The sequence below is a fragment of the Oncorhynchus clarkii genome, chromosome 19, assembly GCF_045791955.1.
Source record: "Oncorhynchus clarkii lewisi isolate Uvic-CL-2024 chromosome 19, UVic_Ocla_1.0, whole genome shotgun sequence".
Taxonomy (NCBI): domain Eukaryota; kingdom Metazoa; phylum Chordata; class Actinopteri; order Salmoniformes; family Salmonidae; genus Oncorhynchus; species Oncorhynchus clarkii.
Window position 1 is genome coordinate 32,949,514 of NC_092165.1, and position 243,793 is coordinate 33,193,306.

Below are 243,793 nucleotides of genomic sequence, written 5' to 3' on the forward strand. Positions count from 1 at the left end.
TATAGGACACCAAATTTGGTCAGAGAGCGAAGCCTTCATTCACTTGATTGACTGTAACTTTGTCAAATAAGCACCAATCGGGGTCAAACAAAGCTAGCTAGATAGCCAATGAGCTGTGCTTTATGGGAAACCCCGTATGTGTCGCAAAATGTTGCTGCTAACCTTGTGCAACATCTAGCCTTTTCCTTTTGGAAAAAATTACAAGAATGTGGAGAATTATGAAGTTATGAAAACTGGGTGTTTTGCAAATGTTGAACTTATAATATGGCTACTAATACTGGAAAAGTTCAATCAAAGTTCAAGTATACAGATTGACGATATTCGTGCAGAAAAATGTAATGTAAATATAAATGTCACCTTCACGATTTGCCCAAATGTACCTGGGTGACTTCACACTAAATGTCATGTAGTTTGCTCATACTTCAAGTTATCCGTCTGAAACTTTGCACACACACTGCTGCCATCTTGTGGACATAATTGGAATTACAACCAGAGTGATGGCTAGATTTGTGACCTTTCTGTTACATTTCAAAGATGGTGTTAGAAAAAAATGGTTGCTTTTTTCTTTGTATTTTCTTCTACCAGATCTATTGTGTTATATTCTCCTACATTCAATTCACATTTCCACTAACTTCAAAGTGTTTCCTTTCAAACGATACCAAGAATATGCATATCCTTGCTACAGTGCCTGAGCTACAGGCAATGAGATTTGGGTATGTCATTTTAGGCGAATTTTTTTTTAAAGGGGGCTATCCTTAATTAAATCAAAACTGTAACTCGGCCACTCAGGAACATTAACTGTCTTCTCGGTAAGCAACTCCAGTGTATATTTGGCCTTTTTCTTTTAGGTTATTGTCTTGCTGAAAGTTGAATTAATCTCCCAGTGTCTGGTGGAAAGCAGACTGAACCAGGTTTTCCTCTAGGATTTTGCCTGTGCTTAACTCCATTCCGTAAATGTTTTATCCTGAAAAACCCCATTAGTCCTTAATGATTACAAGCATACCCATAACATGATGCAGCCACCACTATGCTTGAAAATATGGAGAGTGATACTCAGTGATGTGTTGTATTGGATTTGCCCCAAACATTACACTTTGTACTCAGGGCTTAAAGTTAAATGCTTTGCCACATTTTTTTGCAGTATTAATTTAGTGCCTTGTTGCAAACAGGATGCATGTTTTGGAATATTGTTTATTCTGTACAGGCTTCCTTCTTTTCACTCTGTCAATTAGTTTAGTATTGTGTAGTAACTACAATGTTGTTGATTCATCTTCAGTTTACTCCTATCACAGCCATTAAACTCTGTAACTGTTTTAAAGTTACCATTGGCCTCATGGTAAAATCCCTGAGCGGTTTCCTTCTTCTCCTGCTACTGAGTTAGGAAGGACACCTCTATCTTTGTAGTGACTGGTTGTATTAACACATCATACAAAGTGTAATTTTGAATCTGTGTTTCAAATTCACTGCTCGACTGAAGGACTTTACAGACTATGTGATGAGGTAGTCATTTAACAATCATGTTAAACACTATTATTGCACACAGAGTGAGTCCATGCAACTTATATGTGACTTGTTAAACACATTTTTACTCCTGAACTTATTTAGGCTTGCCATAACAAAGGGGTTGAATAATTATTAACTCAAGACATTTCAGATTTAAATGCTTTATTCATTTGTAAAAATTTCAAAAAACATAATTCCATTTTTACATATTGGGGTACTGTGTGTAGGCCAGTTACAAAACCTCTCAATTTAATCAATTTTAAATTCAGTTTTACGACTTCCACCGAAGGTGTCTCCCTTGCCTGTTCAGGCGGCGCCCGGCGCTCGTCGTCACCGGCCTACTAGCTGCCACCGATCCCTTTTTCCTTTTCTGTTTGTTATGTCTGTATTGATTTCACCTGTTCCTTGTTTGAGATTTGTTGAAGGGCTATTTAAGCCGGGTAGGCCGGCCTGTTTTTGTGCGGGCTTGTTTTCTGCTTGTCTGTGGTTGGTTGTTTGTAGTATGTTCTCGGACTGTTTTTGTGTCCTGTTTTGGGTCGGTCATATTTTGTTCGCCTGTTGTGTTGGCGTTGACCACTTACCCGTTTACCGAAATAAAGTCGGTTTCCTATGAATCCTCAGCTCTCTGCACCTGACTCCGCACCCACCACTCCTAGCTGCATGACATTCAGGCGGTAACACAACAAAATGTGGAAAAAGTTAAGTGGTGTGAATACTTTCTGAAGGCACTGTATGATTTCTAAATCCCTAAAAAAGGCATGCAACACAATCCTGATACTTTTTTAGGCTACATAGCAGACTATTTGTCCCTTAAACTCAGACTCTGGACCTTGAAGCCAGCTCCACTTCATTTTGTAATTGTTCCCCTCTAATCAGGGATTGATTTAGACCTGGGACACCAGTTGTGTGCTTTTAATGATCAGGTAGAACACAAAACCAGCAGGTTCTGGACCTTGTTGGGTCAGAGTTGAATACCCATGCTGTATGTCATAGTCCTTACAACTTCTTTAATCACACTGTACCTTCACGACTGACCTCCGTCACGATTCATATTAATAGTAAGGAAGGAAGAGGGAAAATGGAAATGGAAGAGGACGGCACACAGACAAAAGTTGTATTAGTTTCATTTGATATAAGATGGTAATTGCTCTGTCGTTAATACTTAGTTACAATGCACTACTGGCATGAGATGTGACTTTTTCCATTGTTACCAAGAAGGAAAACCTGAACATGCATCAGCTAACTGTACAGACTTTGAGGATTGCAAAATGTGTGTTTGTGTGTGTACCCATTTTGTGCTGCAAAATCTGTTCAATTGTTGTTGATGTCGATCTGTCGCCTGTGAACTTGTCGTTGTAAAAAGTGTCACTGTCTAGTTGTGTCCTTTCTCTTGTCTTGTTTTTAATTTATTTTAATGCACTCACTGTCGCATATTGAGATGAAATGTTTCAATGAAAAGCAACTTACAAATGAACTGTATTATTATTCATACACACTGCTCAAAAAAATAAAGGGAACACTTAAACAACACAATGTAACTCCAAGTCAATCACACTTCTGTGAAATCAAACTGTCCACTTAGGAAGCAACACTGATTGACAATACATTTCACATGCTGTTGTGCAAATGGAATAGACAACATGTGGAAATTATAGGCAATTAGCAAGACACTCCCAATAAAGGAGTGGTTCTGCAGGTGGTGACCACAGACCACTTCTCAGTTCCTATGCTTCCTGGCTGATGTTTTGGTCACTTTTGAATGCTGGCGGTGCTTTCATTCTAGTGGTAGCATGAGACGGAGTCTACAACCCACACAAGTGGCTCAGGTAGTGCAGCTCATCCAGGATGACAAATCAATGCGAGTTGTGGTAGGAAGGTTTGCTGTGTCTGTCAGCGTAGTGTCCAGAGCATGGAGGCGCTACCAGGAGACAGGCCAGTACATCAGGAGACGTGGAGAAGGCCGTAGGAGGGCAACAACCCAGCAGCAGGACCGCTACCTCCGCCTTTGTGCAAGGAGGAGCAGGAGGAGCACTGCCAGAGCCCTGCAAAATGACCTCCAGCAGGCCACAGATGTGCATGTGTCTGCTCAAACGGTCAGAAACAGACTCCATGAGGGTGGTATGAGGGCCCGACGTCCACAGTTGGGGGTTGTGCTTACAGCCCAACACCGTGCAGGACGTTTGGCATTTGCCAGAGTACACCAAGATTGGCAAATTCGCCACTGGCGCCCTGTGCTCTTCACAGATGAAAGCAGGTTCACACTGAGCACATGTGACAGACGGGACAGAGTCTGGAGACGCCGTGGAGAACGTTCTGCTGCCTGCAACATCCTCCAGCATGACCGGTTTGGCGGTGGGTCAGTCATGGTGTGGGGTGGCATTTCTTTGGGGGGCCGGCCTCATGTGTTCGCCAGAGGTAGCCTGACTGCAATTAGGTACCGAGATGAGATCCTCAGACCCCTTGTGAGACGATATGCTGGTGCGGTTGGCCCTGGGTTCCTCCTAATGCAAGACCATGCTAGACCTCATGTGGCTGGAGTGTGGCAGCAGTTCCTGCAAGAGGAAGGCATTGATGCTATGGACTGGCCCGCCCGTTCCCCAAACCTGAATCCAATTGAGCACATCTGGGACATCATGTCTCGCTCCATCCACCAACGTCACGTTGCACCACAGACTGTTCAGGAGTTGGCGGATGCTTTAGTCCAGGTCTGGGAGGAGATCCCTCAGGAGACCATCCGCCATCTCATCAGGAGCATGCCCAGGCATTGTAGGGAGGTCATACAGGCACGTGGAGGCCACACACACTACTGAGCCTCATTTTGACTTGTTTTAAGGACATTACATCAAAGTTGGATCAGCCTGTAGTGTGGTTTTCCACTTTAATTTTGAGTGTGACTCCAAATCCAGACCTCCATGGGTTGATAAATTTGATTTCCATTGATAATTTTTGTGTGATTTTGTTGTCAGCACATTCAACTATGTAAAGAAAAAAGTATTTAATAAGAATATTTCATTCATTCAGATCTAGGATGTGTTATTTTAGTGTTCCCTTTATTTGTTTGAGCAGTGTATATTATTATCTCTTTTACTGGGACTTGTTAGCTTATTTCCTGAAGGACTGACTTTCTGAGTGTAGAAAAACCTTGGAGAGGTACCATGATGTAATCTAACATTTAATTAGACTTTACAGTTCTCATACTCATACTCAATATATATGTATATGTTTTGTCTTTCAGTACAACAAAACAAGCTAAATTCCTACGAAGAATGACAATCTGTCTACAGCTACGGTGCCTTTGGGGGAAGGGGGAAGAAATGATTCATAAGGACTGCCATCTTGTCTTCTTTATCCCTTTGGACAATGGCTGTTGCACCTTTCAGGGGTGATTCTGGACAGATCTTGTTACACCCAGATCTCTCTCTCTCCCACCCAGCCATTTGTAATGGCGAAGATCATTAGCTTCTTGGGTTACTTTCCCCTCCGCTACTTTTCCAAGATATCATACTCACTTACTGACTGGCCACTTTGCAGTCTCTAAACAAATTAATAAATGTCCTCAATGTGATGACATTCCACACCATCTGCAGTGTTTATTTTCCTTAAATAGTGGGGTTAGTCAGAGGCCTGGGCCAGGCTGGGGCTCAAACACTCACGGGTGGTATTGGATTATCTTAATCGTCTCGCTAGCCTAAGTAATGACCTCTCAAAGTTTCACCTCAATAGGAGAATGAATCATTTAAAGGGTTTTGCAGGAAACTGTTGTTTATATAAAAAGGGTAACGCTTCTCGCGAGAGGGACGGTGTTGAAAATCAATTTATAACTCCCAAAGCACGTTGCTTCTCTGTAAAACCATTAGGCAACAGCTAACTGGGAACTGATGGCTATTTTAATGTTTCTGGTAAATCATATAAATGGGCATACAAGTCTCCAAGTAAAATATATGTTACTTTCCCTCACTGTAGAGCAGAAATGAATGCTCTATCTCTATCTGTGCAGACATACTGTCTTCGCTTTAGCTTCTACAAAATAAATATAAACTGTGGATTAACTGTGTCACAACGTGTCAATAGAAAATAGCCATATGCAGGTATTGAAGCCCTCCTTTAATAAATCCCTGTATGGTCTGAGGTCAAACGAGTGTTACGGAGACTGCTGCCAACACAGGTGCTGAAGATTAGTGTCGCCAATGTCTCTGTACCTTGAAGAGCACATACTTTAATGGCAAACAGAACAGAATTAAGACTCAGAAAGCACAAACACCTGAAAACAGTCAAATGATCTGATGGCACCAATGCTAAAGTTTCTGATACCACTAGTCCGTCACCCACACAGATGATGATAGGGAGATTTTCTGGCCGTAGGAAAACAGTGCTCAATTTGACCTCGAGTCAAGGTGCAGCCGAGGATACGCTTAGGATACGAGATACTTAGAGATACTTACTTATCCTCCTTTAGAGGATAGGAGTCTAATATAGAGTCTATAACTAACAGCCATTGACAGGTATCCTAATGAAGGTTGCAAAGGGAGGTACCTTCTAAGTTTACCAGTAAACTACCAGAATTTTGATAACTTTTAAGGAATATATAGAATTTTATCAGATGTCATCTAGTGGCCTTTTTGGGTACTTCAGAAAAGCCCAGGTGTCTGTAATTATCTCTGTCCCTCTGTGTGACCTTATCACATGTAAAATATACATTTTTAAATCAAATAATATTATAAGAAAATATATATTAGAGTGACGAAGCTAGTGAATAACATTGGTGTTTAATATGAGGGTTTCAGCATTAAATATCCTTTTTTTTTATTTTTATTTTACACACACTTTTATTTATTTTACTATGTCAATTTGTCTTTGTTGTAAATGTTTTGTGCCCAAACTGGTGGCAGTTGTGAACAAAAGACAATGGTTGGAAGAGCTCTCTTGGGTCTCCAGGGTGGCGCAGCGGTCTAAGGCTGTATCACAACCGGCCGTGATTGGGAGTCCCATAGGGCGGTGCACATTTGGCCCAGGTTTGGCTGGTGTAGGCCCTCGTGTAAGAGCATTTGTTCTTAACTGACTTGCCTAGTGAAATTAATTGTTTTCTTTTATTAAATTATCTTGAACCATATGGTCTATCCACTAGAAACTCATGGACAATATGGACACATAAAATTGTCTACTATATATGAATATAGATATTTTTTTATGATTAAATTATAAAGGACCTGTAGCTTTGCAACCCCAATCCTAACAGACACCTCTTCTCGCACAGTGATGGGTAATTAATGGCAGTTAGTGGTTGTCAGGAAAATGTAGCTAGCTGCCTGCCAGCCACCTCTGTCAAAGATAAAACATGCAACACCCCCACCCACCTAACCTACTACCTGTATAGTTCACAACCCCATCTCTACCTCAGTATCTCTTAAACCTGCCAGTGTACACATCCCTCTCCATGGGAAAAAAACCCATCAGAATTCAGCAGGCTACATATCAGTTGACACCCGAGGCTGCAGAGTGTGTCCTTGTAGAACTTAAAGGCTGTGATAGGCTGTCATTTAGCCTGATGGGAAACCGTTATGTTCCACAGATTGTGATATAGGCTCAGCGTTGTGTTCGATCAAAGTCACGGCTAAGGCTAATGAAAGTGTATTCTAAAACCCCACACTGTACCTGAGGGAGACAGTCTGCTTGACATGAGAAATGTAGTGTCAACTTACAATAAATCCTATGAACAATTCTAGGAAACTGAACTCAATATTTAGACAACACAGGTGGGATGCATAGTAATGTAAATTCTGGTAATGGAATGCTTTAGAGAACAGACTGTTAAGGATTCTTTTCTAAGCTAATACACATCCAACAAGAGAATATTGGATTTACTCTAGGCAGTAGGCATCTATCCAAAACCACCAACATAGAACATATAGCATGGAAAAGTGTAGGTGTGTTGTGAATAGCATGTAATACGTTCAGATGTCAAATACCATGAATTCAATTAGAGAAGATCTAGCTGTGCACTACCTACACATTAATGTATCTAACATCACTTTACATGACACATATTATACACACTTTTCAAAGTTGGAAAGACAGGCATGTTTTTATGTGAATTGTGGGTTTGGGTTCAGTTAGGGATGGATCGAAATTTACAGGATGGTTACCTGGAGGAAAATGGGGGAGGGTCATGGTTTTTCAATTTCAGTCAAGGGGAGTGTTTAGTACTGTTGAATCTCATCTTGGGGATGGTCATGTAATTTCTAGTTGATGAAATGTCAACATTTCTCAATGTTTTATAATTAGTTGCTTATTAGGCTATATATCGATGTGTGCCCGATGCCACCCCTCATCTCTGATTCTCCGCTGGGCGAGCAATATCAAGTGCACCTACAGTATAGGCTACTTAGTGTGGTCTCAATCAAATGATCTATGAAGTGCATGCTCAGAGAAGTGCAGAACAGTGTTTTATTTCTAAGATAGCTGCTGGGATGGTGTAAATAAATATAGGCTGGATTACACACTGCAAAGGATATTCCAACCCTGAGCCTGTTCTGCTCTTGCTGATCAATAACTTTGTGCTGCTTAACCAATGACTGTGCTGTGTAGGCCTACTGTGGCAGTTCAGGAGGAGGGCCAAAGGCTTCTTCGTAAAATTATTTTTGATTAGGGCCTAGTTAAAATAAACCCCTATCTTGGACGGATTAGCCTATAGGCTGTGTTTGGATCAGTTTCAGGAGAGCGCGAAGATGAGTAGGACAGTTCATGGTGCTAAAAGCAGGCAAATTCGAGTAGGCATAATTTATTTGAATTAGACTTTACTAACAACAAGGGGGCTTTGTGTTGGCTCCTAATTCTTCCTATTTAAGAAATAAGAGGTTTGAAAGACAAAATGAGGCTCTAAGCTGCTTTATCCATAGAGTTTGTCAGTCATTCCTCCACCTACCATTTAAATAGCCTACCTCCATGTCAGTGAATGGCTGTTAAGTTAAAACCAAGACTTGAATTGAGGGGGTATGAGAGGGTATGCCATAGGCCTAACTTTTATTAAAGAAAATGGCAAAAAGCACAGGCCTGCCCATTGTTAATTTAAGATTTTGGTCCACGATGCTTTACGCTAGAAACAAGCGTTAAAATAGTGACTCCGATGCATGTGGGGAAATATTGATATTCAGAGGCTGAGCTACAATCTTCTATAGCCGAGTACACATAATGTACTTTGCTTGGGAAGTAACCTAATTCTGTCACTATCAATTGATTAAGCTATTCACTTTCTGTACAATAGAAGATGTTTAAACCCAGATAGCATTTAAGGAAACACTAGTGAGCCACGGAAGAAGAGTAGCCAAAAGTTAAAGCTTACATCTTTCTTACTTGGTTGGCCTACTCTGTGTGGGGTGGAAAGGTAGGCCTATCTTTTGAAAGTACCATGTTCAGATTCTTAATGATGTCTCAGATTTAATTATTTGCAAACAGGGACAGTTTTGTTGCAAATAAGACACACTGATTCGGCATTGGAGAAATATGATAAGATGAACACATAGGCCTATCAGTCAGGTTCTCCCTAGGAGAGGTGGGCGTGGAGTCAGGCGCAGGAGAGTGCGAATACCAAGAAGGGCATTCATTTATAAGTCCATCAAGAACAGGCACAGGACCACAACAGCAGCCACTAAACAACAGGAAAGCAGTCCAGAAAAAACACCTGTTTAACAGAACAAACCAAACGCAACCCAAACAAATGACAGCTACACAAACAATCCCGCACAAAACGTAGAGGGTAGGGCGAGATTAAATACCCCACTAATTAACCTAAACTAGACACAGGTGAATAACAGGACAGACAAAACCAAACCAAAAAGAAAAGGGATCGGTGGGAGCTAGTAGACCGGCGACGACTGACCCCCGAGCACCGCCCGAACAGGGAGAGGAGCCACCTTCGGTGGAAGTCGTGACAGTACCCCCCCTGACGCACGGCTCTCGCAGCGCGCAGACGCCGGCCTCGAGGACGACCAGGAGAGCGAGGCGCAGGGCGATCCGAATGGAGGCAGTGGAACTCACCCAGCAGAGATGGGTCCAAGACGTCCCCCACCGGCACCCAGCACCTCTCCTCCGGACCGTACCCTCCCAATCCACGAGGCACTGCAGGCCCCTCACCCGAGGCCTAGAGTCCAGGATGGAACGTACAGTACAGTGTACGCCGGGGCCCCCTCGATGTCCAGGGGGGGGGGGGGGGGGGGGACCTCCCGCACCTCAACGTCCTGCAGTGGACCAGCTACCACCGGCCTGAGGAGAGACACATGACACAAGGGGTTAATACGATAGTAAGGAACTGTAACCTATAACACACCTCGTTTATTCTCCTCAGGACTTTAAATTGCCCCACAAACCCCAGTTTCCGGGCCCAGGTTTCGGGTCGAGAGCCAGACCCGGTCCCCCAGTGCGAACACGGGGGCCTCACTGCGGTGGCGGTCAGCGCTCTCCTTCTGCCGCACAGCGGCCCATTTCAGGGATTCCTGGACGGCTCTCCAGGTCTCCTTTGAACACTGCACCCATTCCTCCTCCGCAGGAGCCTTGGTCTGGCTCTGATGCCACGGTACCAGGACCGGCTGATAGCCCAACACGCACTGAAACAGCAACAGGTCTGTGGAGGAGTCGCTGAGTGAATTTTGAGCCATCTCGGCCCATGGGACGAACCTCGCCCACTCTCCTGGCCGGTCCTGGCAATACGACCACAGAAACCTGCCCACATCCTGGTTCACTCTCTCCACCTGCCCATTACTCTCGGGGTGAAAACCCGAGGTCAGGCTGATCGAGACCCCCAGACGCTCCATGAACGCCCTTCAAACCCGGAACATGAACTGGGGACCCCGATCATGTCCTCAGGCACCCCGTAGTGCGGGTAGACATGTGTAAACAGGGCCTCCGCTTCTGCAGTCTGTAGGGACGTAGGGACGTAGGCAGAACGGACAAAGGGAGGAGACGGCAGGACTTAGAAAACCGATCCACAACGACCAGGATCGTGGTGTTCCCCTATGACGGAGGAAGATCGGTGAGGAAGTCCACCGACAGGTGTGACCAAGGCCGCTGTGGAACGTAGAGGGGCTGTAACTTCCCTCTAGGCAGGTGTCTAGGAGCCTTACACTGGGCGCACACCGAACAGGAGGAGACATAAACCCTCACGTCCTTGGCCAAGGTGGGCCACCAGTACTTCCCCCTAAGACCCCGCACCGTCCTATCAATCCCCGGATGACCAGAGGAGGGTAGCGTGTGGGCCCACCTGATCAATCTATTGCGAACACCAAGTGGGACGTACCTCCGACCAGCTAGGAACTGTGGTGGAGTAGGTTCTAACCGTGACGCCCGCTCGATGTCCGCGTCCACCTCCCATACCACCGGTGCCACCAGACAAGAGGCCGGAAGTATGGGGGTGGGATCAATGGACCGCTCCTCGGTATCATAGAGACGGGACAGTGCGTCGGCCTTAGCGTTACGGGAACCTGGTCTATATGAGATGGTGAAACGAAATCTGGTGAAAAACGTTGCCCACCTTGCCTGACGAGGATTCAGTCTCCTCGCCGCCCGGATGTACTCCAGATTACGGTGGTCAGTCCAGATGAGAAAAGAGTGTTGCGCCCCCTCAAGCCAATGCCTCCACACCTTTTGAGCTTTTACCACAGCCAGCAACTCCCAGTCCCCCGCATCATAGTTTCGCTCCGCCGGACTGAGCTTCCTCGAGAAGAAAGTGTAGGGGCAGAGCTTCGGTGGCGTGCCCGAGCGCTGTGATATCACGGCTCCAACACCAGCCTTGAGCGTGTCCCCCTCCACTAGGAATGCCAAAGAGGGGTCCGGATGAGCCAATACGGGAGCATCGGTAAACAGCGCCTTCAGACGACCAAAAGCTCTGTCCGCCTCAGCCGACCACTGCAAACGCACCGCCCCCCCCCCCCCCCCCCCCCTTCAGTAGTCAGGTAATGGGAGCAGCCAGCAGCCAGCTGCCCAAAACCCAGGATAAACCTCTAGTAGTAATTGGCAAACCCTAAAAACCGCTGCACCTCCTTTACCGTGGTCGGAGTCAACCAATTACACACGGCCGCAATGCGGTCACACTCCATCACCACCTCAGATGTAGAAATGCGATACTCCAGGAAAGAGACGGCTTGTTTGGAGAACACACATTTCTCGGCCTTGACATACAGGTCATGCTCCAACAGTCGCCCAGGTACCCTGCGCACCAGAAACACGTGCGCGGAATAGATCAGAATGTCATCGATGTAAACCACCACACCCTGTCCTATCTCGTCTACAAAGGATTGGAAAACGGCTGGAGCATTTTACGGCGTGACGAGGTACTCATAATGGCCAGATGTGTTACTAAACGCGGTGTTCCGCTCATCTCCCTCCCGGATTCGCACCAAGTTACATGCGCTCCTGAGATCCAGTTTTGTGAAGAAGTGTGCTCAGTGAAATGACTCCACCGCCGTGGCGATGAGAGGTAGCAGGTAACTGAACCCCACTGTGACGGAATTTAGACCTCAATGGTCAAAGCACGGACGCAGACCTCCCTCCTTCTTCTTCACAAAAAATAAACTCAAGGAGGCGGGTGACGTGGAGGGCCGAATGTACCCCTGTCCCAGAGATTCAGTGACATACAGTATATCACAAAAGTGAGTACACCCCTCACATTTTTGTAAATATTTGAATATATCTTTTCATGTGAAAACACTGAAGAAATGACACTTTGCTACAATGTAAAGTAGTGAGTTTACAGCTTGTATAACAGTGTAAATTTGCTGTCCCCTCAAAATAACTCACACAGCCATTAATGTCTAAACCGCTGGCAACAAAAGTGAGTACACCCCTAAGTGAAAATGTCCAAATTGGGCCCAATTAGCCTTTTCCCTCCCCGGGGTCATGTGACTCGTTAGTGTTACAGGGTCTCAGGTGTGAATGGGGAGCAGGTGTGTTAAATTTGGTGTCATCGCTCTCACACTCCCTCATACTGACTGGTCACTGGAAGTTCAACATGGCACCTCATGGCCAAGAACTCTCTGAGGATCTGAAAAAAATAATTGTTGCTCTACATAAAGATGGCCTGGGCTATAAGAAGATTGCCAAGACCCTGAAACTGAGCTGCAGCACGGTGGCCAAGACCATACAGCGGTTTAACTGGACAGGTTCCACTCAGAACAGGCCTCGCCATGGTCGACCAAAGAAGTTGAGTGCACGTGCTCAGCGTCATATCCAGAGGTTGTCCAGAGGTTGACAGAATCCCGCACCGAAATCATGGAGTCAGCAGGAGTGGAGTCCTCCAGCATACAGCCGTGCTACACCGTCTGGGGATGGCCATGGATCAAGTGATGGCGAGAGGTGGGTGTGGAGCCAGGCGCAGGAGAGAGCGAATACCAAGAAGGGTGTTTATTTACAAGTCCATCAAGAACAGGCACAGGACCACAACAGCAGCCACTAAACAACAGGAACGCAGTCCAGAAAAAACACCTGTTCAACAGAAAATAACAAACGCAACCCAAACAAATGACAGCTACACAAACAATCCCGCACAAAACCTAGATGGTAGGGCGAGATTAAATACCCCACTAATTAACCTAAACTAGACACAGGTGAATAACAGGACAGACAAAACCAAACCAAAAAGAAAAGGTCCATTCTTAGCCTGTAATTTTGTCATTTGTGTGGTATTTTCATGTGTGCTCCCTCTCCGGCCTCTAGGTCACCAGGCTGCTCGTTATGGCGCACACCTGTCCCCATCGTTACGCGCACCTGCGTGTCATCAGACTCACCTGGACTCCATCACCTCCCTGATTCCCTTCCTTATACAGTATATGTCACTCCCTTTGGTTCCTTTCTCAAGCGTTATTGTTTCTGTTCCTTTGTCATGTCTGTGCATTCGTGGTTTCTTGTTTTGTATTATGTTGTGTTTGTTTATTTATTTAAACACTCACTCCCTGAACTTGCTTCCCGACTCTCAGCGCACATCGTTACAGGTATTAAAAAAATATTCTGCTAATTTGTAAAATGATGTAGAATTGCATGAAATGTTTATGAAAGGCCTTTTTTTTCTTGGATCTGCAAATATGATGATAGATACATGCAATTATTTAACTGTAAAGGAGATCTTTCCACCCCTACTCTTGTCCACGGTGGTCTGCGAACCCATAACCTTCTGGCCCGCAGCCCTGTGTGCAATCAAAATCCCTGCATTGCTATGTAATGCTTACAGGACAAAGAAAAGTTACGAAAACTGCTTATTTAAGGCTCTGTACTGTCAAAGAAGTGAGGGCAAACAGTAGACATGTTCTCTGCTATCCAGTTTGTTTATATTATTATTTTGGGTATAGGGGAGGGTCATTTTATTTTTATTTTTTTCAAGTGTTCAGTGAGGATTTAGGTCAAATATATTTTGCTGAAGGGAGGGCCATTCATTTTCATTTCAGAGAGGTTCCATTTTCTCCATGTAATCCTTATTATAAATAACGTTCACTCCCTTATGGATATAATTAGCCTAATTAGTCATTTCACCGGTCCTCCACAACAGTCCTCCCTATCAAAACAGCTACGCATCTACTGACCAACAGATTTAAACATTTCTCGTAAACTGTAAAACAAGGTCTATACCTCTCTCTCTATTTCTCTCTTCTTTCTCTCACTCACTTCCCCCCCCCCCTCTTTTTAATCCCCTTCTCTTTCTCTCTTTTCCATTGAGACCAGCTCCCTCTCTCTATGTAGGAAGAGAGAGGGAGAAGGGAGTGGGGACTTGCATGTTTCTGCTAATGAGCGAGAGCAGGGAGAAATAAAAGAAAGACATCTCAGATAGGGCTGTTGCCCTCAGGCCGTTTCACTCAGACCCTGGAGGAAGTGTGCTTTCATTTGAATGCATCCATCCTCAGATCACACTATCCTTTCACCTTCCCGGGTTGAGGGTGGAAAGGCTGAGGCTATGGATGCTCTGTGCCCCAAACGGCTAGAGTCCCCTCTCCCCTCTCCTAACAAAGCAGACAAAGCTCCCGGCTGCACTTCCCACCCCTCTCTGACCCAGACAATGCAGGTAGATGAAACGTCACACATTCACAGTCCCAACCTTTACCACTTGAAGGTCAAGCCCTCCTAAGCCATTCATTCCCTGAAGTTAACAGCAATTACCTAGTAATGAACAGATTTACCAACAAAACCAATTAATCGCATAGGAAATGCCCTAACAGAGCATGAAAGGCCAGCAGTTAGACTCACACAATCAACAGCCATTGCTGGCTTTGCACTCCGACAGAGAAAGGAATACTGGAGTCGCGGAAGAGTGTAAATTAGCTCTCTTCTTCTTTCCCCTGCTTTTCTCAAAAAGCCGATGGAACACCTTTCTAGTTTACACTACAGATAATGAGCTAGTCTATACAAGGCTCTCAAACGTAGAATAAATAGGTTTGTTTTTTAATGCCGTATGACTCGTAAAAACAACATAGAACCTTTAAATGTCAAATATATGGGTGAGTTCCCTCAAACAATAGAAAATATGGAATGCATAAACAATTCTCTTTTACACGGAACAAAAATGTAAACGCACCATGTAACGTGTTGGTCCCATGTTTCATGAGCTGACATAAAAGATCCAGGAAATGTTCCATTCGCACAAAAAGAGTATTATCTCAAATTTTGTGCACAAATTTGTTTACATCCCTGTTAGAGACCATTTCTTCTTTGCCAAGATAATCCATCCACCTGGCAGGTGTAGGCCACTCTAAAATGTGCAGTTTTGTCACATAACACAATGCCACAGATGTCTCTGAGGGAGCGTTAAATTGAAATTCTGACTGCAGGAATGTCCACCAGAACTGTTGCCAGAGAATCTAATGTTAATTTCTCTACCATAAGCCGCCTTCAACGTTGTTTTAGAGAATTTGGCAATACGTCCAACCGGCCTCACAACCTCAGACCATGTATATGGCATTGTGTGGGTGAGCGGCTTGCTAATGTCAACGCTGTGAACAGAGTGCCCTACAGTATGGTGGCGGTGGGGTTATGGTATAGGCAGGCATAAGCTACGGACAACGAGCACAATTGCATTTTATCCATGGCATTTTCAATGCACAGAGATACCATGACGAGATCCTGAGGTCCATTCTCGTGCTATTCATTCGCCGCCATCAACTCATGTTTCAGCATGATAATGCATGGCCCCAAGGATCTGTACCCAGTTCCTGGAAGCTGAAAATGTCCCAGTTCTTCCATGGCCTTTATTCTCACCAGACATGCCACCACCCATTGAGCATGTTTGGGATGCTCTGGATTGACGTGTACGACAGCGCGTTCCAGTTCCTGCCAGTATCCAGCAACTTCGCACAGCCATTGAAGAGGAGTGGGACAACATTCTACAGGCGAAAAGCCTGATGCAAAGGAGATGTGTCACGCTGCGTGAGACAAATGGTGGTCACACTAGATACTGACTGGATTTCGGATCCACGCCCCTACCTATTTTTTAAGCTATCTGTGAATAACAGATGCATATCTGTATTCCCAGTCATGTGAAATCCATAGATTAGGGCCTAATGAATGTATTTCAATTGAATGATTTCCTTATATGAACTGTAACTCAGTAAAAATCTTTTGCTCATTTTTGGAGCAAAAAAGAGTTTACAATGTCTGATCAACAGTTTGATTTGTGTTTTATATTTTTATGTTTCACCTTTATTTAGTCAGGGGAGTCCCATTGAGTCCCATTCTTTTTTGAGGGAGTCCTGTATTACAAGACCAAACAATTACACGAGCCCTAGGAAATACACAAAGAAAGATATGCAAATATATACATATATATTCCTCAGTGAAGATGTATCAACAGCCCCAAACCATGATGCTCCCTCCACCATACTTTACAGTAGGGATGAGGTTTTGATGTTGGTGTGCTGTGCCTCTTTTTCTCCACGCTTAGTGTTGTGTGTTCCTTCCAAACAACTCGACTGTAGTTTCATCTGTCCACAGAATATTTTGCAAGTAGCGCTGTGGAACATCCAGGTGCTCTTTTGCAAACTTCAGACTTTTTTTGGACAGCAGGGGCTTCTTCCTCCATGAACACCATTCTTGTTTAGTGTTTTACGTAACGTAGACTCGTCAACAGAGATGTTAGCATGTTCCAGAGATTTCTGTAAGTCTTTAGCTGACACGCTAGGATTCTTCTTAACCTCATTGAGCATTCTGCGCTGTGCTCTTGCAGTTATCTTTGCAGAACGGCCACTCCAAGGGAGAGTATCAACAGTACTGAACTCTCCGATTATAGACAATTTCTCTTACAGTGGGCTGATGAACATCAAGGCTTTTAGAGATACTTATGTTTCCCTTTCCAGCTTTATGCAAGGCAACAATTCTTAATTTGAGGTCTTCTGAGATCTGTTTTGTTCGAGGCATGGTTCTTGTGAATAGCAAACTCCAATTTTGTGAGTGTTTTTTATAGGGCAATGCAGCTCTAACCAACATCTCCAATATCGTCTCATTGATTGAACTCCAGGTTAGCTGCCTCCTGACTCCAATTAGCTTTTGGAGAAGTCATTAGCCTAGGGGTTCACATACTTTTTCCAACCTACACTGTGAATGTTTAAATTATGTATTCAATATTGACAAGAAAAATACAATAATTAGTGTGTTATTAGTTTAAGCACACTATGTTTGTCTATTGTTGTGACTTAGATGAAGATCAGATCAAATTTCATGACCAATTTATGCAGAAATCCAGGTAATTCCAAAGGGTTCACATACTTTATCTTGCCACTGTATCTATGGCAGATCTAAGGCAGAATACTCTGGTTATCTTCCACCATATGCCCGGTACCTAAAAATTTGAACCCCACATTAAAAGGCTGATTCTTTCCCAGCTAAAAAAGGAGGTGTGCTCTTACACAGACCCCCTCCAGTTTCCGTACAAGTAGCACAGGGGTGTTAATCACTACTGCACTGTGCCTACACCAACATGAAGAATCCCAGGACATAATGACAAAGCGAAAACAGGTTTTTAGAATTGTAGCAAATGTATTAAAAATGAAAAAATGAAATAACTTGTTTACATAAGTATTCAGACCCTTTGCTATGAGCCTCGAAATTGAGTTCAAGTGCATCCTGTTTCCATTGATCATCCTTGAGATGTTTCTACAACTTGATTGGAGTCCACCTGCGGTAAATTAATTTTTTTTAAACAATTATTATTATTATTATTGTTTATTTTTTCTTTATTATTTTCCTAACCCTACCACGCCTACCCTAATTGGAGTAAAACAATGGACAACAATACTTAGGCCTATATATTTACTATATACATTTTACGGACACTGTATATTTTACATTAGTTGTCTTTTTTTATTTGTTTTTATTTGTTGTTAGTCCCACACTTCAGCTACACATCTATATCTGAAAACCATCCAGTTTGTATTTCTAATTGCCATATATTTTTTAAATGTGCTGTAACGTTTCACAAAAGTTCTGAACCTTTGTTTTCTCATTTTGGTTATATTTCACAGCAGTTTAGATGGTACAATGATTCTCTACACAATGACTGCTTGTTCACATTAACTGAAATTAGGTAAATTATTATAATTTTTGCAAGCTGGCAAAGGTCGGAGCGTTTTCTGCATATTGCACCTTTAAACCAGAGGCAACAGTCATATAATACAATTTGCTTAAAGGGATACTTCGTGATTTTGCCAATGTGGCCATTTATTTACTTTCCCAGAGTCAGATGAACTCATTGAAATGCTATTTTTATGTCTCTGTGTCCAGTATGAAGGAAGTTAGAGGTAGTTTCATGAGCCAATACTAACTAGCTAACATGTTAGCAGATGCCAATAGACTTCCAGTCAGGAAACCCATAGACTGACAGTCATTGTGCTAACGTTAGTTAGCAATTGCGCTAGCCCTAGTTAGCAAATTCTTTCAGGCTGCATGCAGAGACATAAAAATGGTGTACACGAGTTCATCTGACCTGAAGTATTCCTTTAATTGCCAATGCGTATTATTTAACATTACTATTAAAATAGCACTCACTTAGAAGATTGGTCATTGTTTTCAAGTTGCAAGCTCTATCCCATAAAACAATCACTGAAAACCAGATATTTACATCATCTTCTGTGGTTTGGCTTTCTTCGATGGAGTCTGGCTGGATGGAAGACGACGCAAAGTTTGGAAAATGTCTAAATATACGGGGGGCCATCTCGCGACTCCGCCTCCAACTGCATTGTGGACGTCCCCATTGAAATGCATGAAATCCGGCCCACCGTAATGGAGTGATTATGGGTAATGTGAACGAGGCTTGAAGTGGCAGCACCCACAGTGGATCAGCAGATACGTTTTTATTGATTGCTACACCAAGGGATGGTACACTTCATGCTAACATCATGCTTTCATTTGTATTTGGAGCTCATTCCTCATTTTTAAGTTAGAATGTTAGCAAGCTAAATGTCCCTTACCTTTTGTTTGTCCAGTGCATTCGGAAAGTATTCAGACACCTTCGCTTTTTCCAAATCTTGTTATATTACAGCTTTATTCTAAAATGGAATACATTTTTTTCTCTCATCAATCTACACACAAAACCCCATAATGACAAAGCGAAAACAGGTGTTTAGAAATTGTTGCAAATTTTTTTATGTATACTCTTTAGATAAATATTCAGACCCTTCGCTATGATATTCGAAATTGAGTTCAGGTGCGTCCTGTTTCCATTGACCATACTTGAGATGTTTCTACAACTTCGTCCATATGTGCTAAATTCAATTGATTGGACATGATTTGGAAAGGCACAGACCTGTCTATATAAGGTCCCTCAGTTGACAGTGCATGTCAGAGCAAAAACCATGCCATGAGGTTGAAGGAATTGTCCGGAAGAGCTCCGAGACAGGATTGTGTCGAGGCACAGATCTGGGGAAGAGAATGACAAACATCTCTGCAGCACTCCATCAATAAGGCCTTTATGGTAGAGTGGCCAGACAGAAGCCACTCCTCAGTAAAAGGCACATGACAGCCCACTTGGAGTTTGCCAAAAGGCACCTAAAGGACTCTCAGAGCATGAGAAATAAGATTTTCTAGTCTGATGAAACTAAGATTGAACTCTTTGGCCTGGCACCGTCCCTACGGTGAAGCACATCAAACATATGGAAACCACATGTTTTACTACTTTCCATTTATTCCATTCCAGTCATTGCAATGAGCCCATACTCCTATAGTTCCTCCCACCAGCCTCCTCTGTCGTGTACATATGTGTGTATATTCCCAGTGATTGCATAGAATGCTTCTTTAATCCTTTGCACTGTAACCTACAAGTTTGACAACATGCACCACTGTGTAAAACAAACTGTTAATTTTTCAATCCTCACACACAAGTCAAATTGAGTTTCAAACAGTAGTGTAAAGTACTTAAGTAAAAATAATTTAAAGTACTACTTAAGTAGTTTTTTGGGGTATCTGTACTTTATTATTTATATTTTTTGACTACTTTTACTTTACTACATTCTAAAGAAAATATTGTACATTTTCCTCCCTACATTCTCCCTACATTTTCTCTGACCAAAAGTACTCGTTACATTTTGAATGCTTAGCAGGACAGGAAAATGGTCAAATTCACAAACTATTAGAGAACACAGGTCATCCCTACTGCCGCTGGCCTGGCGGACTCACGAAACACAAATGCATCTTTTGTTAATAATGTCGGAGTGTGCCCTGGCTATCCATCATTTTTTTTTTTAAGAAAATGGTGCCGTCTGCTTTACTTAATATAAGGAATTCTTAATTATTTATATTTTTACTTTTGATATTTAAGTATATTTTAGCAATTCCATTTACTTTTGATACTTTTAAGTATATTTAAAACCAAATACTTTTAGACTTTTACTCAAGTAGTATTTTTCTAGTTGACTTTCACTTTTACTTAAGTAAGTTTCTATGAGGGTATGTATACTTTTACTCAAGTATGACAATTGAGGACTTTTTCCACCACTGGTTTCAAAGCTCCTGCTTGCAATATCTACTAGAGTGGGAGGTTCTTCAGTGATTCAATGTGGTCATATATTTCCCAGGAGACGACAGTCTCCACAATACTTTGCTAGCATCACCGATGTTGCCAAAACACCTGTCTACAGCGCAGGACGAACAAGTGAGACAAGTGACTAATTGATGTTGTGTGGTTAAGTGACCTAAAAGACAACATGTGTTTGAATGACTGAGAGGTAAGCTCTGTCTGTGGTCTTCAAAGAAATTGAGAATGTGTTGTTACGGTTCAACTCAGTCTCAATAAGCACTCCAGTATGTGTAGTCAGAGCACATACAGTACAGTTTGTCTGCCTATATAGTGTAGCTAATGATAGTATCAACAAAACATCTCTAACAGAATATTATATACCTTGTTGGTTCCCAGTCATTTTGTAGGAGGATGAGGGGCACAGTAAGGGCATGACATACTGTTAATATGCAGCATGGCTGATCCTCAGTTGACAGAGAGAGAGAGAGAGAGAGAGAGAGAGAGAGAGAGAGAGAGAGAGAGAGAGAGAGAGAGAGAGAGAGAAAGTGATTAGAGTGAGAGAGGGATAGGGGGGAGAGGGTAAAGCGCAGGGGATTGTGTGCAAAGAGAAAAATGTGTGCAAATATCAAAAATGGAAAGTAGCACACACTCATATCCTCAGCTCCCATGGGGGGGGGGCTCTGTTCACCAGTGTCAATTTATTCAGACGTTGCTTCTGTTGTCTCAATTCATAAAGGAGATTGGTGCTGCAGAAATATAGTGAGAAAAGAAGAAGGAACGCATTGAGAAGACGTATCATCCACTTTAACCAAAACACAACCAGACAGGCGACAGGAAAGAATCCTTGGATGTGGTGAACGCTGCTTTGTTGTAGCTACAATGAAATACCATAGGCATTATCAGATTGTATTCAAACAGAAAACAGTTGTCCAGTTGAGGCAACTATTTATAGGTTTTTATATGTATAATCCTGATTTAATCCTGATTTGAAGTTCAGTTTACTGGTTGGGGTTCAAATGTGAACTAGCTGTGAAGAGAACAACAAATCCTGATATTGCCAACCACAGAAAGTTCACGTGGATCACGGCCAAGAGGTAAGGATCACACGTTAAGTACATATAGGTCACACATTTAAAACTCTCACACTGACGTTAACCAACAGTCTGTTGTGAAATTGGTGTCAGTATGTGGTGCGGTTTGGTTAAATAAAGAGTTTAACCATAGCTCTAATATCAGCTTGTTTAAGGAGACTGATTGAAAATACTCTGATTCTGGGTTAAATTTGAGGAGAAATATGAAGTGAAATGTGATATGAAATGTGTATACATGTAAATCGTTCACTGGGGACAGAAAGAAGCTTAAGGGAAAAGAACACAAAGGTTGATGAGAACAGGTGCTAAATATATACAGTATATTTTATATTGTCATACACCAGTCTTATCCTAACTTTTTATGGCAGTGTTACTGTTTAAGCAGGAACGTCATGTCCTGATGAAATGTATTTGATGATCCCCATTTCGCACATTCCAATTCGATGGAATGTTTGGAATCACTTACGTTGTGGTTAGGGAAGATACGTTATGTTCAACTGCTAAAAGTATTTTCATATCAAGTTGATGGCTGGCTGCATACGAATTGTGTTACGAATGACGAACTTCTGGCTCTTAAAACTGAAATAACAACATCCACATTTGTCTCTTCCTGGAGAACAGATCATGAAATTGACTCCTCTCCTGGTATGGTGAACTTTCCTCCTATCATTTCCTAATCTCTAACATACAAATGTTTTGTATCACACTTCACCCAGTGTAAGATTCCCTCACCATGTCCTTTACGTATCCTCCTCCTGGGGATCTCTCCCATTCATCTCTTTCTTAACACACATCTCTTACCAACATTCTGTTCCCTTCTATCAACAGCCACTTGTTCAACCAATTATGAAAGCAATATGTCACTGATTGCTCAGTGCACCCTAGCCTCCCATATCTCTTTCAACCCCTGCACTGCCACACACACACACACACGCACGCACGCACGCACGCACGCACGCGCACACACACACACAAACACACACACACACACACACACACACACACACACACACACACACACAGAAACCCTGGCTTGACCCGAGGTGTGCCCTGTTGGCAATATCCAACTGTGTTTACATGGAAAGTTCAAGTTGAGGAGTCTAAATCTGTTGGAGCTGGGGGTTCGGTTGATGTTTGTTCGCTGGTTTAAACTCTAATGCCCAGCAGTTATCCTCACTGAAAAGCAATTGGAATTTCAGTTTACTTACCTAAATTGACTGAACTGAAATGGAATTGATGCCAACCCTGATGCTCACCAGTGTTTGAAGTCAGGAAGATACCATTTTAAGCCCCCTTGAAAGAGATCCTGGCGAGGGGTGTGACTTCTGATCTCTTAGTCAAGACATTAGGCTGACCTCATCACCTCTACTTCGACTAAGCTTCAGGATGCACCCTGACACAATCCTCTTCAGTGGACCACGGTAGCTCACACAAAGGCCTTTAAATCTACAAGGGAGGGACACCCCTGTGTTATTGTATAGCAGTAATTCTTTGGTGACTTTATCAGAGTCACTTTCTAAGCAAACACTTACTGTACACTTAAGGGTAAAGGAAGTGAGATAAAGTAGAGAGAAATGAATGAGACATACAGTCTGTAGTGTAGCTAGCTTATGTCAGTCTGAAAGGGGATATGCCTGGCTAATGAAAAGCTATGTAAAGGTGCTGTCTTTATCCACAGCCCAGCTGGGTTTTGTCTCTCCCTCTATTAGTTCCCTTGACTTCCTCCACTCTCTGCACTTCACAATAAAATAATTCCCTAGCTGCGTAATTCTTTGTCGTCTTCCATTCATCATTTAGGTTGCTAACCCTTGAAAATGCTAAAATAGTTGTCCAGTCAAACACATGATCAGTACTGCAGCTAGCTAACTTCCAGGAACCTGGTTGTGATCTGTACATGTTAAAAGAAGGGGGGGATAGGCCCTATAGCCTTCAAGTCAGAATGAACACCAGCTGGTTAACTGCAATTTCAACACTTCACAGGGAGGTTCACAAGGGGCTTATCATATATTTACAGACTGACAATCCACAGTTATCAACCCTAAACTACATATTTACAACAATTAAAACAATTTGATGCCTTTCGGGAAAGACGGTTGATAAAATATTTTGAGATGTTTTGTGTCAGGTTCAAAGCTTCATCATATACTTTCACTGACAGGTACACTATATAAACAAAAGTATGTGGACACCCCTTTAAATTAGTGGATTCGGCTATTTCAGCCACACCTGTTGCTGACAGGTGTATAAAATCAAGAACACAGCCATGCAATCTCCATAGTCAAACATTAGCAGTAGAGTGGCCTTACTGAGGAGCTCAGTGACTTTCAACGTGGCACTGTCATAGGATGCCACCTTTCCAACAAGTCTGTTCGTCAAATTTCTTCCTGCTGGAGCTTCCCCGGTCAACTATAAGAGCTGTTATTGTGAAGTGGAACGTCTAGGAACAATAACGACTCAGCCGTGAAGTGGTAGGCCACACAAGCTCACAGAACGGGCCACTGAGTTCTGAAGCGTGTAGCGCGTAAAAATTGTCTGTCCTCAGTTGCAACACTCACTACCGAGTTCCAAACTGCATCTGGAAGCAACGTCAGCACAAGAACTACTCATCGGGAGCTTCATGAAATGGGTTTCCATGGCCGAGCAGCCTCACACAAGCCTAAGATCACCATGTGCAATGTCAAGCGATGGCTGGAGTGGTGTAAAGCTCGCAGCCATTGGACACTGGAGCAGCATAAATGCATTCTCTGGAGTGATGAATCACGCTTCCCCATCTGGCAGTCAGACGGACAAGTGTGGGTTGGAGGGATGCCAGGAGAACGCTACCTGCCCGAATGCATAGAGTCGTTTTCATGGTTCGGCCTATGCCCCTTAGTTCCAGTGAAGGGAAATCTTAACGTACAATGACATTCTAGACAATTCTGTACTTCCAACTTGGTGGCATCAGCTTGGGGAAGGCCCTTTCCTGTTTCTGCATGACAATGCCCCCGTGCACAAAGTGAGGTCCATACAGTTTGTTGAGATCAGTTTGGAAGAACCGGCCTGCACAGAGCCTGACTTCAACCCCATTGAACACCTATGGGATGAATTGGAACACCGACTGCAAACCAATCTTTATCACCCAACATAAGTGCCCAACCTCACTAATGCTCTTCTGGCTGAATGGAAGCAAGTCCCCAAAGTAATGTTCCAACATCTAGTGGAAAGCCTTCACAGTAGAAGGCTGTTGTAGAAGCAAAGGGGGGACCAACTCCCTATTAATGCACGTGATTTTGGAATGACATCTTCGACAAGCAGGTGTCCACATACTTTTGGTCATGTAGTGTATTTTCCATTGTGGTGAGGGCCCTCGTGATTGGTGCCTACTCTGGATGAGAGAGGGATTTGTGAGAGGAGGAGGAGGAGGAGGAGGAGAAGGAGGAGGAGCAGAGTCATAGGTCAATCTCCCAGCCACCAAAAGCCTCTTAGTTAAGTAAAGGCTGAGCCGCTGTAGCCGGGACAGTAACCGGATCACTGGGAATGTGGGCAAATGTGTGAAGGCAGCACAAGAAAATTAACCCGCTACAAGATTGAAATTAAGTTCCACTTACAACTAGAATATTGTCTAGTTGCATAAATGAAATTCTACTACGAACCTGCATATTTTCTTGTTCCATAGTTCCTCAGAGGGACTATATTTGTATTTTAAACATTGACTCCAAAGCATTTCCATGTGCTAAAATGCCCTTCAACCGGTTATAAACAATCCTAAAGTACTTCAAAGAATTAGAGGGGAAAAAATCTACTCAACATCCCTTGACAAAGTCCCCAGTTGCTCCGGAATTGCTATTGTCCTAATACTTACAAGCCAATTGTAGCACCCAGTTAACAATTTCACAGGATAGATAACTCCCGAAACATGATAAAATTACAGATTTTCAACAATGGCATGTAAGACATTTCTCTGCGGCAATTTCATGACAGCTGAAAGCCTAAAATGATGTTAATGTGTGCTCCACTCTGCCCTCTTCACTCACACAGAGATGTATAAAATGGAGCGTAACAACACAAAATGTCTCTAATGGCGTTCTGAAATAGCACAACATATTTATCTTTAAAAAGATATTTCATGTCAGATATACTGCTCTGTTCAATCTCCATAGATGTCAAAGCCTTCAGAACGACATCAGCATTCTCCATATGGGTTACCTACTACCAGAGTCAAATGAATTTTCAAGAAATACCTAATAACCCCCAAGTAGATGGAATGTATTAATGTGATAAAAGGACATTCTGCACCTGATCAATCATGTAGTTTGTGTAGAAGTATTGCTGTTTGTTACTCTACTAAAGAATAAACCATGAAGACAAAAAAAAGGTTATTTGGCATATTCTTTATTCCTCATCTGTCAAGAACACTACCTGTACAAGCGACCTTTTGATAGAGGTCATACAAAGTCTACAATGCACATCATAATCACGAGGAAGGATAATGATACTGTGCATGTCCCAGACTGGTACATTGGCTCCTCACTCACTTCTCAACAATAAAACAAAGTCAAACATTGTATTGAAGAAAGGAATTTTACATAAGGTCAAACGAAAGTGAGTATCATTCCTAATCTTGGTTGCTTCACAAATAGTACCCTATTCCCTATGCGGAGAACTATTTCTGACCAGGGCCTTTAGGGGAAAAAGGTGCCATTTGGGACACGTCTCTCTGTTGAGAACATGTGTGGTGGTCTTCTCTACACAATGACTTTTCCATGACCTCAAAGGTGGACCCTGTTGAGTTTCCCTTTAAACACAGATTAGTCTGAAAACATACACACGTGGCTGAAGCTGTATATCTAATCACATCTGGTTCAGATAAAGATCCTTCCTGTTCTGTTCCCCGCTCCTCTCCTTTCCTCCTTCTAGCTGTGTGAACCACTGGGAAGCTTTACCCCCAGTCAGAAGTGATAGCTCAATGCAGCCAGGAGGTTGACATATGAGAACATTCCAGGTTGCGCTGCACTGCAAGTGAAAGGAACAGATTAAGATAGTGAGATGACTATGGTGTGACTTGCTGTGCCGCAAGAGCCTCATGTTTTGAGGGGGGAAATAATTGTACCACGGAGGGCGGAAAAATTATGTATTATAGTAGTACAATACGAAACCTTTTGTGTTTTTATCTTAGATCGTGACAGATAGGGAAAGGCTGCATGGTTGTCAAATGAAATCAAGGCCTTGGTGTTGATACAGGAATTAAGTTTTGACAGAGTTGGCCTGTAGTGTAGCTGAAGAGAGACATACTTTTATCACAGTATTGTGTTACTGCACAGCATGAACACACACGCACACACGCACGCACACACACACACACGCACTCACACACGCACACACGCACACACGTACACACGCACACACACACACACACACATACACAGGCCTACTGATAGACCAAGGAAATTCATGCTCTCCCTCTCCTCGCTGTATGGGATCTGAAATCAAATCACCATGGTGTTTGTCAGGGCTATTTGTACTCCAGCCAGACCAAGACAAATCATTGGGGTACTGAGTAGCCATGCGTATTGTAGAGACCTGTTTTCCCCTCTCTTTTCCCTCTCTTTTTTACGAGTCGTCAATCACGGAAGCAGCACAACTCTGTAAGTGTGGGGCTGCCAGCTACCACAACGGGCAAGAGCAGGTTGCCATGGCAGCCACAGTTGGAGGAAGGCTGTAGATTGGCAGGAAAAGCGTGTCAACAATTGCCCTGTTGCAGCAAGAGAGAGAGAGAGAGAGAGAGAGAGAGAGAGAGAGAGAGAGAGAGAGAGAGAGAGAGAGAGAGAGAGAGAGAGAGAGAGAGAGATGAGCCTCTTTCTAACCTAGCGCTCCATGCAGCCCCATGCTGTTTAATAATATCCATTTACTGCTCACAGATTGATCTGGAGATGTGGAGTAGAAAAAAACAACATTCTCCTTTCTCTTTCTCCGAGCTTCTCACAACAAATGTAACTGCTGCAATTTATGCACAAAGGCAGTCTCGTCTCAGATATAAAGGAGACTGCGGGCACCGGCACTCAAAGGGTTGGTGGGAGGCTGGAGAAATGTTGCAGTGTTGAGTTTGAAAACAAATGAAGCAGCATCAAAGTAAACATCTCAACATTATGTTGGAGGCAAGGTAGTGAGAATAAATTAGAAGTATATGAGTACTATACAGTAATACATGGGCTTCCTATAATGGGCACCGTAGAAAATGGGCCTATATCTAAGTCTGACGCTAATAGGCCTTTATTGTCAGCAATAAAACACTAACACTCATGACCAGAGAGAGTAAATTAAATGGAGATTAAGTATGCAAGTTTAATGGATGATTAAAAAGGAATTAGCATGAATAGTCTAACAACAATGCACACTTGGTCACGGCAGATTCAATATCACCGTAATCAATATATAATCAACCCATTGTCTATCCATCACATTATCCCAGCCTTTTACTGAGACAGATGGGAGAAATTTGTTTGTCAGAATATTCAGGTAATAATAATAACAGGGGCATTGTGTGACTCTAGTCCATGGTGCACAATTAAATTCAAATTGCTGGCAAGAAAAGAAAAACAGATCAGTGCTGAAATGTCCCTGTTGGAGCTAAAAAAACGGAAATGTCCCTGTTGGAGAATAACAACTGAAATGTCCCTATTGGAGAATAACAACTGAAATGTCCCTTTTCGCAGCAATCATTCCAAATCTTTACACCTGATAAACAAAGTGGGTGGATTTTCTTTGTATGCAGACAAGTAGAGCTTATTTTCTGTACAACTCGCCTCTGTCTGGACACTCCCGCCTGAAACTGTGAATTTGCTGTCATCAGTCTAATCAGGATGCCATTGATTTTACTCTGCAGTGGTGCTGCTGTGGCTGACTAATCGCTAGCTGTCTGTGCTGCTGCCTGCTGCAATTGACCATTGTCACTGTCACGGTCAGCCTACAACCACGCTTTGCTGATGCACTCAGTCTCTATCTCTCCAAAACAAACAAAAAAGAAAAGAGAAAATATTTATTCACAGACTAAACAAAACAGGACTTTATTTGAGCATCATTACAAACCCCAGTTTGTGATAAGTATATAATTAAAAATTGTGATACTGTAAATAAATACATGCATAGATTTCCCAGGTCTTCCTTCCTTCACGATGATGACACAGAGGTGATCAATGAATGAAAAGTGGTTGGTGGTTGGTGTGGAGCCCATGCGACCGGGTGGGTGGATGAGCAGGGAGAATCATGGCTGGCGCTGGCTCTGCTTTGTGATGAGGAATTGATCTGGTGTAAAAGCCCCGTGAGAGGCTCAGAGGTCTCCCACCAGCCAGAGACCTGCCAGCGCTCAGCAGGGCTGCTGTTTGTTTGTTCAACTCCCACCATTCCAAGTAGATAATTGGCCTGTAAAATTGGTGTCAGGGGCATCCCAGGTTCCATGTTCAACTCAGCTGGTGGGGTCTACATCCCTTTTGATTTTCACAAATTTCAGAAACCTTCACAGCGAGACCACCAACCCTAAAAAAAAAATATGTTTCTGTTGTTGCGTTTTCAGGTGGCAGTACCTGGCAGTACCTGGGGAGCAAGGGAGATGGGGGAGATGGAGGGGACTCCAGAAAAGCTCATTATTGACAAGAAAGTTACATTGGGAGCTGTACTGGAGGACTGGCAGACATGACAACAGTGACAAGGTTTAATGTGTTGCACTGGGTATTGGGGAAAACAGCAAATGTCATCCCATGTGAATTTGATCATCCTCTACACAACATGTTCACCACTTTCACAATCAGCTATGAGTTGTTGTGAGCTGCAGCTGGGGGTCTCACCCTTCGACTATACCACCTGGCCTCATTGTATTCTGCCTTACTGATATGACATAGCAGTAATGCATCATTTGCATTACAGTTGAAATAATCCACAATGGAATAAATACTGAAGCAAACATGACAACATAAAAGAAACATAGCACATGGTATTTAGGTCAAACACGTTTGAGAAAAACAAACACAAAATGAAATTACCCCAAAAGGAGTGTTTTGATTCACCCACTGTAAATAAAATAAAAAAGAGAAGAAGGTGTATTAAATGTTTATTGAATCTGTTATCAACATTCAAAATGAGACAGTCCTGGCAAGGTGTCAAAAGGCACAGAGCAAGACAGATGCACCAACCAATGTTTTACTTTTAAAATACCAAAAAGTCGAGGGGATTTTTGACCCTAAAAAACACAGACAGATCCATCTGGAACAAAGGGCTGGAACCTGAATCCGCACAAACTTCAACTCCACAGACCCACCTTGACCTTAGGAAAAGATTGTATGCAAAATGTTAACTACAATACCAGCAACACCATTCATAATCAAGTGTTTGTCAATGTTTATTCCCCTTAGTCCTCTGAACATGTTTGGAAAGGTCTCAGACAGCTCAAACCACTGTTCGGGGATCCCAGGGGCTGAGAGCTTTTAAGCACACAGAGGAGTGTGTTTATAGCCACAGTCTCTTTTCTGTCAGCAAACTTGAGGAAAAGTTGGGGAAACAGCTAGTAACCCAGGAGCTCCATGCAACGTCTCCGAGGGGTTACATCATCATCTAAATACCATATAGTGACATCACATATGTTTGAAGCTCTGTATGCAACATGGTATCATTAGAAAACGTACAAATTCTGATAGCTACTCATTTTATTACTGTCAGAAGCTGGCATATTGTTATTGATGTGCAATTATTTATAGAAGCTGACGTATAATGTTAATGAATGTAAAAGAATAGATAGCTTCTTGAATCAAAAATGAGTAGAGAAATCATCTGTAAGTCACATTGAACAATCACACGTTTCATTATGTATCCATAATATTCCTTTAAATATGAATATAAATGGCACCTACGAAAATACACGTTCGCACTCTCACATTTGCTGAATATTAGATCAGCTTGTCTTCGGGAAGCAGGAAATTCCTTTCTCCTCAAACACATCTCCACTTTGTAGAACGCTTCTTTTGTTTTCGTTTTTTGCAGACAGCAATTTAATCAAACTGTGACTTCGTGCCCCACTATTTGCAAATTATATAGCACCTCTAAAACATAAAGGCAAAACATTTCACAAACAAGTTACATGGACCTTGATTACAACAGTAAACATTCTCAGCATGGGTGAGCAACACATCATGGGGCGGATGCAGTCTACTGCTGCTCCCACTGCTAGAGAGTCTGGGAGGAAGACAATAACAAACCTAAGGAGTTGTATTGGCTCTGCACTAGACTACTGTCAAAACCATAAAACCTCCTTTGATTGTTTTGGAAGGGGAGAGGTAAATAGAATCACAGGATGATGATGTTGATGTTAAAGTGACTTTGAATTGCAGTGTTTTGTAAAGGGCAGTACTGTAGCACATCCAGCAGCACAATGTTGGTGGATGAATGGTAATTCAAATTGGCAAGACATTATTTGAAGAATTAGGTGAAGTTTTTTTTTTTTTTTTTTTTTTTTTTTTTTTCAACAACAAAAAGAGATTGTCATGTTTAGAGATGGTTATCTTTATTTTGTGGGAATCATGGCTGGAAGGACCCAACTGATAACCTAGCTCTGTTGTTATTGTTGTCAAGGTAACATTAGTGTATGTTTAGGATACCCTCAGGAGCCTCATGTGTGTAAAGTTACCAAAACTAACAGACCTGCACATCTGTGGATTTCTTGTCGTTTTCCCAACAGTGCAGATCTAGTTAGCGACCAGCCTGACTGACAGGGGAGAAGGTAACATTAAAACAAAGCTCAGGGGGATGCCATTGTTAGAGCACAGGGCCACTATTCTGTTTAAACAGAAGAAGAAAATACCACCCATATAAGGCATTCTAACAGTATACTGATGGCATACAAACCTACTTGTCATTTGCAGAGAATGTATTAATGTTGTTAACGGACATGCATTATGGCTAGCAGCAGGAAACATTTTTACCACTAATATTGGCAAAACATGTCTCACCAGATTGGACTGTCAGAGAGATGCAGTGGATGCCAAAATATTCTTATGCCCAAGACAACATATAAGGCAAACTACAAACCGGGCATACATACTCTCAATAGGACAGAAGCTGTACATTTGGGGATTCAGTGTACAGTCACCTTCAAATATATTGGAACCCTTGATAAAGATGAGCAAAAAAGACTGTATAAAATAAATAATACAAATACCACGCTATATCATATGCAACAACAAAACATAACAATTATATCCTTTTATACTAATAAAATAGCTCAGACAAATATATTTTATTTAACAAGTACAACAACAACAAAAATTCTGAATTATTGGGAACTCCAAAGACTTAATAAAATCCGACAAAATTATATTAGCATTAACATTCTACTTTGTAAAATGTATCTCAGCTTAGGGAACTGTCTTGTGGACTTCCATGGTGTCCTGTTTCACTGGGGTATAAAAATGAGGTAACACTCATGTAAAATCCCTTTGTCATCCATCACCATGGGGAAAGGCAAAGAACTCACAAATAAAAAGAGACAAATGGTTGTTGACGTTCATAAATCAGACAATGGGTACAAAAGAAACTACTGAAAAAAACAAATATGCACTTACCACTATTCAGGCAACAATTAAGACGTTTAAAACTGGTATTGGACGCAAGTGTATCTAGTCCCCACGCATAGTGAGGATGGTTGTTTCAGGATGCAAAGAAAAGTCCAAGGGCCACAGTGGGAGAATTACAGAACTTGGTCGTATCTTGGGGTCATCTTGATTGCCATTAAAAAAGCCTTTATTGAGAGCAACAAACAAATATAAAAGACTGGAGTTTGCTAAACGGTATTGGCAGGTTGTATTGGAACTGGGTGCTATGGTCAGATGAGACAAAAATAGCTATTTGGCCACGCACACCAGCGGTGGGTTTGGCCTCAAAAGAAGGATGAATATACAGAATAGAACCTCATACCTACTATGCAATATGGTGTTGGATCTTTGATGTTATGGGGCTGATTTGCTTCCACTGGCCATGCGGCCCTTGTTAAGGTCAACGGCATCATGAACTCAACCAAGTACCAGGACTATTTAGCCAAAACCTGGTTGCCTTTGCCAGGAGGCTGAAACTTGGCTGCAAGTGGATCTTCTTTAGGGGTGCCAACAAGCAACAAAATCCACAAAGAAATGGTTAATTGACCACAAAATCAACATTTTGCAATGGCCATCTCAGTCTCTGGACTTGAACACCATTGAAAACTCGTGATTTGAATCGGAGAGGGCATGAGTGCAGACAAAGGATATTAAGGATCTGGAAAGATTGTGGATGGAGGAATGGTCTAAGATCTCTCCCAATGTGTTTTTAAATCTCATAAAACATTTTGGGAAAAGGTTAAATGCAGTAATCCTAGATAGGGGCGGGTGCTGGAGCATTGAAACAGTGTGCCAATATGTTTGTTGTTGTATTACTTGTTAAAATAAAATAATTAAAATTTCAGTTGATGTTATATTTCATGCAGTGTTTTTTCATCCAAAACAAAAGTCCTAATGATGTTAACAATGACATAGATGTTCTATGAAGTAAGTGACTTGTTTTTATTATAGCCTACATCCCAAATGTACAGACAATTATACCATATTCTTTGCATAATTGCTTGTTTATTGTTTGTATAAGTGCATGTATTACTTTAATGCTTTTAATTGAAAATGAAATCCAAAATATCTCTCTCTCAAGCACGCACTCAGTTAGGCAGAGAGGGATGAGTAGTGAAAACTATTCAGAGAGTCACGGGCTCATGCACAGACTATTAGAGCGCCAGGGGCTCAGGTCAGGAAGAGGGCACCCCAAACACCCCTGTTTCCACATAACACAACTTATGCCCATGCACAGCACAACAGCACCTTACACGCACTTACACGTACACGCACACACACACACTCCCACTATAACTATACCCATAGTGCATACTACTTAATCAAGATGCAGCCATCAGTATACTTCATGCCGTGTATTGATGAGAATATTAATTACGGTTCAAATCTACTTACGAAATAATAATTTAGTGTGTTTGGTGGAGAGAGTTTTCCCTCATTCTAAGGTTAGACTTATTACCCTCACCATTGGCACTAATAGGCTACATGTGATATCCACTTTACGGATCTATAATGCTGGCTTATAGATCACCAGAGCACGCAATGACCCAACCTGTTAAAACACAGCAGCTAAATAAGTTAGCCCGCTAATACTACCATGTGGGAGTGCAAAATGCCAGCAGGATATGCCAGGTCTGCATAACACAGGGGTTAATTCAATCTGTCATGCAATTACAACGTTTGTCATAAGAACGCTGAAATTAAAATAGAAATCGAGAAATCGAGACTCCCCGCATCATGTTGTTGGAGTGGGTCTTTGAGTCCGAGCGTAATGGTGCGTAAGAGAGTGGATATCCGCATTTCAATTTATAGACGTGATTTCTGTAATGGCTTCAGGTGGGAATGCGATCTCCCAATATATTTCATGATTTTTTTGAAAGTATAGACTCATATTTGAGACTATAGACTCACATGTATCGTCTTGGTAGGCCTATACTACCAAGAGGCATGCAGCCTCCTCATAAAAACGCACTATCAACCGTTTTTGATCATCTTTCAATCTCTAACGGTTTGGAAACGCAATATCCTTGCTTTATGGAGCATCGCTGACTGTTGATTATTTATTTTAAAAGGAAATTCAGAACAAACACTCCACCACAACACATAACACTGTCATATTGTAACTGTTTTAAAGGAGTGGTCAATGGTGAATGGAGGGATCTGCGCGCCACTACTGGGGCTGAATAGTCATACAAGCCCCAGAAACTAATCTTGATATGTTTAACAAGCAGCTCAAGGAGAAGGGTGATAAATAATAAACGACCCTTTAGTGGATCCAATTTATGAAACATTAACTGGAGGCCATAATGGAGTAGTTAGTCGTATATCACGTTGGATGTTATTGGACACTATTCGGCTGAATGAAAACTTTTATGCCCAGCCTGATTCGAAATACAACGAAGAGTAATTTTCTGTTCCGGTCTATGAGTGGGTGAGGCTGGCGAGAGAAAAGACGAGAGAGAGAGAGAGAGCGCGAGCGAGAGAGGGGGGGGGGGGGGGGGGTCTTGACTTTCAACCACCGGAGCTCCACGGGAGATGGGGATGTCCAGGTACAACACGGTGTTTATGTACTCCCAAATGTGTATCAAAGCTCAGATCCATGGAAATAAAAGAAAAGTCAAACAAAACAAGCATTAGACTGCATAAAATAAAGTATGAACAAGGCAAACAGGTGAGTCTTTGTTTAGGCGGTTGAGGTAGATCGATATCTCGACTTGCAAGCCCGGAATCTTGCCCGTTTTCCTCCAGCACTCTCCAGATCAGCTTACGGCTTGTAGACAGACTGTCGCCTACACCTCACTGACAGACAACCTACCTCACCCCCAAAAGACGGGATAAAAAAAATCTTCATTCTTTTTTCAGGGGTCAAACGAAAAGTGGGTGAGAAGCTGAGAACTGAGTCCAATGTGTGAAAAATATTTTAGAACTTAATACAGCAGCAATCTAATTATGTTTGTTTGCGGATTTAATCCCTGCCATTACGCGCAGACTGTTTTGTCATCGGAGAATAATCCATTCCACTATCTCTCTACACGCAACAAGGGAGGAAATTAGGCAGTGCTGAACATGTGGAAGGGATATGAATAATTGTATGCAATCTAATTTCCAACTAATTAGCACAAGCGATCTGAACAAAAAATGTGCGAACGCTAGGGCCTATATTTGAATTCCTGTAGATTCATATGACATTGTTTAAATGTCCAACAAAATCATGGAAGTGTTTAACAAATTACATCTATTTGAACACACATACAAGAGGAAATTCAACCGAATGTATTGATTTTTCTTAAATATCGATAATGAAGAGCAAAAATATTTTCTCACATCCTGTCTTGATATCAATTCGAAATGTATTGTAGCTCATTGAGAATGCATCAAAGCGCCAGTCACTCGAATATAGGCCATGAAGTAGCCTAGTCGTTATAATGGGCTAGTTGCAACAGATATAGTGGGTTTAATAGCCATCTTAATAGTCATCTTGTATATATATATATAACGCTGTCATGTGTGTGTGAGATATATCAAACGTTTTTACTTTAAAGAACAAAGAATTGAGACACTTCAAACTTGAATGGTTTTAACTAGCCTGTTCAGCAGTAGAGACCGACAACCGCTACCCCATTAAAGGTGCAGTTAGTAGGCTATGATTTTCACACAAGATCTATGGATCTAATGGTTCAAAATACCGTAATAAAAAAACGAGAAATATGTTTATTAAACATTTTTACTGTATAAAATAAAATATTTGTTCAAAGTAGGCCTATAAAGCCTGCTGCAGACCTACCCTTCAGAAGCATCTTCACCAATTGGACCTCTTGTTCTCGGAAGCTGAGGAGGTTACAACAGTAGTAGTTGTATTGTGTAAAGGTGTGGTTGTACTGAGCTCATTCAGGCATTTATAACAATGCATATATAGACAGAAATGTCCGTAATTTGTAGGCATATCAACTATCCGGTGGTTGGGGTAGCATATGAACCGGTTTAGTTGCTATTCGTTTCCAAATATCATCTTACAACGCATGAGGAACCGAAACCAGACAAAACGTGCGAGTGCTTCAGTCACAACTGCTGTCAAGATACTACTACTGTATACTATTACACGTATAGGGCTAGTCTACTACCAGTACCACTAGGAATAGGTATACTATTACACTACTACTAGGCCTAATAATAATCATCATCATCATAAACATATGTGCTATATTATTAGATTTTTAAAAATATTAATTTAAAAAGTCTACAAAGTATAAACATGGCAAGGCAAATCATTCTCTCTCACGGAAGTTGACAAAACGAAAATATAAAATATACATTGAACTAAAGTTAAGATATTGAAATTAAAACTACAAATTGAATTATGAAGTGAATACATTTCATACTATCGCTATTACTATGCCTCTAATAAATCGACGATATCTTTAATGTTTTTTTCTGTAGCCTACATTCTTGGAAACATCCATGCTAACCACAACGCTTTGTGGCTCTGAGTGTATAGATGTAGTTTGATTACATGAAACCATCAGAGGTGTGAATCCAAGCCATCGCTTGAATGTGCTACACTTCTGATGGTTAGGCTATATACCCAGGTGTCTTCAAAGGAAATGTATGTGTGAACGCGTAGCCTATTGCACGGGTTAAACCAAAATAATAGTTACATTTAGAGAGAAGAGAAATGGCCCACTATCAACATTAGTATTGTATTTAGTAGGGAAGTAATAGCAATACAATACTACAAAATAAAAGGAAACAATATCCTAATAATAACAAATATTTGATTATTTCAAAAATATTCTGTCATTATCATTGATCATTCCAAAAGCTATATTACAATTATGATTATTATTATACACAATCATCACCTGGTTGCCTTCACCCAGGTGCTGCCCCCTTCTGTGACCACGTTAAACAGACAAATGTTGGTTTTAACCATGCCGTCTGTGTAGAAAGAAAACTGTGTAGAAAGAAATAGTCTTTGGGCCTGTATTGAATGAATACCACTCTGCGGGATTATGTCAAAGGACCTGGCCATGTATAGCCTTATACCTCAAGCTTTGCCAAGTTGTAAAAATAACAGTTCTCCAAAATCGCTCTCATGCTTCGTAGGCTTAATTGTTCTTCAAATCTGTCCATCATTGTATTCGCTGTCAATTAGACGAGCACCAATGTTTCAGACTATGGTTAGAATTTGGTCGCACTGCTAAATGTTTAGGTTTAGTCTATGTATATGCCTGGGTATAGGGCAGCGTTATAAACAACAGCAACAACGGACGTTAGTATAGCTTAATATATAAAAGTTGCGATGATGCACCTCCTACACCAAATTTAAGCTAAACAATCAACTTTGAGCACCAGGTCAGCAACATGCGCATGAGTGTGACAACTTGCCTCAGGTGCGCGCCCGGCGTGATCAATCAAAGGACATAATAATGTCTCAATATCGACAATAAGTACGCTTCCAACAGTCTTCAACCATGAATCAACTTGAAGTAAATTCGTCTAAAGACCTACACATTTCTATTCCTTTCTTATTTATTTTTTCTCCTGTTTCCATTTTATTTTTCGGATTATTTTGATATTGAATAGGCTACTGCATTGTTGGGAAATGCTTGCAAGTTAAGCATTTCACTCTACTTGTGCATGTGACAAATACAACTTGAAACTTACCATAAAATCAGGAATGTTGGTACTTTGTAGGCTTATGAATCTGCCAAGTAGGCCCTAGTCTAAACGTGAAGCTTGATCGAGGATACATATAGCCTAGCCAAAACACGGACCCTCCCATTGTTCTAATTTCCACAAGGCAGAAGCGAAGCAATCATTCATTGTTTGTGGATGAATCTGCTTGTTGACAAATTCATAAAACTGGGTTGTATGCAACAGGATTATGTTCCCCAACATGTGCATACCAATACAGGCGTGTGCACAAACATATTGGTCACGGGATTACTAACCTACCGGCGGCGATCACACACACGAAGTTTTGCCACTTTCTGTCACTGTCACCTATCAATATCCCTAATAATGTTTCGCATGATTGTAGGCATCTGCAGTTATATAGGCCTATAGCTAAAACTTTAATATTTGCTCGAGGCAGATAATAAGAACCGTCTATAATAATACAAATATTAGCAATTGAGATTTGCTATGCCAGCATTTCACTGGTCAATTACACAAGCAGATAATTACTTTGCAAAACCACACACACACACACACACGATCCTTTATTTAGTCAACTTTATGGAATAAGTTCCAGCGCAATTTATGTATTTTGGTGTAACCTATAACTAACTTGTAGCCTGCGGGAACAAAAGGATATCACAAGTTTTTTTCGTTAATTACGGCCCATTATTGAGTGAATATGCAAGATGAAGAGTTCATCTTTATACAAAAAAAAAGCTATACGAAAATAAGGTTTACAACAAGGTTTTTTTAATGCAGAGATGCACTATCAAAGCACACTCGAATAATGGTATCCTAATGAAATGCATTATAAAATCTAAATCGGGCCAGTAGCCCTTTGACGAGGCCAGCTATTTGTTTTTGTATCGATAGGTTATTGAAAGAAAGTGTTCGAGCATGAATAGGCTGCAAATAACAATAAATAGAGATCATATCGGTTGAAGAAATAGTTATTTCATACGATTGGAGCCCGGTGTAGGATCTGTAGTTTTACGGAAAGAATACGTCAATTGAAATGACACAATCAAATTTCGTCAGGGTACGGGGGCTGTTTGTTTAACCCGACACCTCCGTGCACAAAGTCGCACGCTTTACACACTCATTAAAACGATTATTCACGATCTGTCGAATGTTTTCTACTTCGTTCACACGAACCTCTAGCCAAGCGATACAGTCAGAGACTACAACAAATATTTTATTATTGCTTGTGTGGCTAGTTGTTTGATGGAAGCCTGTTGCTTCTCACAAGCTGGGGGAAAGTTTGCCAGACTACCGCAAAAAATAAGTGCCTTGTTGAACCAGCTTTCCGCAACATTTAATCGCACTGGTGTGGTGTGGGCCTTGGCATGACATGCTTGAACAAACTAACCGCGACCTGTACACCTACCCTACCCTACCCCCCCTCCCCCCACACACACACACACACACAAACAATAATACTATTACAACTAATTACTTCACCAATGTGTTGTAAATATGTTACAGGTCTACATATAATGGACAGATGTTTACTTAATATTGAGACTTTTTACATCAGCGTCTCTGACCAGCACCTTACTACTTTGTTCATTACTGGGAGGGAATCATAAATAACTGAAAATATCTTTGCCTGCACTTTGTCCAGCCTTGCTCTTCCCTATCATAACCCTAACGCTTCTCTCCACATCACAGCACGCATTGTTAGCCATGCAGGGTTAAGGTGGCTATCAAAAAAGACACACAGAGCATGATATATTATATCTGCTCTAGCCTTCGAAAAGATTCTAGCGCCCTCAATCTGCGAGTCGTAGACCTACACCGTAATTCTAGACAATGGCCAAATGCGAGCTTTCTTCACACACACAGACAATGAATTAATTAAATTAAAGTAAGTATTATTATTATTATTGCTGCTTACGCAGCAGCACCAATGGCTGTTGTTGCTCTTGTTGTTCATGTTGATGACGTTAATGTTTGTGGTCAGAGAGTTGGGTGTCTGTTTAGGCCCGTGCGCGCTGAGCCTCGGGATTGCTCCTCTAAGTGTATACTGAAGCCGGTTAGGATCAAGTATGTGACTGCACGTGCCCTGCCACACAGCTGTTAGTTACATGCAGTAAAGCAGGATTTGGTGCATGCAGCGTCTTATTGGACAACAAATAGACGTGATATGCCCGCTATACCCATCAGTGCGTAAACGTGCGTAAAAATGCCCAGTCAATTGTTATCATTACTTGACTGCGTCAACATATATTCGTAAATATGTATATTTGTTAACTACCTTAAGCGGCGGGTTTCTATGTCTTGAGGTCCATGTCATTCCGTGTGATATGGCGTTATTCTAAAATCAGTGGTATCATTAATTTGAAGAAAAACATGTGTGTTTGTCGTAGGCGGTTTAGTTGATTGTGCATAGGCCTATATGGGTTACTTCAAAATGTTTATTTTGTCTAACACGGCCTAAAGGTCGAGATTTTGGTCTAGATATGTTATCGATTTTGTCACTTCCGGTGGTAATATGCTTTGTAGTAGCCCTAGGCCTCTTCAGTAGCCGGTGGCTGGGTTGACCCATAGCCTATATGGGGAGATTACAAGGCAGGAGGATGTCCTCAAATCGCTATGCTATCGCTATGAGGTACAACCACGCCCTTACCCAATCCCTTGAAGTTCTTCACTTTAAAAATAGCTACTATTTTGCTGACAGACAGTAACCTATAGCCTATATTTCCGCCTTGATTAGCTGTTACATCATCCACACAGTACAGCATAAAGCAACCCAGTCATAAAAGACCAACGCTTGGCACGCAATCCTTCAGTTGATGCTTTGTTCTAAATATAATACATAAATATGAGTCCTCTGTGGTTCAGGTATATTGATTACTAATTGTTGTGGCTGAAACTCAGGAGGAAGACTGAAGGCAAGGGCAAGCGAAAAACTCGCACATTGATATATAAACAAATACTGTACTCTACTGACTTGCCGAGCTAAATAAAGGTTCAATACAAAATAATAATCATAGGGATAATCATAAGCATAAAAATCATATTAAATTTAAACCTAACAAGTATTATTTTGCCAGTTGCAATTTATTTTATTCCAAATATTCCCTGTGGGCATAGCCTAAACTTGAAATAAGAATATTAACAGAATTCGCTGTTTTAAATTTCTTATTAAACTACGAATACATCTAAATACTATTTTAGAAATGGGTGAGAAACGACATTTTCTGCTTCAAATGTATCATTATTTCTAGTAGCACCTATATATTTCCGTAATTTAGGAAGATATATTTCTTCAAGATTTAACCCTACCTCATTCGGTCTTTGTCTTTTGAGTGGTCACCCCATTTAACATCTGAACGATAACATCTAGCGAGGAGATATTGAGTTGCACTAGTCCATTGTGAAAAGCAGTAAGGTTATTGCATTACATTCAGACTCATTTAACACGATGGTCTTTAGGAAATGAACAAATTACTGACCGCACAGTATTGAAAGTTATACGCTTATGTTGTGTTTCATTTGCATTAGGCCTTACTATCATTTGGAATTTAAAAAACAAAAACAAAGAAACCAGGAAGTGGAAAGTATTCCACAGGTCGTAGTAGACATGTCATGCATTTCCTTATTATTTATGTAGGCTAAATTAAAACACAGTCAGTGCCTTTAGGAAACCATGTATGACCTGGTCTACATTGCAATCCATAACACTTCACTTTTAAACAAGTCATGCCCCCGAAGCTAATACATCATTACTCATCAAATAGAAGATATGAGATGGGAGGAGGCCAAATACAAGACCACACAAACAACAGCGGTTAAAGCGTTCAAACCGTATCCAAACCCTTAAGCAGCCTGCACGAGACCATGATTAGTCTCGGCATTATGCAGGCCTACTACTAGATGTGTCTACTTTTACGCATCACTTTAGAACACTATTTGTCATTTGTGGTTGTAGTTTATTTAACATGGGTAGGACTGGTTTGTTTTTAACTAACAAATATTAAGTACCAAGTGGTCAAAATAAGGGAGGCAAAGGAAGCTGAAACATTTCTGTGCCAGTTTGTTCTCAAAGCCAAACGCTGAACGAAAAAGGCCTAGGTCCTATACCCGCACAATGTTGCCTGCGCAGCCATCCAATTAACAACCACATACAACATAACAACCGAAACGTACTACTATTGTAATACGAATGGAAAAAAAGACAAAGTTTTCATCAGATATGGACGTAACCTATTATTTTATTTTGTTCGATAAACAGTTTTAGCGACAAACACGGGAATAAGACCACAATATCACAACCATGAAATTTAAAGACGACATAAACAATCACTCCATATTTTTATGAGGCATTTGCTCAACACGGGTTACACGTTCGCAAAGTTAACCTATAATTACAATAGGTATATTGACATTTGACTAATTACAAAATGGATGTGACCAGGTGGTGACCACATACAGTACAATATGCACAACACAAGTTAAAAGGCATTCGTTCATTTTGTCCCCTTCTGAATCTGTTCTGGTGTTGAATAGTGAAATTCTCGAGTATTTTTTCTAAACCCATTCTTTGGTCTATAAAGTATAACATTGTGAAAATATTAGCCTATATATAAATGAATGTCAGTATAAAGTAGCCTACTACTTTGTTCATTATGGGAGAGGACAAAATAACAAAGAGCCATGGGTTGGTATGGTTATTCTGCATTTTAAAAACACATTTATTTGAAAAGAAACAATTAAAATTAGTGTTGAATTGCTTTGCAACAATCATATTCCACCAGCGCACTCATGATACGTGATAATACTGCAAACATGAAGACTGGTGGTTCATGTGATGGTATTAGATCACAAGATTCTTAATATTAAAATTAGGCAAATCTGCAGACACTATTTAAATACACATTCTAAGGTAATGCCTCAGTCCAAAAACTACGTTCTCTTCGTTTTTTTCCGTATCACATTGCACGTTGCTGACAGTGGAATAATAAACAACTCCCCGACACATTACATTATGTACAGAGAAATAAATGCAGAATATTAATAAAAAATACCTGGGCTTCAGTTCGGGCTGCTTTCATTTTGTTTTCTCTTTGTTTAATTTCGCTTTTCTTTATATATTTTACAATGTAAATGGGTGTAAAATGTTCACTTACAGTCTTGCTCCCGTGGGATGTTTTGTTAGTGTATAAGTGGATTTGAAGTTGACCCTTGATTATGATGTGTGAAGTAATCAGAAAGTCCTCCAGAAAGTCCAGAAGAGAAACTTGGTAGAGAAGACCTTAAGGACTCACAGGGAAGAGATGAGGGCGCCTGCGGGGAGGAGGAGGAGGAGGAGGCAACCCTGGCCGCCATCGAAGCGCTGCTCTGGGAGGTCATTGATGGATGCGGGACATGGGGGAAAAAGTAACTTGTCTGTCCTGCAAGGAGGTTTATGGACGAACATGGGTTTAAAGAGTAAGTCCCGGAGCAGGGCACCGATAGACCACATGGCACAGAGGCCGCCAACGCCGCCGCCGTTAGGTGATGAGTGGCATAGGGAATGTCTCCATTCACAAGTCTGTCAACACTCAGGCCATTGGAAGAAGGGAAAGAATGGTTGTTCCCCAAACTGTTTTGAGTCAACATTGTACTGTAGGACATAGGATGACTAGGGTATGGCGATGATGTCCCATTGTAGCTCAACGCGCTGCTGGCCCTCGGATGGTGAAGCGAAAGAAACGGTGACATTGGCCAATATAGAGAGCCGGCTCTATCCATAAAGGTCAACCCCGTGGAAGTAAGGCGAGCGCCTCGCTTAAAAGCCAACTTTGCCCTGGATGTGGTCGATCTCCTGCGAAGTTTGCCGGTTGTCCCACCGATAAACACATCGTCACTCGAGGGGTCAAGCATCCAGTAGTTCCCCTTACCCGGGTCATCATAGTGCCGCGGGACTTTAACAAAACATTTGTTTAGGCTGAGGTTATGCCTGATGGAATTCTGCCAACCCTGCTTGTTCTCCCTGTAATAGGGGAAATTCTTCATAATGAACTCGTAAATACCGTTCAGAGTTAGTCGTTTCTCCGGACTCTGCCGAATAGCCATCATAATTAAAGCATTATAGCTAAATGGTGGTTTCTCGTACTTGCCGTTTTTCTTTTCACCATCTTTCCCACCGCTCTCCCCCTCTTTGCTATCCTTCTTCTCTTCCTGTTTTTCCTTCTCGTCAGTGCAAGTCGTTTCATTGGACGAATTTTCGATTTTGGTGCAAATGTTCTCCGACTTTGGGTCCTGCACCAGGGTAGGTAAAGGAATCTTCTCCTCTTCCTCGTGGACGGTTCTGTGGTGGTTGTCACTTTGGACGGCTTCAGGCACCAGACTGTTTATACTGAACGATGATTTAGGAATCATTTTCACTTCTTTCCGTTCTCCCATATCCAACATCACACGCAAGGTAAAATGACAACAAGCAGCAGCACAGTTGTGTCTCAATCTCTTACGCCTGCAACTCTGCTAATAAAAAACAACTATTTCATGTTCTTTACAGCACATCGATAGGAGACAGATAGCTACAATTAATTATGGAGCCACAGACACTAAGATGTAAACAAAAAATGGTTGAACCTTTACAGTTGAGAGCCAACCACAGCACCATAAGTATTAACGCGTCCTCCCTCCTTCCAGCCAATCACAGAGCAGTTCTTAGCTGTTGCTGAAGTGCGCAAGGATACACATCCACCAATGCAACGCAGAATGGGCTCATCCCCATCAACAAAGGTTTTCTTTCTCGGACAAAAATCATACCAAGAAAATATACCACATATGGCTAACCTTAATCCATTTCACTGCTCTTGATATTTCCAGATTGCTGATTCAACATATCTCTGCGTCTTCAAAAGTGTGTGTACATTCCCATGGAAATAAACACAAGAGGGACACATAAATGTAGCGACCGAGGAGAGGTACTACTTTATGTCTCAAGCATAAGTAGCCTACTATTAAAATGTTGATATTAGATTAGACGTTAAAGAATGGACATTCATTTGTGTTTTTTATATGGAGATCTCCACAGTAGCACAGTGGTCCTTATTAAATGTTCAGGTAGTATTTAAAGATACTTAATTCATAATTAATAATGTTTGTTTACGGTCCATATTTTTAGAGCTCAAGTAAATTCAACCCTCGGCCCACCGCTACTTGGAGCCCAAGATCTCCATCGTGCGCTCGTGCGTAATGGTTTGGAGTTACCGTTTTGAGAAGTAATCCATATATATTTTTCCAATAGGCTATGCGGCGTTGCAAACATCACCAACATATCATTATTAGTAGAATTGTTAGGCTTACTATAACTCGCCTACCAGTTGTAGTAGGCTTTCCTGCTAATAGTTGTATGCCTAGTATAGTAGCCTATAGGCCTAGTATTCATATTGGTGGTAGGCTACTACATAATACCTAGGCCTATAATGAGAATAATTATCACCATACTAGTAAATCACGATGACAGGTAACAAGGTAAGAAGGGATGTTGCAATTTAGAGAGCAAGGGTGAGCCGTTTTTACCGGGATTATAAACATAAAAACTGTTTAAACCTTTTTTTACGAAGGGTTCTCAGTTATAGTGGGAATTTATCGATAGGGGAGAACTGTACTAGTATATTTAGCCTACAAATATGTGTCCCCAGTGGTCATAACGCTCCAAGAAACAAGTTTTGCACCTTCGAGTCAATTGTCATAACCCATCCTCCATTGTCTTCATCTGAAATATTACATTCAAACACAAATGTATTACTTTAGTCCAGGTGCGTAACAGCCTTGCGAGAACGAGTAGCCTAAATGTTGAACATCATAGGTTTTCACGTAGCTCAGCTCAGACCAGCTCCAGGTCAGGCCAGTTTATTATATTATAGCTGTCTATTTGTGTTGTTGTATTTGTGTGTTAAGGTAAACTCATACGGATATTTGTCAGGATGAGCGACACACACATACACACACACCCACACACGCACACATACACGCAGAGACAAATTCACCAAGCAGAGAGCGCACAAGCGCACAGGAGAGAAATAACTGATGGGAAGGAGAGATACAAACAGAGAGCCTCGTGAATTCCCACAAGGTGACTTTTTTTGGCTCGACCTACTGTTGATGCACACTCATGTAAATATTAGTGGCATTTGTTAAAAATGTCAAGCCAACATCATGTGTTTTAAGAAATGTTAAAATAGTGATTACATATACGCATAGATATCCAAAAATAACACATAGTTGTATAACAGTCATAGTTCGTTTTCCTTTAACAACACAATGAAACAAAAAACAGCATGTTATTTTGCCTATTTTGGTCATTTCATTATGTTGTTATGATATACAATATGTCGTCTTGTGGTTAGTCACGGATGATTCAAGACAGTGCTATGACGAATGGCTACCATGGATACTTTTGGCTGCTATTATTATCACAATAATAATAACCGCAACAATAGCCTACGTAATAATAATAATAACAATAGTGATGCTGTTATTGTAACGCACTTCATTTTTATCACATTTCTGGAGAGACATGTAATAGTTTGTCAATGGAGAAACACTGGCCAAAAACATGGGACAAAGCATGATGAGTATATTTGAGTAGGCTCATTTTTCCAAATATAATCGGTAAGTTAAATTTCAACAACACCCTTGGTAAGATATATATAATTGTCAAGTGCAAACGATTAATTTAGTCCTGTAATTTCATTTCCGGTTTGCAAAAGAAAGGTAAACTGTGTAGGCCTACAAGCACCTAGCAACGCTCATATCTCATCTATGCGCAATCTGATGGTTTGTCTTGCATTCTCATGGTGGTCATGAGTCCAACTATCCCTGAGATTAGCTGTTGTACAAAGAATGTGGTACTCCTGAACAGCCTTATCGCATCACTTAAAAGGAATGGACTGGTTGTCAACGCTTTCTTTCAGCAAGTTAACAAACAAGGTCATGAGCGCCTGGTATTATCTCTGCAATTTGTATCCTCTATTTTGTTGTAGCAAATTAGTTTGCACTCCATCAATAAATTATTTAATAAATGTAACGAATAAATGCCATTTATATGAGTAGAAAACTACCAGTAGTAGCCTATACTTTAAATATATTTGAAATATAGGATGAAAGACAGTTATAGTCATGTGCTGTGCCCATGGTGTTCAAGCACGTGCATCCGATTTCATCACAAATCAAAATTCTACACTTTACAAATTGCCTACACTGTAAATCCGGATAAGTTCTGGCTACACAAACGTTTTGAGGAAACCGATGACCTAAAACAAATTCAGTTAAGAAACTTAAATAGCTGAAGTGAGCAGTGAGTAATGAGTAATACAAATGCATTTTATTTGTAAGGGACTCTTACATTTCCCGCCCCCACTAAGCCACGCCTTCAATAATTTCCCGGTATACAGTGGCCTGAAAGTCATAGTTTACAAGCCACATCAGGCCTGCACGTAGGGTTGCAAAATTCCACAAACTTTCCTAAAAAAATATATATAAATATATATATTAATCTTCCAACCAGGATTTCTGGAAAACCTGGGAAATTTACCAGAAACTGTAAATCACATTATGCTGGCATGCAAAGTGACGTGTAATTCCTATTGGAATCTAGCCAGTGTTGGGTAGTTCAACTGTTGGATAGCCTAAGCCATTTAAACTGGAACACCCATTTCAGTAACAGGCGCAAAAATGAAATGACTGGATTAGTTTAGAATTTTTTTTTATCTTTGTGTAGTATAACATTTAATCAATCAATCACTAAATGTACATGCAAAAATACAGATATTAATAACAATTCCAGAAAAAAAATCTACCTGCAGTAGAGCATGCTGTTATATCTTAAAAAAAAAAAAGTTGGTGTGACTTCTCATTTAGTTTTGAGTTTGTGGTACTAACGTTTTAAGTAATAATTACTTTTCATTGACTTTGAGTACAACTTACTAGAAGTATTTGAGTTAAAACATGCCTTGGGGTTTACAGTGATATAGACCTATCTTAAATAAAACGTTATTCTTATACTATAGAAACCGTATTTCCATAAGGGAACCTACATTAAACAAATGGTAGAATGATACTATTGGTTTAGAACAGGGATGGGCAACTGGCAGCGAACCTTTTTGTAGGCCAGAGGATCAATTTCCAAAAACGAAAATAAATAAAGAAATATGTATATATCACACACAGATAATTTCGAAATTGCACCTTATATATTCTACTATTTCAACTCTCAACAGTAAGTTGAGACACCGACAGAGTTCCTAATATATATGATATGCTGAATGTACTGTATTAGGAACTCAGATGAGGTCTCAACTTACTGTTGAGAGTTAGAATAGTAGAATACACAAGGTACAATTTGGTTGTGCATCAGAAGTTTTTCTCTTGTTATGTCAGTCAGTAGCTAGGTTTCCATCCAATTGGCGGCAGATTTTCATGCAAATATTCAAAAATCTGCATAAATAAAATATTTATACATCAGAGATGTTGAATCAAATCAAATTGACTTGAATCAATTTGAATCAGATCAAAATGACTTGTTGCCGGTCAATGTCTATGCGTAAAGACATAGTGCACATAAAAATTACTTTTGCTGTTCAGTTCCCATGTAGCAAAAAATAAATAAATGCCATCGTATTTTCAACTCTACTGATGGTTTGTCACTAAAAATGTTGCTTTATATAGCGAGTGTGCCCACTCTGGTATTGGCATATGTGCTCTAGCCACTTATTTAATCAGTAGCCTAATAAACGGTATGCTTTCCCAAATGGTAGTGGGAGGACCACACAACATGTCATCGTGTGACTTCAAGTTTTACTTCAATATGATTGTTATTATATCAATATTTGCGCATAAAACAGTTGACACCGCCCTTTCTTGCATAATTCCTTTTACCTACACAAAAAGATCCCACCTTGTCTAGTATATTTAGTTTTGTCGATATTTGGAAAGTTTACCAAGAAGGTATAGCTTGATGAGATTATTATGGACAAAATAGCGAGATTATTTGTATTTGTCAAAAGGCAGCCAAGCATTTCTCATATAATTAATTTTACACTCATAAAGAGAACCTACCTTGGCTAGTGTATTTAGTATATTTTTTTTACATTTGAAAAGTTTACCGGCACAAATTTTCAATTTCCATCAGGTCTGTCCTGTCGTTTTTGATCCTACATGTAGCCTACTTTACAGGCATAAAAAGCTTGCATGTAAACCTGGTGACTGACAGTCACTCAATTAGCCCATGTCCGCTAAGATTGGTAAATTAGTATAGCGGCCAGCTATCTAAACTTGTAATCATCAACTAAATGTGGCTTAGGGCCCCCAAAAGTCTAGGGGCCGGCCCTGACTGAGTGTGTGGTTTTTTGTGGCCCCCAAAGTTGCCCATCCTTGATTTAGAACACAACTACGGCCATAAAACTAGAATGATATCAATAATTCCAATCATGTTATGTTTCACGTATAAAAAAAGATGCAAACCTAAAACAAAACGCTTACAATTTAATCTCAGACTGACAACCATAATTTATTGAAAGTACTAGTTTAATCTTTATAATAAATTGAGTGTAGGCATGGATTTGTTTGAATACAATGACAGGGCTGCTCGACACATAGGCTACTGCAAAATATTTATAAACACGCCGTTGATGTAAACACATTATTATTCACTTTAGGGCACAAATAAATAGTGTTGTGTGGAAATAAGACGATAGGCAAGCAGACATACCGCAAAACTCCGTTATAAAACTGATGGAAACTGGCGCACATCTGTGAGAGCAGAGAGCCCCCTAGCGGTAGAGGAGCGAAGGGCTTTTGGTTTAAAAAGCAGGCGTATCCCGGAGAGGGAATCTTATTATTTATGGAGAAAGGAATTTTGATTAAATTGATTCAATGAAAATTCAATGTTTGATCGGGACTTTAAATAAAATTCACCTAAAACTATTGTCTGCATGTGTTTTAATGGAAAATGAAAACAAGTTCACCCTGCAGTTTATAAGCAACTTAGAATAATTTGCTAATTGAGGTATGAAGATAAAGTATCTGTACAACTGTTGTCACAGCAAACCGTCTATATTTATTTATAAACTTGATAAATAATAATTAATAATTTATTCGATATTATTTGATCATACATTTGATTATCAAATTGGTCTGGTTGTGGATTCATTTTATGGACCTAACCTACTGGCAACCTTTACAATGCCGTCTTGTCGTTTAGAGGTGCTGCTGTGTTACGGTATTGTGAATCTGTATGACTATATAACGGATAAGTCTACAGTATTTTGACTGTTGTGTTCTGTAGTAATGTGTGGATATTTGAACCACACTTCAAAAGGTGAATAGAGACTATTTGCCTTTCGTTTTCCCTTAATGTACAGTCGGCTATTTTATGAACTTATTGGTTTACTCAAGGAGTGGGAGCCCAATTTAACCAGGCTTAAATTGGGTATGTGTGTGTGGCATACATTTGTATCCTGCAATAAATCTTAAAGATGAAAAGTAACGCTAAATATAAAGCCAATTTGAATACACATCAGGGGGTTTTAATTTACTATCGTGTATAGGTCTATTGAATGAATTAGAAACAAAACACAAAATTGAGGATAAGAGATGTGTCCCTTTTACAATCTTGTCATTTTGGGAAATAGCCTATTATTTGGAGTTTTAAAATTAGTTTCTCAAGAATAATGCATTTCCGATTTATTTGACTGATTTTACTGGCCGAGAACAACATTGTTAAATCTTTGAGCTGTGTGGTGATTCATTAAATCAGCTGCAGCTGCTTTGGGAGACGCGTGATCCGAATAACAACTAGGGACTGGCTTCTGATCAAATAACCTATCGAATGAAGACAATTCTATAGGCTTGGGGTTACCAACATAGTTTACAATGAAACATTTTTGCAAGCAAGCGGAATGATGTGATTTTGTGGAACAGGAAATACAGGCACATATATTATGCGTTAATATTCAATAGAATTTGTAAGGCTACATCTGGTGCTTTGACAAATAAACCATTTTACACCCTGTAACCTGGTAGAGCATGACATTTGCTTATGAATGATTTCTAAAGATTCTCTGTATAGGCCTTAAATTGTTGAAAATGTCAAATGTGTTATTATTACTATACAATTGGGCTGGGTTTTTTTTCTTTTTCTTTTCGATTACAATTCAAACTAAGGCTACCGTGTTCAAAACACGATGTCCTTTAATTAGGCCTACTGGAAAACCTCAAACTAATGTAAACGTAATAAATAAACCTACTATAAATACTAACCACCGCACAGAAATGATCCAGAAATAAACTATCAAAATAAATGATCTTGCCCATAACCTCTATACATTACAATCATTGTGTTTGAGGCAATAAAAGAGCCCACATATGAAATCCCTTTATGATTTTTATTCTACCCACACGTCTAGTCTTAATGACACCAAATGAGTAATCAAACCCATGACCTGAAATATCATGGCACATTACCCAAATTGTTTAACAAGTTAAATGCAATAATCACAAATAGACAAAGCTCAAGATGTTAAATCAATGGCAACATCTCGAATTAACTTTTGAACTGCAAGGGATAGACTGTCTTGTTGCTTTATTGTCTCTGACGCCATCAAGCGGTAGCAAATGTTGCTGACTCAAGAAGGCATATAGTCCGGAAGGCCTAGGATCGAAAATGCTGAAAGATCATTCATTTGTGGCATGTACTTTGCTGACACTTATTGTAGGGTTGTATATTGTGGTCCGATTCTTTACGCATTTCTCAATTCCAGTGAAATTGAACATTTCCATCAAAGACATTTATTTTTACAGAATCCGCAAAACATACATAACCGTTTAATGAGATGATCAAAAGTGAAGGTATTTTGGCTACTAGCCTACACAAAAAAGCGTAATACATGTGGAATATTGGATGACAAAAATTGTCCCCTTATTTTATCTGAATGCAGGCTTTTATTATACTAACACATTCCCAATCTAAAATATGTCATTTAGTTGATTCTTAGTTGCAGTCTAAACCGAAAGTAATTAAAATACGAATGACTTTTGCAAAATGTATAATGTAAAAGTTGTAAAAGTACACCCATCATAATCATAAAAATGAATTGCAAAAATGATACTAACGTTGAAAAATGTCCTCTCATTTCATTTGACTAAAATATTTAAAGAATACACTTCATATCATGTATTTCTTTCTCACTCAATATGCTGTTAAAGATATTTTCACATTTTCAAAACAAGATTGGCAGCCTATAATCCATACAATTAAATATCGGTGACATATTTACTTAAAATAGACATGTATAATTCTAATATCGGCAAATCTGTCATTGACATAATGCATAATTAACGTGAAACTTCGTTTGAGCATGGTAAGGATGATCTATTTATACGTTTCTACACAAGAGATATTAGTTCAATTACCAAATGTGGTGATTCGAAAATGATTGTGGTTTGAAATGTGTAAAATGAAATAGGCCAAACTGAATGTAATTATTTCTATTGAATAAATACATTCGCTTTTTATATAGGCACTGGCATAAAATCTCATGAGCATGCAGCCATCTTGAGTAGATCAGCACAAGGAGAAAATGAACATAGAAATTGTTGCTAACATATCATAAACCAATGCTAATGGTTAACGACAGAAAGATTGTGGCATTTGATTTGACCATTGTAAAGGTAATATTAAGATATAAATTGTTAAGATGACTCTATTCTAATAACACAGGAAATATCCCAAATCACTTTCCGAAGAGCTTCTTGAAGACACTCTTGTTCTTGGGTTTGTCTTTGGTCTCAGGGTCATTGAGGCTTTGTGGCGGTAGAGGAGGTTGGGCGGTGGGGGGATGCCTCCCCTGTAAGGAACTCAGGCTCTGAGTTATTACAGTCCCTGGAACAAGACCGCACATTATGTTATGTGGCATCAAAGTATTTCAGAGTATTTTATAAGGATTTATTAATATAATTACAATGTTAACATGCCAAAAAATGTAGTGAAGAATTTAATTTCTTTGTGTACCAAAATGGTTGTTTGTAACCATTATGTTGGTTATGCAGTCTCACCTGGAATTTATTTCAGTTTCAAAATGGCTGTTTTTTGTAATATTTCAAGTTGTGGTAAACTAATGCATGTGTAGTCTCACCTTCATCTTTGGTCCCCCCTCCTGTAGGGTAGCGGTGTTTGTTGTAATAGGTATGGGGGGGCTTTGGTGGGGGCCCTATATCGCTCTCAAAACTTTCATTGGAAACCACACTTTCTCTGGAGCCAACTCTAGAACCAAAACTTTCATTGGAGCCAACTCTAGAACCAACACTTTCACTGGAGCCAACTCTGGAACCAACACTTTCACTGGAGCCAACTCTGAGAAACCCTTTGTTCTCAGAAGCATCATTGATGTTGACCTGTTTGGAGTACTGATGATCTACTGTGTCCTTTGAGGAGTTCCTGAAAGAAATATTCACTTTATAATGAGAACAACACTCAAAAACACCAGGATTCAAATAAATTGTTTATTTGGCAAACTATCCCAGTAAAGGCACTGGTAAAATATGTGTTATTAATTTATAAAAACAACATTTTAAGAAATGGACCTTCTGTTTGACAGTTGCCTTACCCAGAATCCTCAGAGTCAGAGGAGCTTCCAGACTTGGTGCAGTTCTGAAGTTCCTCTACCCATTTGAGCTGCTGCTCTCGGCTAAAGGCAGCGAACAGGTACTGACTTCCATCATCCAGACTAACGGACATACACAGACAGAAGAACAGACGGTCACATGCAATTACATTTTGTCAGAGGAGGCAGTCTTTGTATACTTTATCTACAAGTCCTCAAACTTCTAACATGGCATGTTTTATACAGTACTTAGAAATAGCTTGATTTTCCACTTTAAGCATGGATTCTCTTTCAGTAATGTTTAAGGCTCACGTTAGTTTGAAGGTATGGTCTTTTCTCCTATAGTATGGGTTTTCCTTACACACTGCTCCAACCATATTGATGGGGGGCCATAGGGAAGACCTCTGTAAAAAAGAAAAAAAATAAGTAGTGACATACTGTACGTTCAAAAGTCATTATTCTCTCTAAAAGCACCTGTGAATTTAACTTTAAAATATTGTTCTGTAGACTTCATGAATACGCAGTACCTCTGTAGCTGCGTCTCTGTCTTTGAAAAGATTGAGTGTCTCCCTCTCCAGTAATGCATAGACAGCATCCCAGTTCTCCAACCCCTGCAAACCAATACAGTTTCACAGTTCTACTGCTTTATCTTACTGTAAATCATGAATGATTTGATCATAAAAAAAAAACACTGGAGATGACCTAGCATCAACAATTGTTTTTAGGTCAGAATGTTTCGGTCCTCCGCATTGAGAAAGTAAAACAGGGTCTTACTTTGTTTCCGCTTTGTTTCACCTTGATCTCCAACATCCCATCCATTCTGGCAGGCACTTGACCACTGACCTACACAGATGTAAACAACACAGTTCTCAAGATGGAAAACAGTAGACATAGTGTAAAATGTAAACAAACATGTGCTATCCACTCAGATTCAGAGTGTAGTTTGTTAATTAGTTAGTTAGTGATCTGATCTCACATCAGATGTTGAGTCTGACAGCGTAGCCATCTCCTCTGGTAGGTCCTCTAGTTTCCTGTGGTGTAGCAGTAGAGGGGAAGGGGGCAGGTCTCCGGAGGGGGGAGGGACATCTCCGGAGAGGGGAGGGAGTTTAGGGGGTGTGGTGGGTTCGTTATCTGGCTGCTCAGGATTTTCAGAGAGGACAGGTGCAGATACAGGTGAGGGTAGGGGAGATGCATGTGAGGCTGGCTCAGGTGAGGTTGGGGCTGGGGCCGACACAGGTGTTTCTGGGGCCAGCTCCTCATGCCTGGCTAAGGTCTTTTTGAGGGAGAGCCTTGGCTTGGGGGCGATAGATGGTCTATCTGTGGGAGGCAACTCTTCTTCCTTCACTGACAATCTATGGGGTCTGTAGCAGGAGTGGCTACTGCTCTCTGTAGCGGGAGAGGATGGAGGGGATGGAGGAGGGTTGACTGGAGGGGCGAAGCGTGGGGATCTAGAGGGGGCCACAGAGGCAAGGTTCTGGGTGGTCAGGGCCCTAGGGGCGGGGCTGGGAGGGGGGCCGCTGGAGATGGAGGGAGATGAATCTGGATCAGGTGGTTTGCCGGTGCTGGTTCTGCGGACCCAGTCTGTGGGTTTTAGGGGTTTAGGGCCAGTGTGTCGGGGGGTCTTCGGGTCAGACGGTTTCCTCTTCAGGGAGGTCACCCTGGAAAGCTTCTTCCTGGAATTGTCTCCATCATCACCATGGAAGCTTTGTAATCTCTGCTCTCTCTAAAAAAATATATAATAAAACTATGTGTGAGAGTAATCTACTGTATCCATGCCAAAGCCATCTTTTGGGTTGTCATTGTTCAAAGAAAACCAAAAGGAGTTGTATGGTTTAATGGAGTTAGCCAAAATTCAACAGCCAAAATTCAACATCCGTTGTCAAGAAAGGTGAATATCTTCCTCTCATCTTTCACTCACCTGTGTTTTCTTCTTCTGTAAGGTGCTAAACCTGTCACTCTGGGCTTGAATCATAGCCTCCAAGTCCTCCTGTTTCTTCATCAACTCCAGAACGTCTGACACAGAGTCCTGGGAAAGGAGACATCACTGAGCATCTTAACCAGGCTTAACCAACTTTCACTTAGTGGGTCAAAAAGGAAATTACATAGAACTAAAACCAATGACCAGTATCATCAAAAATCTGGAATTCAAGAAAATATTTACTATTTCATACTATTGTCAGAAAGCATGATGATTTATATAAGTGACAAGGTTCAAACCCTGGTCTCCTGCGCCACAATCCTATGTTAACACCTAGGCTTTTAATTGGGCTGTCCACCAGTTAAAAGACTCACCCCGTACTCCTCTACCCTCAGAGTAGCTTCGTAGGTACTGAGCCAGTGCTCTGCCTGCTCCAGCTCCCTCTGTAGATGTAGGATCTCCAGTTCCTCCTGGTACAACACCCTCCTCTCCTCCCAGACCTCCTGCACCCGCGTCTCCAGCTCCTGCAGCTCCAGAAGACGCTCCTCCAACTGCAATTTGGCAGCAATAGATAGCTTTATTCAATGTTCCTATAACAATGTTTAACATTGTGGCACAAGACATATTAATAGAAACAAGGACAATAATGCTTAAAATAATGCAAAAAATTCAATTGCAAAAGAGAAACGTAACATTTCCGTATCTTAGCATTACATTGATGTTTAGGTTTCTTTGACATTATGTCTTAATTGTTAAGTACTGTGCTATTACCTCTTGGCACATGAAGTTGCCTTCCTCCACGAGGTATCTGCCCTCATCTTTCACAGCCTGTGATTTGTTGAGCTGCTTGTCAATCTGAACATGGTACTCTTCGTGTCTTTTGATTAGCTGCTCCAGGTCAGCACCCTCCCCTCCTGACCCCTCCCCTCTCACCAGGGACAAGGTCTCTTTCAGCCATGCCCTGGGCAACACAGGGAAAAATAAAATAACCTCATGATTGAAAACGTAATCGCACTTAAATTTCCTGTAAAATGTTCAAATTAGATCAATCACACCTCAATAATTATACGTTCATAAAGCATACATTACACATCTATAAGCACACCATAAATGTGACATTATAGAATTGGGTCTCATCTTGGGTCTTAGCTTATCAAACCTAATTACATGAAATCAAAAGAAGTAGACCTACATGAGTTCTGTCCACTCTGTGAGGTATCTCTGCATAGCCTCAGCCTGCCCCAGTCTCTTCCTGCGTTGGATGGCCTTGGCATGCAGACTAGCCCAGCTAGCCTCCACTTCCTGTAGTCTCTCACCCAGACTGGCCTGCACCTGGGGGTACTTCCTGGTTAGGCCCCGCCCCTCCTCTTTAGTCCGAGACACCTCTCCCTCGATGACCGCCAAGTCTCTCTGGAAACAAACAGTTATTTGATGGGTGAGTTAGTGTAACCGGCTGTTAGCCCACCGAGTTAAAGGCATTCGTTTAGGGAGCTAAAGCAAGTCATCAGGCCTTGGATGGCTAATGGAGTCTGCCTCAATGAAACTGCTCTGCTACCATCTCAGTCAAACATGTTGAATAAACTTGGATTGTGTACTGTACCTCCAGTCCTTCATGTTGTCTGATGAGTGCCTGGATACTGAGTAGATCGTGATCGTGGTCGTCAGAGTCCAACACCACCTCCTTCTCACTCATCCAACCCTTCAGCTCGTCCACGTCATGGTCAAACTGGTGCACCTCTCGGGCAGACTTCAGGTTCTGTCACACAAAATGGCTGCTAAATCACCATGGCTCAGGTCAATTACCCACAGTAATATATAAACAATACTTAGAAGGAGAGTGTTTAACGCACATCAAGCTTGGTACAGGAGCTGGGGGAAAGAAAAGAAATAGGGCCACTATAGAATTGTGAGTAGATTCTGCCCTACCGTTTAATGTCCCACTTAAGTAGTGACTTATAATATTATTGATAGAAGAACTGGACTTAGACTTTTACCTCCTCTCTAATCTTCACATTCTGGTTGAGGTCGTCCCATAATTTGTGCAGCGCTGCCTCTCGTCTCGGGCCTTCAGCAGACTTCACCTCCTGTCGTAGTTGTTGAACAGTGTTGAGTTTACTCTGGCCCAGCGTGTTCACCTCAGCCACAAAGTCTTCAAACTTCTTCTGCAACATCTGGAAGACAGTAACTTTATTATGAAAAGTGTGGCCTGCCTCTAAACTAAAATGCATTCGATATCGATCATTACTTGTCTGATTACAGTACTTTACCAAGACTGTAATCTCACAAAGATTATTTTTTCGCTACAGCAATATATAAACGTTACATACACCCAACAGCTGAAACAAACTGTCCAGTACTTGGCTTATCCATACTGGCCCTATTCCCATCCTCCAAGACATGGGTCAAAACTTTTAAAAACACTTGAGCTGCACCTAATTTGCTCTGTATAATGGAACCAATGGAATAGTCCACTCTGCATCTGTACCTCCACATCCTCCAGGTCTTGTCCAAAGTCTTCTGACTCAGCCAGGGTCTTGCGGGAGCACAGCCAGTTCTGCAGCTCCCGGGCCTCTCTCTCAAACACATAAAGGTTCAGCTGATCCTCCAGAGCTGCCCGTCGCGAGCCAGAGACACGCAGCAGACTCTCATACTCACCCAGCACGTCTGGAAGACTCTTACTCACTAAATGGCTGACGTGAAATGAGAGACATGGTATCATGTCAATGGGCTTACAACATTTGGAATGAGAGACAAACATTAAGAAATCAACTAAATGCATTTAGAAATCACTAAATGTACATGTTTCAAATATGCGAATGTAGTTAAATATGTGAATATAGAATATGAATATATCTGTGAGACCACATATGTTAATTCCTGACATTGATAACAGATAAAGTGAATAATGTACATACTGTAAGGTTTGTATACTGTACCTGTTGGGGTGGCCACAGTGCTCCAGTTTAGCGCCAGTCTCCTGAAGAGACTCTACTTTCAGCCGCTGGTTCTCCATGTCCAGGTCTACAGAGTCCAGCTTCCTCAGGAGGACCTCGGTGGCCTCCTCACTCTTCCCAAAATCTTTTGACTCTAACATTGGTCTCTGCTCATCCATCCACAGTTCTAGTTCTGAAACCTAAAGAGAAACGTAAGCTTATAAAAGGTTCTTCAGTGGGCATCATATCTGGGAGGCACATAAGTCCCTCACTGTAGAAAGATGTATTAGGAGAGAGTTTTTGTGGATTGTGGAACCTGTGTTTGTGTCCAAAGAGAATGTCTAGAGAGTATGGTCAGTGGTCAAAGTTATCTACCTCAGAGAGGAAGGTCTGTATTTTCAGAGCCTCCTGTAGCAGTCGGCCCTTGTTTTCTGACTCTCTCGTCAGGCTCTCAAAAATCTTCTTGAGCTCAGCCAGCTTCTCGCTGATCTCATGCGAGGCAAAGTGTCTGCCCCTCACCAGGTTCTGCCCTGCGTTCTGGACAGCCTGCACCAGAGGGGTACGGCTCGCTATCTCTTGCACCAGAGCCTGCACACACATACACACAGAGGTTCAATCAATCAACCAATGGAATCTTACATTCATAACACTTTTTACAAATACATTTCTCACAAAGTTCTTGACAGAACCCCAAGCCCAACGTTGTTGTTAGTATCTTAACTGCAAACTGGAACATTGACCATCCCTGTCTCTGACCTGATGTTTTTTGACCATAGACTGAGTACTCTGTAGGGAGGTTCCCCAGTCTTTGGCGGAGGCAGAGGGCAGTTTGTCCTGGACCCAGACCAGCTCATCCTCCATGTCACGGTAGAACTGGAACAACAGCTGCCAGGATTCTAAGGTCTCCCGTCGGTTCTGCAATGGCTCAGCCAGACTGTTATATCTGCAATAACGAAAGTCGGTTCAAATCAGTCTTGAAGGATCATGTAAAAAAAAAAAAAAGGTCCCAAAACTTACTACTGTGCAAAACCCTTACAATTCCTTTCACAAGCGCAGTCTCACAGCCATGCAGTATTGGTGTGTATGTGCTCTGTTACATAGTAATAAACATGTGTTTTGTTAATCTGTGTTTTGTTACTCTGACTAATATTTAAATGTAGTTGGGGAGAATCAAAGATTCAAAATGCTTTGCCAGTATTATTTATATATCTTCGACAAAAAACAACAACTTACCTATTGACAGTTTGGCCTACTCGTTGCTGGATCTCCTGGGCCAGGAAGTTGCCCTTGGAGCTGAAGTCCTTGGCTGTATCCACCAGGCCCTGGACCCTCTCCAGATAGCCATCCACTACCTCCTCCAGGTCCTGTAGAGCCTTCAGCAGCCTGTTGACTGACGGGAGGTCAGTGCCACAGTCCTCATTGGTTACTTCAACTTCTACGGACCCAAGCCACTCCTCGATATCGTCCAGAGAACGTTGGAACTGTAAAGCCTGGTGGTAGAAAATAACAAATTCATAGAAGAATTATAGCTTAACACTTTACTTAAAGACCAAGAGCAGTCAAAATGTGTTTTATATCATATTGTACAACAGCTGATGAAACTAACACTGTAAAAGTATGAAGGCATTTGATCAGTGTTATTTCCTAATAGTTGCTGGTACAATCTACACAAGACCTTCTATTCAGCAGGTTTTGCATGGGTGGAGTTTTGGCTTGCCTCGTGACATCAGCAGCCGATATAAGTTAATATAGACCAATAACAAAAGAGAGTCTAACTCCGACCACTCCCAGGCAGTCCTAGCTAAATTCCTGTTTGAGAATTTTTTTTGTTAAAAAGCAACAACATTTTTTTATTTCTTTTCAACCATTTTTATAGAAAATTATAAAAGTCAGGTATTTAATTGTTGCCCAGAAAGGATTTGATATTGAAATAAAAACAGCTGCATTCGGCCTTTAAAGCAGAATGCTTTATTACTTGATTATTTTACCTGGAGGGGATGTTGTCTCTGCAAATACACTACATGACCAAAAGTATGTGGACACATGCTCATCGAACATCTCATTCCAAAATCATGGACATTAAAATGGAGTTGGACCCCCCTTTGCTGCTATAACAAACTCCACTTTTCTGGGAAGGCTTTCCACTAGATGTTGGAACATTGCTGCAGGAACATTGCTGCAGGGACTTGCTTCCATTCAGCCACAAGAGCATTAGTGAGGTCGGGCACTGATGTTGGGCGGTTAGGCCTGGCTCGCAGTTGATAGTGTTCTCCTGGCATCAGCTAAACCCAGATTCATCCGTCGGATTGTCAGATGGTGAAGCGTGATTCATCACTCCAGAGAATGTGTGTCCACTGCTCCAGAATCCAATGGCGGCGAGCTTTACACCACTCCAGCCAACGCTTGGTATTGCACATGGTGATCTTAGGCTTGTGCGGGGCTGCTCGGCCATGGAAACCCATTTCACGAAGCTCCGGAAAAACAGTTATTGTGCTGACAATGCTTGCAGAGGCAGTATTGCAACCCGAGCACAGACGATTTTTACCTGTTTACATGCATCAGCACTCGCCGGTCCTGTTCTGTGAGCTTGTGTAGCCTACCACAAGCTGAGCTGCTGTTGCTCCTAGACATTTCCACTTCACAATAACAGGACTTACACTTGACAGGGGCAGCTCAAACTGCGCAGAACTTTCACAAACTGACTTGTTGGAAAGGTGACATCCTATGACGGGGCCACATTAAAAGTCACTGAGCTCTTCAGTAAGATCATTCTATTACCAATGTTTCCCTAAGGAGATTGCATGGGTGTGTGCCCGATTTTATACACCTGTCAGCAACGGCGCGTGTGGCTGAAATAGCCGAATCCACATACTTTTGTATGTGTAGGCGACCAATAACATTTTATTTTATTTTTAGTTTATCATCTGATAAAAGTTACATTCTCTTTTTCACAGTATCATCTACTGTAGCTATCATCAAAGATGAGTACAATACGTCTATGAGGTGCAAATACCTGGTAGGCCTGCTGCAGACGAGATTTCTTCTCTTTACAGTTGTTGAGGAGCAGGTCCCAGCCATGGTTAAGGTCCTTCAGCCACGGTTTGATCTTCCCAGGAGTGGAGTGACCCGCTGCTATCATTCTCTCCCCCTCCTGGTGGTGAACATTGACTCAATAACACTTGCCTAGACCAGTCACTGCTAACTAACTGTACTGTGGATAACATCTGCCGAGACACTGGTCTCAGAGCTTGCAGATTCTATGAAGGACAGAGAGCTATGCTATTCTATCTTAAGGTGTATAGAGCTGTCATAAGCCATAGGAAAGTACTGAGATACTACTCTGTGATTAATGTGCACTGAAAGCACTTCTTCACACATACCTTAGTAAGAGTGTCAACTCGGTTACGGTTCGCTAAGATCTCGGCCTCAAAGCTCTGGTGTTTCAGCAGTTTGGCCTGGAGGTTGATGGGGTCTCTCCAGCTTTCATCCAGGGCCACTGCATTCCTCTCATTGAGCCACGAGCACACCTTCAGGTTCCAGTTATCACACATTACTTTACAGGTTCATGGTACTACACATTACTTACAGTGCCTTCAGAAAGCATTCATACCCCTTGACTTATTCCACATTTTGTGTTACAGCCTAAATTCAGAATTGATTAAATAGATTAGTTCTCACCCATCTGCACACAATACCCCATAATGACAAAGTGAAAATGAAACACAGAAATATCTCATTTACATAAGTATTCACACACTCGATGCTATGAACCTCCAAATTAAGCTCAGGAAGCATCCAATTTTCTTTGATAATCCATGCCACTACAACTTGATTGGAGTCAACCTGTGGCCCATTCAACTGTTTGGACATGATTTAGAAAGACACACAACTGTCTATATAAGGTCCCACAGTTGACAGAACATGTCAGAGCTGAAAATATACTATGAAGTCCAAGGGCCTGTCCGTAGATCTCCGAGATAGAAATATGATGAGGCATATATCTGGGGAAGGGTATAAAACAATTTCTAGAGTGTTTAAAGTTTCCAAGACCACAGTGGTCTCCATCATTGGGAAATTGAAAAAATATTGAACTACCCATACTCTGCCTTGAGCTAGCCGTCCAACCAAACTGAGCAACCGGGCAAAAAAGACCTTGGTCAAGGAGATGATCAAGAACCCAATGAACACACTGACAGAACTGCAGAGTTCCTTGGCTGAGATGGGAGAAACTGCCAGGACAACAGTCTCTACAGCACATCACCAATCTGGACTTTATGGGAGAGGCCAGACAGAAGCCACTCCTGAGAAAAAGGCACAACAGCACGCCCGGAGTTTGGAAAAAGACGTGAAAGACTGAAATCATAAGGCAAAAGGTTTAGTGGTCTGATGAGACAAAAAGTTTTGGCATGAATGCAAAGTGCTATGTCTGGAGAACCAGGCACAGCTCATCACCCATTTAACACCATCCCTACCGTAAAGCATGGTGGTGGGAACATCATGCTATGGGGATGCTTTTCAGTGGCAGGGACTGAGAGACTGGAAAGAATAGAGGGAATAATGAAAGGAGGCAAATACAGGCAAATCCTTGATGAGAACCTACTTCATAATGCAAATAACCTTAGACTGGGACGAAGATTTACGTTCCAACAGGACAATGACCCCAAGCTTACAGCCAAAGCAACACCAGGATGGCTTCAGAACATGAATGTGAAAATCCTTGAGTGGCCCAGCCAAAGCCCAGACTGGAATCCCACTGAAAATCTGTGGAAAGACTTGAAGATTGCTGTTCACTGCCACTCCCCATCTAATTTAACAGAACTTGAGAAAATCTGCAGGGAAGAATGCAAGAAAATCCCCAAATCCAGAAGTGCAAAGCTGATAGAGAAATACCCAAGACGACTCAAAGCTGTAATTGCCGCCAAAGGTGCTTCTACAAAGTATTGACTCAGGGGTATACTTATGTTTTAGTCTTGCATACCAACCTCATAGACCCACACTAACATTGAGTTGGTTAAAGTGGACTCATCAAGCAGACCCAACTTCTCATACCTCATAGCTGCTACCCAGGAACTTCTGGAGTTGTAGAGATTCTTCAAGAGCCTTCCGGCGAACCTTACTCATTTCCAACAGTTTTCCTTTTCTGGAGAGAGGCATGTTTTTTGAGTCAGGTATAGCAAACAAAGGCAGAAGAAATCATTGCATACACCAAACAATATCTTTGTATATGGGCAGTCTTTGAAAACAGGGAAATATTTGGCTCATAGTTCATTGTTGGCGTCTACCTGAGCAGCACAGACTCGCTCTTGCACTTGATATTGTCCGAGTCAAAGTGTTTCTGCTGGATCAGCTGTTGGGCGAACCGCTCCACTCCTTCCACCTGCTCCATCTGAGCATCCAGAGTGTTCTCAAACAGGGCTTGCTTTCTCTGGAGGGTCTCCACATCAGATAGAGAACTCTGCAATAATCAATGTCACAATTTAAACAACACATCTGATGCAGCCTTCATAAGTCCTTTAAAAAAGCCTAGAAAAATAGTTCACACATCATTTATGAGCAAATACATTTGAGTTCCTACCCCAAGGTCTTCATTGGCCAGAAAGGCCTCCTTGTTGCTCAACCAGCTCTCACTCTGCTCCATGTAGCCAAGGAAAATCTGAAATGAAAACAAGATTTATGTAACTTATTTAAATGTATTTTACCCTTATTTTATTAGGTGCGTTTACTGCCAATAAGCAATAAATAAGCAGGAAAACATGCCTAATGTTCGATGAGCTACATTCACAACATAAATTGTACAAATGTCTCTAAGTTAGCGTTACCTGTAGGCCTAGAGCCTGATCCAGAGTCTTCTTCCTGTTCTGCCAGGTCTGGCTCAGACCCATCTTGGCCTCTTCCAGCTTGGTCAGAGACTTATTGATCTCTGATGATGAGCTGTGTCCAGACTTTACCAGACTCAGGCCAAAGTCTCTGACAGAGTCGATACGCTCCCCCCGTGCATCAATCTCAGTCTAGAACACATTAACACATTTAATCTCTTCCGGAAACATACGTTTGCAATTTAAAAATGGGTCTTATGGGAGGTTAAAATATTTGTAAACCTCCTTTTCTAGTGAGACCTAGAAAGATAAAGAGCAAGGAGACCTAGAAAGATAAAGAGCAAGGAGACCTAGAAAGATAAAGAGCAAGGAGACCTAGAAAGATAAAGAGCAAGGAGACCTAGAAAGATAAAGAGCAAGGAGACCTAGAAAGATAAAGAGCAAGGAGACCTAGAAAGATAAAGAGCAAGGAGACCTAGAAAGATAAAGAGCAAGGAGACCTAGAAAGAGAGCCAAGATAACTTGAATATCATAATCCGTCGTCACCTTCCAGTCTTGATGTTCTACTATGAATCGCTCTGCCTCGTTCTTGCTCTTAGGCAGGCCTTTCTCTCCCATTTCAGAGCTCTGCTTCAGGGTCCAGTCCAGTAGGAGGCGCTGGTTAGCCTTGAACAGCTGCAGCTGGTGAGCTTCCTGCAGCCTCTCCTTCCTGTAACATCACTTCCTATAAGTCTCTCTGCTGCTTCCCCATACCCCATAATAATACAAATGGAAGTAGATGGTGTCCTAACAGAGCACACACATATATACTGTCATAATGACTTGAATAATGATTCCATTGTGTCATTTTTGCAAGATCAAAGTACACTATATATACACATACGTATGTGGACAGCCCTTCAAATTAGAGGATTTGGCTATTTCAGCCACACACGTTGCTGACGGGTATATAAAATAAGGCACACAGCCATGCAATCTCCATAGACAAACATTGGCAGTAGAATGGCCTTATAGAAGAGCTCATTGACTTTCAACATGGTACCGTCACAGGATGCCACCTTTCCAACAAGTCAGTTTGTGAAATTTCTGCCCTGCTAGATCTGCCCCGGTAAACTGTAAGTTGATGCCAAGCTTCTGCTGGAGTGGTGTAAAGCTCGCCTCCATTGGAATAGAGCAATGGAAACGTGTTCTCTGGAGTGATGAATCACGCTTCACCATCTGACAGTCCCACGGTCTAATCTGGGTTTGGCAGACGCCAGGAGAACGCTACCTGCCCCAATGCATAGTGCCAAATGTAAAGTTTGGTGGACGAGAAATAATTGTCTGGGACTGTTTTTCATGGTTCGGGCTAGGTTGCAGTGAAGGGAAATCTTAACGCTACAGCATACAATGACATTCTAGACGATTCTGAGCTTACAACTTTGTGAGATCATTGTGGAAGAACTTGATTGGCCTGCACAGAGCCCTGACCTCAACCCCATCGAAGACCTTTGGGATGAATTGGAACGCCAACTGCGAGCCATGCCTAATCTCCCACATCAGTGCCCGACCTCACTAATGCTTGTGGCTGAATGGAAACAAGTCCTCACAGCAATGTTCCAACATCTAGTGGAAAGCCTTCCCAGCAGAGTGGAGGCTGTTATAGCAGCCAAAGGGGAACCAACTCCATATTAATGCCCATGATTTTGGAATGAGATGTTCGACGGGCAGGTGTCCACATACTTTTGGTCGTGTAGTGTATCACGTTGGGAAAGAGTACATATTTTCAGGATATTTCAGTTATTATTTGCAACACACCTGAGTTTAATGTCCTTCTCCAGCTTCACAAGGCCGGTTTTGACCTCTTTCTGCTTTTTGCTCAGTTTGTCGGCCATCACAGACTGAGCTTTTAGGCGGTCAGCGGTGTCCTTTTCCAGTGCCTGGCAAATCAACACAAGACCAGGATGCAATTAGTTGGTCTTTCAAATATTCGATTCAATTCAACTATATTTTTCTGTTTCACTGTAAAACGTATTACAGTATATCGGGCCATGTTGTGGCTTCTTCTTACCTTGCCTCTTTCTTGTATGACTCCAGCCTCGCGTTCAGTCTCCTCGTGGCGTCGTATCAGATTCTCCACACTCTCCACATCCCAGCCACAGTCCTGGCCTTGCAGCAGATGCATCTACAATAGGAATCCCAGCAGATAGGAATTAAATATAATATGATGTGGACACACTGTCAAGACAACAAGGGTGTGTCATGACGTTGCCTTGTTGGTGAGGTTTATGACCCCCATAAATACCTTTCCCCCTTTCCTCTCTCTACTCTACAGACTTGACTTTTGGAAAAGCTAACATAGAGAGAGTCTGGTAACATCAAAAGGGTGGAGAACGGAACCATATTTCGGTAATCCAACCAGTTGAAAATATCCGTTGGTACTTAAAGAATATGATGCCAGATTAGTTGAAGTCTGAGACATTATTACTGATGATAGGATGACATAAACTGTATCTTGGAAAGTCTACACATTCTATCAGATTCACATGGAACTATTGTGCAATTTAAATGTTTAAATATGAAGCTATTTGTGAAAAGATGAAATGTAATTTTAGCATCTAAATGAGAGAATTGTTTTCATAAGTGAACTATGCTCAACTCAGTGGCCCCGACCATGTGAACAGACATTGGTTGTAAACTATGAAACATGCCCTTCTCTCCACCACTACAAAAGCCTGTTGAGGAAAAGCCAACCTTGTGAACCCGATGACGTGAGGACTGCTGTCCATACATTTAAAAGGGCTAATACCAACTACAGAACTAAGCCAACCTCAGTGTGAACTCTGGTTGCAAATGGTTGAACGACTACAACCTAACGAAATTAACATTGTGTTCCCGGTGAAGTGAGGACTGATGTCCACACGTTTAAAAGGGCGAATTTCAACGTGGAGGTGGCGATCAACACGCTGGAAGGATGAATTTAGACTATACCAGCCAGAATATAGCATGAGCTTATAGTTGGCTTAAGTATGGCAACTTGGTATGAACTTTGAACTCTTATTCACTAAAGAAGTGATACATCCTAGATGTCAAGTTAGCAGCAGCAGCTGTAAACGTGGGCTAGGAAAGAACGGACAATCTCTTCAGAAAGACAGGATACTACAACGTATCCGTTCTACCACACAACATATTCTTCAAAGGACAAGAGGGATCTCTGCTGGGCAACCCAGCCTTCCATCTACAACCAATCTATCGAAGCACAGCTAAGAGTAAATATTTCTTACATTTTCCTTTTCCAAAATGAGCGGTTATTTAGAATGCATAAGATTCTGTATTTACGATAGCATAGCTTCATAAGGTCCGATAGAGACCCAATCCCTCAGTCTTCCCGCGCTTTAATTCAAACTCAACCCCTTTTCTTTGTGTAACCAGCTGTCATATCGGTTCCATCCACTAGGGACGTTTTCTTGTATGACATAATTAGTAATCAATGTATGATCCATCCTATGTATATGCAATTCTGTGTGATTATTTAGGTATTTAGTAAATAAATAATTAAACCAATTTTTTATTGCTTATTCAACTTGTTAGCCAGGGTTCTTGAAGATAACCAAGAATTTTACGACGTTCAGATGAGACTGAATAAGGTGATTGATTGGGCCTCCCGAGTGGCGTTGTGCCACCAGAGATTCTGGGTTCGAGCCCAGGCGGCAGTGCACAATTGGCCCAGTGTCATCCGGGTTAGGGAGGGTTTGGCCGGCAGGGATATCCTTGTCTTATCACGCACTAGCAACTCCTATGGCAGGCCGGGCGCAGTGCACGCTGACACGGTTGCCAGGTGTACGGTGTTTCCTCCGACACATTGGTGCGGCTGGCTTCCGGGTTGGATGGGCATTGTGTCAAGAAGTAGTTCGGCTTAGTTGGGTTGTGTTTCAGAGGACGCATGGCTCTCGACCTTCGCCTCTCCCGAGTCCATTCGGGAGTTGCAGCGATGAGACAAGACTGTAACTACTACCAATTGGGGAGAAAAAAGGTGTGAAAAATAAAGAATAATAATAATTGACTGCTATTGATATAAAATATTACCAGGTCTTTAAGAGTTTATTCGGAAGACAACAGCTCTATAAACATTCTTCCGTTGTGCCTCGACATTCTAGTTAATTACATTTACATGATTAGTTTAATCAGGTAATATTAATTACAGAGAAATTACTTTAGAAAATATCATGACAGGTGTATACTCAAATACTGTACTCTGAAACTGAGATCTGTGATATCTTCATATGACATCTGTTACAGTAAGTTACAGTAAGAGACTTAATATTAAGTAGGTTTTATAGAGAAGGGTTAAGATGAAGCCATTCCAACCTTCTCATTGGCTCTCTCCCGGACTTCATCCAGTTCTCTGATGAGAGAGTGGATCACCAGCGCTGCCTCCAGCTTCTTCTTATAGCTGCTCAGGTTGCCATGGAACTTACTCCATCTGATGGAAGGTGTGGTGAAAAGAAAAGGTGTTAGAGCAGGTCCAACAAATATATAATTACACTACAGTATGTGTACAGCACATTACAACTTTTCTGGTTGAATAAAGGCAATGGAACCTGTGAGCGGTAGAAATAGTTTTCCTCTTGAAGGACAAACATCACCACAGTCATCATCATCATCAACAAATTTTCCCAGTAGGTTGGGTGTCACCTGTCATTAAGCTGCTGTCTGCGCTGTTTCACTGTGGCCAGTTCGTCACTGTTCTGCCTCTCCAGCCGAGCAGCCAGGCTGTTGATGGCCTTGATGTGAGCATCGTCCACTGTGACTTCCTGAAATAAAACGCACTCAATTCAATTTTCCAATTCTCCTTCTTGATAAGTGTCACTAAACTCACCCAAAGTTCCAAGTCCAGCAGCGATGGAAAATGTCAGTACTGTAAATTACTGTAAAATTCCGAAACAAACTCACCCCAGAGCCTGACCCTCTAAACTCATTCAGTTTCTTCAGCAGTTGGAGCCCATGCTCATAGTCTGTGCCAACATCCCCTATGTTTATCATCACCTCCTGAAAAATAACAGAAAACACATAACAAATCTATGTAAAAAAATAATGATTTCCATGTTTGTTTTTTTTATATTATCAATATGCGAGACATGCTGACAACTACTGGTATCGTGGTAGCTCCTGCATTCTTCTTGGAATCCAACGTTTTGTGGTTGCATTCTCATCTAAAAAGTCTCACATTTCCATACTGCCTCCTCTTGAAAGTTCCTTCATACATTGCTTTTCTAAGTGGTGTGCTCTGACAAAAAAAGATTGTTGTTGACTGAAGCTTAACACATTTAACACTGAAACTTGCATCTGATTCAAGTGTGCAGGGACTTCTTTTCATAGCTCTTCTAGGACTTCATCAATTGTTCTAGTCCGTTCTTACCTTCTGTCTGATCCAGACCTCCACCTGGTCCACCTTCTGCAGAAACTCCAAGAAGTCTCTGTTGTCTTCTAGAACCTTCCCCCTGGCGGCCACCGCCAGCTTCAGCTCCTCCCAGTGTTTCTCCAGAGCTGCAACACTACGACGAACCTCCTGGGACTTAGGGTGATGCAGAGACACCAGCTCCTCACCAGCCTAGGCCAGCACAGGGGTCAGTTTGAGTCAGCTCAAACATTGATACATGAATCTCTATGACATATTATGACTTATTATGAGACATTATAAAGGCTCCTACATCCTTATAAGAAGTTGTAAAGGATTATAAGGATGAAGTGTTTCTGAACTATGTACTGTAGTTATCGCTGACAAAAGACCCTCCTCAGTGTAGTTTAATAACAGCTCATACCAGCTGCACTGAGTCAATGATTCTGCTGTGGGCGAGAATCTCTGCCTCAAAGACTTGATGTTTTTGGAGCAGCTTCATCTTGGTCTGCAGGTTGCTCAGGTCCACCTTGGAGTCCTCCTGCATCTTCTGCATACGCTCCGACACCCACTCCTCAGCCTGGGCCAAAGACAGACAACATCACAACATCACTTCATCTACCACAGGCAGACCTTGGTTCAAATAGTCATTATTTTCCATAATTATTTGTCTATAAAATACTCCATCTACACTTGATTGAGCTTTTCTGGTGCAAGGGAACTAAAGGACTAGTCTCGAAGTCCAAGCCCATCTGGCACTCCAGGTCAGCCAGGCTCAACGGGTGAAAGTAGTTGAAAGAAAACAAATAGTATTTGAATCATTGATGAATAAAAGAACTAGACTGCTTCCAAGATGGCCGACCGTAGTTTTCAACGTAATCTACTCACATACATACACCGCATACACCGTTTCGTGGTTCTTTACATCTTTCTTTCTTTCTCAGTGCACACTAGCACTCAGTGCACACTGGACAGACAGCAGTATCACTCGAACATGCTCTGGGAACTCTGTCAGAGCGTGCTAAGCACGTCAATGGATAGTTTGTACTCAAAGGTGATGACTAAAGTGTCGTCTTAGAAATGTTCAAATTTGACTTTTCCATGTCGACGTCTACCGGAATTGTCTTTCTGGGCCAGACATCAGTTAAACTGCAGTACCAAAGCAAAACTGTAAGTGTAGTCAAAAGCGTGCTTCTGGCCCGGAACCCTGGTCCCTGGATTGGAACCCATGTCTGACCACAGGTGATGTGGGGTACTGTACCTCGGCAGCATTGCGGTTGAAGATGCAGAGCAGCCTGGAGATGGCCAACTCCTCTCTGCGTTTGATTGACAGTCCCTTAATCCTGCTTCGCCTCTCCAGGAGGGCCTTCAACTTGCTGTGGATGTGGCCGGCTTTCTCACGACTGAAGTCTTCCTTCTTCAGTCTCTCAGCAAGGTCCTTCAGCAATGATATCTAAAGAGCAATGACAGTGATGTGGTTGAACAGAGACACATACACAGAACACTTGACAGTGTATGTTATATCATTGATGATTAAATGTAAAAATTTAATCAACCATGTCTTTTTATAATTTTTGTTTATTTTTTATCCTACTGACATTTTAGGACTTTGTCAAGCAACTAGTTACCGACATTTTTTTTTACCATGATTTCTGTGTTAATATGGAGGAATTAAAAATAATCTTGTCTTTTGTATACTAGTGGTGTGTGGCAAACCTGAAAATGTTGACTCAATAGTAAACTTTGTAAACCAAATTTGGCACAAACGTAACATGTAAAGTGTTGGTCCCATGTTTCATGACCTGAAAGATCCCAGAAATGTACACAAAAAGTTTATTTCTCTCAAATGTTGTGCACAAATTTGTTTACATCCCTGTTACTTAACATTTCTCCTTTGTCAAGATCATCCATCCACCTGACAGGTGTGGCATATCAAGAAGCTGATTAAACAGCATGATCATTACACAGGTGCACCTTGTGATGGGGACAATAAAAGGCCACTCTAAAATGTACAGTTTAGTCACATTACACAATGCCACTGAGGAGTATTTCTGTCTGTAATAAAGCCCTGTTGTGAGGAAAAACTCATTCTGATTGGCTGGCTTCCCAGTCGGTGGGCCTAGGCCCACCCATGGCTGTGCCCCTGCCCAGTCACATGAAATCCATAGATTAGGGCCTAATTCATTTATTTCAATTGACTGATTTCCTTATATGAACTGTAACTCAGTAAAATCGTTGAAATTGTTGCATGCTGCGTTTAAAGATATGGAGCAACCCCAGATTTGGCCCCTCAGGAGCGTAGCAGCCACTATAACACAATCTACATAACCAAGTTGTGGTTATCATCTTTCAGATGCAATTGGAACAGAGTTGATAGCCCATAATGTTCCAAAGGTAGAGTTAAAAGTGTGATGGCACCGGCACCTATATTACCTATATAGCCAATATCAGTTGCCATTTTACGTCGTACAGGTATGTCAGATTAGCTCAATCGCCACCTTTTCCAGCCTCCTAGTACCACAGAAACAACACTTTGAATGAATAACAGACAAATGTTCATATCAAGTGGCCATGGATGAAATTAATCAAAATATCTGTTCAAATCATGAAAACATACAAACGTGTCTATTTTGATACATCACATTTTGACCATAAAGGTGTAATAAAAAAATCCAATGCTTATTTGGGGGATACTGCTTGACAGACAGTATCTCTCTGAAATGATTACCAATTGTATCTCTTTGAAATCATTACTAATTATCAAAAATGATCCCAGTTGGTGTTTGTAAGCTAAAATGATGTTGGCGCTTTCAGAGTTAAGGACAATAGGATAGTGCCCTTCATAAAGATGGACAGCGGAGGCTTGAATTCAGACCTTGTCCTCCTGAGTGCTGAGGAGTTTCTCAAAGGCTTCATGGCGTTTTATGAGTCCCTCTGTCTCATCAACTGACGTCCCCAGATCACTGTTCTTCAGAAGGATCTGGAAGGAAAAACAAGAAGTTGGGGGCATTCAAAATATGAACATGTACTGTAGCATAGGAGAACATGTGTTTTGCTTCATAATGGATGTAATTGCACCGTCAGAGGAGCTTGCACTGACAATGTGAGTCTTGAAACAGAGCATATATTCTTTGATTGACCAGCTTTGACCTCTGACCTCTTGGGAGTTGGTGATCTTCTCCATGCTCTCTGTGTCCCTGTAGAAGACTTGTTCCAGGTGGGTCCCCTCCAGGCCTCTCTGTTTCCTCTCCCAGTGGCCATGAAGTGAGTCCCTCTCCTCCTTTAGACCACTCAGCTTATCCTGGACCTGGTAGGAGGAAGACACCACACATTGCCAGCTTATTTAGGTACCATTTATGTAAAACCAACTCTCTCATCTTGTATGTATTCAAGCCTCAGAATGCTGGGACAGTAGACAATATTTTCACAGAAAACATTGAGACATTTACAGGAATACAGACTGTGTATATGCTCATACAGGGTGTGTATTCAATGTGTGTAATTCTGCTGCAGCTGAATTGTGTTTCTGTGGCAATAAAGATCTCTTAAATTGAATACCTCTCTTGCGTTGTGTCTGTCCTGCACCTGCAGCTCCTGCCCCATGGCCACTGCCTGGTCGTAGGTCTCCTCCCGGGCCACGATCTCAGCCCACAGCTGCTGGTGCTGGGCCAGGTGCAGGTCACAGGTGGCCACGTCTCTAATAGACTCCTCCGCTGTCATCACATTCAGCACCTGGGCACACCACAGAGCATAGTCCTGGACCTAGAACACCAAAATAGATTGACGTTAAAACCAACATGCAATACATACATCATGTAATATCCAAATCAATCAGTGTGACAAGAACTAGGAAACTCTTAATGCTGATTTCCTAGACTCAAATGAAGTCTACCCTGGACTAAAAAGTACGTTCAATGTAGAATCGCCATTGACAATGCTTATTAGTCCTGGTAAAGGCTCAGAGAGAGAGTTTGCAAATGGAAATGGTGTCTCTAATGGTTATTATAGAGTCTGTTACCGTGTTGAGGAAGAGGTAGCGCTGGCGTGCCCGTTTGAGGTCTCCCTCCCTCTGGTCCATGTGGAGGCGCAGCTTCTCCCAATGCTCCACCACCTTCTGTTGTTGATCCTGCAGGAGAACCCTCATCTCTGGGGAGCACAGGTCCAGGGTGGAGTCTGCCATATCCAGCAACTCCTGGAGCTAAGAACAACCCATATGACAGGAAGATTCATAAATGGACAATGAAGACATGCAGGCAACCCCCACAACTGGCCTGGATGGTAATTTGAGTGACCTGTGCGCCACAAGATTGTGTTAGCCCGCTGGGCAAGTCTAAGGCAAGGTTACTTATCATACAAGCGTGGCTCACAAAACCACCTCCATTACAGTAACCACTGAGTGAAATATCCTCAAAGAACAGCTTAGAAAGCCCTAGCTCAATCGTTAGATCAAGAAAATGGAAGAGTAAGTGACAGTTTTATACAATCTATAGTATAATACAGGGCAAAAACAAATCGGAATTCTGGGTGAACGGATTATCATTGATTGTATTGTTGTTAAAGCGAGTCAATAAGAACATTTGTTCACAACAGTTGTGGGTAAACTATTGATGTGTTGTGTTCAGTACCTGCTGCTCGTTCCCTGCTAGCACGTGGACTAGAGCCTCGTGTTTACGAAGCTGCAAAAGCACCCCTCGCAGGTCCCTGGCGATGTCATCAGGAATGCTCTTGTACCTCTCCTGTGGTGGTTGGAGAGAGAGCGAGAGAGGGGGGTGGGGGGTGGATGGATGGATGGAGAGAGAGAGAGGACACAGACAGAGCATGAATCACACAAACTCAATAATAATTTATCAGCATGCATTTGCTAAGCAGTAGTGACTTTTATTTGCATTACACATCATTCAATTTTACCCTCACACTTAAATGACACGGTGTTCTTTCAGTGAGCATTACACAGCTGATTGTTTGTCTGAGTCAGATCAGTGCCTTAAATTAAGTTGACGCCCTGACACCACACGGATAAGGAGCACAGTAAACATTGTAGGTCAAGACTGATAATTTTACACAGAGATGAACTCTATATGTACTCTGAGCAACACTGAGCCTCTCAGCAAGGCACTGAGCTATTATACACTACCGTTCAAAAGTTTGGGGTCACTTAGAAATGTCCTTGTTTTTGAAAGAAAAACAATTTTTGTCCATTAAATTGATCAGAAATACAGTGTAGACATTGTTAATGTTGTAAATGACTATTGTAGCTGGAATTGGCACATTTATTTATGGAATATCTACATAGGCGTAGAGGCCCATTATCAGCAACCATCACTCCTGTGTTCCAATGGCACGTTGTGTTAGCTAATCTAAGTTTATCATTTTAAAAGGCTAAGTGATCATTAGAAAACCCTTTTGCTATTATGTTAGCACAGCTGAAAACTGTTATCCTGATTAAAGAAGCAATAAAACTGGCCTTATTTAGACCAGTTGAGTATCTGGAGCATCAGCATTTGCGGGTTCGATTACAGGCTCAAAATGGCCAGAAACAAAGAACTTTCTCCTGAAACTCATCAGTCTATTCTTGTTCTGAGAAACGAAGACTATTCCATGCGAGAAAAAAGCCATATCTCAGCCAATTTCAAAGAAAAGATTAAGATGGGCAAAAGAACACAGACACAGGAAGATTGGAAAAAAGTTCTATGGACAGACAAATCTAAGTTTGAGGTGTTCAGATCACAAAGAAGAATATTCGCGAGACGCAGAAAAAATGAAAAGACGCTGGAGGAGTGCTTGACGCCATCTGTCAAGCATGGTGGAGGCAATGTGATGGTCTGTGGGTGCTTTGATGGTGGTAAAGTGGGAGATTTGTACAGGGTAAAAGGGATCTTGAAGAAGGAAGGCTACCACTCCATTTTGCAAAGCCATGCCATACCCTGTGGACGGCGCTCAGTTGGAGCCAATTTCCTCCTACAACAGGACAATGACCCAAAGCACAGCTCCAAACTATGCAACTATTTAGGGAAGAAGCAGTCAGCTGGTATTCTGTCTATAATGGAGTGGCCAGCACAGTCACCGGATCTCAACCCTATTGAGCTGTTGTGGGAGCAGCTTGACCGTATGGTAAGAAGTGTCCATCAAGCCAATCCAACTTGTGGGAGGTGCTTCAGGAAGCATGGGGTGAAATCTCTTCAGATTACCACAACAAATTGACAACAAAAGGTCTGCAAGGATTTAATTGCTGCAAGCGGAGGATTCTTTGACGAAAGCAAAGTTTGAAGGACACAATTATTATTTCAATTAAAAATCATTATTTATAACCATGTCAATGTCTTGACGATATTTCCTATTAATTTGGAACTCATGTTTTCATGGAAAACATTGACATTTCTAAGTGACCCTACATTTTTGAACGGTAGAGTATTTATTTGATTGAACCTTTATTTAACTAGACAAGTCAGTTAAGAACAAATTCTTATTTACAATAACGGCCTACACCGGCCAAACCCGGACGACGCTGGGCTATTTGTGCACCGCCCTATGGGACTACCAATCACGGCCGGTTGTGATGCAGCCTGGATTCGAACCAGGGTGTCTGTAGTGACGCCTCTAGCACTGAGATGCAGTGCCTTAGACCACTGCGCCGCTCACGAGCCCTACTTTCAAGACAATTTCTAATTCATCCAAAATATATTTATTTATGCTTAAACTGTACCTCAATATGTCCTAAGGCATCGGTGAGATCTCTGTAAAACTTGTGACACTCCTCGGCTTTGAGTAAACGGTCTTTGCGGTCTTTGGCCAAGTCCTGCAGTTCCTTCCATGACAATCTATCAAACAGGAGGGAAACAAGACAAAAACAACCGACTCAGGTCCTCAGGTAAGATCTCTTTAACATGACTTTCATCCCAGTAGACATAGCTGCTTGAAATGACATCATCATTGCAACAAGTTAAGAAGCATGTAATGATGTCATTTCAACCAGATTTGAATTGTATTTCATCATTTGAATGTGGATACATGCATTGTTAATTTATACAGTGGACTGGTAGTGTGAGCAATAAAGAGTATCGATTAGGTGCCCATACCTGAGCTGATGTTGTGTATCCCTGATGGTGGAAGCTTGAGGGTGCTTATGTTGAATGAGACTATCAGCAAGCTCTTTGCAGCTCCGCATCCTATCAAAACCCACGTCCAAATTCTTCAGGAAGGCCTCAAATTTACCATTCAGTAGCTATCATGGGAAATCAAGAACATTAGTTGAAATTTTGTTTTCAATGACAAATGCCACATTTTGGAAGAAATAGGCATTAGTCACGCTCACAATCTGGATGATATTTTCCAACTGAACATTTTGGAGATCTGTGCAAATATATACTGTATATACAGTAGTGGTAGATGGTATTTCTCACCACTACATGTTCATAGTCATTTCCGTAGTCCTCAGAGGAGGCTATCTGTCTCTGCTGTGTGATCCAGTCGTCCAGCTCTGAAGACTCCCGTCTGAACTCATGGAGGTGGAGAGCCTCCCTCAGCTTTTGGCCCCTAAGAGAAGGTAGACAACTCCTCTGTTACACACAAGACACTCAACCATAACATATGTCTCCTCGTGGTGCCTGTTGTTTGGGGGGGGGGGGGGGGGGGGCATTAAACCATGATCTCATGGCATCTTTGTATCAAATGTCATGTGTTTGATTGCTTGAGCTCACCTGACTTGGGCTTGGTGTTGCAGCTGGCTCATCTGACTGCTGATGCGGCTGTATGGTCTGTTGACCTCTTCCAGGTTCCACTCATGGACGGCTGACGCCACACTATCCCCCAGCTCCTCCACCTGGGCCTTCAGCACCTCCATCTGCCCCTCCACTGCCTGCAGTACACACAACAGAGACAGCAGCATTACACAATCCATGCTCCTCATCGTGCAACTGCATTAGACACCATGCTCCTCATCGTGCAGCTGCATTAGACACCATGCTCCTCATCGTGCAGCTGCATTAGACACCATGCTCCTCACAGTGCAGCTGCATTAGACACCATGCTCCTCACAGTGCAGCTGCATTAGACACCATGCTCCTCACAGTGCAGCTGCATTAGACACCATGCTCCTCAAGGTGCAGCTGCATTAGACACCATGCTCCTCACAGTGCAGCTGCATTAGACACCATGCTCCTCACCGTGCAGCTGCATTAGACACCATGCTCCTCACCGTGCAGCTGCATTAGACACCATGCTCCTCACCGTGCAGTTGCATTAGACACCATGCTCCTCACAGTGCAGCTGTATTAGACACCATGCTCCTCACAGTGCAGCTGCATTAGACACCATGCTCCTCACAGTGCAGCTGCATTAGACACCATGCTCCTCACAGTGCAGCTGCATTAGACACCATGTTCCTCACAGTGCAGCTTCATTAGACACCATGCTCCTCACCGTGCAGATGCATTAGACACCATGCTCCTCACCGTGCAGATGCATTAGACACCATGCTCCTCACAGTGCAGCTGCATTAGACACCATGTTCCTCACAGTGCAGCTGCATTAGACACCATGCTCCTCCTCACCGTGCAGATGCATTAGACACCATGCTCCTCACCGTGCAGATGCATTAGACACCATGCTCCTCACAGTGCAGATGCATTAACACCATGCTCCTCACAGTGCAGCTGCATTAGACACCATGCTCCTCACAGTGCAGATGCATTAGACACCATGCTCCTCATCGTGCAGCTGCATTAGACACCATGCTCCTCACAGTGCAGCTGCATTAGACACCATGCTCCTCACAGTGCAGCTGCATTAGACACCATGCTCCTCACAGTGCATATGCATTAGACACCATGCTCCTCACAGTGCAGCTGCATTAGACACCATGCTCCTCACAGTGCAGATGCATTAGACACCATGCTCATCACAGTGCAGCTGCATTAGACACCATGCTCCTCACCGTGCAGCTGCATTAGACACCATGCTCCTCACAGTGCAGATGCATTAGACACCATGCTCCTCACCGTGCAGATGCATTAGACAGTGGTCCCTAGATCTGTAGATGCTTTAACCAACTCCTCTGATTATCACAGCATACTATGACCATTCAGCAGATGGCTTTATCCATAACAACTATATCCAAACAACAGAACTGTTGACAGTGACGTATAGTTTGAATACAGCCAGTCAAACACAAGAGAACAGGAGAATGGGGTTACAGTACCTGATGTTGCTTGATAAGGCTCTGGGTGGCTAGATCGTTCTTGCCGTACTCATCAGTGCTGACCAAAGCTAGAGTCTCAGAAAGACGGGTTTCCAGCTCCGCACAGTCAAGCAAGATCTAGGAGCAAAAAAGACAGTGATGAGGTATAATGATTATTGTCCTTCAGAGGTACAGTCTAAAAGAAATGTGAGATAATGTCTAGATGCTTTTTATAGTGGAGATCGTGATTATAAATTGACTTGGCTGGCCTGATGAGACAGTGGATTGCACCGTCAGATGCAACAGAGTAAATAGGTATTTTAACGTCACAGATTTAGTCGGTGGTAACTTGTGGAATAGACACCGGCTGGAATGCTTTGGATCCATCACAATCAGGATTATGCTTTCCTGTTAGCCCTACCTGTTCTCTAGTGATGGCCCTGTTCAGGTGGATGGCCCTCTTGTCACAGGCTGCCTCTAGCTCCTCCCACTCTGTGGCCAGGTGTGTATTCCTCTGCTGGACTTCCTCTCCATCATATTGGCTGGACTTCTCCAAGCTCTGCCCCTTCTCCAGGACCCGGTTCAAGTGTTTACGGTGGGCGTTCACTTCTGCCTGCAGCTCCTGATCACAGAACACACATTTGATTTTTGTCAGGGACTATGCACAACACATATATTGCACCAGCTTTAACTCATTTACATCTGTCCACCCTGGGCAGGAAACAAACTAACCAAAAATACTGGATGAGAGTCACTCTGGATAAGAGAGACAAAAATGACTAGACATAAAATAAAATGTAAATCAAACTTTCTCATTATTTTCTTGTTACCAGACTGATACCTTGTGTTTCTGCATGAGGTTGATAGCCCCTGCCAGGGACTTGTCATAGTTGGTGGAGCCAGTGGATGGGTAGTGTTCAGTTATCCAGGAGAGTTCTATGTCTACATCGTGATAGAAGCCAAACAGAGCCACGGACGCCTCCAGCTGGGCCCTGCGACAATCCAGAGGCTTCTGCAGCGACTTGAACCTGCATACAGAGATGATGTCTCAAAAATATCCACACGGATTATGAATAGGAGATAGATGTTTTTTCTGACCATGTTACCTGAACCGGAAAAACTCTGGGCCCTAGATAGAGAACTAGGTTAGCTAATTCAATGCATAAATCAATGGATCAATCAATTGGATCAATCAATGGATCGATCCGTGGATTGCTTTACTGCTACTAATTACAGATCACATTAATCGGTCCTTACTACTTACAGCTTCATGTACGTATCTGTCTCCTGAAGGATCCTCTGGGAGTCAAAGTGGTTAGTGGCAAGGTGCTTGGCCCGGGTCACGATGGTGATAATCTTGTCAGCCAGTTCCTGGGCCTCTGCCTCTAGCTGCTGGTGCTCCTTCAAGAGCTGGCGGCTGGAGCGAAGGTCGTGACCTTTGGCTGCATTCTGCAACATCCTCTGGATGGCCTCGATCTTCAGCTTGGCATCCTGGGAACAATGTGATTACAATTTACCCCGTCCTCAGGTTCAATTGCTAGCTCATATAGACAGAGAGCGAGAGAGCTGGCTGGTGGACGAGACCAAATTATGATCGGCATCATAAGCATCATCAACACATTTCAATTTATGGTCAAGAAATAACTAGGTATATACTGAAAAATTACTTTGTAAAATAGTAATAACATCCTAATAATAACCTATGATTGACCTATTTATTTTATACCAGTGGAAAAGGTACCGTAAAATGAAGCGTGCTACCCACATTTATCTACAGCATTCTTACCCACAAATCGATAGCCAAACTAGATCCAGGTAGGTAGTGTAGAGGTTGTTAGTGTGTTACCTGCAGTAGCTCCATGAGCTGCTCCTGCTGCCCAGCCTGTCTCAGCTTGTCTCCTCTCTCAGTCATCTTCCCCTGGAGCCTGACCCAGCGACTGTTAACCTGGGTCGACTTTCTCCTGATGTTCTGGCTCTCGTAGTGCTCCTCCGACAGCATCTCCTCTCCCAACTGATGGAACCAGACAACAGGTTAACTTACAGTACAATATAGCAGTACAGTAACAGTAGCATTTTCTCCCCAAACGAATGGAAAGCGACTAGGCTTACCGTACAATATTTAACAGTACAGTACAGTAGGAGGCCTTCATCCTAAAGCTTTGGCTCTGGTAGTGCTCATCCACAAGCATCTCCTCCCCCAACTGGTTTTAGTGGTCCAGTTTTACTGAACGTTTGTCAAGTTTTCTATCATGTTGGTTGAAACTTTGCATCTGTATCACCAATAGCATTATTAAGAAGTGGGAGCAACAAACAGTGAACAGACTTTTTTTTCTTCTCCATAAGTGCTTTTTTTGTTGTTGTAGTTTTGCCACGATTCATGGCGAAGATGAGAGAAGGTGTCATTATGAGCCATTAGGTATAGAAAAGATAGGATGGCGAAAGCCCTGTGATACCTGTGTGAGTCTGTCTAGCCACACTTGGTTAGCTTGCATCTCTTTCTCAGCTGCTTCATGTCTCTTCAGCTTGCGGAGGATGTTGGTAGGGTCCCGGTACGACTCGTCTTCAGCTATCTTGGACTTCTCCTCCATCCACATGAGCATTTCTTCAGCATCTCTCTGGAACTCCTGATGACAAACACATGAGAAATGTTCAAGCGCTTAACTGCCATTGTAAAAGGTACACAGAATGTGGGTTTCTATATCAAGTGTACCTGATACTTATGTGAATCAAGCAGGAGGGTCCGTCTTCGCTTGCAGCTCTCTCCAAGCTTCTTATTGCGCTCTTGAATATTCTGTGACCTCTCCTGTATTCTAAAAAGTCATTAAAAAAAATGATTTGATTATTTCAATGTTTTTTAAAATAATTTGAACAATACATTGTTCACTGCTACACATTTCCTATACATTTGGGGGAAATGTCTCCAAACTGGTCATCAACATAAGCCTTACTGTTTGGCAGCAAAGTGTCGTTTGTTGACGAGTTCCTTGCTCTTGTCTTGGAAGAGGCTGATCTGTTGGTCCAGAGAATTCAGTAGGCCCTCCAGTTCCTCCTGTCTGCCCAACAGACTGTGGACATTGTCTACAGAGTCCTGAGCACAGAGAGGGAGAGACAAACACACTGGATGAGAACAGAAGTGGTCTTACCTGAACAAACACACATACATACACAAAGACACATCCATCGCCACATACCCATAAGGCTTATTATTATATTCCCATTAATTGTATAACAGTGTACAGTCTATTTTATCTTACCCCCAGGTCTTTGACCTTCAGCCTGGCCTCATGCCCAGACAGGGCTGCCTCGATACGATCAGCCTCCTGATTCAGCTTCTGTAGCTCCACCCCCTGTTCCAGCCTCCTGTTCCTACTGCCCCAGAGTTTGTCCAGCTTGGTCCACTCCTGGCTCAGTTTTCCCAGCGTCTGCTGGACGTCCTTCACACCTCGGTTTCCCCTCGATTGTTCCTCAAGAGACTTTCCAAGTTTCTCCATGTCTTTCACCCTTTTAGTTAGACGAACACAAGTACATTACAGTGACATTTACAACAAAAAAAAAATGTGTCACACATACAGTGCCTTAAAAACATATTCACCCTCCAACACTTTTACCATGTTTTGTTGTCTCAGACAAAGCCCAGAGCACCATGTCAAATCAAAAGAAAAATTCCAAAACTTTCAACAATGTATTAAAAATGAAAAACAGAAATGATCAGAGTAAAAAGGTATTCTTACCCTTTGTAATTGCAAGTCTAAATTTGCTCAGGTGTAATATATTAACACAACAAGTCACACAATTTGTTGATGGACTCCACATGTGTAAGAAATTAGTGGACCACCTGCTTTAAATGAATCTGTGAGGATAAATACGGCTCTCTCTGTATGGTCCCAAAGTATGGTAGAGACTTTCACGAACACTAAGCGGTATGTGTGGCACAAGTCAAACACTGCACACCAGCCAGGTAACACCATCCCCACCGTAAAGTATGGTGGTGGAAGCGTCATGTTATTGGGATGCTTTTCAGCAGCAGGGACTGGCAATATTGTCAGGAGTGATGGGAGGATGAATGGCGCACAATACAGAGACATACTAGATAAAAACCTGCGCCCCTCTACCACAACAATCAAACTGCAGAAGAAGTTGGTCTTTCAACATGACAATGATCCAAAACACAGTGCTCCATCACTGTGTGCAAAGTTAAGAGACTTGTGTGTGTCTGAAAGCAGGGGTTATAAGAGAGAGCTTTCAATTTTGTGCAGATATGGGATATACATTTTGAAATAAATTCTAAATATAGTTAATTTATTTATTGTCCTATCATGATGGAACAGTCTCCAACCCTATACCCTAGACACCGATCTGAACGACCCTCACACTAAGGAGAAGTCCTAATCTGTTTTATGGGCCTACTGCAAGTAGCCGATAGGCAGCCAAAACAGAAAGATAAATGCGATCAGAGACCTACTAAAGCAGCACCGCCCCTTCAAGATTCTGAGTCTGCCTGGCAAAGCCCCCTGATGGGTGAGCATAACATACAAGGATTTTCTCAAAGCTGCTAATGAGAACCTTGATGACCTTGTACCAAGCCGGTGGGGATTCCGGTGGGGTGCTCCCACCCAGGTAGTGGCAGTGCTGGCAACACTGCCTGCAGTAACCCATAGGAAGGGGGTCACACTCAGATAATCAGAGAGTGGGAAAAGTATTGTGGCCCTGGTGGCATGGAATGATCAAAGGTCTGACTGCTCAGAGATACTTGGGAAAATGGTCACAACGGGGGAAGAGCATGTGTGTGTTTCAGGGGAAGGGGTTGTACCTGAGCTCCATCAGCTAGGACTTGACATTGGAAACAAAGAACTTTCTTCTGAAACTTGTCAGTCTATTCTTGTTCTGAGAAATGAAGGCTATTCCATGCGAGAAATGGCCAAGAAACTGAAGATCTCGTACAGCGCTGTGTACTACTCCCTTCACAGAAGAGCGCAAACTGGCTCTAACTTAAAGCATTGTTGTATAAAGGCTTGTAAGTAAGCATTTCACTGTTGTATTCGGTGCATGTTACAAATACAATTCGATTTGAAAAACCATTGAGCACTATGATGAAACTGGCTCTCGTGAGGATCACTACAGGAAAGGAAGACCCAGAGTTACCTCTGCTGCAGAGGATAAGTTCATTAGAGTTAACTGCACCTCAGATGGACACCAATAATAAGAAGAGACTTGCTTGGGCCAAGTAACACGAGCAATGTACATTAGACCGGTGGAAATCTGTCCTTTGGTCTGATGAGTCCAAATTTGAGATTTTGGGTTCCAACCGGTGTGTCTTTGTTCCCACCATGAAGCATGGAGGAGGTGTGATGTTGTGGGGGTGCTTTGCTGGTGACACTGTCAGTGATTCATTTAGAATTCATGGCACACTTAACCAGCATGGCTACCACAGCATTCTGCAGCGATATATGCCATCCCATCTGGTTTGCACTTAGTGGGACTATCATTTATTTTTCAACAGGACAATGATCCAACACACCTCCAGGCTGTGTAAGGGCTATTTGACCAAGAAGGAGAGTGATGGAGTGCTGCATCAGATGACCTGGACTCCACAATCACTCGACCTCAACCCAATTGAGATGGTTTGGACCACAGAGTGAAGGAAAAGCAGCCAACAAGTATTCAGCATATGTGGGAACTCCTCCAAGACTGTTGGGAAAGCATTCCAGGTGAAGCTGGTTGAGAGAATTCCAAGAGTGTGCAAAGCTGTCATCAAGGCAAAGGGTGGCTTAACACGGATTTGTTTAACACGTTTTTGGTTACTACATGATTCCATATGTGTTATTTCATAGTTTTGATGTATTCCCTATTATTCTACAATGTAGAAAAGAGTTACATTTGTATTTTTAATTTTTTTATTAAAACAAACTTGAATGAGTATGCGTCCAAACTTTTGACTGGTTCTGTGTGTTTTGATAACTATATATAAAACAAATCGAGGTGAGGGCGTTGGAAATGCTTTTGGCGGTTGATCTGCTTCTGTTCTGTGTGCTCTTTTCAAAATATGGGTCTCTCAGGGGCCCTGGAATCCGGGGGGGGCAGGGGTGGTCTGCCGGTCACTGGGATGACAACCCAACTTCGGATGGGGGGAGGGAAACTCAAAGAGATTTAATAACTGCCAGAGGTGGTTCAACCAAGTACTGAGCCAGGGGGATGAATACTTATAAAATGATGACATTTCAGTTTTTTATTTGTATTATTTTATTGTTTACTATTTTCTTTATGGGGTTTTGTGTCTGGGGGACTACTTGAAGAAGAACTTGTGGCCGGCTGAATACTTTTTCAAGGCACTGTATGTTTTCCCAAAGTCATGACTCATGAATATGTCTGTAGGAAACTAAATAAAGGACAGTACAAAAAAAACACTGTGTATGCTTTCCTATTGTCTCATCACAAACTATCCTTCTCCTACTAAATTACTTTAGAAACACTGCTTACCTGAGAAATAGTTGCACTGAATACATCATCAGAAAACTCCATGTCCCAGCATGCAGCACATAGCATATTATTATAAACATAAGTCAATTTTCCAGAAAGGAAAGAACCCAAAATTCTGTTTCACCTCTCCCTTTGCGCGTCGATCTCTATCCTCAGATCCTGGTTGTCATTCAGGAGGGTCTGAGCGGAGGTCACGTCCGAGGCTGTGTCGTCCTCCAGTAGGCGGTCCTGGGCGGCCCCGGCCCACAGCAGCAGGTCCCTGGTCTCCTGCTGAAACAGCTGCAGCCGCTTGGCCTCCTCCAGAAGCCTCTGTCTCTCTGATGCCTGGCCCTTCACCTGCTCCAGCAGAGCCTCCAGGCCCCGCACCTCCTCCATGATGGCTGCGGCCTCTGCTGGGCTGCAGTCCTGCTTCCTGGTTCACACACATATGTAGAACATGAATGAATGGATGGATGAATAACTAACTGACATTACACTGAAAACCATCAACAGTAACAGTATAAAGTATTGGACTAGTGGTGGTTGTCTGACACATATAGAGGTTTACAATTGTGCCTTACATTTTAGCCACACTCTTGAGGTATGATATCTTCCTCTCCAGGGCCTGTATGTCTCTTTGTGCCTGAGCCTGGGCCCTCTCCTCAGTGTCCAGGGCTGTGGAGGTAGTACCCACACTGTCCACAGTGTCCAGCTGGGTGAACTGCTCCATGAGCTGGGCACGGGCCTCCTCACAGCTCTGGAGGAAGGATTGCACATCCGCCGTGCTCAGCAGCTCATGGCCCTTCTCATCCTTCAGCTTCTGCATGCGCTCCCACCTAGCAACAACAACAATAACAACATGGACAGCTCTCTTCAATGATTAAACATTGTGTGTGCGTCTCAGTAAAACGCAGTGCATTTTCTGTACGCAATAAACATTTCTGTGAACAACAGACAATCAAGAACTATCTAATCTGAAAAACTGTGTTGATCATGTTATTCTTAGTAGATGTCAGTAATACTATTACAAAATAGTTTTCTGCAAGTCCACCTACCTGCGTGTGACTTGTCCTTGCTTGGCCTGTATCTCTCTGTGTTTACTGTGTCTGCTCTTCACTAGCTCCTCCCCCAGTCTGGTGATGTCATCGAGCTGGCCCTTCCCACTTGCCAGCTCGGTCAGAAAGTTCTGGAACATGGGGAGTTCATGAGAAGGGGAGTTCCAACTCTTATATCAAGTAAATAATAGCACTAGAGACAAACGCTGATGTACTGCTAATTATTTTGTTGTGTGTGTTATGAATGTGTTATGTAGTCCTTATGTAGGTGGCCTTCAAATAAATTGCTACGGAATAATCTCAGTGATGAGGCTGGTTTATTACCTCATATTTGGCCTGCACCACACCCACGTTGTCGGAGTTAGGACTGAAGGTGTTAAGGATGTTCTCCTTGTCCTCCATCCAGGACTCAAACTCCTCACAGGTGTTGTAGAAGCGGTGCAACCGAACCGTCTCCTCCAGAGTTTTCCTCCTGGACTGTATGGTGGAGAAATCAGACACAAATACACAATTTGGGTGCCAGTGTGTGACAACTTACATGTATGCTACAGGATGATCACTCTAGGTCCTATTCTCTGTACTGGGCGCTGCCACTACATCATCAAATATGTCTTCACAAAAATGTCAAAGCATAAAACAAAATGTAGCGTTATAACGTAGATAACTTGTAATGATGTAGTGTAATGATTTGTATTGCTGTACTGCTTATGTGATGCAATGGGAAACCATTTTTCACCCCAAAAATGTAGAGGAGAATCTGAAACCCCAGGTCTTATTTCTCACATTAGCCAGGTTGTGCAGGCTGTTGAAGTCCCGGTCTAGACTGCTCTGGGCACTCTCTATGGTTTCTCTCTGGTAATGTGGATCAGGAATCGAAGAGGACTGGATCTCAGCGGTCCCCCGGCGCATGGAACGTCTGCGACGTGCCCGGTTCACCCTCTTAGTGGGGCTTTCAGTAACCCCATTGGTGGATGGAGGTGGTGTAGAGGGAGTGTTCTATTTAAAATGGAAAATGATGAAGTTTAAACTGTGTAGACCAGGGGTATTCAAATCTTACCCTACAGGGTCCGGAGTACTGCTGGTGTTATGTTCTAACTGATAATTCATTTCACACACCTGGTGTCCCAGGTCTAAATCAGTCCCTGACTAGAGGGGAATAATACAGGGGGAAAAACAGTGGAACTGGTTTTGAGGTCCAGATTTGAATTTGAGGGGTGTAGATCGTTGATCTCAACCTGGGATTATGCGGGCCGGTTAATGAGTTAATGTAGGCACACAATTGTACTTGCGATGATTCAAATGGGTAAAGTGCCATAAAGCTCTTTACTAGGCCACAGAGACAGCTAATAGTGAGGCTTACTGTAGATGATGGGAGCTCTGTGAGGTACGTCTTTGGCACCAGCTGTTCGTTGCCTTTGCTGTCCCTCACTAGAAACTTATCCTCATTGTCTCTGTTGAGGATAGTCACAATTTCCCCACGGTCCCACACCGTCACACCTGGAAAACAGAGACTATTTACCTTAGAAACTGGACTAAGTCTATTGGTGGAAAAGTAACATGAAAAACATTTCACAATTTATTTTCTACAATTTGTTTCTATAAATAATCCATATTCTATTGAAGTTGAGAATCTGTACCTCTTGTGTATTTAAACCTGATCTTGGCATTAGCCTCCTGTGTATGGGTCTGGGTAGATGTCTGAGTGATCTTTGCTCCTCTGAAGGAGGTCACTCTCCCAGGTGTGGTCAATCCCTCCTCGTCACCAGAGGAATCACTGTACTGTGGCATCTTGTTCTGCTGGGCCTCAGCCTGCGGAAAAATACGAAAGTCCTCAGCAACTCTTGGAAGTCAATGGGGGTGGATTTTAATAATAAGCTATTTCTTTATTATTAAAAACCAATGTGTTTGAGGATGTATTCATGACACAATGACATTAAAAAGCTGCGGTTTAGTTACAGTGTCTTCAGAAAGTATTCACATCCCTTTACCTCTTCCACATTTTGTTGTTACAAAGTGGGATTAAAATGGATTTCATTGAATTGTTTTTGTCAATGATCTTCACAAAATACTCTAATGTCAAAGTGGAAGAAAAATTCTAAAATTAGTACAACTTTTATTATTATTATTTTTTATAAAAAGGGACCTTACAGATACAGTATTGTATGTGTGGGGTACAGAGACTATGCAGCTTATTATGTGACTTGTTAAGCACATTTTAAATCCTGAATTAATTAGTCTTGCCATAACAAAGGGGTTGAGTATTTATTGACTCACATTTCAGCTTTTCCTTTTTAATGAATTTGTAAAAATGTCAAAACATAATTCCACTTTGACATTATGGGGTATTGTGTGTATGCCAGTGAAAGAAAATCTTTATTTAATCCATTTTAAATTCAGGCTGTAACACAACACAATTAGGAAAAAGGGGTGTGAATACTTTCTGAAGGCACTGTGATTGATAGGGAACTTACTGTGAGCGGGGCCAGCTGGGAGGCGCCCTTGGCTTGTTCTCCCAAGCGTTTCACCTCCACGACGTATGCTCCCATCTCCTTTTCCAGCCGTAGGTGGCGCTGCAGCAGGGCGCTGGTGGAGGACTCATCCTTCCCATAATCCTCGCTGATCAGGAGGGGCTTCCTGTCGCTCAGCCACGAGTTGGCCTCGGTCACATCAGCAAAGTACTGAAGAGGAAAATAACAGATAATACATAATATAATACAATTTAAACAAAACTATAATAGTTTAGTTATGTTTCCAGGTAGTTATGTTTCCAGGTTGCTAATGTCCAATCTAGTGTTCTATCTAATTCTTTGGAAAGGAGAATATCACATGCCAGAGTCTGGCATAGTGGTTAGCCCCCCAGACTCCGAAACACATTAGTCTCTCTAGTGACGTGGGTACAAATCCCGTCTCAGTCCTTCCTCTCTGTCTCCCTCTGTATCTGTCTCCCCTCTACATTCAAACTATCACGGTCTATAAAATAAATAGAGAATGTCAATGAACTAGCTATGGTAGCTTTCTCCAGCCATTACGTATGTAATTCCTCTGTCAAACCATCTATTTCTCTGACTTTTATTTCTGCATTGTTTTAATAGTTGTAACCTGTTTGATAACGATGGCTGCATGCAGTCTGTTTTTGCGATTGACCACATCATCCTTCAGGTGCTCCCACTGTTTCTTCAGCGTCCGGACCGACTTCTGAATGTCCTCCTCACTGGTGTGTTTCCCTCTGCACATCTCCTGACCTCTACTCACGACCCCTGAGCACAGAGACTCATTAGACTGCACCTCGGCTTCAAGAACCTGCCAAAACAGCGATGGGTCAACAAACACATAAAAGTGAGGGTTTGGTTCACATTATGACATTACATATTTTCATTTGTTTAAATGCCAATGTATTTAGATAGGCTTATGCCAAAGTATTTATCATGCCATGGGTTTAAGTTTATATTGACTGCTATGTAAGCTTAATTAAACTTGAAGTTGAATAATCACTGTTTGTGTGACTGAAGAAGGCCTGACCCAAATAGCACCCTGTTCCCTATATAGTGTGCTACTTGGACGAGGGCCCTGGTCAAAAGTAGTGCACTATAGGGAATAGGGTGTCATTTGTGATGCAACCAAGGTCTGACCTTGTGTTTCTGAATTGCCAGCTGGATCTGGCTGAGATCTCTGCCCAGACTGGCAGACTGAAGGGGAAGCCACCTCTCATAGATCCACGCCTCCACCTCCTCACAGTCGTGGAAAAACTCAAACAGCTTCAGCTGGCCCTCTAGCATTTTCCTCCTGTTGATTCATTAAAACAATAACCAACATAATATATTGGGTGGTTTGAGCCTTAAATGCTGATTGGCTGATAGCCGTGGTATATCAGACCGTATACCACAGGTAAGACCAAACGTTTATTTGTAATACTCTAATTATGTTGGTAACCAGTTCATAATACCAATAAGGCACCTTGGGGGTTCGTGGTGTATGGCCAATACACAGCTAACAGGCTGACTACACCGCTCGTGTCATATGCGCGAGCATTGCAAAATAAATGTAGAAATCTATATTATTCAATTATTGCACCCACACTGCTTGTGCGCGCCAACAAGTGTGTTGCCAAGGGCTAAAATAGAAGTCAGTTCTATTTCTGACACAGATCACGCTGAAAGTCCTGCCTCTCCCATCTCATCATTGGTTTATAGAAGCAGGTACCCACGTGCCATCTCTTCATTGGTTATACCCACGTGGGTGACTGAAAGACGAACGAGGCCAGTGGCACTAATGCACCTAATTTATGAAAGTTGCCAATCGCAATATAATCAAGAGAAGAAAAGGCCTGGAAGGAGAGATGACTAAAAACGATTTGGTTGACCATTTTATTTGTGGATTAATTGGTGGAGTAGAGGGCCTTGTGCATTTCAGGTAAAATAACAACTCAATGTTTATATCCCAGGACAAATTAGCTAGCAACAACAAGCAAGCTGAATAGGACAAATTAGCTAGCAGGTGCAAACTAGCTAGCTAAATTGCCATAAATGTTTAATGCTTTTCAACCTGTCCACAAATTAATATAGTTGGTTCAGAGTTTGTTTTGATATTTTAACCTGCGTGTCGAGATCACGTTTGGTGTGGGGGGACAAAATACATTTATGCACGATAGAGCTGCGCTTAAACCGTTGTATACATGCCAGATACCACACCCCCTCAGGCTTTATTGCTTAATTATACAACGGGTGGGTCTAATGCTGAATGCTGATTGGTTAGAAGCGCATTCCAGCTTATTCCACAAATTACCACTGGCTAAATCTATGAAGTTAAAATGCCTATTTACTCTGTTCCACCTGACTGCTCAATCCTCTGTCTCATCAGCCCAGGCAGGGAAGTTATCAACTTGATCTCCACTATCTCACATTTATTTTAGACTTTATTTTATTTATTTTATTTTATTTTACCTTTATTTAACCAGGTAGGCAAGTTGAGAACAAGTTCTCATTTACAATTGCGACCTGGCCAAGATAAAGCAAAGCAGTTCGACAGATACAACAACACAGAGTTACACATGGAGTAAAACAAACATACAGTCAATAATAAAGTATAAACAAGTCTATATACAATGTGAGCAAATGAGGTGAGAAGGGAGGTAAAGGCAAAAAAGGCCTTGGTGGCAAGGTAAATACAATATAGCAAGTAAAACACTGGAATGGTAGTTTTGCAATGGAAGAATGTGCAAAGTAGAAATAAAAATAATGGGGTGCAAAGGAGCAAAATAAATAAATAAATTAAATACAGTTGGGAAAGAGGTAGTTGATAGGGCTAAATTATAGGTGGGCTATGTACAGGTGCAGTAATCTGTGAGCTGCTCTGACAGTAGGTGCTTAAAGCTAGTGAGGGAGATAAGTGTTTCCAGTTTCAGAGATTTTTGTAGTTCGTTCCAGTCATTGGCAGCAGAGAACTGGAAAGAGAGGCGGCCAAAGAAAGAATTGGTTTTGGGGGTGACTAGAGAGATATACCTGCTGGAGCGTGTGCTACAGGTGGGAGATGCTATGGTGACCAGCGAGCTGAGATAAGGGGGGACTTTACCTAGCAGGGTCTTGTAGATGACATGGAGCCAGTGGGTTTGGCGACGAGTATGAAGCGAGGGCCAGCCAACGAGAGCGTACAGGTCGCAATGGTGGGTAGTATATGGGGCTTTGGTGACAAAACGGATTGCACTGTGATAGACTGCATCCAATTTGTTGAGTAGGGTATTGGAGGCTATTTTGTAGATTACATCGCCAAAGTCGAGGATTGGTAGGATGGTCAGTTTTACAAGGGTATGTTTGGCAGCATGAGTGAAGGATGCTTTGTTACGAAATAGGAAGCCAATTCTAGATTTAACTTTGGATTGGAGATGTTTGATATGGGTCTGGAAGGAGAGTTTACAGTCTAACCAGACACCTAAGTATTTGTAGTTGTCCACGTATTCTAAGTCAGAGCCGTCCAGAGTAGTGATGTTGGACAGGCGGGTAGGTGCAGGTAGCGATCGGTTGAAGAGCATGCATTTAGTTTTACTTGTATTTAAGAGCAATTGGAGGCCACGGAAGGAGAGTTGTATGGCATTGAAGCTTGCCTGGAGGGTTGTTAACACAGTGTCCAAAGAAGGGCCGGAAGTATACAGAATGGTGTCGTCTGCGTAGAGGTGGATCAGAGACTCACCAGCAGCAAGAGCGACCTCATTGATGTATACAGAGAAGAGAGTCGGTCCAAGAATTGAACCCTGTGGCACCCCCATAGAGACTGCCAGAGGTCCGGACAACAGACCCTCCGATTTGACACACTGAACTCTATCAGAGAAGTAGTTGGTGAACCAGGCGAGGCAATCATTTGAGAAACCAAGGCTGTTGAGTCTGCCGATGAGGATGTGGTGATTGACAGAGTCGAAAGCCTTGGCCAGATCAATGAATACGGCTGCACAGTAATGTTTCTTATCGATGGCAGTTAAGATATCGTTTAGGACCTTGAGCGTGGCTGAGGTGCACCCATGACCAGCTCTGAAACCAGATTGCATAGCAGAGAAGGTATGGTGAGATTCAAAATGGTCGGTAATCTGTTTGTTGACTTGGCTTTCGAAGACCTTAGAAAGGCATGGTAGGATAGATATAGGTCTGTAGCAGTTTGGGTCAAGAGTGTCCCCCCCTTTGAAGAGGGGGATGACCGCAGCTGCTTTCCAATCTTTGGGAATCTCAGACGACACGAAAGAGAGGTTGAACAGGCTAGTAATAGGGGTGGCAACAATTTCGGCAGATAACTTTAGAAAGAAAGGGTCCAGATTGTCTAGCCCGGCTGATTTGTAGGGGTCCAGATTTTGCAGCTCTTTCAGAACATCAGCTGAATGGATTTGGGAGAAAGAGAAATGGGGAAGGCTTGGGCGAGTTGCTGTTGGGGGTGCAGTGCTGTTGACAGGGGTAGGAGTAGCCAGGTGGAAAGCATGGCCAGCAGTAGAAAAATGCTTATTGAAATGTTCAATTATGGTGGATTTATCAGTGGTGACAGTGTTTCCTATCTTCAGTGCAGTGGGCAGCTGGGAGGAGGTGTTCTTATTCTCCATGGACTTTACAGTGTCCCAGAACTTTTTTGAGTTAGTGTTGCAAGAAGCAAATTTCTGCTTGAAAAAGCTAGCCTTGGCTTTTCTAACTGCCTGTGTATAATGGTTTCTAGCTTCACCGAACAGCTGCATATCACGGGGGCTGTTCGATGCTAATGCAGAACGCCATAGGATGTTTTTGTGTTGGTTAAGGGCAGTCAGGTCTGGGGAGAACCAAGGGCTATATCTGTTCCTGGTTCTAAATTTCTTGAATGGGGCATGTTTATTTAAGATGGTTAGGAAGGCATTTTAAAAAAATATCCAGGCATCCTCTACTGACGGGATGAGGTCAATATCCTTCCAGGATACCCCGGCCAGGTCGATTAGAAAGGCCTGCTCGCTGAAGTGTTTCAGGGAGCGTTTTACAGTGATGAGAGGAGGTCGTTTGACCGCTGACCCATTACGGATGCAGGCAATGAGGCAGTGATCGCTGAGATCTTGGTTGAAGACAGCAGAGGTGTATTTAGAGGGGAAGTTGGTTAGGATGATATCTATGAGGGTGCCCGTGTTTAAGGCTTTGGGGAGGTACCTGGTAGGTTCATTGATAATTTGTGTGAGATTGAGGGCATCAAGTTTAGATTGTAGGATGGCTGGGGTGTTAAGCATGTTCCAGTTTAGGTCGCCTAGCAGCACGAGCTCTGAAGATAGATGGGGGGCAATCAGTTCACATATGGTGTCCAGAGCACAGCTGGGGGCAGAGGGTGGTCTATAGCAGGCGGCAACGGTGAGAGACTTGTTTTTAGAGAGGTGGATTTTTAAAAGTAGAAGTTCAAATTGTTTGGGTACAGACCTGGATAGTAGGACAGAACTCTGCAGGCTATCTTTGCAGTAGATTGCAACACCGCCCCCTTTGGCAGTTCTATCTTGTCTGAAAATGTTGTAGTTTGGAATTAAAATGTCTGATTTTTTGGTGGTCTTCCTAAACCAGGATTCAGACACAGCTAGAACATCCGGGTTGGCAGAGTGTGCTAAAGCAGTGAATAGAACAAACTTAGGGAGGAGGCTTCTAATGTTGACATGCATGAAACCAAGGCTGTTACGGTTACAAGACTAACATTTCGTTTTCAACAGCGGAGACTTGTATAAACCTTGCTGTTTGTCTCTCCCACATTTGCAACATTGTTTCCATATTCAAGTTCGATCTCCAACTGTCCCATGGTAATGAACCTGTAGGGCTCGGAGTAGGGACGAGAGAGAAGCAGGCAGCGTTTCTCAGCCAGTCGAAATCATGAATCAGCTGGCATCATTTTTATGGATAAATACAAAGAAATATCAATTGAAAAAAGATAACAAAACGAAGTGTAGCTAGTTTGCAGTCTTTCCAGCTTCAGTTGGAAGTTATTGTGTTAGCTGTGTTGTTGGCTAGCTCATTTGACAACAGTGTCCTAACAAGAGTGTCTCTTCAGCTCATTGTTATGCATGTATCCAAATAAATGTCACCACAAAACAGCTTAAACAAATGCAGCTACTGTTGTTATTCTGTCTGCACTGTTTGATAGGACTGTAAGTTAGCCGTGGTTGGCTAGCTAGCAAGCAAGGGATAAGAAAGTTAATTTTATCAATGGAACATTTAGAACAAACGACTACGTCGCGCCCATAGATACAGAATAAAAAGACAAAGACCGAGTCGCGTCTCTGGCAACCGAACCAATAGAGCGAATAGCCGGCTTGGGTAGCATCCCTAGATTTGTTTAGGGACTTTGTGGAAGGATTAAATAATATGAACAATTATTCAAAATAACGTTTTTGATTAAAATATGTAAATCATTATTTGAATATGTTGGTAACCCGTTGTATAAAAATGATAATGCCCTCGAAACCAATGTTTGTATATGTTATTTTTTACTGCTGCTCTTTAATAACGTGATACTTTTATTTCTTATTCTTATCCGTATTTTTTGAAACTGCACTGTTGGTTAGGAGCTCTCAAGTAAGCATTTCACTGTAAGGCCTACTACACCTGTTTTATTTGGCGCACGTGACTAAAAAAATGTGATTTGATTTGAAAAGATAAATAAAAATGTTGGAAAGTAAAAATGTTGGAAAGCAATAAACATTTCAGAACAACTATAGCTGAATTATTATCCTTACACTTTCAAAAATACTAGTTGAATAAGACATGGGAGAGATGACAAATGTTGGCAAAGAGATGTATTTAATAGACTACATAGATACAAAATCAGTAGCGGATTTAGGTACGGTCGACATGGGCAGCCGCCCAGTTCGTCATCTTGCCGGGGGCGGACGCGGGTGCTGAAGAGGGGGCTTCGGCCAGGGCGCCAAAGGGGGGGTTCGCCCAGGGCGCCATACAAGCTAGAACCGCCGCATACACTTGGAACAAATAGCCAAACCGAAAACTGCAGACAAAAATGCTTTCTGCTACTTAGATCAGTGAAATTTAGGCTAAATTGACAACGGAGTGAAGAGCAGAAATCTCAACTCGCAAGCAAGTGGCAGCAATGAAGAACGCGAAGGGGGTGGGGGAATTCTGGCAGGGGGGGGGAGGGGGGGGGATTTTCGGCACAACACCGGCTCTCGACGAACACCAATGCCAATATATCCTCCAAAACACCAGCTTTTCGGGCATTATCACTTAAATAGACCCACATCAATCAACAGTTACCATTCCTGTGGATCTAGATTTGACAAAGCACTACACTACTAATAGGTCTCAATTGTCAGTAAGTTCCAACTAAGAACCAATTCAATCAATTGCAGATTGTGTTTACACTGTGTAAACCACTCTGAAACAAACACACCATGAAAGCCGTTTGTCACACAAATATTGTCATTGCTAAGGTACAACCACACTTATACTTAAAATAGTTGTATAAATAAACTAAGGGTTTATTACAATGTATTAAATGTGGGCCTAAGTTGTTGTGTGTGTGTGCTCACCTGTTCTTACTAAGGGCCACCAGAGAGTTGTACTGAGCATTGAGTGATTTGACCCTGGTCTGGATCTGCTGTGCAACTCGGTGTGTCCCCTTTAAGGCATTGTTACTGATGGCACTCAGAGTCTCTCCATGAGCAGAGATCTGGGTTTCCAGCAGGTCCTGTTTCTGAAGCAGGGCCTCCACCTCCGGGAGCTGCTTCCCAATGTCAGAGGACCCTGCTAAAACCTACATTAAGTATGAAAATTGAAGGATGAAGCATTAAGCGTAATACTGTTTGTTATACATTATACTGTGTTGTTTGCTGTCCATCAGTTGTGTACCTGTAGATCTCTGAGCTCCTGGGCAACCAGTTCGATGTCCCTGAGGACACTCAGTGTGTTCACAATGTCCCCCAGCTGCTCTCTCTTCTGCTGCAACTGAACCAGGATGTCTTTCCAGCGCTTTGTGATGCTCACCTCTCTGAAACGGTGGACAGAAAACACCAGTGCAGATATGCTTCCTACATGCTCACTGTTCCTATTCAATCATGTAGGCTTTATTTCATTTTTGATGAATTATTTGGACCAATGGGAAACAAACATACTGATTGTTGGGGTATTTACTAAGTATTTACCTTCACTGTCTTACAGCACTGAATCTTACTGTACCTCCGGATGACTTGGAACTTGCTGTGGTAACTGACCCTTAACTCTGGATGACTTGATTCTTGCTGTGGTAACTGACCCTTAACTCTGGATGACTTGGAACTTGCTGTGGTAACTGACCCTTAACTCTGGATGACTTGATTCTTGCTGTGGTAACTGACCCTTAACTCTGGATGACTTGAGGCTTGCTGTGGTAACTGACCCTTAACTCTGGATGACTTGGAACTTGCTGTGGTAACTAACCCTTAACTCTGGATGACTTGAGTCTTGCTGTGGTAACTGACCCTTAACTCTGGATGACTTGGAACTTGCTGTGGTAACTGACCCTTAACTCTGGATGACTTGGAACTTGCTGTGGTAACTGACCCTTAACTCTGGATGACTTGAGGCTTGCTGTGGTAACTGACCCTTAACTCTGGATGACTTGGAACTTGCTGTGGTAACTGACCCTTAACTCTGGATGACTTGAGTCTTGCTGTGGTAACTGACCCTTAACTCTGGATGACTTGAGTCTTGCTGTGGTCATTTAGTTCTAAGCCTTACCTCCAGGTGACTTTGATTTATTAGGATCCCCATTAGCCAACGCCAATGGCAACTGCTAGTCTCCAAGACCGTGGTAATTTAGTTATAAGCCTTACCTCCGGATGACTTGGGCCTTGCTGTGGTAGTTCCCCTTCTCGATGACAGCTGCCATGTCGCTGATGGCTCTGAAGCGAGGCTCCCTAGCCAGGGTGTCTGTCCCCAGGGCCTCCAGTCTCCGGGCTGCAGCCTGGGCCTCCTCCAGGCTGTTTAACCCCCTCAGGTCCTGTCTGCTGATCAGCTGGGCTGTGTCCTCCAGATAGCCCTCCCTCAGCCCTGCCTGAATGGATGGAATTGAATTTTAGTCAGTGTCATAACCCATTAGAAGTGTACTATAAGGCATTATAGAGGATGTTATAGAGCATTATATGCATGTGCTTTATAGAAAGTGTAACCAAAGACCAAGACATGCAAGCATTATTATTAAATAAAACACTTCTTTCCGAAGTGGTCCTCAATGATAAATCAAATAACACCTAATAATAAAAAACAATAAGTTACAAAACAAAAAACGTTACCTTCCTGCCAAACTTCTGGGCCAGCTGCTCCAGTTGCTCCAGCCTTAGCAGCGCCCTCTGGAGGGCGTCCTCTCTCTCATGCTCCGCCCGCTCCAGTAAGGCCCAGTTCTTCTCGATGTCCCCCAGGGTCTTTCCTTCTGGGGGAACATAGGCCCACTGGTTGTTGGCTATGAGCTTGGTGCGCAGGCTGAAGAAGTTTTCCTCGATCGCCCCTCGCTCCTGGTACTTGGGGGGTTTCTCCACGGTGCGGTAGGTCTTGAAGGAGGCCACCAGCTGCTGCATGTCCCTCAGGGAGTTGGGAAAGGAGCGATCGTTGAGCTCCACCACTTTGGTCTTGATCCACCGCAGGAGGTCAGACACCATTCTCTCATACAGGATCTTCTGATCATCTAGCTCCTTCAGGAGACCCACGATCTGGAAGAAGAAGGGAGGGAGTTATTAAACTAACGAATCAGAAAGATACACATGAAACATACCTCCTATGGATAACGAAAACATATTGAAATAAAGTTCATGTCATCTCATTCAATCTGAAGGCTAGAGGGCACTGTGCATTCTGCATAATTTAGAGTTTGTGGCTGCTTGGGAGCAATCAGTCATTCTTTATTCTCTATTCAATGATGTCAAACAATGTTTACTACATACACTGCAGTTGCAAAAAGAGTTTTAAAAGGGTTAAGATTGATTGAATTTATTTGACAACAAACATCTTTTTTAAATTCATACACAAGGGCGCTCGCCGGTGACGCCTCCACATGCAATTCAAGACAAATCATCAAGGATAACACAATAAGCTTAAAAGCTTATTTCCATTGTGGTCCTTTTGAAGAGGGAAGGGGAAATGCATCTAAGTTAAGTGGCAATAGTAGTGGCAACAGACAATGAGACCAAATTGTTGTTTGATTCATAACATCAGATAATTAGTACAATTCCCTTTCATGATAAACAACTATGGGCAGGTACATCTCTCTTGTCTCACACACCATTAATATATAAAACAATCAATCCCTATTATATTCAAGACAATCACAACATGATAAGCAACAGGCACCAAAAGGCAGACCATATGCTATCCCGGGCATTTTCCTTCTCAGCCACATACAACACACTTTTGAGACATGCTACTATTTAATAATTATTTTCAGTGAGAACTCAAAACTACCTATGGAGGTAATACATTTCACATTTTTCAGAAGATTATTCCAAAGAAAGGAAGCTGAGTATAAAAAAAAGGTTTCTTTCCCCATACCACTTTCAAAGTGGGAATGGTCAAGATGGTTAACTGCTGGAAGTTTAAAAATAATCCTAATTTGTTCTGAGATGTCTGCAATTTATTTTGCATTATCTTGGGGGCACTATTATACCAGGAAGAGCATGCATAGTCAAAGTGGCATTGAACAAGAGCCCCTGACAATGCCCCCATTGCATTCTTATCCAGATATTTGGAGGTTCTAGCCAGGAACCTAATTTTATGGTTCACTTTGGAGATAAGGTTTTGTGCCATGCTCTCCCCTGTCTGATGGTTATCTAGCACAGATCCAAGATAATTAACAGAGTCTTTTGCTGTGGCTACTACGTCACCTACTACCACCTTAAAATCAGGGGGTTTCCTCAGTTTCACTTTTGATCCGAACAAGATGGACTCTGTTTTTCCAGGGTGAAGTAACAGCTTATTGTCACATAGCCATTTACTGACATTCAGAAGTTCAGCACTGAGGGCTTTCTCAACCACATTTTTGTCTTTGTGGGAAACCCACAGTGCAGAAGGCCAAATCTCTAAGCCAAACTAAGTCCAGGCATAGCTACACACCTTGCTCACTACACCAGTACACACACACTACACAAGTGGGCTACATACACACGCACTACACCTGTACACACCTCACCCACTATACTTGTACATACACACTAGGCCTACACATACACTACACCAGTACACACCTTGCTCAGTTTCTCCATTCGGGGTCCAATGGTGGACTCCCTCCTGTGTTGCCATCTAAACCATTGGTTACTCAAACTGCCACCGAAGGACATGTTATGCCTGTCAGCTCCACTGCTCTTTGTAAATTCTCATAGTGTCTAGTTCTCACTGCCGCCTTATCCCCGACGCAACCTGCCAGTCATCCTTTACTGTACTGTAATACACCTTTATGATCACACCACAGAGGCTCTCGCTCTCCCCCTCAGCACTGCAGAAACACGTTGCTGTGTCTGTTTCCACGTGTTAGCATGGTGGTGATGATGAGAGGATGATGATGTGTCACCCGGCTTGGCTCAGTCCTCAGGCTCAGTACATTCAAAACAAACAGCACTCCACTCGGTCCTGCTGCAGGTCAGGTCACTCTGGCCACTGTGCTAACATAAACGACGCTAGCGTACTGTCCTTCGATAGAGCTCCCTGTCTCTCTCTCGACCTCAGATCCACTACAGAGCAACTAACTGCACAGTCTCTCTCACTGACTGGGTCAGATTAAGCCCTTCCTTCCAAGTTGTCAGTCCTGCTGGCTGGGCCCAATCTTGCAGGAGTTGTCAGTCAGTGAGTAGTAGGTTAAACTCAGGTTATTCCCCTAGCTTCCGGCTACAGTGTGTCTCAGTGTCTGTTTCTCCCCACAACGGGCAGTCATTGGTCTGCATTACAGGATCGGTGTTTGTACTGATCTGATTAGCTCTAGCAGTAGCACCATCCGTCCTCCCATTGCTCCACAGTGAAATCCCCGGCCTAATCCACAGGTCAGTCAGAGGAGGCGTTGCCTTCATTTAGAAATTACAGTACATTCAAGATTAGGAGAGGTGCAGTTCAACTAATGGCCTACAGAGGGCACCTGAATCCTAGGTCTGGATATGAAAATGTGGCGTGTGTGTGTGTGTGTGTGTGTGTGTTGTGTACACTGCACAGTCGCCTTGCCTATTGTTTTGTCAACATTGAAGAGAGAATGGATGTTGTTATCATCATCCCAACTGAGCCACCAGGCCAGACGGGCCCATCCCTGGCTAGATCTGATGTGGATATGACACAAGGATAAGCTTTCCTCACACATCTTACTATACATAACCATAGACAGGATGGATTAGGACTGTGGATGCCTGTATGTACATCACCAAGAGAAATTCCTAGTAACAATGTTTTTGGATTCTGATTCTACTGACCTTGGCCAGTCTCTTCTGGATGGTCTGTCCCTGCTTCATCTTAGAGAAGTAGTGGTAGTAGAGAGAGACGTAGGTCATGACGGACTTCTCATCTGGGTGTTTAACATCGATGTCCTCCACATCCAGCAGCTGTAGTATGCCAAACTCGTTCTCGGCCAGAGAGAAGGCATGGCCCAGGTTCCTCTTAGGGTCCTCCTCACGAAGACGATTATAATCAAACAAGTCAGGTCTGCGACAAAATGTTTTTCCATTTAAAAAAATATGATGGGTACAGTAAACAAAAACTATACATCTGTAAACTCCTAGGGAAGTTTCTCAGACCCGGATTAAGCAAATGTACTTCTGGATGATTAAAAATCTGTTTTAAAATGGAGATTCTCCATTAAAATAGGCTTAATCTGAATCTTAGAAACTGCCGCTCTGAACTATCCTGCCATTTTCCCCTTGCTGCTCTGTACCGGTGGGCATGAATGAGGGCGTTGAATGCCAGCCCATTCCTCCAGCTTCCTGAGAAGTCCTGCACATTGACGTTGGAGTATCCTGCTGTCTTACGCTGGCACCAGATCAGAAGAGCTTCCCTGGCAGAACGACGGGCGTTGCTGGCACCACCACTTGCCTGAAACCGGTAGACCAGACTTAGTATGCAGTCTGCATTTCTGGCACTTACTTGATGAGAACAATATACTGTATCACATCTTGTAATTTTAATTAACATTTTCACATTTCTTTGAGCCACATGAAGTTCAGATTTAAAATATAGTATGACATATAATACAATATACACTGAGTGTACAAAACATTAAGGACACCTTCCTAATATTGAGTTGAACCCACCCCCTTTTGCCATCTGAACAGCCTCAATTCGTTGGGGCATGGACTCTATAAGGCGTCGAAAGCGTTCCACAGGGATGCTGACCAATGTTGACTGTAATGCTTCCCACAGTTGTGTCAAGTTGGTTAGATGTCCTTTGGGTGGTGGACCATTCATACACACGGGAAACTGTTGAGCGCGAAAAACCCAGCAGCATTGAAGTTCTTGAAACAAACTACTGCAACTGGCACCTACTACCATACCCCGTTCAAAAAGGAACATACATCTTTTGTCTTGTCCATTCACCCTCTGAATGGCACATATACAATCCATGTCTCAATTGTCTCAAGGCTTAAAAATAATTGTTTAACTTGTCCCGCCCCCTTCATCTACACAGATTGAAGTGGATTGAACAAGTGACATCAATAAGGGATCATACTTTCACCTGGATTCACCTAAATTCCCCTGGTCAGTCTATGTCATGGAAAGATCAGGTGTCCTTAATGTTCTGTACACTCAGTGTATAATCTCTATTCATTCAGTGAGGTGTATTCCAGGTCACGCCCAGGACAGAGGAAATACACTATATATACAAAAGTATGTGGACACCCATTCAAAGAGTGGATTTGGCTATTTCAGCCAGACCCGTTGCTGATAGGTGTATACAATTTAGCATACAGCCATGCAATCTCCATAGACACATATTGGCAGTAGAATGGCCTTACTGAAGAGCTCAGTGACTTTCAACGTGGCGCCGTGATAGGATGCCCTCTTTCCAACAAGTCAGCTCGTCAAATGTCTGCCCTGCTAAAGCTGTCTCAGTCAACCGTAAGTGCTGATATTGTGGTAGGCCAAACAAGGTCACAGAATGAGACTGCAAAGTGCTGAAGCACATAGCGCGTAAAAATTGTCTGTCCTCAGTTGCAACACTCACTACCGAGTTTCAAACTGCCTCTGGAAGCAACGTCAGCATAATAACTGTTCGCCTAGAGCTTCATGAAATGGATTTCCATGGCCGAGCAGCCCCACACAAGCCTTAGATCACCATGCAATGTCATGCATCAGCTGGAGTGGTGTATAGCTTGCCGCCATTGGAAACACGTTCTCTGGAGTGATGAATCACACTTCACCATCTGGTAGTCCGACGGCAGTCCATCTGGCAGTCCGAACTTGACTGGCCTGCACAGAGCCCTGAACTCAACTCCATGGAACACCTTTGGGATGAATTGGAACGCCGACTTCGAGCCAGGCCTAATCGCCAAACATCAGTGCCCGACCTCACTAATGCTCGTGGCTGAATGGAAGCAAGTCCCCGCAGCAATGTTTCAACATCAGTGGAAAGCCTTCCCAGAAGAGTAGAGTCTGTTATATCAGCAAAGGGGGGGAACCAACTCCATTTTAATGCCTATGATTTGGAATGAGATGTTTGACGAGCAGGTGTCCACATTCTTTTGGTCATGTAGTGTATTATAGAAATGTAACTATTCTGGCCAGAGGTTCCAAGCCTGTTCTACTCTTTAAATTGATATGAGAAATACCTCATCGAGATTGATGGCTCCGATCTGGAAGCGTAGGATGATGATCCACAGCAGGCCCAAGATCAGGGTCCGATCTCCATCCACAATGTTCTCAGGGCCAATCAGATCCACACGAATCTGAAAGGTCAGCAGGTACTGGTTGATAACTACTCAGAAGAAATCCAAAACGTACAGTCGTAAAAGGGGTACATGAGAACATCAAATAAATATGGCTATCGACTAGTCTAGATGGAATAATCCAATTTTAGTTTCTGAAATTGCAAAACAAAAGTAAGCATACTTGTTCATGTGAACTACTGTCAGAGGCAAAACAATACCCCCAACAACTCAGAAACAACCACAGAACTGTAAAACCAAAAAAACATCTTACCCCATGACACTTCACATAAAACGTAGGCCTGTTTCCCTAAAAATTTACCTCAAAGGCCCTTGCAGAATTAGTTATCATGCGAAGAGTCCCGAGGTAAGATATTTTGGGGGATTTCTAAATCCTTCAGTTCACTAAACTCTGTATTGTGAATGTACCTTAGTCTTGAGGAAGTTGATAGCGATGCTGTTGTTCTCCAGGCAGTGGACTCGTAGGGTGCGTCGGCTGGGAGTGGGCAGCTTCTCCCTGGAGATTAACTCTAACAGACGGACAAGGGGGACCCCTGTCTTCAGCTCTGTGTACACATCACTAAGGGACAGCTTCTCCTGGAGAGGGACAGACAACATGTGTGTAAATGGGGGGGGGGGGGGGGGGGGGGGTGTCAAACTCTGATGAAGGTCTATTAAAAAAATACATTGGTGTGAAGTCCATTAAATTGTTGAATGCTGTAAGTACAGTACCAGTCAAAAGTTTGGACACCATTCAAATGTTATTTGTCACATGCACCGAATACAGCAGGTGTAAGTAGACCTTACAGTGAAATGCTTATTCACAAGCCCTTAACCAACAATGCAGTTTTAAGAAAAATACGCTAAAAAATAAGTAATTCAAGAGCCGCAGTAAAATAACAATAGTGATACTACTGTATATACAGGGGGGTACCGGAAGAGAGTCAATGTGCAGGGGCACCGGTTAGTCGATGTAAAATGTACATGTAGGTAGAGTTATTAGAGTGACTATGCATAGATAATAACAGAGAGTAGCAGCAGTGTACATTTTTAGGGCCTTCCCCTGACACCTACTCATTCAAGAGTTTTTCTATTTTAACTTCTATTTTTACTAGTTTCCACTTTTTTAAAATTATTTTCTACATTGTAGAATAACAGTGAAGACATCAACACTATGAAATAACACATATGGAATAATTTAGCAACCAAAAGATATTGGTTGCTAAACCATCAAATATTCAGGATATGTGGGAACTCCTTCAAGGCTGTTGGAAAAGCATTCCAGGTGAAGATGGCTGAAAGAATGCCGGGCGTGTGCAATGCTCTCATCAAGGTAAAGGGTGGCTATTTGAAGAATCTTGATTCGTTAACACTTTTCTGGCTACTACATGATTCCATATGTGTTATTTCATAGTTTTGATGTCTTCACTATTATTCTACAATGTAGAAAATAGTCAAAATGAAGAAAAACCCTTGAATGAGTAGGTGTGTTAAAACATTTGACTCGTACTGTATGTGGAGCGTCCATGATCCCCAGAGTGCTGGAGGTTCTTCCTTTTTTGTTATTTGCTTTCTGCATGCACTCGGAAACATGATATGTGTGCATAGTTTCTTCTATTCAGTCACATGTTTCAGCCAAGTAATTCCGTACTATTAGTTTTAGTTGACAGCACAGAATGGCTATACTGGACTGTTGAATATATGATCATGCTTCGTCCAGCTAGCCAATTTCCTGCTATTGTAGTAGTAGTTTCAGTTGGAAGCATAGCATGATAGAAGATTTGTAACATGATTTGTAACATGATAGAAGATGTACTGACATAGGTGATAAACAATCACTTCCTGTTTAACAGAACACCTGTATGACTGACCCGTGTTACGAAACCTGTCATGAGACTGCACCTCTGTGACGTCACCTGATCACCCAGCTAACGCGGCTAGTTAGAGTAAAGCTCTAAACCTGCTCATCTCTTCCTTAGCAATATGCTTATGTGATGAAACATTTTATTCACAGATGGTGCAAGTCAGGAAGGAAACTATGATCAACTCATCATCACCTTCACTTCTGCAAAAATCCAATTCACTTTCTCATACATACTGTGGTGTCTATTTTCAGTGACCTGTGTAAATTTGAGACATTGGGTTAGGAGGTACAGGAAACGTTAGATTGGCTCCGGCCCAGTCAGCCAGCTGCAGCCAGGGCTATGAGGCTCTGACATCGGGGCCTGTTAGTTAGGCCTGCTGCCACTGTGCTCCATTAAAGTGTGACTCAGACAAGCACCCTTCCCCTCCCTCCCTCCCTCCCTCCCTCCCTCCCTCCCTCCCCCGACCTCTCTTTTCTCCTTCCCGCCCTTTCCTGCACCTATCCTCTTGGACCAGTGTGACAGCCACTCCCTAATCCAGACGCCAGGGAAATCATGTCTCAGAACAGATTGCTTTACCTCCTGACAGCCACACCTGGGTTCAAATACTATTCTAATTAATTTCAAATACTTTCTGTGCTTGATTGAGCTTGCCTGGCTTAATGGACCAATACATTAGTTCCAAAACGGCAAAACCCACCACTCCAGGCAGGCAAGAACAATTGCTCAAAGTATTTGAAAGATTTAAAATAGTATTTACTCAGGTCTGCTGACTGCCTCTCTCCTAGAGGGGTAATTATGGGAGCGCCTAAGTAGGCCTGGTCTGCCCTGGTCTTTCTGGATCCACGGTGGTGGGAGGCTGGGAGGGGTACCAGGCCAGGGCTCATCCATTACATCATTACACTGGTTATTATACATCACTGTTGCAGTATGCACGCCTGCTGGCTCAGGTCTTTGTAGATTTTTACAGTACAGCATAGAGCACTTTAGCCTGATCCCAGATCTGTTTGTGCTTTATAGCCAACTCCTCTTTTTTTTATGTAAGAAACAATGTGTTGAAAATTCCAAATTGTTTGCATAGTTAACTTACCGGTACACACAGCTCTGACACACACACACTTACCCCACCAGACATGTCACCAGGGTTATTTTCACAGTCCCCAAATCCAGAACAAATTCAAGAAAGCGTACAGTATTATATAGAGCCCTTTTTGCATGGAACTTCATTCCATCTCATATTGCTCAAATAAACAGCAAACCTGGTTTCAAAAAACAGATAAAGCAACACCTCACAGCACAACACCTCTCCCCTATTTGACCTATTAGATAGTTTGTGAATGCATTGATATGTAAGCTATGTGTGCCTTTTTAAAAATGTATGTAGTTCTGTCCTTGAGCTGTTCTTGTCTGTATTATGTCATTATGATTCATGTTTTGTGTGGACCCCAGGAAGAGTAGCTGCTGCTTTTGCAACAGCTAATGGAGATCCTAATAAAATACCAAAAATACCTATGGCCATGCCATGACGATGACCATAGGAGTTGGCAATGCATGATGCTGTACTGTAAATACAGATTCAGGTTGACTTGGTGTGTTTGTGATCCGGTTTTCTTTGTAGTCACCTGCTCCGAATACAACAGGTGTAGTAGACCTTACAGTGAAATGCTTATGTATGGGTAATTCCAGAGAAGTGGTGTCCAGTCAAAGGATTATACAATAGGCCTCTGCCTGCCATGCAACATTTCCACTACCGTGATATGCAACGCAAATGTTACTTGTGGGCTGATTTCGACAGAACAACACTCAGGGGGATAGAGGCAGAGAGAGGAGGAGGGGAGGGAAGGGAAGGGGAAGCATTTCAAATACATGTGGTGAACCATGCATCTGACTCACATGGTGTGGGTGTGAACAACCGTAATGTGCCTTGTTCCCATGCAGGAAAAAGAGGGACATAAAAGAAAGAACAGTGCCCATATTCTGACCAATTATGTTACCTTCAGTTCCTCGGAGAGATCTGACGTGATGGGATCTGAATAACAATGTTATCTTACCCTAGAAATGGAACATTAAACAAAAGCTAATGCTATAAAAAGAGACTCTTTCCTTCCTGTGTGTCTGGCTGGTGCAATATTTATGCCAGATCTTGGATTCTCTCTGTCTCTCCCCCCTCCCTGCCATAGATGATAAAGTGAGGTTACATATTAACCAAGCGTCAGCACTGTTGCCTGTCTAGAGTCCATAAAGCATGATGGTCCCATCAGCTAGTTCAATCCTCAGTTCTGGCCCTACATGTCCTCTCTAACTGATCTGAGATAAGACGTCATAGCCCTACCCATCTAAATTGCCCATGAGGGGATGAATAAAGGTGTATTGAATTGAATAACTTGAGCTTCTTACCAATTACATTCAGTTTTGCACCATCGGGCTCATATTGAGTACATCTCAGAGGAATGGATAGAATGTAATGTAGCGAAATGGAACAAATTTCACAGCTTAATCTTAATCTAATTTTGGATGCATCAAATATTGCTGGCATTGATCTACCACAGATCTATTTCCTTATTACATTGCTATTAGCCAATATTACCTCAGAGCCAACAGCTGATTAGTGTCTGTGAGATAATTATGATTTTGTCAAGCTTCAACCTGTTGTTACAACTTTCACAGATAGTGACTAATCAGATACTTTGAGGTCTCCTTTATGAAAAAAAGATTGCAGAGAGAGTGCAGAATACCTGCAGTATGCTGTAAATACTGCATCCAAAACTACACTTTTTTTTACTGCAGTTACAGTGCAGTTCCACTGCAGTACACTGAGGTTATTCTGCAAATTACAGCCTTTAAAATACCAGAGTCGACTGCAGTTAGTGGACTTTTACTGCAGTTTAAAAACTAAAAACCTTTTTTGCAAGGGCTGACTCGGAGGTCAGCCAGCTGCTAAGGAGAGGTTATCAGGCACACTTGTGAAGTGTTGTCTTTGGTCTTTTTCAAGTTGAACCTTTTGACCAGCACCAAGAGTATGTGATTAGTGTATGACATTACTTTGAGACACTTGATAAGCATGGTACTTAAAAGGCACGACAGTTAAAAAGCTGATACGCATGAAGAACAATGACTGAGCAAAACATTTACCCCAAAATAATTACAAAAGGCGTTTTCCACAAAGGCAGCAGGACTAGGCACTGAGCCAGGCCGTTGTTTAAACCCTAAACAGTTGAGGGAGAAGCAGTGGGTGTTGACACCCGCTATAGCCTCAGAGGGCCATTTGCTTTCCTCCATTCCTCTTACCCCGTTCTTGGTGAAGACACTGTTCATCCATTTGGTGTAGGTCTTCTTCTGGACAGTCATACGCTGCTCCTGAAGCACCTGGATACGGCCTGTCTCGAACTCCTCCCCGTCCATCCTGACGGTTATATATATTCACCTGTAGGGAGAGAGTAATATCAATCTCACTACCATTACTTGTCAAATCAGCCTACAGTACCTGGCTCAATGCAAAGTTTTGAGTATTCGTTCCAATCTCCATATTTTGTGTCACTTCAAAACAAACTATTTGTTGGTTGGAACACTAAACAGTACTCGCAATTGCTGTAAGGTAGTCCGTTTGAAAATCAGCCTAAATAGCAACGTCTATGTCCGGTGGATGAACATGATTTTCCCGATTCCCATGGTTTGAGTACAGAGTGAAAAAGTTCTGTCTTTGGACTGTGTCAATACGGTGAATCTGAAGAAATTATCACAGTTAGTCCAACCTAACCCTGCTGCTGATCATATAGTTTTATACCTCCTCATTTCTTTTACTGGTCTATTCAACAGGACTGTAAAAATGATTGGCTTTATAGATAACATCATCCAGATCATGCCATGCTCTTTGTAGTCACAGGGCAATGCCAGCTCATATCCTGGACTGGGAACTGTGTTTGAAGTCTGCTATTTCCAACATATTTACAGTTGAAGTTGTACATTTACATACACTTTAGGTTGGAGTCAATAAAACTCGCTTTCCAACCACTCCACAAATTTCTTGTTAACAAACTATAGTTTTGGCAAGTCGGTTAGGACATCTACTTTGTGCATGACAAGTCATTTTTCCAACAATTGTTTACAGACAGATTATTTCACTTGGAGGTGTACCTGTGGATTTATTTCAAGGCCTACCTTCCAACTCAGTGCCTCTTTGCTTGACACCATGGGAAAATAAAAATAAATCAGCCAAGACCTCAGAAAAAAAATTGTAGACCTCCACAAGTCTGGTTCATCCTTGGGAGCAATATCCAAACACCTGAAGGTACCATGTTCATCTGTACAAACAATAGTACGCAAGCATAAACACCAAGGGACCACGCAGCCGTCATTCCGCTCAGGAAGGAGACACGTTCTGTCTCCTAGAGATGAACATACTATGCTGCGAAAAGTGCAAATCAATCGCAGAACAGCAGCAAAGGACCTTGTGAAGATGCTGGAGGAAACAGGTACAAAAGTATCTATATCCACAGTAAAACGAGTCCTATATCAACATAACCTGAAAGGCCGCTCAGCAAGGAAGAAGCCACTGCTCCAAAACCACCATAAAAGCCAGACTACGCTTTACAACTGCACATGGGGACAAACATCGTACTTTTTGGAGAAATGTCCTCTGGTCTGATGAAACAAAAATGGAACTGTTTGGACATAATGACCATCGTTATGTTTGGAGGATAAAGGGGAAGGCTTGGAAGCCGAAGAACACCATCCCGGGTGTGAAGCACGGGGGTGGCAGCATCATGTTGTGGGGGTGCTTTACTGTAGGAGGGACTGGTGCACTTCACAAAATAAATGGCTAATTGAGTGTATGTAAACTTCTGACCTACTGGGAATGTGATGAAAGAATTATTATTATTATTCTGACATTTCACATTCTTAAAATAAAGTGGTGATCCTAACTGATCTAAGACAGGGAATTTTTACTAGGATTAAATGTCAGGAATTGTGAAAAACTGAGTTGAAATGTATTTGGCTAAGGTGTATGTAAACTTCTGACTTCAACTGTACTTTTTGGACTAAGATAAACTAAATCCATACTTTTTTGTAGTAGGTTTTAGCTGGTGCTTACTTATACTTATACTTTACAGTAACAATACAGGCTATTATTCCCACATACATTCAAATTGGACACTATACCGGACAAACCTTTCCTTCTCTCCGTCCTCAGAGATGAAAACATTTCAGTGTTAAAACTGTCTCAACTCAACATCGGAATCCTTCATCTGAGCCAAGTCATGTGACAGCCGTTTTTTTTAAAAAATTTTAAGAAACCTTACTCAGTAACTAGTTAAGACACTGGTGTCTGGTCATACTAAACTACTGTAGTTACAACAACGAGCAATATCTCATAAAAGATATGTTGAACATGCAACGAGGTTAAAAACAACATACATACTGTGAAGTACACAGGACTTACTAAATACTGGCATGACAAGAAGACTTTAGGTAACACAGTATCGGTGCTGTAGCAGTATTATGTGGCCTTATTTTGGAAAAGAAAGCTTTTGTAAGGTAAACTACAGTGTTCATCATGAATCTGCTGTCAACACATACAGTACATACAGTATAACAAGCATTATCTCTTGAATAATGTAAATAAATCACGGAAGACAAATCTGGAGATACACAGTAAACACGAGAGAATCGTAAACCCATAGGAGGAAAGATATGGCTTCTTTGCTTACCTTCCTTCTAAAGTATCCTTATCAATTGAGATTGTGATGCACAATGTGAATAAATCTCAGAGACGCTCATCTACCCATCTCGCAGATTTTAAGTGGGGGGGGGGGGGTCCTTCTCATGTCCAGTAATGCGGAAGTGAACTTTGAAACCATTGGAGTAAGGGATTTACAGCATGAACACTTGACTCACCTGACTGCATGGGAGGCAAAGGGCTAGCGTTATAGGGCAATTTGGCAGACAGAGTAATATGCTGAATAGGCAACTTACATTGCAGAAAGGGGGCGTGAGAAGGAAGTAGATGTGGATTCTGATTTGATCTAAAGCACAGTCGGGGCAGGATTACCGACCGCGCTTTGGGGGATTTTAGGGTCGTGGCCCCCCAGATAGCATATTAACATGTAAATATCCATGGCAAAATGTGTTGAATTGGAGGAAATTAGCTTTAAAACTGCAACATTTTGTCTCAAGCTCATGGCAAAATGTGTAGAATAACAGGACGTTTAGCAGGTTTCCCAATAATAATAATTCTGGGTGGGGGGCCCCTGGTAGTCAGGATCGACTCCTAAAGTTGATTCAGCTGCGGGATCGGGGCACCACCAGTACAGAGCTTGCTCAGGAATGGCAGCAGGCAAGTGTGAGTGCATCTGCACGCACAGTGAGTCGAAGACTTTTGGAGGATGGCCTGGTGTCAAGAAGGGCAGCAAAGAAGCCACTTCTCTCCAGGAAAAACATCAGAGACATACTGATATTCTGCAAAAGGTACAGGGATTGGACTGCTGAGGACTGGGGTAAAGTCATTTTCTCTGATAAATCCCCTTTCAGATTGTTTGGGGCATCCGGAAAAAAGCTTGTCCGGAGAAGACAAGGTGAGCGCTACCATGAGCCCTGTGTCATGCCAACAGTAAAGTATCCTGAGACCATTCATGTGTGGGGTTGCTTCTCAGCTAAGGGAGTGGGCTCACTCACAATTTTGCCTAAGAACACAGCCATGAATAAAGAATGGTACCAACACATCCTCTGAAAGCAACTTTTCTCAACCCTCCAGGAACAGTTTGGTGACAAACAATGCCTTTTCCAGCATGATGGAGCACCTTGCCATAAGGCAAAAGTGATAACTAAGCGGCTCGGGGATAAAACATTGATTTTTTGGGTCCATGGCCAGGAAACTCCCCAGACCTTAATCCCATTGAGAACTTGTGGTTCTCAAGAGGCGGGTGGACAAACAAAAACCCACAAATTCTGACAAACTCCAAGCATTGATTATACAAGAATGGGCTGCCATCAGTCAGGATGTGGCCCAGAAGTTAATTGATAGCATGCCAGGGCGGATTGCAGAGGTCTTGAAAAAGAAGGGTCAACACTGCAAATATTGACTTTTTGCATCAACTTCATGTAATTGTCAATAAAAGCCTTTGATACGTATGAAATGCTTGTAATTATACTTCAGTATTCCATAGTAACATCTGACAAAAATATCTAAAGACACTGAAGCAGCAAACTTTGTGGAAATTAATATTTGTGTCATTCTCAAAACTTTTGGCTACGACTATACACTGAACAAAAATATAAATGTAACATGCAAAAAATTGAATGGTTTTACTGAGTTACAGTTCCTATAAGGAAATCAGTCCATTGAAATAAATTCATTAGGCCTTAATCTATGGATTTCACATGACTGGGATACCTTTAAAAAAAGTAAGGGGTGTGGATCAGAAAACCAGTCAGAATATTGTGTTTGCCTCATGCAGCGCGATATCTCCTTTGCAAAGAGTTTCAGGCTGATGATTGTGGCCTGTGGAATGTGGTCCCACTCCTTTTCAAATGGCTGTGCGAAGTTGCTGTGTATTGGCCGAAACTGGAACACTGCAGTCGTACTCGTACACATTGACCCAGAGCATCCCTAACATGCTCAATGGGTGAAATGCCTGGTGAGAACGCAGGCCAGGGAAGAACTGGGACACTCAGCTTCCAGGAATTGTGTACAGATCATTGCGACTTGGGGCCGTGCATCATCATGCTGTCACATGAGGTGATGGCGGCGGATAAATGGCACGACCATGGGCCTCAGGATCTCATCACGGTATCGCTGTGCATTAAAATTTCCATCGATTAAAAAAGCAAATGTGTTAGTTGTCCACAGCTTATGCTTGCCCATATCATAACCCCACCGCCACCGTGGGCACTTTGTTCACAACGTTGACGTCAGCAACCCGCTCGCCAACACAACGCCATACACGTGGTCTGCCGTTGTGGGGCCGGTTGGACGTACTGCCAAATTCCCGAAAACAACATTGGAGGCGACTTATGGTAACGAAATTAACATTCAATTCTCTGGTAACACCTCTGGTGGACATTTCTGCAGTCAGCATGCCAATTGCACGCTCTCTCAAAACTTGGGACATCTGTGGCATAGAGTTGAGTGACAAAACTCCACATTTTAGAGTGGCCTTTTATTGTCCCCAGCACAAGGTGCACCTGTGTTATGATCATGCTGTTTAATCAGCTTATTGATATGCCACACCTGTTAGGTGGATGGATTATCTTGACAAAGGAGAACTCAAAATGTTTCAGACGGGTTTCAGTGCATCACGTGTGGTTTGACCCATATGATATAGAGTTTCCTGTATATTCATAACTCACCTCCCTTTCCAGCTAATTTGGACATTTTTAGTGAGCCAAAAATAAGTCATAAGAATGAGTAAATCACTAGAATGCGCAACACATTTTTACAACACAAGCAAAAAGAGCCTCCACCTCCCAAGAGAGGAAATTATACAATATCAATTGTTTTGTTTTTTTCAATGTTGACAGGCAGGAATTTACACTCAAGCACATCTCCCAAGAGCGACAGACAGTGTTGTATGCATGAGATCTTAGGTTTACTATTGCCCCGCCCTGCAAACTATGTTCTGAAAACATGAATTGTGCCTCAGGACAGGTCTGTTTTGGGTGAATAATACGGAAATTTCTCTGATCATAAATACCTGGATAAAGTGAAATAAAACAGGATTTGCATAGAAGTTTTAAAGGGACAGCGCAACATTTTTTCTACTTACAGAGAGGAGGAAGTTGAAGGTAGCTAACAAGCTGTTCCTGTGGACTTTCAGTCATAGCATTAACACTAGTTAACAATGGCTCCAGAAACTACCTTCAACAGCCCAACTGCACACACAGACATACAAATTGTATCCATAAGTTCATCGGACTCTGGGTAAGTAGGAAAAAAAGGGTTTAAATTGCCTAAAATGTCAGACTGTCGCTTTAAGGCTGAAGAGATGAACATGCATATCACTTAAACTATTTCAATAACAAATGTTACAAAAACACATTTTAACTTTTTATTACATTTAAAATGTTTGAGTTTCTCTATATGCAAGACAGTGCACCATTTTTAACTTAACTATACAGACAAAAGGCACAATCATAAACTTGTTGCGAGTATCAGTGATGTGTCCTCAAGGAATCCACTCCTGTCCTAAGCACACAAACATGGGACAAAATTGATTTTGTTACCCAAACTGTTTATTTTGTTGCAAAAAGACCACCATTGCCTCAATGCTTGATTTTTCAAAACCAGACTGTGCTCTCTGAAAATAGAAATCTCTTTCCCGGTAGGTAAAATGGCCAAGCCACTTAAAACAAGAGGAGATGCACTCTAACCTTTGTCAAGTCTATGACATCAACCTCTCCATGTGAAAACTTCCTCTGTATCTCACCCAGACAGCTTCCCAGGATGTATTTGTTCAAGAATACAATTCCGCATATTTTCTCTCTATATTTTGACTACAGACTAAACATATTTGAGACAATTGTGAAATCGTGTGGCAGAATGGTACTGTAGGCATTGTATGGTAAGCACCGCTCCTGGATACTTATACAACTAACCTTCACTAATTAACTAAAGTGCAGTGTCAATCTTTTAAATAAATCCTTCATTGATGAAAATAAAAGCTTTGGGTCAAAAAAATAAGTTTTTAATTCCAACTTTAGTAAGGTCACTGCTTGTTTTTGAATCAAATTTCCCCCCGCTTTATTTCCTGTTAAGACTGGATCACTGCCTATTTCCCAATATTCACACTAGCACACTACTTAGTATGCATGGCCAAAACATCACACTATATAATGTATGAGTTTGGGCATTGGGACACAGAGTTGGAGTGTCCTCCACTGGTGTTTCTTTTGCTCGTCCTTAGTCCGCGTCGTGGTTGTAGAGGATGTCAGCGACCTCGTTCTTCCTGTGAGCGGGAGGCACCAGGTGCTGAGGTAGTTCGGAGGGAAGCTCATACCCCTCCAGCTTCACCTTGATCAGGTGCTGTGCCAGGGCAAACTCCTCGTCATCCAGCATGCCGTCTTTATCACAATCCGCCAGCTTCCAGATCTTCCCCAGAACTGTGTTGGGCAGACGGGAGCTCATCATCTCCTTCTTGGCATTGACTCCACTAATTTTCCCGTTGATGGGATTCAAGGAGTAGAAGATCTCGTCGTACTTGTGCTTGTCATGGCTCACGATCCAGTCGTCACAGTCAGACCCGGCGCTGATGCCCTCTCCGTAGCCCTGGCCAAAGGGCCCATCCTGGGAGCCCTCAAAGGCCCCGCCGCTCACCATGGCGGGGGGTGCCTTGCTCTCCTCATCGCGGATCATGGTCATCAGGCCGGAGATCTTGTTGGCCAGCATCTTGTCCACAGACTCGATCAGCTTCATCTTCAGGGAGGGGAACTTGCTGAAGTCATAGTGCTGGAGCTGCTCCTGTATAAACAAAAGATATAAACAAAAGAAACAAAGAACGTTCAGAGATCAATGTAATTTGTTGTGGCACAAAATTACACCTTACAGGCTTCCTACATACAATCAATAAGTAGGGTGCAGGTAGGATCTGGATTAAAGGGATCCTAAAATCATCAGGGTTAAGATTACGGTGGGTTGACCAAAGGGTATGTTACGGTTACATTTCATTGTTTGACTGTTTCTGATTGACAGGTCTCTGAGGTGCTGTGTAGAACATTTAGTTAAGTAAAACTCCTATGACTAAAATGCAGAGAAATTTGAGACTATGGCGGGTGGTCCCTCTCCTCAACACACAACAACAGGACCGGGCATAACACTGCTCCTCGGGTATCCATACATACTAGAACATGCTCAATGTGGAGCATTCTCTCTAGACAATGTCTCATAACCAGCTGCAATGCTCTCGCGTCCAAGTGTTGTGATGATTTTCTAGGTTCAACAAGTTGACCTACTCCCTTCCAAAGCCAGGCTCAGTCTACCTCTAAGGCCTAGCTCTCGCTCTCTGTAGCTGACAGAAAACAGCTGCGTTCACACAGAGCTGGGGAAGTGCCAGGGGCGTGGCCGTCTCTCGCTTTCAACTGGATGGAAACGTCCGGCAACGATGACGTTCTGATTCATTGTTGACGATCTATCCCCTTTACTTGAATCTACAAGTACGGTCTCACAACTCCCTTGAGGTGTTCAAGATAACTAAACCGATTATGGGTAAATATTTGACAATACTCTGCATTTTCAGATGAGCCATTGAGTTGCACCTAGATGATAACCTATCATGCGACCCAAATGGACACGCTATTCCCTTTATTGTGCACTACTCTTGATTAGGGCACAGATAGCGCTGGTCAAAAGTAGTGCACTATATAGGAAATAAGGTGCCATTTGGGACACAACTGAGTTCATTCTCTGGAGCCATGGTAACCCAGCTGACCTGCATCTTGACGACGTTGGGGAAGTCTCCAGCGGATATGTGGTGCTCTCTCTGCAGTATGGTGTAGATCTCAGGAAGTCGCATGATCAGTTCCTCCTTCTTCTTCTCCTTCCCAAACAACGACGGCATCTCTTTCTTCAGGTAGCTGATGATGTAAGCATGCACCTATGAAAGAGAGAGAGAGGTAATGTATTAGTATGTTTTAGCATGAACCACTTGTCTTTTGAATTCATTTGCAGATTTCAGATTTCTACATATTCAAATATAGGTCCTATTACACTGTAGGTATGGGGTCATGCTGCTGTCGAGCAAACTCAGTCTACATCTGTGTGGTTCCCTTCCTTCTCCATGCTTTGATATTTTCATCTGATTTCATAATGAGACTTGCACAGTATGTGTGAACTCAAATTGTATGAGGGGAAATGATAAGGTGGGTTAAAAATAGAACACATCGGAAAGAAGTTGATTGCATTCATTCAGCAGGGTCCTTCAACCTCTCCAAGCATTGTTGGACCAGGAGGGTTATCAATGTGTTCGCAAGTGCGACTCCACCTTTTAAGATGTCCTTGCCAGGGGAACATTCACACCAATGTTTACACTAACATGTCCTCAATAAAGGGAAGGAAGTTCACTCCAGGGGACAAGGTAAGGTTTTGCCTTTAGTTTCCATGTTTATTCCTCTTGGAAGCAGGCAGGCATTGTGGGATGGACAAACAGACAGACAAGGTCGGCGTAAACATGGCAGACAGACTGGCAGGGACAGGGTGGGAGAGGTTGAGAGGGTGGGTAAGCAGGGTCGTAGTTTTTGGTTAGGACGTCATACATTCTCCACTGACCAGGGAAAAGGGCCAACCTGGGGGTACAGAGTGCTTTACTACATCACATGGTCTCACACTCACACACTCTCAGCATAGAAGGAAGAAATACAGAGAGCTGCGGGATTCCTGTTTTTGTTTGTTTGTTAATTTAGATCCCCGTTAGCTTTTTCAGAAGCAGCTGATTGGGCAGGGCAGAAAGCACAGGATTTGGCAGGGCAGAGTGGGGAGAACAGTAACGCTAGAGTTACCGTAGCAGCTTATTACCTTAGCAAGTCGAGCCCGTTTGATGAGGTCATTGAGTTTGCGTAAGGCAGCATTCCGAGGCAGGCCCTGAATGTCCTTGAAGAGGTCTTGCGTCTCTGCCTCAAAGAGCCTACGGTTTTCCGTGTTCCGCAGGGGTTTGGCCCAGAACGAACCCAGGTAGACCCTCACCACCTCGGGTGTGTTGATCACCTTCCCCAGGGACCACATCAGAGCTCCATAGACCCTCATCAGCTGCTGGCTGTCCACCTGGTCAGCCTTGTTCAGCACCACGCGGATCTTGTCGTCCTGGCCACGGAAGGCCTTGATGGCCTCAGAGAACTCGTCTGATATGTCCAGTTTGTGGGCGTCAAAGAGGAGGATGATGCGGTCCACCCGCTCCCCGAACCATCGCAGCACCTCTGAGAAATCATAGCCTGTTGAGTGAAAAAAAAAAATACAATCATGACGCTCAGCCAACATTGAAGAGGTATCACTCTTCGATAAACATCAATTATAACTGATATACAGTGGGGCAAAAAAGTATTTAGTCAGCCACCAATTGTGAAAGTTCTGCTACTTAAAAAGATGAGGCCTGTAATTTTCATCATAGGTACACTTCAACTATGACAGACAAAATGGAAAAAAAATCCAGAAAATCACATTGTAGGATTTTTAATGAATTTATTTGCAAATGATGGTGAAAAATAAGTATTTGGTCAATAACAAAAGTTTCTCAATACTTTGTTATATACCCTTTGTTGGCAATGACAGAGGTCAAACGTTTTCTCTAAGTCTTCACAAGGTTTTCACACACTGTTGCTGGTATTTTGGCCCATTCCTCCATGCAGATCTCCTCTAGAGCAGTGATGTTTTGGGGCTGTTGCTGGGCAACACGGACTTTCAACTCCCTCCAAAGATTTTCACTCCAGGACCTTGAAATGCTTCTTACGAAGCCACTCCTTCGTTGCCCGGGCGGTGTGTTTGGGATCATTGTCATGCTGAAAGACCCAGCCACGTTTCATCTTCAATGCCCTTGCTGATGGAGGTTTTCACTCAAAATCTCACGATGCATGGCCCCATTCATTCTTCCCTTTACACGGATCAGTCGTCCTGGTCCCTTTGCAGAAAAACAGCCCCAAAGCATGATGTTTCCACCCCCATGCTTCACAGTAGGTATGGTGTTCTTTGGATGCAACTCAGCATTCTTTGTCCTCTAAACACGACGAGTTGAGTTTTTACCAAAAAGTTATATTTTGGTTTCATCTGACATTCTCCCATTCTTCTTCTGGATCATCCAAATGCTCTCTAGCAAACTTCAGACGGGCCTGGACATGTACTGGCTTAAGCAGGGGGACACGTCTGGCACTGCAGGATTTGAGTCGCTGGCGGCGTAGTGTGTTACTGATGGTAGGCTTTGTTACTTTGGTCACAGCTCTCTGCAGGTCATTCCCTAGGTCCCCCCGTGTGGTTCTGGGATTTTTGCTCACTGTTCTTGTGATCATTTTGACCCCACGGGGTGAGATCTTGCGTGGAGCCCCAGATCGAGGGAGATTATCAGTGGTCTTGTATGTCTTCCATTTCCTAATAATTGCTCCCACAGTTGATTTCTTCAAACCAAGCTGCTTACCTATTGCAGATTCAGTCTTCCCAGCCTGGTGCAGGTCTACAATTTTGTTTCTGGTGTCCTTTGACAGCTCTTTGGTCTTGGCCATAATGGAGTTTGGAGTGTGACTGTTTGAGGTTGTGGACAGGTGTCTTTTATACTGATAACAAGTTCAAACAGGTGCCATTAATACAGGTAACGAGTGGAGGACAGAGGAGCCTCTTAAAGAAGAAGTTACAGGTCTGTGAGAGCCAGAAATCTTGCTTGTTTGTAGGTGACCAAATACTTATTTTCCACCATAATTTGCAAATAAATTCATTAAAAAAAATCCTACAATGTGATTTTCTGGATTTTTTCTCTCTCATTTAGTCTGTCATTAGTTGAAGTGTACCTACGATGAAAATTACAGGCCTCTCATCTTTAAGTGGGAGAACTTGCACAATTGGTGGCTGACTAAATACTTTTTTGCCCCACTGTAGCTGTACTGCTATTGGTTACAGTCTTGTCTGCAGAACACCTGATTTACAATCTATTGCAATGTGACGATTTCCTGCACTTGAAAAGATAGATGGAACAAACAAATAATCAGACACAAATCCAACAAAAAGTCAGATTTTTATACATCCTCTAACTAAGATCTCTACAGTGGCGCAAGGGTGAAAGCACCATCTTTTATTTATTTTCCCAGGTAAATTGACTGAGAACACATTCCCATTTACAGCAACGACCTGGGGAATAGTTACAGGGGAGAGGAGGGGGATGAATGAGCCAATTGTAAACTGGGGATTATTAGGTGACCATGAGGGTTTGAGGGCCAGATTGGGAATTTAGCCAGGACACTGGGGTTAACACCCCTACTCTTACAATAAGTGCCATGGGATCTTTAATGACCTCAGAGAGTCAGGACTCCCTGCTTAGCTTCAGAAGCAAGCCAGCAGTGGTATGCAGGGTGGCATGCTGCTGGCTTAAAAGGGATAGTGCGAACTTTTGGCAATTAAGCTCTTTTTCTACTTCTAGTCAGATGAACTCATAGATACCAATTGTATTTCTCCGCTACCATTTTTATGTCTCTGCAGCTATGCTAGCTGTTCCGGTATACTTCCAATCATTGGGCTAAATGCTAGTGAAACTACCTTCAAACTGGACACTGAGCCATACAAATAGTATCCACAAGTTAATCTGACTGGGTGAGTAGAAAAAGAGTGCACCATCTCTTTAAAGGTCACCACTAATGTTTATACAACAGCCAACCAGTGACTACACTCTGGGCCTCCTGAAATAGAATGAGGGTTGACATATGAATGGCAGATATATCCTTTATGTTTCTGTTGACTAAATACACACTATTGGAGGTTCAAACACTAGCCTACAGGTACAGTTAAAACAAAATGTGCATGTGGCAGCTGTGGCACTCCTTTTCTAAATAAACCATGTCAGGTTGTAATGAAAACGGGTCCACAAAGACAGACAGCTAGATCGTCTTACAGATTTCAGGAGGCGTATCATATGCTGGCCCATTGACAAGTATCGTAGACGGTCGCCAGTAAAAGTGTGCATACATGCATTTGCAAAGGACATTACAATCAAACGATTGCCTGGAAGACGAGGCATATTGTGATTTTCTTGAATGAGCAATAATCCTCAAATAATTGTGCTTTAATTTCAAAAGGAAAATGTAAAAGGTTGCCTTCGAGCAGCAATCCATTTCCCTTTAATGCTGTGTTGCTAACACAAACAAATGTCAGGGATTACAAGGCTATAACAAATGAGAGCAGCCTAAAAGGGCCAAGCCATTTAGGAGGAGTTCTGAGAGAGGATAGTGTGGGAACTGTCAACGCTGTAATGACGTGAGAGAGTACTCAGAGGACATTGGTATAGACGGACACTCATGAAACAAACTTAAATCGGTATGACTAATTTGAATCAATTGGAACTTGGAAATATATCAATACCACTTCTTATTCTGATAACTACTCCGAGTTCACCAAGTCCAGTAATCATGAATGACTTAATTTGGCCATGATGTTTAAGTCCTATTCAAAAACGCCCACTCTGTCATTTTGAGGAGTGGGCCTTTAAAAATGTACAATATAATTCAACATGAAAACTACCGATGTCATGATGCTATGATGAGTCATTGAAATAATGTTTAAATAGCTAGAGCTTGAGGAATGCAACCTCAGCTGTACACAGAGAGCAACCAACAACAGATGTAGAAGAACGCCCATATCCCCATGGTATGTGTCCCAAATGGCACCCTATTCGCTACATAGTGCATTACTTTTGACCAGAGCTCTATGGGCCCTGGTCAAAAGTAGTGCACTACATACCGTTGAAGTCAGAAGATAACATACACCTTAGCCAAATACATTTAAACTCAGCTTTTCACAATTCCAGACATTTAATCCTAGTAGAAATTCCCTGTTTTAGGTCAGTTAGGATCACCACTTTATTTTCAGAATGTGCAATGTCAGAATAATAGTAGAGAGAATGATTTGTTTCAGCTTTTATTTCTTTCATCACATTCCCAGAAGTTCACATACACTCAATTAGTATTTGGTAGCATTGCCTTTAATTTGTTTAACTTTGGTCAAACATTTCAGGTAGCCTTCCACAAGCTTCCCACAATAAGTTGGGTGAATTTTGGCCTATTCCTCCTGACAGAGCTGGTGTAACTGAGGCATGTTTGTAGGCCTCCTTGCTCGCACACGCTTTTCAGTCCTGCCCACAAATTTTCTATAGGATTGAGGTCAGAGCTTTGTGATGGCCACTCCAATACCTTGACTTCGTTGTCCTTAAGCCATTTTGCCACAACTTTGGAAGTATGCTTGGGGTCATTGTCCATTTGGAAAACCCATTTGCGACCAAGCTTTATCTTCCTGACTAATGTCTTGAGATGTTGCTTCAATATATCCACATAATTTTCTTTCCTCGTGATGCCATCTATTTTGTGAAGTGCACCAGTCCCTCCTGCAGCAAAGCACCCCCACAACATGATGCTGCCACCCCCGTGCTTCACGGTTGGGATGGTGTTCTTTGGCTTGCAAGCCTCCCCCTTTATCCTCCAAACATAACGATGGTCATTATGGCCAAACTGTTCTATTTTTGTTTCATCAGACCAGAGGACGTTTCTCCAAAAAGTATGATGTTTGTCCCCATGTGCAGTTGCAAACCGTAGTCTGACTTTTTTATGGCGGTTTTGGAGCAGTGGCTTCTTCCTTGCTGAGCGGCCTTTCAGGTTATGTCGATATAGAACTCGTTTTACTATGGATATATATACTTTTGTACCCGTTTCCTCCAGCATCTTCACACTGTCCTTTGCTGTTGTTCTAGGATTGATTTGCACTTTTTTAAATTGCTACCAAGGATGAACCAGACTTGCGGAGGTCTACATTTTCTTCTGAGGTCTTGGCTGATTTCTTTTGATTTTCCCATGATGTCAAGCAAAGAGGCACTGAGATTGAAGGTAGGCCTTCAAATACATCCACAGGTACACCTCCAATGGACTCAAATGATGTAAATTTGCCTATCAGAAGCTTCTAAAGCCATGACATAATTTTCTGGAACTTTCCAAGCTGGTTAAAGGCACAGTCAACTTAGTGTATGTAAACTTCTGACACCCTGGAATTGTGATACAGTGAATTATAAGTGAAATAATCTGTCTGTAAACAATTGTTGGAAAAATTACTTGTGTCATGCACAAAGAAGATGTCCTAACCGACTTGCCAAAACTATAGTTTGTTAACAAAAAATGTGTAGAGTGGTTGAAAAACGAGTTTTAATGACTCCAACCTAAGTGTACGTAAACTTCCAACTGTAGGTTTATAATCAATAACTGTTAAATGTGCCTGGCTTTGTAAATCATCCATATACAATCCATTCGGAAAGTATTCAGACTCCTTTCCCTTTTCAACATTTTGTTGCATTAGAGCCTTATTCTAAAATGGACAAAAAAACAAACATTTTCCTTATCAATCTACACACAATGCCCCATAATGACAAAGTGAAAATCAATTTAATTAATTTTAGAATAAAGTTGTAACATAACAAAATGTGGAAAAAGTCAAGGGGTCTGTATTCCTTCCAAATGCACTGTAGATCTTGTCATGACGTGGTCCTTTCTGAGTGTAGATCGTGGCTACCTCCCCTCTCCTACACCCAGGTTCTGTTATCTCAGGTAATAAATTCCTGGCGGAGACTCTTTCCCCCTGGTCGTGCAGAAAGTGAGCACAGAGAGAGAACAATGGACACTTGGAGACACCTAATTCACCAAAATGGTTGAATTAAACATTGTTTCTGCTTTTGAGAATGATCCCTGGACACTTAAGGGACAGTCATGTTGAGTGTGTTTCATTTGATGATCTCATGAGGTACAGGAAACAAACATATTGGTATCTCTTAAAGTGTACATTCCCCAGCTATCAAGTTTACATCTAAATATTGTGAAAAGTATGTGACTAAACATTAAACTATTTGTGAAAAGATGTAATATGATATTAACCTTCTAAATAAGAGTATGGATTTCCATAAAGATGAACTAGTCAGTCAGTGGCCACACCCCCATGAGACCAGGCCCAGATTAGGTGTCATGGACCCTTTTCTACTGTTACATATAAAACCCACTCATGACCCAATTCACGTCAGACTAAGCAAACCCCAGTGTGAGCTGTGGTCACAAATAGTTAGGACTAAGCTAACCCCAGTGTGACCGGTGGTTGCAAATGGTTGAATTTCTGAGACCAAAACATGCCAGGTGACGCTGGTGTGTGAAGTGGTTTTGCCACCGTACTATGGTCTAAAGGCCAGTTTTATTGCTTCTTTAAATCAGAACAACAGTTTTCAGCTGTGCTAATGTAACAGTATAACTTCCGTCCCTCTCCTCGCCCCAACCTGGGCTCGAACCAGGGACCTTCTGCACACATCAACCACAGTCACTCACGAAGCATCGTTACCCATCGCGCCACAAAAGCTGCAGCCCTTGCAGCGCAAGGGGAACAACTACTTCAAGGTCTCAGAGCGAGTGACGTCATCGATTGAAACGCTATTAGCGCGCACCACCGCTAACTAGCTAGCCATTTCACATCAGTTACACTAACATAATAGCGAAAGGGGTTTTCTAATGATCACTTAGCCTTTTAAAAATGATAAACTTGGATTAGCTAACACAGGAGTGATGGTTGCTGATAATGGGCCTCTGTACGCCTATGTAGATATTCCATTTTTTTTTATTTAAAATCAGCTGTTTCCAGCTACAATGGTCATTTACAAAATTAACATTGTCTATACTGTATTTATGATCAATTTAAGGATATTTTTTAAAAATTGACAAAAAAAGTGCTTTTCTTTACAAAACAAGGGCATTTCTAAGTGACCCCAAACTTTTGAACGGTAGTGTATATATAAAAAATTGTTAGAACAGACTCTCTGATTCACTTAGGGTTGTTTACATTGTTCCAAATGGTCAGAAAAAAATATAACATAGTAATCTAACAGCAACGGTTTGGCTCACATAATACTCACGCAATGGTTGCTCCTATACCCTCCAGTAGTTTCCACAAGTAAGTCAAATGTCTCCCACAGATCTGACTTCCCTTTTCCCTCCTGAGCAACCAGTAAACACTTGCTCATTTTGAGTTTATTTCTCACGTCCTCCACATCCATTTTGTTTTAACCAATTTATTGATGTGATTATGATAGGCTATAGGGCAGGACCTATTGATCACATGCATGCGATGCTTACATGTTTCACGTAAAGAGAGCAAGGGCTGAGGGAATAGGGAATGTCTTTCTTAAACAAAGTGATTTCGGTAACAGAACTTTTCAGTCACAAACAAGAAAGAAACTAAAATGGCTGTAATTATGTTACAGCTTCAGCAAGGACAGTGTGATAAAAGCTTGCTGTGCTGTGGTGCCTTTTCACCGCAGCAGGGAGGAGAGCAACAACTTGCGCCAGTCACACAGGCACTCGCTGTCATTTCTTTTAACATAGTGTGACCATCGGGCTCTTTTTTGAGTAATTTACGTGTCTTAATTATTCAAAACAGTGTGCTTAAAGCATCAGACAAGCTCAGTGGATATGCAGTTGATTTTATTTTGTCTATATATGGAAAAATAAGTAAAAACATTTCAACCAATCGATTGGTTTAAACAAATCTAAGTCAACCAAGATTTATTTTAGTCGGGGACAGCCCTAAAAGCAACACCTCACAGCACAACAGCTCTCCCCTACCTGACCTAGATATTTTGTGTGTCTGTATTAATATGTAGGCTGTGTTTGTCATTTTTACATTTATGTACTTCTGTCCTCGAGCTGTTCTTGTCTATTAACGTTCTGTATTGTCATGTTTCCTGTTTTGTGTGGACCCCAGGAAGAGCGGCTGCTGCTTTCGCAACAGCTAATGGATATCCAAATAAGATAAGTAGCCAAAAGTTTTTTTTCACAATTTCAATTCACAAGATAGAATGAATGCAGGCATCAAGAATTGAACCTCTGCGATTATTGAGCTTGGATGCTGTCATTGGACGCGACGCAACATGAGCGCAACATGGGCAGTAGAGCAGCTTTCATTGATTTTTAAAGGAAGCATTCCCTCAATGGCTGATGTCTGACTGCAACGCCAGTTGCCCAATGGTTGCAGTGTAGCAGGGTCGTAAGACCTACTTCAGTATGACTTCATATCTCAGGGTCTCCAGTGGAGGCTTGGAAAGCCAATGTTGGATTCTAATTATGGAGAAACAGCACTGGAGGCATTGCATCATGTTGTGATATTATCAGATGTAATATTGGTACAATTAGGACAAACAGCTGGCATAGAGTGACCTATCTGTTGACAAGAACTACACAACACACTTGAAACAGCCATACAACCCATGCATTGACAATTTAAAATCACACTTGATAGCTACCCATTTACCATTAGTTTTATCAAATTAGTGCACTTTTGAATAAAAAGCCAGTATGTTAAATATCTGCACCTGTGAAATGTATACAAACAAGCATAACTTTGTACAGCAATGTACAACCATAGCTCTCCCAAGTTGGGTAGTTTGATTGATACAGACCTTCCTCCTGTATCAATCAATGCCATATCTCAGCTCGATAGCTAGCTACTGACCTCGGCTAATGCGTTGCTTCTCTCCAGACAGGATTCCTGGTGTGTCAATTATACTAATACCCCGGAGGACCTGGTTAGGGATCTGGGAACAGATTAACCTACAGGAGAAGAGAAAACACAATACATGTTACAGACATGAATTGAAGAGCAGCTCCAGAAAAACACCCTGCTAAACTCAGGTTGTCAAAACATATTAAGGAGGTTTTCTTCCTCTTTTTTTTAACCCCCATTCTTTCCCATTTCTAAGCTGGTATGTTTTTGCTTTGGAAGGGCAGTGATTCAGCCATTCAGATCAGATCGCGTGTGATGGTAACAGAGATAGCTTTAGTGATCGCCGTAAATCTGGCTTGTTGGCAGATTCAGGCCAACACCGGTGATGTCTAATATTTTTGTCTGGGCACTTGGGCAGGAAGGATTCAACTGCAAAAATAAAACATGATGTAGGTCTAGTATGCAACCAGTGTGCCTTCTTAATCTCTATAAATTCCGCTATGTAAAATAACTGATACTCCAAGTGACATCTTGTGTGACGCACATTAACGTCCACTGGAAACAATGTGCATTGTCAGAGGTTCCTCTGGAAAGGAGGAGATGTCCTCTGTCCTGTCAGGAATGTCTTTGACCTTAACTTGGCCAAGTGTCATATAAGTACTTAACCATTTCCCATGGATTACAAACATCTGGAAATAGGAAACATGCTTCAGACAAGTGTTGTTTGTTTAAAGTTAAGAGAACCTCTTGACTGAGCCAACAACAGACATCAAAGATATTGTGGTTGCAGCACACACTAAAGGAAAAGTGACAGTCACTTCCCTCTCCTAACTGTTTTCAGAAAAAAATGACAGCTATGTCAAAAGGGCTGGGCTGACAGGAAGAAATGGGACGACAATACCAAAATAAATCGCTAACTTCTGCTTTTTTAAAACATGATTACATTTAAAAAAAAATGGATCCAACCAAACCTTCTAACCGCAGGGAGAGAAAAGCAAATTCTTTTTTTGTTTGTTTGCACTGCAGGAATGCAGGATTGGACAAATGTAGTCAACAAAACATATTTAGAATGTGAAAAAAAACACATTTCAAATATGTTGTTTTCTCGTTGCACAATAATTAATTATACAGGATGTTATAATGAATAGTGACCCCCATGTCACTAATGTCTGATTTATTAGGACAAGTGAGAGAGGGAGGTAAACGTAGAGAAGATAATAGATCATGGGGCAGTGGGAGGTGGTGTCTGGTTGTAATCAATCCTCATATCAAAGAAAATGTCTTCGCCTTGAGTTATCAGCTAGGGGGGGATGTTGGCAATTCCACATATATCTCTGCTCAAAGCCTCCGCCAAGGCTCAGCTGCCTATTTATGTAATGGAAAGTTCCACATGCCACAGCATTTCAGTAATAATTGTAACTATGTGGGTAATCCCTGACATTGAGTTGCTCTTATACCCACAGATCCTTCAAATTAAAGTAATGTAATTCTATGCTTCTACTTGTGTGTAACACTAATTACTTGTTACAATATTGTTGTTACATAAATGTGAAAGCAGCTTTGTGAGAGCAACTTAAAAAACGGCTGCCCCTAAAAACTAACTAATCCAAGGGGGGGCAAAGCACGTCCCACCGGGCAATTCAATCCAGCCCGTGAGACACTTAAAAAATATATTTAAAGACATTTTTATTTGACCATTTTTTCCCCTCCCCAATTAGTAGTTATAGTCTTGTCCCATCGCTGCAACTCCCGTACGGACTCGGGAGAGGCGAAGGTCGAGAGCTGTGCATCCTCCGAAACACGACCCAGCCAAGCCGCACTACTTCTTGACACAATGTCTGCTTAACCCGGAAGCCAGCCGCACCAATGTGTCGGAGGAAACACCGGACACCTGGCGACCGTGTCAGCGTGCATGCGCCAGGCCCGCAACAGGAGTCGCTAGAGCGCAATGGGACAAGGAAATGTCGGCCAGTCAAACCCTCTTCTAACCCGGACGACGCTGGGCCAAATTGTGCGATGCGTCATGGGTCTCCCAGTCATGGCCAGCTGTGACACAGCCTGAGATCAAACCCGGGTCTGTAGTGAAGGCCTGCGCCACTCGGGAAGCCCCCACAAATGGATTTTAAACAATTGGTCCCCGGAAAAATGCATCCCTCCTTTGAATGTCAAAATCCCGATGTGGCCCTCGAGCCAAGAAGTTTGCCCACCCCTGAACTAATCTCTTTGAAAAAGGCCTGTCGCATCGATATGAGTCAGCAACATATATGCTAGTATTGACTACAACGTGTAAATAGGAATTTGTCGTCATAAATTCAGCCTCGTCTAAAACTGAGTTTTAAACCTGAATGCGGGGGATGGTAGGGGACGCCATGTGTGACTGACGTGTTCTCCGTTTGCTCCCGTGGTATTCTTAAAGTTTATGTGAATTCTGCAGCAGAACCGTATTTATTTTCAAATATTAATTTGGTGATCCCTTTCCGTAAAAATCAAGACTACTTTGCTTCCGAATGTCAGCATGTCGACCAAACATAAGGCCAAGAGCATGACTTGGAGAAAACCCGGCCTACAAGACCCGCTCTCATCACCGCCCTCTCCTGAGTCTGAGGGCCCGGGGACGCACACTTTACCCGGGGGCGCGGCTTGGCCTGGCGGCGCTGAAATGAACATTCGAGGCCATCAGGCTACTACGCTCTGAGATAGTTGAAATGAAAACACAGGTGGTTGCTACAATTGAGGCCAGAATACAGGAGGTTTCTGATACTTTAAAAGCAGATTTAACCATCCTGCGGAACGAGACTGTGCCGGCAATTACATTACTCAAAACAACAACTGCGTCACACACTACAACGATTGCAGCACTGGAGGCCTCCGCTACTAATGTCTCCGATTTAACTACATCCCTGGAGACTGAATTAAACGCCTAGCTGCGGATTTGAAAAAGGTGAGGGAGTGCTGTGTGAGTTTAGAGGGATTCTCTCGCCGCAATAATCTGAGACTTGTATCAGTCCCAGAGTCCGCGGAAATGCATCGCGCCACGGATTTCGTTTCAGGGCTGCTGAAGGATGTTCTTGCCTTAGATGAAAAGCCCCTGATTGATCGAGCCCACCGGTCGCTGCGCCCAAAGCCCCGGGATGGGGAGAGGCCCCGTGACATAATTCTTCGAGTGCACTTTTTTTATGAGAAGATGGAGATCCTCCGACGAGCCCGCAATACCACTCGGAGCTTTCAAGGACAGAGCTTTTCCATTTACCAGGACTACTCCCCCACTGTTTCCAGGCAGCGCGCAGCTTTCGGACAGGCCAAACGAGTGCTTCGGGACCATCCAAGTGTGAAGTATGGACTGCGATTCCCGGCCCGTTTATGGATATCTCATGAGGGTAAAGACCACACATTTGAATCTCCGAATGAGGCTATGGCTCACATTCAACGTCACATCAAGAAGTCTTGAATATGCTCACAGTGTGGATTGTAAGTACCCCACTTGTGGTACAATTATGTTTAGATATAACAAACAGGCTAGTCTTCTATAGTTGGTGAAACTATTCAGGCTTATTTGATGTGATCTAATGTTTTGATTATCTAGTGTGCGTGCCTTATCTCGCTCACCTATTTAGTTTGTTTACACATTGTCTCAGTGACTCAAAATAGTTTTGGTTATTTGTTTACTGCATCCGTTTGCATTGACCCAGTAAACAGTAAATGTCTCCCGAGGCTACACGGTTTCTGGGGCCTCACTTTAATTTTAAAAGTTTTGAGCGTCATTTATGCCCAGCAAACGTTCAACGTTGTGCACACGTAGTTTTTTGGTATTGGTTGTAAGCTGTCTCAGCTTCAACTAGACTACTATTATAATTACTATTATTTTTGATTGTCTAACTACGATTTCCTTACTTCAAATTAGATTTTTGGCTCAGAGCCTTTATACATTTTATTTATTTTCTCTCTCAATGCTTGTTATAAGACGGGTGAATACAATACAATTATATACATCTACAAGTGGTGCTTTTGTCATTCCGTTTGCACAAGGGATTCGCCTTTTTTTTTTTTGTTGAAAAAAATACATAAAAATCTTTCTTTTTGCTGCTTGATCCACTAACAAAACGTGACTTTAAAGAGCGGGACTGTGGGTTTAGGTTTAAGACTGCACTCTCACAGACATACTGTGCGAAGAGAACATGTTCTATTTAGGCTTGTACCTCGTTTGGGGAGGTATTGTCTGGGATGGGGGGAGGGGGTGGGGGGGCAGGTTGAATTGTTCAGTTCTAATGTTGTCATTCTGTCTTTTTAGTTTTTTTTCTGTTTTTTTTTTCTGTACTTTTTCCAAACATTTACCACCGTACATTATTACTCTGAGACAAGTTATTCTGGGGGTTTTGGGCGCTCATTGCTTTTCCATTCTATGCTCTAATGACAGGGTTGAATAACGGGAATGCCCAGAGGGGCCGAAATAATACGATCAAGTACGAGCAGGTATGTCCTGCTCTACCATATGGGAGTCTCTCAAAGCATACCTACGTGGCCAAATTATTTCTTATACAGCCAACCAAAACAGAGTTCGCTCCCAGCGACTTCGGGACCTGAGCGAGTCCATAGCCACATTGGATGAGAAGTATGCTACGGATCCTTCCTCTGATCTGCATAAAGAGCGCCAACTACTCCAATCTGAATTTGATGAGCTTTCTACCAGGCAAGCTGAACAGTTACTCTTGCGAGCTCGATACAAAGTCTATGAACAAGGCGACAAGGCCAGTAAACTCCTTGCACATCAGATCCGTAAATCTGAGGCCTCACGGCTAATCCCACAAATAAGGACCCCGTCTGGTGCCACCACAGTTATACATAAAGAGATCAATGATCAATTTAAAACAATTTTACTCTGCGCTATACACCTCTGAATCCCCTCAAGACCCTTTGCTGATTGACTCCTTCTTTAATGGCTTGAATATGCCTTCAATTGATACAGACTCCCATGACTGTCTAGAAGAAGAATTTACGCTTGAGGAGATTGCAACAGCAGTGTCCGCAATGAAAAGTGGTAAATCACCGGGTCCGGACGGTTTTCCAACCGAATTTTACAGGACGTTTTCTGGTCTGCTTTGCCCATTCTTGTCCCGACTATTTGCAGAGTGCCTCAATACTTCAAAGCTGCCGCCTAGTCTTTATCAGGCTTCAATTTCATTACTACTAAAGAAAAACAAAGATCCCCTGGAATGTGGATCCTATCACCCAATCTCGCTTTTAAACTGTGATTACAAAATCCTAGCTAAGCTTTTAGCCATCCGTATGGAAGGCTTGCTGCACCAAGTAATACACTCTGACCAGACTGGCTTTGTGAGAAATAGGCATTTATTTTTCAATATTAGGCGCCTTATGAATATACTGTACTCCCCAGCGTCGGAGGACCCGGAGGTGGTGGTCTCACTTGATGCCGAAAAAGCGTTTGACCGCGTTGAGTGGGATTACCTAACAGCTGCCCTTTATAGATTTGGCTTTGGCCCCAAATTCATTGCGTGGATAAAGATTCTTTATTTTTCCCCCATGGCTTCGGTACGGACTAATAACTTGTCCTCTGACTATTTTCCCTTGCACCGCGGATCCAGACAGGGTTGCCCACTCTCCCCCTTGTTGTTTGCTTTGGCAATCGAGCCTCTCGCCATTGCACTACGCTCTAATGATGCCATTCAAGGCATAATCAGGGCGGGCTGGGAGCAGAAAGTCTCGCTATATGCTGACGACCTCCTTTTGTTTATCTCCAATCCCGATACCTCATTGCCACGTGCCCTATCTGTTCTTAAAAAGTTTGGATCAATCTCAGGGTACAAGCTGAATCTAGGCAAGAGTGAGATTTTTCCGGTAAACAAGGCTGCTTTAAAGTGCTCTTTCACAAGTTCTCAGTTTAGGATTGTCCGGGATCAATTCACTTACTTGGGAGTAAAAGTGACAAGGAAATATTCAAATTTGTTTCAGGAAAACATTGTTGCTCTAGCAGACAGATTGTAACAATCTTTTACTTTTTGGAATTCGCTACCCCTTTCTCTTATCGGAAGGGTTAATGTCATTAAAATGAATGTGTTGCCCAAATTTCTATATTTATTTCAATGTTTACCCATTTTTATTCCAACATCTTTTTTTATTTCACTGGATCAAACATTCATGCATTTTATTTGGGATGGCAAGGTACCATGGATTGGTAGAAAACATTTACAGAAGCCTAGGTCATTGGGGGGTTTAGCTCTACCAAATTTTCAGACATACTACTGGGCTGCAAATTTTAGAGCCGTTCTGTACTGGCTGCAGACTGATCCTACTGGCCCTAGACCACTCTGGGTCCAGATGGAGTCTGAATCGTGTAAACCTGCAGCACTTTCCTCTGTGCTGTGCTCGTCTCTCCCAGTGTCCCTATGCAAAAGGTGTGCCAACCCAATTGTAAAGCAGTCTCTTAAAATTTGGAATCAGTTCCGTTTAGCCTTTAGCCTCCAAGGCTTTTCTCTATCAGGCCCAATCAATCAGAACATTTTATTTCCTCCATCTTTGAATGATGGGGCTTTTGGCCTTTGGCACTCACTAGGCCTTTCCTCGCTAGCCCAATTATTCTTTGATGGTACATTTGCCTCTTTTTCTCAGCTGCAGGAAAAGTTCAATCTCCCCCAATCCCACTTTTTCCGCTATCTCCAGACTAGAAACTTTGTCAGGGCTAACACACCTGGATTTCCCAATAGGCCTGCGAATACAGCTATAGAGAGCATCTTGGAGCTGAACAAGCTTCCTAGGGGCGCAATTTCAGATGTATATGCAATCATTCATGACTTACAGAACCCTTCTTTGGTGCCTTTAAAGACTCGATGGGAAAAGGATTTGGGGGAGGAACTTGGGGAAGACGCCTGGGAATCTGTGCTGCACAGGGTGCACTCGTCCTCTTTTAGCACTAGACACAGCCTCATTCAATTCAAGGTGGTTCACCGTATCCACTGGTCGGGGGCCAAACTTGGAAGAATATTCTCTGATTTTGATCCTACCTGTGTCAGATGTAAGGTGGAACCAGCCACACTGTTGCATATGTTTTGGGGCTGTCATAAACTGTCAGGTTTCTGGGAATTAATATTTAAATGTTTCTCTGATATATATGACACTGTTATAGAGCCGTCTCCCCTTACAGCCCTTTTTGGAGTACTGCCCATGGGTACCCCCCTATCGAGAATCCAGTCGGACACTGTTGCTTATACAACTCTTTTAGCTAGACGGCTAATACTACAGAACTGGAAGATGGCAGCTCCCCCATCTTATAAATATTGGGTGAGGGATGTGTTGTGCTCTCTGAAACTAGAAAAAATTCAATTCAATTCATGTGGGAACCCCAAACTGTTTGATGAGGCTTGGGCTCCATTCCGGTCTTACTTTAAACAGTCCATCCTCTGATGGCATTCCAATTAATACTAAAATAAGTCTGTGACTTAAGGGTTGGAGGAGTTTCTGTGTTTTTGCTGGGGGGGGGGCATTAAGATCCATGTGCTTATTGATTGTGGTCCGCAGATGCCTTGTTCATCTTGCCCAGGCAGAGACTGAAGTGTGAGCTTGTTTTTCCCAGTTATTTTTACATTTTGTTCACGCCTACATGAATAATCATTTTTTATTTATTTATTTTAAAGCATTGTAAACTTTTTTTTTGTCCAGTGGATGGTCGGTCTGTGGCCATGACTCTCTGTGAGTGGTTGCATTTCTCCACCCTTATCCCTTGACTGTTTACAGGAACAATGGTGAGATGTTTGCCCTGTACTATAGATTGCCCTTTAACCTCTGTAGCCTTCTGCATGGTGTGTTTAACTTGTCTAAAGTATGGTATCTTTAAAGCTATTTTTTTATTTGTATTTTTATTTGTATTTTTTTTCTAGTTGAGTATATTATTTATATTGCTTTGTCTTGTCTGTGTGTGCGTGTGTGTATGTTCAAAACTTAATAAACAGAGTTTAAAAATTTAAAAAAAAAACCTGAATGCGCCACAACAAGTAAATGTGTCATGCCGTCTTTTGCTAAACTACACGTGCAAATCACCCCTCCGCCCACTTTTCCCCCTTCATTAAATTGGGGCTCCGTTGATTCGTCTCCCCCAATGGGCTCAAAGGATCATGGCCATTGAGACTGAAAAGCCCTATATGGAATAACCATGCCTCCGGCTCGGCAATGCATGCTTCCAGCAGGATGCACAACTATGGTTTGCATGCCCTGCTGAAGGACCCTACCATACGGAATACGTGGTTGGAGTTTGTTAGTCCCCAATGGTCACTAGCACAGCTACCCAGCTAGCTGGCTAATGTTAGCCTACCTCAATACAACTCGGATTTGGCTTGAAAACACGATAACCTTTCAGAAGTAGGCAAATAATTAGTAGGAAAACCTTTTGTCATGATTGTGATGTCGCCAGATTGACTTAAGATGCAGTAGCTATAACTTTAGCCAGCTAACTAAGATTGAGGGAACCAGTGTATATTAGCTAGCCAACAGTAATGGCAACAGATATTTGCCTACTTGAGCAATGTCATTCCATAACTTACTTTTACAGTCAAGTTAGCCTACAATGTGCAACCCATGTCTAGGGCACAAATAAATATTGGATGCAGCTAACTTGTGTGTTTATTTTATTTAACTAGGCAAGTCAGTTAAAACCTGTTGAATCTAGGGGGCACTATTTTCATTTTTGGAAAAATAACGTTTCCAAAGTAAACAGGCTATTTTGTCAGGACAAGATGCTAGAATATGCATATAATTGACAGCTTATGATAGAAAACACTCTAAAGTTTCCAAAACTGTAAAATATTGTCTTCGAGTATAACAGAACGTATATTGCAGGCGAAAGCCTGAGAAAAATCCAATCAGGAAGGGACTCTTATTTAGAAAGGTCTGCGTTCCTATGCGTCCCTATTGAGCAGTGAATGAGATATCAACCAGATTCCTTTTTCTATGGCTTCCCTAATGTGTCTAGTGTCACAATACATAGTTTCAGGCTTTTATTTCGAAAAATGAGCCTGAACGTCAACATTGCGTCAGTGGTCAGCTGGAGGCTCTCAGAGTGATATGTGCGAAAAAGACAAATGCGGCCATTGTTTCTCTCTTTCCTACTAAGAAGCCACCTGTCCCGGTTGATATATTATCAAATAGATATTTGAAAAACACCTTGAGGATTGATTATAAACAACGTTTGCCATGTTTCTGTCGATATTATGGAGCTAATTTGGAATATTTTGTCGTGACCGCAATTTCCGGTTGAATTCTCAGCCAAACGTGAAGAACTAACAGAGTTATTTCGGCTACAAAAGTAATATTTTGGGGAAAAAGGAACATTTGCTATCTAACTGGGAGTCTCGTGAGTGAAAACATCCGAAGCTCATCAAAGGTAAACAATTTAATTTGATTGCTTTTCTGATTTTCGTGACCAGGTTGCCTGCTGCTAGCTAGGCATAATGCTATGCTAGATTATCGATAAATTTACACAAATGCTTGTCTTGCTTTGGCTGTAAAGCATAATTAAAAAATCTGAGATGACAGGGTGATTAACAAAAGGCTAAGCTGTGTTTCAATATATTTCACTTGTGATTTAATTTTCTAGTAATATTTGTGTCCGTTGCGTTATGATAATTAGTGTCAGTTGATGACAATTCTCCCGGATCCGGGATGGGAAGATCCAAGAACAAATTCTTATTTACAATGACTGCCTACCAGGGAATAGTGGGTTAACTGCCTTGTTCAGGGTCAGAATTACAGATTTTTACCTTGTCAGCTCGGGGATTCGATCCAGCAACCTTTCGGTTACTGGCCCAACGCTCTAACCACTAAGCTACATCCTGTTGTGTGACTACAACAGTGTACAACAAACTAGCAGCAACAAACTCAAACCAACCCAGGGCCATAACAAAACATGTCACATTTGGTTGCATAGTGTAACGGCGTCACCGGCCTGAATCCAATTTGGAGTCAGTCAGTCTACATTGGTAAAGCATATAATTAGCTTCCAAACGTGATCACGTTATTTCTCTAACTATATGCATAAGTGAGGGATGATCACAATCGTTGACCCTGTTTTTCTGTTAGACAAAGTGCAGTTGGGTGCAGACTGATCCCCTGGTTATGAACGGATGCCAGGACGTACCACAAGGAGCAAAGGTGGGTAGATTAACATGTCCAGAAATATGATTGCAATTGACCTCGAAAAATCATTTAATTCACTGTTCACTTGCTATTTTCACAGCTTGTCAGGGAAGACCTCCAAATAAATGTGCATCATGGGAGAATTACCCTTGTGACACCTCATCCATTGTTGCCAAAATCTCCCTCGACTCTTATGAAAAGGACACGCCATCATGAGGCCTCTGATATTGACCCGAGTTACTGCCCTGATGACAAAGATGGCTCCATCAACAATGACAGGTAAGGTATGTTGTGAATTGTAGTATAAAAAAAAATACCTGGCTTAATAAACTAGTAGGCTTATTCCCCAGCCAAGCAGTTATAACTAGTCGTCATTTTGGTCATGAACTGCACGAGCAAAAAACGTTGTTCTTTCTTTAGAAAAAAATGCAATTTACCACTCGGCCGTCAATTATATCACCCTTTCACAGGCCCTCCCAGGCAACACCACCTCATAAGATTGCATGCTGCAGTTGCTTGAGGGATGTCCAGCTTGCAGCCTAGAGAAGACCAGCAAGGAGGCCCTCATCAGCATCATGCAGAAATGCTCTCGCTTTGAGCATTCCTATGAATGGAACAGTCAGACACATTTTGGTAAGTATCCGGCCATCAACCTTCATCTGTCAGCGGAAACAGCTTTCACAGGCTCATTTGTACAAATACAGAAGGTAACCCACTTTATTACTTTGATACATTTGATAACCCAATAGTGAAACATAATTTATTCAAACTGATATTATTTGTTGCTTATTTTCTACTTCCTAGATCCATATAATGTCTAGGGCATAACCTAAACTGATCGCTGTGTTCACTATTCCATTTCACATCATATGATATCTGAAGTGAAACAGAAAGGTGAACACAGCGATCAGGTTGGTTGCACCAGGCTAATCATAACAACCATTGGCAATGTAATCGTGTGTGTGTGTGTGTGTGTGTGTGTGTGTGTAACCAGTATATTTGATGAGGGGCCAGGAGCTGATCTACGCTGCCATGCCAACCAATGTGGAGCTGGCAAAGACCTTACCTCCAGCCACCTCGTCTGCTCACCAACAGTTGTTGATGGGTAGACCAGAATTAGGTAGGTTTAGTCTGACCTGTTCAAACTTCAACATAGTATGTTTGTTTGTAAAATATAACCTATCCTAACTGCCATTGGTATTAGAACAGTGACTATGTGTGCATGTGTTCACAGATGGATCAAATGAGCCAGCACTTGGAGACTTGCAAGATGATGTGATGGAGTCCTGATCGACGGACAGGCTTGGTACAGACGTCTCTGAATGGAGAGAGACCTGCCACTCAACACATCCCCAATGTGGGACTGAAGGTGTTTACTAATAATACAGTACAGCAGAAATGTCCCATATTAGCAACACCCTTTTCATTCCATGTGTCACAAATGAACTCTGCATGAACTCTGGCAATAGCATCTACAGTACTCTCCATCTGTAGAAATAGGCAGAAGCCAGCCTCAGTCGTTTGATGGCGAGACCAGAATTGGGTAGGTTTAGTCTGACCTGTTCAAACTTCAACATAGTATGTTTGTTTGTCAGATATCACCTATCCTAACTGCCATTGGTAATAGAACAATGACTATGTGTGTATGTGTTCACAAAAACATGTATGGAGCCAGAACATGGAGACTTGCAAAATGATGTGATGAAGTCCAGACTGACAGACAGGCTTGATACTGATGTCTCTGAATGAAGAGACCTGGAACTCAGCATTAAAAGTTTACTAGACAAATTTGACTTGCATTGTCTTTTTATTATTATTTAATTGAATGGCTTCAGTCAATATGGGGAGGGAGAAACCCTGTGTATTCTGCACCAGGATCAGGGAACTCCTGTTGTATATGGGACACCGCACAGGAAGGTATGACCAATAAATAGTTTGCCAAGTTCACCATTACCACCAGACATAATGCAGATAGGCACAGTATCTGTATTGGCTGGGAATGACAATGAAAGGTACACATTGTTAGTTATATTAGCAGAACACTGTGTCTATGGTGTTATGTAAAGTTTTGTTTATTCTACATGGACCTGTTACTACATTTAAAATTTAACAAAAAAACATTTAGAATATCTACATAAAATCAGCAAATGCATTCTCATATTAATCTGTAGGCTACTGACCTATCCAAAGATTCTTCAGGCATCTCACCATACATTTGCCTGTAGTTATTGAACTCAACCTGCAGGTGGTTTGTTTGTTGTGATTGAGCAGGGGGAAACAGCTGCGAGCAAGGTTCTGACGATGGGTGTGTCTTGGTGGTGGCAAGGACACACCCAAAAAACACCCATATCAAACCACACCCCCAAGCCATCACGTTTGGCTTTGGGCATGGCCGCAAAGCATTTCTTGAGCAAGCCAAAAAACGAGGCCAAATCAGCGGGTGCAGTTCCCCTTTAATGTAAAGTGTTAGCCGTAATAAAAAAAACAAGAAAAAACTGTCCACTTTACCTATTGAGGAAGGAGTTACCAAAGGCGTTGAGTTTACGGAAGGGTTTCTTGGGGTCAACCACCAGAGCGTTACCAGGGACAACCCCCTCGTTCTCCCCATACATGACAGCGATGAAGCCATCCGTTGTGGGCTCTGGGCCAATCCGCATGCCTGGGAAGTCCTGCTCGAGCAGGTACCTGAAACAGAACAGAGTAAATCACTGCTGTGGACATTTATATATTTTGAGATCTGCAAAACATTACATCAATACAACACAGGACTTGGCATGATGGTGGATGAAGATGAAGTAATATAACAGCAGCAGTAATGATCATCTGACTCCAACATGATTACAAAGCTCTCGAGTGAAACATCCGACTGAAACATCTGCACAAACACCAGGCCAACGCCTACTATTACTAGGCCTTTCTGTTTAGGCAGAACGACTAAAGAATACTTGCATATACACATTTATGTGAATGCCACATACTATACTACACTACTATGGGAGTGCCATCTGCCTAGTTGAAATCACACAGAGACGCCGTCAACGGCATCAAAACCTGCGTGCGAGAGGAGACTGTCAATGCACATACACAGCACAACATATGCCAACTTAATTGCCATGAGAATCCATAATAAAACAGTTATTTGTTATGTTCACTATGTACCCCTTGTGAATTATTGTTGTGTGTTCCTTCTAACTCACCTTACATGTACTTATTTTTTACCCCATTTTCGTGGTATCTTCTTGACACAATGTCTGCTTAATCCGGAAGCCAGCCGCACCAATGTGTCAGAGGAAACACCGTACACCTGGCGACCGTGTCAGCATGCATGCGCCCGGCCTGCCACAGGAGTCGCTAGAGCGCGATGGGACAAGGACATCTCGGCCTGCCAAACCCTCTACTAACCTGGACGACTCTGGGCAAATTGTGCGCCGCCTCATGGGTCTCCCAGTCACAGCCAGCTGTGACACAGCCTGGGATTGAACCCAGGTCTGTAGTGACCACTGCACCACTTGGGAAGACCCTGCAAATTGATTTTAACAAACAATTGGTCCCCCCAAAAATGCGTCCTTCCATTGAATTTCAAAATCCCAACGTGGCCCTTGAGCCAAGGGAGAGGGGGGTTGACCGGGTAAGGAGAGTAGGTGTGGAGGCCTGGAGGTCTATAGTTCCAGGGAGTAAGCTATACACTCTCAGGCCCAGGGAGAGGGCAGGCAGGCGGGCAGGGAGTGTACGGCTAGAGGCCTGGAGTCAGAGGTCACCAGGTCAATGGGGGACTGCCTGGGGGTCAGGAAAGCCCCAGGGAGAAGGCCAAGTGAATAGGTGTGTGAGTGACACTGTCCTTCAGGGGAGCGGAGCAGGCAATTAATGTAAAATCGTGTGGGATGAAAATTGACGAACAGAAGGGTGTGCCGTGTAGAAGGCTAGTCAGTGGATATTCTGAAAGTAGTTTGAGGGTTGTAGGTCATATGACCACAAAACTATTGAAATTAAAAACATTTTAAAATTCATGTAAAAACATGCAAGATGAAATTGGACACACTAAAGGGTGTGCAATGTGTAGACCCACTGAGTGTACATTCTGAACCTTGTTTGAAGTCAGTAGGTCACATGACCAAGGAGCTATTGTCATTTTAAATTTTGAAAAACTAATGTAAATTCACTTGAGATGAAAATGGACATACTAAAGAGTGTGCTATATACAAGGGTAGTCAGTGGACATTCTTAACCTTGGTTGAGGACAGTAGGTCACATGACCAATGAGCTATTGAAATCTAACATTTTGAAACATCAATGTAAGATTGTGTGAGATAAATTAAAAAACTAAAGGGTGTGCAATATAGAAGGGTAGTTAGTGGACAATCTGAACCTAGGTTGAAGTCAGTTGGTCACATGACCAGGGAGCTATTGCAATTGTAAAGTTGACAAAATTAATCTAAAAACATGTGAGATGGAAATGGACCAACTAAAAGGTGTGCAATGTGTAGGCCCACTGAGTGTACATTCTGAACCTTGTTTGAGTCCAGCAGGTCACATGACCAAGGAGCTATTGAAATTAGAAACAGTGAAAAACAGAAACATTTATGTAAAATCCCCTGAGATAAAAATAGACAAACTAAAGGGTGTGCAATATATAAGGCTAGTGACTGGAAGTTCTGAAAGTAGTTTGAGGGTTGTAGGTCACATGGCCCACAGTGTACATTAGGAACCTTGTTTGAGGTGTGTGGGTCACATGACCAGGGCGCAATTGAATTTCCAAAATTACAATAAATAAATGTAAAATAATGTGAGATGTAAACCAACAAAAAAGAAAGTGTGCGCAAAGTGCGTCATCTATGAACATCTTGGCCATGTTCTGTTATAATCTCCATCCGGCACAGCCAGAAGAGGACTGGCCACCCCTCAGAGCCTGGTTCCTCTAGGTTTCTTCCTAGGTTTTGGCCTTTCTAGGGAGTTTTTCCTACCCACCGTGCTTCTACACCTGCATTGCTTGCTGTTTGGTGTTTTAGGCTGGGTTTCTGTACAGCACTTTGATATATCAGCTGATGTAAGAAGGGATATATAAATACATTTGATTTGTAGCCTATTTGACTGACTTTATTTACCTAGGCAAGTCAGTTAAGAACAAATAGGTTATTTTTCAATGACGGCCTAGGAACAGTGGGTTAACTGCCTTGTTCACAGGCAGAACGACTGATTTCTACCTTATCAGCTCGGGGATTTGATCTTGCAACCTTTCGGTTACAAGTCCAACGCTCTAACCACTAAGCTGATAAACCTTACAGCCCAATACATCTTTAGTCTGGCATAGGGAAGATCATAATTCCTCAAATTCCTTTTCCACAAAACGACCCACGCAATCTATCTGCTTATTTGACCAGCATTACTCTGCATAGACACCAGAAAAATAGACTAACTTTCTAATTTGAAGAGCTATGACACGCCGTAGATGCTCGCGTCCCATCTGTTCTCTCATTCGCTCATGTGCATTCCAAATTCAGCATGTACAAGAGTGTTAAAAAAAACACTTTGTTTGATATGGGCTTATCTGCCAAGGCAGTTGAAAATGTCTGGCGGAGTCTGGCGGAGTGCTTGATATATGCCCCCCAAGACAAAAAAAAAAAAACGAACATTGTTTTTCCTGCAAAGTTCTGGCCATGCTAAAGGTACTCAGCCCTTCCTGTGAGGGGAAGACATTGTGTCAAAGGTCTTCAAAAAGAGGAACGCCAGCTTGCCTTGGCCACATCCACTCAAAGGAGAAGACATGTCTTTAGGAGGACTGTTAATGGCTTTCTACCCTAGTCTCGTCCCATATCGTTGTGTGCAGTCTTGCCAACTCCTGTGGTCATTGTTCCACCAAACACATCACGTTCAGCTTGACAATGACCATAGCAGTTGACAAGACAGCACAAACATATCTGGGATCAGGCAATGATCAACTCCCCTGATTCATCATTTACATTCCTTAGAATTGGGTGGGATTCTGTCTGATGTAACTGAGCGCTGCAAGAATGAAATCAGCTATTGTGTAGGAGCAGTACAAACACCAAGTAATTGTGTAGTCTACTTAGGATAAGAAACTGTTTTCACTCAAGTTTATTTTTTAAAAACTTTTTAAAAACTTTAAGGTCAAGTAATAAAAGGGATTTGACTAAATTGAAACCATGTTTCTTCTTGTGTGCACATAATCTGCAATGTGAGATGTGACCCCTGCGACAAAAAGGGGTGTGTTGACCTAATTCTCAGTATTGTGCATCTACTTTCAGCAGGCTGGCAGCCCACCAGAGGCTCCTTTCCTAAAGATAGTGAAGCTGCATGTCCCATCTTGATGCAGAACCTGCTGCTCACCAAGTTACTAAACTGACAGTGTTTGCTCTAGGCCTGATGAGTCAAAAATAATGTGTTCAAAATTGCCATTGAAACTGAGAAGTTAGACTTTTATAATGGTTCTATTATTTCTCATCGATTGTGGTTGGTTGTTCAGAGACCTGGAGTGCACAAAAGACTTAAGTTTCAATGGTCACCAGACGTGTCATTGATATTAATGGCGGAAACTCGAAAGCAACCAATCAAGAACAGGCTGGTGGATTAACTTGTTCTCGCTAAGCAATGTTTCCCAACTCCAGTCCTTGAGTACACCCATCAGCACACATTTAATGTCACTACCTCTTGACATTTAAAAAAAACATATCTAAGAAGCAGTTAGTGTGGCACCTCCCTCCCCTGATCTAAGGACAATGGGAAGTCTAATTCATGTTGTATTGAATGTGAACATGGAATAGGTTAAAAAGAAAAATTAAAAAAACAAACCATCTACAACCTCAACATAATGTTAGATCATTTTCTAACACTACATATTAGGTTGCAGAGGGCAACCTTCATCTGTGGTTGTTTCCTCATTTACATTTTGACAGCTCAACTTGTCAAAGTACTTGCCTAGGGATTATTTAACAACTCAATAATTTGACATGCAGGCCCTGTAGGTAAAATACAGTTGTCACAAAAATGAGGCTGCATAACTGTTGCAGATGTCTGGATGGACTACCTTATGAACGTCGTCTTCCCCGTAGAATACTGTCCAACCAGTAGAACCATTGGCTTGCTCTGAAAATCTGCTGCCTCCAACGCCGGTGAATGGAAATCATGAAAAAGGTACGTTTCTTCCAATGGTAATATTTTTTTGGTGTAAAGTTGTTGAAGACCCTCCGTTACAGTTTGGTACATCTCGCCGTCCTTGTTTCTGCCTCCTTGTTCATTATTCACCCAACTAAACATGATGCTGCTGTTCTTCTATGTTCCCAAACCAAGAACTAACGTTTGACTTCCTTATTTTCCACAGCTTTCAAGATTTGCGCAATGATCTACTTTGCATCCGAATGTCTCACTTGTTACTTTCAATAAAATATGTTCTTCTTTGGCACATGTATTCCACGGTTGTTTTCCAACTGATTACTGGTCGCTCACAGTAGCTCCTCTGCGTGGCGCAGTGGTTCAGTGTTGACTCTACCTTACCTGAACGGCACCGCCCTTCCTGTAAAAGACATAGGGGCATGACTGAGAATTCAAGAGCGAAAAATACTCTAGCATTCCCAATCCTGGTCTTGGAGGGTAAAATCACTTCTGTTTTTTTCTACCTGGTAGTTAATTTTACACACCTGGTGTCCCAGGAGTAAATAAATCCCCGATTAGAAGGAGATGAACACCAGAAATGTTTCAGCCCTCCGGGAGCTGGGAATTCCCTAAAAAAAATCCCGCTTCGACCGGCAGTGACTTTTTGTATCAGGTTAGGAGAGCATTTTCGCTAAACCCTAAAAGTATCTAATTACCCTTTCTCCTAACCTCCTACTAAAAAAATTGCGTGTTTTTACGGAATCTCGTGACCAGGATTTGGCAGCCCTGCTCTACACCAAGCAGGGCAATATAGTTTTCCAAGTCTTCACTGCAAACTTGTATAGACAATACAGGAGTTTTATATTGTCTAATTATTACACACACACAATTTAATCGATATTCAGTGACAATCAGACCTGGGTTAAACAAATACATAATTTGTTATTTAAATACTTATTTTCTGTTTGAGTATTTTCAAACGATGTGGCCTGAATCAACTACTTCCTTTGGATGTATTTTAAAGTATTTTCATTTTTTTTAAATACCAAATAGACCCCTGTATCCACAAAGCATCTCAGAGTAGGAATACTGATCGATAAATTGCTCGATGAGATGCTTTGTGGATACGGGCCCTGGGTTCACATGCATGGGAGTATTTCAATATTTGTATTTGAAAATACACTTGTCTGTGTATTTGAGCATTCTCAAATACTTGCCTATACTTTCCAAGTGTATTTCCAAATACATTCCAATAGTTAACAACTTGTATTTTCAAAGAAAAAATATCAAAATCCTTACTTTGAAAGTAAAATAGTAAATAGTATTGAACCCAGGTCTGATAAGAATACATGTACTACATACAGTATGTAGGCATCTACATTTATGTTGCTTAGATGCAAATATCAGAAAGAAGTGTGGTATCATACAACATCTTCACATACTAACATGATTTATACAGTGAGCTCCAAAAGTATTGGGACAGTGAGTGCTTTGGATTTGAAATGATACAATGGCTAAGGTTAAAGTGCAGACTGTCAGCTTTAATTTGAGGGTATTTTCATCCATATCGGGGGAACCGTTTAGAAATTACAGCACTTTCCATGGTCCCCCCATTTTAGGGGACCAAAAGTATTGGGACAAACTCACATATAAAAATCAAAGTTGTATCAAAGTTGTCAAAAGGAGGCAATGATTACATCAAATTTGTGTCACTACAAACTTGTTGGATGCTTTTGCTGTTTGTTTTGTTTTTGTTTCAGATTATTTTGTGCCCAATAGAAATGAATGCTAAATCATGTATTGTGTCATTTTGGAGTCGCTTATTGCAAATAAGAATATGTTTCTAAACACCTCTACATTAATATGTGGATGCTACCATGATTACAGATAATCCTGAATGAATTGTGAATGAGTGAGAAAGTTAGGGGCATAAATATCATACCCCCCAAAAAATGCTAACCTCCCGTTATTGTAATGGTGAGAGGTTAGCATGTCTTGGGGGTATGACATGTGTCTGATTTTCTCACTCATTCAGGACTAGCTGTAATCATGGTAGCATAGCACAGTCTGCACTTTAACCACAGTCATTGTATAATTTCAAATTCAAAGTGCTGGAGTACAGAGCCAAAACAACTAAAATTGTGTCACTGTCCCAATACTTTCAGAGCTCATTATATGTATACACTGAATAACATTACCAGACAGCGGCTAATGCCAGGGGTTTTAATATCCAGATGGGTGCAACTTAACAGAAATGGCTCCCGAGTGGCGCAGTGGTCTAAGACACTGCAACTCAGTGCTTGAGGCGTCACCACAGACACCCTGGTTCGAATCATGGGTGTATCACAACCGTCCGTGATTGCGTCGTCCGGGTTCGGCCGGTGAAGGCCATCATTGTAAATAAAAAATTGTTCTTAACCGACTTGCCTAGTTAAATCAAGGTTACATAATACATGACCTGAATGTACTCGATCAGACCGGTCATACAGAATGTGGAATTGTGTCTACATGACATGTTTCTACCTGCAACTATCTAAACACTACAGTTCACCGAGGGTGTCTGGTCTTGTAACTGTGGTTGTCAGGTTTTCTTGAAAAGTCACGTGGCGGTTGTCGCCTACCCTTGGTGGAAAATATTCAGTAGTAGATACTATGCTTCTGTACTATCCTGACATCTAGTGGAAGGAGAAGATATACTTTTTCCTATGAAGCAGTGGTCACCATATCCTGGAGAGCTAGCTACAGTCTGCGCAGACCTTTTCCCCACCCATCACTAAACATATCAAGATATCAATTCATCAACGTCACTGTAGTTTTCTTGGCAAGTGTGGCAGACCAGTGTCAGTCATATAATAAAATTAGACAAAGTAGGTATCACGCAGTGGTCTAATGCACTGTGCCACAGTGCTAGAGGTGTCAAAACAGACCTTGGTTCAATCCTAGGGCGGCGCACAATTGGCCCAGGGTCGTCCTGGTTAGGGTTTGGCCCATGTAGAGTCATTGTAAATAAGAATTTGTTCTTAACAGACTTGCCTAATTAAATAAAGGTTACATTAAAAAATATATATATTATGATTAGAACTTTAAGCAGCCATTCCATCTACACCTCCACATTTTAGCTCCCATTGCCTATGGCTTGACAACTCACTCAGGATCATCTCCCACCCCAACTCTTTAAGCCATTGACGATACCTCTCCAATGCACTTTGTCCTAGGCTGTCTTGTCAATCTCGTTCCATCCCGTGCCTGATCTTTTGGGGTCTGCTTCAAGCTCCCACCACAAGATGTTTCTCTGGTGCCCACTTTTCAGTTTCCATTGTGTGTTCCAGGATAGAGCTTGCCTGGTGATGTTGGAGGAGGCTTTCAGAGTGTGTGGCCAATCCATCTTCTCCTTTGGATCTCCTCCGCCACAGGAACCAAACATCACACCCAAGAGACAAATTCAAGTTCTTTAACAATTTTAATATTACACATTCAAAACATAACTTGTGCAAATAACATTCTCCGCCAACCATCACGAAAACAAGTCCACTTTATGTCTCAGCTCAATCAACATGGTTGGAGTTTGAGGCATTTTGCTTTCCCAACTGTTAAAAAATAATAATTAGCATGATGCACAGCATCCGTTTTGAACATTACAAAAACAATGTGTAAGGTATTGGTACAAAAAGCGGTATAGAAGTAATTTACAGATCTATATAGATCTTCAGAAATGAAAGGCTATTCCTGTTAACTCCACGAAGCAGTGGCATTTCTATACCAGTGTGTATCCATTCCTTTGTGCCATATGTGTCTGAAATAGCACCTGAATCCCCATGTAGTGCACTACTTTTGGCCAGCTCTGGCCAAAAGTAGTGCACTATATAGGGAATAGGGTGCCGTTTCAGATGCAGACTTTGCACACTGCCTAAGTACCAGGTCCACTAAAACCAAATCTGAAATAAGAGCCTGCACACAAAACACTATTACTCACACAACGACTGTTAATAAAAGCTTGTCAATCAACAACGTTCTCCAACACCATCACAACACTGGAAACATACATACTATACGTTACATTCTGTACTTTAACAATGCAATAATACGACCAAACTTCACCATCAATGCAAACACAACAAGGTAAAGTATTGTATCTCCTTATCCAACATGTCATGTGGGATTGTCTGTTCAAGCTTTAATTTAGAAATGTTTCATCAAACAAAGTCAAGTCGAGTTCTCCTTAGTGATATTTGATGTCTCCTGTAATATTTGTCTGTACCTCGACTTGCGTTGGATGATGCGTTGTCCCACTCATGTTCTTCAAGGCAGAAATGATTAATGTCGAAGTAAATTTATTCATTATCTCCATTCTATATGATTTTTAGTTTTGGTAGATTGCCATACATGCATACATAAATAATGGGTCCATGTAGTTTGATGATGGTTAGATCCTGATAACTTGGCTTAGAATGATCCACTCTCCATGCCATTTATACCTATCCCTGCTCTGAGTAGCATAGACATTTTTTAGACTTATACAACGGGTGGGTCTAATCCTGGATACTGATTGGTTAAAACCCCATTCAAGCCGGTGTCTATCCCACAAGTTACCACCGGCTAAAACTATGACGTTAAAATGACTGTTTACTCTGTTCCATCTCACTGCGCAATCCACTGTCTCATCAGCCCAGCCAGACAATTTATTAACTTGTTCTCCACTGTAAAAAGCATCTAGACATTCTCCCATTTCTTTTAGACTAGCAATTGGTTTTCAATAGCAGAGATTTGTATAAACCTTGCAGTCTGTCTCTGACATTTGTAACATTGTTTCAATATTGAAATTCGATCTCCAGCTGTCCCATAGCAATGAACCTGTAGGGTCGGGATGAGACAGACAGGCAGACAGCTTTTATCAGCCAGTCGAAATCATGAACCACCATATTTTTTATGGATATATACAAATACATGTCAACAGAAAATAGGTCAAACAAAATGCTGCTAGTTCAGTCTTTCCAGTTTGAAGTGACTGGGTTAGTTGTGTTGTTGGCTAGCTCCTCTGAACAAGTACCCCGACGAGAGAGCACACTTTCTATGCCAGTTGAAATTGAGCATCATTAGCTCATTGTTATGGATGTATCCAAATAACGTCACTAGAAAACAGCTTAAACAAATGCGAATGCAGCTACGTTGATGTTATTCTAGCTGCACTGTTTGACATGACTGTGTTAGCTAAAGTTGGCTAGCTAGCAAAGGAAAAGAAAGTTGCCAGCCATCAACAAAATCCATGGATTTAGAACAAAAATACATAACTGGGTCGTGCCCAAGGGAACCGAACCAATAGAACGAAGGACCAGCTGGCTTGGGTAGCAACCCTAGATTTCTGTCGGGACTATATCTTGTGGAAGAATGAAACAATATGAATAAATTAATCAAAATAACGTTTATGAAAATACGTCAATTATTATTTGAAAACGTTGGAAACCCGTTGTATAAAAGTGATAAGGCCCTCGAAGACGGTGTTTGGAGGACATATTGGCACGGTTTGCCTAACACCACCCCTGCAAATATATCCTCCAAAAACCAGCTTCGAGGGCATTATCACTTATTAAACCACCATGCTCACTGCTCTATTTAATATTCAGCCTGGTTGCCACTGGTGACCAGGGCTGGGGAGTAATGGATTACAAAAAAACGGTAACTGTAATCCATTACCAGCAAAAATATTGTAATCAGATTACAGATACTTTTGAAAAACGCTATGATTATTTAGAGGATTACTTATAAATTCAGAAAGGATGTTTGCGAAAAGAAATCTTAGACACTTTTTTCAATGCTGATTTGAACGTCATTGAGGAAACAGGTGCAAGATTAAGTTTGTTCCACCTGAGCGAGTCTGACCACAAGTCAGAGACCACTATGATGACACACCAAATGTGTTTGATGGATCGCAGGAAAAGAGCAGGAATATACTTTTGTAGGCTACAGTCCAAGCTGTCTTCCAATGGTGCGACTGCTGTCGGCATCCAAAGATTATACAACTTGAATAAAAGCTTGGAAGTAAGGATGACAGCAGTGATGCTCATTGATGTAAATCACACTGCTTCTCTCTCATTTCGCTATTTGCGACTTACGGATCGTGGATGGCTGTTCACAAATATAAATGGGTATTTGACCCCAATAATGGTTGAATTCAAAAAGTTTAAGCTGCATATCAATCATTGCTTTTGAAACCAGTGGACAGCCAGTGAAAACAGCTGCTTAGTGTGGATCCCAGCCTATGGAATAAAAATGGGGCTTTTATTGCTCAATCTAATTCATGATGATAAATAAATATCCATTCCAATATCCAAATATCCATTCTTGAGGAATTGAACTTATAAATGCCTCAAATGTAAACATACACTGTATGGCCTCATAACATGGTTAAAACAATTTTCATATCATGGATGGTCAGTCCTTGCATCCATAGCGGTGTCTTAATCTGAGAGTGGTTACATTTCACCAGGCCCATCCCTCAGCTTTTTACCAAAACAGAGGCGGGTTGGCCATTTTGTTATCGTTTCATCTGTGGATTTGCCCTTTAAACAGCTGCATATTATCGAGATATTAAAGTGTCACCAACAAAAAGGTGAAAACAATTGGCCTACAGCAAATGGCATTCATTTTTCACATGTAAATGGCACTTTTCAGTAGTGCTCAAAGCATGCCATTCCATGAGTGCAGCATTTATTTTTTAACTTGAATCAATGAGCCCAATAACAAAAATCAAACAACAGAGTAGGGCTGGCTAATAAGTCCTTAGTTTTGGGGTTGTGCTCAGGTAAAACAATTTGGCTAATCTATACTTCCATATTTCCACATCCTATTCTTGAAGATCAAGGGGTATAACATTAATTGGAATGACTGGAAATCTGACAGAGTTAGGTTTTTAATGTAAAGATATAATTTAAATCGTATTATTGTATGTAGTAGAAAGCGATGGGTTGGAAGAAGCCTACATAACCAACCCATAATGTAAAATGTAACATCCATATAAGGCCAGCTAAGTAAACTTTAACATTGATTTATCCTGCAATAGATGTAGTTCAATTGGTAACATACATTTCTGTCTTCTTCTAATGCCTCTTAAGGGGAAAATAATCTAAAAGTAACAAAGCCTTTGGGTAATCCAAAAGTTACGTTATTGATTACAATTTTGGAAAGGCAACTAGTAACTGTAACGGATGATATTTAGAAAGTAACCTACCCAACCCTGCTTGTGACATATCTCCCTTGTTGAAAAATAATCCTCTCACCTCTAGTGAGCAACAAAGGGACCACAGGCTACTGCTCGGAGGTCCACTCTGCTCTTTCTACAGGCTTAGGCTACACACTGAGATCTGCAAAGAAACCTTATTCTGCTAACTTTTTTGTTCTTTTCTCGTTCTGCTTCCTTCTTTTTTACTCCATTTCATCTTGCAATCTCTCTCACATAAGGGCACCTCTCCCTCTGACAGATAAAACTGATCCGGATACATCTGCTGTTCTCTACAGACCATAGGTCAGGGGTCAGGGAGGTCAGACGTATCTACTGTGACCTTAATGAAGATGGTATCGTCCTTGATGTAAGTACCGTTCTCCAGCACAGTCTGGGCCACGAACAGCGGGCAGCCTGAGGCTATGTTCATCTCTGCCGTGGGCCGTCTGAAGCTGCTGCTATTGGGGTCTGGTTTAAAGGCATCCCCTAAGTGCTTTCTGGCTGGGCCCTGATCCATCAGCATCAAGGTCACCTTCTGCTTAAAGGGCCAGAGCAGAAGGGCATCGTACTCGCCACGCATCACCACGAAGAACAGCGACAAGTGGGTTCCCTTCCCCATGCCGTCTCCGTTCAGGTAGACCCGGGCACACATCTTGTAGCCAAAGTAGCCAGTGTAGAAAGGCTGGCTGTAGAGCGACAGGGTCTTTGACGCCACGGCTTCTTGTTTCCGCCGCTTGTAGTCACGGATCTTCCAGATGAGCATCCCATTGAAGGAGGCCGTCTCTAGGACCTGGAAGCGCAGGTCCATGTCTGCTAGTCGGATCTCATGGACGCTCAGCATGTCATCGTGACGGGAGAGCTGTGTCTCTAAAGAACATGCAGAGAAACAAAAGCAAGCCAATGGAATAAGAGCCCTGTATTGTCTGCACCACTCTGGACTGCTCTCTACTCTTGACTAAAAAGCAATTTCATTTTTTTTTTTTTAAATGTTCAATAATTTCTTTGCTCATAATGTCGTTTCAGACTTTGAGCATAACAGATTGGTCCAATGTCACATTACACTTTGAGAAACTCCTAAAAGCGAGTTACACATGATTACAGGTTTTAGTGGCAGTGAAGTGCTAAAGAGCATTCACAAGACAAGTGTTGAGAACGAGAGAATTCAAGGCAACTCACCTAGTGTGTGTGTGGCTGGGTTGGCCCCGCCCCGCCCTCCTTCTAGAGTGGCGACTCTGGAGCGGATGCTCTCCACGGTTCCTCTGAGGGTCTCCACCTCCTCTCGGACAGACCTCAGAGACCTCAGCTCCAGCTCCATCTCCAGGAGCTTCTCAGAGTGGGAACTCATCAACTCCTACATGGAGGAACAATCACACACACACACACACACATCCATATAGGGCTGCTCGATCAATCAAATTTTAATCAAAATTGCGATGTTGACATTTGCAATATCGCATGAGGCTTCGATATTTAGAAAGCGCCACATAGCCGTCCGTAAAGACAATTTTTTAAACAGATTTCTCTCGCAGCCTCTCCTCTTTTGTCCGCTTCCCAATCACACACACACACGCCAAGCCCCACCCCCTGTCACTCAAGCAGGCAGAGTTCCTCACACTCAAGATGCACTCTGCTAGAGATATTAGAAAAGGAGATAAGAATCACAGCGGGAAATGAATGGAGTAACGTATAACGCGCCACCAAGCAGACTGTTGACCAATAACGTTCACGTTGCCATGCTGTGTCTCGCAGTTGCTAAACTAATCTTCACGCAATCCCTTAAAAGGGTAAATTACGTAATGTCACGATTTCAAGACCTGTTCTAACACTGCCATAAATCTACAGAGTAAGGATAACTTGACTTTCAAGTGCAAGTGGGAGGGATTATGGAGATGTAGAAGTGGCTCTGATTGGGCAATTATGACCCTGTAATAACCTTAAGGATATATTTCAACCTAGGTCCACAACGTCTTCACCCTCCAACAATGAATTCTATACTAAAAATGTATACAGCAATACAATATTTCAGAGAATAAAGGAGCTTGAACTCTTGCTAGAACAAGAGAGAGGGAAGAGGAGGCTAATTGAGTTTCTAATGAGGAAGAGGATAAACACGATGGAAGACAAATATGTCGCTTAATATACACTGTGTACAAAACATTAGGAACACCTTCCAAATATTAAGTTACGCCCTCTGAACAGCATGGACTCTACAAGGTGTCAAAAGCGTTCCACAGGGATTCTGGCCCATGTTGACTCCAATGCTTCCCACAGTTGTGTCAAGTTGACTGGATGTCCTTTGGGTGGTGGACCATTCTTGATACACACGGGAAACTGTTGAGCGTGAAAAACCCAGTAGCGTTGCAGTTCTTGACACAAACCGTTACGCCTGGCACCTACTACCATACTCCGTTCAAAACACACTTCAAATATTTTGCCTTGCCCGTTCACCCTCTGAGCGGCACACATACACAACCCATGTGTCAATTGTCTCAAGGCTTCAAAAATCCCCTCCCCTTCATCTACACTGACTGAAGTGGATTTAACAAGTGACGTCAATAAGGGATCATAGCTTTCACCTGGTCAGTCGGTCATGGAAAGAGCAGGTGTCCTTAATGTTTTGTACACTCAGCACTATTAGGCGTAGCCTATAGCCCTACTTTCAGAAACTGAACTGAGTGATATATTATTTGATATATTACTTCTTTCAAGGATGCAGAAGTTGAAGGAGTCTATTAAAGAGGCAGGAATGCAGGACTCCTTCGAACAGTTGAGCCCTGAGGCAAAGGCGTTCTGCAGGACTCAAGTGAAACATGCATTGCTCAAAAACAAGAGGGAGAAGATTCACAAAAGAGATTAAAGGAGTTTTCCCTACAATTACTACACCACAGCCCAAAGTGCTACAAAGAGCTGAGGAAGACATTCTCCCTAGCAACACCAAAGACCAAAATAACTTTAAACAGATATTTGTTTAAAGTGTGTCAAGTGGCAAATGTTTCAGACAGACTTTTCAGTGCTTACATGCATAGTCTAGGCTGGCTATTAGGAATTGTATTATTTTGTGTGTGTGTCCTCAGCCAAATGAAGGGGAGCACAGCGCGTGACCACTGAAGAAAGAAGGTGCATACTTGTCCTTGATGAGATAACAGTTGAAGATCATCTTGATTACAACAAGAGTTGATGGTGTCTGTTAAGACAACAAAAAGAGCCTGCCAGACAGGATCTATGAACACTAGCCTAACGGAAAAATGGAAACAGGTAGGCCTATATCATGTCTTCTTTACTTACCTATCATCAAGACAACAGAAAAGAGGACAACCACCTTCCTTGAATTGTGTACAGACCCTTGTGACATGGGGCTGTGGATTATCATGCTGAAACATGAGGTGATGACGGCGAATGAATGACATGACAACGGGCAACAGGATCACGTCATCTCTGTGCATTCAAATGGCCATCGATAAAAATGCAATTGTGTTTGTTGTCTATAGCTTATGCTTGCCCATATCATAACCCCACCGCAACCATGGGGCACTCCGTTCACATCAGCAAAACACTCTCCCACACGATGACATACACGTTGTCTGCCATCTTCCCGGATCAGTTGAAACCGGGATTAATCCGTGAAGAGCACACTTCTCCAGCGTGCTAGTTGCCATTGAAGGTGAGCATTTGCCCAATGAAGTCGGTTACGATGCTGATCTGCAGTCAGGTCAAGACCCTGGTGAGGACGAGCATGCAGATGAGCTTCACAGACAGTTTGTGCAGAAATTCTTCGGTTGTGCAAATCCACAGATTCATCAGCTGTCTGGGTGGCTGGTCTCAGATAACCTCGCAAGCGAAGAAGCCGGATGTGGAGGTCCTGGGCTGGCGTGGTTACACGTGGTCTGCGGTTGTGAGGCCGGTTGGACGTACTGCCAAATTCTCTAAAACAACATTGGAAAGGGGGATACCTACTCAGTTGTACAACTGAATGCATTCAACTGTAATGTGTCTTCCGCATTTAACCCAACCCCTCTGAACCAGAGAGGAGCGGGGGGCTGCCTTAAATCGACAGGAGGCGGCTTATGGTAGTGAAATTAAAGTGATATTCTCTGGCAACAGCTCTGGTGGACATTCTTGCAGTCAGCATGCCAATTCCACACTCCCTCAAAACTTGAGACATCTGTGACCTACATCCTATACTGTCTCCCATCGACACCACTTGAACAGGTGTGTAAGAGTAGTTTATAGTGCAGGAGATACAATTAATTTCACTCTGTGAAATTTAGTGACATAATTGATAACGAGAAACACAATGATTGGACAAATTTTGTTGTGTAGCGTTGTACTCATGACTACGAATAATTCTATAGGAATAACTACATAAATCTAAGTCAAATTGTAAAAAAGTGATTAATTTAGAGAATATGATCCTTTATCCCAACAATATAGCAAAGCAATTGAGAAAAATGAATGTTACTAATATGGTTGATGTCACTCCTCTAAAAGGAAGAGATCAGTGACAGCGTCGAGGCAGAGGTGCAAGCGTATGTGGCTGGTTGGGTGGCCCGGAAGCTGTCCCTGGATGGAGACCTAGGGAATTGGGACAGGCGTGGTGACATAGTCGACCAGAGGAGAGGACCACTCCTATGCAGCCCAGCAAGGAGCACATTCATACAGCACAAAAGATTCACAGACACGGCAAATCTAAAAATCAGGCCTTCAGATGTGTTATTGGGCACTAGAGAAAAACAGAAAATCCAATCACACACATTTGGCAGAGAAAAACATAAAATAATAAAAAGCACACTTACAAAATCACAAAGACACATTCACTGCACAACACACAGACCAGCCAAAGCATGCCACCCTGCTTTCAGAGCAGTAGTACGCCATGTGTCCAATCAGTGCAGAGCTGCGCAGACAGCGCGAAACAATTCATAGGACAAGAGGCAGCCAAGAAAAACTCAAAACGGAAATGTTGAACAGTGTAGCTTAAAAACTAGAAACATTGATGAACCTCCGAACCTTGCTGCCTAGTACGGATCTGGATTTAGACAGGGACATCGTACCATATCAGCTGCATCGCTCGTATTGTATTACAATTATATTCTATGTTCTCTTGATAAGCATTGTTATTACATAGACTATCCTTTATATTTTGGTGATGTTGTATTTCTCATGCTCCTGCCTTGTCTGTTGTAGCTAGAATCACGGGTTCCTCGTCACGCACGGTACTTTGTATCTGCAGCGGCACTATTGCTGATGTCATTGGTCTCAAAGAGACGTCAGTCTCAACATATTACAGGTTACATATTATAAGAACAACGTAATGTCTCCTCACCCACTCCCACCTATCACCCGGTCTCCTATCATAGTATCAGAGTTCTGCAGTTCTCTTTAAAATTGCAGTACCACATTGGTACTTACTATGTTTAGATCGTTGTGTCCACTGAGAAAGTATGTGATGATTTTGCTGGCTACTGCTAAGCAGGTGCGGTTCCTTAATCCTTCCACTACCTCATCCTTCTAATATTACCCAACCATGTTGGCTTTGCCAGACCAAGAACAATGACACCTGAATAACTAAACAATAATGTTACATGATCTTCCTCAGGTCTGTTTTATTTACATTTCCAGCTAGCTAACTCATTTCGATACGAACACACAACTAACACAATTGACTGCTTTTGCAAAATAGCAGATGACAAACTTCAACAACTCTCCTTTTTTATCAAATTAAATGACGACTAAGAAACTCATCATTGTTCAATTTAACAACATATTTCTACAATTTGATTGCTATGTTTATGTTGATCAGATGGTCTTCTATGTCGGTCACCACTCAACCGAAAAACAAATCTTTGCGATTGCGCAAATATAGCGCCGATGACTGGTCGTGAGCCTGCTGGGCGGAGCGTTATAAGTTTCTCTTCGTTTTTCGCTGGGATTCTTATCTCCTCCTTTCTCTAAAATCTCTGGCTAAATCCACTGATAGGGCAAATATTGCTAGCAAACTTTGGCTAATATACAGGCCGGTACCAGTGGTGGAGTATATCAGCATTGTTTGTGCAATAGCTTGTTCTTAAAATCAGAAAAGAAAATGCAAAGAGTATTCTAAAATCTTTGTCTGAATGTACCCATCTATTTCAATCGAATTAGGGTCCCCCGGGAAACACTGACCAACACTTTGGTTCCTACTCTGTCACAACTATCTCCTCCCTTACTTCCGTTGTCATACCAAACAAAACTGCATTCCATGTTCCCACTGTATTCCAACCATAGCAATAGAATGATCATTCTAATTTTACGTTTCTAACAGTTCACCCAAGTGTTTTGATCTATAATCGCAAGTAATTAATTAATGGTTTTGCATATATCGTGCTTCCATACATGACAGGACTTTACCTGCAACTGAGAAATAAGTAAATGGGACTGAAGGACAGTGCATTATGTCATGATGCATGTCAAAGACAAGTATTATTATGTATGCCAAAGGCGAGTATTACGTCTTTATTACAAGGTTAGCTAATGACACAGAATTGGACCTTTACCTGCATGGTATTGAGCTTCTGGTCCAGCTGTCTATTCTTCTCCCTCATCTCCTCGTAGTGAGACAATGTTTCAGACAGACGGCTGCTCAGGCCCGGCAGAACCTTGTACCGCTCCAGAAGCTCTCCTTTAACATCCTCCACCTAGACGATAAACAATATCTGTTGTTGTTATTACTGCTTCGTTGCCCTGAACTACAGTAACCATTCAGCCCTAGGGTTAGTTGTTGTTGTTAGGAAGTTAGCTGTGTGGTTCATTTAGTTTCAATTCTCCCAATTGATTTCTTTCGGGTACTTCCCAAAATATATTTTGTTGTTAAGTGTGTTACATATAAATGCACGTACAAAAACGTGCGAATCAACAATTTCATTATGCTGATTCTATAAAATGTTTCCTCTAATTGTACACAGGGCAAATTGTTGTAAAAAATTCAAGGTAATTGCAGTACCTTGGCCTCCAGTGTAGTGTTTCTGGTTGCCATCAACCGCAGATGTTCAGAGGCAAAGCTAGATTCATGGTCCCTCATGTCTTGGTTGAGACCCTACAGCGGAGCAACAGGGAACATCAGATCAGTAACATACCAGCTTAAAACTACTGTATGATCTCCTAAATGTGGCCGAGTTGGTATTCAGTGCGACAGTAGCACCACTTTCTTACGATCACAATAGCAAGACAAAGGAGTAGGAGACCCATCACAGGGAGTTCATAGTGGCCATGTTATTAGAACTTATATTAAGCATGTTATTATTAATACAAATTTTAACAGTCATAGTAACATGAAGGCTGACCTTGAAATTGCATCCAAAGCGGATAAAGGAGCAGGTGACATGAGCCTTGGGACACTCATGTTGATGACTCGTCAGCTGAGAGTAGAAACACACATTCAGGTTCAATCATTTCCTTCTGTGTGAAGCATTTTTCAGTGCAACGTGGTCTCAATGAAATGAGCAACCATTGTATCACAAAAACTAAAACGATGTTTATCCATCTGATGATAAGTGGAAAGATGACCATTCTTGTTTTGCATGAATACAATTTATATTACAAAATGTAATTTTTTATTTAAATAAAACTCCTTACTTTGCTCCGTAAGATGGAGGGGAAAGTACAATGATTGGGGCAGGCCACCGGAAATGAAGGACAAACGGTGTCTTTGTGTTTCTGAAAAAGTTATCAAGTAAAGAGAAATTGGCACTATGGAAAGAAAATACACCTAGTAAATATTCACACAAAAAACATTGAACACAAATACTGAACTGGCTCTACAACATCAATCAATGATATTGTTTAGGGAAGTAACAGTGTTGTTATAGTCAGTGATTAAGGTGGACTTAAATACATGCCAGTACCAGAACGACAGTGAGAAGGTCAATTCTGGTGACTTTTTAAAAATACATTCTACTCCAAAATTCATGAAAATGTAATGATGTTAACATCTGAAATATAACTGATGTGCGCCACTGCACTGTAGGGAGATGATGAGGAGCAAGTAGTGGCTGTGCACTCATGGCTCTCATTCACACCGCTGTTTCCTTCAAATATACCTTGTAACGTGTCACTGATCTTAAAGGGATAGTGCAACATTTGGCAATTAAGCCCCTTTTCTACTTACCCAGAGTCAGATGAACTCATGGATACCATGTGTATGTCTCTGCGTGCAGTTTGAACGGAGCTAGTTTCACTAGCATGCTAGCTGTTCCCATAGACTTCCAGGCATTGCGCTAATGCTAGTTAGTAATTGTGCAAACGCTAGTCAGCAACTTCTTTCAAACTACAGTCATATTTTTGGGCTGCCTCTGCTAAATGAATGTACGGGAAACGCTGCAGTACTTATTTTGGGTGCCGGTCCTCCTTACATCCTTTTATACAGTATGTTGTTGTCTTAGGTCTCTCTTGATGTAGTGTTGTCTCTCTTGGCGTGATGTGTGTTTTGTCCTATATTTATATGTTATTTATTTTTTAATCCCAGCCCCCATCCCGCCAGGAGGTCTTTTGCCTTTTGGTAGGCCGTCGTTGTAAATAAGAATTTGTTCTTAACTGACTTGGTGCCAGTACTAATTATATTTAAAGAGTATTGATTTATACAGTACTGCCACTCAGGTAAAAAAAAAAGAAAGAAAAAATAATAATGTTCATGTTGTAAATGACAATGCGTTGTAAATGTTCATATGTGCGCAGTGCTCAGCTGTTGGCTACAAATTTATGCTGGTGCTGTTATGTGCATCCCATCCTGCTGGGGTCTCTGTCCTCATCCTTCAGCCTTAGTCGATATGTAATATAGAATACGCTTATCCAGAGCGACTTAGGCCAACAATAGGTAAGACAACCACATATCAGTCGCATATTGCTGAAATTATTTTCAATACTTCCTAAACAAACACAATAGCCTATATTTCTGTGCACAAAAATTTGCACGGACTGGACAGGAGTGATTTTTATTGGGAAGGGACAAGAAAGTTCCCGGGGTGATATAACTGTTGCGAGATCAGAACAATTCAGGGAAAAAAAATGACAGGACAAGGGACAGGAGTTAATTTTCACTCCGGTGTCAACCTCTAGTCTGTGGTAAACACAGGCTTAGGAGATCTTATATGTTCTCTATGAGATAAACTTCAGCAAACAACACTTTGTGAATTTTGAATAATTTATGTAATCACATAAAGGCTTCATAATTGATAAAGGTCATGTTAACGGACTGCTATTATCTCGCATAACAAAACGTATAAGATCTCCAAAGCCTGTGTTGACCTCATTTTCGGAGATTATTCAAAAACCCTATTCTTTCGCCATTCATATTTCCCATAGCGATGGCTGAACAAACCAGAGGTAACTAATTTCCGGGTTTTAGGACTACAATCTGATGAGCTCTATTATAATCAGATCACATTATGACGTCATGATGTGGGTCAAAAGTTCCATACCACCTGAACAGGCTTAAATTCCAGGTATTTTTTTTCTTTTTTCACACAGAAAGGTTGTGTATACTTGCCACTTTTATATTAAAACACAATTATTTTGTCTTTGCCTGTCAGAAAAGAAAGAAAAAAGTAGATATCTTTCAGCACAGGTCAGAGCTGCAAGTACTTTATCGTTGTCGATATGGCCGTCCATTGGACTACTTTTGCATAGTTTTTCACAGGTCTACGACCTCGTAGTGTGTAAAAAATTATTACAAATTAAGCAGGAAACTTAAACTGCCCCCTTAAAGACAAAATATTCTATAGGAGGTGCAGGTTTGGTGAGCACCGGCCCAACTCCAGTAGTGGTTCTAGTTACCTGTAACTCAGTCATGGCCATCTTCTGCATGCAGAATTCACAGGTGGTCTCCCTGTGTTTACATTTCCAACTCAAATGTTCAGGAATGTCTTTGCGCATCATCTTCTCTTTGCACTTTCCCAAAGGGCATGGCACCTCAAAATACGGACACACATTTAAATGATCCTGGTAAAAAAAATAAAAAATAAAAACATTTAAGGAAAAGGAATCATGAGTGTAAAGAAAATGTTACGTATTATTATAGTAATTCATAACAGTTGATGGGAAATGTCCAACCTTGAGCATCAAGGAGAATTGTAGATAAACATTTTTCTAAACGGTGTTTTGCAGTTCAGAGTTTGAATACCGACGGCGTGCACTGTGCAACAATGGGACGTTTTATTTCCCTCAGTCAGACACTTACCATGACCTGCTGTAAACTGATCTGCTCCTTACAGCCGTTCTTTTCACTCCTGCAGTACACTCTCAGAGCCATGATCTCTCTATGGCAGCATACGTCACGGAAGACCTGACAAAACACACACACAACACGATTGTCACTGATTATGTTCAAGGCCATTTAGAATGGGTATATAGCAGGGATGGGCAACTTTGATGGGAATGGGGGCCACCAAAAATCTGAACTCATCATGAGGGGCCTCAGTGGCTCGTGGGTCTGCGTACCCACATCCATACCCACACACACAGTCAGATGACGTTTTAAATGTTATTTAGTGCAATTCTACACATTCTGCCATGGGGCGTAGAGAAAATGTTGCTGTTTTTAAAGCAACTTTACCATAGGTGTAGAGAAGATCTTGCCACTTTTATAACTCATTTCCTGCAATTCTATTTTGCCATAGGGTGGAGAGAAATGTTTGCAGATTTGAATTGATATCTGAATGAGTAACTAATAAACTGAATGGGTTTAGATCGCTCGCTAAACTAACTTATCAATTTAAAACAATTTAGCTGATATGGGCTAATTGAGTGCACAACCAAATTTCGAAATGTACCTTGTGTATTCTACTATTTTAACTCTCAACAGTTAGTTGAGACCCTGACGGAGTTAAAAATAAACTTTCATTTTTTTCCCCCTTGGGGCTGGTATATAGGGGTGATGAAAGTGATGCAAATCCTTTTCAGTCTTACCTTGTCTTTGAACAGAGGTTCCTTATCTTCTGGACATACTGGATTCGGTTTGCTGTAAAGTAGATTTAACTAATAATTTATGTCCAATCAAGCATCCTATTAACAACTAGTGGCCAATGATTTCATTATTCCTCCATCATCATCACATGATCATTGAATGACAAACCAATCTTACCAGAAAGACAGCTGACATATCAAACACACTGACAAGAAGACATTTCTGTAATTTCTCAACTGTAATTTCCTAAAAAAAATAAACATACCCATTCATTCTCACACTCAGCATGAATATCAAATCTCTTCTCCTCACCTTAGCTGATCAGAGATACAGGTTTCACAGAACCTGTGTCCGCATTCTGTCTGCCTGGGGTTGCAGAGCACCAGCTTGCAGGACTCACAGCAGTACTTGGGTTCCGGGGTGGCTACGAAGTGGTCCCTGAAGCCCCCGTGCTGGGGTAGGAAGCCTGCCACGTGGTCGCTGGGCCAGGGGCGCTGGGCCAGGGAGAGAGCGGCCAGGGAGAGAGCGCATTGCTGGAGGGGGATCTGCAGCTCCCGCCCGTCCGCATTCCGCCCTGCTGACATGACCTGGGGAGGGCACACACACACAGACAGACATGAGGTGAGAGATGTTTCATAAAATGTACAGTTGCAACATACAGGACAAACACAACATGGTGTTTCAGCTGAGGCTGTGTGTGTTAATGCTGAGCATTCATTGCCACATCAACAGCTCACGACTGTCAGGCCAAGCCTTGGGAAACCCCTTTATAACAGGCATAGCTAACTGGGTCTAAATTTATCCCCGCTCTGACTCGGAGCAGAGTGGAGTGCACAAGCAGGAAGGCCTGGGACTGGAATAAAACATACCCAAAATTAGATAGAGGACAGAACTTAATCTAGACTGAACCAAGCCTTTATCATTGACTTGCCAAAACATTATTCACTTTAGGAGTGCAAGCAGTCTAGGCTAGAACATCCTTCAATTGACTCAAATCCCATGTAAATACCATCACCCCCCCCCCCCCAAAAAAAAAACTTCTAGTAGTAGGTTCTAGTTAAAATGGAGAACTGAGAAAGGTTCCCGAGAAGCTAGAAATCAACTCTGAACTAATGACTGAACCATCAGGTCTACATCCTGTTGCACGTTGTTCAAATGACTCATTCATATAGTACAACTGAACCCATTCAGACTGACACTGGTTAGGATATCAAGACTGGCCACTTCTACAACTCTGCCCTCAACATTGAAAGTCCATCCAACCATCATCACCGGATGAGCAAATGGACTAGGCCTAGACTATTCGCTGACCAGTTCATGTGGTTCGCAAGGGACTTCCTGGGATATTCAAGGGGCTTTTCCACATGCCTGTCCCTGTCCATCACCACTGACTGACTGACTGACCACACACACACACACACACACACCTTAGTACTCTCACACACACAAACACACGCGTAAGCCTACACAAACTCCAGACACAGCTAGATAAAAGCTGTCAGCAAAAGTTAGAAATTTAGATTGGTTAGGCTAGATAGATATCTTCGTTATCTCCTACCTACAGTAACGCATATAGTACATTTGAGATTGTTTCGGGTACATTTGGGCCAGGGACGAGATTAGTCAGGTCTATCTTCCTTGACAGGAAATCTGTTTCTGATGAAACGCTGAGCATTATGTAAAATTGGGTATTTCCCCTGTTAAATACACTCACTGATAGGTTTACATGGAGAATGTCCGACATCTTTTGAGAAACAGGCTCATTATTCTACCGTATTTAAACATGGTCATAATGCTTGATGCTGAAAGGACACATTGTGTCTAACAGTGAGTGGAGGAAGAAAAAAGACGAGGGAAATCAGTTACATGTCATAGTTTCTCAGGGAGATCCTCTCATACGGCCATGAAATGCACGAGCTATCTATTCTACTCAGACAATATCGGTACAGAGGGCAGTCTCTCCACTCCCATTATACAGATGTAGCCAAGTCTTGTTATGCTGGTTGAGTAACATGACATCACAAAACAAAAACGAAACAAGTAGGGGAATTCTCTGAGTGACCTTTCATTGCACTTAGGTTTGGCACAATTACCATAACCATGTAACTACTGGTATGGATAAAGATCATCATGAAAATAAAATAACAGCCATCGTGACCATATATATATATATATATATATTTCTTTTTTTAATTGTGTGGAATGAACAGCTAACTGAAGACGGGATGGCCGGGCATTCAGGCAGTTGAGTCGGTTTCTGCTGTAACATGATTAAACATTGTTGCTCTTTGCTGAAACAAGCAAAATGTTGTAGCAAATGAGTCTTCAGTTGTCTAAGCAATACCCCCCTCCCAGCAGAAACACATGCAGTCAGGAGAGAAAATGTGCGTCTGTTATAACAGTAACCGCGATCTGACCAATTACCGTCATCCAAAATTCCATGACCGTCACAGCCCTAATTGCTCTAAATCAGATCAGAGTGTGTTGGTCACATACACAGATTTGCAGATGTTATCGCAGGTGCAGCGAAATGCTCGTGTTTCTAGCTACATGCAACACTATAACCTAAAAGCAAGAGAACTTGGAAACAGGTGAATCTTCCCAAAACAGATTAATGTTTTTCTGATCAGTGATCTTAGACCTGGCCAATCAGAAATGTGATTCTGTTAAATAATGTTTTAAATGTTTCATATGCATACAGGCATACCGCTTGGCATGTCCCAAAGGCAGTATTGACATATGATAAGCATGTATTTCAATACAAATATATTTTTGCACCCAATATTTACTATTACCAGACTGTTCACCGTGTCTGATAATAGAAACCACCCTCCAAAATAGAAAATCATGCAAATGACTTGAGGTACATTTTTGGACAACCAATTTGTCATAACTGCAATTAATGTATTGCAAATGCATTGGTGTAAAACTGAAGATCTTATAATATGTCATGTCAACGTAAAATGACATGACAACGTGATCATGTGAAATAATACATATTTAGAATATGCCATTATTGGTCAATTGTCACCATGGTTTAGATGGCAATTCAGTGTAGGCAATTCAGTGCACCACAATGGATGTTTTAAATTACATCATACCCCAATTTGAAGCCTCCCTAGCTCCACACACATGTTTTGGCTCACAACTGCATGGCTACCTACTCAACATGTTGCAATCTACAGACAGACATAGCTACATAAAAGTCAAATTCACTATAATATAATTAGCTTTCCCGTCTAGCAACAAACAATACTTACATGAATCAGATATAACGTGGGCCAACGCAACGCCGTTTTCCAGGAGCTACAATGTTACAAATGGAGCTTCGATGAATGGCACGTTCATGAACGCCACAATGTAACCGCTTACAATGAAAACGACCAAACACTGCCGGTTTTAAAACAGGCAGCTAGAGGCTTTTGATCGGTAGCTGACATTTTAAAAACAGAATGTTAAAAGGAAATGTACTAAAATCCATACGGGAATATAGCAGAAAAAGCAGCCGCTGCTGACTTGCTCTTGTCTTGATGTCTAGTGGTTGGAAAGCCCCCTTTGCTTTGGTTTTACTTCCTCAGGAAATCCCCGTCAAGAAGAAAAAAATGGTAGTCAGCCAGTGGTAGAGGCCATGATGTGTTGTATGGCATTTCCGCTAGGTGGCAGTGTCGTCATCACCATCAAGTGTACTACGGGAATTGCTGTCAGACACAAACGTGGGACATTTTACTGTTTGTAATGGTCTGTACCCATCACTTACAGCACATGAGTCATTTCCTCCTATTCAGTAAAACGTTTATTTTCTCCTCCTGTCCTGAAACAATACTTGATCCTTCTTCAGCAAAGGCATTTATTTAAAAATAACCTTTATTTAACCAAGTCAGTTAAGCACAAATTCTTATTTACGATGACGGCCTACACCGGTCAAACCATAACGATGTGTGCCGCCCTATGGGACTCCCAATCACAGCCTGTTGTGATACAGCCTGGAATCAAACCAGGGTCTGTAGTTACACCTCTAACACCGCTGCACCACTGGGGAGCCCCATTCCTTGAACTGTTCATCACAAAATCAACAAGGTTTTCACTGTTGGTCTTTTATAGTATGGTGCATAACCCCACATCAGGCACAATATTGAAACAGCTTAAAACACACAATTGAAATATTTATGACAAAATGTGTGCTGAAAGACAGAACAAGAGTGCCTGTCTGCTTGTGCTATTATGCCAAACCGAATGTTGGACTTGACAATGAGCAATAGAGTTGGCAAAAGCACAAAACAGTTATGGGAACAGGCTAAATACAAATAGCAGGAAAAGACAAATGAGCATCCAGTGAATGTCCCTATAAATCCTTCAAATTTATTGTCTAGTTAATTGATGCGCAAATTGAATACACAATGGTAAATGACAGCAATACACACAACCTCATTAAAACCCCACCTCAGGCATTCACAATTTCTTCATAAATATATAAAAAGATTTCAAAACAGTATGCTAAATCATGGTACCAGTACAGTAAAAACGGTAGAATAGCATAGGCCAGTTGTTGTGAAAGGGACAGGGTTTGAAATGACAAATAAAAACACTTCAGAACTCAAAAAAGGTTTAAATTAAAATGTAAAAATTGTTCCCCAAGATGAAAATCGGAGAGGGGACTGTGGATCTCTCTCAGTCTGTCCGTTAGTCACACGCAATATCTCGGACAGCACTGGTCCGATTTTGACGAAACTTGGGCGAACGATGAGTCTTGCCATAGATACCCGGCATTTACAAAATTACACTGATCGGCCCAAGGCGGGTGCTATAGTAATTAACTGAAATGTGTTAGTCACAGCAATCTCATTTGGCCCGGGGGAGACATGTTTACTGTAGCCTTGCTCCCTAATCATCAACTTAAGGAACTTCTCACTCAACTCTCCTTCCAAATGAAAAGCATTCTTTAACATGATTGTGTGTCCTGAGGTTACTAGTAAACTGAAAATGGACATCCCTCAATGATGAACAGCTCCTATTTAAAGTTTTACATTTTTTGTATGTCTCTTTAACCTGTCATCCAAACAATGAATGCATTATTTATAAATATGCACCAGAACATGTTAACTTTAGTTTAAATTGAGTAATATTGAACACTGAACACCAAAAGTGCACTACCGTTTAAAATTCAACACCTACTTTATTTCTTCAATGGAAGCGCCTGTTGGGATTCTAAGTTCTACACTTACTATATGTAATGTCAGTTTTCAATAAGTCTGTACAGTCTTCTCAGTACGGTGGGGGGGGGGACAACATTCATCATGCCATGGATATGGCAATTTCAAGATCCCAGAATCCTACTTGCATTATGCTGGAGGCACATCCATTCTGTAAGAGCAACCTTTTATGACAAACATTGCGTGTATATCAGTAGGGGAGGGCTGAGGTTCAGCCGTAAGTAACGCATAGAAGCAGAGGGAAGGGAGATTGTAGTGTTTACTTTGTACCAAATGGTGATTGGAGTTAGTAGAATACTGCAAGGCAATTTCTGCATTCCGATTTCCTATCTCACTCCCACACTGTGCACCCGTCTCGCTAACTCCCCCTCCTGGATTTAAAGCCTTCATACACCAGTCTGTTCCTTGTAAATCCATGGGGGGACAAGTACCCATTAGGGGGTAAAGGAAACAGCTGCAGACAAGAGTTTTGGAAGGAAGAATATAAATAGATTTGGTTGTGTGTTATTAACTTGCATTGGGTCTCAGTATGAAATGGCCCTGTGGAAAAATCTTGTTCTGCACTGTGTGTATCAGGGGGCAAATCACCTGACTCACCTTTTCTCCATCTCCAACACTGCAATGGTATTTCCTTGGGTTGTTTTTCTTTATGACTGTCTGGTGTACAAAGACAGCTTCCTCACATTGGGCACAATACAAAATAATTGTAGTCGACAGGGTCAGTTCATACCGAGACCTACTGTGATTAAATACTACACAACAAAAACCAGTCTTTACAAAGTAAAGAGGGTTGCAGAAGGATAAGATGACAAAGGGATATTGTGGGCTGGATAACAGGGATCATCTGTAATGTTGAGTGACCGAGGCAGGGTAAAAGGCGCCAGATGCATAAACAAGTTACATTTGATACAGAAGATTTTTCTGGGATGAGATAAAGTGCAGTCAGATAATTCTGGTTACTTTGACTGTCAGTCCGGCTGAAGACTGGTGCTGTAAGTTAATTGGTGGGCAGCTGCAAAACATCCTTGAATCGGGGATGAGGTAACAGGAATGACCTTCTTGAACAGGCCCGCAAAGACAGGGAGTAACCTGTGCAGATTCATCATCGCCTCTTCAGAACAGACGTAAAATCTCAGAGGGAGGAGTTCTGCCAACAGAATTATCCAAAATGGCTGGCCACTCAGGATGCTAGAGGTTGTTGTGCTTCCACTAGTGAGGATTCCTGTAACGAGACAACATTGGGGAGTATTTGCACTTAATACATCTGCAAAAACTCAAATAAAATACTGGAATCCTTAATTGCTTATAGACATAATGATATAGAACCATTGATTCATAAAGATCATAAATTGGTGGTTCGAGCCCTGAAAGCTGATTGGCTGACAGCCGTGGCATATCAGGCCGTATACCACAGGTATGACAAAACCTAAAACATTTTTACTCCTCTAATTACATTGGTAACCAGTTTATAATAGCAATAAGGCACCTTGGGGGTTTGTTATAAATTGCCAATATACTGTACCACAGCTAAGGGCTGTACCAGGCACTCCGCGTTGCTTTGCTAAGAACAGCCCTTAGCCGTGGTATATTGGCAATATACCACACCCCCTCAGGCCTAATTGCTTAAATATAACTTTTAAATGCCTCATGAGCTAAGTTCAACTGTCATACCCCATCAGGACCCACAATAGAAGCTTGTTTTACTCCAACGTTTGTAAACAATGTAAATGTAAACAAACATTGTATAGCCTCAAAACACAGTTAAAACTATAATTTTTATATCATGGATGGTCAGTCCTTGTATCCATAGCTCGGTCTATTATTTTGAGAGTGGTTACATTTGTCAAGGCCCATCCCTCAGCTTTTTACCAAAACACAGGCAGGGTGACTGCCTTGCTATTGTTTCAATTAAGGCTCTTTAAAGCAAGGTTTCTTAAAAACTATGGGTCCGAACCTGGGCATGTGAGAGGTGGGTCTCGAGTTATTAGAATACATCTGTAATTACACACTCTTCTTAATATGGGTCGTTGGAGGACGATTTGCAATACAAAGAGTGGAGTCACATACCTCTTTTTGGTCCTCTGGCGGCACAGGGTTGGTGGCTCCATCCTCAGTGGGAGATGGTGATGTGTCCATTTTCTCCTCTCCTCCCTTGGCTGCTCCCTCCATCCCGTGCTCGGCCTCCCACTCCTGCAGCACCTCATCCAAGTTGAAGCGTCGGCGATAGTTTACAAAGAAGTTCTTCACCTGCACCACAGACTTGTTGCCAATCACATCTGAGATAGCCTGGAAGTCCCGCCCATATTTTCTGATGGCTGGAAGAGGTTACAATGGAGTGAAAATACAATTTTTTTTGAACAAATTGAGATTGTTATGTGCCAGGCCCCCCCAGTGAAACAGAATTCAAGATATTTTTTTATCATCATCTGACTTTTCACATGGGCCCCACTTCAGTTGGTTCCACTTTCTACCCTTTCTCAAATCCCAACCCATCTGTTGCACTTGCAATCTATTACCTTGTACAGCAAGCAGTTGCTCCTCTGTTGTCCAGCGAGTGTTAAACTTCTGGTTCACCTGAGACATAAAATGGTCAAACATACAAGCAACAAGACAGGTCAAAATGTATTACAAGACTAGTGATGTTACATTTACCGTAACAATGCATACCGGAGCATGCATTGAAACCGCAAAGCAGTTTACTTCAAAGCAGTGTGCCGAGACCCTTATCACTTTATCCGAAGCATGTCATCAACGACATCCGAAACGTTGTTTTGTCGCAAACCCCCTGATTGGTTTGGCATTGGTCGAAGACAAAAAGGAAGCGAAATGCCTTTCATTTCGAGGGTTGGTTGCCGAAAGTTGTGTGTAGGTGGATTTTGAGAGCCGCTAGCGTCTATTGAGCTGGGAAATGGGACCCAATTTCAAACATAATGAAGAGTGTAGATTTAAAATACATAGTATTTGAAAACATTACAACTGCTAGACATCTCAGCGCTGTCTCTGTGCTACGGCATGTGTGACGTAATCTATAATCATTTGGCAGCTCTAAATTCTTTTGACCAGCAGACACCACTAGGGTGATCAGCCAAATGTGGAAAAATAGGTTGGAAAGCGTCCATCCTTCAGAAAGCTTTGTTTTCCCATCACTTTGCAAAACAATAGTAACATTTAAGCTGCAATATGTCACTTTTTGGGGCGATCTGACCAAATGTATGTTATAGATCTGTCACTCATTGAAAGCAAGTCTAAGCAGTAGTAGATATATTCTATGCGCATGCACTATTCCTATGCTTCCCGTTCTTATGTTTCGTTATTGCATCTTTTACTTTTTGCACACCAGCTTCAAACAGCTAAAAAATACAATATTTTTGGTTCTGAAAAATATATTTCACAGCAGTTTAGATGGTACAATGGTTCTCCACGTATACTTGCTTGTTTTGTCACAAACTGAAATTAGGCTAACTGTTACGAGCCATTTCTGCATAATGCACCTTTAATTCTATGGAGATAGTAAAATGAGATGGTCAGAACTTTAGGTCAGCAATAGCAGTACCTCAGGTACTCTGAAGTTGTCTACTCCCACATCAAGCTTCTCTTTCAGGGCACTGTTATTCTGTTTGATGCTCTGGATCTAGAAGGGGATAAAACTCATTAAGGAAAAATGGCCAGGTTAACTCGTCACCCTAAAGACACTAGGTACACAGGCTTAGCTCTTCCATTTCCACACAAATCTCCCATTGACAAGAATACACGATCGACACAAAATTGACTCATCAAAGGATAGGAAATGCGGTCACAGAAGATAAATGTATTAATGTTAAGACAGTGCACTAACCTGGCGTTTGATGCCAACCAGCTCCATGTCCATTTGCCGCAGCACACCGACTGCAGCGGGGGTGCTGGTGGACATTGCAGCTACGTCTCCCTGGCTCAGATGCATTCCTTTAGGAGGCTTCTTCTTAGCACGGTGCAGGTTCTTCCCTGGAGGACCCTGTGGTTCTTTTTTGAGGTGGGTCAGTTTCTCTGCCACGCCAGTAGTCGGCTAGACGTGAAGGAATAGATTTAGGTTAAAAAGCCAAACCATCAAAAGTAGTGTCAATTTAATATGAATGTTGTAGGTTTCTATTGAAATGGTAATGAAAATATTTGCAATTCGAAAGCTACCTTCTGTACCACTGCTAGTGGTTTTGGCTCCTGTTTCTCAGGTGCTGCGCCCAGCTAAAACACAAAATTACCATGTTAGTTGGCTTCAATAAACAACATTTATTAAAACTGATAAGAGCCTCTGAACAGATCCACCTCTTTCTTCTCCTCCTTATTTGGGTCGTACTCTACATCGCTTGGAGCATTTCCATTGGTCTCCTCAGCCTCATCCTCACTGAAACATAAAGCAAAAACTTAACACATAGAAAACAAATTATGGTATTCTTGGCCTAACTTTCCAATACATTTTTTTGTGTCTAATTTGGAATGGTTGAAACCACCCAGGACTGGTTTTTCCAAAAAGGAGTGGAAGTTGAGAGAATGTGGTTCATGCTTTTTAAACAAAAGAACACACTTCATACCTCTGCTCTCGTTCCCTCTTCTGCTTGCGTGCGTGGCGATCCATGACACTGGTTTTGCTCCGTGTCTTCTTCCATGAATAGTAGAATCTAACCAAGCTAGCAATGGACTTGTCTGGTAGCTAGCACATGAACAAGAAGAACTTGTAAATAACAAACGAAAGCACAGTTTTGTGCATTATTTGTGTTTTAGACACTTCACACAATGAACACCCCAAATTAGAATTCAATGTCTCATGTCATCGTGTGTTCCATGTTAGCCAATGGAGTAGTCTGCTGTTAACCAACAAAAATGATACAATTCGGAGGCGTTAGTCTCACCATCTGCTGTATACGGTGGAACGTTTTTCCGTGGAAGCTGAAGCCCTGTTCAAACAGGACCTTGTCCTCCACTGTCCACTCATCTGGGAAAGGTGTGAAGTTGGGCAAATCTGCCAGGGACTTCTCAATGTTGTGCTTGTGCCAGAAGAGCATCCCCAGTGCCTGTTCCATGTTGTACCCATGCTTCTCTTTGGCAATTGCAATGTATTCATCCACTGTACAAAAAATATTTACACACACACAGTGCATTCGAAAAGTATTCAGACCAGTTGACTTTTTCCACATTTTGTTACAGCCTTATTCCAAAATGTATTAAATAACATGTTTTTCATCAATCTACACACAATACCCCATAATGACAAAAGACAAATTTGGTGAAGAAATTTGGCAAATATATGAAAAATAAAAACAAATACCTTATTTACATACAGTACCAGTCAAATGTGTGGACACACCTACTCATTCAAAGGGTTTTTCTTTATTTCTACATTGTAGAATAATAGGGAAGACATCAACACTATGAAATAACACATATGGAATCATGTAGTAACAAAAATGCATTTCAATGAACAGGTGTGCCTTGTTAAAAGGGAATTTGTGGAATTTCTTTCCTTCTTAACGCATTTGAGTCAATCAGTTGTGTTGTGACAAGGTAGGGGTGGTATACAGAAGATAGCCCTATTTGGTAAAAGACCATATTATGGCAGCTCAAATAAGCAAAGAGAAACGACAGTCCATCATTACTTTAAAACACGAAGGTCAGTCAATCCGGGAACATTAAGAACTTCGAAAGTTTTTTCCAAGTGCAATCACAAAACCATCAAGCGCTATGATGAAACTGGCTCTCATGAGGACCGCCACAGGAAAGACCCAGAGTTACCTCTGCTGTAGAGAATAAGTTCAATAGAGTTACCATCCCCAGAAATTGCAGCACAAATAAATGCTTTTACAGAGTTCAAGTAACAGACACATCAACTGTTCAGAGGAGACTGCGTGAATCAGGCCTTCATGGTCGAATTGCTGCAAAGAACCAACCACTAAAGGACACCAATAAGAAGAAGCCACTTGCTTGGGCCAAGAAACACAAGCAATGAATATTAGACTGGTGGAAATCTGTCCTTTGGTCGGATGAGTCCAAATTTGAGATTTTTTGTTCCAACCGCCGTGTCTTTGTGAGTCACAGAGTATGTGAACGGATGATCTCTGCATGTGTGGTTCCCACGGTGAAGCATGGAGGTGGTGGTGTAATGGTGCTTTGCTGGTGACACCGTCTGATTTATTTAGAATTCAAGGTACACTTAACCAGCATGGCTACCACAGCATTCTGCAGCAATACGCCATCCCATCTGGTTTGCGCTTAGTGGGACAATCATATGCTTTTCAACAGGACAACATACACTTCCAGGCTGTGTAAGGGCTATTTGACCAAGGAGGGATGGAGTGCTGCATCAGATGACCTGGCCTCGACAATCAGCCGATCTCAACGCAATTGACATGGTTTGGGATGAGATGGACCGCAGAGTGAAGGAAAAGCAGCCAACAGCTCAACATATGTGGGAAGTCCTTCAAGACTGTTGGAAAAGCATTCCTCATGTAGCTGGTTGAGAGAATGCAAGGCTGTCAATCTATTTTAGAATAACGCATTAACGTAACAATGTGGAAAAAGTCAAGGGGTCTGAATACTTTCCAAATGCATTGTATCTAAGTATACAGTACCAGTCTCAAGTTTGGACAAGGGTTTCTTTATTTTTACATTGTAGAATAATAGTTAAGACCTCAAATATGAAACACATATGAAATGAAGTAGTAACCAAAAGTGTTAAAATCAAAATATATTTTACATTTGAGATTCTTCAAAATATCCACCCTTTGCCAAGCATGTGCAAGGCTGTCAAGGCATTCTCTCAACCAGCTTCACCTGGAATGCTTTTCCAACAGTCTTGAAGGAGTTCCCACATATGCTGAGCACTTGTTGGCTGCTTTTCCTTCACTCTGTGGTCCAAACCATCTCAATTGGGTTGAGGTCGAGTGATTGTGGAGTCCAGGTCATCTGATGCAGCACTCCATCACTCTCCTTCTTGGTCAAATAGCCCTTACACAGCCTGGAGGTGTGTTGGGTCATGGTCCTGTTCTAAAACAAATAATAGTCCCACTAAGCGCAAACCAGATCGGATGGCATATTGCTGCAGAATGCTGTGGTAGCCATGCTGGTTAAGTGTGCCTTGAACTCTAAATAAATCACTGACAGTGTCACCAGCAAAGCACCACCACACCTCCACGGTGGGAACCACACATGCAGAGATCATCCATTCACCTTATCTGCGTCTCATAGACACTGCGGTTGGAACCAAAAATCTCAAATTTGGACTCATCCAACCAAAGGACAGATTTCCACCAGTCTAATGCCATTACTCATGTTTCTTGGCCCAAGCAAGTCTTTTCTTATTGTGTCCTTTAGTAGGGGTTTCTTTGTGCGAATCAGGTCGAATTCATGGTCAAATTGCTGAACTCTCCTCTGAACAGTTGATGTTGAAATGTGTCTGTTACTTGAACTGAAGCATTTATTTGGGCTGCAATTTACGAGGCTGGTAACTCTAATGAACTTACCTTCTGCAGAGGTATATCTGTGTCTTCCTTTCCTATGGCGGTCCTCATGAAATTTTCCGGATTGACTGACCTTCATGTCTTAAAGTAATGATTGACTGTCGTTTCTCTTTGTTTATTTGAGCTGTTCTTGCCATAATATGGACTTTTCTGTATACCAACCCTACCTTGTCACAACACAACTGATTGGTTCAAACGCATTAGGAAGGAAAGAAATTCCACAAATGAACTTTTAACAAGACACACCTGTTAATTGAAATGCATTCCAGGTGACTACGTCATGAAGATGGTTGAGATAATGCCAAGAGTGTGCCAATCTGTAATCAAAGCAAAGGGTGGCTACTTTGATGAATCTCAAATGTAAAATATATTTAGATTTGTTTAACACTTTTTTGGCTACTACATGATTCCATATGAGCCATTTCGTAGTTTTGATGTCTTCACTATTATTTTACAATGTAGATGTAAACTGTACAACGTACAATGTAAATAGTAGGTGTGTCCAAACTTTTGACTGGTTCTCTGTGTGTGTGTAAATATATAGATCCGAAAGACTGTGGCATAACACTCACTTGCACAACACTCAGCTACCCATTTCTGTTATTGCATAGCTATTACAATAACTAAATATTTTGCTTCCGATAAACGTATGATTTGTAAAAGTAAAATGGGCAAGTAGTTTACATTTGGTACATAATGAGGAAAATGGCTTGAATGGCTCTCACATTTAGCTTCAGCCAGGTTCGGGCTGGGGAGCCACACCAGCATGCCCAGGTTGTCCCTCTCCTCGGCCGCCTTGGCAATCTCTGTCACGGGGGGGGGGGATAAAGGATCGAATGAGGACCAGTGACTTAATTACTCAAAACTACTCATTGCCTTCATCCTAAATGCTTTTATGTTGAAAGTGAAACTCTGGTGAAAGTGAAACCAATTTCCAACAATACAAGTTTAGCGAGAATGCAATGTTATGTTCCATTAGAAAATACAAGATGTATTATTAGCAGCACAAGCCTATCAATTCTCGCATGGAGACCAAATTGAAAAGGAAAAAAATATGGACCATTAGAAGTCAGGGCTTAATCAAATAGGCTAGTGAAAGCAACTACAATTTATTCAGTTCATGTTACAAATAATACATTTCATAATGATTAATTGCTTAAAGGGAAGCAATCAACACCATTCTCACTCCAGATAGTTAATTAAACGTTTATAACCATGGTCGTTCGACCAACAATTAGGGCCTAGCTATAACAGATGTAAATCTGTTACAAACTTTTTAATTAGCTCATCTCAGATTTGTTATATGCTAAATATGCTGAAATATATTGGATACATTGACAATAGTTTCGCAGTTAAATCGGTTCAAACATGAAACAATGTAGCCGTGGACAGGAGTCGGAATGTCAAAATAATAAAGATGTAGTTAGCAGTAGCCCGCTTAGTCAAGGCTCGTGGAATAGACGACCAGGAATTGTTCGAGGCTATCATGTCTGGTAACCTGTTCCATCTTCTTGACTGTCTGAACAGTAAAATGACTCACCTGGATCATAGTCTGGCACGAGTGCTTGATACTGAGTCCCAACTCTCATACCACCACTACCTAAACATATAACAAAACACAGGATTAACATTTTTAAATCACTGTACAAGTGTATGAACTAGTTTAGAGTGACCGAGGCTACCACCGTCGTGTTGACCTACCATGCTCATCATCACTGGAGGAGCCCGAACTTCCTTCCTCCCATGAATTGTTGCTATTTCCATTCGTAGCTAAACTTTTGTTAGGATTATTAACTGTATTCCTACCCCTTCTTTTCCCTGACATTTCCGAACCACTCTTTTCCATCATTGCGGGGATTTTTTAACGGAGAAAGAGCAACAAAACTACTCGGATTTTGGCTAGCTAGCTACTGTAACGTTACTGTCTGTCTGTAGTCAGCAGCACCTTGCTAGATGCCTGGCGCTAGTTTGCTAGCTAGCGAACAAAGTAACGTTAGCAGGTTGGCTAGCAAAGCTATTGTGGCTAGCTAGACGAAGCGATGACTAACTGATTAAACTGTTCAACTAGCCAGCAATCTCAATTAAGACGGCTATGTCATAAAAGTTGTTAAGATAGCTGGCTCCAAAAATATAACGGGTGGCCAAATAACTGTGTTGTATGGGTCTTTCAATATTAACCAGCCACCCCAGTTAGCGAGAAAAAAATACCCCAAGTTCGCGAGGATGCTTGACTGCTAGCTCGCTGCTACTTGGATAAAAGTTGCGGTAGCAACTAGCTAGCTAGCTTGATTTATGAAATCAATTAGCATAGCTAGAGCTACGTGGCTTTAACACACGCATTTGTCGACGATATTCTACAGATTTTGACTAGTTAGCTGGCTACTTTTGTCCATTACAATCGTTACTAGCTAGGTGTCGAGAATCTTGCCAGGTGGGTCGGTTGCTAGTTGACACTCCACGGGGTCTTGATAAAGTGCCTGGCTGCATCAGATGGAACTGAATTTTTCAAGGCTTGCCCTGAAGAGGCCTCCCTCAAGCTAATAATGATGAGTGGACCAACTCTCTTCTTGCCTGGAAACCAGAGGCTACAATTAATTAATTAATTGGGTAGATGGGAACTTATGCAATTAAAATAAAAAGTTTTCCTACGTTCTACAGCCAATTCATGGAATTAATTTACATTCAAAAGGGAGAATTAAAATAATCTAATTCAACAATGGACACATTCCTCAAATCATATGGACTGCATTTAATTTATATTTTCTTTATGTGTCAGGGACCATGTACAAATTATACATATGCCTATCAGAATATTCCAAATATGTGCCCCCATGGCCTAACCTCAGGGCCGTGTTCTCCAACCTTAGAAGCCCCCAACCTTAGAAGCCGTATAAGGGAGCAGTGTCTTGCATTCGCACTGTTACATTCAAGCTACTTCTGGACTCCTTGAAAATGAAGAGGCTGGAGGCTATATAAACTCCTCCCTGTATTTATTTGGAGTGAAGCTAAAACATTTGAATTTGTCTCTATACTGCAGCAGTTTGGATTTTGAAATGTTTCATATGAGACGACAGTACAGAATGTCACCTTTTATTTGAAGGTATTTTCATACATATCTGTTTTAGAACTAAAGGAACTATATGTATCTAGTCCCCAGTGGTGTAAAGTACTTAAGTAAAACTACTTTAAAGTTCTACTTAAGTAGTTTTTTGGGGTATCTGTACTTTACTTTACTATTTATGTATTTGGCAACTTTTACTTTACTACATTTCTAAAGAAAATAATGTACTTTTTACTCCATACATTTTCCCTGACACCCAAAAGTACTCATTATATGTTGACAGGAAAATGGTTCAATTCACACACTTATCAAGAGAACATCCTTCGTCAAGAGAACATCTGACAGACTCACTAAACACAAATGCTTTGTTTGTAAATTGTGTCTGTGTTGGAGTGTGCCCCTGGCTATCTGTCAATAAAAAAAACAAGAAAATTGTGCCATCTGGTTTGCTTAATATAAGGAACTTGAAATGATTTATACTTCTACTTTTTAATACTTAAGTACATTTTTAGCAATTCCATTTACTTTTGATACTTAAGTATATTTAAAACCAAATACTTTTAGATTTTTACTCAAGTAGTATTTTACTGGGTAACTTTCACTTTTACTTAAGTCATTTTCTATTAAGGTATCTTTGCTTTTACTCAAGTATGACGATTGAATACTTTTTCCATCACTGCTAGTCCCCCCTATTTGGACAAATTCACTTATAAATCAAAACAAATTCTATCGGTCAAATACACATGGTTAGCAGATGTTGTGAGTGTAGCGAAATGCTTGTGCTTGATACAAGATTATTATTCATTTTTCCAATGTTGTTCCCACAGAGATGTGGTTGTTACAGATTGTGATGGATTTCATTCTTCACTTAACATTCATTTAATCAAAAAGACTCATCCATTATGCTTCTTTTGAACTGTAAAGTTGCCTATTTTATACAGTATAGTCCCATCCTACCTATCTAGCTGCAGCAGGCATGCTCACGTCATGTTGATATACACTAAATCTAAATATTATCTTTTGTGATCATCTATTTCTCATGACATAAGCTACACAGATTACCCAGGCCATAACGTAGGGTTAGGGTTGGGGTTTATGACTGTGAAACATCACTGTGTCTGTTTGCATCATAGTCACTGGGACATGAGAGTGCCACCTGCAGCTGGATCATGCTTCTCTCAATTGCTATTACTCACAACCATGCTCAATGAGGATATGAATAAGTCCATGCAACTCCATACCAGGATGTCACTTTCCCCAAAATGTTTTATTGATACCAGTCTGTCTTCCTAACTAGACATTTTTTAATTAGCAGATTCCTAACCATTTTACATTGAATTCCCACTTCTATACCCATTTCACATTGCATTTCCACTTCATGGCTCATAAGAAATAATTTCAATACATCAGATTTGATCATGATGTGGGGACATACTGTTTGCTGTAAATTTGAAAATGAGTGGTGAAGACAGGCTACTTTGTCAATTCAAGGTTATGCATGACATGTAATGACACGTATTCACCAAACAGATGGCGTGGTCGACTATCTAAAAGCCGATTATGGTCTGCCCTATACTGAAGCTACTAAACCAATAGCCTAGATTTGACTTTGCATGAACTCACAAACTGTTTCATAATTTGAGGTTACATTTTAATGTTAAAGTTAGTGTTTTTGCAATGCATATGTCACCGCTTTTCAAATGCCTATAGTTGCTTGACCATTGTAATGTGGTGTAAATATACGTTTTTATTCTATCCTTAAAATAGATTTTACACTTGATAGGTTTAGCCTAATCCTGATGAGACATTACGACCCAAACGAGAAACAGTTATAACGCGTAAAACAGACATGTCTGTCAGAATTTAGCAGTGGGGGGTGTTGGTAGCTGCACGTTGCTTCAGACGCGCAATTATATAACTTGCACTGGTGACCCACAACCCAACATACATCCTCTACACCGGACTGTTCTGAATGTACTGTATGCAGTGGGGACACTCGATAGGGGGGCGATAGCGCGTCTCCCAAACAAATCGCTCACATGGCACACAACAAATATGGAAAAGTTAGGGACACTTGAACTGACGTCACATTTAATCTCACTATGAAGTCGTCATCAGCCAATGGGGATATTTGTTGACGCAGTCAGCGGCCAACGAGGGCAGTCGTAAAGGGAGTTCCACTACTGTTCGCCACCAGCAAGGATATATAAACTGCCGATGGAGTTCGAAAAGGGGTTTGAAGCAAGTCAAGAATAGCGGTGCTGAACAGACTCAGGCAGGGTCCTTGCTACTGAACACAGACTCAGAGAGCAGCGAGACCGAAGAGCTCTAAACGATTGCTATCGGCTTTTATTTCTTATTTTAAAACACATTTTCCAGTGTGTCATGCAACTTTTCTAAATTCAGCTATTTATTATTTTTGTCTTCTAAAAAAATCACTTCGGTTGACATCCTGTCTTGATGTAAACAAACCTGGCACAGAGGTGCTTATACCTTGCAAAAAAAAGGTATATTCCGAAATTAAACGTATCTGCAGAACAAAGTGACCATGCCTTACGATCTAGCGGGTGTGTTTGACAACCGGGCGGATTATAAATCCGAGAAACAGTGCCAAAGAACCTCCTTTGCCTTCTACCAAGCAGTGCGGGACCTGCTACCAGTATGGGTACTCGAGGACATGCGGACAATGGAGGTGTTTCACTGGGAAGATGACGGGCGGGCGTGCACTTTTACTCCATCCGAGGCTTTTCTGTATGCACTTGTGCACGATCATCAACAATACGCCAGATACCTGCTCAACAGATACTCTGTCGGCGCACTGGAGATGCCCAGTCGAAGCTTCTGCTGCTGCCAAGCATCTGCAACACCACATCTCACAGTAGCTGTCCGCTATAACCGTATTACTATCCTGAAAATGATTCTGGACTCTCTGAAAGACTTCTCCAATAGCGAGCGCGTGAGCTACATTAACAGTCGTGGATGTTTTCACGTGGAGGGAGGCAAAGGCGCATTGCATCTGGCGTGCGAACTGGTTCGCCCTGAGTGTTTGATTCTGTTACTAGGACACGGTGCATGTCCTTATGTCACAGATCGAGATGGGAACACCCCCTTGGACTGCCTCTTAAATCAGATACGCCGGGGTGAGCCTGACATGCGCCGGAAGCACGTCTGCCTTGGTTATCTCATTCTCTTCATGCCAAAATTCCATTTTCAAATGAAGGGAACGTTGGAGAAGAATCCAGGGCTGTGGCAGGGTCTTATTGGAGAGCAGGCGTTCCAGTGGCTATCAGGACTATCTCCCCCCTCTCTCTTTGTTCAGGCTATGCAGAAGTTGACCCAGTCCATACCTGTTGAACAGCTGGACCCTCTGCCAGACTTTCTGAAACCACTGGACTTCAGACTACACCAGTATGCCAGTTAAACATTCTCTCAGACCTCTCAGATAAAACTACTGTACTGACTTCTGGAATCAAATAGTTATTTTTGGCTATGGTGTGAACACTTTGACAACAGTGTCAATAAAAGTTAATTAAATGCAGCATGTGGCTTTGTAAATAGCAACTCAAAATGTTCTTTACATTTTGATGTTTAAAAACAATGCACTTTAGAATAAATGTTGAGTTGTCATATGACACTAAAGAGTGAATTTAATGGTGTTAATGTTGCAATGTGTAAATAAAATACTATTATTGTCTATAAAATATATGAACCTGTTGTTTTCTTTTATCTATAATGTGCTTCACCTATAGGGCCATTATCTGGAGGTTGTGGGCTGAAGGGGTGCAGAGAACATGTTAATACAATGTTACTCCTACAGTAATTACAGTTACTACACAGGCAATGGAACAACAATGTAGTTACAGAACTACAGAATAAACTATAGAATAGGTCAAAAACTACATGGCAGCATGAACATATGTTTTACATCATGGTATCACCCACCCATAAAATGGCACAATGGTTTGAATAAGCTCTTTACACACATTCATGGTTTTGTTTTCTCTGACAAATGCTTGGCTCGTGGTCAGAAGGAGAACATTCTCAACTCCAGCTCCCACATTTTTGTTCCAGCTCAGCACTGTGTTAGTGCTGGGCTAGAGCAAAAAATGTGCAGTCCTATAGAGTTGAGAAACGCTGCTTTATGGTCGTCATACAGTATCATCACGTAGAGTCAATAACTGTAAACATCTTTATTAAGGAAGTCATACTGAGGAGAGGCATGGATTCATACAGTGGACTTACAGTACTGTGCATCCCATGAAAGACGCACAGAGGGGCTACAGTACTTCAACTTGTCCAGTATATTCCAAAACATTGGTCATTTGATGACCCATCAGATTTTCTTTACATCTCAAATGGCACCCTATTCCCCTACAAAGTGCACTACTTCTGACCAGGGTGCGGGCTCTGGTCAAAAGTATTTACTACTTTTTTATTAAGGATCCCCCACTGTTGAAACAATAGAGTAGTGCACTACATAGGGAATAATAGGTTGCCATTTGGGATGCACTCTTTGTCAAAGTGAATTGAACTGGCAAGCCCCTAATGACTAAGTAGCACTGATTTATGTAGAGTACAGTATTCAGAAGCAGCATTATGATCACATGTAGTATGCCTAATGTCAATGTGTAACCCTGGTTTCTATATGTTAATATTATAGCTATATAATTCAGCATTGTAATACAGTACTAGTTAAGCCACACTTATAGCTTTTCACAAACACAACCAACTTATTCACAAAGCTATGAGATGTACTAGTCAGTGAGTGAGTTATATTTCCAAAGCTGTTTAGCTGTTGTTAATATGTTTGATTAAAGTATCTGTCAACCATTAAATGCATGATTCCCATATTTATACAGTAGGTGTATTAAGACTGGATAAATTAATTGGGTAGTTATACAAAATACACGTTAGAAATCTCCCAGCTCAAAATCCTGCAAAGTAATATCCCTTCCTTAGTGAGCACACATCATTCCACAGTAAAAAAGGAAGCAATCAATCAATCTGTGCACAGTAAGCACCTACAGAGATGAACTTAAGGTACCCTTGCAAGGTGACTAACGTAATCAATTTCTCCATTCAAGTACTTACATTCACATGTTACAACTGTGTTATTATATACAGTAAAAATAACAATAAATAATGGATCTCCTTCCTACTACAGTCATAGTTCCCTTTAAAACAATATACAAACATCATTTCACAGACCATGGCCCTATCTAACTCCTGTGGCATTGAGTTGGGTGACAATGGTTAAACTGGACTAAAGGTCTTAGTCTTTAATCGAAGGTACCCTATTGGAAGGCTCGAGTGTGCTGTGGTAAATACAGTATTCAACGGAATTGATCAATGTGTAAAAAATAACACCAGAGCTACAGTAAGTTCCTTTGGGAGAGGGTGTTTCCTAAGAAAACAAAAATAAACTGTCTCAGGGCAGCAAGTCTAGACTAGTGCTGTGTACTTGAGTGGGGTTACCTTCTCACTTACAACTAAAGTGCAGACTAACTAAAAATGAATAAATATAACAAAATCGCCTTCCTACAATGTCATCAGATAAAAATAACAAATAAAATAACTAATATATCAATAAATTAATTCATTCAAATTCAATAGGGATTGGTTGGGTTAGGTTAAACGTAAACACTGGTCGGACACTTAATAATGCTTGAAAACAGCATAAGGAGGTCTGGGCAACACACCCCATTCCCTTGGTAACACAAAATCATCCCGTCCTGTCTGTCTACAGAGCCATTGTGCACTCAGTTCTGATTCATAACCATATAGCAGTTGCCATAAAATCTTAGATATTATGTACATAGGAGGTTAACATAAAAAATACACAGTAAGTAAAGTACAGACTAATAAATTAAATGCAGCCCATTTCAGTAGTGAAAGAGAATAATAATAGTGGTTGTTTCGGTTGGGAAGAGACATGGCAAATGGCACCCTATTCCCTACATTGTGCACTACTTTTGACAAGAGCCCTATGCACCCTGTGGTTCCTAGTCAAAAGTAGTACACTGTATAGGGAATAGAATGCAAATGTTGTCTTCTTTAGATGACCTCCCACTCCTCCTCCAGGTCCTCTCCGCTCAGGGAGCCTGTGTTGACGTGGCACTTGACAACGGTGTGCACCATGGTCTTGGTGAGCCGGTGACTCAGACCTCCAGACAAACTCACAGCCCACAGTTCGTCCATGGGTGTCACTGTGGGACAATCAGCGGGTTGGAGGGATCAGATTGAGCAAAGCAAGGAGCAGAATCGCTCATCTTGATCACTTAATGAGGACTTATTTGGGACGCAAGGTGATTTGTAGATCAGTGATTCTGGCTGTGGAGTCGATCTCAAACATACACAAAGGAACAGCAAGCCAAACATTAACAATGGCTGAGAGTGTATTAACTCTAAGCTACAGTAAGTCCCTGACCTGTGTACAAAACATGCTTGAATTGTGGACCAAGATATGTGGGAATGAGCGGAAGCCAACACTTTGTTGTTGCTACTGTACTAGAACACAGTTGTGTTCTTACTGTATCATGTTCTTCTTATTTTTTATTTGTATATCTTGTTCTACCTGGTTATTGATTATTGTATTGTTGGGGTTAGAGCTAGCAAGAAAGGCATTTCACTGTACTTGTTCATTTGACATTAAAACTTTAAACGTGTTGTTCCACAACTGGAACACTCTCTCATCACTCACCTGTTAGCCAGTTGAGCAGGCCTGGTATCTTCTTCCAGTAGTCCCCTGCTGGGTTCTTGTCAGTGATACCGTAGCGCCTCGCCACCTCTCCGTTGGGACAACGCACCCAAACTGTCTTCACACTCAGCACCAGCTGACTGGCCTGAAGGCCTGGGAACACATTGGATATAGAACACTGAAGTTGATTGTCTCGTCTTTGTACGAAGGTTTTATGAATGGGTGTCTGATCTTCCGCTTACGAAAATGGATGACAGGTGTAGGGATAGGGAACAAAAGGTGTTATATCATTGGGTGTCTGATTGACGGTCAATCGTCAGGTCATTTACCTGGAATGTGTTCCCAGTCTGTGCCGACAGGCATCTCGTCTGTGATTCCTGTGCGGACATGTACGTTCCCTCTGTTGTCCATGGCCCACAGCATGCGGTCGTTGGGACTGGTGTGGATCCTTATCAAGTGCACTCCTACTGGCTGATGGAGCAGGAAACCATGACGATGTGAACAACACAGCACAACTCAAAATATAATGGGCTGAACAAGGGCCCCAGGACCAGCAGAGGCAAAATAGCCCCATAACTGAGATCTACCACCATATTTTACAGTAGGTATGTTTTTTTCTCCCCCTCATACATTCTCATTTTGATGCCAAACGTACCACTGGTCTGCGTGGCCAAAGAGCTTTATTTTATGTCATCCAACAAATGTGAACGTCTGGAGTTTGCTAAACAGCATTGGCACTTGGATTCGAACCAGTGCTATGGTCAGATGACATGTTAATAGAGCTGTTTAGTCACACACACCAGTTGTGTGTTTGGCGTCGAAATGAGAATACATAAGCAGAAAAGAGCCCCATGCCTACTGTAAAATATGGGGGTGGATCTTTGATGTTATGGGGCTATATTTCTTCCACTGGTCCTGGGGCCCTAGTTATGGTCAACGGCATCATGAACTTTACCCAGTACCAGGACATTTTAGCCAAAAACCTGTTTGCCTCTGCGAGGAGGCAAAAACTTGGCTGCAAGTGGATCTTCCAGCAAGACAATAACCCCAAGCACACATCAAAATCCACAATGAAATGGTTAAATGGCCACAAAACCAACATTTTGCAATGTCCATCTCAGTCTCTGGAAATGAAACCCATTGAAAACCTGTGGATTGAATTGAAGAGGGCAGTCCATAAGTGCAGACGAAGGATATCAAGGATCTGAAAATATTCTGTATGGAGGAATGGTCTAAGATCCCTCCCAAAGTGTTCTCCAACTCATAAAACCTTTTAGAAAACGCTCAGTGCCGTTATCCTCGCAAGGTGAGGTATTGAAAACAGGGGTGTCCAATAATTCAACCCCTACCGTTGAGAAAAAAAAGTATTATATATACACTGCTCAAAAAAATAAAGGGAACACTAAAATAACACATCCTAGATCTGAATGAATGAAATATTCTTATTAAATACTTTTTTCTTTACATAGTTGAATGTGCTGACAACAAAATCACACAAAAATTATCAATGGAAATCCAATTTATCAACCCGTGGAGGTCTGGATTTTGAGTCACACTCAAAATTAAAGTGGAAAACCACACTACAGGCTGATCCAACTTTGATGTAATGTCCTTAAAACAAGTCAAAATGAGGCTCAGTAGTGTGTGTGGCCTCCACGTGCCTGTATGACCTCCCTACAACGCCTGGGCATGCTCCTGATGAGGAGGCGGATGGTCTCCTGAGGGATCTCCTCCCAGACCTGGACTAAAGCATCCGCCAACTCCTGGACAGTCTGTGGTGCAACGTGGCGTTGGTGGATGGAGCGAGACATGATGTCCCAGATGTGCTCAATTGGATTCAGGTCTGGGGAACGAGCAGGCCAGTCCATAGCATCAATGCCTTCCTCTTGCAGGAACTGCTGACACACTCCAGCCACATGAGGTCTAGCATTGTCTTGCATTAGGAGGAACCCAGGGCCAACCGCACCAGCATATGGTCTCACAAGGGGCCTGAGGATCTCATCTCAGTACCTAATGGCAGTCAGGCTACCTCTGGCGAGCACATGGAGTGCTGTGCGGCCCCCCAAAGAAATGGCACCCCACACCATAACTGACCCTACGCCAAACCGGTCATGCTGGAGGATGTTGCAGGCAGCAGAACGTTCTCCACGGCGTCTCCAGACTGTCACATGTGCTCAGTGTGAACCTGCTTTCATCTGTGAAGAGCACAGGGCGCCAGTGGCGAATTTGCCAATCTTGGTGTTCTCTGGCAAATGAAAAACGTCCTGCACGGTGTTGGGCCGTAAGCACAACCCCCACCTGTGGATGTCGGGCCCTCATACCACCCTCATGGAGTCTGTTTCTGACCGTTTGAGCAGACACATGCACATTTGTGGCCTGCTGGAGGTCATTTTGCAGGGCTCTGGCACAAAGGCGGAGGTAGCGGTCCTGCTGCTGGGTTGTTGCCCTCCTACGGCCTCCTCCACGTCTCCTGATGTACTGGCCTGTCTCCTGGTAGCGCCTCCATGCTCTGGAAACTACGCTGACAGACAAAGCAAACCTTCTTGCCACAGCTCGCATTGATGTGCCATCCTGGATGAGCTGCACTACCTGAGCCACTTGTGTGGGTTGTAGACTCTGTCTCATGCTACCACTAGAGTGAAAGCACCGCCAGCATTCAAAAGTGACCAAAACATCAGCCAGGAAGCATAGGAACTGAGAAGTGGTCTGTGGTCCCCACCTGCAGAACCACTCCTTTATTGAGGGTGTCTTGCTAATTGCTTATAATTTCCACCTGTTGTCTATTCCATTTGCACAACAGCATGTGAAATTTATTGTCAATCAGTGTTGCTTCCTAAGTGGACAGTTTGATTTCACAGAAGTGTGATTGACTAGGAGTTACATTGTGTTGTTTAAGTGTTTTTGAGCAGTGTATATATATATATATATATATATCTTTCTCTTAGCAATTGTATAAAATAATATAATTTCCCAATTTTTTGGAGCATACAATATAGCTCAGTATTTTAATTCCTTATTTTATACAGCCATTTTGCTCATCTTTATCAAGGGTGTCAATAATTTTGGACTCCACCGTATAAGCAACTATCACTGTATCAATCAAATGGTATTCATAATCTAAGCAGATGCACTGTGTGGATTTACCTGCTCTGGTGGTTCAATGCAGATCCAGGCAGGAAGCATCATGCTGGGGTTGAGGGGTTGCGTGCCCACGCGGAAATAGACCATCCCATAGCCATCACACGCCCACACATTCTGACTGCCACATGATATGCTGATCAGCCTTACCTGACCTGCAAGACAAAGCAAACCAAACCAATGTCAGTTCTTCAGCTTCTGTGAAGTCTTTCTTCATGACACTGAAGAAACGATTATGCAGGAACATTGGTTCAGACATATAGGACTAATAATAACAGAGATCTTTTACATAATATTGTAACAGACTTTGATAATAGGCTAATTTAACTGGGAGTATATGTATGTACGACTTTCTCTTACTATTGTTCAGTAAGAAAAACAGAAACCACCGCCATTGATATTGCTTTGAGCGGCACAATATAACACAGCACACTAGAGGCCCATGTGACAAAACACTATTACGTCACAGTAATCTCGCACATTATATAATCTGACTATTGGGCTGGCTGACCTCTAAACAAACAATGACCTCCAAATAAAGCAATCCCATTCGCCTGCAATATTCTTGACTTTATGTTAATGACTTTGTATTATTTGTATATCTGTCATCGGTTTCTTGTGCTGTTGTGTTCATTATCTAATCCAAATGACACAATGGCAAGTTCGCTCAGGGAAAAATGAAGTCAATCTATTCTATTATAATAAAGACTGCATACATATACGTCCACTTCAAAATGTTCAGTGAGTGACGTATGCATGGTCTCGTGAGTGCGTAAAAAACTGACACTGTAGAAGCTTGGTATGTTATACCTTTCCCAAACTAAACCATAGGGCATATGATATCAGGACAGAGAATACGGATGGACAACGACCACCGGGAGAGGATAAGTTTAAATGCCTGGATGTCCTCACAGACACATCAGGGCAAAGTGTTGATAAAGTGAATTGGTTTGTCCTGCTAACCTTGACGCTCCTCTATCCCATGATTGCATTGATGTGATGACAGTCCCTTTAATCTAAGCCAGATAAGGAAAAGCACATCGCCCAGAACAGGAGATGGCATGTTTAAATAAAAGGTTAAATGAAAATAAAATAGTTGATGATGCAAAGAGTTCTCTGAGCTTCTGTTTAACAAATGAATGAAGGCCGAGGGGTTGTAAGCCAATAAGGCAAAAAAGACAAGTTATTATTTCATGTGAAACATTACAACACTTACTGTGTTTTCAAAGGCTTCATCACTTAAAAACAAATACTTATTTCAGTCTTTAGAAGAGGTTTCCGACTGAATGACGTGAATACTTTTATGAAATATGAGGACCGACACACCAAAACATAGCGTATTACTTAGTATTTTCTTGTCAAAGGGTTAAAGATGCATTCTGGGATCTTAAGTACTTACAATTTCGTAACAGATTGTACAAATGGGATGTTTTTTTGTTGCAGGGTGTAACATATTATACGAAATGGTAGTACACAATTGTGCAACATTTTCAAGGAACTGTTTTTTTGCTCGTGAGCACTACTTTTAAAACTACTGGCTGAAATGCTTGGGAGCATCCCTTTAATGGTCAACCCTTCCAAAATCATTGTTCTCTGCATTCATCACATTATCACTATTAGATTAAGCTATTTACATTCTGTAACAAACTTTGTGTGGGGAGAGACAGGGTCAGGGACAGTGAAACCACCCTACTGTTGATAAGGTGGCTGTCATTGTAGCCTGGCGGGTAGGAGCACTGGGCCAGTCACCAAAAGGTTGCTGGATTGAATTCCCAAGCTGACAAGGTAAAAATCTGGAACATATCGACTTGAAGAATTCCACCTATCCCTAAAAAATGAAAACCCGGACCTCTATATAAATAACCTATAATCTATAGGGATCGCTAAAGGGATCGGTTGCAATTCAAGATTACTCCTGGAGTTTCTGGGCAAGATACATTCTTAGAAAAGATTAGCCTAGTCCTAAATGTTACCTGAGACTTGGGTGACTTGGGTGCCCATAGACGCCATAGGGGTCTACAGCCATGTCTAGCCTGAACAAGTATTTGTATTTATTTTTCTGAATAGTGAATATGGTACTAGAGCCAACATGCATTGGTGTTCAGAGACATTGGATATACTGTTTTAACCCTTTGACATCACCCTTTCACCTCTGACCTCACTGGGAAATCCTCTGGTGGTAAAAGTAGCCACCCTTTGCCTTGATGACAGCTTTCCACTCTTGGCATTCACTCAACCAGCTTCATGAAGAATGCTTTCCCAACAGTCTTGAAGGACTTCCCACATATGCTGAGCTCTTGTTGGCTGCTTTTCCTTCACTCTGCGGTCCAACTCATCCCAAACCATCTCAATTGGGTTGAGGTCGGGTGATTGCCGAGGCCAGGTCATCTGATGCAGCACCTTCTTGGTCAAAAAGTCCTTACACAGCCTGGAGGTGTGTTGGATCATTGTCCTGTTGAAAAACAAATAATAGTCCCACTAAGCGCAAACAGAATGCTGTGGTAGCCATGCTGGTTAATTGTGCCTTGAATTCTAAATAAATCACAAACAGTGTCACCAGCAAAGCACCCCCCACACCATCACACCTCCTCCTTTATAGTGGTAATCACACATGCAGAGGTCATCCGTTCGCCTACTCTGCATCTCACAAAGACACAGCGGTTGGAAAAAAATGAAAAAAATTGGACTCAGACCAAAGGACAGATTTACACCGGTCTAATGTCCATTGCTCGTGTTTCAAGCAAGTCGCTTCTTCTTATTGGTATCCTTTAGTAGTGGTTTCTTTGCAGCAATTTGACCATGAAGGCCTGATTCACACAGTCTCCTCTGAACAATTGATGTTGATATGTGTCTGCATTTATTCAAGCTGCAATTTCTGAGGCTGGTAACTCTAATGAACTTATCCTCTGCAGCAGAGATAACTCTGGGTCTTCCTTTCTTGTGGTGGTCCTCATGAGAGCCAGTTTCATCATAACGCTTGATGGTTTTTGTGACTGCACTTGAAGAAACGTTCAAAGTTTTTGAAATGTTCTGGATTGTCTGACCTTCATGTTTTAAAGTAATGATGGACTGTCGTTTCTCTTTGCTTATTTGAGCTGTTCTTGCCATAATATGGACTTGGTCTTTCACCAAATAGGGCTATCTTCTGTATACCACCCCGACCTTGTCACAACACAACTGATTGGCTCAAACGTATTAAGAAGCAAAGAAATTCCACAACTTTCAACAAGGCACACCTGTTAATTGAAATGCATTCCAGGTGACTAGCTCATGAATATGGTTGAGAGAATACCAAGAGTGTGCAAAGCTGTCATCAAGTCAAAGGGTGGCTACTTTGAAGAATCTCAAATTTAAAATATTTAGATTTATTTAACACATTTTTGGTTACTACATGATTCCATATGTGTTATTTCATAGTTTTGATGTCTTCACTATTATTTTATGATGTAGAAAATAGTAAAAATAAAGAAAAACCCTTGAATGAGTAGGTGTGTCCAAACTTTTGACTGGTACTGTATATCAGGTGATCTATGAGCCAAACAATTTTCCTGGCAAGGTCACCAGGTCAGGACGAATACACTAAAAGCCCTATTTAGGCCTACTCTAGGACCAAAGATGGTCACAGGGCAAGCAGTAAGACACGAGCACACATTACTCGTGTACTATGCCTTCAAGCAGCAACTGCTGCTCACATGAAAGTGGAGAAAATATGTGTTCATACAGACAATTGACATTGGCTTACATAATCACATCAAATACTTATCATCAAAACAGAAGGCCTACTTTACTTTTAAAACTCACCTCACTGTGATGATCAATTTGAAGAAAGAACTTCAACAGCAGGTTGAAACAGTGTAGTTAGTCTTTGTTTCAAAGACTAACACAACAAAATGGACATTGCTTTCTAAGGTGATGATTAATTCAAAACTCCCATAAGCATATTAAAGCTTATGCATATGCATAAGCTTATGAGCCCAAGCCCGTAAAAAAAAACTGAATTAAAATGATGATTGTGCCGTAATACAATACATAGCCTAAGGCATATCACGCATGGTAGAAAAACACAAAATAAAACTGTCTTTGGTACATAATTGGTCTAGCCTATACTCCAAAATTAAACAAATGTAAGTAATGGCCTTTGAGTGTGGACAGTATTATAATGCATACAGAATGGACTGGTTACCATATGCTACGCTCCAAAATGTCTATCCATGAGTCTGGGAGAGAACGTATAGCCCTAGCTGATGCTGTTGGTTCATTGATTGTGCAGGGTGGCTTACAATCAGTGCATTTGTATTTTAATAGCCTAGTAATAGGGATTGTTTTATATTTTCACAATTAATTGGCTTACTCATTACATTTAGCTATACAGAATATCTCACCACCATGCGTTTCCATCTCCTGCTCTCAACAGTTTAGTGAAATATGATTTGTTTTGCGAAAACATGTCACTATCGATGGTCCGGAACAGATTTCCAAAAAAGTTTCCCAAATTAAGCACTGGGTAGCTGGGACAGGCCATGGCATACAGAGTTTGGGCGGAATATTACCTACAGGGCAGCAAGAGCTTGCTCATCAAGCAGTGGTTGATGCTTGGAGTGAAATAAGTGTTCTTAGATTTATTTCTCAGCTACTCATATTAAGCACATGCTCCGATATAAACCCGAAGTAGCCTACAAAACGGACACGTGGAAAAGCGCGAGGCCTCCATTCGCTATTTGAGTGCATACAGATGACATGTCTTTTCCCCCCCTGTTCCTGCCTATTTTCATATTAGTTAAGACAAGATTAGATAGAATATAGTGTGATGGGTGAAAATATAATCACTTGATGAGAGAACAGCTGTGCAGCCTGAGGCAAGGAGCAGAGCGCAAGCTTTTTTTGTTGCTACTTTCTCAAATTATCAATAGCCTATAGTCGCACCATGCAACCCATATACTGTATGTCTTGATTTCTAAGACATTCTAAGGTTTGTATCATTCACAACTTAAGTTCCCAAATAACTCCAAATCTAGTGTATAGGACCTGTTTCAAAATGTTCACCTTTACACTCAACATAGCAGAATAAAATGGAAAGGATATGAAGTCCAATTATATTATTTATATATATTATACATTATATATATTATACTATATGGTATAATTTTGTCTGCTAAATAATCAAGCCTACAGCCTATAGCATTGCGCATAGCCAGATAACATTTGCCTACAGTAGGCCAATTCATATTCTGTTCTTCTGAAATACATTTTCTTCATATAATAATGTTTCTTTAGACCTGACTAAAAATAAATAATGGGTTTATTCTGAAGGTACATTAAATTGATTTATTATACTTTTTTAAATGTCGATGTTCCAAAGTGGCGCATCAGTGACTTGTATGTGTACCTGGAGATGCTAAACATATTTATGTTAATTAGCGTTCAATTACTGTGAGCCTGGAAGTCTTGTGCATGACAACAACTGGCTGACAACATTTCATGACCGCCACAGCCCTAAGCTTACTAGTAGTTTTATCAGGGACAAGATGCCAATTGAGAAACAAATGATAAAACATTGTTAAATGTTTCTTTATGTCAAACATGGAGAACCCACACAAGGCAGACCAATGCTTTGTGATTTATTTCCCCAGTCTTGATTATTTCCCTTAGCGTTCAATTACAATGCTTTGTGATTTATTTCCCCAGTCTTGATTATTTCCCTTCCAAAAATCAAATTTTATTATATAGTAAATCAATCTTTTATAACAAATTACCTAAATGTTCGACACCCAATGAACGTCTTACAATGAAAAGTTTCACTGACAAATGTCTTTTCATTATGCGATAACTTTCAAAACTTCCTTCATGAACTATAATGAACTGTGAAAGGTGTCAAACACTCTTGTCCCTGTCCTGATTCCTGTGCAGTGTTCTAGCAAGGAGACTTAGTGTCAATGACCACATGATCTAACAGAACACGGCTAAAAATGTGTGTACTCTCAGCTCCCTCCCCTCTCATGTTACATTGTGATGCACACATAGCCCAATACGGCCTGGCTACAGCTGTCTGCTGTCGTCACATGGCTGTCTATTTGCATCCAGCCACTTTCCAGCAGCAGAACATATACAACCTGAACCTCTTCAATAAACAAACACTGAAGCTTCTACCAAGACCCTGGTGCATCTATCGAAGGGTTGAAATCTATCTGCTGTTAGATAACTTACTTTCCATGAATTTTAAATGACACCAACCTCTTGGAATGGAGGGTAGGGACTCATTGCCAAATGACGGTAATACATAGGCCTAATATCTCTTTAGAATCATGTGTTTTCTACAGGCATGTCAGCTTACTGCTTGAGACGTGGTACAGCCCAAAAAAGTCTAAAAGGCAATGTAAACGGTTCACTCCAAAGAAATATAAGGATTTCTTTGGAGAACATATCAGACACTCCTTCATGGAGTATTGAAAGGTCTTGACTTGTAGTAGGAGGAACTGCTCTGATAATTTCCCTGCCTGGCATGAACTTTGACACCTTGCTCAAGGAGGACCTTATCAAAAAAAGTCTTATGTAAGTACCACCTGCCTATACATAAGTAAAAAAACTCCCTAGTAAAACTGAGGAAGCGAGTGACGTCTGCCTGCTGAATCTGTGTCAGCAGCCAACTCAAGACAATGCCTCTAGATCCAGATCCTCTGTTTCAGGAGTGCTAGTTTATTGCTCTCCCTGTATTCCTGAGGGGCGTAACTAGGACTAGAAAGACAACCTCACATGAACTAGGTCAAAGTCAGACTGCAGTTTGGAGGTGCGAGTACCATTGCCGACCACTGGGACATGAAACGTAAGCTGGTGGGGACACTACGATGGGCGTGCGAAAGTATGCAGCTACATGGAACTGACACCAAAAGACAGGCTGACATTTGACAGACTAGACATACAGCATGTGCTAGATAAGTATGTCACACTGGGAATAAATGTTCAGTTCTGATCAGTTATGAAATGGCCATTTAATTTTTAAGAATGCTTATTGCCTATATATAAAATGTTCCTTTAACATCTGCAAACAAAATGGCTTAGTTATTACTACAGTATAATGAAATGTGAAAACATTTACACTGAACAAAAATATATATGCATAATGCAACAATTTCATACAGTTAAAGTTCATTTAAGGAAATAAGTCAAAATAAAGAACTTAATTAGGCCCTAATCTATGGATTTCACATGAATGGAATACAGATTTGCATCTGTTGATCACCACAGATACCTTTAAAAAAAATTAACGGTCAATAAAACAAGTCAGTATCTGGTGTGACCACCATTTGCATCATGCAGCGCGACACATCTCCTTTGCATAGAGTTGATGAGGCTGTTGATTGTGGCCTCTGGAATGTTGTCCCTCTCCTCTTCAATGGCTGTGTGAAGTTGATGGATATTGGTGGGAAGTGGAAAACGCTGTCATAAACGTTGATCTAGAGCATGCCAAACATGCTCAATGGGTGTGTCTGGTGTGTATACAGGCCATGCAAGAGCTGGGACATTTTTAGGTTTCCAGGAATTGTGTACAGATCCTTTGCAACATGGGACGTTACATTATCATGCTGAAACATGAGGTGATGGCGGCGGATGAATGGCATGACAATAGCCTCTTGATCTCTGTGCATTAACATTGCCATCGATAAAATGCAATTGTGTTGGTTGTCTGTAGCTTATGTCTGCCCATACCATAACCCCACCATGGGGCACTCTGTTCATAACGCTGACATCAGCAAACCGCGAGCCCAAAAGACACCATACACACTGTCTGCCATCTGCCCAGTACAGTTGAAACCGGCATTCACCGTGAATACCAAACTTTTCCAGCATACTAGTGGCCATTGAAGGTTAACATTAACCCACTGATGTCGGTTACGATGCCGAACTGCAATCAGGTCAAGACCCTAGTGAGGACGACGAGCATGCAGATGAGCTTCTCTGCGACGGTTTCTGACGGTTTGTACAGAAATTCTTTGGTTGTGTAAACCCACAGTTTCATCACCTGTACGGGTGGCTGGTCTCAGATGATCTCACAGGGGAAGAAGCAGGATGTGGAGGTCCTGGCTGGCGTGGTTACACGTGATCTGAGGTTGTGAGGCCGTTTGGACATACTGCCAAATTCTCTAAAACTACGTTTGAGGTGGCTTATAGTAGACTAATTAAATAAAATCAAATTCTATTTGTCACATGCGCAGAATACAACATGTGTAAACCTTACAGTGAAATGCTTACTTACAAGCCCTAACAAAATGCAGTTAAGAAAATACCCCCCAAAAAAGTAAGAGATAAGAATAACAAATGATTAAAGAGCAGCAGTGAATAACAATAGTGGGGCTATATACAGGGGGTACCGGTACAGAGTCAATGTGCAGGGGGGACAATGCAAATAGTCTGGGTAGCCATTTGACTAGCAGTTCAGGAGTCTTATGGCTTGGGGGTAGAAGCTATTTAGGAGCCTCTTGGACCTGCGCTCCGGTACCACTTGCCATGCAGTAGCAGAGAGAACAGACTATGACTAGGACGGCTGGAGTCCTTGACAATTTTTAGGGCCTTCCTCTGACACCGCCTGGTATAGAGGTCCTGGGTGGCAGGAAGCATGGACCCGGAGATGTACTGGGCCGTACACACTACCCTCTGTAGTATCTTGCGGTCGGAGGCCGAGCAGTTGCCATACCAGGCAGTGATGCCACCTGTCAGGATACACTCAAAGGTGCAGCTGTAAAACATTTTGAGGATCTGCCATGCCAAATCTTTTCAATCTCCTGAGGGGGAATAGGTTTTGTCGTGCCCTCTGCACGACTGTCTTGGTGTGCTTGGACCATGTTAGTTTGTTGGTGATGTGGACGCCAAGGAACTTGAAGCTCTCAAACTGCTCCACTACAGTCCCATCAATGAGAATGGGGGCGTGCCCGGTCCTCCTTTTCCTGTAGTCCACAATCATCTCCTTAGTCTTGATCATGTTGAGGGAGAGGTTGTTGTCCTTGCACTACACGGTCAGGTCTCTGACCTCCTCCCTATAGGCTGTCTCATCGTTGTCGGTGATCAGGCCTACCATTGTTCTGTCATCAGCAAACTTAATGATGGTGTTGTTGTCGTGCCTGGCCGTGCAGTCATGAGTGAACAGGGAGTACAGGAGGGGACTGAGCACGCACCCCTGAGGGGCCCCCGTGTTGAAGATCAGCGTGGCGGATGTGTTGTTACCTACCTTACTACCTGGGGGCGACCCTTCAGGAAGTCCAGGATCCAGTTGCAGATGGAGGTGATTAGTCCCAGAGTCCTTAGCTTAGTGATGAGCTTTGAGGGCACTATGGTGTTGAACGCTGAGCTGTAGTCAATGAATAGCATTCTCACAAAGGTATTCCTTTTGTCCAGGTGTGAAAGGGCAGTGTGGAGTACAATAGAGATTGCATCATCTGTGGATCTGTTCCATGTATGCAAATTGGAGTGGGTCTAGGGTTTCTGGGATAATGGTGTTGATGTGAGCCATGAAAAGCCTTTCAAAGCATTTCATGGCGACAGACGTGAGTGCTATGAGTCGGTAGTAATTTAGGCAGGTTACCTTAGTGTTCTTGGGCACAGGGACTATGGTGGTCTGCTTGAAACATATTGGTATTACAGACTCAGACAGGGAGAGGTTGAAAATGTCAGTGAAGATACTTGCCAGCTGGTCAGCGCAAGCTCGGAGTACACGTCCTGGTAATACATCTGGCCCTGCGGCCTTGTGAATATTGACCTGTTTAAAGGTCTTACATCGGCTGCGGAGAGTGTGATCACACAGTCTTCCGGAACAGCAGATGCTCTCATGCATGTTTCAGTGTTACTTGCCTCGAAGCGAGCATAGACGTTATTTAGCACATCTGGTAGGCTTGTGTCACTGGGCAGCTCTCGGCTGCGCTTCCCTTTGTAGTCTGTAATAGTTTGCAGGACATGCCACATCCGACGAGCGCCAGAGCCGGTGTAGTATGATTCGATCTTAGTCCTGTATTGACACTTTGCTTGTTTGATGGTGTGTCGGAGGGAATAGTGGGATTTCTTATAAGTTTCTAGGAGTCCCGCTCCTTGAAAGTGGCAGCTCTAGCCTATAGCTCTGTGCAAATATTGCCTGTAATTCATGGCTTCTGGTTGGGGTATGTATGTACAGTCACTGTGGGGACGACGTCCTCGATGCACTTATTGATAGTGACTGATGTGGTGTACTCCTCAATGCCGTCGGAAGAATCCCTGAACATAGTCCAGTCTGTGTTAGCAAAACAGTCCTGTACGTTAGCATCTGCTTAATCTGACCACTTTTTTTATAGACCCAGGTCACTGGTGCTTCCTGCTTAAATGTTTGCTTGTAAGCAGGAATCAGGAGGATAGAATTATGGTCAGATCTGCCAAATGGAGGGCGAGGGAGAGCTTTGTACGCGTCTCGGTGTGTGGAGTAAAGGTGGTCTCAAATTTTTCCCCCTCTGGTTGCACACATTTAACATGCTGATAGAAATTAGTTAAAACTGATTTAAGTTTCCCTGCATTAAAGTCCCCGTTCACTAGGAGCGCCGCCTCTGTATGAACATTCAAATCTCTGGCAAGAGCTCTGGTGGACAGCCCTGTTAGTCAGCATGCCAATTGCATGCTCCCTCAAAACTTGAGACATCTGTGGAATTGTGTTGTGTGACAAAATTGCTCATTTTAGAGTGGCCTTTTATTGTCCACAGCACAAGGTGCACCTGTGTAATGATCATGCCGTTTAATCAGCTTCTTGATATGCCACACCTGTCAGGTGGATGGATTATCTTGGCAAAGGAGAAATGCTCACGAACAGGGATGTAAACAAATTTGTGCACAACATTTGAGAGAAATATGCTTTTTGTGCATTTGGAAAATTTCAGGGATCTTTTATTTCAGCTCATGAAACATGGGACCAACACTTTACATGTTGCGTTTATATTTTTGTTCAGTATAGTTTTCCTACAAAACAGAGAGGAAATACCACAAAACTACTGCAATCAATCTCCCAGTGAGGCCACTAAATCACCAATTTAGCAAACAAAATCACAGTTATTTTTGCATTTAGCATCTAGCCTAAACTTAGCTACCTAGCTTGTGATCTGTCTGATGAGGCAACCAATGTTATTTCTATGTGTGAACAGTATGGTCTCACCGAGCTGGCTGAGGTCCAGCAGATTCCAGTGCATGCCAGTGGGGCAGCTGGTGGAGAGGGTGCGGATGTGGACACGGCCGTGGTGGTCCAGTCCCCACAGGGCATCGCGGCAGGCAGTGAGCTGCACCATCTCTATGTCCTGGGGCAGCTGGACCGTGGTGGGGTGCATCTGACCATCCTGGTCCCAAACACAGAACAGGTCTTTCCTGCTCTGGCCCAGCCACAGGAAGCTCCCTGCAGAGACAGAGAGATACAAACACAGTCACATGTTGGTGATGTAATACACAGAGAGACACAGATAACATGTAATGTAAATGTAATGTCAAAGGAGTGGTCTTCTTTATTTCTGTACATTTATTTGAGATGGGTTGTTGCCATAAGGTGGAGGGATGGTAGTAATAATGTTATGTGTTCACAAAGAGTGGTCATCAATCTACCTTCTTTACTGAGTAAAGCCGAGGAGTAGACGAAGGCCCACTTTGTGGCAGAGACGGTTCCTCTGGGTACGACACCCTGCCAGAAAGTGCCTGTGGTGTCACAAAACATCACTGTCACACTAAACACCCTGCAGTATTATCACAAAAGTCACTGTCCATCTCACTGCCTTAACACACTTTGACCTTTGAGAAGGTGTCAGTAAAGAAATGTAAATAGTTTTTGCCTTAAAGCCCGTTCAGATAGAACAGCCGACATAAGGAGAGAGACGGGGAATTCAGATCAAAAATATAGGACGCACGGTTGAGACCGTTTCTACGGTAAAGGTGCCTCTTTACAAGGATCTGAAGAAACTTTGAGAAAAAGTTGCCGCTTGTTGTAGCAAATTAATTTGTTCTTAATTAACTGACTTGCCTAGTTAAATAAAGGTTCAATAGAAATGATATTTAAAAAACAGTGTTGAAGAAAATAGTGCTGTAGGAAACGAGTATTATGAAATATATGCACCAGAAACCAGGCTCACTTTGCAACTTGTCAGAGAAATATCAGCAAGCTAGGGTATCTAACTGCAGCAAAATAGCTAGTTAGCCTGCTTGGCTAAACACAGAACATCAGCTCACTGTACATATATTTATGTTAATATTCTTATTCATTCCTTTACACTTGTGTGTATAAGGTAGTTGTGAAATTGTTCGATTACTTGTTAGATATTACTGCAAGGTCAGAACTAGAAGCACAAGCATTTCACTACACTCGCATTAACATCTGCTAACCATGTGTATGTGACCAATAAAATTTGATTTGATTTCTTATTTAAACGGACCTGTCTCGTTTCAAGCATTTTGCTAAGATTTGACATGTTGAATATTGAAAACTCCAGCAGCTGACATGACACATTCTAAAACTACACCACTCAGATAAAAAAAAACGTTGTTCTAAAACTGCTTAAAACCATCTAGTCTCATCTTGACTGGTTGTTGTATCTGAACTGGGCTGAAGGCTTAGTTGATGAAGTTCTGTGTTTCTATGGAATGTGGTTATGTCATCAAGGGCTCTCCATAAAAGGCATTTTAATGCAGAAAACAACAATTAAAATGGCTCCTGACTGAACATCTGTGTTAACCCACCAAGCTTAAGCCTAGGCATTAGCTTGGTGAGTTAACAAAAAAGTATTGAGGTCTAATTACAAACCGCTGAGGCTGCCTTTGGCGACATGGAAGTCGTTCCTGCCAGATGCAATCCAGACGCCAGTGGTGTTGGAAGAGACCAGGCTGGGCTGGCACTGGGACTGCTGGGAGAGGAAGGCCACGCGGAGGCATTCTGCCACCCGCTCCACCGGGGCCTTGGTGGCTGTGGCCACGTTTTGAGTGGCCTGGATCAGCGTCTGGAACAGACTGCCCTGGTCAAACACCACATAGTCTGTGATGCTCACCTGAGGGAGGGAACAAAAGGCCAGAAATAGATAAGCATTAGAAGGTGTGCCAGTCATCTCGGGGTGAAGTCTGTAATACAACCCCTTTGACTTAAAAAAATAGACATTCTTAAAAAACGATCGAAGTGCAAAATAGAGGACCGATGGAAATTATGGGTGTGAGTAGGGCTGTTGCAGTGACTGTATTACCGCCACACCGGCGGTCACGAGTCATGAAGGCAGTCAAATTCCACATGACCATTTAGTCGCGGTAATTAGGCTTCTCCAAGCTCTGATGCTGCTGCTGGTCATTAGTAGCCTACCAAACTTGCTAACTGCCTGGTACTCAGCACTTTATTGTTCCTCTAATCACTCTGACATCAATGCAAATGCTTTTGATAATCTAACCAAACACGCTTCATGAGAGCCCATGAGCTCATTTCAATAGGTTATGCAACAGTGCAAGAAAAAAGGGTGATGGCCTCTACTAAAAATAGCAGAATCAGCTTTCTATAGGCTAGGCCTCCTATATTTATTTCTCAACTCTATAAAGCACATTGCTTATATTTACAACAGGTGTATAGCCTACCTGGCTGGCATGAAAATAAACCACGGGGAAAAGCATCCTCCATTCGCTATGTAAGTACATATATTTTTTCCCGATGCCCCTGTTTCGAGACATGTACAGTGCCTTGCGAAAGTATTCGGCCCCCTTGAACTTTGCGACCTTTTGCCACATTTCAGGCTTCAAACATAAAGATATAAAACTGTATTTTTTTGTGAAGAATCAACAACAAGTGGGACACAATCATGAAGTGGAACGACATTTATTGGATATTTCAAACTTTTTTAACAAATCAAAAACGGAAAAATTGGGCGTGCAAAATTATTCAGCCCCTTTACTTTCAGTGCAGCAAACTCTCTCCAGAAGTTCAGATAGGATCTCTGAATGATCCAATGTTGACCTAAATGACTAATGATGATAAATACAATCCACCTGTGTGTAATCAAGTCTCCGTATAAATGCACCTGCACTGTGATAGTCACAGAGGTCCGTTAAAAGCGCAGAGAGCATCATGAAGAACAAGGAACACACCAGGCAGGTCCGAGATACTGTTGTGAAGAAGTTTAAAGCCGGATTTGGATACAAAAAGATTTCCCAAGCTTTAAACATCCCAAGGAGCACTGTGCAAGCGATAATATTGAAATGGAAGGAGTATCAGACCACTGCAAATCTACCAAGACCTGGCCGTCCCTCTAAACTTTCAGCTCATACAAGGAGAAGACTGATCAGAGATGCAGCCAAGATGGATGAACTGCAGAGATCTACAGCTGAGGTGGGAGACTCTGTCCATAGGACAACAATCAGTCGTATATTGCACAAATCTGGCCTTTATGAAAGAGTGGCAAGAAGAAAGCCATTTCTTAAAGGTATCCATAAAAAGTGTTGTTTAAAGTTTGCCACAAGCCACCTGGGAGACACACCAAACATGTGGAAGAAGGTGCTCTGGTCAGATGAAACCAAAATTGAACTTTTTGGCAACAATGCAAAACGTTATGTTTGGTGTAAAAGCAACACAGCTGAACACACCATCCCCACTGTCAAACATGGTGGTGGCAGCATCATGGTTTGGGCCTGCTTTTCTTCAGCAGGGACAGGGAAGATGGTTAAAATTGATGGGAAGATGGATGGAGCCAAATACAGGACCATTCTGGAAGAAAACCTGATGGAGTCTGCAAAAGACCTGAGACTGGGACGGAGATTTGTCTTCCAACAAGACAATGATCCAAAACATAAAGCAAAATCTACAATGGAATGGTTCAAAAATAAACATATCCAGGTGTTAGAATGGCCAAGTCAAAGTCCAGACCTGAATCCAATCGAGAATCTGTGGAAAGAACTGAAAACTGCTGTTCACAAATGCTCTCCATCCAACCTCACTGAGCTCGAGCTGTTTTGCAAGGAGGAATGGGAAAAAATGTCAGTCTCTCGATGTGCAAAACTGATAAGAGACATACCCCAAGCGACTTACAGCTGTAATCGCAGCAAAAGGTGGCGCTACAAAGTATTAACTTAAGGGGGCTGAATAATTTTGCACGCCCAATTTTTCCGTTTTTGATTTGTTAAAAAAGTTTGAAATATCCAATAAATGTCGTTCCACTTCATGATTGTGTCCCACTTGTTGTTGATTCTTCACAAAAAAATACAGTTTTATATCTTTATGTTTGAAGCCTGAAATGTGGCAAAAGGTCGCAAAGTTCAAGGGGGCCGAATACTTTCGCAAGGCACTGTACATGATAATGGTCCATTCCAAATCAAAACAAATGTCACACATACATTTGAAGTCGGATGTTTATATACACCTTGGACAAATACATTTACACTCAGTTTTTCACAATTCCTGACATTTAATCCTGGTAAACATTCCCTGTCTTAGGTCAGTTACGATCACCACTTTATTTTAAGAATGTGAAATGTCAGAATAATTAGTAGAGAGAATTCATTATTTCAGCTTTTATTTCTTTCATCACATTCCCAGTGGGTCAGAAGTTTACATACAACTCCATTAGTATTTGGTAGCATTGCCTTTAAATAGTTTAACTTGGGTAAAACGTTTTGGGTAGCTTTCCACAACCTTCCCACAATAAGTTGGGTGAATTTTGTCCCATTCCTCCTGACAAAGCTGGTGTAACTGAGTCAGGTTTGTTGGCCTTGCTAGCACACACTTTTTCAGTTCTGCCCACAGATTTTCTATAGGATTGAGGTCAGAGCTTTGTGATGGCCTCTCCAATACCTTGACTTTGTTGTCCTTAAGCCATTTTGACGCAACTTTGGAAGTATGCTTGGGGTCATTGTCCATTTGGAAGACCCATTTGCAACCAAGCTTTAACTTCCTGACTGATGTCTTCAGATGTTGCTTGAATATATCCACATCATTTTCATTCCCCATGATGACATCTATTTTGTGAAGTGCACCAGTCCCTCCTGCAGCAAAGCACCCCCACAACATGATGCTGCCACCCCCGTGCTTCACGGTTGGGATGGTGTTCTTCAGCTTGGAAGCCTCCCCCTTTTCCCTCCAAACATAACGACGGTCATTAAGGCCAAACAGTTAAGTATGATCTTTGTCCCCATGTGCAGTTGCAAACCGTAGTCTGGCTTTTTAATGGCAGTTTTGGAGCAGTGGCTTCTTCCTTGCTGAGTGGCCTTTCAGGTTATGTCTATATAGGACTCGTTTTACTGGATATAGACACTTTTGTACCCATTTCCTTCAGCATCTTCACAAGGTCCTCTGCTGTTGTTCTGGGATTGATTTGCACTTTTCTCACCAAAGTACGTTCATCTCTAGGAGACAGGACGCGTCTCCTTCCTTTGCAGTATGATGGCTGTCTGGTCCCATGGTGATTATACTTGCTTACTATTGTTTGTACAGATTAAAGTGGTACCTTCAGGTGTTTGGAAATAGCTCCCAAGGATGAACCAGACTTGGAGGTCTACAAAAAAATGTCTGAGTTTTATTTTTTTTTTTTCATTTTCTGGAACTTTCCAAGCTGGCACAGTCAACTTAGTGTATATAAACTTCTGACACACTGGAATTGTGATACAGTGAATTATAAGTGAAATAATCTGTCTGTAAACAATTGTTGGAAAAATGTCTTGTGTCATGCACAAAGTAGATGTCCTAACCTAAACTATAGTTTGTTAACAAGAAATTTGTGGAGTGGTTGAAAAACGAGTTTTAATGACTCCAACCTAAGTGTATGTAAACTTCCGACTTCAACTGTATATTATTTAGTATATGTAAAGACAAGATTAAACCAATAATAGTCTGATGGGTGACAATATTAGCCTACCACGTGTGAATTATATATTATCACTTGTGAATGACGCCCAGCATCATGCCCATAGAAACAAAGCTTTTTTTTGCGACTTGTTTGAAACATAGTAGCACACCTCATGTAGCCTAGCCCATAGGCCTAGATGTTTTAAAAGGTTTGTATCACAACTAAAGTGGCCAATTAAGCACATTCATCCGCTTCACATGGGGTGTAGAACCTAACTGGCATATATAAGCAGCGTGTGAGTTTCAAGATTGGGGAAGATCATTTTCACCATAAAAATGCCGCTTTATAATAAAAGCATTATAGTCTACTACCATGTGGGCATTTCTGCGCTTATAATATGAAGAAATAGCTTAACATCCGTTGCAAAATAAATGTACAAATACATGCTATTCAATTATTGCGCACACACACTGCTCGCGAGTGTCTGCGTAGCCAAGCGCTAAAATAGAACTTGGATGTGTACAGCCTGTGCAAAAAACAAAGCAGATCTCATGCCTTTCAAGCAACTCAATTCATCATTAGAGTCTCGTCACGCAGCCATACAATGTATTAAAAATCAAAACATATAGCCCAACATTTGTAGATCAACTAAAGTTACATGAATAACTCTAAAGTAAGCATATTTCTTTGTTAACCGCTCAACACAGAATATCCCTCAAATCGTTTGGGGAAAATATTTATATTTGTTCAATTGGATTCTTCATACTATAAAATAATGCCACGGAATTATAAGTAAATCTTGTCTGCTACAGCCATTTGACATAGCCACATCAGTACCTAACATAAGGACAACTCAGAGTATGCTATTCTGTTCTTCTGAAATAGACTACATGTTCTTCATATCATGTTTCTATAGACCTGTCTACAATAAATAATGGATTTATTGTGAAGGTGTAGGCTGTATTACATGAATTTATTAGACTTTTTCAAAATGCCTTGTAGGCTATGTGTGGAAGCCAGGAGATGCTAAATGTGTTTATGTTAATTAACAGTCAATTACCGTGAGACCGACAGTTATTTGCTTGACAATCACCGGCTGACAAAGTTTCGTGACCGCCACTGTGTGGGTAACATTGGATACCAACCTGCCACCAGTGGTCATCGTCCCCCTGGGGCTTTTTGGCAGTGACTCCAGTCCTGAACCACAGACTTCCACCGGTGTCCAGAGCCCAGGCTGTGTTGTTCTCTCCCAGGGCTATACAGATGGGCTCCAGACCTTGACTCTCACTTTGAAAGGAGGAAAAACACACACACAAATACGTGATGATTAGCAAAGAAAGCATAGCCAACATTGCCTGAGTCCTGAAGACGTGCATTAGCTCCCTTTAGCTCAGCAGGCTAACGCAGTCTTCTGGTATGCAGGAGAGCTGGATTTTAACCCAGGTTGGTCATACTAACTCAACTTTCACTGTTACTAGGCCTGTATGACACACATCTTCCTTCCTCTTTTCAAAAGAGGTGAAAGAGTCATTGTTGGATTACAATTCAATAGAACAAACACATGACAACCCGTATGAGTTTCACGGGAAGCAAACATAGCTAACTCAACTATCACTGTTACTGGGGTCTATGACACACAGAAAAGGTTCTACCTGATTTTGTCGTACTTCCACATTTCCCCCTCAGAGCAGTAGCTGCTGAGGCCTTCTCTGTAGAAGACGGCCCTGTGTTCACTGAGGGCCCATACCACCCCGCCCCGTGCTGCGATCTGGGTCATTGGGCACGGGCAGTCCACCTTCACAGCCCGTGCACATGGACGGTCCACACTCAACCCTGCAGGATGGGACCACGACCACAATCAGGGATTAGTCTGTGAGTTAGTGCATTTGTTGTGTATTTTGTGAGTAAGTGAGTGAGTGTCTGTATGTAAACAGAATGGTAATCATGCCAAGTCTAGACTACTATTTTTCTATTTTATTTAACCTATATTTAACTAGGCAAGTCAGTTAAAAACAAATTCTTATTTACAATGACAGCCTACCAACAGGCAAAAGGCCTCATGCGGGAACTGGGATTAAAAATAAATATATATAAATATAGGACAAAACACAAATAACGACAAGACAACACAACACTACATAAAGAGAGACCTAAGACAACAACATATCAAGGCAGCAACACATGACAACACAGGATAGTAGCAACACAACATGGTAGCAGCACAAAACATGGTACAAACAATATTGGGCACAGACAACAGCACAAAGGGCAAGAAGGTTGAGACAACAATACATCACGCAAAGCAGCCACAACTATCAGTAAGAGTGTCCATGATTAAGTCTTTGAATGAAGAGATTGAGATAAAACTGTCCAGTTTGAGTGATTGTTGCAGCTCATTCCAATCGCTAGATGCAGCAAACTGAAAAGACGAGCGACCCAGGGATGTGTGTTCTTTGGGGCCCTTTAACAGAATGTGACTGGCAAAACGGGTGTTGTATGTAGAGGATGAGGGCTGCAGTAGATCTCAGATGGTGGGGAGTGAGGCCTAAGAGGGTTTTATAAATAAGCATCAACCAGTTGGTCTTGCAACAGGTATACAGAGATGACCAGTTTACAGAGGAGTATAGAGTGCAGTGATGTGTCCTATAAGGGGCATTGGTGGCAAATCTGATGACCGAATAGTAAAGAACATCTAGCCATATTACCAGTATAGCAGTCTCCCATTAGTTTCTTAGTTTATCATATCTAATTTAAATTAAATGTGCCACTAGAAATTACAAGCCTGCAGCAACACTATGCCCACCAATCACTAATCTTCAATTTCTTTGATGTCGGTCTCCAAAGTGTATATTTATCTCGTTGCCACCACCCAATTTCTGTGACAAATCCTGCCCATTTCAGAGGGTTTCTCTGAGGCTAGACAGAGGCAGACATACACCGCATGTAATTTAATGAACAGGCCTCTGTGTCTGTTGACTCTGGATGTGTCAGAACAGCTGCTAGAGTCATGCTTCATGTACAACTGACATCCTTACACAACCAGGGAAATAATATTACTCGTCTTGACCAGCAGCGTTAGCGGTGTTGTTCACAAGCCATCATAATACAAGGGACAGATATTATTTTGTAATGTTTGGGATTTATTCATCTTCATTATTCTCATCCCAAATATGGCATCTATACAGCACTATGATTACCTCTAAACTAATTTAGCCAGTGACTGATGATACTATTTATTATGGAGCCTAAACAGCTCCATCTAATGGCCAATTGGATAATTGCAGGAACTTATTTGCCAGCTTGAGACTGCCAATGAACAGGGTCATGATGTAATATTCTTTATGCCCTGAGGCCACCTGCTGCTGAAACCCTGAAGTCTTGTTTCAAATGGAGGAGTGAATTGAATAGTCCAAATAGCTTACATGAACAAATCTTACATTTAAAATAAAGTAAAATGGTTTGTAACAAAAACCATATTATAGAAACTTCCTGTGAGCACCTTTTCTATGCAGCAATGAATTTGCTAAATGTAGTGGCAGATTTCTTCATCTTTACTCCACAGCGGAATGAGCAAGGGGGTGTCAGGTAGCCCAGCGGTTAGAGAGGCAAGACAGCAAGCGGAGGGTCGAATCCCAGTTTCGATTGGAAAAGTCTGTCGAGAGTTGAGCTGGCAACTGAAGGGTTTCTGGTTTCAAACCCTAGATGTCATTGCCTGTCGTTGTAACCTCGCGGGCGCCCAGCGTGGTAGCTCCCCGCACCTCTCCAAAAACATGTATGTGTGTCTTTCGGGGGGGTTGGGTTAAAAGAGGAGGTCAAATTTCAGATGAACCCTGTAATGTGGTTTGACCAATAAAGTGATCTTATTCTTAAAGCAGATAGTAAAGAAGAACAAGACTCATGAGTATAATCACAAACTCCTTCCCTGTGGTTAACTATCTCACCTGTCTGCAGGTAGAGGTCTCCGCTGGTATGGATGATCCAGGCTGTGTCTTCACTAAGCGCCACAAAGGCAGAATCCTCCAGGGCTTTGTACCAGTGCCTCTTGCCTTTGATGGTGACTTTACCACATGCATACGCTGTCATGGTCTTCTGTTCCACCTTCCATAGCAGGGACCCTGAAATGAAATCAGACTTCAATGTAACAGCCATGACAAACCACTAGTATTTACATCCAAAGGAGAAATCTTGGGTAATGAACTTACCAACTCCCAAAAGTACCAACACATTGAATGCTCATCTTAAATAGAGGCAACAACAATGTAGACCAGGTACCACAGTACCTTCTACCTATAACGCATAATACAGAGATACTGTGAATAAAAGTGTCTGGCGCTAAATTATCATATTTTAGACATCCTCACCTGAAGGTGATAGTGCCACCTGCTGCACGTTCTCCTCAAACTTCTGCCAGCTCAGCCCCCCATCTGGGAGAGCACTGCAGTACAGGCCTCCTTTAAAGTCCAGGCACCAGATGTATCGGTCAGTCACCACCAGGTTCAGAATGCCACAGCCTGGCCCTGTGTAGCCCATCCAGCTCTCTGCTAACTACAAAGGAGACGAGAGGAGAGAGGGTTCAACCAGGGACAGAACTGTTGGTATTGGTGATGAACAACATTCTATGGTGAAAACTATCCAACCGTGTAACAACAATCAAATGAGTCAATGCTTCTATTTTGATGTGACACTACTAGTCATATAGTGTCAGAATGAAACTGAATGCAATGTACTGTAGCAGCACACACACTGAGGAAGGAAGCAGAAACATCACACAACATGTTGTGTGTTATATTACTGTCTTGTCTTGGTCCTGCTGTCCGATGTTGGAGCCCTGGAGGTTGAGGGCGTTGAGGCCGTCTCCAAGGCTGACACTGGAGGCTGAGTACGGGACTCCCTGGGCAGCATAGATGTCCTCCTCGTCACTGGAGTGGCACTGCTCAGGCTCCCGGGAATAACACATCTGATCAACACAGCTAGGAGGCTCCAGATGGTACGGGTCATCCTGGTCCTCAGAGTCATCCGGTCCAATGAGGGGGCTCAGGAAGTCATCCTCCTGCTCCTCAGTGGGGTCCTGGTCCTCTGAGGTCTGCATGTAGGCAAAGGTGCACTCCAGTAGAAGGTCTACATCTGGGGTAGGGGCCTCTCCCTGTTTGTTCGTGGCCGAGGGGCCGTGGCCGTTCTCTGGGTAGGACTGACACTCCATGTCCTGGAAAGGCAGGGACGCGGGGCAGGAAGGAGGCCGAGTCCCAGGGGGTTGAGTCTGAGGGTCCTGTCCCTGGCCACCACCCTGGCTCTGAGCTCCAGAGTTATTTAGTTCTGGGGAACCGCCACTGACGGATCCCTCCTGGTCTGGGGATCCGCTGCTCCTGCTTTGTAGGTCCAGACTGCTGCACATGAGACTGGTGTGGTCGGAGGCGGATGGGGGCTCACTCATAGGGGTGCTGGCCCCCCCGTCGCTGCCCCCTCCTCCATCCTGACTGCAAATGCTCTCGGACCAGCTGTTGTGCTGCTCACAGATGCGGTTTCCACTTTCTGTAGAGAGAAAAAGAGAGAGAGAACATAGCCGAAATTAAGTTTCAACATTAATGTATTGAATCCAGACTCACATGGAAAAGGCCAATTCTAAGACAAGCAATGAACTTTTTCAAAATGCTACTTAGAGCCATTTTGGAACATTTTGTGATCAACCAGAGCAAAGAACACTAGACCTCAAAGTTTTCTTGGCCCTTTGTTGAAAATCAGAGCCTTACCAAATTGGTTACTACTGCCACTCACCTTGTCTCCTCCTCTTTGCCTTTTTCTTGACTTTAATGGCCTTGACCACCAGCTCCTGCTGGAAGTCCTCCTGGTTGATGGCACTGTAGCGGCTGGAGGAGAGGTCCGACTGCTCCGTGGTGGTTGGGGTGGAGAGCATCATGCCCTGAACGCTATCCCAGGACGTTATGGAGCTGCTGCGGCTACGAGACTCACTGGTGCCCCCTACACTGGCCCCTCTCTGGTGGCTCAGTCGCTCCCCCACCTCAGGCCTCTCCACCAGAGCTACGGCCTCCCCTGCCTCGGGGTTGTCACTCAGCTGGTCCTGCTCTAGAACTTCCTCTACCTCTTCCACCTCCTCATCCACCAGCCTCTCCCCGTGCTCTGTGATGATGGCCATGGTCCTGATAGGCTGGGCTGTCTCCACGGAGCCGGTGGGCGGGAGCAGGATGGTGGGCGTGGTCAGGGGAGAGGTCAAACGGAGGGACAACTCAGAAACTGGACGGGAAGAAGGTTAAGAGGGAATGACTTTTCAGGGAATGACTATAGAGATAGAAGAAATTAAAGGACTAAAGAAATGAAAGGACTAAAGAAAGTTATCTGTAGATCGTGATTGTCTCTCTTTCCACCGTCTGGTTGGTTTGAACTGTAGTCCAAAGTGGTTTCAATGTATTCAAGCAAACAAAATACAATATGACATCTTACTGTTGGAAGCTAGGCCCTCGGGAGTATTGGAGATGCGAACGATGTCTCGATCTCCTTTCAAGATGAAGATCTCATTTTCAGTGCATGACACAGAGACAATGTCCCCGCAGCTTTCCAGTGCACCGATGATCACCTTGAAAGTCAAAGACAAAATAACATTGACAGATCGACTTCCCGTAAGGGCTCGAACACACCAATAGCGTTTGCCTGCCGAGAGTACTTGCGAACCGAGTGAAAAACGATTTTAAATGTAGAATCGCACGAAAATGTCAGCAGTCAGACGTCAACGGGAGATCCACATTCGATGCGATGTGTCCGACCTTTAGAAAGAAGAAACACTCTGACAGGACACAAAGATGGCTTCAATTACAGGTACCTGTATTCTCTAAGCTGATTCACTTACCCGACTATCTTTCATTATTCTCCATCAATATATAATTTGTAACACATGCAATTCACACTTGATTACCTTGTGGTTGAGGCAATCCAATTTAAGATGGCTTAAATTACTACATTCTTTGCAGTCTCAACTGATCCACTTCTAACCACCTCTCGCCATTACTCTCTAACAAAACATTGTAACAAGCGCTAAATAAAATACATGTATTATTAGTTTAGTATCCATTCCAGCCTGAGGACATCTTTACCTGGTTGAGGCAGTCCAACACGTAGACACTGTATTCGTTCCAGCTGAGGACCCAGCCCTCTCTGAGGAAGCAGCTCACCAGGCCCAGCTGCCTCTCCTGGGGCCGATAACCCCCTGTGGGGGCTGGCCTGGGGAACAGCTCAAACTGGGGCACCTGCTGGTTGAACAGAGGCTTCAGGACCCGCGTGTCCTCCACCAGTCCTCGCACGTCCGTCCGCCACAACCTAAGACCAGGCCTCGCTGCATAGACCAGCAGGCCACTCTGCTTACACAGGCCTGGCTGGAAGCACGCACCAAACTTCCCATTGCTTCGAGGAAAAGAATAACGCAAGAGACATATATAAGATATACACATAGCTTCAGAGCTTAGATTGTTGCACCGTCTATTCCTCTATGGTTTAATACATCAGAAAAATATGAAGAAGCTCAGCTGAGAAAATGTAAATGTCTCAATAAATTGTCTGAAGGGGACATACTTGATTTGTTGCTGAAAAGTCACTGATGTAAAAGTTGTGGTACTTTTTAATGAATAAGTACAACATGTAGGTTACCTCTTCCTGGGCTTGGTGCCCAGCTGCTGCAGGGCCTGCTCCTGAGTGTAGAAGAGCAAGGATCTCTGATGAGAGGAGATGAGCAGGACTTTCTGACTGTACTCCAGCTGGACTATGGCTGAGGGCTCCTCAAACAGCAGCACTGGGTTACACACACCCTAAGGATATGAGCATACAACACAGGTCAAAGCTCCAACCACAATACTAGGTTACATACACCCTGAGTGTATAAGGGTACAACAAATATGTGAGAGAAGATGGTTAGAAAACAAACAGCACATAACTGAAAGAATGAAAGCTGCTATACCTGATCCAGGTCCACAGCAGAGTACACAACCTTTCCTTTGTCATCACCAGAGAAAAGCTTCATTCCATTGGCACTCCAGGCCAAAGCAGTGACTGTGCTTTTATGCAAACCGACCACATCGAATCGCCTTAGCTACAGAAAAGAGAGAGGCCTCAGTGTTTCGCTACACAAAGGGGCACATAATATGATAAGATATACTTTAATCCATATGAGATGGACATATGTCTTGTGCTTTTTTTCCCCTCTCGAACCCCTCCGATATACACACAGACACACACACTAAAGGCTTGAGCAGTGCATGTGCTAAGCTTGCACCTTTCCATTTTAAAAGGGAATAAAATACAACAACAACAAAAAAGCTCAAAACATGACACTATCTTTACTCGTATCAACAGATCAGTTGATTGGTTGGTTGGCATACCTGTTTATTCCTGCCTGGAAGTTGAGACACCAGTTGAAAGAGAGCAACCCGACCAGACGCTGTGCCCACTGCCACCAAGTCATCAAAACAACTGAGCAGCTTCACTGTTGTGATAGCTTCGGATTTCCCCTGGGAAGATACAGTAACATGTTAACAGTTAAACATAATGACAAACTTACTTATTGGGGGGGAGGGGGGGTAAAGGTGGTTCATAGAATCACTAATAATTGGATGTTTGTTATCAGATTTGGTTTAGGGTAAAAGTGCAAAATAATTTAATAAAATAAGCAATGCATGAAACAGTGGCATACTCACCTCTATGTTGTACTTGTTCATCTGGCAGACCCGCCTGCAGTACAGATAGAGCATCCCAATACTGCTCCCCACAGCAATGTAATCACTGTTGGTGTCCAGAGCAGTCAGGTAGACCACTACAGAGCGGAAGCCTTTCTGAACCTTGGCAGGTATTGCATTGAGCAGGTAGTACAGGGGACAGAACTCCCTTAAGGCGCTCTGTGGAGGGGTTTGGGCTGCCATGGTGGACAGGCAATGTTCTGCTCTCTGTGGAATAGGAAAAGAAGGCATGGCAATCATAAACATGGGAACACATGAATGATAGACATTACTTTTTTCACCTTTATTTAACTAAGCAAGTCAGTGAAGAACAAATTCAAATTTTCAATGATGGCCTAGGAACAGTGGGTTAACTGCCGTGCTCAGGGGCAGAACAACAGATTTTTACCTTGTCAGCTCGGGTATTCGATCTTGCAACCTTTCGGTTACAAGTCCAACGCTCTAACCACTAGCTATCTGAGCATCTTACCAATCCCTGCAGCTGTACATAGCCCATCTGTAAATAGCCTATCCAACAACCTACCTCATCCACATATTGTTTTGATTTACTTTTTTGCACACCAGTATTCTACTTGCACATCATCATCTGCACATCTATCAGCTCAGTGTTAATTTGCTAAATTGTAATTACTTCACTACTATGGCCTATTTATTGCCTTACCTTCTTACTCCATTTGCACACACCTTACATTGATTTTTCTATTGTGTTATTGACTGTACTTTTGTTTATCTCATGTGTAACTAATGTGTTGTTGTTTTTTGGCGCACTGCTTTGCTTCATCTTGGCCAGGTCCCAGTTGTAAATGAGAACCTGTTCTCAACTGGCCTACCTGGTTAAATAAAGGTGAAATAAATAAAATGTGAAAAAACTAGGCTACCTGCCGACATGTATGGCATACAATGATTATAGAATATTTGGCTATGGTAAATACAGTGCGAGACCAGGCAAGGTAGGTACCTAGCTAGTTGCTACTGTGGGGTTATCCTCAATGGTTATCCTCCAATTTTCACACCTTGCTTCTACTTCTAACTAGCACAAACACAGTTAGCGCTAACTCCACATCAACTGAAACTAACCTTACCAAATATCTCTCCATAGTGTCCCTAACTAGCTAGCTAACTATAGTAAATAGATAGTGACATCACTTGGAGGTCCAAGATGAAATCGTATGAAACCGAAAATACTGGGTAGCTAACGATTTTGGACTAAGGCACAACCAGGCCAACAGCAGTTTCAGTAATGTTGACGTTTCAGACATGACAAGCTAGCTAGCTAACGTTAGCTAGCCTAGCTAACGTTAGCTAGCTACAAAAACAAAATACAAGACTTGTTTACACAGACTTACATTCGATTGTGTCCCTATATCCTATTATCATATAGATGACAAATACGTTACGCTAAAAGCATGTATAAAAGAGAGAGCTGACGACATTGCTGTCGCACACTTCTATGAATTATTATTCGAGAACATCTCTTATCATGCAGATGTTTCCGTCTCGAGCTATGGAGTATGAACGTCAACAAACCCCACCACACCACTTCCTTGTCTCGCGGGAAAACACAATCATGCATGACTGCTGCCTGCTGTGCCAGATGAGACGTTTATTGACAGGTTTATCAATATTGTTTATTTTCTCTGTTGTTGTGTCAAAGGCACCTTTATTATTACCAATATTTGTGTATTTATGGACACTGTCTGTGAACAGCATCCATATGTGTATGTGCAAGGGGAAATTGTTGAATTTCAATAGAATACGTGAAGCAAAGATATGTTGGGTCCATAGACTTAACGTTAGATACACATCGCCTTGTACATTTACATGCACGCTAATAATTCGATATTAAACTGATTATGGCAGTAGTCATGGAAACACCTTACTCCGTTATTTTAATCGGCGTAAGGTAAAAATCGAAATAAGCAAATGCTTTCTTTCGAATTTTTCGAATTATTAGGATTTGCACAGTTATAGCGGTGTATCTTCGCATGTTCTAACACAAGCGGCGCGAGCTTCTTTCTTTTGCGCGAGTGAAGTGAGTTCGGAAAAACTGAACGTAAGCGTTTGAAGAAAAAAAAAACATACCAGCGTTATATGTCCGAACTCAGAATGTTGGAAACTTTATTTTGGTTTACGATTTTCAGCATTTATCGAAGTCCCATCAGGTAGCCTGATTTCAGATGTGTCCATGTAAACAGGGTTATTAAGGAAATAATTTTTCTTGCAAAGCATGTCAACGTTTAAATCTAACTATTATATTAATCTGACTATTCACAATGATCATATTATTTGTAGCTTTCCCATTATGGCGTCCGTGAGATCATGTGCAGCGCCATTGTGGCCCATATCAATTTTTACGTGAGATTCCATAAAAACACACCACTTCTATACAGTTATGACGTTTTCGTAACAGGTTAGGAGAATTCGGTTACGGTTAATGAAAATTGTCTCCTATCATGCAACGAAAAGGCACTTGTATTGAAGTGACGTGTTTTTAGGGATTCCCATTTTGAAGTAGTCAATTTTCTTCTTCTACTACTTCTATGAGTTGGCAAAATAACTTTAAGGGTGCACACTGCCTGTTTGTACAGGTATAAAGCCGGTGTTTGCGATTTACTGCCACTTGCAGTTGTGGAATGTATCCTCACGAGTATAATTAATTTGGTGATCCGTCCTTGTGACCTGGATGAAATTATGTGACACTTCCTTAAACCATGTCCCACCCAGTTGACTACTTCAAAATGGTGAAAATCCTCAATGACGCTGCCCATGCTAAAACTGGCTTTTGAGCACAAGCCTTCTATCTAGCTCTATGGTTGGAGTCAATTCCTCTGGTTGCCCAGGTATTTAGCTGTCAACTCATAATAAGTTGTTATTGAAATCTACGCCTACAGTACCTCTAGCATTGCTGAGCATATTTCAATGCATGAAATGCACTTATTATGAGTAGATTTTTGCAAACAAATACACAGAAATATCGAACGCCGTTTGGGTCTTTTCGTGTCAAAAAGATACATATCAAATAACACTATTTGACGCGTCAAATAAGCTTGTTGACCAATCGGGACCTGAATATGACTACACGTCACATAATAATTTAACATGTTCATACATTTTTACGTAGTTATTACAGATTGATTACCCTGTCACTCGTATTTCACATGTCACCACGATTCACCGATACTTATGCTATGATGCTGGTCAAGTTTTGTTTCCCGCACCTGCCACTGCCAGACGACCGCAGGAACACTTCCCGAGCTCTGGACAGCTGGTCATGAACAAGCTAGCTAGCTGATGGATGCAAACAATGTTCTTCCCCAAAAGCACAGCAAAACGATATAATCCGTTTCAGTAGCTATAGTTAGCTAGCTAACGATCTATCTGGGTGACATCATCTAAAATATCCCTAATTTATAAAACAGTTCTTATTTTATAAATGGTGGTCGGACCCACCTATGCGAAGCTAGCCACAATAAGGATTAGCTACATTAGTGGAATTTGCGGTTCGCCTTTAAAATAAAAGTCTAACAGAAAGTGATGCAAATGAATACAAAAAGTTTAATCATGCCATAGTCGAATAGATCATGCTAAACGAGGTTGGAATGTTCTTATATAAATCCAACAAAAGACAATAATTAGTTAAATCTGTTGAAATCCCACTGGATGTATTAGACTTTAGAATTGCATTGGGGGCATACTTATTTCACTGTACAGCCTTATGGAATGTGGATCAATGACATTGGGTATCAGTCTACTCAGTGACACCCAGAGAAGATTAGCTTCGTAGCTCTTATTGCAGGACTCTGAAACCACTGTGAATTGAGACACATTTATTGTACCAGTCAACCTACCATGTATATTGAACACTATTCCAGAGGAAAAACAATACAATGTGGATGTTTTGGAGCCTGATAACTCTTGAGGAGGACTTTGGGGGAAAAGCACTTGGGTACTGAGTAGGCTGATACCCCATTGCATTGATAGCCAATCCTTAGGTCAGGCTGTACAGTGCAATATGAATGTCAATACACACAATAGGATGACTGAGGTGGTTATTTCCCACAGTCAGAGTCCCACAATAAGAGCTATGATGCTAATATTTGCATAAACTCTTCACAATTGTGTTCTGTGGGTGTCACCGAGTAGAATGATACCCCAGTTCATAGCTCCAAATTCCAACACTCCAACCTTGTTTAACATTATTCTAGTCTAAATATGGCATGATTCCACCAATGAACCTTCTGCGTCACTTTCAAATATGGACTTTTCTTTTGAAGGCGAAACGCAAATTCCACTATTGTGGCTAATCCTTATTGTGGTTAGCTTCACAACACATAATTGTCCGGTGAAGCCATACTAGCCAGATGACACTAGCTGGCTGCTTATAACGGTAGTTTTGGGCAACACGGTGAAGTGGTTGGCTAGATAGTTATTTCAATAGGGGAACAACAAGTGGATACCTAGCAAATACTACCTTAATCATTGTTAAGAATATTGAAAATGACAGTATCTACTGGTCATTGTTTTCAGACTGGTTGCATTGGTGCTAGCTAGGTAACGTTACCAAGCTAGAGAGAAAGCTAGCTACCCCAGAAGTTGATAATTACATCGGTATCAAAGATATTTGCAAACATTTTTGATCCTGATCTAATTTCAAATGCTCACACAGACATTTTACTATTTGGTCGAACAAATAATGCCTTATTACCAACTGTTATTAATGTTACAGCTTTGACAATGATCGTAATGGCTTGCACGTGCAAATTCAGCACACACAACATTCTATATTTTTTGTTGTTGATTTTTTAAAACCTTTATTTAACAAGGCAAGTCCGCTAAGAACAAATTCTTACTTACAATGACGGTCTACCAAAAGGCAAAAGGCCTCCTACGAGGTTGGGGGCTAGGATTAAAAATGAAATATAATATAGGACTAAACACACATCATGACGAGACAACACAACATTACATAAATAGAGACCTAAGACAACAGCATAGCAAGGCAGCAACACATGACAACACAGCATTGTAGCAACACAACATGACAAAAACATGGTAGCAACACAAAACATGGTACAAACTTTATTGGGCACAGACAACAGCACAAAGGGCAAGAAGGTAGAGACAACAATACATCACGCAAAGCAGCCACAACTATCAGTAAGAGTGTCCATGATTAAGTCTTTGAATGAAGAGATTGAGATGAAACTGTTCAGTTTGAGTGTTTGTTACAGCTCGTTCCATTCGTTAGCTGCAGCGAACTGAAAAGACGAGCAACCCAGGGATGTGTGTTCTTTGGGGCCCTTTAACAGAATGTGACGGGCGTTGTATGTGGAGGATGAGGGCTGCAGTAGATATCTCAGATACGGGGGAGTGAGGCCTAAGAGGGTTTTATAAATAAGCATCAACCAGTGGGTCTTGCGACGGGTATACAGAGATGACCAGTTTACAGAGAAGTATAGAGTTCAATGATGTGTCCTATAAGGAGCATCGGTGACAAATATGATTGCCGAATGGTAAAGATCATCTAGCCGGTCGAGAGTACCCTTACCTGACGCTCTATAAATTATGTCTCCGTAATCTTGCATGGGTAGGGTGGTAATCTGAATCAGGGTTAGTTTGGCAGCTCAGGTGAAAGAGGAGTTATTACGATAGAGGAAACCAAGTCTAGATTTAACTTAAGCCTGCAGCTTTGATATGTGCTGAGAGAAGAACAGTGTTCCATTTAACCATATTCTCAAGTACTTGTATGAGGTGACTACCTCAAGCTCTAACGCCTCAGAGGTAGTAATCACACCTGTGGGGAGAGCGGCATTCTTCTTATCAAATCACATTACCTTTGTTTTGGAGGTGTTCAGAACGAGGTTAAGGGTAGAGAAAGCTAGTTGGACACTAAGAAAGCTTTGTTGTAGAGCATTTAACACAATCCGGGGAGAGGCCAGCTGTATAAGACTATCATCTGCATATAAATGGATGAGAGAGCTTCCTACTGCCTCAGCTATGTTGTTGATGTAAATTGATAAGAGCGTGGGGGCCTAGGATTGAGCCTTGGGGTACTTCCTTGGTGTCAGGCAGTGGCTGAGACAGCAGATTTTCTGACTTTATACACTGCACTCTTTGAGAGAGGTAGTTAGCAAACCAGGCCAAAGACCCCTCAGAGACACCAATACTCCTTAGCCGGCCCACAAGAATGGAATGGTCTACCGTATCAAAAGCTTTGGCCAAGTCAATATAAATAGCAGCACAACATTGCTTAGAATCAAGGGCAATGGTGACGTCATTGAGGACCTTTTAAGGTTGCAGTGACACATCCATAACCAGAGCAGAACCAGATTGCATACCAGAGAGAATACTATAGACATCAAGAAAGCCAGTCAGTTGATTATTGACAAGTTTTTCCAACACTTTTGATAAACAGTCCAAATAGTACTAGGCCTATAACAATTAGGATCAGCTTGATCGCCCCCTTTTAATAAAGGACTAACTGTGGCTGCCTTCCAAGCAATGGGGAAACTCCCCAGAAAGGAGAGCCAGGTTAAAAAGGTTGGAGATAGGCTTGGCGATGATAGGGGCAGCAACCTTAAAGAAGAAAGGGTCTAAATTTTCTGACCCAGATGGTTTTTTGAGGTCTAGTTTCAGGAGCTCCATTAGCACCTCGGACTCGGTGACTGCCTGCAGGGAGAAATTTGGTTTCGGGCAGGGGAAAAAGAGGAAGAAGCATCGGGATAGTAGAATTAGAAGGGGAGAGAAATTAGGATATGTTGGACGGGCAAGAAGGCATGGCTGAGTCAAATAGGAATCCTGACTTAATGAAGTGGTGATTAAAGAGGTCAACCATATGCTTCTTGTCAGTAACAACCACATCATCAACTTTAAGGGACATGGGCAGCTGTGAGGAGGAGGGTTTATTCTCCAGGTCTTTAACCATTTTCCAGAACTTCTTGGGGTTAGACCCACAGAGAGAGAACTGCTCCTTAAAGTAACAAACTTTGGCCTTCCGGATAGCCTGAGTGCACTTATTTCTAATTTGCCTGAATAAGAGCCAGTCAACCTGAGTATGCATGTGCCGAGCCTTTCGCCAAATGCAATTCTTGAGATGGAGTAACTCTGAAAGATAGCGGTCGAACCAGGGGCTGAACCTGTTTTTAATTCAAATGTTATTTTCTATAATATAATTATGTTATTTGACGTGTCAAATTAAAAGCTTATTTAACCTGTCACATAGTATTATTTTACTTGTATCTTTTTTGACACGCAAAGACCCAAATGGCGCTCCATACAGAAAAACCAAAGACAGTACAGTATGAAGATGGGCTAAACCTGCTTCTCCAGATAACGCTTGTAGACAATGTCATGGCGACATTGGCTAGCTAAGTGCATGCGCGGAATCACTTCATCTGGTATCACACACTACTTCGATATAAAGTTGTTCTTGACAAAAATTCCAACATGTCCGTTTGTCACTTTTATGAGGTTAGAGTAATAACATTGCCTCGATTCTAGTTTGTGCATTTAGATTTAGAGAAAATTAACAACTAAGGAAGAATTTTTCACTTCTCTCATTGACTTTTCAAAACCCCAAACCCCAGCCGGATCTGCTTGGTCTGTTTCACATGCGTTCCCAGAAAATCTTGCGATGTTAAGCCTCTGAGTTTATAAACTTTGTGGAACGACCATAGATGGTCTAATAAAGTGACCGGATGTAGTCATTTGCTCTGACTCATGTGCAGTGTTGATGAGTCTGAAGTCTTTAGCTCACGTAGCAGACAAGACCTGCTGTATGATGTACTACAAACCCATGGCAGGGTTAGACAGATGGGTATTCAGACAAGATTTACTTGGGTCCTAGTCCATGTGGGGGTAGAGGGGGAACTAGGCAGCTGATGTACTGGCTAAACAAGCACTTAGTAGTGGGGATGTGGATGTTGTAGTTTCAATGAGCAAGGCAAATGCAAAAAGCCTGATATGGACAGTGATGGTGCAGACCACCCAATTTGCATATTGCCCCAGATCTACAGATGATGCAATCTCTATTGCACTCCACACTGCCCTTTCCCACCTGGACAAAAGGAACACCTATGTGAGAATGATATTAATTGACTACAGCTCAGCGTTCAACACCATAGTGCCCTCAAAGCTCATCACTAAGCTAAGGACTCTGGGACTAAACACCTCACTCTGCAACTGGATCCTGGACTTCCTGATGGGCCGCCCCCAGGTGGAACGGGTAGGTAACAACACATCCGCCACGCTGATCCTCAACACAGGGGCCCCTCAGGAGTATGTGCTCTGTCCCCTCCCTATACTCCCCGTTCACTCATGACTGCACGGCCAGGCACGACTCCAACACCATCATTAATAAAGGTTAAATAAAAACTGTTAAAATAAAAAGTTTGCTGATGACACAACGATGAGACAGCTTATAGGGAGGAGGTCAGAGACCTGGACGTGTGGTGCAAGGACAACAACCACTCCCTCAACGCTATCAAGACACAGGAGATGATTGTGGACTATAGGAAAAGGAGGACCGAGCACGCCCCCATTCTCATTGACGGGGCTGTAGTGGAGCAGGTTGAGAGCTTCAAGTACCTTGGTGTCTACATCACCAACAAACTAACATGGTCCAAGCTCACCAAGACAGTCGTGAAGAGGGCACAACAAAAACTATTCCCCCTCAAAAGACTGAAAATATTTGGCATGGAACCTCAGATCCTCAAAAGGTTTAACAGCTGCCCCATCGAGAGTATCTTAACGGGTTGCATCACTGCCTGGTATGGCATCTGCTCGGCCTCCGACCGCAAGACACTACAGAGGGTAGTGCGTACGGCGCAGTACATCACCAGGGCCAAGCTTCTTGCCATCCAGGACCTCTATACCAGGCGGTGTCAGAGGAAGACCTGAAAAATTGTCAAAGACTCCAGCCACCCTAGTCATAGACTGTTCTCTCTGCTACCGCATGGCGAGCGGTACCGGAGCACCAAGTTTAGGTCCAAGAGGCTTCTAAACAGCTTCTACCCCCAAGCCATAAGACTGCTGAACATCTAATCAAATGGATACCCAGACTATTTGCATTGACCCACCTCTTCTATGCTGCTGCTACTCTCTGTTATTATCTATGCATAGTCACTTGAATAACTCTAACATGTACATTGACTCTGTACCGGTACCACCTGTATATAGCCCCGCAATTGTTATTTACTGCTGCTCTTTAATTATTTTTTTATTTTTATTAATTATCATACTTTTTTTAACGTATTTTTCTTAAAACTGCATTGTTGGTTAAGGGCTTGTAAATAAGCATTTCACTGTAAGGTCTACACCTGTTTTTTTTCACCTGATTTGATTTGATATGGCAGCAGCAGTGGAATAGAGACACTAAAGGCAGGCATCTATTCCAAGTACATAGGAAAGTCGGGGAGAGGAGGACGGCAGGAAGAGACAGAAGAGAGGCTATTTTTACACGACTAAGAGTGGGTCACAGACGGTTGAATAATACTTTAAATGTGATAGGAAATCATCAGACAGGAAAGTGTGATTATTGCCAGGAAACAGAAACAGTGGAGCATGTACTGATACTGTGTGGGCAGTATGAGAGGGAAAGAGAGAGGCTGATATCCAGTATGAGGGAGAAGGGGATACAGGAAATGAATTTCAAAGCATACTGAGTAGAACGTCATTAGAACCAGCCTCAAATATGTTGTTATCTTTTTTTAAGAGAAACGGGGTTGGCTTTAGTTTGTCAGTCTCTGGCCCACACTCAACTACAGTAGGTGGCGGTAATGCACAACAACGTTGGATGCCAACTGCCGATAAACCCCACCGAAGAAGAAAATGACCGGCTACGGAAATGACACACGCTGGAGAAAAAAATCTAGCCAGCAGCCACTCTGCTCACGTCTGTCTTTGCCGTTAGCTACCTTCTGTAGCGTTTAACGATTGCATCGTTTCACAGTATCCTCAACATATATATATTTTTTACAATTGCAGTAACCTCTGTGTCGTTTTTATTACTAACTCATTGGGTTGTAAAAAAATATCGAAATTCAAGTTACCTAATCTATCGATTGTTTCGGGGATTGCACATGAATATCTAGCTAGCTAGCTAGCCTGCTAGCTACAACAGTCAAAATGGCGGACAACGAGGATGAGAGCGATGTGTCAAGTACAACAACAGGGGCAGATCATGGTACAATATATCAAGTTCAATGTGTTTCTGGATTGCCAGAAAATGAAACCTCTACAGAATTGGAAAACCAGAACCAAGTCGGCGATAAATGTATTGAAGCGCAGGGCTTGACAGATTTCCTGCAAAGCTGCACAAAAGAGGAGACATTCGTTGCAAAGGACTCCCAAGTGGTTGTCGGCCAAACTGATGGAAATGAACAACAACCTGAACAAAACATAACGTCTATTGTTGAGACTTCAGGTATTGCAAATGGTGCAGAGTATTCTACAGTCAGTGCTGACTTTGTAAACGCTCTCGCACCTGGAACCACCATTATTTATGTGCAACCAGACGGTAGTTTTGTTGAGGGATCAGGTCTGACTGCAGAGGAGCAGCAACAGCTAGTGGAGCAGTTGGCCAAACAGCAGCTTGTCACAGTGACAGAGAGTGAGGCTGTTCGCCTGTTTGAACAAAATCAAGTAATCAAAACACTCCCTACTACTTCATCACAGACACAGTATACTATTCCAAGTACAGCACTGGCTCCCAATGAGCTGCAACAAGTGCTAGAGCAAGTGATCAAATCTCAGCAATCCATGGCCCAGACACCCAAGGAATCGGAGCAGGTTGTGACCACTCTGGACCCCACAACTGGCTTGTTCACGACTGTTGCAGCTTCAGAGATTACAGTAGGAAGCCCACATCCACTGGTCACTATGCAGAATGCATCACAGCAGCTGAAGAAGGTCGCGAAACAAGTGGCACTTCAGTCCCACAATGGTACGCGCCTGGTCCCGAAAAAGGTAACTACTTTTTGGATTCGTTTTTTTCTATTAAATTATTGCACATGTGACTTTCACTGATATTTAATATGCTCAATTGTCTAATTCTGTGTTTGAAAATATAACATTTGATCATAGCACTTTAATACGATGCTATGAAATCTACTATCCAGATGTTATTGTTTATATTTTACCAGCAGGAAACCATCAGAATCCAAGTCCAGATGCCCTCTGGAAAGCAGGAGGTGAAAGGACCTACGCAGGCTACCATTTCAATCCCCCAACAGAAGAACTTGGCTTTGACGAGTCAAGGCCAGCAAGTCAAAGTGTCTACAAATGGCAGTGTGAGCAGCAGCCCCCAGATCATCCACATCACACCCATGGTTGGACAGCAACAGTACTTCCTACAGCAGAACCCTGGAGACCCTCCCATTCAGCTGCTTCTGCAGAGTTCAACCCCCGTGGTTGGCAGCCTGGTTCCCATTGTGCACAAACTGCCCATACCTGTTCAGACCCCGGTCCAGCAGCCTTCTGGTAAGGCCCCGGTCAACGGCACAGCAGTTAAACCTGCCACCGCTGCTGCCACCACGTCTGTCTCTGTCCCAGCCTCCACAGTGGAAAAAGTTAAGAGGGTCAAAGCCAGAGTGAAGAAGGCACCGAATATCAAAACCCGTTCCGGGAGGGTGTCCAGACCGCCCAAGTACAAGGTGAAGGACTATAAGTTCATCAAGACAGAGGATTTGGCCGAGGGCCATCAGTCAGATTCTGATGATTACTCTGAGATCAGTGTGGAGGAAGATGAGGATGGCGGGGATAGTAAAAAGGGAGCAGCATCTATGAGTTACAGTCACAAGCGGAAGGCCTTTCAATGTGAAACATGCGATAAAGCTTACATAGGCCACGGAGGTCTGTCCAGACACTACAGGCTGAATCCCTCTCACGGTGAACTGAAGTCCCCTGAAGGGACCCCAAAAACGGACAGCCCTGGTAAGAGAGCAGGCGCTGGGGCTGAACATAAGAAGCCAACTGAAGAGAGTAATGCCTACAGTGTTAAAAATACATCAGGTCCTGAGGAAAGTGATGCCACAGAGAAAACGGCTGCTGCAACTTCAACCACTCAACAAAAAGTAAGTCGCTAGAAAGTTACCTTGTGTATAATCAAATGTTGACAAACGAATACCATTGGAATGTTGACAACCTGCAGCTAATTTAGCCGAAAGCTAATATTATGGTGGTGTCTGTCTGTTATAGTGTTGGTTTTCCGGACACAGATTAAACCTTGTCCAAGACACACAAAAAATCAAGCACAATGGAGAATCTCCATTGAACTAGCTTTTAGCCCGTGACTAGGCTTAATCTGTGTCTGGGAAACCAGTCCATAATGTTTTTACGGATTGTACCTTCACAGGTGGATACCACGGCAGCCCAAGGAGTAGCAGCTTCTACCAGACAGGCAGTGGGCCAGGTAGTGGTCCAGGCTCGGGGACCAGGGAGGCCCAGAGGACGGGGCAGACCACCTACCAAAGGCCGGCCGACGGTGGCAGCACACCCAGCAGTGAGACGGGGGCGACGGGGCCGACCCCCAAAGCTAGGAGGGGGAGTAGCCAGTGTGGAGCAGCAGGCCCAGAGAAGGAAAGCACGGCTGAAAGAGGTACATCAAATTAGGAGTCAGAACACTTTCAACAAACGGTTGCTGCTAGGAATATTTCTACATGAAGTTAAAAGTGTTAAATATACAAACAAAATTTAGTTGTTATAATGCAAAACACATGAGTATTTAGCAATGTTGTGAGTATAACATGAATCTCTGAACACCATAAGTTGTTTGACTGTTTATGTCACTTGTTCCCTTGCTAGGTGACACACGAGTGTGATAATGAAGAACTGATGGAGACTGTGCTCCCTCGCCTGGCTAAGGTCATGACTGTCTGGGAGTTCCTCTTGATGAAGGTAAGGTCACCACGCTAACCACCTGAACAAACAGTTGCACGCCAATAAAACAATTTACACAATACATTGTTTTTGCTACACAATGTTTGAATGCACTTTATCATACATTTTTAACAACAGGCAAATATCGAATAAGACACAGTTGTAGTTTGTGGTTTACTGAATAATTGTATTCCATGAACCGTCAGGTGGAGAAGGGGCGGCAACCCAAAGCCCAGTTTTCGGATGTCTACCGGGAGTTTGAGCAGCTCCACAGCCAGGTGAAGAAGATGGCCCGGGACTATATCAGTAACCCTCAGCAGGGTGTCCACACGGCCTTGGAGGTCCACAATGTAGATGTAAGAAGTACAGCTATATTATTCAATTTTATGAAACTATACATTTGGGGGGAATTAATAATGTCATAGCCAGATTACAAATAAAGAACTTCCATGCATAAAATACTATACAGACATCTCATTATTAGTATCACTACACTGGGAGTTGAAATGTATTCAAATGCATTGAACAAATTGATTCTGTCTCGGAAACAAAATGTACAGAGTAAAATTGTTCATTAATGTACATCCTGTGCTTAGGTTGCCAAATCTCTTGGCATCGTCGATGAGGTGAACAGGTTGAAAGTCCTCAACCCTCCAACGCAGCAGAATGTCACCAACATGGCAACCAAGAATGTCCGCTACATGGAGGTAAGCACCATTTCATTTAGACTGCACACTAACTCTACTCTTGCTGTTATGGAATTATATATTTTTTTCATAGTAATTCATTGTTATGAGATGCAAAAATGTAAAGGTAATTCTTAAGTTGATGAAAGTGTCTTTTTTTAATTTTTTTTTTTTTTTTTACCCAGAATTCTAAAATGTTACCTCCAACAAAGAGATTTAAAATGGAAAACCGGGTTGGTGTTCAAATTCATCAGAACGGCATTGAGACTTCCAAAATAGGTATGTTGTATATTTTACCAACTAACAACCTGTGGATAGATATTTGATATATGTCCTAACCAAAACATGGAAGAAATCATGGAAGATCACACTTTTTTTCTGCTTTCTTTTCCCTGTATACTCTCAGAATCCAGTGAGGCCAAAGTAGAGAACACTGCATCAACAAGCATGAAGGACAATTCACCACAAACTCAGGCGCCCACCAAGAGCCCCGCGGGCCCTCAAGCCACTCAGACTGCTATCGTCAAACCACAGGTTGTCTCATCTAACCCAGAGACAAATGTAACACCCATGGAACTGATCCAGGATCACTTATCCAACAGCATGACAGAGTCAATTGACTCAGCGGGAGGAGAGGAGGCCATGGAGACAGGTCAGGGTGCGTCTGGTACGGAACCAACCGAGGTCCTGAGCACCAGTGACATGGGCCCTCAAGCCACTCAGACTGCTATCGTCAAACCACAGGTTGTCTCATCTAACCCAGAGACTAACGTAACACCCATGGAACTGATCCAGGATCACTTATCCAACAGCATGACAGAGACCGTTGACTCAGCGGGAGGAGAGGCCATGGAGACTTGTCAGGGTGTGTCTGGTACAGAACCAACTGAGGTCCTGAGCACCACTGACATAGCAGATCAGATGAAAGAGTTAGAGAAGGCCTTGGCCACAGACCCAGTCCCAGTAGATCAGCAGCCCAGGAGTAGTAGCACTCAGCCGCATCAGCCCAACTGTACCCTGGTCCAGGAGAGTGGCCTGACCCAGGCTGTCTCCAGCGGAGGCCAGGTAGTGGTTCAGGAGACCCAGGAAGGCCAGGAGATCTACATCCAGACCGAGGGGCTCACCATGCACCTAGCAGAGGGCCAGGAGGGCGACATGGCCTCTGAGCGCATCGTCATCGTCAACGGGCCTGACGGCACCACCATGCACATCCGCGCCCCTGAAGGAGTCCCTCTGGAAGCAGTCCATGCCCTGCTTGGTATTGAGGCTGAGGGGAAAACACAGCAGTGATTTGATGTTTCTCCATATTCAACCCCCTCAACTTCACCCATATTGATTTCTTACTTCTGGTGGATTTTATTGTATTCCAAGTGTTCTTTATGAATTTGTAAACATTATTTTCGATGTGGTGTTTTCATATTTAGACAAATTAATAGCCCTTCCTTAAAAGTGTTTAGTTGTTTGTGATATGTTTATATGTAGATAAATATCAAAAGCAGTTTAAAAAAGTTGCACTATTTTATTACTTTTTATATATTTGGGTGTAACATTTTCCAAACATAAAATAGGTTTGTAATACCATGGGACATTTATTCAATGGAGGGGAAACTTTAAAAGAAATCGTAAAAGTTGTGGTTTTATTCATTTCCATGTTTCATTTGTGATTCATTGTTGCAGTACAACCATTTCATATACTGTACAGTTTAGCTCATTTTTCTCTTAATAAAGAATGTGAGAACAAATCATGATTTTATTTAACGGAAAGTTGAAACCAGCAGCATTGCTGTGCTTCATTCGGTGCATGTGAGTTCCTTTGTAACATCCATACAGTAGTTGTATGGCTACTGTACTTACAAGTCCATACACAGGATATAATCCCATTCCAATATGAAAAAAATGTTCCAATTTATGTTTGTTAGATTCGTCAATGCGCTGTCTCTAAAAGAAGACCCTCTAACAGTAGCCTTGCACTGTTGTCTATGTACGGCTGATACAGCCTGCAGGAGAGGTGCACCATTGAGAGGTTGTTGTGTGAGCTAGTTCCTGAAGAATGGCCCGCTTCAGAGTCCGGTCACGCTTGTAGGCTTCGTAGAGCTTGGAGGGGACCTCAGCTGAAATAAAAATAGGGACATTTCACAAAACCTACTTGTCATGGAACATACAGTGCCTTCAGAATGTATTCATACCCCTTGACTTATTCCACATTTTGTTGTGTTACAGCCTGAATTTAAAATAGATTAAAGTCAAGGGGTATGAATACTTTCTGAAGGCACTAGATGATTCGTAATAAAAACACCTCAAGGATCGGTTTCCCAGAAAAAATGTAAGCCTACACCTGAACTAAAAAGCAATTCATAATGTTTTTTAGTCCAGAATTATGTGTATTCTGGGTCCTACATGTATTTTCAAAGCACAAGGCATCTTAAACTGATGGAAAGTCTCATCGAACTGTGATGTAGGCCAGGTCTGAAACAAAGGAGTTTGTCTTCCTGTTCCATATTGGAATTTCTCCAGGTCGATGATCCCCTTCTCAGATTAAACTAATTTATAATTTTTTTTATTCAATTGCGTGTCTAATGGAAAGAGAAAATGGTCAGTAATGACACTGACAGCACAATTGTATACTGGTCTCAGGTCTGTTTTTGTTGTTGTGATAATTAACATTAAGTTGGCAAAATAGTACGAACAGATCTGGAATCAGGCTACAATTGTTAGTGTTGCCAGAGGGAAAGGTGGAACAATCCTTAATCAAGATTTGGCTGATTGTTCCACAGTCTTTGATACTGTTCAATCATGGCACAAATTATGTATTCACCATTTTGTCCATGACACTTAGCAACTCTTGTAGTTCACTACTGTTTCCAAATGCATTCTCTGAATTAGATGTGTCCTGATCCTCCTTCATGACTTCCATCTCTTTATGTAAACATATTTTTTTTAAAGTGATGAGGAAGATTGTCATTTAACGTTAGCATGACTTTCCTCCCAATTCCATTTATTGTCAAGCAAGACATCGCAAAACATTGTCAACCCTAGATTGACAATTTTATTTGCAATGGTGGATCCTTCATCATTCAGTCGGTCCCATTTCAGAATCAGATTGTGCCAGTCAGCTACATTGTCTTAAACTTTTCTTGCACTTCCAGTCACTATAGACTGAGACTTTCTGCCAAGAGTGGTCATCTCAGATCCTTTTTTTCTAATGTTTGGCCAAAGAGTGTGCCTGCCTACTAGTATGCATCTGATGTGGCCAAATATATGGGAAGTGGTAGTTTATTAACAACCAGGTAATGGATAGTAGATTAGTATTTTATATTAAGATAGATAAAAGATACAACAAAACATAGCAAATTATTCACCAGCTGACATAGGAAGGCTTTTTACTAGCTATCATTTTGGTTCTATTGATGTATAGGCAGAGCCATATATTTAGAAATATATGGCTCTGGATGTAGCTAGCTACCTCTGGGTCAATGATGTAATTTGAAGCTGGACCAGAGCTAGTAGCTAGTCTACTAGCTCATCAGTAGCCTCATTGAGAACCAGGCTTTCCTAAACGGGAAGTCCATGGCACAAAATCTGCTAAAAAGGGGTAAGAACCCGGTGTAAATCAGTGACGACTCGCAACACGTCAAACCAATCAAATGCCTTGCTTGGGCGGACTCACTAGATTAGTGTTGTAGGTGCCACAGTGCGTGAGGATGGCCGTGAAACCGCTGAAACCGTGTTTGTGGTAAACCGCACGACTAACAGGGACAAAACATAACCTTCTACAAGGTAAATCGTCTTCATTGCGACTGGACTGCACACAGGCTTTAGAAGAAATAACGGGACCTGTCACGCTGAGTGGGTTTTCAATATAAAAGAAGTGCCAATGACATGGAAATAATTGTATGTTTTGTGAGGGAAAGAGCAAATTCCAGAGTTAGAACGGAAAGATGTGCCAAAAGAGTGTCTGTTCAGGAAAGCACTGAGAGTCTGGCGAGACGAGGCCTATTCAGGGAGCCATCCCCAGCGACAGATGACCAGCCGCCAGATATAGGAATTCAACTGCTACAAGCACCGGTTTCTGGTGCATTTCTGGTGCTCGCTATCGCGTGGCGATGCTGCTGGAGTCGGCATTGGCTGCCTGAGCCGGGGAGAGGGTTTCCCCAGCATCGCCACATGTTGCTGATCAAACCCTATTCCTCACCGCCACCAGATCAACACCAGCTAGAGCTACTTGACGAGCTGTCGCCAGTGACCCTGCGTGCCTCTGACTCCCTTCCTGTCCCTGCACTAGGGGACCCTCCAGCAGCACCGGATCTGTCTGCTGCTACCTCTGATGACCGGTCCAGCCCTGACATGGGCCCATGAATCCCTGGAAACTTCAAACTGTCTCACTCGTACAGGACATTTCTGATCCCCAGCTATATGGCCACCCCCCACAAATGAAACTGAAACTACACACTCATTTGTCCCATGCCCTCTTCTCACATGTTGGAATCTCCCTCCTACATACTGGTGCAAATGACCATAAATTTGCCGCCTGAAACTTGGCCCACAACTGCGTGGCCACGCATGACTCCAACACCCTCATTAGGTTTGCTGACGACACGATGTGGGAGGCCTGATCACCGACGATGATGAGACAGCCTATAGGTATGAGGTCAGTGACCTGGCAGTGTGGTGCCATGATAACAACCTTTCCCTCAATGTCAGCAATACAAAGGAGCTGATCCTGGACTACAGGAAACGAAGGGCCGAGCATGCCCCCATCCACATTGACGTGGATGTAGCGGAGTGGGTCGAGAGCTTCAAGTTCCTCGGTGTCCACATCACTAAGGAATTAACATGGTCCACACACATCAGCACAGTCGTAAAGAAGGCACGACAACGCCTCTTCCACCTCAAGAGGCTGAAAATATTTGCATTGGCCCTCAGATCCTCAAAAGGTTCTACAGCTGCAGAGCTTCTTGTTTGGCTGCATCACCACTTGGTATGGCAACTGCTTGGCATCCGACTGCAAGGCACTTAACCCTAATTTGCTCCAGGGGCGCCATACTACTATGGCTAACCCTGTCAATCATAGCTTAGCTAAGTGGTATAGTTGTTCGGGTGCGTTTGTAAATTCGCTCTGGCTATCTACTCCGATTTCAGAGCAGTCTGACTGTGCCAGAGGCAGAGCGCAGAATAAGGGATGAATTTACTAACGCTCAACGCTCAACAGCCGTTGTGGCCAGTGTCAGTAAACGTCAGCAGAAAAGCATAATTAAATTGTTGACAGCAGCACAGTTACAGTCACCAACACTCTGGATAACATGAAAACTGCCTAACCAGCTATGCTAGGGCGAGTAAAATGGTCAGAGTGAGGTGTTCTCTCATTTGTGACTGGAAGTAGCTAGCAAGTTAGCTTAGGTGCTTGACTGCAGTTGGGAGGTCAGAACGCTTGGATCAACCCTACTCCTCAGCCAGAGCATCCAGTGTGCGCTCTGAAAGCACTCCGAGAGAGAAACGCACTTTGGCATTCCAGATTGAATTTAGCAACACACCCAAAGTCTTGGTATTAATTTGTTATGCTAACAAGCTAGCAAGAGGTTGCATTACAACAGCATCAACTTCCGGCAGACAGGCGAAGCGCTAGTATGCTCAACTGAAAGGATACCGTTTGTTTACTAAAATGAACTAACAGTATATAGTATGGGTATTCGAACACAGCTCAGGTCAAAATACATTTAGAAATCTATGTTATTCAATTATTGCACCCACACTGCTCACGTGTGTAAAATAGAAATCAGTTCTATTCTGGCGCAGATCGCGGTGCAAGTCCTGCCTCTCTCATCTCCTTATTGGTTTATAGAAGCAGGTACCTACGTGCCATCTCCTCAATAGCTATACCCACATGGGTGACTGAAAGAGGTCAGTGGCTTTAATGCACCTAATTTATGAAAGTTGCCAATCGCAATATAAAGTCAAGAGAAGAAAAAGCCTGGAAGGAAGAGAGATGACTAGAAACAATTCGGTTGACCGTTTTATATGTGGATTAATTGGCGGAGTAGAGGACCTTGTGCATTTCAGGTAAAATAACAACTCAATGTTTACATCCCAGGACAAATTAGCTAGCAACAGCAAGCTAGCTAAATAGGACAAATTAGCTAGCAAGTGCAAGCTAACTAGCTAAATTGCCATAAATGTATAATGCTTTTTGACCTGTCCCCAAATTAATATAATTGGTTCAGAGTTGGTTTGATATTTTAACCTGCCTGTCGTGATCGCGTTTTGGTGTGGGGGACAAAATAGATTTATGCACGATGGCGCACGCGCACAGACGGTGTTACACGATTTCTAAATGTATTTTGCAACGCTCGCGCACGCGACACAAGCGGTGTGGTCAGCCTGTAAGAGTTAAATTCTGATTTACGGGCCCTTCCCAACAATGCAGAGAGAGAAAAAATTGAATAATAGAAAAATAACACAAGGAATAAATAATACACTTGGAAATATACAGGGTACTGGCCAAAAATGTTACTCCCACTGAGCCAGAATCATGACTGGCATGTTCGTGATCATTGCGTTCGAGAGTCGGAAGACTTCACCTCACCTGTCGTCACATTCAATTTCTGAAAGTTCGACTGCTGAGGATTGTCAGAAGAGGAACATCTAATTATCTCTCTTGTACTTTAACTCAAAGAAAGTACTCGGCTTGTATTTCGCAGATGTTGGTTTACATTATCAGTAACAAACACACAAATACATCAAACAATTTTTTACTTTACTTTTTTTTATTCAATTATTTTCTCTATCAAAAAGAAGACATATAGTAACTCATGTTAAATTCAGAAATTAGGTTTTTCGTGACAGACTAAGGTACGCTAACCCCATTCCGTACAAATGTGCGCAACCGTGACATTCAAACGAGGCTGCAAAGAAAACAAATGGGATTGTAGCGACACTGTTGACATCAAAATCTGGGGTGTGAACTACGTTTCTATTCACGCGTTGCGTTGATTGACATAGTAATGGCTCTATAGTATTGAAGAAGCTGTACGTTACATCGTGACGTATCATGGCGTAACGTACAGTGCGCATAAATCAACTAATTCTGTCTTACTGCCTCTCTCCACCAGGTGTAGCACTGCTCTCACCATTTAAAAACAAGAAAGCTACAGGGTAAGGGGGATACCTAGTCATTTTTTGCATCATCACTGCGAGATTTCATGACTCTCAAAAGCTGCTGTTTACTTCTGAAGATCACTTTAGCACCGCCCTAAAAACCCGATTCAAATTCGACACAAACCTTCAAATAGGTATGTAATGACACATTATATAAACTCTTTATAGTGTTTTATTTACATTTTAGAGGCGATAAGCTGATAAATTGGACAGATCGAGTGAAAAAAGCTGTATGCAAAAAAGCTGCATGCAAAAAAATGAAATGATATGTCTTTATACTAATACAATTACTCAGAGAAAGATTTTGTTTAACAAGTTTTTTTTAAATCCCTCAAAAAGATAGGGCTCGAAATTATTAGCACCCCTGTTTTCCCCTTCCCGAGGACAACGACACAGCCCTTCTAGATTTTTTTATGAGATTGGAGAACATATTGGGAGGGACTGTAGACCATTCCTCCATATAGAATCTTTCCAGATCCTTGAAATCCTAGGTATGTTTTTTTTTCTTGTTATGCATCCTTCCTTCGATTATAAACCCACCACTGGTGCGAGGCCAAAGAGCTCTATTTTCATGTCACCTGACCATGGCACTTGTTTCAATCCAAGTGACATTGCCATTTAGAAAAGTCCAAGCATTTACATTTGTTAGATGACATGAAAATAAAGCTCTTTGGCCAGGCACACCAGTGGTAGGTTCGGTGTGGAACGAAGGATGCATATACAGAAAAGAACCCCCATACCTACTTTAAAATATGCTGGTGGATCTTATAGGGATATTTAACTTCCACTGGTCCTGGGCCCCTTGTTATGGTCAACCCGGTACCAGGAAATTTTAGCCAAAAGCCTGGTTGCCTCTGCAAGGAAGCTGAAACTTGGCCACTAGTGGATCTTCCAGAAATACAATAACCCCAAGTACACATCAAAATCCACAAAGAAATGGTTAATTGACCATTTTGCAATGGCCATCTCAGTGCTAATATTTTCAGTCATGACTGTATGTTTATCTCGGTCAAAGTCCCTTTGTGTAAGTAGGGGGCTGTGTGCTGCTGTGTTTGGCAGACTGTCAGTCCCAGAGTCTCCTTCAGTCGGTGCCTAGTGGTACAGAGTTTGTAGGTACTAAGTATTCATATCAGCATCCTCTGCCCCTTCACAGCACCTCTGCTAGATTTGGGGATAGTATAAATTCCATAACGTGACCCTGCAATGGCCCCTGGCATGCAGGCGATAGTGTCTGTGCCTCCCCCCCAAGGCCAGATTGTCCTCTCCAGGCCAACGTAGCGATTGGGCAGACCATCCCGGGGCTCCAGGCAGTGCAGCACACAGAACATGGCAGTGGGGACAGAGTGTAGGGCTGCAATGCTATTCAAACACAGAAAGAAGCCTATCTTTAGAGTTAACAAAAATCTTAGAGGGTGTCACACACTGACCATAGAGAGCCTTTTATTCTCCATTTTGGTTAGGTCGGGGTGTGGCTAGGGTGGGTAATCTAGTGTGTATTTCTTTGTTGGCCTGGTATGGTTCCCAATCAGACGCAGCTGTTTAGTGTTGTCTCTGATTGGGGATCATATTTAGGCAGCCATTTCCCCACGGGGTTTTGTGGGATCTTGTTTCTGTGTAGATGCCTGTGAGCACTGTTTGAGCTTCACGTATAGTTTATTCTTTATTGTTTTTTGTGCGTTTGACTATCAATAAAATATGTCGAACCGATTCCACGCTGCGATTTGGTCTGAGTGTATTTACGACGACTGTGACAGAGGGATAATGGCACCACTGAATATTGTCACGCCCTGATCTGTTTCACCTGTCCTTGTGCTTGTCTCCACCCCCCTCCAGGTGTCGTTCATCTTCCCCATTACACTTATACCTGTGTTTTCTGTTTGTCTGTTGCCAGTTCGTCTTGTTTGTCAAATCAACCAGTGGTTTGTCTCAGCTCCTGCTTTTCCCTAGTCGCTCTTTCCCACCCTCCTGGTCTTGCCCGTTGCCTGTCCTGACTCTGAGCCTGCCTGCCTGACCACTCTGCCGGACGTCCTGTACCTTTGCCCCTACTCTGGATTACCTACCTCTGCCTGATCTAACCCTGAGCCTGCCTGCCGTTTTGTACCTTTGCCCCACTACTCTGGATTATTGACCCCTGCCTGCCTTGACCTGTCATTCCCCTACCCCTGTTGCTGTAATAAACATTGTTACTTCAACACAGTCTGCATTTGGGTCTTACCTTAAATGTGATAAAAATAGTATGTATTTACTCCATGAGTCAATACTGACCTAGATCAGATACGACCTCCTCAATACTGACGCTATTCCTTTCCATCACATCCTTGACTCAACAGAATGGGGGAACTCTGGCTCGTTGAGGCTGGATGCAAAACAGAAAAGAAAAATGTTTGTTAGAACAAGTCTGTGTAACAAATCTGTGTAAGTATCATTGACGGCCAACTGTCGTACACGGTGAGGCGCCTCCTGAAGGTTCGACCTCAGGGCAGGGGATTCCAGTACCTGGTTGACTGGGAGGGTTATGGCCCGGAGGAGAGAGGTGCTGGGTCCCCGCTAGGGACATCCTGGACCCAGTCCTGATCGCTGAGTTCCAATGCCGGCACCCCAGTCAACCAGGTACTGGAATCCCCTGCCCCGCGGTCAAACCTTCAGGAGGCTCCTCACTGTGTATGTCGGTTGGCCCTTCGATGAGACAAGGGAGAGGGGTGGGCCTGGAAACAGGAGACAAAAGGGCTGTACACAGGTTTAATCCTAGACACATGAAAGGTGGGATGTAAGACAAACAGTGCAACAGAAGACAAACAGCAGAGGGGCTAATGATCAGATGTCCAGGACCATGGTAGGCCAACAAAAGCGTTGCTGCACAGGTCAGGGTCCGATGGGAGCCCGGGTGGCAAGCAAGCCTGGAGGAGTGGGCCCACTCCAGGACCGAGGGGCAGACCACATCAGGCACAAACATACGGTTATCTGGGCCCCCCCGGGGTTCGGTTGGGAACACTGCGCCTCTTGGACCTGCTTCCCTATTCCCCAGCCGAGTGCCTTCGCCAGACACAAGGTGGAAAGGATGGTCTCGGGGTCTGAGGGGGTAGCCACGGGGCTATAGCGGCGTGACAGCGCATCTGGCTTGATATTCTTGGATCCTTGTTGGTAGGAGAGGGAGACGTTAAACCAGGTGAAAAGCAGGTCCCACCTAGCTTGCCTGGAATTGAGACGCTTGGCGGTGCAGAGATACTCCAGGTTCTTGTGGTCTGTCCACACAATAAACAGATGTTCCGCCCCCTCCAACCAGTGTCTCCACTCCTCCAATGCCATCTTCACCGCGAGAAGCTCACGATTCCCCACATCGTAGTTCCTCTCCGTGGCATTGAGGTGATGGGAGAAGAAGGCACAGGGATGTAACTTGAGGTCCAGGGCAGAACGCTGGGACAGGACATCCCCCACTCTGACATTCCGAAGCATCAGCCTCCACTACAAACTGACTGAACGGGTCAGGATGAACCAATATGGGAGCAGTGATGAAACAGTGCTTGAGGTCCCGGAACGCCCGATCAGCAGCTGGGGACCATGTGAATGGAATCTTGGGAGAGGTGAGTGCAGACAGGGGGGAAGCCAGGGTGCTGTAACCCCGCATAAAGTGGTGATAGAAGTTGGCAAATCCCAGGAAACATTGCAGCTGCACTCTGGATGTAGGCTGGGGTCAATCCACCACCACTCTCACCTTCCTGGGATCCATCTGTATATTCCTGCAGTGATGATGTAACCAAGGAAGGGGATGGTGGAGCGATGGAATTAGCATTTCTCTCCGCTTTCACAAAAAGCTGGTGTTTCTGTAGGCGATTGAGGACCTGTCGGATGTGGAGCATGTGTTCTTGGGCTGAGTGGGAGAAAACGAGGATGTCATCGAGGTAGACGAAAATGAACCAGTTCAACATGTCGCGAATAATGTTTCTAACCAGGGCCTGGAACACAGCAGGGGCATTGGTGAATCCAAATGGCATGACCAGGTATTCGTAATGGCTGCATTGAAGGCAGTCTTCCACTCGTCCCCTTCCCGTATCCGCACCAGATGGTAGGCGTTCTACAGATCCAACTTGGAGAAAACGGTGGCCCCCTGGAGCGGCTCGAAGGCCGAGGCAATGAGTGGTAGTGGATAGCGGTTCTTCACCGTGAAGTCATTGAGCTCCCGGTAGTCAATGCATGGGCGTAGGGTTTTGTCCTTCTTCTCCACAAAGAAGAACACTGCCCCGGTGTGGGAGGCAGAAGGACGGATACACCCGGCAGCTAGGGAGTCCTCGATGTAGGTCTCCATGGCCTTGGTCTCCGGACCCAACAGAGAGTACAGTCATCCCCGGGGTGGTGTGGTTCCTGGGAGAAGGTTGATCACGAAATCATAGTGTCGGTGCGGAGGAAGTGAAGTGGCCTGGGCCTTACTGAAAACCTCCCGGAGGTCCTGGTACTCTGCGGGAATGGCAGAGAGGTCCGGGGCAACTTCCGAGCCCACAGGAAGACGTCCCGGGGCAGGCTGCGCTGACTTCAGACAATGGGCGGGGCTCCTGGCCAGGGCAGATAGAATGGTCAGAACCGGGGAAACTAGGAAACAGAACTTGAAAGCAGGGAGATGGGAAAACACGCTGGTAAGACCTGACAAGACGAACTGAAAACAGACAAACAGAGAACACAGGTATAAATACACTGGGGATTATGAGGAAGATGACCCGACATCTGGAGGAGGGTGGAGACAAGCACAAAGACAGGTGATACAGATCAGGGTGTGACAGAAAGTAATTACACTCTGGCGTCACTGTGAGCAGCATCTTCTCCTTCCACCTCCTCCATCTATAAAATTAGTTTGTTAATAAACTTATGTGGCAGTTCCAAAGCCCCTGTAAGTGCAGGTGGACCGTGAGGGCCTGGAGTACTGCTCCATTGTAACACAGAGAACAAGAGTGGGTCAGCGTCGCACCAAGCCTGGAGTACTGGGAGCAGAAAGCGAGGGAGAGAAAGAGAGAGAGGATATACAGAAGTACAGCTATACTTATTGAGCCGCTAACCTCATTGCACCACCATTCCCAAATGAGCCACGACCGCTGAACTGAGCCAGTCCTGGCTGGAAGATCATTCAAGTATGGAGATTCAAGCTTCCTCAACACCTGGATTACACCTGCCCCGTACCCCTGCCCTGCAGAATGGCTGTATTACTTTGCAAACCTGCAGAGTAAAGCAATATTGTTTTTAAATATAATTTATAGATGCTTAATACAGTGCATTGCGAAAGTATTCGGCCCCCTTGAACTTTGCGACCTTTTGCCACATTTCAGGCTTCAAACATAAAGATATAAAACTGTATTTTTTTGTGAAGAATCAACAACAAGTGGGACACAATCATGAAGTGGAACGACATTTATTGGATATTTCAAACTTTTTTAACAAATCAAAAACGGAAAAATTGGGCGTGCAAAATTATTCAGCCCCCTTAAGTTAATACTTTGTAGCGCCACCTTTTGCTGCGATTACAGCTGTAAGTCGCTTGGGGTATGTCTCTATCAGTTTTGCACATCGAGAGACTGACATTTTTTCCCATTCCTCCTTGCAAAACAGCTCGAGCTCAGTGAGGTTGGATGGAGAGCATTTGTGAACAGCAGTTTTCAGTTCTTTCCACAGATTCTCGATTGGATTCAGGTCTGGACTTTGACTTGGCCATTCTAACACCTGGATATGTTTATTTTTGAACCATTCCATTGTAGATTTTGCTTTATGTTTTGGATCATTGTCTTGTTGGAAGACAAATCTCCGTCCCAGTCTCAGGTCTTTTGCAGACTCCATCAGGTTTTCTTCCAGAATGGTCCTGTATTTGGCTCCATCCATCTTCCCATCAATTTTAACCATCTTCCCTGTCCCTGCTGAAGAAAAGCAGGCCCAAACCATGATGCTGCCACCACCATGTTTGACAGTGGGGATGGTGTGTTCAGCTGTGTTGCTTTTACACCAAACATAACGTTTTGCATTGTTGCCAAAAAGTTCAATTTTGGTTTCATCTGACCAGAGCACCTTCTTCCACATGTTTGGTGTGTCTCCCAGGTGGCTTGTGGCAAACTTTAAACAACACTTTTTATGGATATCTTTAAGAAATGGCTTTCTTCTTGCCACTCTTTCATAAAGGCCAGATTTGTGCAATATACGACTGATTGTTGTCCTATGGACAGAGTCTCCCACCTCAGCTGTAGATCTCTGCAGTTCATCCAGAGTGATCATGGGCCTCTTGGCTGCATCTCTGATCAGTCTTCTCCTTGTATGAGCTGAAAGTTTAGAGGGACGGCCAGGTCTTGGTAGATTTGCAGTGGTCTGATACTCCTTCCATTTCAATATTATCGCTTGCACAGTGCTCCTTGGGATGTTTAAAGCTTGGGAAATCTTTTTGTATCCAAATCCGGCTTTAAACTTCTTCACAACAGTATCTCGGACCTGCCTGGTGTGTTCCTTGTTCTTCATGATGCTCTCTGCGCTTTTAACGGACCTCTGTGACTATCACAGTGCAGGTGCATTTATACGGAGACTTGATTACACACAGGTGGATTGTATTTATCATCATTAGTCACTTAGGTCAACATTTGATCATTCAGAGATCCTCACTGCACTTCTGGAGAGAGTTTGCTGCACTGAAAGTAAAGGGGCTGAATAATTTTGCACGCCCAATTTTTCAGTTTTTGATTTGTTAAAAAAGTGAAATATCCAATAAATGTCGTTCCACTTCATGATTGTGTCCCACTTGTTGTTGATTCTTCACAAAAAAATACAGTTTTATATCAAATCAAATTTATTTATATAGCCCTTCGTACATCAGCTGATATCTCAAAGTGCTGTACAGAAACCCAGCCTAAAACCCCAAACAGCAAGCAATGCAGGTGTAGAAGCACGGTGGCTAGGAAAAACTCCCTAGAAAGGCCAAAACCTAGGAAGAAACCTAGAGAGGAACCAGGCTATGTGGGGTGGCCAGTCCTCTTCTGGCTGTGCCGGGTGGAGATTATAACAGAACATGGCCAAGATGTTCAAATGTTCATAAATGACCAGCATGGTCGAATAATAATAAGGCAGAACAGTTGAAACTGGAGCAGCAGCACACCCAGGTGGACTGGGGACAGTAAGGAGTCATCATGTCAGGTAGTCCTGGGGCATGGTCCTAGGGCTCAGGTCCTCCGAGAGAGAGAAAGAGAGAAGGAGAGAATTAGAGAACGCACACTTAGATTCACACAGGACACCGAATAGGACAGGAGAAGTACTCCAGATATAACAAACTGACCCTAGCCCCCCGACACATAAACTACTGCAGCATAAATACTGGAGGCTGAGACAGGGGGGGTCAGGAGACACTGTGGGCCACTCCGAGGACACCCCCGGACAGGGCCAAACAGGAAGGATATAACCCCACCCACTTTGCCAAAGCACAGCCCCCACACCACTAGAGGGATATCTTCAACCACCAACTTACCATCCTGAGACAAGGCTGAGTATAGCCCACAAAGACCTCCGCCACGACACAACCCAAGGGGGGGGGGGCACCAACCCAGACAGGATGACCACAAGCCTGAAATGTGGCAAAAGGTCGCAAAGTTCAAGGGGGCCGAATACTTTCGCAATGCACTGTAGGTGCGTATGAACAGTACTGAAACTGTAATGCAGACAGACCTCTGTCTACTTTACCTGCTTGCCATGTCTTGCTCGTCGAACCCTGCCCAGTCGAACCCTGCCCTGGTCAACAGAGACTGGACCAAACAGCGTGTCATGGCAGTGTCATCACGTAATGTAAAATACCTGAGGGGAAACCACAACGATGATATGATGACGACATGAGAATATGTGGTGATGGGTGTGTGATATTGGGCTTAGGGGCCCATTCACAGAAGACAGCTATAAATGTGTAGCCTTTTTCTATTCAATAAATTCCTTAATGTTGCCCTGAGCAATGCACATATTTGATAGGGCTTAGGGGAGGTAGATGCATGGTGATAAATGTGAGTATTTGTACTGTAGACCTACACATTAGGGGGCTTTCACACCGAATTGGTTTGGAGCGTTTGTTTTCCAAACTCTGGTGCGTTTTCTTCCTTTGTTCGATGAGTTTGGGCTGGTGTGATCACTGTCTGCACGCACAGTGGTTCGCTCAAAAAGGGTGGTCTCGGTCAGATTCAATTTGTACCATGGTGCGGTTCCCTGCAGGTGAGAATGCAGTCCGGACCAGACACAGGAAAATAACCCGCTGGGCCAATAACCGAAAGGCTGCTGGTTCGAAAACGCTACCCGACAATGTGAAAAATCGGTCGATAGGCCCTTTGCAAGGCACTTAACCCCAATTTGCTCCAGGGGCACTGTACTACTATGCCTGACAATGTAAAACAACACATTTTACCGCACATATCTGGTGTATAACAATAAAACATAATATAGGCTACTGAATATAGCCTATTCACGTCGCAGGAAGAGAGGTTATTGCGCTGTTTCCTCGTGCTTGTTGTTGGAAGCGAAAGTAATATGAAGACTGGGACACACGGTGATGCTTTGTGATAATCGTAGATTTAACGTGAGCATTTTTTTTTTCAATAAACAAATGACTTGCATGGACACATGGCACATTGAAATTATCCGCCAACGCAGTCTCCCAGCACCGCAGCAACCAGTGCACCGCTGAACCAGGACAAAGAGGCTGGCTCCCACTGACCGCACCTCCATTACGGCCATGTTGTGCAGAGCTTTTCAGACAAACAACTAATATCGCCAAGTAGCCTTCCACACCGAGTACACAACGCCCCTCTATTCAAAGCGGCTAGTGCCTCAACATTCTAAGATCTAATTTAACAGCGCAATATTAATATGTATACACTACATGTCAAAAGTTTTAGACACCTACTCATTCAAGGGTTTTTCTTTATTTGTACTATTATCTACATGGTAGAATAATAGTGAAGGCATCAAAACTATTAAATAACACATATGGAATCATGTAGTAACCAAAAAAAGTGTTAAACAAATCAAAATATATTTTATGTTTGAGATTCTTCCAATAGCCACTCCTTTCCTTCATGACAGCTTTACACACTCTTGGCATTCTCTCAACCAGCTCCATAAGGTAAGTCACCTGGAATGTATTTCAACTAACAGGTGTGTAACGACCGAGATGAGAAGCAGGTAACAGGACAGGAACAGCGTCAGAACACGGGTAAACAAAGACAGGCGTGACAGTACGCCCCCCCGTAGGGGCGCCACATGGTGTCCCACCTGGGAGAGCCTGATGGCCGGCTGAGGCACGTGCGCTGGACGAACCGGCTGGGCGCAAAATCCCGACAAACTGGCAGGGGTGTGGGAGCCTGGCGAACTGGCTGAGGCGTGGGAGCCTGACGACCCGGTTGATGTGTGACAGCTTGTAGATCCCACTGAGGCGTGGGAGCCCGATGATCCGGCAGAGGCATAGCAGCCTGGTGAGCCTACTGGGCGTAAAACCCTGACGATCCGGCTGAGACCTAGGGCGTGACAGCCCGACGAGCTGGCTTAGGCACCCTGGTTCCATCGGTGTCGGCCCTGGACCCGTGTCATCACCAACCGGAACGTCAGTACTCCCCGATGCTTTGTATGATGGCTGCTGCCTTCTGTAACGACCGACACTGGAGATGAGAAGCAGATACGGGGAGTTGAACATTTATCGCGGAACAGACAGGTAACAAGACAGGAACAACTTCAGCACGCGGGTAAACAAAGACAAATTACAATTAATGCAGCAGCGGGGAACAGAGATGGGGAACTGACAAATATAAGGGATGTAAACTGGTGATTGAGTCCAGGTGAGTCCAATAATACGCTGATGAGCGTGACGAGGAAAGGCAGGTGTGCGTACTGATGGTGGCAGGAGTGCGTAATGCTGGAGAGCAGACATGACAAGGTGTGCCTTCTTAATTTGTGGAATTTCTTGCCTTCTTAATGCATTTGAGCCAG

General features: G+C 42.4%; 8 protein-coding genes, 1 long non-coding RNA gene and 2 pseudogenes across 13 annotated transcripts; 3 read left to right on the forward strand and 8 right to left on the reverse strand.

Annotated features, from left to right (window-relative positions):
- Window positions 1-42,073: 42,073 nt before the first annotated feature.
- Window positions 42,074-44,361, reverse strand: LOC139374216 (forkhead box G1a). The gene has a single exon (XM_071115239.1). The coding sequence runs from the start codon at window positions 44,262-44,264 to the stop codon at window positions 43,023-43,025; it is 1,242 nt and encodes a 413-aa protein (XP_070971340.1). The 5' UTR covers window positions 44,265-44,361; the 3' UTR covers window positions 42,074-43,022.
- Window positions 44,362-51,233: 6,872 nt separating this feature from the next.
- On the reverse strand, window positions 51,234-108,799 carry LOC139375062 (spectrin, beta, non-erythrocytic 5). Its single transcript, XM_071116463.1, has 70 exons — window positions 108,686-108,799; window positions 103,965-104,132; window positions 103,440-103,556; window positions 101,549-101,706; window positions 101,091-101,319; window positions 97,944-98,357; window positions 97,485-97,705; window positions 96,523-96,661; window positions 96,204-96,427; window positions 89,824-89,977; window positions 89,294-89,494; window positions 88,666-88,872; window positions 87,832-88,003; window positions 87,555-87,691; window positions 86,978-87,190; window positions 86,519-86,671; window positions 86,195-86,325; window positions 85,721-85,975; window positions 85,285-85,572; window positions 81,938-82,184; window positions 81,632-81,771; window positions 81,394-81,493; window positions 81,137-81,307; window positions 80,530-80,694; window positions 79,948-80,174; window positions 79,525-79,711; window positions 79,105-79,305; window positions 78,705-78,821; window positions 77,206-77,363; window positions 76,909-77,041; window positions 76,585-76,730; window positions 76,212-76,326; window positions 74,134-74,244; window positions 73,527-73,706; window positions 73,067-73,270; window positions 72,666-72,815; window positions 72,384-72,488; window positions 70,770-70,961; window positions 69,933-70,088; window positions 69,530-69,721; window positions 69,064-69,159; window positions 68,806-68,924; window positions 68,479-68,593; window positions 66,182-66,295; window positions 65,929-66,050; window positions 64,678-64,840; window positions 64,135-64,323; window positions 63,891-63,968; window positions 63,598-63,770; window positions 63,365-63,455; window positions 61,696-61,842; window positions 61,329-61,466; window positions 59,549-59,805; window positions 59,072-59,258; window positions 58,691-58,903; window positions 58,319-58,515; window positions 57,868-58,072; window positions 57,377-57,553; window positions 56,983-57,138; window positions 56,575-56,792; window positions 56,154-56,343; window positions 55,757-55,933; window positions 55,383-55,490; window positions 54,441-55,187; window positions 54,239-54,307; window positions 53,992-54,075; window positions 53,777-53,868; window positions 53,468-53,587; window positions 52,997-53,298; window positions 51,234-52,743 (listed from the first exon to the last, which is right to left on the reverse strand). Exons 1-70 carry the CDS (start codon window positions 108,797-108,799, stop codon window positions 52,595-52,597), a joined length of 12,285 nt encoding a protein of 4,094 aa, XP_070972564.1. The 3' UTR covers window positions 51,234-52,594.
- Window positions 108,800-114,428: 5,629 nt separating this feature from the next.
- Window positions 114,429-144,403, reverse strand: LOC139375063 (EH-domain containing 4). Its single transcript, XM_071116464.1, has 6 exons — window positions 143,770-144,403; window positions 139,236-139,412; window positions 126,597-126,694; window positions 117,900-118,312; window positions 116,818-116,982; window positions 114,429-115,850 (listed from the first exon to the last, which is right to left on the reverse strand). Exons 1-6 carry the CDS (start codon window positions 143,997-143,999, stop codon window positions 115,293-115,295), a joined length of 1,641 nt encoding a protein of 546 aa, XP_070972565.1. The 5' UTR covers window positions 144,000-144,403; the 3' UTR covers window positions 114,429-115,292.
- On the forward strand, window positions 136,583-137,293 carry LOC139374554 (uncharacterized). Its single transcript, XR_011627682.1, has 3 exons — window positions 136,583-136,742; window positions 136,828-137,006; window positions 137,198-137,293. It is a non-coding gene; the product is annotated as an uncharacterized lncRNA (long non-coding RNA).
- A 2,875-nt stretch (window positions 144,404-147,278) lies between the features above and the next one.
- On the reverse strand, window positions 147,279-165,525 carry LOC139375065 (TNF receptor-associated factor 3). Its single transcript, XM_071116465.1, has 11 exons — window positions 165,247-165,525; window positions 162,299-162,573; window positions 161,989-162,040; window positions 161,261-161,365; window positions 160,858-161,022; window positions 158,662-158,742; window positions 158,370-158,444; window positions 158,030-158,122; window positions 157,584-157,724; window positions 152,227-152,401; window positions 147,279-151,917 (listed from the first exon to the last, which is right to left on the reverse strand). Exons 2-11 carry the CDS (start codon window positions 162,568-162,570, stop codon window positions 151,355-151,357), a joined length of 1,722 nt encoding a protein of 573 aa, XP_070972566.1. The 5' UTR covers window positions 162,571-162,573; window positions 165,247-165,525; the 3' UTR covers window positions 147,279-151,354.
- A 307-nt stretch (window positions 165,526-165,832) lies between these two features.
- On the reverse strand, window positions 165,833-177,263 carry LOC139375066 (REST corepressor 1). Of its 2 annotated transcripts, none has more exons than XM_071116467.1 (12): window positions 176,385-177,263; window positions 176,224-176,283; window positions 175,409-175,489; window positions 172,080-172,294; window positions 171,762-171,880; window positions 171,496-171,574; window positions 171,361-171,414; window positions 171,032-171,238; window positions 170,750-170,827; window positions 169,713-169,770; window positions 169,264-169,511; window positions 165,833-168,418 (listed from the first exon to the last, which is right to left on the reverse strand). In XM_071116467.1, exons 1-12 carry the CDS (start codon window positions 176,530-176,532, stop codon window positions 168,377-168,379), a joined length of 1,389 nt encoding a protein of 462 aa, XP_070972568.1. In that variant the 5' UTR covers window positions 176,533-177,263; the 3' UTR covers window positions 165,833-168,376. The 2 variants fall into 2 exon arrangements, with proteins under 2 accessions (XP_070972568.1, XP_070972567.1); XM_071116466.1 differs by having other exon boundaries at window positions 176,224-176,279; window positions 176,381-176,757.
- Window positions 177,264-180,141: 2,878 nt separating this feature from the next.
- On the forward strand, window positions 180,142-181,445 carry LOC139375068 (ankyrin repeat domain-containing protein 9-like). The gene has a single exon (XM_071116472.1). It carries the CDS (start codon window positions 180,293-180,295, stop codon window positions 181,163-181,165), a length of 873 nt encoding a protein of 290 aa, XP_070972573.1. The 5' UTR covers window positions 180,142-180,292; the 3' UTR covers window positions 181,166-181,445.
- A 479-nt stretch (window positions 181,446-181,924) lies between these two features.
- Window positions 181,925-216,581, reverse strand: LOC139375067 (tectonin beta-propeller repeat-containing protein 2-like). 3 transcript variants are annotated; one of them, XM_071116471.1, is made up of 20 exons: window positions 216,244-216,581; window positions 213,066-213,311; window positions 212,751-212,879; window positions 212,330-212,461; window positions 212,023-212,180; window positions 211,473-211,779; window positions 210,826-210,958; window positions 210,142-210,618; window positions 209,162-209,898; window positions 208,731-208,914; window positions 208,311-208,484; window positions 206,022-206,202; window positions 205,515-205,656; window positions 200,364-200,604; window positions 199,175-199,264; window positions 198,738-198,971; window positions 187,586-187,734; window positions 184,771-184,912; window positions 184,445-184,594; window positions 181,925-183,950 (listed from the first exon to the last, which is right to left on the reverse strand). In XM_071116471.1, the coding sequence occupies exons 2-20, from the start codon at window positions 213,285-213,287 to the stop codon at window positions 183,799-183,801; spliced, it is 4,134 nt and encodes a 1,377-aa protein (XP_070972572.1). In that variant the 5' UTR covers window positions 213,288-213,311; window positions 216,244-216,581; the 3' UTR covers window positions 181,925-183,798. The 3 variants fall into 3 exon arrangements, with proteins under 3 accessions (XP_070972572.1, XP_070972571.1, XP_070972569.1); XM_071116470.1 differs by having other exon boundaries at window positions 216,323-216,575; XM_071116468.1 differs by lacking the exon at window positions 216,244-216,581 and adding an exon at window positions 214,451-214,673.
- Window positions 216,582-222,963: 6,382 nt separating this feature from the next.
- LOC139375069 (uncharacterized) lies at window positions 222,964-228,408 on the forward strand. 2 transcript variants are annotated; one of them, XM_071116473.1, is made up of 8 exons: window positions 222,964-224,069; window positions 224,246-225,175; window positions 225,457-225,699; window positions 225,906-225,998; window positions 226,187-226,336; window positions 226,577-226,687; window positions 226,852-226,945; window positions 227,073-228,408. In XM_071116473.1, exons 1-8 carry the CDS (start codon window positions 223,230-223,232, stop codon window positions 227,954-227,956), a joined length of 3,345 nt encoding a protein of 1,114 aa, XP_070972574.1. In that variant the 5' UTR covers window positions 222,964-223,229; the 3' UTR covers window positions 227,957-228,408. The 2 variants fall into 2 exon arrangements, with proteins under 2 accessions (XP_070972574.1, XP_070972575.1); XM_071116474.1 differs by having other exon boundaries at window positions 222,966-224,069; window positions 224,249-225,175.
- Window positions 228,409-228,590: 182 nt separating this feature from the next.
- On the reverse strand, window positions 228,591-231,012 carry LOC139374457 (cyclin-dependent kinase 2-interacting protein-like; annotated as a pseudogene).
- A 3,922-nt stretch (window positions 231,013-234,934) lies between these two features.
- On the reverse strand, window positions 234,935-243,500 carry LOC139374458 (ADP-ribosylhydrolase ARH3-like; annotated as a pseudogene).
- Between the last annotated feature and the right edge of the window lie 293 nt (window positions 243,501-243,793).

Coding starts and splice junctions, on each gene's coding strand:
- LOC139374216 (XM_071115239.1), bottom strand. CDS start 44,264: ATGTTGGATATGGGAGAACGGAAAGAAGTGAAAATGATTCCTAAATCA.
- LOC139375062 (XM_071116463.1), bottom strand. CDS start 108,799: ATGGACGGGGAGGAGTTCGAGACAGGCCGTATCCAGGTGCTTCAGGAG. Junction 87,692..87,831: donor CAGGTTTAAATACACAAGAG/GTACAGATTCTC, acceptor TCTGTTTTCCAG/GTGTGACGGTGTGGGACCGT. Junction 56,793..56,982: donor GACAACATGAAGGACTGGAG/GTACAGTACACA, acceptor GTTTGTTTCCAG/AGAGACTTGGCGGTCATCGA.
- LOC139375063 (XM_071116464.1), bottom strand. CDS start 143,999: ATGTTTAGTTGGGTGAATAATGAACAAGGAGGCAGAAACAAGGACGGC. Junction 139,413..143,769: donor GGGAAGACGACGTTCATAAG/GTAGTCCATCCA, acceptor GTTCTGTTTCAG/GTACCTGCTCGAGCAGGACT. Junction 116,983..117,899: donor AACGGGCTCGACTTGCTAAG/GTAATAAGCTGC, acceptor TCTCTTTCATAG/GTGCATGCTTACATCATCAG.
- LOC139375065 (XM_071116465.1), bottom strand. CDS start 162,570: ATGTCAGCAGGGCGGAATGCGGACGGGCGGGAGCTGCAGATCCCCCTC. Junction 161,023..161,260: donor TCAGTTTACAGCAGGTCATG/GTAAGTGTCTGA, acceptor TTTTTTTACCAG/GATCATTTAAATGTGTGTCC. Junction 151,918..152,226: donor CCCAGCCACACACACACTAG/GTGAGTTGCCTT, acceptor CATGTTCTTTAG/AGACACAGCTCTCCCGTCAC.
- LOC139375066 (XM_071116467.1), bottom strand. CDS start 176,532: ATGATGGAAAAGAGTGGTTCGGAAATGTCAGGGAAAAGAAGGGGTAGG. Junction 175,490..176,223: donor CGTGCCAGACTATGATCCAG/GTGAGTCATTTT, acceptor CCCCCGTGACAG/AGATTGCCAAGGCGGCCGAG. Junction 169,771..170,749: donor ACAACTTCAGAGTACCTGAG/GTACTGCTATTG, acceptor TTTATGTCTCAG/GTGAACCAGAAGTTTAACAC.
- LOC139375068 (XM_071116472.1), top strand. CDS start 180,293: ATGCCTTACGATCTAGCGGGTGTGTTTGACAACCGGGCGGATTATAAA.
- LOC139375067 (XM_071116471.1), bottom strand. CDS start 213,287: ATGGCAGCCCAAACCCCTCCACAGAGCGCCTTAAGGGAGTTCTGTCCC. Junction 210,619..210,825: donor CGAGGGCCTAGCTTCCAACA/GTAAGATGTCAT, acceptor CTTCCCGTCCAG/TTTCTGAGTTGTCCCTCCGT. Junction 208,915..209,161: donor AGCAGGACCAAGACAAGACA/GTAATATAACAC, acceptor TCTCCTTTGTAG/TTAGCAGAGAGCTGGATGGG.
- LOC139375069 (XM_071116473.1), top strand. CDS start 223,230: ATGGCGGACAACGAGGATGAGAGCGATGTGTCAAGTACAACAACAGGG. Junction 224,070..224,245: donor CGCGCCTGGTCCCGAAAAAG/GTAACTACTTTT, acceptor ATATTTTACCAG/CAGGAAACCATCAGAATCCA. Junction 226,688..226,851: donor AGAATGTCCGCTACATGGAG/GTAAGCACCATT, acceptor TTTTTTACCCAG/AATTCTAAAATGTTACCTCC.